This window comes from Anabrus simplex, chromosome 9, assembly GCF_040414725.1.
Source record: "Anabrus simplex isolate iqAnaSimp1 chromosome 9, ASM4041472v1, whole genome shotgun sequence".
In the NCBI taxonomy this organism is placed as follows: Eukaryota; Metazoa; Arthropoda; class Insecta; order Orthoptera; family Tettigoniidae; genus Anabrus; species Anabrus simplex.
Window position 1 is genome coordinate 17,626,633 of NC_090273.1, and position 218,719 is coordinate 17,845,351.

The 218,719-nt window shown below is 41.5% G+C and overlaps 1 protein-coding gene across 1 annotated transcript; it reads right to left on the reverse strand.

The window, feature by feature from the left end:
- Positions 1-69,558: 69,558 nt before the first annotated feature.
- LOC136881165 (uncharacterized) lies at positions 69,559-197,698 on the reverse strand. Its single transcript, XM_068229243.1, has 15 exons — positions 197,503-197,698; positions 180,502-180,653; positions 175,380-175,424; positions 171,995-172,104; positions 170,557-170,773; positions 161,504-161,772; positions 149,886-150,038; positions 143,711-143,880; positions 100,624-100,896; positions 96,897-97,102; positions 92,678-92,939; positions 84,984-85,205; positions 81,290-81,452; positions 78,285-78,465; positions 69,559-69,737 (listed from the first exon to the last, which is right to left on the reverse strand). The coding sequence occupies exons 1-15, from the start codon at positions 197,696-197,698 to the stop codon at positions 69,564-69,566; spliced, it is 2,793 nt and encodes a 930-aa protein (XP_068085344.1). The 3' UTR covers positions 69,559-69,563.
- Positions 197,699-218,719: the final 21,021 nt, after the last annotated feature.

The window sequence follows — 218,719 nt, forward strand, 5'->3', positions numbered from 1 at the left end:
CAAGAAGAGTAAATCAAAACCCCGAGATTTGCCGATGATATTGTTATTTTATCTGAGCTTGCAGAAGATCTCGAGAAAGATAAAAATAAATAACTCCAAAACAAAAGTAATGGAGTGCAGTCGAACGAAGGCAGGTGATGCAGGAAATATTAGATTAGGAAATGAAGTCTTAAAGGAAGTAGATGAATATTCTTACTTGGGTAGTAAAGTAACTATCGATGGCAGAATTAAGAAGGACATAAAATTCAGATTACCACAAGCAAGGAAGAGCTTTCTTAAGAAAATAAATGTTCCCCCTTCTAACATTGATAGAGGTATTATAAAGACGTTTTTTAAGACTATCGTCTGGAGCGTGGCATTGTATGGAAGTGAAACATGGACGATAACTAGCTCAGAAAGAAAGAGAATAGAAGCTTTTGAAATGTGGTGTTACAGAAGAATTCTGAAGGCGAGATGATAGATCGAATCACGGATGAAGAGATGCTGAATCGAATTGGTGAGAGGAGATCAATTTGAATAAATTTGACCAGAAGAAGAGATACGGCACATCCTAAGACACCCAGGACTTGTTCAGTTAGTTTTTGAGGGACGTGTAAGGAGTGTGAAGGGCAGGGGTAAACCAAGGTATGAATACTACAAGCAGATTAGAGCAGATGTAGGATGCAGTAGTTATGTAGAAATGAAAAGGTTAGTACAGGATAGTGTGGTATGGAGAGCTGCATCAAACCAGTCTGTGGACTGATAACTCAAACAACAACAACAGGGTAAACTGAAAGGAGAAGTGTATCGAACAAATCCTCACAAATTGGAAGAACTGAAAGAAAACATTACCAACGAAATCAGAAACTTTACAGTCTTTGTAATAACTTTGTCGACGTGGCCCGAATAAATAGTCTTGGTATAAGATATATTTTATAAATGAAAATTAATCCATTTAGCTAATTTGAAGTATTAATTTTTAACTTTATATCATAATCAAAAGATAACTTACATGTAATTTTATATAAATTGTGATATTTCACCTTTAGAAACAAACCGAGTGTTTCCAATGTCCCCTGCATGTCCAGTCACAGTATTCCGCTTCAAATAAATTTGTAGATGTAGAGGTTAAGGGGATAATATTTTTTTTAGGATCACAGAACAACTTTCAAGAGTTTGGTGTGAGAAGTGCATACAGTTCACCAACCAAAGACGTTGCACTTTCCTCCTTAAAATCGTCAGCACGTATTTTAAGAAAACGTCTTTGGTGATTTTCTTGAAAATCCAACAAATTGTTTTATTTATTTTCGCATTACGCACTTTTAAATTGTACACAGTACACTTTATCTTTTTCTTTGCAATGTTTCCTTACGTCGCACCGACACACATGGCGACGATGGGATAGGAAAGGCCTAAGAGGCGGAAGGAAGTGACCGTGGCCTTAATCAAGGAATTTCCTGGTGTGAAAGTGGGAGACCACGGAAATCCATTTTCAGGGCTGCCGACAGCCGGGTTCGAACCCACTATCTCCCAGAGGCAAGCTCACAGCAGCTCAACTTGCCCGGTCCTTCATTATTCAGGTGTTCCGTTCCTGCATCAATCTGGCTTTGGTTTACTTACCGTCCTCTCCACTTCCCGAGTGTCATCCTTGTTACCCTCTCAATGAAATCGGTTGTTCGGGGTTTCAACGGAAAGATTTAACGTTACGAAGACTTCTTTTTGTTCATTTTTGTATGTCACGAAGTCAACAGAGAAAATATCAGAACTTTGAAAATACCGAGCAACTACGAAGTCCTAGATTGGTATCTTTCCTAAGTTACTAATAATTTGCCGCGCATTTCTCAAACAATTAATTATCGCGTAGCAGCTGCTAACTGATATTATCACTAAATGTTTTCATTCCTAGAACGTCTCCTAGATGGTGACGGTTTCTCAGGCCAGGAGATTTGTATCGGGGAAGGTGAGAAGGTTGGCTGCAGTGGCCTGTACTAGGAAATGTCCCGGCATTCGCCTTAGTGCAGGAGATTGGAAAACCACGGAACGAGTAACTGTCTCAGGACAGGCAATCGTGGGGACCAGTGCCTCTCCCTCTCCGTCTGCCGAGTATAGAGGCGTAGAGCTACCGTAGGACCGTGGCTACCCCTCGCAGTGCAGAGCTGTCGGACCATGGACCAGCCGTGGGCACTTGTGGGTTGAAGCCTACTCTGCAACCTTCGACGCAGTTGCTAATTTGCGAGTGTATTGAATAAGAGTAACGATTGTCGACAAGTCTTGAACGTTTGAACATTCGCTGCTGTTTCAAACGGAGGAAAACGTTTGCGGAGATTTACCCGAAGGCCATGATGGAAAATGCAGTCATCACAGTGCTTTGGAAAAATTGACCAAAGAAAGCTTGGCAGGTTATGTCGAATGTGAAAATGTTTTGACAGCCTCTCTATTCAGAGAGAGGCAGTGAAGAGTTACCGCACTGTGCAGGGGACAGACCGCCCTCAATACACTGCTAGACTCGGCGTAAAATATTTAAAACGCCCGCAGTTGTGATCAGCGGTATTCTCTAATAAAGAAGTGAGCTCTCGGACGAAATGTTATCTATACCGACTCTGCTGCACGGGGTTGAAAGCTCGGTGGAGTCAGGATATTGAAGAGTATCTCATTTCGCAATATATTTCTTTGTGTACAATTTGCTCTAAGTCACACCGACACAGATAGGTCTTATGGCGATAATACGATAGGAGAGGCCTATGAGGGGGAACGAAGCGGTCGTGGCCTTAATTAAGGCACAGCCCCAGCATTTTCCTGGTGTGAAAATGAGGAAAGCACGGAATACCATCCTCAGTTCTGCCGACAGTGGGGTTCGCACCCACTCTCTCCCGGATGCAAACTCACAGCTGCGCGCCCCTAACTGCACGTCCAGTTCGCAATAAAACATCAACATGTATTATTATTATTATTATGATTATTATTATTATTATTATTATTATTATTATTATTATTATTATTATTATTATTATTTGATTCGTTGTGCCCAGCTGTGGAGCGCGTTTGAACTTATTTTGCACAATGTTTCTTCTTCTTTTCTTCCCAATATCTCTTCATTTTTTCACTGTGTTCCTTTCTGCGTGTTTCTGTCCAGCCTGTATTTTTTCTTGTTGGTTTCTCTGCAAATTTATGTTTGTTTACTAAGCTTCTAAATTTCATTCTATCTTGAATGGTTTCGTCCTCAATACCCATTTCTTGTAGATCTTCATGAATTTCTGCTAACCAATTGTTGCGGATTTTCAGGGTTAGAGCTAGATTTAGAATTTTCTTTGTCAGCCTGTTGTTATCCATTCTGTGTAGGTGTCCGTAGAATTTTAGTCGTCTCTTTCTGATGGTATCTGTGATTTTTTCTGTGAATTGAAAAATTTCGTGTGGTTTCTTTTTCACCCAAATTCCATTTTCGAACTTTGGTCCTAGGATTTTTCTGAGAATTTTCCTCTCTTGTTTCTCAATGCTTTTCATTTGTGACCTGCCACCAATGATCAGTGTTTCAGATGCATAAAGTGCCTCTGGTTTGATGACTGTATTTTAGTGTCGTAATTTTGCATTTTTTGATATACATCTTTTGTTGTATCTGTTCCATGTGATTTTGTAAGCCCTTTGCAGTTTAGCAGTTCTTTCTTTGTTAGCTTCCTGATTTAACCCTGCTGGCTGAATAATTTCACCTAGATATTTGAATTTGTCTACTTGGGAAATTATCCCACAATTGGTGATTAATGGTTGATTGTCGAATCTTGATTTAGTTCCTTCCATAAACTGCGTCTTTTCAAATGAAATTTGAAGTCCGGTTTTTGCGGCTATTTCATTCAATTTTTCTATGGATTGGATTGCTTCTTGTCTGTTGTTCGAAAGGATCGCAAGGTCATCTGCGAAAGCTAAGCAGTCAAGGTGAATTTTGTCTTTAAGAAGTCTGCCAATGTTTATACGTTTAGTTTCTTTTCTCCATTCACGAATCACTTTTTCCAAAACTAAATTGAATAGTAGTGGGGATAGTCCATCTCCCTGTCGGACGCCAGTTCTGATTTCGAACGGTTCAGAAATTTCACCCAAGAACTTAACTTTTGATGTTGTGTTGGTCAGAGTTTGTTTAATCAATTCCCTCGTTTTCCTGTCGACTTGAAATTCCTCTAGTATGTTGAACAGGGTCTGCCGATCTATGGAATCATACGCTTTTTTGAAGTCAACAAAGGTGATTACTGTTTGTTTGGTTTTGCGAATCTGTAGTATGGTTTTTAGGTTTAGGATTTGTTCTGCGCAGGATCTCCCTTTTCGGAATCCAGCCTGATAATCTCCGATCAGGTGGTCTGTTTGTTTCTCTAATCTATTAAGTAGAGCTTTAGAGAAGATTTTATATACGAGTGAGAGGAGAGAAATTCCTCTGTAGTTGTTAATATCTGATTTGTCTCCTTTCTTGTGAAGTGGGTGAATCAATGCACATTTCCAATCGTCCGGAATTTCTTCAGAAAACCAAATGTCCTGTAAGATTTTTTGAATACTCTGGGCCAGTTTGTCACCACCAATTTTCAACATTTCAGCGATTATTCCATCTTCTCCTGGTGCTTTGTTGTCTTTTAAATCTCTGATTATTTGTTTGACTTCTTGTAATGTGGGGGTTCTGAATCTGGATTAGGTGTTGGTTTTTCATAGGTGAATTGTTCCTTTGGAGATTCACAGTTTAAAAGGTCCATGAAATGGTTTGCTAGGAGTTCACAATTTCCCTTATTACTTGTTTCCAAAGTCCCATCTGTACGTTTGAAACAGAGACTAGGTGCCTGGTAATTGGATAATTCTTCTCTGAATGTTCTGTAGAAGTTCCGTGTATTGTTTTTCTTGAAATCTTCTTCTATTTCTACCAGTCTGTTTTGATCATATTTTCGTTTTTCAGATCTGATGATTTTTGAGGTTTGTTTCTGTGTTTTGAAGAATTCGTCACGATTTTGATCAGTTTTATGGGAACTCCAGTTTAGCCAGGACCTAATTCTGACTTCTATGGCCTTGTCACAGGTGTCATTCCACCACCTGTGTTTGCGTTTCCTTAGGGGATTGCTGATGTTTTGTGAAGCTTTCAAGAGTGTGTCCTTGAGTTCTAGCCAGTTTGAAGGAGCATCGTTGGAGATATTCGCAAGGAAATTGTCTGAGTTCTGTCTCAGAAATTCAGGGTCGATTCTTGGGTTTCTGATTGTTTTGGTTTTCTTCCTGTTGGGTTGAAACTTTACTTTAACAAGAGATAGGTGGTGGTCGGAGTCAATAATTCCCTTTTTGACTTTAACGTTCATAATTTCTTTTTGGTTTTTCTTGGAAATAGCCACATGGTCTAGTTGAAATTCTCCTAAATGCATGTTCGGGGATCTCCATGTCATTTTCTTTTGTGGAAGTGCCAGGAAATGGGTTGACATCAATTTTAGATCGAAATTCTCGCAGAAGCCAATTAAACGTTCTCCATTTTTATTGGTTCTTTTGTGAGCAGGGTAAAGTCCTACAGTGGTCCTAAATTTCTTCTCTTTGCCAATTTGTGCATTGAAGTCCCCCAGCAGAATTTTGATATGATGTTTTGGAACTTTGGCTGTAGTTTCTTCTAGTAATTCCCAGAAGTCATCTACCTTCTGTGGGTCTTTTTGATTGTAATTGTCATGTGCATTGATTAGTGTATAAGCTTTGTTTCCTGATTTGATTGTAATTAGCGAAATTCTTTCAGAAGGAGATGTAAAGTATAATACCGAATTTGTGATATTTTTTCTCACTGCAAAACCAGTGCCAAATTGTAATATTTTGTTAGGGAGAAGGGTAGCTGGTTTACCTTTATAAATTCTATAGTTTCCTGATTCAAAATGATTTTCGTCACTGTACCTAGTTTCTTGGAGTGCCAGAATTTGGATGTTGAGTTGGTCTAATGTGTCTGTTAAGTGCTTCAACTTTCCAATTTTGCGAAGCGTGTTGATGTTTAAAGTGCCAATAAAATGTTTTTCCTTTGGGCGAAGAGATTTGGGAAGCTCCGATACATTCCCGCATGATGTTCTCGGTCCCCCAGAATCCGATGACCGAGAAAACCTAGTATGAATACTAGGGCCTGGGGTAGTAGTATCATTAACTGACGTTGCCATCATGCTAGTAAGTTGAAGATAATGGGGAGATTGATCTTTGTCAATCTCATAGTTACAACTAAGGTATTGAGCCTCAGAGGTTGCCTCAAGATGTTTTCTGGCTGTGCCTGTTTTTGGTCCGCGAGAGGTATTTTATTTCCCTCAAGCCCTCCGGACAAGTCCGGCGAGCCCCCCGATCCGCCACCTGGGACGCGCCCGATAGGGGAACAGGCAAAACCCCCACGGGATTATTATTATTATTATTATTATTATTATTATTATTATTATTATTATTATTATTATTATTATTATTATTATTATGCCTTTGCTGGCAGAACCTAGTGTTTACAGTGCACTATGTCTTCTGGTATAGGCTAGAGCAATTTTGTTACTTTCATTGATCTTATACTTGGCTTTGACAATATGAAAGTGACTGAGGTATGAGCGATGCTAGTAATGCCATTCCTTATGCTGACAGTCCCTGCTATGAATCGTGTGAAAATGCTGCTCATATGATCAGTCGATGCATGAATTTCAGTGGGCTTGGCAGTCTGTTATGTAATAGCAACTTCAGGCTCGGTGAGGAAAGCAACGGCAAACTAGCTCACTCCTCATTTCCCTAGTACGCCTCTTCAGTGATACCTAGGCCATCTATGACAGCTGATGGCAGAGCTGTTGATGATCCCATCAGCGTTAGGGATGAGGAATGAACATACAATATTATTATTATTATTATTATGATTATTATTATTATTATTATTATTATTATTATTATTATTATTATTATTGTATGTGTATGTGGCTGTGCGGTTAGGGACGCGGGGATGTGAGCTTGCATTCGGGAGATAGTGGGCTCGAACCCCACTCTCGGCAGCCCTGGAGATGGTTTTCCGTAGTTTGCCATTTTCACACCAGGTAATGTTGGGACTGTGCCTTAATTAAGACCACGGCCACTTCCTTCCCGTTCCTAGCTCTTTCCTGTCCCATCGTCGCCATAACATCTATCTGTGTCGGTGCGACGTAAAGCAAATTTAAAGGAGAGCTAGTGGACCCGTGTTGCTCGACAGCATTCCTTACAGGTCAGATGACTCGTGTTGCTCGACAGCATTCCTTATAGATCAGATGACTCGTGTTGCTCGACAGCATTCCTTACAGGTCAGATGACTCGTGTTGCTCGACAGCATTCCTTATAGATCAGATGACTCGTGTTGCTCGACAGCATTCCTTACAGGTCAGATGACTCGTGTTGCTCGACAGCATTCCTTATACATAGGTCAGATGACTCGTGTTGCTCGACAGCATTCCTTATACATAGATCAGATGACTCGTGTTGCTCGACAGCATTCCTTACAGGTCAGATGACCCGTGTTGCTCGACAGCATTCCTGATAGATCAGATGACTCGTGTTGCTCGACAGCATTCCTGATAGATCAGATGACTCGTGTTGCTCGACAGCATTCCTTACAGGTCATATGACTCGTGTTGCTCGACAGCATTCCTCATAGATCAGATGACTCGTGTTGCTCGACAGCATTCCTTACAGGTCAGATGACTCGTGTTGCTCGGCAGCATTCCTTATAGATCAGATGACTCGTGTTGCTCGACAGCATTCCTTACAGATCAGATGACTCGTGTTGCTCGACAACATTCCTTATAGATCAAATGACTCGTGTTGCTCGACAGCATTCCTTACAGATCAGATGACTCGTGTTGCTCGACAGCATTCCTTATAGATCGGATGACCCGTGTTGCTCGACAGCATTCCTTATAGATCAGATGACTCGTGTTGCTCGACAGCATTCCTTACAGGTCAGATGACTCGTGTTGCTCGACAGCATTCCTTATAGATCAGATGACTCGTGTTGCTCGACAGCATTCCTTATAGATCAGATGACTCGTGTTGCTCGACAGCATTCCTTACAGGTCAGATGACTCGTGTTGCTCGGCAGCATTCCTTACAGATCAGATGACTCGTGTTGCTCGACAGCATTCCTGATAGATCAGATGACTCGTGTTGCTCGACAGCATTCCTTATAGATCAGATGACTCGTGTTGCTCGGCAGCTTTCCTTATAGATCAGATGACTCGTGTTGCTCGACAGCATTCCTTATAGATCAGATGACTCGTGTTGCTCGGCAGCATTCCTGATAGATCAGATGACTCGTGTTGCTCGGCAGCATTCCTTATAGATCAGATGACTCGTGTTGCTCGACAGCATTCCTTATAGATCAGATGACTCGTGTTGCTCGACAGCATTCCTTATCGATCGGATGACCCGTGTTGCTCGACAGCATTCCTTATAGATCAGATGACTCGTGTTGCTCGACAGCATTCCTTACAGGTCAGATGACTCGTGTTGCTCGACAGCATTCCTTATAGATCAGATGACTCGTGTTGCTCGACAGCATTCCTTATAGATCAGATGACTCGTGTTGCTCGACAGCATTCCTTATAGATCAGATGACTCGTGTTGCTCGACAGCATTCCTTATAGATCAGATGACTCGTGTTGCTCGACAGCATTCCTTATAGGTCAGATGACTCGTGTTGCTCGACAACATTCCTTATAGATCAGATGACTCGTGTTGCTCGACAGCATTCCTTACAGATCAGATGACGCGTGTTGCTCGACAGCATTCCTTATAGATCAGATGACTCGTGTTGCTCGACAGCATTCCTTATAGATCAGATGACTCGTGTTGCTCGACAGCATTCCTTATAGATCAGATGACTCGTGTTGCTCGACAGCATTCCTTACAGATCAGATGATTCGTGTTGCTCGACAGCATTCCTTATAGATCAGATGACTCGTGTTGCTCGACAGCATTCCTTATAGATCAGATGACTCGTGTTGCTCGACAGCATTCCTTACAGATCAGATGACTCGTGTTGCTCGACAGCATTCCTTATAGATCAGATGACTCGTGTTGCTCGACAGCATTCCTTACAGATCAGATGACTCGTGTTGCTCGACAGCATTCCTTATACATAGGTCAGATAACTCGTGTTCATATGCCTGTGGTGGTCATATTGTTTTGCCTGCCCTTTTCAGTGCTTTTTATGAACATTTAATGCCGGTACAGAATAACTGATTCATTCGTTATGCAGTTAAAACACGTCTTTACACGTAGTATTCAATGTGCTTCGATCACTCGTCCACGCCTTCAAGCGGTTGTCCCCGCGCTTTATTACTGGTCATACAGTCTAGTCGACTTGATACCTTCCCGTCTGTGCGTACGCCAGTCTTTTCTATTAGCAGCATGAAAGTTATCAGGAACGTTCTGCCATCTGATGAGTATATGAAGAAGCTGGGGAAGGTCAGAGAATCAAAGAGTAAATAGCACGGAATAATATTATTTCATGATCAGAGGAAGTGTACTCTCTGGCTTGATAGGTAGTAATCAAACATGCAAAGACATTATATCAGAATATTAATTGAAGTGTTGGTCGCTTAGCAACCCGCTAAGTACAGAATGTATTGCGGGTTAGCCTTCACCTGCAATTATTGGAGTGATCATTTAATGACTTGATTTTATGATTACTCAAAGCTGGATGAACTTGGAGGCCTGCCAATGTTTCATGATTCACCGGAACGTAATTCCGGAAAGAATAAAACAAAAATGACGCAAATCGATCCAGTAGAACAGACTGGCGTATTTGCCAAAGCTGTTTTTAGTAAACTCTATAATTATAGATAGTATGTGTATGCTGGGTTTTCAGTCCGAAGGGTGGTTCGATCGTCCATAGCTCCGCCAACAGCTGTCATAGATAGCCTAGGCATTACTGAAGAGGCATACTAAAGAACTGAGGAGTGAGGTAGTTTCCCGTTGCTTTCCTCAATGTGCTAGACGTTGTTGCTGTTGTTGTTATTACATATCAGTCTGTCAAGCCCACTGAAATGCGTGCACCAGCCGACCCTATGAGCGATATTTTCACACCATTCATAACAGGGACTGGCTGCATAAGGAATGGTATTACTAGCATCGTTCATACCTCAGTCACTTTCATACTGTCAAAGCCAAGGATGAGAATGAGACTGGTCAGCTGAAATAACAAAATTATTTTAGCCCAAAACAGACGACATGGTGCACTGTAAACACTAGGTCTCGCCATGAAAGGCATATTATTATTATTATTATTATTATTATTATTATTATTATTATTATTATTAGCCTACGTGGCTCAGGCGACAGCGCACCGGCCTCTCACCGCTGGTTCCGTCGTTCGAATCCCGGTGACTCCATGTGAGATTTGTGCTGGACAAAGTGGAGACGGGACAGGTTTTCTCCGGGTACTCCGGCTTTCCCAGTCATAATTCATTCCAGCAATACTCTCTGATATCATTTCATTCCCTCTGTCATTCAGTAATCATTGCCCCAGAGGAGTGCGACAGGCTTCGGCAGCGGGCACAATTCGTATCCTCGCCGCTAGGTTGGGGCTTCATTCATTCCATTCCTGATCCAGTCGAATGACTGGAATCAGGCTGTGGATTTTCATTCATTACTATTATTATTATTATTATTATTATTATTATTATTATTATTATTATTATTATTATTATTATTATTATTATTATTATTATTATTATCTTCGAGCCCAGCTTTTGGGATATATATTTAAATATAATTTTCGGATAATTTTGGATGGAATGTGAAAGATGCGCTAAACTGAGCTGTCGAATGGTCGAAGCAAACAATACTGTATACTGTATGTGAGGTCAATTGTTGTTGTGAAGGAAGTGAAGCAGCATTGCTAAAAGCTGCCCATCCCTCGGCGGTAGCAGATCACGTGACTTTCCAAGGCCTCCTGATGTTAATAGTCACGACTGTATTAACTGGAACCAGAACACACACATACAAAAAAAGGAAAACCCTTGTACATAGCGCTATTTAACTTTCCACAACATTCTACCAGTTCTGAATTTTCCTGGCATGTCTGCTGAGTGATTGTTCTCTTCCTCTTTGAAAGATTAATATCCTTTAATTGTTAAACATCGCCGACTGCGGGAACTGATACCGACTGTTTCGAAAGTAGAGTACCGCTAGGCGGCCGAACAAAGATTTGAAAGGAATGTGTTTTATTGAGTTGAGGTGTTTCGGTGGCAACACGGAGATGTGTGTATTGCAGATGTTATCCTGACGTTTTCAAGGCCCCTGGCTAGAATACCAACCATATGATCATCTCCCTAATATGATGGCAGCCTTAGATAACTGGTATCCGAGGAGTCACTGATTCTATTGAAGACCTCGGTGCAAAAAACAGTCAAATCCAACTTTTTGAGAAATTAAATTTTATGTGTACTGGGGAGGGAAATTCACCTTTTAAGGAACGTCTATTTCGTAGAGAATTATTTGACTCCATCAAGAATTTGCTTTTTTAAACCAGCCAAGTCCGGAGTTGACTGAATCTTGCTCTGAAACCCTGTTGCTAGATGGCAGTAACATTACTTACGTGACAGGTGCGATGAAGGAGACATGTTGTGTACTGACATGTGAAATGCTATCTTACTCCAATCCCAATGATTAACTGCCACTGCCGGAGGTCAGGGTTCGATTGACGGCTCTGCCACAAAATTTGAAGAGTAGTACGAGGGCTGGAACGGCTCAACCTCGGGAGGTCAACTGAGCAGAGGGGAGTTTCGATTCCCACCTCAGCCTTCCCCGAAGTCGTTTTCGGTGGTTTGCCTCTTCTCGTCCATGCAAATGCCGGAGTGGTGTCTAACTTAAGACCACGGCCGCTTCTTGCCCTCTTCCTTGTCTAAAACTTCCGATCTTCCCATCCCATCACAAGGGCCCTGTTTAGCATAGCAGGTGAGGCTGCCTGGGCGAGATACTGGTCCTTCTCCTCAGCTGTATCCCCCGGCCCAAAGTCTCACGCTCCAGGACACTGCCCTTGAGGCCTCTAACCGCGTGCAGCACTTGTGAGGCAGATCCTCCGATGAGGGTGGGCGGCATCTGCCATGTGTAGGTAACTGCGTGTTATTGTGGTGGAAGATAGTGTTATGTGTGGTGTGTGAGTTGCAGGGATGTTTGGGACAGCGCAAAATCCAGTCCCCGAGCCCAGGGAATTAACCATTTAAGGTTAAAATCTCCGACCCGACCGGGCATTGAAGCCGGGACCCCTATGTCCAAAGGCCAGCACGCTAAGCATTTAGCCATGGAGCTGGACGCCCGTTAGATATAATAATAATAATAATAATAATAATAATAATAATAATAATAATAATAATAATAATAATAATAATAATAATTGTACCGGAGGTACACACGCTCCGTTCATTTAAACTGGGCGCCTTTTAGAAGGCCATCTGGGTCGTTTACATCAAACTGTGTATTGGAAGAAATGTGAACGTTTATCATCAGTAGTCTCTACTGTCTACTTACCTGCCCCCTCTGGTAGGAAGATGAACAATTAATTTTCAAAGAAATTTGTAATTTCGAGGTTTTCACAACTGAAATGTTGTATTCCTTTTTCTGTTCTTAGGTTACTAGCACTGATATCCCTTCCTTTTTCTTCTTCTTCTTCTTCTTCTTCTTCTTCTAAATTTTCGTCCAATCAGGAATTTTGTACATTTATTAAATCAACCAATTGAGTTTGTGGGTGTGTACAGTGCTTCGGCCCAGAGAATTCTGGAACCTTCCTCTCCACTAAGAAAGGTGGGACATTTTGGGGGCATGTTGTCTTGCAATCGCTGGAGTGTATTCGTAGAGGAGGCAGGGGGCCAGCCTTGCCGATCTCCGGATGGCTCACCAGCTCAAGGTAATGGCAGACTTGAGTGGAAGGTTTCAAGATTCTTTCGTAATGTAACCTTCAATCTTTCAATGTAAATTTTCAAAGAAGTCTAAGGTCTTTATTCTAACTTAGGGAATAAAAAGTGTGAACCCTCTTTTAATTTCCTATTCGACTTACTATTGGGGTGACTATGATTTCGTAAACTTTTAAACATTTATCTCTTCCTTTTGTAATTTAGAATTTTCTCTCCATCTAGTCACCTCCGTAGTATGGGATTAGCCTCTGTTACTGCGGGCCATAAGCCCACATAGGGTGCCAAGGATTTTCAAGCGAATTTCAAAGAAGTGCAAGTGTTCGTCCCCTAACATTTTGATTTATGGCCAACAACTTTAGCCTTTTCTTTCTCCACTAAGGCCAGGTAGAATGAGCACTTCTTGCCTCTGTTAAAGTTAACTGTTCTTATGTAATTTCCTACTTAAATGTAACTTACGAGGCAATATCGGCAATGATTAAGTCTCCGATCGCTATGAAACTTGGAAAACACATTGAGGTACACGTAAAAAAGATGTCAGCATCAATTTTAGGTGCCGACATTCATTAGGGCGTTAACTAAGGGGCCTATAACTTGCGACATTTCAACTTCTGAGTGAACAGTGATGAATACCTGCTGGCCAATGCTAAGCCGGTACACTGCCTGACTCCTGCCACACCTCTGCACCTCCTCCCCTCCCACCACGTATTGGTTCACACCACACTTTTCCCTTCTCCCCGCGCCTGCCCGTCTGCTTAGCTGTTGGAACGGGACCGGCGCTATACTTTGCTTCTTTTCGTACTATAATTATTGAAATCCTTTAAATAACGTTCCTTTTCACACATAATGATTAAACATAACCTAAACTAATATATCCATATTTTATTCAAATTTTATACTTTCATCAATAAACAAGTGAAAGTCGACTCAAAGTGTTATCTCTTTTGATCATTCACAGAGACATAACTGTAAAACCAACAGATATTTTGTATCTGTTTTCTAAGAAGCCTCGAAAGTTGGATTTTAAATTGTAAACTGAACATACAAACTGTTGACCTTGATCGTATTGTTCTTGTTCTGAATATCAACATAATTCACTCGTATCAGTGTCCTTATGACAAGTCTTATGCACAAGCACCTTCACTGTGTCCTATCATCATTTCGTAACGATAACCCCGCCCCCATCCAGGCGCGCCTACTTCGGGTAGTAATTGTGGGGGGGGGGGCGTGATTAACGTAAACGCAGTCATGTGAAATGAGGAACAACTGTAAATGCAAACATTTCTTATAATAACAATATTCAGAAACAAAGAGGAAAAATATATAGAACAGTAATAGAGCTTGTTTCTGAAATAAATTTTTGAACAAGTCTTATGTACGAACTTTTCAATAATATTCACAAGTAAACAGAAAAACAGAGCTTGATTCATAAATATATATTTTGAGGGAATGTTTTATATAGGAAGCTATCACAAATAATCACAAGTAAAAAAAGTCGATCTTGTTCCATAAAAGACATTTTCCGAATGAATGTACTACCCTGTATATTGTTCATTTCATGATTCGAAAGGTTTAACGCCTCAGCAGCCTCCGAACACGACCAAACTCCGCGTTTTAAGGGGAATTAACATCTAAGAGCAGAATTATTGGAGGGCCCCCTCAGACCATTTGGAAGGGGGGCAGAAAACATCTTGCCCCTACAAAGTCGGCGCCACTGGCCGATACTACGCTGTTTATATAGTGTTCATTCCTCGCGATGGTCTCGAACTTTGCAAGTGGGGAAGAGCTGTCGTTGGTGAGGTCGGAGTTTGATTTACGCTGATCTTAACAGGGGCCTGCTGCGTGTTGACAGTCCACTCGACTGGGGATTTATCGCCGTGCCTGCAGTCAAGATGGCGGCCCAGCTGAACAAGTACAGACGGCGTGGCGCTGAGCCGCACGATACGCCGTGGGCTCTCTCCGAGCAGAGCTCGCCAGTCGCTACACCAAGTACTAATGCAGACAGAGAGGTGTTCCCAGAGGTAAAAGGCAGCTGTTCACGTCGGCCGATTTTAAACTGTTACTGTTTATTTCAGTTTAAAAATCTTACTGATAACCCTTGTGAAGAGAACTCGTATTCACCTCACAGTGGATTCGATATGAATATCGTTGGCAACGATCAGTTCAAATTTAATGAAAGGTTTGTTAACAGAAGGAGAACAGATTTTGTTTTAGTAATAAAGTCTCGGCCTCCGTGGTGTAGTGGTTAGTGTAACTGATTAGCTGCCATCGCCGGAGACCCGAGTTCCATTCCCGGCTCTGCCACGAAATCTCAAAAGTGGTACGAGGGCTGAAATGGGGTCCACTGGAGAGGTCAACTGAGTAAACAATTGACTTTCTGGTTAGTTCCTTTCTTCTCCCAGAACTTCTTCATTTCTTTCTCTCCAATGACCGCATGCTCTTCGAATTTTCATTTTGTTTTTCCTGGAGTACTTTGAATTTATCTATTTTAGCTCGAAACATATCTCTATTAAAGATTTCTTTTGGATTGATGCCAAATTCCTCCATGCCTTTTCTTGTTTCTTCTATCCACTTCGTAGTTGCTTTCAATTTGATGATGTAGTTAAAGATTTGCTTTGTTAGTCGACTCTAGTTCACTCTTGTGAGGTGCCCATAAAACTTCGGTCTCGTCTTACGTATGGTGTCTGTCTGTCTGTCTGTCTGTCTGTCTGTCTGTCTGTCTGTCTGTCTGTCTGTCTGTCTGTCTGTCTGTCTGTCTGTCTGTCTGTCTGTCTGTCTGTCTGTCTGTCTGTCTGTCTGTCTGCCTGTCTGTCTGTCTGTCTGTCTGTCTGTCTGTCTGTCTGTCTACACCTTCATTTCTCCTCTTCCTCCATGTACCATACTTTTTCTCGGGTCCTAAGATCTTTGTCAAGATTTTTCTTTGTTTCTTCTCTAACTCATGATTTCCCCTTTTCCTATTCAGTATCAGACGTTCTGAACTGTATAATCCCTCTGGCTTTATAATCGCGGTATAGTGTCCGATCTTTGCTCTGTAAGACTTCGTTTTTTATTGTAATTATTGTGTAGTGATCTATTACTATTATTTTTTGCTATTTACTTTACGACACACCGACACCGATAGGTCTTATTGTAACAATGGGATATGAAACACCTAGGAATAGGAAGGAAGTCGCCGTAGCCTTATATAACGTACAGCCGCAGCATTTACCTGGTGCATAGCGAATAGGAAGAGGAAGTGAGAGCACTTCCCCTTACATCAATGGAGAAACTAGTGGCTAGAGTGCGGAGATTTGCCACTGTAGCGCAACGATCGCTTTGGGTGAATAGATCGCGTTGTTTATACTGGGTGCGCGCGTTTTTACTTGTAGCGGGAGTGACCTTTTTAAGTGTAATAACTATATTTTGGAATATAGTGAGTGTGAAAATGCTGTCGTGCTTTGTGCGAGGTGTCGATCTGCTTACAGGTCAGGCGAAGGGAAACATTTCTTCTCTCCACCTGAAAATGAGGAGCAGGCGAGAGCGATCCCAAGAAAAGACATGCAGCTTACGCGTAAGTCTAGGATAAGTGACTGTCATTTTTAGGAAGGTCTTATTATAAAGGTAGACTCTTTTATTATTAATGGGGGAAAAGTTTAAATTCTGAGAATAAGGTGGAGCTTAAAGTCAGGAGCTGTCCCTCACATTTTTTCTAACACCTTCCTATTTAAGCAAGTCCCTGAAAATTCGAAAACCCCCATTAAAACGAAAGTTACTCAAAGAAGATGTTGGCAATGACAATATTAACAGTAGTAGCTCAGAATGTAATGAACTAAATTTTCCCTCGACAACTATAATACTTAATAGTGACGATAAAGTAAAAATAAAAGAACCTGGTCTCAGTTTGCTCTGTAAAGTAGCTGATAGTGACGTGGGTGCTTCTAGAATTATTCTAAATTTGAGGAGACAAGTTAAAAACCTTGGTAGGAATTTAATTAGAACCAAACAGAAATTAGTTGCATATAGAGCTAAATTAAAGCAGACCGAGCTCGATAGCTGCAGTCGCTTAAGTGCGGCCAGTATCCAGTATTCGGGAGATAGTAGGTTCGAACCCCACTGTCGGCAGCCCTGAAAATGGTTTTCCGTGGTTTCCCATTTTCACACCAGGCAAATGCTGGGGCTGTACCTTAATTAAGGCCACGGCCGCTTCCTTCGCACTCCTAGCCCTTTCCTGTCCCATCGTCGCCATAAGACCTATCTGTGTCGGTGCGACGTAAAGCAACTAGCAAAAAAAAAAAAAAATTAAAGCAGATTGTAAATAAAGTCAATGTGTAAAGTGAAGCTGAAGACAGTCTTAAGTTCCTTAGCAAGAAACAAAAATAATTGTGGTCACAATGCTCAAAAAATGTAGCACTAGCATGCGCTATTCTAATGAAATTGCTTTTGAAAATCAAATCCCCTAAGTGTCAGACATTCTATGAAGCATGAGTTACTTCCTCTCTCTACCGAAGCTCGTTTGAGACGACAAGCCAAAGGCTTCAAATGTAATTAAGGTATTAATGGAAATGCCGTGAATGCAATTAAAGATTTTTATTTAAACAAGAAAGACGAAAACAAGCGACTAGGTATAGCGATTTTTGATGAAGTTAAATTGAGAAAAGACATTAGATTTAATACAACTACACTGACAGTTGATGGATTTGTTGATTAAGGAAATGACTTTCCCTACGAAAAAAAGAACGTCCTTGCCATTTACGCGCTTGTATTTATGTGTTGCACAGCTGTATCCAGTCTTTAGTAGGGTATGCCAGCAAGAATGCAACTCCTGGACAACTATTGTCAAAAATAATAATTCATGTCATAATTCAATTGGAACAAGCTGGGGTGAAAGTAATTGATTTTACGTCTTATGGAAGTTAGTATAATAAAAGAGTGTGGATGAATTTGGGAATTTCAGGGAAGAATGATAAAATACAATGCTCCATTGAAAACCCGGCAGATCATCAAAGGCGAGTGTGGGCATTCCGTGCATATTTTGAAGTACGTAATTATTTCCACGATAACGTTCTTTTTCTATACAAAGGCAAAGAGGTGAATTACAACTTTTATAGACTGTTATATCAAATTGATACTTCTCCTGAGTTTGCTGTTCTTCGAAGTTATCCTAAGATAACATCCTCTCACACAGACCCAACCTCATTTGAGAGGATGAACGCCAGGTTAGCTTTTCAGTTACAGTATTCAGTGATAGTGTGCACACAAAAATTTTCACACGAGAAATCAATAATCTTTCAGGTGCCCTTAACTCTGCATTGTCCGTAAAAGGGCTTGAAATTTTAGAAAAAGTCACATCTCAGAAAAACACATTTGCATCTTCAAGAACTTTGGAATCATTAAGAGTAACCTTCAAAAGTACTCTGAAAATGGCGGACTACTTGTGGAGCAGATGATTTCGGTGTGTCCTGACGGCAAAATTTAATCCTTTGAAGCGCCATTTCGGTATTTTACGTTCCCTTAGTTGTGGCGATCACCTTTCCACTGTGTACTTTTTACATTCACACGTGCTGCAATCTGTGTTCATACCTACCAAACTCGCCTTAAATTCGACCGCAAATTGCGAGTCAGTGATAGACTGCCCCCTCGCTTCAGGTGTTAGTCATATCCGTGCAATGGATAAAGAAAGTGAACATAAGAATAAAGAAATTAAAGATTCAGCAGAGGGAAAAATTAAAGAAAAAATAGTAGTCACGGACTGGGAAAGTGAAATAACTCTTCCTTACGAGGGAAACCTCACAAAACAGAATTTAGTGTTTCACTTGGCACGCTACACAGTAAGAAAGCTTGACAAATATATTGACTGCTTAGATTGTGCTCCCACTCTTTGTACCGAACAGCCACCTGAGCTTCCACTGGCAACATCTACCCTCATTAAGGATTATGGCACGAAGAAAGGCTTGCGGTACTTGACATATCCTTCACCGTGTGAGTATACGCTGCTATTGCAAGTAGAAGAGGTCGTCTCAGAAAAATTGCGATTAGAACAATATTTATGGGGTGATATATTTTTTGCATGTTTGGACAGCATAGACTCTGTAGTTGTCTGACCCACAGACTTTGAATGCAGCAGTGATTACTGGTATGACCTTATGGGAAAATTAGTGTTTCATTACATTAACTGCCGATTCTTCTTCGGTACAAAGGAAAGGAAAGAGCTGCTATCGTTCAAATCAGCGAAATCGTCCCGGAAGTTCTCCCAGGTTTGGGACAACTAGCGCTTTCGAGGGTGAGTTAAAACTTTTTGTATATGTCTTAGATAATGTGAAATGCATAATAGTTTCAACTATATCTCAATACTTTGTAAGTAATTTCAGAATTACTGATGTTCAAATCTTTTCAGATAATAACATTAAGCCTTTAAATTAGTGTGTTTACCAGCTTCCTCTATTCATATATTCCTAAACTGTACACACATTGCACATAAAAGTGAATAATTCAGAGGTCATTCTGGCAAATGGAAGTCTTAGAGAATTTATTTCGTGTACGATTTGTATATTGCCGCGCCCGCTTATTATATTATCGCGAGCAGCGCTGTTCACCCATATCTACACTAGCGCAGTCTGCCGCCACCACCAATTAACTACGAGAGAGCACTCACTTTCTCTTTCAATATTCTATGCTTGGTGTGAAAATGGGAAACCACGGAAACCCATCGTCAGTGCTGCCGACAGTGGGATTCGAACCCACTATCTCCCGGATGAAAACTCACACTTGTGCGCCCCTAACCCCACGGCCAACTCGCCCGGTGGTATTATGATTATTATTATTCATCTACGTACAGATGTGCACTACTTGGTGGTATATTCATGAGAAAATACGAGAGGTTTTTCTGCCTAAAGGGGCCCAGGAGCTGAATTCGCCCTTGAATGTGTCTAAGTAACGATGGGCTGTTGAAATTCATTTATTTATTTGGCCGCGATAATGCTAGAAAGGCTTGCTCAGTGGCTACAATGCATTATTAGGAACGATATGGGAAATTATACAGCAATTAACTTATAAACGAACAGACTTAAAAACAAAAGAAGACACTTCCCCGTACACATTCAAGCGCCACACATCCCTAAAAGAATAACACTTCGTCGATACAAAATTAAGACATATGTTTATATTTGCGATTAAATTATTGATTGGTTTTGTAAAATATATCTTGCGATAGTGAGGTGATTTCTGAAGTATCAGATGAATGTTCAAAGTGTTCTATGGTCGGCAATCGCTGATTATAAGTTTGAAAATTTAGTCATACGGTGCCTGCATATGCCCATATGATAACTGGAGAATCTACTGTCGACAGGGCTGATGATCTAGATGTTCGGCTCCTATCATAAACAATTATTGTGGACAGATGAAACAACAATGAAATGGAATGTCAGAATTTGACCTGTTGCAAACTTCAGGACTAATTTCACCGTAAACGAGAGGGCATATAAGTCTTTGGTAAGACCCCAGCTAGAGTATGATTCCAGCACAAGATCCTCACCAGTATTATTTGACGTAAGAACTGGAAAAAATCCAAATAAAAGCAGATCGATTTGTTCTGGGTGATTTCCAACAAAACAGTTACGAAAATGTTGTAAAGTTTTGACTTGGAAGACTTGAGAGAAAGGAGACGAGCTGCTCGACTAAGTAGTATGTTCCAAGCTGTCAGTGGAGAGATGTGGTGGAGTGACATTAGTAGATCAATAATTTTGTGTGATGTTTTTAAACGTAGTAAAGATGTAATATGTAGATAAAGTTTGAATTCCAGAGGACAAACTGGAGCAAATATTCATTTATAGGGAGGACACTTAGGGTTTGGAATAATTTACCAAGGGTGATGTTCAATAAATGTCCAAACTCTTTGCAATCGTGTAAGAAAAGACTGGGTAAAAACTGATTGGAAATCTGCCGCCGGGGCGACTGTAGATCAGTGGTGATTGACTTGACTGGACCTGGCGTTGTTTTAGATACAGAATTATGCGACTGTAACGTCTGCATTTCAGTACAAAACGTGCGCATGCTCAGCGTGCTGCACACTAAACCAGGAAAATGTCTTCTAAATCTAGGAATATGAAGGATTGAAACCGTTTTTGTTTTTTAGAAAATTCTAACGCAAGAAACTATAGTTTAATCGCAGCTGTTGTATCATAGAAGAGACTTCATTAGTTGTCCGCAGAACATGAAGGAGGCCATGAAAGGGCAGTGCCAAGAATTAGTTAGTCCTAGGTCGTCTCCAACTACGATAGACGAAACGTTGTCATTATTCAATTGATGTATGAGCGTCTCGCGACCAGTGAATGTCTGGTAACTCAGTAGCAGTACGAGTTAGTCCAGGGATGACCTGTGACATTGACAAAACAAGATCGGAACCCTCGATCACTGTGCGTACACGGTATTCGTTTAGCCCTAGCCAAGAGCTTTAAAGATTCCCGCTGAAGTTCACGCCATCTCCGCTACTGCGCTACTGGCAGCACTCGCCCAATAGACTTCATCACATTCGACGAAGAAATAAACAGGCGAGTGTATAATCTACCCAGCCGTCAGAGTCGAGAGTGGTACGAGTGGACCCGTGTACCATATTACGTCAAGAACCGTAAGTTGTGGATCCAGGAGCCCCATTACGTCTACTTTGTTAACTTCCCTAACAGACAGAGAATCAACAAACATATCATCCATTCCACTGCAGGTTCCAGTCAGGATTATGAAAACGATATTAGGTTGGAACAAAACGTATTTAAACAAGTCGCAAGTATCTTCTACCTACCCGCACAACAGTTCTGTCGTGAGATTTGCATGAACTATCAGAACCCCTAAAATGTATGCAACTCGCCGACATAACTGTAGAATGGATAGACGGTATTTGCGCCTTGTTCAAATACGTTTCCGTTCTAACCTGCTAGAGTTTAAACATCCCGTCCATAGTCAGGTTACTGATACCTAACCCTCATCCCCATGTCCGGGGCTCTGAGTGAATGGTGGCCAGAAGGCTCCGTCTTCCATTCCCATCGGGACAGGGGATCTTAATCGCGTCTGGTTAATTCAGCTAGCTCGGGGACTAGGCATTTGTATTCGTATTAACACACACCTCCATTTGCATACAACACTTTATAAGACAAAACACCACGAAACGTTGTCATTATTCAGTTGATGTATGAGCGTCTCGCGAATAAGTATAAAAAATAAAAAGAAGAATATTTACAAATTATCTTCATGTCAATGGACTGAGAACACCGCGAAACCAGTTTTTAATATATATCCATTATATTCAACTTCCTTCATGCATAACCGACGTAGGCTTGTTGAAGAACTCTGGATACTTGTGGTCTTACTACAATGGTTTATTCCTAGGTTATCTCCACCTGCTTTAGTAATACATTCGGCGTGTAAAAGAGAAGGAAAATGACAAAGAATCTGTAGATCATGCCGACATTAAACTGCTCTATAACACTTGCCACAAAAAAAAAAGAAAACAAAGCAATCTCCGTACAGACCATGAAGGCCCCTGGAGAGGTGGAAGGTAAAGACTTCCACTATACGTAACCTCGGCACTTGATGGGGTAGAGTGGTTAGCTCTACGCCTGTCCCCCTTTCCCACAGGAATTAACCTGGTGCTCATTTTTGGTATAGGCTGAGTAACCTCAGGCCCATGTGTGCCTCCGGAAGTGGAAATCTCGTTTCTTAAATTTTTACTACTTCCTGACGAGTAATCGAATCCACGTCATTACGGCTGAACTGAGCAGGCCTTTACCGCTTCGACCTGACAATCCTTATAACACTTGCCACACCTGCTAATAACAATAATTATTTCTCAAATAGTTGGCTCTGATATACTTTGTTTTCCCATTTTTGAAACCAAAATGAATACCGCGCTCAGCTCTGTGGGACACTGAAAATAATGGGCGCTCTTACAGAAAACGGCTGCGATTTGCAGTAATTTATGTCCTTTGAGATCTTTTACTCAAGAAGCAACAAACTAACGGATGGTTACAAGTTGCTTTTTTTTCGGTTGACATAGCTGCTAAAAGCTATCTGCACGGTAACAGTGTCTGATCACCCATCTACACTTTATATCACTGCCTGCACGATAACAGTGTCTGATCACCCATCTACACTTTATATCACTGCCTGCACGATAACAGTGTCTGATCACCCATCTACACTTTATATCACTGCCTGCACGATAACAGTGTCTGATCACCCATCTACACTTTATATCACTGCCTGCATTGTTGCTAGGTAACATACGTTACATCACTGCCTGCACGGTTGCTAGGTAACAGTGTCTGGCCATCCATCCACACCTTATATCACTGCCTGCACGGTTGCTAAGTAACAGTGTCTGATCATCCATCCACACCTTATACCACTGCCTGCACTGTTGCTAGGTAACATTGTCTGGCCATCCATCCACACCTTATACCACTGCCTGCACTGTTGCTAGGTAACATTGTCTGGCCATCCATCCACACCTTATACCACTGCCTGCACTGTTGCTAGGTAACATTGTCTGGCCATCCATCCACACCTTATACCACTGCCTGCACTGTTGCTAGGTAACAGTGTCTGATCATCCATCCACACCTTATATCACTGCCTGCACGGTTGCTAGGTAACAGTGTCTGGCCATCCATCCACACCTTATATCACTCCCTGCACTGTTGCTAGGTAACAGTGTCTGATCATCCATCCACACCTTATATCACTGCCTGCACGGTTGCTAGGTAACATTGTCTGACCATCCATCCACACCTTATACCACTGCCTGCACTGTTGCTAGGTAACATTGTCTGGCCATCCATCCACACCTTATACCACTGCCTGCACTGTTGCTAGGTAACAGTGTCTGATCATCCATCCACACCTTATATCACTGCCTGCACGGTTGCTAGGTAACAGTGTCTGGCCATCCATCCACACCTTATATCACTGCCTGCACTGTTGCTAGGTAACAGTGTCTGATCATCCATCCACACCTTATATCACTGCCTGCACGGTTGCTAGGTAACATTGTCTGACCATCCATCCACACCTTATACCACTGCCTGCACTGTTGCTAGGTAACATTGTCTGGCCATCCATCCACACCTTATACCACTGCCTGCACTGTTGCTAGGTAACATACGTTACATCACTGCCTGCACGGTTGCTAGGTAACATTGTCTGGCCATCCATCCACACCTTATACCACTGCCTGCACGGTTGCTAGGTAACAGTGTCTGGCCATCCATCCACACCTTATATCACTGCCTGCACTGTTGCTAGGTAACAGTGTCTGATCATCCATCCACACCTTATACCACTGCCTGCACTGTTGCTAGGTAACATTGTCTGGCCATCCATCCACACCTTATACCACTGCCTGCACTGTTGCTAGGTAACAGTGTCTGATCATCCATCCACACCTTATATCACTGCCTGCACGGTTGCTAGGTAACAGTGTCTGGCCATCCATCCACACCTTATATCACTGCCTGCACTGTTGCTAGGTAACAGTGTCTGATCATCCATCCACACCTTATATCACTGCCTGCACGGTTGCTAGGTAATATACGTTACATCACAGCCTGCACTGTTGCTAGGTAACAGTGTCTGATCATCCATCCACACCTTATATCACTGCCTGCACGGTTGCTAGGTAACAGTGTCTGATCATCCATCCACACCTTATACCACTGCCTGCACTGTTGCTAGGTAACATTGTCTGACCAACTAACCACACCTTATACCACTGCCTGCACTGTTGCTAGGTAACAGTGTCTGATCATCCATCCACACCTTATACCACTGCCTGCACTGTTGCTAGGTAACAGTGTCTGATCATCCATCCACACCTTATATCACTGCCTGCACTGTTGCTAGGTAACAGTGTCTGATCATCCATCCACACCTTATATCACTGCCTGCACGGTTGCTAGGTAATATACGTTACATCACAGCCTGCACTGTTGCTAGGTAACAGTGTCTGATCATCCATCCACACCTTATATCACTGCCTGCACGGTTGCTAGGTAACAGTGTCTGATCATCCATCCACACATTATACCACTGCCTGCACTGTTGCTAGGTAATATACGTTACATCACAGCCTGCACGATTGCTAGGTAACATTGTTTGTCCATCCGTTCATACCTTACATCGAAGCCTGCATGATTGCTCAGTAACGTTGTGCGGCCATCCATTCTTTCCTGCAGTTCGCTAGAACTTATCCTTGTCTTTTCCATGGACTTCATTCATGATGTTGGTCATCAAATCTTCAATGTTTCGTAACTGATTTTGAAACACTTTATCCTTGAGATAACCCATAGGAAGCAATCTGCTTTCGTGAAGTCCGGTGAAATTGGCGGCCACAAATGCGTAGAAATTACTCTGTCCTCAAAAAGGCTGCAGAGCGATAGTTTCAGTTGCCGTGTGGAAAGTCGGGGCATCTATCTGAAAATAACCCTGAGTTAGCTCAATGTCGTCTAGTTGCTGGACAAATTGAAAGAAAATGTCCTCGTACTGGTTTTTGTTCATCATATCCAAGAAGAAGAATATACCCACTATTCGGTTAGCCGAGACTGCACACGAGACCTTATGTGGCTGCAGATGTCATCCATGAATACCGTGTGTGTTACGTGTGGCCCAGATGCGGTATGTTGAGAATTCACGTAACCAGTCAGAAGGTACCAGGCCTCAGTCTGTGGACCACGTGATACACAGAATTCCGGCAGTTGTACGGTAAAATCCTACAAACATGTGCAAAACCGAACTCGTTTTTCCCTCTCCGGTTCTTGCAACTCGTGAATGGTAGTCATAGTGTATGGCGACAGATTCTTTACCTTGGTCGCTCTTTGACATATGGAATATGAATGCCCCGCCTCCGACATTACGATTCTTTAGGAGACCGAAGCAGACGAGTCCGGCCATTCTCTGCCACGTCTCCCAAACCGGATGTGGGATACTTGCTAGACTCGCTCCGCAAAGACGCAGTTGTTTCCGACTTTCTCACTATAGCCAGCATCATATGTTTAGGAGGATTGCGCACACCATACTCTCTCCTGAACGCCTACGGTGGCCTTTGTAACCCAATGATTTTCACATAATCATGCGTTGATGTAATGTGTACTGCATCTTGAACGAATGTACGTTAAAGTAACAAGCAAGCTAGGAACGAGCAAAATTGAGGAAACAATTGACGCCTAACAAAGAGTAACTTGAGTATTGTTGACACGTGTTGGTAAGTGAATCTCCCGGAGTTTCTTCACATTTAGGAAGCAATCACATCTTCTTATCTGTTACTAGATAGAAATGAGGTCGTTTGGAAAACAATCGTATATAGATCACCCTGTGAATTGCTGCCGGGTTGTTCTGGTCGTAAAGAAGCTGTGAACGATAGAAGTTCGTGAGATTTGTCATCTTCAAGGACTGATGAGTACAGTACCTTCCTTCAACTTCCTCGGATTCATACTTCGTTTTCGAGTTCGTTTGGTGAAAGAGGAAAGAATTCCGAGACTGTCAAGAATTTTGTTTTTGAGGTATTGATTTTCATACCGTACTTAAGCACCCGTTGATGCAACTCTCGATTGCATTGCCCGCAAAGTAGATGGACTTCCAGCTAGAATTGCCTGATCATCTCCAAACTTGGGTGAATATTCCAATTATTTTTGAGATAAAGATGTCTTAAAGAGTGGAGTCGTTCGAAAGTTTTGAAACGAAATTGTGTATGTAACAACATGTGTGACGTGATGTTACCTACCAACAGTGCCCTGAAAGCTGCAGAGGCCGTGGATAAGTATGCCATTGCCATCAATACTTCATATCACAGAGGGCACGGTTGTTAGGTAACATCGCGATACACATTTCATTGAAATACACTTTTATAATCATTTGATTTTTCCAGCGGTAAATTTCTTCCATTGCTTTGTAGCCCAGTTAGCTGCTCAAAGAGAGTTGGGTCAGTACTCCTCTGTTATGTATAATTGATTGCACCTTGTCGATATGCCACTGGTTGGGATTTTCCATGGCTAACTTCGCAAGAACTCGTAGGATGATGGAGTTAATTTTTAAGACTTGGCCATTATAGCAAGGTAGACCTGTAGTTGTCCGGAAGTGCTTAATCTTTTTATCCTTAAACTTATGTCTTCTAGAGTTTCCACTAACATCAACACACCAAATGTATCAAACATAACTGGAGAGAGAGAGAGAGGGAGAGGAAATCCAAGTCTTATTTCTTTTCTCATAGGAAATAATGACCGAGGAAGAAGAAGAAATAATTTCAACTTTCGAATTTCAACCACTTTTTCAAAAATAACTTCATGATGCTCAGTTCGATATTTCTTTACACAAGCCATTTAAAAGGGGCTGTTCGACTATTTACCCCGCTCTCAGGGAATGGCATAAATAGATGTGTTAGTTCAGTGTGTCGCAACATCTGTGGTTGTGTTCGGAGGACAGTGGGAAGTGTGGTATGTGACAGTCTAATGCTACGTTAGAAGCATAACAAGAAAGCAAATAGTAGCCTGTAATGTATGTAAATACACTCGCAAGTCATTGCGACCTCTCGGGGCCACCTCTGGGCTGCCAGACCGATTGACGACTGCAGGATGTGTACACGTGGTGCTTCGCAGAGAAGTCGCAGTTTCCTACAGAGGGTCCCGGGTTCGATTGCCGGCTGTAAAGGGTGATTTTCATTTCCTCTGAGTCGGAGACAAGGTAATAATAATAATAATAATAATAATAATAATAATAATAATAATCGTATGGCCTCAGATACCGTGTGCAGACATTTCAATTTGACGCCATCTGGCTGTCTGCTCGTCAATTTCGACGTTCTGTTTTACTCTAGGCCCCCACTAGATGGCAGGCCGAGTAAACCGAAACTCTCTTCAGCGTCTATGGCTGAGATTTAATTAATTTTGTCGGGTAAACACCAAATGTGTCACCAGAGATCTTTTACATGCCGACATCGTACGACATGGAGTGTCGAATGGACTTTTTTCCGCCCTTCAAAAATCCGACTACCTCTGCCGGGTTTGAACCCGCTATCTTGGGATCCGGAGGCCGACACTCTACCGCTGATCCACAGAGGCAGCTGGAGACAAGGTGTTAATACACAACGCCTCACACTAAAAAGCAGCACAGACTTCCCTCTTCATAGATTTGGCGACATTTCTTTTTATACATTGAAATGGACTGCGTGTTAAGAACTTTTCTTGCTAGTTGCTTTACGTCGCACCGACACAGGTAGGTCTTATGGCGACGATGGTACACGAAAGGGCTAGGCGTGGGAAGGAAGCGGCCGTGGCCTTAATTAAGGTTCAGCCCCAGCACTTGCCTGGTGTGAAAATGGTGAAACCACGGAAAACCATCTTCAGGGCTGCCGACAGTGGGGTTTGAACCTACTATCTCCCAAATACTGGATACTGGCCGCACTTAAGCGACTGCAGCCATCGAGCTTGGCCGTGTTAATAACTAATCTCATTTTCAGTGTCTAGTAGATCTTGTTCGTTCTGCCAGTACAGCGCTTTCTTTCGCTCTTCTTCTCTCCGTCTTCTGACTTCCGACTCCACCATAAAGCCATGATGACTTTTCACAATCCTTTTGAAAGTATCCCGCTCATTGATTTTATCCTGCGCAATGCCTTAACTTAGATGCCTTCACGTTCAGAAAATTGTATGTTTTCTTCGAAAGCCTCTCGTTATTCACAAGGACGATGTGTCCGTATATATGCAGTCTTCTCTTTTTAATTGCTGCCGTTATTGGTTCTATCATGCTGTATACTTCTTTGTTGCACCTTAATCGAACCTGCTCGTCAGCCCATCTGTCGCCTGTAGCAGCCTGCGTTCTCTCCTAACTAACTAGTTCACTTGTGCTTTTAGATTTATTTTAGATTTACGCATAGTCTCCGAACCATAAACACCTTCTAGCCGAACAACCGTAGTGTAATGTCTGATGATGATGATGATGATGATGATGATGATGATGATGATGTTTCTTGTTGAAAGGGGCCTGACATGTAGGTCCTGGCTCCTACACTCATCATCTTCTTATTAGAGATTTCAATAGCGTGTTGGTACGCCCACATTAATTTCCAGATCCGGATACTGGTTGTTCGTTTTCTTTTCTTTTCTTTTCTTTTCTTTTCTTTTCTTTTCTTTTCTTTTCTTTTCTCCATTTTCTTGGATTACTTCACCCAGGTAAACTTCTTTACACTTATAGACATGATACTGTATAGGCTGCTGGGCTTGTGCCGTGTCAAGAAAATAAGGTGAAATTCTTAACGTTTCCCAGAGATCTGTGCTCTGCGTCCTCAGAAAAATTCCCGACTGATCACGAGAAAGGCTTCTTAAACAATGACACTTTGAATTTGGACGTTATAATAGAAGTGGAAATGGTACGTTCACTCGCCACCAGATGGCCCCCGGGATGTGGCACAACGCTAGCGTTCGAAGCGGAAACTGATCAAACCATCACAACCGAACCATCACAATCAGACTAAGCGGTTCACATAACGTGTTTGCGTAACATATGACATAGACAGGTGTGTGATATAGACACAAGCCTGTAATGAAACATCTGGCGACGAGGAATGTACAATTTGGAAAAAAAAACCACCAAGAAGAAATAACAATAGTGAGGGGACAGCGAAGGGAACTACCTACGTAAATTCTTAATGGCTGGCAACTAGGTATTACTTAATTGATACCCGGTGTCCCTGTTGAAATTGTTAGGATTTCTACGTATTTCCACAGCTTCTTTACACTTGCAGTGTTTTCGTGGTCAGTTTTCATCCACTCCGGCTCATCACTGATTTCCTCCTCTAAGAGGAGATTTGCAATCTTACTCTCTCTCGTGTTATTTTAGGATGGCTCATCTTCCTGATCGCCGAACTGATGTTGTTTGCAAAAACGGCTAAGTAATCCACTAAAGCCAGAGAGTCAAAATATACTCCTTTAGAGTTCGGAGACTAACTGTAATCGATTTTCATTGTCTTCTTCTATGTTCAGCTGTTTTCTTCTATCTCTTATGACATTTTATAAGATCCAATTGAAAAAGAAGTGGAGAAAGTCCACCCCTTGTCTGATCCCAGTCTTTACCTCGAAGGGTTCTGAAATCTCATCGATGAATTTTAGTTTCGATGTTGTGTTGGTGAGGGTCTGCGTGATCAAGTTCCACCATATCTCCAAACTTTTGAGAATGTATTCATTTATCGTACCGGGAGTGTCCGAGAGCATGTTCGGTAGAACAGATCTTTGTGAGCGCGTGGGTGTGAGATGATGATGAGGTACACATAGACTGTTCCAGTTGAATATCACCAAAGAGTGTGGTCAAGGCTAAACGCGACCATCCGACGGACGAATCGCAATCAACAGCATATGCCCTCACTCCACATCAACACTGCGGAGCGTTTTGTAATTGAATCCATGATTCTGGGACGTGATCTACTGATTAGAAATTGTATACCACCATCTTTCCCACCCTGCCCGCCAACATTCTGATATGGACTTCTTTTACCACCAAAGGGGCTTGAAACGGATAACCACGGTGTCAGTTTCGTTTTGACTCATTTTCCAGTGCACTTTCCCACCCTTACTGTCGTAAAGTGGTTGAGGATGCTCTTTATAGTAGGCTGTGTGATCGTAATGTCAACACAGGCAAAGTTCTCCCGTGTGTTCCCACTGAGAGTAGGGGAGGTAAAGTAACACCGAAGGTATCCCTTCCTGTCGTAAGAAGCGACTAAAAGGGGTCCCAGGGACTCTTAGCTTGGGATCGTGGGTTGACCACCACGGAGTCCCTAGCTGACTACTGGCACTCCTTTCAATTGTACCGGGAGAGTTGGCCACGCGTTTAGGGACGCGGAGGTGTAAGATTTATTCCGGGAGATAGTGGGTTCGAACCCCGCTGTCGCCAGCCCTCACCATGGTTTTCCGTGGTTTCCCATTTTCACACCAGGTAAATCCTGGGGCTGTACCTTAATTAATGCCACGGCCGCTTCCTTCCCATTCCTAGCCCTTACATATCCCATCGTCGCCATAAGAACTGGCAGTGTATGTGCGACGTAAAGCAAAAATAGCAAAAGTTAGGTTCCACTTGCTTGTGCCAAGCTGCTCACTTTCATCTATCGTATCGGACCTCCCTTGGTCAACTTCTGTTCTTTTCTGACCTTGACGGTAATAGGTATCGAAGCCTAGGAAGTCTTTCATTTTCACGCCCTTCGTGGCCCTTGTCTTTTCTTAGACGATATCTTCATTTTTTGAAGTATTGGATCCCTTGCATTATTTTCTGCCGAATTAGGGTTATATAGAGGATGATTCCCCAGTAGTACTTCCTCTTAAAACATTAATGATCACCACTACCCTCTCGTGTGTAGCCTCCATTATACGACTACAGGAACTTTGTGGCAGACCCTCGTAGTGTCAATACGGAGGAAGTTCCCTGGTATGCAGCCTCCATGGTGTAATTTATCACATTTTTGAGCAGTAGCGTGACGGTGAGTGTTTCTCGGGAATGTAGAACGACCGGGAGGCGGCTTCTGAAGGCCGCCAAGCCGAACCATTGACAACAATTTACATCCACTTTACAGCGAGGTGCCCACAGATCTGAGTACAGCACCGAGGACCAGCAAGGCGAGGAATTCTGCCTTCTGTATTTTATAATAATAATAATAATAATAATAATAATAATAATAATAATAATAATAATAATAATAATAATAATAATAATAATTAAAAATTTCTTTCTTTCTTTCTTTCTTTCTTTCTTTCTTTCTTTCTTTCTTTCTTTCTTTCTTTCTTAATTCGTTTACCTTGCAGGGTTGGTTTTTCCCTCGGACTCAGCGAAGGATCCCACCTCTACCGCCTCAAGGGCAGTGTCATTGAGCTTCAGACTCTGGGTCGGGGATACAACTCCGAAGGAGGACCAATACCTCACGGAGGCGGCCTCAGTTGCTATGCTGAATAGGGCCCTGTGGGGGATGAGAAGATTGGAAGGGATAAACAAGGAAGAGGGAAGGAAGCGGCCGTGGCCATAAGTTAGGTACCACATCGGCATTCACCTGGAGGAGAAGTGGGAAACCACGGAAAACCACTTCGACGATGCCTGAGGAGGGAATCGAACCCACCTCTACTCAGTTGACCCCCCTCCCCCCCCCCCCCCCCCCGCGAGGCCGAGTGGAGTCCGTTCCAGCCCTCATACCACTTTTCAAATTTCGTGGCAGAGTCGGGAATCGAATCGGGGTCTCCGGGTTTGACAGCTAATCACACTTACGACTACACGACAGAGTCGGAATAATAATAATTATATATATATATATATATATATATATATATATATATATATATATATATATATATTTGGTATTTCGCTTTATGTCACACCGATACAGATAGGTCTTATGGCGACGATAGGAGAGGAAAAGCCTAGGAATGGGAAGGAAGCGGCCGTGGCCTTAATTAAGGTATAGCCCCAGCATTTGCCTGGTGTGAAAATGAGAAACCACGGAAAACCATCATCAGGGCTGCCGACAATGGGATTCGAACCCACTATCTCCCGGATGCGAGCTCACAGCTGCGCGCTCCTAAAACCACGGCCAGCTCGCCCGGCTAAAATAATAATAATAATAATAATAATAATAATAATAATAATAATAATAATAATAATAATAATAATAATAATACGGGAAGAATTTCGCTGTGTGTCTTCTACGCGGTCGAATAGAATTGCCATTCATCCCAGAAAGCACAATGCTTTAGTGTTGGGTAGCTCCATCAAACATAATTATTTCTGTAAAATGTCCCAAGGTTCAATACCCTCGGGCGTTTCCTGATTTTTTGAAAATCTCCACGCCGGAAGTACTTACAAGGGATTAAGTGGAACTCTGCATTGGCTCACGTTAGCGCTCCTAGTGGTAAATAATGGGGGACTGCTAATGTAACCGACCGGATAAAGAAGATGGAATCTAGACAAGTTAAAAGAAAGGAGTGTGAGGGATTGTTTCAAAGAACATGTTGCACAATGACTAAATGAATAGGCTGAAGGAATAGAGGAAGAGTAGATAATTATGAAAAATCAAGTCAACAGGGCTGCTGAAGAAATGATAGGAAGGAAGAAAAGATAAACTAATAATCAGTGAATAACTCAGGATATACTAGACCCGATTGATGAACGACAAAAATACAAGAATGCTAGAAATGAAGCGGGCAGAAAAGAATACAGACGATTAAAGAATAAAATGGAGAGAAAGTGCAAGGTAGCTAAGGAAGAATGGCTGGAGGAGAAGTGCAAGGATGTCGAAGGTTGTATTGTCCTAGGAAAGGTGAAATGAAATGAAATGGCGTATGGCTTTTAGTGCCGGGAGTGTCCGAGGACATGTTCGGCTCGCCAGGTGCAGGTCCTTTGATTTGACGCCCGTAGGCGATCTGCGCGTCGTGATGAGGATGAAATGATAATGAAGGCGACACATACACCCAGCCCCCGTGACAGCGAAATCAACCAATGATGGTAAAATTCCCGACCCTGCCGGGAATCGAACCCGGGACCCCTGTGACCAAAGGCCAGCACGCTAACCATTTAGCTATGGAGCCGGACGTAGGAAAGGTAGATGCTGCATACAGGAAAATCAAGAAAACCTTTGGGAAAATAAATCTAGGTGTACGAATATTAAGATCTCAGATGGAAAGCCACTTATAGGGAAAGAAGACAAAGCAGAAAGATGGCAGGAAAATATCCAACAGTCGTATCAAGGTAAAGATGTAGATAATTTGGTTCTGGAACAAGAAGAGGCTGTTGATGCTGATGAAATGGGAGACCCAATTTTGAGGACAGAGTTTGACAGAGCTGTGAGAGACCTAAATAGGAACAAGACACCTAGAATTGATGATATTCCCTCTGAATTACTGGGTGCCTTAGGAGAAACCAGCAGGGAACGGTTATTCCATTTTATGTGTAAGATTTATGAGACAGGAGAAGTGCCATCCGATTTTCGGCAAAATGCCATTATACCTGTTCCCAAGAAAGCTAGTGCTGACAAGTGTGAAAACTACCGCACCATTAGTTTTGTATCTCATGCCTGCAAAATGTTAACACGTATTATTTACAGAAGAATGGAAAGACAAACTGAAACTGAGTTGGGAGAAGATCAATTTGGCTTCAGAAGAAATGTAGGAACACGTGAAGCAATCCTGACTTTACGTCTGATCTGAGAGGATCGAATTAAGGAAGACAAGACCACGTATATGGCGTTCGTAGATCTAGAAAAGGCATTTGATAATGTTTATGGAGCCAAGCTATTTAAGATTCTGAAGGTGATAGGGAACACAAACCGAGAACGAAGAATTATCTACAGTCTGTATAAAAGTAAGTTTGCAGTGATAAGAATCGAGGGCTTCGAAAAAGAAGCAGAAATCCAGAAAGGAGTGAGTCAAGGCTGCACTTTGCCCCCCCTCATTTTCAGTGTTTATGTAGAACATGCAGTAAAGGAAAACAAAGAAAACTTTGGAAAGGGAATCACAGTCCAGTGGGAGGAAATCAAAACCTTGAGCTTTGCCGATGTTATTGTTATTTTATCTGAGACTGCAGAAGATCTGGAAAAGTTGCTTAATGATATGGGCAGTCTTGGGTGAGGTGTACAAGATGAAAATAAATAAGTCCAAAACAAAAGTAATGGAGTGCAGTCGAACGAAGGCAGGTGACGCAAGAAATATTAGATTAGGAAATGAAGTCTTAAAGGAAGTAGTAAAATAATTATCGACGGCAGAAGTAAGGGGGACATAAGATGCAGACTAGCTCAAGCAAGGAAGAGCTTTCTTAAGAAAAGAAATTTGCTCACTACAAACATTGATATCGGAATTAGAAAGATTTTTCTGAAGAATTTCGTCTAGAGCGTGGCATTGTATGGAAGTGAAACATGGACGATAACTAGCTCAGAAAGAAAGAGAATAGAAGCTTTTGTAATGTGGTGTTACAGAAGAATGCTGAAGGTGAGATGGATAGATCGAATCACGAATGAAGAGATACTGAATCAAATTGGTGAGAGGAGATCGATTTGGCTAAATTTGAGAAGAGATAGAATGATAGGACACATCTTAAGACACCCAGGACTTGTTCAGTTGGTTTTTGAAGGAAGTGTAGGTGGTAAGAACGGTAGGGGTAGACCAAGGTATGAATATGACAAGCAGATTAGAGCAGATGTAGGATGCAATAGCTACGTAGAAATGAAAAGGTTAGCACAGGATAGGGTGGCATGGAGAGCTGCATCAAACCAGTCTATGGATTGCTGACTCAAACAACAACAACGATGATTAATCAAAGAACTGTGATTTTTATGAATAATTAATATATATATTTTCACATACTTTATTTAACTAAAATTCGTAGCGCATATCCCTAAGATGTTTTGAACATTGAGGTGCTCGCCTGAACGGCTAGAACTGTGGATTGTGTTGTATTTCTGGCCCCACTGTGCATCGGCTGTGAGTATTGCATGACGTGGGGGAAGTACACGGAACTATTGATTGCAATTTACTAAATGAAACTTTGATGATATTTAACATAATCGTAAATAGTGGACAAGTGGTCGGTAGAAACACACGTATCTATAATAAATTATCCATGAATGTGGAAATACCATTTGGAATGCTCTAGTTGCGTGTCGAGCAATATAATAAAATCCAATTGAAAGCGATGTAATAACATTCCTGTCTCAAGTGGCCTCCCTGTACCGAACATTCCACAGCCTGCGATTGCTCAAAGCCATTTTAATGTTAATTTCTGCCAACACCTGTTTATCTTACTCTTAGAGTGAAGTGGCTTGAACTGCAGCCAACAACTTGTTTGTAACCGTACAACAATTACTGAAACAGTTTACTTGTATCTGACGGCGAAAGAAGCGATGGCAGAAGTTGTGTAAGAAAGTGATCCAAGAAGTGAAAGACATAGAAACTTAAATAATATATAGAGTTAGTAAATATATATAACTAAAGGGAAGTATCAAGGATGGTTTGGTCGTTAGTGGAAGTGGTGGTGGTGATTATTGTTTTAAGAGGAAGTACGACTAGGTAACCATCCTCTATCAAACACTAACCAGAGGGAAAACATGGAAGGGATCCTACACTTCGAATAATGAAGGTATCGGCGAAAGGAAGACAAGGCCCATGAAGAACGAGACTCCTTAGGCCTCGAGTGCTCATGTATCATCGCTGTCGGAAAAGAACAAGCAGGTAGGTGAGGCTGCATGAAAGTGAGGAGCCTGGCACAAGTAAGTGGAAGCAATGCCAGGACTCAGCTCAGGGCCCCTTCGTAGCCAACCAACGCTGCCAAGTTGAGAGCCCCTGTGCCCCTTTTAGTAGCTTCTTACGACAGGAAAGGGATACCGTGGGTGTTACTCTACCGCCCCCACCCACTCGGGGATCGTTGGTGGAAGTTTATAAAAATAAATCCATAAGAGAATGGAATAAGGAAAATAAATTGTATACAGTAAAGATACGAAAGTGGCACACGTAGTGAAAGACTCGAAACGTACGAGGACAAATGCGAGAAAATACATGGATGGGAAAGAGAGCTGTAAGAATGAAAATTGACTTTACAACCTATTTCAGTTGTTAAAAAGGTAAGAATAAATCAGGGAGGACAGAAGAACAATATAATATCATCAGAGGTGAATGGAAAAGAAATAGAGGAAGGTGAGAACAGAGGAAATGGAGTAGCTAGTTAAAGCCTAGGAAGCAACTCAAAAGTCTAAGTAGTATAAATTATTCGAGATATTATAACTAAAGCTTCCACGGTATGAAATTACACTCATATTCTTTTGGGGCTAAACTGTGTGGATAAATTATACAAAATGTGAGAAACATGCGTTGACGTTTTGGTTGACATATGTCAATCTTCAACAGGACAGCAAAAAAGCACTCGTCGTAAGATGTGCTATGGTCTCTAAGTGAAGCAATTACCGGCAAACAAACTGTGCTAAGGATGTCGACCATAGCTTTTCATATTTTGTATAATTTATTCCACACGTTTTATACCAAGAAGAACATGATTGTTTTCCAGACATGTCCAATAAGGGTGTATGGCATATATTATATACACGTTCATTAAAGACCCTTATGCCTTTCAGCGTTCAATCTCCAAGCTTCTCTGAATTTACTAAACGCTGCCACAATCCTCTATTTGGAACTAGTTCTACGCCTCTTGTATTTAATTCATTAGAAACTGACTCTAGCCACCGTTGTCTTGCTCCCCCACTACTTCTCTTACCCTCCATGACAGAGTCCATTTTCTCCTAGGTAACGTATCCTCCTCCATTCGCCTCACGTGACTCCGCCACCAAGCCGATTCATGCGTACAGCTTCAATATCTTTGAACATGGGATGATCACCGACGCGCGGCGCATTGCGGAGATTACACGCAAATTCATGTTTCCGAGGTCAACATTGTCGAGGGTGGATCTTTAATATCACAGAGAGAATGTTATCACTCGCATAAACCGCCGTACGGGAAGACCACAGGTGTTTAACGAACGGATATCACGTCGCCACCGCAGAACCATACTGGGCACTCAATGGACTACTGTGAGTCAGATGTTGAATGTTGGGAGTCAGAAAACCATTCCTACCAGGACTGTAAGGAGACAACTGCACCGCATGGGCTTCACCATCCAACGACCAACTCGTGTCCCTTTGCTGACACTTCGACACAGAGGTCAACGACGTGCGTGGGCAATGGACCATGAGATAGTGGCGGCGTGTGGTGTGGTCCGATTAATCCCAGTTCCAGTTGCATCGAGCTGCTGGGCGCGTGACAGTGTGGCGTATGCCTCATGAAGCTATGGATCCTGCGTGTCAACAACGTTGTGTCCAGGCGGGAGGTGGCTCAGTTCTGGTCTGGACGGCGTTCTCATGACAGGTGCACGTTATGTGGATATTCGGCATCCCTTTCTGACCCTAGAGTACCCTGATGGAGATGCCATGTTTCAACAAGACAATGCGCCATGTCACCGCTCAGTGGTGGCACGCAGGTGGTTGGAGGAACACTCCAGTCAAGTTACGATCAAGGACTGGCCCTCCAGACCCCCCGATCTTAATCCAATTTGTGGAGTGCTGTCGATGCTCGTATTCGCCACATTGCTGCTGTTTTGAGGGCTCGCGAAGGAGCAACTCATTATTAACATCACATACAGTGTCTTCCCATGATTTTTGGCCGCTCAGTGTATTTCCCCATTCTGAGTTTTGAACCATCATTTCGCAAACTTCACGCTTGTTACAACTTATGCGAAAACGATCCCGAGTTTTCCAGGCTTTCACTCTTGTACAGTAAAGTATCTCCCTTCCTACAGACGCCATTGATACTCGTAGCAACATTCGGTTTCACTTGCTATACTCCCATCGTGGAAAATATTTGAATTCACCTGTTCCACTTTTGTATTCCCTACCTGACATTCAATTCTCCTAGGCTGACATCACTTTAGTCTTGGAAATGCTAATGCACCTCTTTTTAAGCTCCAGGATATTAGAGTGCTGGCTTTCAGCACAATCTGCCATTAACACCAAGTAAAGTTTTAAAGTGTTCTAAAATATTAAAGAATCCTGCCTTTTCTTGAGTGACATGAAATCAAAAATTTATTTTTAATTTCCTTCCTACGCCTCACTTGTGAATTTTCTATCGGGATTTGTCTTGTAAAAATAAAATTTTAGACGTCTTTTACGAACACTCGGTCTTTATACAACAGAAGTAAATATTTGTTGTGATTGTCCACGCACAGAAGAGGTCTTGGCGTGCGAACCATTCAGGGACTGAAATATCAGCGATCTGCAGCAATACGTAAAGCGCTACATACATTCTCTTTGCACTCGTTTGTCGAAGGTAGACTAGGAAAGGAAAGGAGCTGTATTCACAACTTTGTTCTCAATAACTCAAGACTTGATCTATCTTTATTGGTGCGCAACGTGCGAGGTAATTCATTCCTCACGTGCTTACCGTCGATTGTGCGAAGTTGTGCCTCGCAAGCCTGTAAGATTTATCATTCACGAGCTTGTTGCTCGCAGCTTAGTATTGCGGCTATTTATAGAACTGATGAACCATGGAAATGTGTTCAGTATATTTGTAGTAGAGTCCGAAATTTTTGGAGTAGTAGGTTAGAATGCAAACTTAGGAAGCGAGTAACAAGAATAGTCTAGCTTGCGCAACTGTTATGTTATGAGTTTTGCATAAACATCCGGTGCCTAATTTTTAGTAACGTTTCAATATGTCAATCCTGTCGATTTGTTTAGCGTATGTTTTGTATTGCCATGGCCGTGTCTGAGTGTGAGGAGGAGATGATGATGATGATAATGAGGTAGGGAGATGATGAAACCCGGTGTCAACACAGCCTACTCCTGTGGAATGAACGTCCTCAACCGACGGACGAATCACCATAACAGCGTCATATGTCCTCACTCATTATGAGCACTGCAGAGGGGTTTGACATTGAATCCAGGCTTTTAGCACTCGATCTAGTGATTGAAAATTGTATACCACCACCTCTTCTACCCCGCCGGTCAACATTCTGATAGTTGGTTCGAATCTGACCATTGGCAGCTCTCTCGTTTCCTATTTTCACACCAGGCAAATGCTGCGACTGTATCTTAATTAACGCATGGCTGCTGCCTTCCCAATCCTAGCTTTTCCCACCATTCCGTCACAGAAAATCTTCAATATGGTACTGCGATGTTAAACCGCTAACAAAGAACAGACTGATATTGAAATTTTCCCCCCAACGGGACTCGAACCGGCTAACCATGGGGTCGGATCATATAGAATTGACGAACATGGCCATCAGGCGGGATTGGTTGATAAAAGTTGATAAACGTACAATGCTTGTAGGAAGACGAGACTCATTCGCGAAAAATATCAAATAAGAAATAAGTAGAGGAAGAAAGGGCATCAAGTACAACGAAGATTGCCGCACAGTATCTTCATAGGCTGACTCGTGTCTCATATAAGTTTTAAACTTGATTGTTCGCGTTGAAATGCCACTAAAAGGCGTATAGGTACAAGGCAAGTGACAGTGTGAGCCACAAAGTTGAGGTGAGTGAACTCGCAGCTTACTCAGACGATGCATCACACAAGCCTTTGACGAGTTTGGTGAGTTTGAGAGGGTCGATCATCGGACTAAGAGAGACAGCGTATTGCTCGTCACTTGAACTGTTCCTGTTGGACGCAGTGGAATCGTCAGGGTGGCTGAAGATATGCATGTGTCCACCAGTACCATTCAACAGGTCCTATCATCGCAGCGTCAATTCCACCTGAGCAGCGCCAAGCACGTTTGAAACTCTGCCAGAAACAGGCGGATTCGCATCCTGTGGATTGGAGACGAGTGCTGCTCAGCGACGAATCACGGTTCTGTCTGGATACAGACAACCACGGGTGACGTCGTGGCCACCTTTGTAGAGCGGCAAACCGTGCCATTTCATACTGGTGATGACTGAACGAACCCTGACTCTCGACGGTACATCCAGAAAATTCTGCGGCCGTGTGTTCTTCCCTTCCTGTTGCAGCTCGACAACGCTATTTTCCAGCAGGATAGCAAGCGGATTCATATAGCATGGATATCTCTGGCCTACCTTCGTGATGTTAGCACGCTTCCCTGGCCAGCAAGTTCCCCGGAAGTTTCACCCGTCGATAACGTTCGAGATCATATTTGACGTCAACCTCAACCAGCGGTAACTTCTGAAAAACTGTGTGCCTACCCGCCTGTCTCCGTACTAGGGGTGGTCCAACACTGTACCAAATATTTGTTACAATAAATCCTCGGTGTGCTTCAATACTTTGATACTAAAACGTCCTGTGCCTGTACCCATTTACTGTATATAACACTGCAATGACTCCTCCGTGGCACATAATTTTTTTAAGTTGGTCTGGTCCACCTGTGGACCATGTTACTTGTACTTTACCTGTGTTGTTGTTGTTGTCGTTGTTTGCCGCTAGTGGTGTTCTTGATGATTGGTTTGGTGGCTGATTTCTTGCTAATACTTGAACATTTCTGTTGGTTCAGAAGTCCTATCTCGCGTTCCTCGGAACATTTCCTGCTCTCATTGTGGTTATCTTCTGTTACGAAGAGTCTGATATTTGAGCGGTAGTTACTTGTGTTAGTTATTGTGGTTTGATTCAAATTACGTTCTGCGAGATACTTCTCTACCTGATTTACTGTCTTTACCGGGCGAGCTGGCCGTGTGGTTAGGGACGCGCAGCTGTGAGCTTGCATCCCGGAGATAGTGGATTAGAACCCACTGTTGGCAGTCCTGAAGATGGTTTCCGTGGTATCTCACTTTCACACCATGCAAATCCTGGGGTTGCACCTTAATTAAGGCCACGGCCGCTTCCTTCCAGCTCCTAGGCCTTTCCTATATCATCGTCGCCATAAGACCTATTTGTCTAATTTGCAAGGGAAATTTATTTTTTTGTTTATTCATAATATTGGCCATCGCTTTCTATACACTTCGCCCATCTTTCATGAAAGTTTTGAATCCCATGCCAGAAAATCTGCTTGTCTTTTGCGTTCGAACATTCAGCGAGCCATTTTCCAACTTCCTCGAAATTACTGCTTTGAAGATCTTACAGGACAGCCTGTGGGAGTGCATTTTATTCAGTTGTCTGCAGAATGCCAAGCGTCTTTTCTTATGGTATCTGTGAGGTTTCCCTGGTACTGGTAGAGTTCAAGCTACCATCGCCATCCATCTGGCAGGTGCTTGCTTCTTACTATCCTTTCGTGTACTTCGATGGCTCTTAGTCGGCGGGTCTTCTTAGACAGAGATAGACACTCTACTGCATAGAGGACTGACGGTCTGACTACTGCATTGTACTGCCTTAGTGTATTTATTTCCACCTATGCACTGACGGATATGTCATCTTTGAAATCAAAGGTTAAAAAAATTAAACAATTAAAGAGAACGAAGGATTCTAAGGAGAAAATGACACAGCGAATCAATATTTCACAAGATTACAGTTCGTCTAATCGGTTTCTTCCATTTTTCTACCTACACTTTGGAAACCTTGGCAGTTTCCTAAGCGATCTTCAAGTGAAGTGACAAGATATCGTTATCACACCAGCCAACTACTACTTGTACTATGTGGTTGCCATTTCAAGTCGTGGAAAAAGGCTACGAGGAAAGAATTTGTGGAGTCGAAATTTCATCGGTAGTAAGTCTATTTCATATTACGATGTCATCGCCATCTTCCCGTACTCAAAAGAGCACGGAAAATGGCACTTTACCCTACTGTAATTACATTCTACATTGTTTCATTACAGATCGTCTGTGATCGGTTGAACTCCGCATCACGGATAGTCAGAGAGATTATGAATGAAGGAACACCAAACTTAACCTTGTCGTGTTGCTTCTTCACCTGATTGCAGCATCTTGGTTCCGTTCCGTACTCCCTGCACGAGTAATTTGCCGCTATTATAACACTAACTAATGTACCAGGTGTGTGCATAAGTTTTGCCGGGTTTTGTAATAAAGTAAACATGTTATTTTCAAGGGAAATTCATTTTGTTTTTGTTTATTCAGAATATCGGCCATCGCTTTCTACACACTTCGCCCAACTTTCATTAAAGTAGTGAATACAATGCCAGAAAACCTGCTTGTATCTTGCGGCCAAACATTCAGCGAGCCATTTTCCAACTTCCTTGAAATTGCTGGAGTGCTGTTCTACGAGCGCGCGCCAACTGATGCGGCAGTACGGCGAGTGTGGAAGGGTGTCTCATGCAAACGATTTCAAGGTGTCTTACTGTGTGAGACGACGCATTGTAGTGTCACAAAATCACTTTGCCATGTCTTTTGGCCCATTCCGGTCGTCTTTCCATTAATGCGTTATTTAAATTAATCATTTATTGGCGATAGCGTTGTGCACTAACGGTTTCGCCGGGATTCATGAGTTCATAATATGCAATACCGCTCTGATCCCACGGGACAAAAAGCATTGAAATCACCACGTTTAAATTGTTGAAACCATATCTCACATGTTCTAATCGATGCAGCGTGTTCACCGTGTGTTTCTACCAGCAAACCATGCCTTTCTACAGCCTTTTTTCTTTTGATTAAAAAATAGCAATGCGTTCCGCAAATGTTCTTTTTCAGGCACAAACTTCGGCATGATCACTGAACGATACAACACAGACGCTAGTGTTTGGCGGACTCAACTTGTGTGTGTTGGTAGCTTAATGTCCGAAAAACAAACTGACGTATGTGTGAATTTCATGCGCTGCGTATTCGCTGCCGTCATATTTATTGAAAACGGAAAAGAGTTATGCATACAGCTTGTAGAGGTTAATCCATTTCCAACAGATAAATATCGCTTATATCATAATGTTCGTATTACCTTCATTAATCCAGAACCAGAGGACCATGTTTACGACTCTGGTAGCTTAGTAAACTGTCCGCAACTTCAAATAGCATTAATTGTTGTTTTATTATAACAGCTAAAGTTTACAATTAAATTGATTTAATTTAAAATAATTAAATTCTCCAGAGTATGAAATAAAATATTGTACGCAACAGTCACTACAGTGATAAATTTACGTTATTCGTTTCGTAATTACGTAAACATCTCGCTTATAACGTAAACACCTCGCTTATAACGTAAACATCTCGCTTATAACGTAAACACCTCGCTTATAACGTAAACATCTCGCTTATACCGTAAAAGGTAGCAGTTTGGTCAATCATTCTACCTATTCACCTGCTAGGCTGAGGCTGACTTTAGCGCATTCTCCATGGCAGGGCAGACTTTACCGACCCCATTTGAGACATCTTTGTCAGTACAAGGACACAAGAAGGGATTATATTTTATCCACCTGTAGATCCAAGTAAGTAAATATAAAAACTACCTGTCGTAAAGCCCCGCCGCACGTGCTGACACGTGGCCGCCGGTTTCCATCAATGACTGCTACTCAATGGGTAGCAGCTCTTTTGTGCCAACGTCATGAATTATGGAGGCGCACTCTTTCGTTGCATCACTCCATTAAGGCGAGCCTTCTCGGAACATGCAAACACGTTTCTCTCTTTCAAGGGCGGCTGCATTCCCACATGCTGGGTTCGAGTCCCGGGGCGTGTTACTGTCAACAAGTCTATAATTATAGAAAGTTACAAATAATTCCCCACATTGTGATCACTGTTGGGATATTTTCTCAAGTTTTATTTGTCTTCACACTCCTACCTCGACATCCGTGCGTTAGGCATTAGTCAGTCATTTCGTTATTACCTCCTTCTGTGGATCAGTGGTAGAGTGTAAGCCTCCTAATTACAAGGTTGCCGGTTCAAACCTGGCAGAGGTCATCGGATTTTGGTAGGGTGCTAAACAGTCCATTCCACGCGCCATGCCATTCAGTGTTCGTATGTAAAATGTCTCTGGTGATTCACTTGGCGTTCACCCGGCAAAATTAAAAATTTGGCCACAGATCGCCTAACACAGCCAGTTTCGTCTGTCCTCTGGTAGCGTAAAACCGAACGTCGAAATGGACGCGCAGACAACCTTATGGTGCCGAATACCTCTATACGACACTCAGGCCATAGATATTGGTAACAGATATGGTGGTCCTGGCTGCTATCACTAACACGAAATAAATAATACAAGCCCTACAAACAATAAAGACATTCTATCAAATATACATTAGAATTTCTGTCCAAATTAAACACCTCTCTCTCGATAAAAACTACTAAATCGTGTATAAAAATAAACCGTATTATAATTAAAACTATTGCTATAATAAATATAAATTAAAAAGATAATGATCATAAAATAGTCGAAAGTAGTCTCGTACAACTTTGGCATCACAAACCAACATGTTCATTAAACTATCCAAACACAATCACAAAATGCATAAATCTCTATTCAATGCCAAATTGTTTAATGGTAATCAGTGCAAAAATAATAAAATAAATTCACAGCTATACTCTCTAGAAATGAATACATTCCAGAATACAGTATTCCATGTTGAGTATAAGAATACAAACACAGTGTATAAAGTGCTCTAAAAGTGATAATATCAACGTAAATATAGTTACTCACGATCAGGCCATTAAGGTACTATTATTACCAGCTGAAACCCGTCAACACTTGACGGGCAATGTAAATATTTATTGAAGGATTTCGTTTCATCTTCAGTATTGTTCTGTTCGCGCTAGTGTGTCGTTTTGAACTACCAAGTATAATCCCAGTGGCTTTAAGGACGGTAACTTTCAAGAAAATAATGACATCTTTCACACAAGTGAACGTTCTTCTATAAATTTCAGTTACACTATCATGATGTGCTAAAGCTCTGGCATTTGATCCGTCACCGTTACCGATGTCTTTGGAAAAATCAGCAAATTCCACTTTTTCGTAGTTTTGCCCGCATGTAGGAAGCGTATTTTTAAAAAGGTTCAAAGAGTGGAGTGTAAATAACTGTTTGGCGATAAGCATGTGACAACCAGCAAAACCTTTATGGAATCTTCCCCAAGAATAATAATTTTCCCACCAGAAGGAATGGAATGTCGTTACCTGTGATATATTTTAGAAGACGATTCACACATATTAATGAACAACTATTTGTCTTTCGGGCTTTATTTCATATTGAACCGTGCTTATCGAATACCATCAGTTGCTTTGGAATTTCATTTTAATCCAGACATCGAACTCTCATTTAAATTTAGAACAATTTCGAATGTAATGTGCACTGTGTAACCACTGGGCAGCAGAACAGCGACAATTCCTGTTCAAGTTTTTGATATAACATGACCGAGCTCGATAGCTGCAGTCGCTTAAGACCGGTCAGTATCCAGTATTCTGGGGTTTGAACCCCACTGTCCGCAGCCCTAAAGATGGTTTCCGTGGTTTCTCATTTTCACACCTTAATTGAGGTCACAGTAGCTTCCTTCCCATTCCCAGCTCCTTCCTTTCACATCATCGCCGTAAGACTTGTCTGTGTCGGTGCGACTTAAGCAAGTTGCAAAAAGAAAGATATAACACGAAATCCCTAAATTAAAGCATAAATATTTTGTAGTATCTTCGGAACCATCGATGAAAAATGCATTCATAGCATTTTTATTGGTTTGCTGGAGCACGTCAATCATTTTATTAACAAAAAAGGTTGTTCCTGTTTTTTTTAGTACCATGCCGGCGAAAGCAAAATTGAAAATTAGCACTTTATTATGACACGGACGATTGACTCACTTCGCTAAACACCGGAATGGAAGAAGTTCACAGCCTTAGTGTTAAAATTTCTCTGAAATCACTCAAGCTAGCAAATAGAGGAAGAACTACAGAAGAGACACAAAAAATGAGCTAAATAGCTTCATCTCGGCCAAGTGCCTCGCTATAACACAGGCTGGCAGGTCTCTCACATAAACTAAGCCCATCGAAGCTACGTCCTTAATCTCGGATACGTAAGCTCCAGTATGAGAGCCGCGCGCGTGCAAGCAGCATGCACGTGTTCGACCTGGCAAGCATGAGTCGCCAGTCTGAATCTCAGCTGTTAACATGGTGAGAGGGTTACCATAGCAACACCGAATTTTCGTACGTAAAAGTTCTGGTTTCATCTTCATGGTCGTGTGAACAGTCATAACTCTCGCTATTGGTGTGCAGAAAATCCTGATGGTGTTTATGAAATCCCTCATGATGATGGGAAGACTGGTGTTTGGTGTGCTCTTAGTGCAAGACGAATAATTGGGCCTATTTTCTCGAAGACGACAGTAAATGAAGAGAGGTACCAAGTTAATGTTTTGACGCCGTTCTTCTATCAGTTAACGGAAGAAGAAAAATCGCCTGGGTGGTTTTAACATACAGCAGAGGATTCCCTTCTTGAAGGCTCGGGAGAGTTTGCAGACAGAGCGATCAGTGCTGGTCTGTTTCCCCTCGTTCTCCAGATCTAACAGTATGTGATTTTTACTTGTGGGGTAAACTGCCTCCCCTGCGAACCATGTGACCTTGCCGCGGTGGGGAGGCTTGCGTGTCCCAATGATGCAGATAGCCGAGCCGCAGGTGCAACCATATCGGATGGGTATCTGTTGAGAGACCAGACTAACGAATGGTTCATCGAAAGGGCGGTAGCAGCCTTTCGGTAGTTGCAAGGACGGCAGTATAGATGATACGGCCTTGTAATAATACTCAACATGGCTTAGCTGAGTTGATACTGCTACACGGCTGAAAGCAACGGGAAACTACAGCCGTAACTACCTCCCGAGGACATGCAGCTCTCTCTGTATGAATGATGTACTGATGATGGCTTCCTCCCGGGTAAAATATTCTGGAGGTAAACTAGTCCCCCATTCGGATCTCCGGGTGGGGACTACACGAGATGGGGCGATCATCAGGAAGATGGATACTGACATTCTGCGAGTCGGAGCGTGGAATGTTAGAAGTTTGAATCGTTTTGGTAGGTTAGAGAATCTGAAAGGGAGATGGATAGGCTAAAGTTAGATGTAGTTGGCATAAGTGAAGTACGTTGGCAGGAAGAACAGGATTTTTGGTCAGGCGACAACAAAATTATCAACACAAAATCAAACAGGGGAAATGCAGGTGTTGGTTTAATAATGAATAAGAAAATAGGGCAGCGGGTAAGCTACTATGACCAGCATAGTGAAAGAATTGTCGTCAAGATAGACACCAAACCAATGCCCACCAAAATAGTGCAGGTCTATATGCCTACTAGCCAAGCGGATGATGAGGAAATCGAAAGAATATATGAGGAGATAGAAGATTTAGTACAATATGTAAAAGGTGACGAGAATCTAATTGTAATGGGAGACTGGAATGCAGTGGTAGGCCAAGAAAGAGAAGGTAATACAGTAGGAGAATTCGGATTGGGACAAAGGAACGAAAGAGGAAGTCGGCTGGTTGAATTCTGCACTAATCATAATTTAGTCCTTGCCAATACTTGGTTCAAACACCACAAACGACGGCTTTATACGTGGACGAGACCTGGAGACACTGGAAGGTATCAAATAGACTTCATTATGATTAGGCAGAGATCAGAAACCAGGTGTTGGATTGCAAAACTTTCCCAAGAGCAGACGCGGACTCTAACCACAACTTGTTGGTATGAAATGCCATCTGAAGCTGAAGAAATTGAAGAAAGGAAAGAATGAAAAAAAATGAGATCTAGACAAGTTGAAAGAGAAGATCGTGAGGGATTGTTTCAAGGAACATGTTGCAAAAGGACTGAATGAAAAGGCTGAAGGAAACCCAATAGATGAAGAGTGGATAGTCACGAAAAATGAAGTCAGTAGGGCTGCTGAAGAAATGTTAGGAAGCAAGAAAAGATCAACTAAGAATCAGTGGGTAACTGAGGAGATACTAGACCTGATTGATGAACGACGAAACTACAAGAATGCTAGAAATGAAGAGGGCAGAAAAGAATACAGGCGATTAAAGAATCAAGTGGATAGAAAGTGCAAGGTAGCTAAGGTAGACTGGCTGAAGGAGAAGTGCAAGGATGTCGAAGGTTGTATGGTCTTAGGAAAGGTAGATGCTGAACACAGGAAAATCAAGGAAAACTATGAAAAAAGGAAATCTAGGTGTATGAATATTAAGAGCTCAGACGGAAAGCCACTTCTAGGGAAAGAAGACAAAGCAGAAAGATGGCAGGAACCTATCTATCACTTGTATCAAGGTGAAGATGTAGATAATTTGGTTCTGGAACAAGAAGAGGCTGTTGATGCTGATGAAATGGGAGACCCAATTTTGAGGACAGAGTTTGACAGAGCTGTGAGCGACCTAAATAGGAACAAGGCACCTGGAATTGATGACATTCCCTCTGAATTACTGACTGCCTTAGGAGAAATCAGCATGGCAAGGTTATTCCATTTAGTGTGTAAGATGTATGAGACAGGAGAAGTCCCATCCGATTTTCGTCAGAATGTTGTTATACCTATTCCCAAGAAAGCCGGTGCTGACAGGTGTGAAAACTATCGCACCATTAATTTAGTATATCATGCCTGCAAAATATTAACACATATTATTTACAGAAGAATGGAAAAACGAGTTGAAGCTGAATTGGGAGAAGATCAATTTGGCTTTAGAAGAAATGTAGGAATACGCGAAGCAATCCTGACTTTACGTCTGATGTTAGAGGATCGAATCAATAAAGACAACCCCACGTATTTGGCATTCGTAGGCCGGCCGCGCGACATAAGTTCAGAGTACAAACACCGTGCGTTCGGTCGTAGTTTATGAGAGTGACCCGACTGCGCATGCGCTTACCGATTCCACCTCCATCGTGCCTCAGCACTCTCACGGTTCAGGCGGCGTCAAAGTATTGCGAGCGCTTTGGTCAATTATAGGCTATTGCTACTTTTTCCTCAATAATTTAAAGATATACGGCAAGAAATGGTTATGCATTTAAAGGCACTCTGCAAACCTGCAGGCCAAGAGGTTACGTCAGAATGTTTTACGATGTCAGTCGGTTCAGGCGTTCTGTCAGACTTGCGGTAACAAACGAGATTTTCTCCTGAAGACGCGAAGCAAAGTTCTCTGTGAAATGAAAAAATTTCACCTTGTTTTCTGCCACGGTAAGAGCCCAAAAGCTTTTTATCATATCTAAAATTACGGGCCGTGAAAGTATCAATTTAATAATAACAATTTAAGTTTGAAGTCCTTTTTTTACAATTGGCTTCACGTCGCACCGACACAGATAGGTCGTATGGCGACGATAGGATAGGAAAGGGCTAGGAGTGTGAAGGTAGTGGCTGTGGCCTTAATTAAAGTACAGCCCCAGCATTCGCTTGGTGTTGAAATGGGAAACCACGGAAAAATATTTGCAGGGCTGCCGACAGTGGGGCTCGAATCCACTTTCTCTCGGCTGCAAGCTCACAGCTGCGCTATCCTAACGGTATGGCCAACTCGCCCGGTAGTTTGAAATATTGGGGGACGAACTCAGGGCCCTCTGATCCAAAGCACACTAAGCTGACCATTCAGCCAAGGAGTTGGACGATATGTATTAGGCAGGAAACGATGTTATAATTTATAAAAGAGACAGTATCGATCGTAGCACATTACAAATATTTGGAAATCACATTACAGACTCACGGAATTGTATACAGTATCCATGTTCGGGAGAGAGTTATCGCTGCTTTATCAACTATGAACAGTATACCAAATGTACGGAAGTTATCATTAAATACTGCGTTAGAAGATGTTAAATTAAAAATCACCTCAATAGTGACATATGGTTTGACATTAATCTGGGACCAACTAAGCGAGAAGAACCTCAAGGAAATCGAAAAATCAAAAGCAAGATTCCTAAAAAAGGCCTTGTGTATTTCAAACTATACACCCTCACACCTGGCATATGTTCTCGCCAGAGAATCCTTCTACATTGAGGATTTGAGATACGACCTATTCCTGCCATCAACAGACGCGTACCAGAGTCTACTCCAAGAAATGCAAGGAAAAAGAGGGGAAATATTTCCTGAATTTTACGCTACAGATGCTATGATCAACAGAGAATGGATAAAATCCAAATATGTAGTGAGACACTGCATGACGCGTTTTCTGTTCTTGGTTTTCGTCACCTTTTCTGCAAGAGAGACATCTACCATCAACCGAATGAACTATGCGTATGCAAACTTTGTGATAACCCATGTGACAGATATCACGTAATGACATGTAAGCGCACAGAAATATTTCTGACAAAATTCTGTGAAAATACTCAAGGGTATGTCCTCTACTTGTGCACATTGTGTGAAATTAAATTAGATTAGATACAAATCGATGAAAGGAATCGATATTTATCCTATTTCAATATTTTTCTAGTTTGCTATTTAGAAATGATCAGCTTGACACGAAATGATGTGTTTTATGATGGTCGATGTGCAGAATTTGCTTCTCCAAATGCTGAAGAAGTTTCAATCGAAGCTGCGCAGTGCAGAGTAAGTGAGTTTAAGTGAACAATGAGGATGACATTCCAATTAGAGAGGCAGCAATTGCAGAGCAAACAAGACTAGCCAACACCTGTGCATAGGAACGTTGTTTAATGAGTACATGCAAGGCCGCATCTGTCACACATCTCCAGCTAATGAGGACCCTGGAATGTAGGCTCCCTGCTCCTCAAGGAGGGGCTTGATTTAACATCGCTACGTATCTTGTAAGGTGGCAGATTACCTAGTCATCCCTTCGATGATTTCAAAGACGTTGGAAATGTATCAGACTCTTCCTATATACGAATATTTGACTCAATATGTCCTCATCTTCATAGTATGGTCCTTTCCTCCTTTTAAAAACTCCATTCAGTCTTATTCGCCTACTAAAATTATTCCACGCCATTACTCCACTAGTGCTCGGAACATATATTTTAATCGAGCAGCTTGTCTCCTTTTTCTAATACCATGGTTTTCCGTGGTTTCCCATTTTCACACCAGGCAAATGCTGGGGCTGTACCTTAATTAAGGCCACGGCCGCTTCCTTCCCACTCCTAGCCCTTCACTGTCCCACCGTCGCCATAAGACCTATCTGAGTCGGTGCGACGTAAAGCACCTAGCAAAAAAAAAATCTAATACCAACGCTCGCAACATTTTTGCAGCACTACCCCGATATCTCGAATCATCTTCATAGATAAATTTTATTTCCAGTTACGGAAATTTTGAGATATAGAGAATACCGTTTTTAAGCAGGTATAGCACATAATTGAATCATATGTATCTACGGGCTTATAATGAATACATTATTTTTAACAGTATTCAAAATATACAGACAAACTCTATTTTACGGCATCACTTTAATTATAACCCTCATTATAGGAAACAAGAAACATACCTCCGTTAACACCTTTGAAAATCTCCGTTAGTCTCTTCTGTTTGTTACTGATAACCTTTCCTTCCTTCACGTTGAAACTTGTCGTCAATACTACGCAGCCGAGATTCGTAGTGTAGCTTAGATCCATTCCACCACAACAAACATCACATTGCTCAATAGTAAGACCATCCGAAGTGGCATGGACAGTTTATATCACATGGGAGTGCACTTAGGCATTTTTATTCTGTACTTAAACATCTACAGGTTGCTACTAAGTATACTTACCACCACTCAGGGTGTTCCTCCTCCTCCTCCTCCTGCCGTGTGGGAGCATTTATGGCACTCCTCTTTACTGAATCCATCTAGGTCTCTCTCTCCCTCGAACTTCATTTCGATGAGTTTCGGTGTTTTTTAATATGTTGCTGGTAGATATAAGTACCACTTCGGTACTGGGTACAAATGTTCAGAAGGTAATAGACTGCCTACTTCCTCATCTAGTAACACTCTTCGGTGACAATATGTACAACATTTTCAAATCCTGAAAACATTTCCTAGCAGATAGTAAATGTAAAAATGACGAAAAACGTAAAGGTTTCAAAATATGAGTTTTGGATATCTCTGTCAAACTGAAAAGTAATTTCGAAAATCACTTCCGGCCTAAAATCGCTTGTTTCTTTACTCGTTCCCTTTTTAATTGAAATCGTAGCCAAATTAACTAATTTACGTAATTCTTACTGTAATATGTTCCTTGGTTCAATTCCCTCAGGTCTTTCCTGATTTGATTTTTGAAAATGTCCACACCGAATTTAGTTATAAGGGCATAAGTGAAACAATGCATTGGCTCACATTAGCGCTCGTAGCAGGGGTAGAGAAAGGCAAACTGCTAATATAATCGACCGGATAACAATAATTAAGGAAAGGATGTAATTATAGCAATAAATAAATAATATATTCTCGTACTTGATTATATTTTATTTATTTCGTATCTCATATCCCCAGGGTGTTTTCAACACTGACTTGCTTGCCTGAAGGGTAGAACTGTGGAATTGTTTGAAATCTCGTTCCACGACCACTTGAATCGTTGCACTTCCGAATGTGGTGCAGCCCCACCTGAACTTCGCTCGTGTTGCACACTGTGGAAAGTTATCATGAGTAAAGTGGTAAACATATTCACCAGTGCTTTACCCTATAAAGGGTTGACACCTCTTCGATATGACCTGAACACGACCTAATAAATACGATGAAAGTTTATTCGAAAACTTAGGTGAATGGTCAACGACGCTATTTTGCAGTGAAAACACCGGCATTGCTATAATTTATTGCTGGGTGAAACAAGAAATCCTAAACGCTCTCTGGTGCAAATACTTACAATTCCACATCTCGCAAATACACGTCCGATGTTTAGGGAGTGATACGTTAGAATACTAATTTGATTATTAGGAAGTGTTGACTAGCCCGTTCTTCCGTAATGAAGCGAGAGTAACATAAATTCAAGCGGTCCTAATAGGCCGTACTCCTAATGTTTATACAAAACTCATAGCACAACTCTTGCGCAGGCTAGTGAGTAACATAAATTCTAAGGGGCTCTGTGGGCTGTACTCCTAATATTTATGCAAAACTCATAGCATAACTCTTCTGCAGGCTAATGAGTAACATAAATTCTAGCGCTTATAATGGGACGTACCCCTAATGTTTATGCAAAACTCATAGCATAACTCTTGTGCAGGCTAGACAGTAACATAATTCCAGGTGTTATCATGGGCCGTACCCCTAATGTTTATGCAAATTTCATAGCATAACTGTTTTGCAGGCTAGACAATAACATAAATTCTAGGCGTTCTAATGGGATGTATCTATAAGTTTTATGCAAAACTCATAGCATAACTGTTGTGCAGGCTATATAATAAAATAAATTCTACGGATTCTAATGGGATATATCCCTCATGTGTATGCAAAACTCATAGCATAACTGTTGTGCACGGTAGACAATAACATAAATTCTAATGGGATGTACCCACAATGTTTATGCAAAACTCATAGCATATCTCTTGTGCAGGCTAGTGTATACTTGTTACTCGCTTCAGTATGTTCGCATTCTAACCTATTACTGCGTAAAATTCCGGGCTCCACTCACAAACAAACAACGCATTGACTCAGATTTTGGTGAACACTAAAACAGTAGCTCCCAGTGAATGATATTTAACCACACAAGTAATAATTTTGTTCCCCAGTGTTTTGTCTTATAAATGGTTAACATCTCTTTTATATGACCTGAACACGACCTAATACGATGAAAGATTATTTCGAAAACTTAGGTGAATGGTCAACTACGTTATTTCGCAGTGAAAACAACGGTAGTGCTATAATTTATTGCTGGATAGCGCAGAGCATTCAGCTGCAGACGATGTAGGATGAGTTTGTATATGCAGTGCAGCAATATACATACAGTTCTGTTCTGAAGTTACATTAAACACTTTACACCGAAAATGAGATTTTCCCAACACGAACACAATATCACACTGTGAAAACTTATTTCACTGAGACGTAACAGAATGCATGACAGTGGGATGATTGTACGGAAAGCAACGCAATTACCTGAAGGGACAGATTTGATACAGACAGAAATCACAGAAGTATATGTTTTTCAACTTCACTAAACCAGAAGTTCAAGGTCTCCCTAATACAGTCCACCTAGCGGGAGAACCACTGGTAATGACGGACAAATCCAAGTAGCTGGGCTCTGTTATTGCCACCTATCACGGTCACTGATGATGTGAAACACCAGATCAGTGTTGGATGGATGAAATGGCGTTTGCTGACAGTTGTCCGTGTGACAGGCAGATGCCTGTAAAGCCGAAAAGGTTTAAGATACGATACTGTTTCACAGAAGCGTTTGGTGGTTTGCCGATATAGCCAGGTGTCACATTAATTTTAATTTAACGTAGGGCCTTCACATTCATTCACGTAGGACTACAGTAGCGACATGTAGAGTTATTAACACTGTGTCATGGTAAAGTCATAGCATCCCTGGACAAGTGTTTCTCCCATCTCTAGACAACCTTATCTCCCAATCAGTTAGGTCCGTACCTGGAAGATCTCGCTTCGTATAAGGTTATCTTCTACATAACACATCGTAGTTCACTGCACTAAAACTCGTTTCCAAGAACTGCCTCACTCAGCAGCGCTGAGTCCAAGTTGTCGGGTTCAATCACATGTGTGCTGTGGTGGGGGACTGTTTAACTTTGTATAACTACATACATTGCCTCCAGTTTGACTTGGATGTAATATTTTCAAATAATTATTTTTGAATACTTACAATTCGATACACTACCCTTTGTAAAAGCTGTTTGCCACCTGCTTAAAGAACTTACAATTTAATGTTTTAACACACTTTAATTAATAGGACGAACTTATTCTAACTCAACCTGACCAATATTTTAAACATATTTGACCGCATTTCTAATTTGTGCGAATCATGACCGTAAGCCCATATCACTGACATTCCTTAGTCTGTAAATGGATACAGTGGCGAATTCATAACCGAGAGGCACATTCACAGGGGTGCAATTTACGTACCGTAGCTCATGTAAACAAGGGTCAAATTACGTCAGTTTTCGACCTAGGGAGGAAGTTCCGTCCGATCGTAGTTCAGCCCGGTGGTATTTGAAGGTGCTCAAATACGTCAGCTGCTCAACCGTCTGAGCCACTCAGCCAGGCACTGAGAAACCTAAAAGAATGCAAAAAAGGATTCAGTGAACGAATGAAGACACATTGAAATAAAGAACAAATAGTGTGCTGAATAAGATTAAATGTAATCCTTAATTGGAGATAACGAATCAAATAAAGGCAAAGAAACTGAGGAAATATTGTGGTTATGACAAAGACGACATAAATGTGTAAGTTGTAAATGTGCAAAAGTTAAAAGGCATAAAACGTTTAAAATAAATGCTTGCAATGATTGGGAAGGTAGGTCTACGTACAGCCTCTTTGCGACTATGCTCAGATGTTCTTTGTAACGGCCATTCGTTGGAGAATATAGTACGAGGAATGAGAAGAAGGCAAAAATTATAAAAAATTAATTTAGTTGTGAAGCACCTTCTTCTTCTTATTCTTCTTCTTGCGCTGACGATATTCTTTTGATCATTAGGTATTCGATTTTGGTCCTTCAGAGCTGCTTTTATCTCATATTGCTCATAATTTATTCATCTCATCAGTGGGGGAGTAAGAGCACGTTTTCGCTTGCTTTGTTCTGGTATAAAGTTTGACATTATAAACATTTGTCGAACATTTCGCACGACATTTTTCAAAGAGATTTTCGTCGCTAATGTATACAGCAACTCGAATTATCTTTAAACCATTTTGTAGAGTACTATCTTGGCTTGCGAACGACACGTTGGTTTTTGAAATCGAAATCATGGTTGCGAACTTATAACGATTACCCTCAAGCGCCAAAATGGTACCTTATATGGCGGGTATCTTGTTTTGAAAAGTACCGTCATATTATTTTTAGTGTCAAATTTTCAGCGTTGAAGAATCACGAGCAGTGGATCAAAAGAAAGGCAATTTAATGACAAACATTGTGTTAATTTTTTATATATTCTTCCTGTAATTTGTCATTCTTTTTGAGCATAAAAACAGTATAGAAGAAATATTTGCGCCGTTGGTCGCTCAGTGCTACGAGGCAGTCGTGAGGTTATCGCCCGAGTGCGATGTTTTCCCACACGTGTTGACAGAGTACACGAGTGATGTGTGTCATGCAGCTAACACAATTTATTGGAGTCCTACACTTACATAGCTTCTCTTAAAATCGGCTGTACTTATGGCAGGGACGTGGTTTGCATCCCGACTCTTGTACACTTAGTGTGGAAAACATCTCACTGTGCCTCCACTACCGGTGCTGTACTGTCTCCCTTAAGATGAACATTTCACAAACACTTCTCCATAAAAACGTACAAGTTGTTGAACTCTCAACCAGTAGGGCCACTAACACAAACAAGAGAGCGGCCGCAATAACATTGCTGGTGTTCCACAGACTGACCACAGTGTTCCCTCGTTTGTGTAGATCATGCACGAGCACGATTACATATTAGAAGCAAAGCAAAGTACAGATCGTGAAGGCCCTTGAAGGGATGGAAGGTAAAGGCTTCCATTCTCCGTAACTTCGGCACTTGATAGGGTAGAGTGGTTAGCTCAACGCCCGGCCGCCTTTGTCCCCAGGAATGAGCCCAGTACTCATTTTTTGTGTAGGCTGAGTGTATCTCAGAGCCATGTGCACCTCCGGCAGTGGAAAGCTCGTTTCTTACTTTTGTCGACTTCCTGACAGGCATTCGAACCCACGCCTTCCGGGTGAACCGCGCACGCCTTTACCGCTTCTGCCATGCAACCCGTGTAGCTCCTACTAACAAGACCAAATGCATGTCTTCATAAAGTATCAATCAAAATATCATTATCGCCTAAAGTTGACTTGGTGGCTACTAACAATGACCAGTTCAATTGAACTAAAGGTAATTTCGACCTTCAGGTACCTAATTGGAGATAAGGACGAAATATAAGATAAAATTTGAAGTGCATAGACAAAAATTATAATAGCATTTATAGAACAGGGTGAAATCAATCGAGTGGAGGAAATGAACTGAATCCTACATGTCGGAGAGAGCAGCGCTGGCCTCTGGACTGATTCAAAACATCCAGTGTACAACAAGCTGAAACACTACACAACAGTCATCCGCCCGGAAACCCTCTATGCCATAGATTGACTGTCACTAAACAGAAACGGCTTGATCGGACAAGAATTATTAAATTTTCCTTAGAGAAAATCAAATGATCTTAAATAATATCTGCCTTAAAAGGTGTGATGCGATGTTACGTAGCAACCATACAATATGTATGGATGGCCATGACATACAGACCGTACAGCTCTCAAGGTACTGTTGCTAGGTAACATCACGTTACATGATACTTATTTTGTTACATAAATTTTCGGATGACCACCAGCTCTGCGACATATTTATGTCAAAACTGGAAATCAGGTACTAAAAGGTGGGGAATCGGACACGTCACAATTCATATTTCTACTCCCATATAGAGAGACTGTCTGATTGCCAGGAAAGGGAGGGGAATGGTCATGTGGCACGATTTTCTCCGAACTGAACCACCTGCTCACCTTGTGGCGCAACAAATGTTCCGTACCACATGGATGTCGGAGACGGAGAACATAGAATAAACTACTGAAGATGGAGAAGAGAGGTAACACTCTGTTCGGAGGAAAGACTCTACACCGCGAGAAGATGCGACAGCACTGGGCGAAGATCAGAACCCAACGTTTGAATAAATGTGGTCCCAAGTGGAACCATTCGAAAGAAGAAGATAGGTCAGAAGAAGGCGGCCCTGTTCGGTGGTGCTGATTGAGGATCCAACCTACCTCTTCACATGGATGCCTCAAGCTCCACATACGAAACAAGATCTTATTGTGAAGTGAACGTTCATTTATTGCACTCATAGCAGCTTCTAAAGGAATATTTCCGTTACAATGAAGTATCCGTTGACAAGCCCGTGTGTCCCTTCCCAGCGACCATGTTATTGTCCGCGGTAAACTTGTACATTTAGATAATCTGGCAGTGGCGAATGGTTAGTTGTATTGTTCAACAAGTGAGCCTGGAATACAATGGCCGTGAAGAAACAAACAAAAACTTCGCCTTGTTTATGCAGAGTGTGATCAAGTGGTGATTAATTGTGAGCTGATGTTTTTGTGCAGGTTAGTACGCCAACAGGTGTGCTGGTCCCAATCGATTCCCATTAATATTCCGAGAACGTCCCGTGTTTCCCAGGCTCTGTCCTATCGGGGAAGGAAAAACAAAAAGGAAGACAGGGGAAGAAATAAGAAGAATGCGCACAATAATAATAAAAAGAGCACAAGGAGATGGAAATTACTAGAGGAAGAAGAAGTGTAGGAGCGAATACTGCACTGCAGCATGTCACAGGGCGGGAGTAAACAGAGGAATTACGGTACAGCCTTTAACTGGCGAGACAACAATCGTATAAAGGAAAGGTATAATAATAATAATAATAATAATAATAATAATAATAATAATAATAATAATAATAAACATCTCCTGGAAACAATCGCCAGTCAAACAGGACTGAGGATCTCATCAGAAAAGACGAAATTCATGACGAACATCAAAGATGGGCCAAAATTCCTAGAGACATAGATAGGACGGATAGAGAGGGTCAAGAAGTACAAGTACCTTGGTGAGACCATACAGAGGAATGGACGAGAAAAGGCTACAGTAGAAGATTTGATCTCAAAAATGGAGAGAGCATACGGCTTGACAAAAAACATCTGAAATAAGAAGTTTTTATCCTGAAATAACAAAATACAACATCACGGCACCATGGTCAAAGCAGAAAGCCTGGATGCCAGTGAATGTCTGACCATGAACTATAATCTGAAGAAGCTAGGGGTCTCGGAAAGAAGAATCCTTAGAAAAATTATGGAAGCCGTCGAAACTGAAAGCGGATGGAAACTTCGGAGCAACAAAGAAGTTTACTAGTAGATTGAAAGAATCTTGAAGACCATGAAGACTGGTGTTTCTCGGCCATCTGTACAGAATGAAAGCAAAGAGATATGTCACTACTTCTGGAGAAAAAAGACCACTACACCATGGATTAAGGGAAACGAAGAAGGATATGGAAAGGTTAAACATATCGGACGTCCAACTGTTAGAAAGGAATACATTTAGGAACACAGTGAAAAATTTCGAAGGAGTTCAAGCTGTAGGAAGACCGGGAGAGCCTGGACAGATGAACAACGGAAACAGCATGAAGGAGTATTGGACACAGAGAAAACTCGGCACGAAGAGAAAGAAATGAAGTTGTAGCGTGATTTAGTATGGCTATAGCTACTGTTAGTACACATTTCAATTTGTTGCCATTCAGGCTGCCTACGTGTCAATTTCGACGTTCGAATTTTTCTCTACCAGATGGCAGAGAAACCAGAACTGTGCTGAGTGATCTATTTGTTGTCAGGTAAACATTGATTCTGTGACGAGATATATTTGACGTGCACAGCCGAATGGACTTTATCACTCCTTCAAAACTCAGCTACCGCACATCAGCCGAGTTTGAACTTGCAGTCTCCAGATTGCGAGAACAGCATTCTGCTTCTATTCACAGGATTGTTTATTTTTTAATAATCTACAGCAATTAATAATAATTTCAAGTGTCTGTACTAATGTGGTGCAGGGTGAGTGCGTACTGGCCTCAACTCAAATAAAAGCGGACAGAGGACGAGGTGAGCACATTCTGTGCTAGCGAGACACATGGTTTATTAGAGTGGGGCAGCGCGTAAAATAGTTATATGTAGTTGTTAAGAAATTGCTTGTCAAGGTGAGGAAAATTGACAGACACAAACTCAGTATTTTTAAAAATCTGTCAAATATGGCCAGAATCAGGGGGCGTGTGAAATAAATAAGACCCTGACTCAAAGTGTTTTTTCTTCTTCCTCGTCTTGACGGGTCGCTTAGGACCACGCGGAATCAACTTCTGTTGGCTTTTTCTTTTGGCCCAGCATTCCTTCATATGTTTTCGTTACAGGGACCGTACATATCGGTTAGTCTTTCTCTCATCATCCTCAAAACCCCGTGTGAGTGTGATTTTTTCTGATTGCATCTCGGTCCAGTAGATTCTTTGCCTGCCTGTTTGTACCGATTGGATCTAGCGGTTGTCTTATTTAATAATGTATAAATTCTGTGAGTCACTCTATTTGAGTCCATTCTTTCTAAGGGCCCCCTGAATTGCATTATTCGCATTGAGTCTGTAAGTTTGGAACTTACATATTTCCGTATTTGGTTTTGGAAAATACACTCCACCGTTGATTCTCGGTCCGAGGATTCTTTTCATTATTTTACGTTTTATTTATGTACAAGACTGTTAAAACCTATTCAATCAGAAGTTTCAAAAATCGGAGCTGAAATGCCTCCAGGTCCGCCTATATAGTGTAGTGGTATGTTATTAGCTGCCACCCCGGAGGCCCGAGTTCGATTCCAGGGTCTGCCACTAAATTTGAAAAGTGGCACGAGCAATGGAACGGAGTCCACTCAGCCGGGGGAGAAAACTGCGTAGAGGCGGTTCCATGCCCACCTCAGCCATCCTCGAAGTGGTTTTCCGTGGTTTCTCACTTCTCCTCCAGGCAAATGTCGGGATGGTACCTAATTTAAGGCACAAACCACTTCCTTCCCTCTCCCTTGTCTACCCCTTCCGATCTTCCCATCCCTCACAAGGCCTCGTTCAGAATAGGAGGTGAGGCCGCCTGGGTGAGGTGCTGGCCCTCCGGTCTGGTTGTATCCCCGACCAAAAATCTCACGCTCCAGGAGTCTGCCCTTGAATCAGTAGCGGTGGGATCCCTCGATGAACCCGGAGGAGAAATAAACCCGATAAAAGGATTAAATAAGAAATAAGTAAATGTATCCAGAATTCGGCAAAGTTACTGCTAGCATATACCTGTCGACAGAAAACTGCTGCACAGCCGGGGGGGAGAAAAGTGCTGCCGCGTACAAACTGGCCACTGGACGCAAATGACGCGTCCCGATCAGGTGGACTGTAAAACACAACTGACGAACTCTCATTTTGTTCATTTCAAGTGTTAAAGCAACCAACCGCAAACTGTAGCTTTACCTACTTGGAGAATTTATTGGAAACATTACGTTCAGGTATTCAGCGCTAACAACGAGATGCATTAGTTGTTGGCAGTAGTGTGCAGGCGTTGGGTGGTCGCAGGTTGCTGGTTCGTTACCTACGCCCCTGTAACATTAGCATACTGTAGAGACCCGATGACAGCTCCAACAAGCGGCTTATTTAAATTAGGAACACCTGGTGATCAGCTACCAACAACACGCCCTAACTGGTTCACTGGGCTGAGTGGCTCAAACGGTAGAGCACAAGCTATCGGGTTCGAGTCTCGCTCAGTCCGTTGGTTGCTTAAAGTCATCACATCCAAGCCGCAAAACTGGGTCAGATCAGATATATACGTGCTACACAGATCCCAACTGCGACCCCAATCGGGACGCACAAAAGGCTACAGAAAATGAAATAATAATAATAATAAGCGAGTGAATGTCTAGTACAAAATTACAAGTTGAATATATTAGTAAAACTGGAAAGATTAAATTATACGCAAAATATTCGGCCCGCTAAGAACTACAGAACTCTGGAAATCAAGAAGTAATGTACCGGAACATAGAAAACATAACAGAAACAATGCGAGAGAGGCGATTGATATTATTTGCACATTTATACAGAATGGATGACAACAGGTAAACCAAACAGATCTTCAAATATCTTTAGAACAGGAAGTCAGCAACAAGCTGGATTCATCCCATCAAGAAGATTTGGAACGAAACAACATAAAAAAAGAAGCAGCAACAAGGAAAGAGCTGTTTAGGAAGAAAGTGTTATAAACGGAAGAATTACAGACAGAAAAAGGAAGCATAGTGAGCAGACGAAGGAGTATTGGAGGAAGGAGAAGGAAAACAAAGGATGAAGCATTGAAATTGTCACGTGGTCCCTAGAAGACCCTAACGGAGAAAGAATATTAATAATAATAATAATAATAATAATAATAATAATAATAATAATAATAATAATAATGGCACGGATTTTGATGATATGTTTGAAATGGTGCAAGGTAGACATTGATAACTTAAATTCTGATCATGCCCTTCACATTTCAGCTGTGTGTTTATTAAAGCATTTAATGCCATTTCGTTAGGTCATTTTCTTTAATTTTACGTCATAATTTTCGTATTTGTGAGCAGTTCATTTTATTAATCTCCTGTTTTAAGTCCGTTTTATTTCCCCTTTTTTAATTTTATAATTATTTTCATGTATTTAAGAAAGGCCCTGAACTTCACCACAAATAAGACGATATATACGTATCTAGTTATACTGAGTCGTCGTCATATATGAATATCATTGGAGCTCGCAGTACTCAAATATCAGTCCGACTTCATGGCTAAATGATTAGCGTGCTGGCCTTTGGTCACAGGGGTCTCGGGTTCGATTCCCGGCAGGGTCGGGAATTTTAACCATCATTGGTTAATTTCGCTTACACGGAGGATGGACGTAAGTGTTGTCCTCATAACGACGCGCAGGTCGCCTATGGACACCTGACGAGCCCGAACATGTCTTCGGACACTCCCGGCGCTAAAAGCCGTACGCCATTTAATTTCATTACTCAAAAATCAGATGTCCAACACTTGCCGAAGACTGGAAACAATTCTTATTCACGGTTATAACTTAGCATCTCCTTACAAGAATAACTGAAATCTCCAGGTATTTTTCTATCTTGTTTTTATTATTATTATTATTATTATTATTATTATTATTATTATTATTATTATTATTATTATTATTATTATTTGGTGTTACCTATAAATTATATGCCAACGGCCGTAGCCGTGTTGAAACACCGGATCCCGTGAGATCTCCGAAGTTAAGCAACATTGGGCCTGGTCAGGAGTTGGATGGGTTGCCACGCGCTGTTGGTGGGCGGTAAGATAATGGAGGAGCGGAAAGGAACTGGCCACCCTACCGCACGTAAACTTCGGCTCGGGAACACCTCTGCGGAGGTTCGGACCTGCCTTCGGGCAGAATAACCCTTACCCTTAATAAATTATATCCAGGCTATGAAAAATTAAACCTGCAAGTTTGCTGTTTTTACCAAATATTATGTGGTAATTTGTTTCGTTGTATTTTGACAAACAGTTCTGAGAGTTAGACATCTGAAAAAAGAATCTGAGGGATGATGAATTTGAAGAGTGGTGTAAATATCAAGAGGAAAAAGGACTGACACTATTTGCAGAAGTTCCATCACCAATTCGTGGATAATAAACAACGGAAATTTAACGTCATCTGAATGGTGAGATATGACACCTGGTCGGTCTTCCAGCAAACAGTAAAAATATTCCGATAGTTCTACTTTAAAGTTGCATGAAATACTGTGTTTCCTGCTGAAAATGAGACTGACAATACGAATAGAATTTCACGTTCTAGGAACCTACCTTACTCACACGCACAGTATATAAAATATCGAAATATTATTGTTGTAAAACTTGAATATCTTTTATAATGTTGGCTAAAATATTATGTAGTATGGACTCTTGGTCATCTCTAGAGGCTCTCTAGGAGATAAGTTTAGACACGGATAAGTTAAAATGTAAACGTACTTAATTCAGGCGCAAGTGGCCTCTGCCCGTACAACGTTTCTGCTGTGAGATTTGCGTAATTATTAGCGCTCTGAACCCCTAAGAGTTATGCACCTCGCCGACATAACTGTACAGCGGCTAGGTAACACTTGCGCCTTGCTTACAACTATTATTGCCTTAAAAATCCCTAAAAGTACAAATACTTTTCCTGATGGTTATCGGTAGGGCCTCAATACTTCAAAATAATGCCCTATTTCAAAAATTAACAAATGAAGCTGAAAATTTGGTGTTTTTAGTTCAGGTAGTATTTAATGATGAAAACACTTAGAGCTTTGTTGACAAACATAATAATATATTCCTGTGTGAAAATATTCAGCAACTTCTCGAGAACACCTGCAGTCTCAATAAGTCTTAGGTAAGGAGTACAAGATGAAAATAAATAAGTCCAAAACAAAAGTAATGGAGTGCAGTCGAACGAAGGCAGGTGAAGAGGGAAATATTAGACTAGGAAATGAAATCTTAAAGGAAGTAGATGCATATTGTTACTTGAGTAGTAAAATAACTTAACGATGGCAGAAGTAAGGAGAACATCAAATGCAGACTGGCACAAGCAAAGAAGGCCTTTCTTAAGAACAGAAATTTGCTCACTTCGAACATTGATATAGAAATTAACAAGATGTTTTTGAAGACTTAGTGTGGAGCGTGGCATTGTATGGAAATGAAACATGGACGATAACTAGCTCAGAAAGGAAGAGAATAGAAACTTTTGAAATATGGTGTTACAGAAGAATGCTGAAGGTGAGATAGAAAGAACGAACGAAGAGATACCGAATCGAATTGGTGAGAGGAGATAGATTTGCCTAAATTTGACCAGAGAAAGAGATAGAATGATAGGACATCTTAAGACACCCCAGACTTGTGCAAATGGTTTTTGAAGAAAGTATAGGCGTTAAGAATGGTAGGTTTAGACCAAGGTGTGAATATGACAAGCAGATTAGAGCAGATGTAGGATGCAATAGTTACGTATAAATGAAAAGGTTAGCACAGAATAGGGTGGCATGGATAGCTGCATCAAACCAATCTATAGACTGATGACTCAAACAACAACAACAACAACGGCTGTACGTAGAACGTGTTCATACAACTTCCGCATGCATACTACATGAAGCTGCAATAAATTGTTGCACTTAGAACTGCCTCTTACACATCACACATGCATGTTGCCTGAAAGATGGTACGGCGGGTGGTGAAGCCCGAGGGACAGACAAAGCTACCACCTAACTCACAAACATCGCGATCTGCATCAAGCTCCTCCCTCGCACAAACCATTACATTACCGAGCTCGATAGCTGTAGTCGCTTAAGTGCGGCCAGTATCAAGTATTCGGGAGATAGTAGGTTCGAACCCCACTGTCGGCAGCCCTGCAAATGGTTTTCCGTGGTTTCCCATTTCACACCAGGCAAATGTACCTTAATTAAGGCCACGGCCGCTTCCTTCCCACTCCTAGCCCTTCCCTGTCCCATCGTCGCCATAAGACCTATCTGTGTCGGTGCGACGTAAAGCAACTAGCAAAAAAAAAAACATTACATTTGTCTAAAATCATCTTGGGAGAAATGCAGAACTTCATCCCTACCTCTCCTGTATATAATAATAATAATAATAATAATAATAATAATAATAATAATAATAATAATAATAATAATAATAATAATAATAATAATAATTACTTTACGTCCCACTAACTACTCTTTTACGGTTTTCGGAGACGCCGAGTTGCCGGAATTTAGTCCCGCAGGAGTTCTTTTACGTGCCAGTAAATCTACCGACTCGAGGCTGACGTATTTGAGCACCTTCAAATATCACCGGACTGAGCTAGGATCGAACCTGCCACGTTGGGGACGGAAGGCCAGCGCCTCAACCTTCTGAGCCACACAGCCCGGCTCTCCTGTATATAAAGGTGCTCCCTATTAATATAAACGTTAATTAGCAGAAACGAAGAAACTTCCAGATTCCTGTTCAGAAACACTCATTTGTCGCGTTGTGGTCGGCATACGTAAAAACGGCAGGCGTGAGGATGTTTGATGTCTGTATTGATCGTTCTACCATATTTCGTTGCAACAGATGCCTTCGATTCACCACATTCCATTTAATATTACAGACACAAATTACTAATAATTAGACATGTACATTACGGCAGAATGGTTACATTTGATGTCTTATTTAGGCAGTAATTGGTTAGAATGTGCAGTAAATTTATTGGAGCGAGTAACAGGTGTGCTCTATTCTGCCCAACGGTTATGGTGTGAGTTTCACATGAACATTAGCGGTATGATCCATCAGAACCCCCAGAACTTACGTTACTCTCTATCCTGCTCAACGGTTATGCTATGAGTATCACATGAACATTAGGGGTATGGTCCATCAGAACCCCCGGAACTTATGTTACTCTCTATCCCGCCCAACGGTTATGCTATGAGCTTCGCATGAACATTAGGGGTATGGTCCATCAGAACACCCAGAACTTACCATACTCTCTACCCTGCCCAACGGTTATGCTATGAGCTTCACACGAACATTAGGGGTATGATCCATCAGAACACCCACAACTTATGTTACTATCTATCCTGCCCAACGATTATGATATGAGTTTCACATGAACATTAGGGGTATGGTCCATCAGAACCCCCAGAACTTACATTACTCTCTATCCTGCCCAACGGTTATGCTATGAGTATCACATGAATATTAGCGGTATGATCCATCAGAACCCCAGAAGTTATGTTACTCTCTATCCTGCCCAACGGTCATGCTATGAGTATCACATGAACAGTAGGGGTATGGTCCATCAGAACCCCCAGAAGTTATGTTACACTCTATCCTGCCCAACGGTCATGCTATGAGTTTCACGTGAATATTAGGAGTATGATCCATCAGAACACCCAGAACTTATGTTATTTTTGCTATAAAGGTAACGAAATAGTTGGCTGGACGACACTTCCCAATTAGTTTGCATTACCACCTAAAATCCTTGGTGTACGTATGAAGTTTTGTTGCAGTCGGTCTGGTCGCGGCTGTCACTGAGAGGAGTGACGAGTGTGCTATCTCCTTTGTGTTATTCTCTTGATTTATAATGGTATGCTAATTGAACACTTGTTTGGCGCGGCTTTGATCGTTCATTTGAAAACAATTCGAGACAATGTACCTCGTTCACTTGGTTATCTCTCTTGTAATTGCTTATGCACGTTTGATGGGTGTAAAACTAATACACTCTTTACAGCAGGGCCCCTCAGGGTCTTGGTTTCACACCATTGTTCTAGCAGACGTACAGCAACGCTTGATCTGTTTACCGGAGTCGTCAGACGATGTGCTGGTGATGGTGGTGGTTGTTTCTTTCTTTTAACAGTGCCTGCCATCAGACTTTGGAGCAGCAATTATGAGACAATGTGACTTAAATATGTCTGGTTTACTCTTTGATTTTGATTTAATTGCAATTGTTATTTTAATGATTTCTAATTAGAATAGCCTCTCACCTTAAATGTAATTCAGTATCATTTGATTTAGTGATGCCATTTAAAATATACAGAGTTATCTTTCACATAACTGATCATAAGTTCTTGATAATAAATAACGCTGCACCGAAGCAGCATTTACCCAATGAGATAATACCTGCTTAAATATATAGAAAGTATTTAATAGTATCGAAAGAATTTACCCTTTTCTTCTAAAATTAATAAATGCGATTGAACACGAATTTCTTCTTCTAAATAAAACTTTTATTAACCTTAGAGAACTGCAAATATGTAACAGAAACTGATAAATTAGAAACGTTCTGTCTGTTATTACGTTGTTGTTGCAACCTAATCGTCAATGTGGAGTTATTTTGTGCGCAGTTGTTCAACTCAGGCAAAGATAGCAAACACACTCCTAATCCTTAATCTATGGAAATAATCTTTTTCCGCTTCTCCTTTTAATATTTATCAGTGACGAAAATGCCTGTTCGGAGAGCTACGCTGCCAAAAATTGAAGTAGTATCGATAGGTACAGCGAAACCTGTACGCAATGGAATCTCATGATGTCACGTTTATTTTCCGCTATGCAGAGGTTTCCATCGAGAACAGGTACGCATTATGTATAAGTTACATTGGAGTCATTATTGTGTACTGGTGTTCTACAATATTCTGAGAAGCCTTCTAGTAACTTTATTACATTGTGTGCCTCTTACGATAAACAACATAAGTTACTATTGTCTACTTTATTAACTGTTACACAAGAGAGACACTAGAATAAATTCCCTTTTCACTTCTTTTCATGTCCTCAAGAACACAACTTGTTAAATATACAGGAATTGTTTTCTGGACATAACTTGTAGCATTTCCTAAAACATACAAAGACATTTAAAAACTTGCAAAACATGTAATCAGTTCAGTTCTCATCATAAATGAAAAATTACACAAATAAAATTGTATATTTTCCGCTGCGTACTGAAAGACTGTTTCCGTTTCCGCGTTGAGCAGGTTCCACTAAGTATAGGTACTTTAATATATATATTTGTGTGTTAATCGCATGGGGCTATGAGATATTTCCGCTATGTACAGATTCCGTTGTAAACAGGTTTCACTGAATTTTATTCACGACACAGTGACATAGACAGTGAAGATCCGGTACCAAAGTGCTAGTAGTGGGAAGGAAGCGATCATGTAAGTACTGCCTTGTGGTCACTATTCTAATGATAACAGTTTTAGAACGCACTTGGGATATAGAGAACTTTAATACGCTCAGAAGTTTTCACGAGTAGTTAACAAAACCGAGTGTATTGGCCGTGCGGTTAGGATCGCCCTGCTGGCGGCAGCCCTGAAGATGGTTTTCCGTGGTTTCCCATTTTCTCACCAGGCAAATGCTGTAGGCTGTACCTCAATGAATGCTACGGCCACTTCGTTCCCACTCTTAGTCCTTTCCTCTCGCATCGTCGCCATAAGACCTGTCTGTGTCGATGCGACGTAAAGCAGATTTTAATAAACAAAGCAGTGACCATATGATAATATAATGGTGAGAAGAAGTGGGAAAATTTTATTTCTTCCAAAAAATCCGCGACATATATTCAAGGAATTGTTTCAAAATTATCGAAAGCGCATTCCAGAGGAGTGTGTGTGGCTTGTCAGAATCTACCAACACGGAGCGTCGTGAGGGAAGTTAGATGGAGCACATCATCTTCCCCAGTGATGGAAGATGATTTTAAAAGCATGTTTGTGGATTCTGGTCACTCTTTGTGTCGGTTACTAAGCTCCGGTGCTCCCATCGAAGCTCCCATGGATGTGCTTGGTAGAAATATAAGTTCCATTTCATTACTGAGAAATCATTGCTAGGTGTTATAACTGGTACGGTTTAAGAACATTATGAGAATAATGCAATTAAACAAAATTAGTGTAAATCAAAATTATAATTTCATTTGTTCGTTATGGTTTGATCATTATGGCAACCTTCGACTGAGGAAAGTTTTGTAAATAAAAATGTTCCTATTGAGGCCAAATTTTTTTCACGTAGACCCATCATACATCAACTTTGTCTTGAATACGTGTGAACTCGTTCAGAATTAAGATGTAAAATATCAGGAATAACATTTCAACCTCTTACTCAGTAGATCGCGTGGTGCGTATTCTACTTGCTATTGTGACGACGGTTTTTAAATAACGTGGCTAGTGCACTGTCTGTTAGATGCGGCCACCCCCGAGATAGATACATCAGTGCAAGCCAAGGCTCAGTGCTACATCAAGTGCTACAGATCAACAGGCTGTAGGCGCTCCTCGATGTCGATGTCCACCAGGTCTTCCTGGTCATCCTCGCTCGTATGTGGCCCCATCTCCTTCATCTCCCTGGCCTCCACTATGTCCTTGGGCTGGTCCTCTCTTCTCTTGAGCTCGCTGTATACCGGGTTCTCGTGAGTCACCGTCTGAAACAACAAGACTCGTTCTATTATTATCGTTATTATTATTATTATTAGTATTATTATTATTATTATTATTATTATTATTATTATTATTAATATGGTATATCCATGTTTTTCATTTTACGAAGTGCCTGTGGAGTAAGGTTCAGAAAATAGGAATGACTACTCTTTACAAGGAAAACGAAGAAATCAGACAAAATCTAAGAAAATGGTTGCACTTCCTTTCATCAAGTCTGAAGATGTAGAGTGGATGGATTCGTATTCACAATCAAGCTCCGCCAGAAATGAGGTTAACAGTATTCTTCGACTACTTTGTTGAGCAATGGCTGCATAATGATTCCATCCCGCTGGAGATGTGAAACTGTTTTAATACGCTGAAGGGTGGAACCACAAAACCAATAGTAAAATTAGAAATGTTCACCTAAGATGTGATCACCTGTGTAAAGCTGGAAACAGAGAATTCAGATCATACAATTATGCGGATTGACTTAAATTTGGAAGGAACTAAGGAAAAAGGAAGTACTGTAAATTGGATGAAAAAATTACTCGAAGCACGGGGAAGTATAATGAGAACGGGGACTTGGAAAGATTTTTGGACGTCATGTAATTTGTCCTCCGAATGGAATAAGCTTAAGAGTCGTTCGTTCAAAAAACGTATGTTGTAAATAAGAATGTATTATTAGCAGTTATGCCTGCTGCCATTTCTTGATGGATACAGTACATTTGTATCCATCTCTTAGCACAGGCCAGAGTAAAGTGTAGCTTCCACCGAAGTCCCAGTCTCATCCATGGCTGTGACAATATGGAAGCTGCTGGGGTATGGGTGGTGCTGAGTAATGACATTCAGAGCACGACTAGTGAATCTGAGTGTTATGAAAGGTGTTGCTCATAGGGTCAGTCGTGCTGCAATAGTACTTTCTGACCCAGTGAGGAAAGCAATGGCTAACTACCTCACTCCTCGTCTTGCCTAGTACGCCTCATTTTGGTGCTGCCATTGGTTTTTGCGGTTTCCTTATAACCGCATAACTTTTGGTGGTACTATTTGAGGATCCAACCAGCCTCTGGGGTGATGACCTAACAGACATATTTAAGAATACGGCGAATCTTATAGACAAGAAATATATATAAACCTAAATTAATACGTAAATAATAGTGAAAACGACAAACTTCTTAAAAAGTGCATACAATTATTCTGACAAGGTGAAAAAAAGGTAAATATGAGACGAGATCTTTATTATTTAAAGCCGAGTACGGTTAACCGTGCGGAATCACGGTGTTCATGTGTCTTCCAGCTGGCCCCGGGGTGTAGGGGTAGCGTGCCTGCCTCTTACGCGGAGGCCCCGGGTTCGATTCCTGGCCAGGTTAGGGATTTTTACTCGGACCTGAGGATTGGTTCGAGTTCCACTCAGCCTACATGATTATAATTGAGGAGCTATCTGACGGTGAGATAGCGGCCCCGGTCTAGAAAGCCAAGAATAACGGCCGAGAGGATTCGACGTGCTGTCCACACGACACCTCTTAATCTGCAGGCCTTCGGGCTGAGCAGCGGTCGCTTGGTAGGCCAAGGCCCTTCAAGGGCTGTATTGCCATGGGAGGGGGGGTCTTCCGACCCCCTCCCGAGCGGAACCACACGGCAGGCTTGAGCGTTGTGCTCTAAGGAAGAAAAAGGTACGCAGTCCTGGTTGCCGCTAACAATGAACCTGCACGCACTTGCACAATAGAGATGTTTTTTTTTTTTCACAGAGGCTTATCTGTAGGAAAGTGTCTGCAATCGAGGCAGATCGTGATTATTAATGAGGTGTCCACAATCGAAACTGTCCGCAATCGGGACGATACCAAGAGGAAGTACAAGTAGACAACAATCGTATTAACGGAGGTCCGACTGTTCAAAGAATGAAGGTATCGGCTATGAAAAACGAAGGGGCACGAAGGGCGAGAAAATGAAAAACTCCCTACGACTCGCGAACCTAATACCGTCTGAGTCTGAAGGGAACTAGAGTTGACCAAGGAAGGTCGGAGCCTGGCAAAAGTACGTGGAAGCAATGCTAGAATCACCTAGAGGAACTGTGGTGGCCAACCCACCCTCCCAATTTGAGATCGTCTGGCCCCCTTTTCTTAATCTTGGCACTGTAACCTCGTTTCTTTCTACACTTCAGACTATCTTCGCCTCAGCCTCCCTCTGCTTCTCTTACCCTCCATAACCCTAACTTAACCCCATGGGCCTTGGCCTACGAATCGACCGCTGCTCAGCCCGAAGGCCTGCAGATTACGAGGTGTCGTGTGGTCATCACGACGAATCCTCTCGGCCGTTATTCTTGGCTTTCTAGACCGGGGCCGCCATCTCGCCGTCAGATAGCTTCTCAATTCTAATCACGAAGGCTGAGTGGACGTCGAGCCAGCCCTCAGATCCAGGTAAAATCCCTGACCTGGCCGGCAATCGAAGCCGGGGCCTGCAGGTAAGAGGCAGACACGCTACCCCTACACCACAGGGCCGGCCTTACACTCCATGGCCGGGTAAATTTTTCTCCCATCTGTCTCACATGACCTCACCACCTCAGCTTCATCCATCCAGTTCTTTCTTAACTGCCTTTATGTCTTCCTTCCGTGTACCCTACTGCCACTGTTCTCCCTGCCGTCATGTCTATTACTTCCTAGTAAGATATCCACTCAGCTTTCACTCCCGTACAATAAAGTCGGTCCGTGTTATAAAGCTATTTTCATATACGAAATCACTTCTGTCTATCGGAATATCGTTAGTCGCAATTGCAAGCTGATACATTACCTTTGTTCCATAACGATTCAATCTCACCATCCTGAGAGAATAATCCTAAATACTTGAAATTATCCATCTGTTCCAATTTCGAATTTTCTACTTGACATTCAACCCTCCGAGGTCTGTTCCCAACTGATATAATTTTAGTTTGGAATTGTTTATTTGCATGCCGTACTCGCTACACCTTCTTTTAACCTCCAGCGTGTTAGAATGCACGCCAAACTGCATTTCCAACAAACCGAATCCCTCACCGCCATTTTATACCGTTCAGAAACTGATCCATGTTTATTATGACTATAAAGTTAGAATATTTTAGACTCGTCTGACCCCAAGAGTTCACTCCACTGCCAATACAAACATCTTCGACTGCCTGACCACATAATCTCAGAATAGCCAATGTCTTTTCCCTTGCTACTCCATAACCACCCATTCATCCCTTAGAATTTTTCAGTTCTTGAAAGTCTGGTCTTGACAGCCCCTTAATGGTCTGAAACCACACTGGCTTCCTCTCCAGTATTGGTCGCACCCTGCGTTCTAAATCCCAGTGAACGCTTTGTTTGCTTTACTCATCAATGAAAAAGCCGGCCGCGCGATGTAGCAGTAGCATGCCTGCCTCATTCCCGGAAGCCTCGGGTTCAATTCCCGGCCAGGTCACTGATTTTTACGTAGATCTGAGGGCTGTTTCGAGGTCCACTCAGCCTACGTGATTACAGTTGAGGAGGTATCTGAAGGTGAGATGGCGGCCGCGGTCTAGAAAGCCAAGAATAACGGCCGAGAGGATTCGTCGTCCTGACCACACGACACATCATAACATGCAGGCCTTCGGGCTGAGCAGCGGTCGCTTGGTGGGCCATCGCCCTTCAGGGCTTTTGCACGATGGTATTTAATTTGTTTGATCAATGAAATGCTTTCTGCTCAGTTGCTCATAACTAGCTGCAATTATTGCTTTTGTCCAATGATAAAGTACCATACACATATTCCGTATTAATCTTATTACTCTATGAAGCCACTTTATCCCCACCTTTCCACGATATTCCACCATTCCAGGACTATTATCTTCTATTCCTGCTGCCCTGTGACATTCTAGTCTATTTTACCATCCTCTCCACTTACTCGAGCGCATTTTCACTGTCGCAATTGCTTTCCTCATCATGAACACGGTTGGTCAGAATTTCAACAGAAATATTTCGTTTTACATTCGTAAGATTTTCAGTAATCTTTCTAAGAATTTTCTGCGATTTACTGTGAGTTCACATTACTCATCCAGTACATTATTCAGTTCCTTCTTCTACCCTTTCTGAGATCCTTTAGTACTTGAGCCTCGATGTTTAGGCAATAGGATAGAATGCACACTTACTCAAGGAAAAGAGCCTGCACAACGGTTATGCTATGAGCTTTGTATAAACATTAGGGGTACGGTCCCTCAGAACCCCTAGAGTTTATATTACTCTTGTTACATTACAGAAGAGCAGCCTAGACGACAATTCATAGTAACTAAAATTTGGGTTCTATAATATACTACAGTCCAAAAAGATTTCCTTGCCACTTGGCCAAGCCTTTCAAGGTATTACTACGATTTCTTCTTGGACTGTACAAAGACATGTTTCGCTCTATTTCTTTCATCTACGTACAATTCGTAGTCAGTAGTAGTCCTTGCGAGGAATCTTTTTTGATATGCTTACCTTGTACGTTTGCAAGCTTCATTATTCCATTAACACCTCTACTTTTCCCTGTCTGTATACGAAGTTGTCCCTAGGCATTTCTAGTACATACAGCATTCATGAACACCACCCATTCTCCTGAACCTACTGACTCTCAATTCTTTGGAACTTCCTAATTTCAGTCTAATATCCTCGTCCTGGAGGGATTATTTTATTTTGCACTTATCCGTGTGCAGAAACACTTAAATTTCTGTATCTCAAGCCAAAAGTTACATTGTTCACGATAAATCAGATATTGGTCTATATCATCCAAAAATCAAGGGAAATCTGGTACGAATAATAATAATAATAATAATAATAATAATAATAATAATAGATGGATTTGAAGGAAGAATGAAAAAGGACAGCAGGTCCAAAGTGGTCTGAAAAGAAGGGAACAAGGCACAATGCAATGATGAAAGAATCCTGGAAAGAACGGAAGAGAAAACCAAGAAGGAAGGATGAATTGAACTTGACGCGTGGACCCTAGCAAGACGCATCGTAAAAAAGAAGAGTAAGCTCTCTCTTTAAATGCTATGGGCCGTGGTATAGATTACCGAATTTTTTTTAAAAGCTAGTGACAATGCCCTGTGTCGATCCCGACACCCTGAGCACAGGAGCCACTTTCCCTAGTCCCGTGTTATTGAGACTCAATGTGAACCTCTCCATAAGGATGGAGGTTACATAATACGCTCTCATGGAGTCGAAAATTGTGAGCCTAGTTCATTGCGGGAGTAGAAAGATATTCGCCCCGAGGCCGCAACAGGTGGCTCTGAAGAGAAGGCAGTCCATTACATCAAAGAGGCGGTGACTCGACCGAAAAGCTAACACACTGCTTAATGTACAGGTGGAAGGAAGGCTGGGAGACGTGTTACATGAGTTACCTCCTTGTATCGCCGTAGCAACCTGCCTAGCCGTGCGAGTGACGTACTTATCCAACACTCGCATTTCTTCTGAGTCCTGGTGTAATCGGCTTTTTGACATAAATATGTCTTATGGTTTGGGGTCTACCGACACTAGGTCAGTAGCGCCATCTCCACACTGAGCACTTTCTTCCTGGAACTAAGAGCTTGAAGCCCATTCTACTCCTCAGTCCAGAATAATAAGAGACAGCCACGGTAGCTCTACATCACAGGCCTTGTTAACAATAATAATAATACTAGCCCGGCTGAGTGGCTCAGACGGTTGAGACGTTGGTCTTCTGACCGCAACTCGGTAGGTTCCACCCTGGCTCAAACACGTCACTTTTGTGTCCGTAGATTTACTGGCACGTCTGTTCCGGCACTTCGGCGTCTCCGAAAACCGTCAGAGAGTAGTTAGTGGGACGTAATAATAATAATAATAATAATAATAATAATAATAATAATAATAATAATAATATATTTACGATGTCTAAAATGTTTTCCTTTTTCACAGTTCATGATCCGTACCATTCTCCTGTGAGTGCATGTTGTAAGAGGCTACTAAGAGGGGAGTACCCGCTCTCTCGTCTTCTAAGTCCAAAAACATATCCACGGTTCTATGCTTGTCTGTGAAACGAAAATGAAATGGCGTATGGGTTTTAGTGCCGGGAGTGCCCAACGAAATGTTCGGTTCGCTAGGTGCAGCTCTTATGATTTGACTCCCGTAGACGACCTGCGCGTCGTGATGAGGATGAATTGATGATGAAGACGACACATATACCCAGCCCCCGTGCCAGCGAAATTAACCAATGATGGTTCAAATTCCCGACCCTGCCGGGACCCCTGTGACCAAAGGCCACAATGCTAACCATTTAGCCGGACTCCGTGTAGCGGAGACAATGTGCCAACTCTGTATGTTCAACCCTGTAGTGACTCAATCAATCAATCAATCAATCAATCAATCAATACTGATCAGCATTTAGGGCATTCGCCCAGACGGCAGATTCCCTACCCGTTGTTTTCCAAGTCTTTTCTTAAATGATTGCAAAAAAAAAATGGAAATTTATTGAACATCTCCCTTGGTAAGTTATTCCAATCCCTAACTTCCCTTCCTATAAATGAATATTTTCCCCAATTTGTCCTCTTGAATTCCAACTTTATCTTCATATCGTGATCTTTCCTACTTTTAAAGACACCATCCAAACTTATTCGTCTACTGATGTCCTCCCACGCCATCTCTCCACTGACAGCTCGGAACATACCGCTTAGACGAGCAGCTCGTCTCCTTTCTCCCAAGTCTTCCCAGCCCAAACTATGCAAAATTTTTGTAACGCTACTCTTCTGTCGGAAATCGCCCAGAAAAAATCGAGCTGGTTTTCTTTGGATTTTTTCAGTTCTTGAATCAGATAATCCTGGTGAGGGTTCCATATAATGGAACCATACTCTAGTTGGGGTCTTACCAGAGACTTAAATGCCCTTTCCTTTACATCCTTACTACAACCCCTAAATACCCTCATAACCATGTGCAGAGATCTGTACCCTTTATTTACTGTACAATCATATTTATGTGATTACCACAATGAAGATCTTTCCTTATATTAACATCTAGATACTTACAATGATCCCAAAAAGGAACTTTCACCCCATCAACGCAGTAATTAAAACTGACAGGACTTTTCCTATTTGAGAAACTCACAACCTGACTTTTACCACCGTTTGTCATCATACCATTGCCTGCTGTCCATCTCACAACACTATCAAGGTAATTTTGCAGTTGCTCACATTCTTGTAATTTATTTATTATTCTATGCAGAATAACACCATCCACAAAAAGCCTTACCTCTGATTCCACTTCTTTACTCATATCATTTATATACTGTATATAACAACACATAAAGGTCCAATAATACTGCCGTGAAGAAATCCCCTCTTAATTATTACAGGTTCAGATAAAGCTTCGCCTAATCTAATTCTGAGATATATTTCCCAGAAACAGAGCCACCCATTCAGTCACTCTTTTGTCTAGTCCAATTGGGCTCATTTTTCCCAGTATTTCCGATGATCCACCCTATCAAATGCTTCAGACAGGTCAATCGCGATACAGTCCATTTGACCTCCTGAATCCAAGATATCTGCTATATCTTGCTGGAATCCTACAAGTTGAGCTTAAGTGGAATAACCTTTCCTAAATCCGAACTGCCTTCTATCGAACGAGTTATTAACTTCGCAAACATGTCTAATATAATCAGAAAGAATGCCTTCCCAAAGCTTAAATGCAACGCATGTCAAACGTACTGGCCTGTAATTTTCAGCTTAATGCCTATCAACCTTTCCTTTATACACAGAGGCTACTATAGCAACCCTCCATTCATTTGATATAGCTCCGTCAACCAAACAATAATCAGATAAGTACTTCAGATATGGTACTATATCCCAACCCATTGTCTTTAGTATATCCCCAGAAATTTTATCATTTCCAGCCGCTTTTCTAGTTTTCAAATTTTGTATCTTATTGTAAATGTCATTGTTATCATATGTAAAGTTTAATACGTCTTTAGCATTAGTCTCCTCCTCTATCTGGACATTATCCTTGTAACCAACAATCTTTACATACTGCTGACTGAATACTTCTGCCTTTTGAAGATCCTCACATAAACACTTCCCTTGTTCATTAATTATTCCTGGAATGTCCTTCTTGAACCTTTTCTGCCTTAAAGTACCTATACATACCCTTCCATTTTTCACTAAAATTTGTATGACTAACAATTAAGCTTGCCATCGTGTTATCCTTAGCTGCCTTCTTTGCTAGATTAAATTTCCTAGTAAGTTCCTTCAATTTCTCCTTACTTCCACAGCCATTTCTAATTCTATTTCTTTCCAATCTGCACCTTCTTCTTAGTCTCTTTATTTCTGTTATAATAAGGTGGATCTTTACCATTCCTTACCTCCTTTAAAGATACAAACCTGTTTTCAGATTCCTCAACAATTGTTTTAAACCCATCTCAGAGTCGGTTTACATTTTTATTTACCGTCTTCCACCGAACATAGTTACTTTTTAAAAACTGCCTCATGCCTGCTTTATTAGCCAACGTGCTGTTGGTTGTGAAATGTACCTCATGGATGGGAATTTCATGCACGGTGTCGCTCTGAACAAGTGTAAACAAGTGCTACTTACGGCCGCCTTGCTCTTGCCGTACATAGGGTTGTCGAACGACTTGCTCATGCTTTCTTCTTCATATTCCTCGTCGTACCTCGGCGCTGCAGGTCTGGCAACCACCTCCACTGCTTCACTCTCTGTGTCCACGTTCTCGAAACGCGCGAACACGAAGGCCTGCTTGTCCAGCGCACCGATAGGCCTGCACAGAGTGACAATGGTCTTCCATCAGGGGCACCTCCAATCAATACACAATGTTATTACATTTCCCTTTGGGAAAAACAAATGATCGTAAATATATATTTCAGTAAAATGTGTGCGCAATGTCACCTAGCAACCATGCAGGCTGTGATGTGAAGTATTGATCGATGGCTATGACATATAGCTTCACGACCTGTACAGCTGATAAGGTACGGTTGCTAGATAACAACACGGCACACATTTTGTGACATGATACTAGTTCCTTACACAAATTTTAAGATCACCTCCAGCTCTAAGATATATTTATATTAACACTCAGGGTGTTTCACCAAAGGCAAGTAAAAATTAAATAGTGGAGTGGCGATGCTGTACTGAACGTTTTGAGGTAGGAAACCTCTGTCTCAGAAGACAGTTTAAGGAGATTCGAATGACGCCAGGTATATTTGAAAGGGTGCGCCAGATTCTTGCTCGCCGATACCATGCTGAGTAGTTCAGACGGTCTCAACTCAAGTTGGTGAGTTCCATCCCGAATCAATCCGGACGTATTTGAAGGTGCTCAAATATTCCAGACTCATATCGGTGGATTTACTTGCACCTAAGATAACTCCTGCGGAACAAAATCCCGGCATTTCGGTGTCTGCGAAAACCGCACAAGTAGTTAGTGTGACGCACAACCGATATTATTATTATTATTATTATTATTATTATTATTATTATTATTATTATTATTATTATTATTATTATTATTATTATTATTATTATTATTATTATGACGGTCACCGCCATTTCTTTTTAAGGGTTTGGGAGGTGCAAGTCAGCCTTGCTCCAGCCCGGAGTGATATCACCGACTTAGCGACCCATCCGCTCGCCACTGCAGCAACCAGTTAGGATCAAGCCAACTGCGCAAGGCCTGTCCTTTTTGCCTCTACTCCTTCATATCATTGCAGTCTTTCCCGAGAAAAGATTAGAAAGTGAACCCAGAACATTCTGATTCCGCAGGACTATGGAGGCTTCTCCCTTCGTGATTTATTTGAAAAGGCTGTCCATCCTATTTAAAGCAGGATGGACGAGTTTCAGTGGTTCAGTTGGTGGACAGTGAAGACTGAGTGCTGTTGGTAGTGTCTGTGTGAACTGTTGGCCAGTGCGGGACAGTGCAACTGAGTGACAAGGGACAGTGAAAGAAGACCGCTGTGAGTGTACGAACTGTGTACCACATACAGAGTAGTAATACTGTCTTGCGCTTGATAGTGTACAGCGACTCCTAGGGTCTAGTGGCAATTGTGGAAGATTGTGTAGTGTCAGTGTATAATTTTAAGTAACAGAGTGAATAAATGGCGTGACTCAACGGTGAGAGTAAGGAGAGAGCGCGAACTGATATAACTGAGTTCCTGTGTAGTTGTAGGCTACAAGCAAATATTAGTTTGTCAACAGTACCAGTTATGTCTTTATTTACATCCCTATCGACCATCACGTATTATTATTATTATTATTATTATTATTATTATTATTATTATTATTATTATTATTACATTTTCGTTTCAGCCCTCTATGAACCACGTTTCTCAATCTTTGCAATATTTTTAGCCTTCTTTACCTTCACTCTCTGCCAGTGTCTTTTCATCCTTTCTCCAACTTCCTTCTTCTGCTCTTCTGTATAGGAGCTCCGTTTTTTCTCTAGTGTTTCCCCAGTGTTCTGTAAACCACGTCCATGATGTAATCTTTCGTAACCCCCATCTTAGTCAAGTTCAACCTCACTTCTCGAACACATTTCAGCTCTTTCTTCCTCTTCCTGAAGAATTCAGTGTGTTACTGTCCGTCCTCAACAAGTGCCATTGAACTGTAACCTTCTCTTCCTCATCCGTTCAACCACTCCTGTTCTTTGATAAAATTCTTTGTTAGATTTGAGTTCCTCTCCCCATTTTTTCATTCATTCATATTGTTTCAGCCACGTTATTTCAAGTGTCTCCTTTAACATTTGCCCAGTAGTCCCGCATTCGTTGCCGGAGTTGTTCTTTTCTCTCTTCGGTCCACGCCTTCCCTATTTTCAGCTTCGGCTTTTCTTGTAAACTCTTGTGGTCTTGAAGTTTCTTCTTAAGTGGGCTGTGCTTCATGACACCATGACATCTGATGCGTACGTCTTCCTCACTGAACCAGTCCCCTTTTGTTCTCTTACCTTGGAAGTAGGAAACAGAGCTCGTGGTTGTGCCGTCTTCTATATTCACCTTTGTTTTTGATGGGGCCTAAGATTTTCCTCAAAATCTTTCTTTATTTGATCTCAAGTTTCTCAATACCGCCCTTTTTTGTTCAGTGCAAGCACTTCGCTCAGAGAGCTCCTCCGGGCGAATGACTGTGTGGTTGTGTCTGAACTTGGCGTTCAAGGATTTTGATATTTCCTTGTATACACCCTTGATTATATGGTATGCCATTTCCATTTTATTCAAGGCTTCTTTCTCAGACATGGTGGGGTCTATCCACTCACCTAAATATTTAAACTTTCCTACCCGCTTGATTTTTCCCTGTTCCACATTTAAGTCTTTTGGTGCCTCTTTTTTGTTTGTTATAAACTGAGTTTTCTCAAAGGAGATCCGAAGGCCTGCTTTCGCTGCCTGTGTCTTGTTGCCTCTTCCCATTATTATAATTATTATTATTTCCAGGTGAAAAAAGTCAGTGAATAAACAAAAGGTTTCACGCTGGACTTACGCGACTACTTTCTTTCTAATACGGGAATGTTCCAATCAGTAATTTCCGAAGATTAACAAGTTTAACAAGCAAACAGTCTCCACTGGTAACTGCTACTTCCAGGAATTCAGTAAACTAGTACTTACAGGCGATCTCTGAAGACGACGAACACAAGGAAGATGCCTCCCAGAACCAAGATGGTCGCCATGAGCGTTCCGAACACCAACCCTATCTGTCGACTGAGCGCGTCAGCTTGCATCGCGGAGCCCGCCATGAACAGCTCCAGCTTAACCACTCCCAGGTTTATGTCTGCAACAACACGACACTTCTTCAGCGTCTTACAGTGTCATTTTAGTAGGAACAAGCATTTGAAATATTTATTTAATTTCGGTGTGATTTCGCTGAGAAAGAAAATAGTATTATAAATGTCATAGTGCATTAAGTTGTAGATATCTGAAACACAATAGTTCTACTTCACATCAGGACTCTCAAAAATAGGAAAATATATGTAAATCTCTCCACTACATGGAAATTCACAGAATCATGTATAAGTTTTTGTGAGTACAGATTGTTTGGTTGTTCCGCTCTTACAACATACAGGAAGCGCAGATAAAGCACCCGTTGACTCCACCCGTATGGGAGATAAAGAGTTCCAATAAAACGAAAGAAATATGTAGCATCACGATCTACGTCCAACAATCCGTTCTTTCCAACACAGTCAAAATTGCGTTCATGCATTCGTCCGTACACTACAGTCAGGCTTTCCAACGGGCGGAAGTAGTCCGCGATCTAGAGCATGTACCGATCCGTACGTTTCCTTGACATGAGCAGAAACACTCGATCATTGCCTCCTGATACAAGCTTCTTTCTTCTTTGCGATACCTTAATCAGACGTTAGGCTATTGAGGATATGATGGAAAGTGGCAACGATTTTTTACAATCATCATCCTATATAAAGGTCCAAAGGTGGTGGTGATTATTGTTTTAAGAAGAAGTATAACTGGGCAGCCATCATCTATATAACACTAAACAGAAAGAATAAATGGAAGGGGTCCGACACTTCGAAAAATGAAAGTATCGGCCAAAGGCAGACAAGGGCCACGAAGGGCGTGAAAATGAAAGACTCCCTAGGCCTCCTCCATACGTAATACTGTCGGAGTCGGAAAAGAACAAGAGTTGACCAAGAGGGGTCGGATAGGATAGATGAAAGTGAGGAGCCCGGCACAAGTAAGTGAAAGCAATGCCAGGACTCAGCTAAGGGCCCCGTGGTCGCCAACCCACGATCCAAAGTTCGGGGCCCTTTTAGTCGCCTCTTACGACAGGCAGGGGATACCGTGGGTGTTATTCTACCGCCCCCACCCACAGGGGTTATAAAGGTCCAAAATCTACTAAGTTAATAAACACAATTTAATTGAAATACGATCCATTTTTAGAAGAAACTGTTCCACTTTATGATGAGAAGGACTTAAAGACTTGGAGAAAACATGAAATATGGGGAATTCGGACAATTCTGAAACATAGTTCTCCCATTCTCTTATTTTATTTCATATTTTATGTTTAAATATAGGTTAAATTGCTGGAAGTGAACATTTGATCATATGTTTCATCATCTAAATTTCGCGCTAACATGGTCTAAATTACAAAACTATAACTGTATAATTATAGAAATATTGCATTAGTTAATATTTAAATAAAATATTGTGTTACAACTGGGGGCTAACATCCAAGAAACTTTGTATATTTCCTTCTCTTCCCATTCATATTTCAGCTTGCATTGGTCTGTGTTACTCCAATTCCATGAAGAAAGAATATATTTCTCCACGGTATTTCATAACATGAACGAGAATCCATTTCAATAGAACCTAATTATGTATCAATACCGTAACCGATACGAAGTCAGCGCATGCGTACAGAGCGATACGTGATGGTAACGAACTGCGTGTTGCAAAGAACCTAATATGACAATTGATCCAGCACACAGCATTCCCATGCCATGTCACAAGACCTATAAAGATCTGCGTCCAACAAAATGGTCGCTGATTGTGGCCATAAATATTCTCAAAATACGTATTATGAGGAAAATTCTGCTGCCATTGATGACGTCACCGTGTGTAAGGGGCTTTGCTGTGACGTAGACGAAACGCCAGTCAAAGCAGTTCAAAACACGGCGCCATTTGTACCTGCTCTATATAGAAGGCAGTGGAATAACGTGAGGAAGAACACGACGAACACTGGTTGCCTGGTTTCTGTCCACGCAAAGTTGATAACGCTAATTTTCCAGAACGACCCCTAGCCGAAAAACATATGGTCACTGCGCGAGCAATACCGCGTATCTGACAATATTCATTATTTTACTTAAGACTGGTCACGCCTCCTAGCCCCATATGAAAATGCAGTCTATTAGAACAATTTTCGTTGTGTTCATTTTCCTATGTTAACGATGTTAGAACTATGACTTCAACATTACCAATATTAGTGACGAATTTCGCGAGTAAATCATTCTCAGTGGCGGCCGATCTAAATTGAGTAAGGAGGGCTCATTGCAGGGCGTTTCCTATTCTACACAGTACAGGCTGCGAAGTACTTTCAGCATATTCTCCGTTACCCAGACTTGAGCACACAGTGAGTAGCCATTACTGATTCATTCCTGAAACCTAGATACCTCCAGTGGTGGTGATTCGTGGTCTTTCAGATATGTGGGATAAAGCTTTGTAGAGAGTGAATGAGTTATCAAGCCTATTATATATACTGAAAAATTATCTATATCTGACTTTTCAGGCTTTCTTAATGTAACTGAAGAAAAATTCGTTTGTTTGATGATGACGCTTACGCACTAAATTATTCAAATCCCCCACAGCTTCATTGTTTTAAATAGCTTTTTAGTTACAAAACAATAAGCACGGCCAACAGGACGGTATGTTTAAATGTCTGCACCCTCTTGTCCCCGGTATTTCCGTAAATGTATTTAAACATTTACGGTTTTGCCGCCTATTTTACGAAACTGAATGAGATTGGTAGCTTGACAAACTAAAAAGTTAATTTTGACATTAATATACAAGTATGTCATGGCTAGGCGTCTTCTAAAAATTAGCATCACAAAATATGTGACCGGATGTTACCTAGCAACCGTGTAAGCTGTGATGTGAAGTACTGGGGGATGGCCATGCCTAAGAGATATATTCATGATCATTTCATTTTGCCCTAAGGGAAATTTGATACGTGTTTTCATTAATTCTACACTTTGGCACTCACTAGGTTTATTTACTGAATTTTCACTGCATTTTGATGTTCAAGTCACTTCATCACAATACCCTGCACGAAATACTTGAATCTTCATTTACACACACATATATAAAAACTGGGGAAAATAAGCTGTCGGATGTGCGCTCACATACCCTTCCCTACCCGCCCTGCCTGTGTTTTATACGTCAACGCTGAGGACGAGGCAAGCTTTCATTTATCAACCCGCACAAAATACCATCGCTAACTCCCTTCCTCTAGCACTTCTCAATAACGCTGGTTCGTTATTTATTTTTCCAGTTGTAACAAAGAATGCTAATACTCATTATGAAGTGTAGGGCGTTCCTCATTAGGTGGTAGAGATTATTGTTTATTGGGAATCAGAAGAGAAAACTTTTCGCCCCGTCGAAGATTGAAAGTGTCGGCAGAAGAAAAGCAGGGCATGAAGGGAGTGGAAATAAAAGCAAAGCTAATGACGTCAGAGTCCGAAGAGAACAAGAATTGACCAAGGGAGGTTGGATAGGAGCCTGGTATAAGTACTGAAAGGCCGTCAATAAACGAGATATACTTTTAAATATAGCACGCTAAATCGTTACTCACTGTTGTTGAGCGTATCGTACAGTCTGTTTCCGAAGTCCACGCTGTCTCCAGTGTAAGGTCCCCGGTCCACCAGAACCACCTGTACCTGGTTCTCGTGGGTCCTGCTGATGTGGAACACCACTTTGTCGTCAGCTCCTTCCTTGCGCCGTAACTGCAGCACATGTTCCTCCAATGCGTCCTTCGTGTAGATCGCCCGGTCCACGGACAACCGCAAGTAGGAACCTAAAAAGGACCACATCTTGTTGTTCATAACAATAACAAAATGAACCCAGCTTCCACGTTCCGCTTTAGTCTACCATATGACAGAGAAATGAATCAAATGAATCTCTGCTGCGAGATGTATAGTCGATATTTCTGTGGCTTGGTTCTAAAAGGGCCAATGTCATTTTTTATCGAAATTGAGATATTAGCTGATACAAACACGTTTTATCCTGGCTCGCAACATGTTAAAAGGGCCAATGTCTCTGTTAAGTACTAAACGAACAGTTAACGTTTAATTAAATAAGCCCTTGCCAATAATGTTAGATTACCAATAAAGATTAGATACCTGGCAATTTTTAAAGAATACGATAGAAAACATTAGCGTTTAATAAGGTGACTTCCACAAAGAAAGTATAAAGTTATTTAAAGTTAGTTGTTGAAAAAATAATTGGAAAACTATAAGCAAAACTTCAAATGCTCATAGCCCAAAAACAGGTTTTTTAACATTGGCCCTTTTAGAACCAAGCCACAGATTTAATTATTAATGAGTAGTCGGGAGCATGCATAAAGAGCAAATATGCCAAGAGGGATCTACTACACACCGACGTCGTATAACACGAAGTGTCGGATAGACTACTGTTCGGGATTGAATCCAGAGCCCCAAATTCTACCACTGGTATTATGACAATTATTATTATTATTTTATTATTATTATTATTATTATTATTATTATTATTATTATTATTATTATTATTATTATTATTATTATTGTACCGGGCGGTACACCTCCACGCCGCTAATTTAAAATGTGCGCCAATTGAAACTCCTCTGCTGGAGGAAGTCTGAACTTTATCGACGGTATTAATTTTCAAGTTTCTCGGAAGATGTCACTACTTGGAAAGTTTGGAGTTTTTGAACTGTGCCACTTTTGATGTATTTTTGTTTTACCGGTAGTAAGAAGTGTGAATTTTCTCTTCTAGAGGACACTACTGAAGAACTACAATAGTGCACCCTAGTGCGAAGAAAAAGAACTGTTCTTTTGGAGAAAATATAATTTCAAAAGTTTGTTCTTTGTTAAATTTCCTTCTGTCATTGTTTAAGTTGGCAATATTAACCCTTTCTTTCCCCTTGTTTTAAATTTAGCCAATCCCGAATTTCTTTCATTAATTTCTGACCAATCGGATGTATCTTCCCCCAACTTGAATATGTTGCTGTATCCTACCCAATAAAGAGTTTGTGGGAGGGTGTTCTCATTCCCCTAACGCCTCGAACTTTCCGCGAGAGTATATAAACTGCTGATTTTAGGGTCTCCGGGCCATTTCTGTTCCATCTTTTCGTGTGTAAAGTACATAGCAGGGGGCGGGAAGCGCCTCTTTCTTCGGCGGCAGTCAACAACCAGGTAATGGCCGATTAATTACTTCTTTTCTTGCTTGCTCAGCAGTTTAACTCTCGGGGCGGGTCCGAAGTTTTTCCATTATGTAACCTTCCTTAAAATGTAAAGAAACTTGTATCTATTCCATCTTTTAAACTGCATATCGGGATAGAGAGTGCTTAACCCTCTCGAGCTCCCAATCATATTGTTTTGAGGTGAACTTATTTTTCTCAACCTATTCTTCGTTAACGTGAAGCAAATTGTTCTTTTCTAAAGTCACCTCTGTAGTATGGGATTAGCCCTTGCATTAGTGGCCTACAGCCAGATTAGGTATTAAAAACAAGTGTATTAGGAGTGCAGATCGCCTCCTCTCAAATTGTTATTTTAGAGGTCATGTAATTAACCTTCTTGTCATTTAACAGACCTCAGTAGGTTGGGTATTTTACCCCTGTGTATATGTCCTGAAAGGACAGCTTGAAAGTGGAATTAGGTGGGGCCTTTGACAGGCCTGAATTTTGAGAGCAAGTTGCTCTTTTTCTGAAAATTTTGTTTTCTGCGCGCCTCAAGGAGGCCTTACTGTGTATTTTGGAGCAAGTGCTCCTAGGCATGAATGGGGTTCTCTGCCCCTCTGTTGACACTTGGGTTTGGGGTAAAACTGAGCTAATTGCTCAAGGATTGTGATCGCGGGGCTCGAAGCCCAAATCCTGTAAATACTGTAATTGTACTTTTGTTGCCTTGCTACTCTGTACCTGCCATGTTTGTTATTTCTTGATTTTGAAAAGAAAATATAACCTTGTTAAATTTTAAATTCACTTTAATTTCGTAGCCTGAGACCTATTCACCACCCCGCACCTTCTTTCACGCATAACTACCACAAAAACACGGTAACAATTATTATTATTATTATTATTATTATTATTATTATTATTATTATTATTATTATTATTATTATTATTATTATTGTATCGGCGGTACACCGCATTCATATTAACCGCCTTGGATAACGCCATCTGCAGCTGCAGCATAAACTTTGAAACTACTAGTACAAGAAGTTTGAACATTTTTCGATAGATGTCTCTACCATCAATTTATGTTGTGCTCTCTGGGGTGAAGATGAACTCTTAAAATTCAAGATAAATTTTATGTTAAGGTTTCCTAAACTAGAATGTTTAGTGTTTGTTTTTGATGTTCAAAAATTATCAACACTTCCATCTCTTCCCGCCAACTTAAGGCGCTGACCAATCACACATTTTGTACATTTATTTATTCACCAGTGATAAAATTTTTATATTATTTGATTATCCAATGAGAATCGGGGGTGTGTCAGGGCCTTAACCCAGAGTTTTCTGGAACCTTCCCGTCTGCTATAAAAGCTGGCACTCTTCGGACCAGGTTTTCTTAGTGATCGCTCCAGTCCAGAGTGTGTACGTAACGGAGGTAGGGGGAAAGACTTCCTCGTCCATCTTCAGGAGATCCACCAGCTCAAGATAATGGCAGTTTCGGCTTAACTATATGATAATCTTTGAAAGCTAGCTCGAGGGGAAGGTTTCGAATCTTTAGTAATGTAACGTTTATTTTCTCAAATGTCGAAAGAACTTAACCGAAATCAGGGAATAGAGAGTGAGGTACCCTCTTCAATTCCCTCTCAACTTGATCTTGAGGTGACTATGATTTTGTAACCTTTAAAATTTATCTTGTGATTTATGTAACTCAGATATTTTTCTCCATCTAGTCACCTCAGTTGTACAGGCTTAGGCTCTGTAACGTAGGGCCATGAGCCCAAATCGGATTTTAAGTGGTTCATGTAATTTTTTTTTGTTATTGGCTTTACGTCGTACCGACACAGACAGGTCTTATGGCGACGATGGGACAGGAAAGGGCTAGGACTGGGAAGGAAGCGTCCGTGGCCTTAATTAAGGTACAGCCCCAGCATTTGCCTGGTGTGAAAATGGGAAACCACGGAAAATCATCTTCAAGGCTGCCGACAGTGGGGTTCGAACCCACTATCTCCCGAATACTGGATACTGGCCTCACTTAAGCGACTGCAAGTGTTCGCCTCGTTACCATTTTGATTTGTGGCCAGTAACTTTACCGAAGGCCATGTAGAATGGGTACTTGTTACCCCTGTTAAACTCTGTTTCATTCATTTCATGTTAAAGATATCAGACTGTTGAGCAGTTGAGACGGCGAATACTGTTTAATTTCGTTAAATATAGGTTGTGCCACTGATAGGCCTGCAAAGTGTGAATTTGTAGAGCAATGATGTTCTTCCTCCTGATGTAAGAATTGGGAGATCCGTCTCCTTGACTGCTGGACCCACAGCGCTCTAGCTCAAGGTTGCTAATTGGTTATTAGTTTATTGTTCTGATTAAAGAAGAAATACAGCTCCAACTTTAAAATTTTAAATTAATCTTTTGGCTTCTCCATATTGCACCCATCGAATTGAGCCCGGTAAAGGGTGCAGTATCCACCCATTCATGCCCACACCTTGCTTCGCCTCTGCGTTCCACAGAATCCCAGGAACAACAACAACAATAATAATAATAATAATAATAATAATAATAATAATAATAATAATAATAATAATAATAATAATAATAATAATAATTAGAGTCAGGATGTTTATGCATTAATAGATTAGACCACAAACTTACTGAAGCGAGTAACAAATGTACCCTAGCCTGCACAATAGTTCTGCTATGAGATCCGCATGAACTCTAGAGGTACGGCCTATTAGAACCCCTAGAATTTATGTTGCTCTCGTTGCATCGCGGAAGAACGGGCTAGTCGACACTTCCTAATAGCCAATTTAGTTCGCATTCGAAACTATTACTGCCTGAATATCCGGGATCTAATAATGGCATTATTAGTTTTACGTCCTACTAACTACTTTCTCGCTTTGGGTGAGAAGTTCTTTTCCGTGCTGGCAAATGTTATTATTGATACCAATAAAACTTCATCTGTTTTATTGCTCTAATTTATTTCAGAATGTCCCAATAAATGCACACACATACATATATACCCACACAATTCTAATTAACAATGAATGGCCACACTCACTAATAGGGATGTAGGCAGAGAAAGTTCGCGCCAGATAGCGCTCGTGTACTACTGGGTAAGCGCAAGGCGGTCGTCTTATGTTTCCCCCAGTCAACTGCGATTAATGTATAGAATGTGACCGAGTTTTCTGAGCTAAAGCCGATTGTATCTTCTCTAATTTTACTCCAAGACTATATTAATTAATTGTATAGGTATATTTCCTAGAATATTACGGACGATTTTCAGCGTTTAAGCCTTAAACAGATGCAAAATGAGCTAAGGAGCAGAGACGCTAAAACTAGCGAGAGGAAGAAAGAAATAGTACAGCGGTAGTTAGAAAATTCTAACACGCTTTATTATTCAAATAATAAATAGGATTCAGCACGCCTTTTTCTGAAGATTACAATTACTTGAGTATTGTACATTGATGAATATGTAAATGTACCTCCACAAGACTTAAATCATAAATAGATATGTAAACACGCACTTGCTCCCGAGGCTTATAGACTTCGAATCATGCATTTTTTTAAAGGTTGATGGCTTACATGAAACTGAAGATGCAGCCTTTGTCCACCACCAAAGGCATGTGAATATTCTTGAGTTTCCCAGTGCCGGTTCCTTTGAATATTTAACCATCAAGCATAAGGTGAAGATCACTATCACAAATTTGCATCTGATGGATTATTTCGTATTCATAAAATCGGAAATAGATGGAGCACCTGTTTCCAACTACAAATCATTGTGTTATGCTAGATACAGACTTTTCAGTGAAAAGTTTGTTTTGTTTATAAAAGGTTAATTTCAATCGGGTGAAATTATAAAATGCAGTGTTGTGAAATCCGAGTACACAAAACATAAGACCTATAATGTGAAGCTTATTTTAGGAGTATCTGGTGACATTACAGGAGGAGAATGTGAACGTTTTTCTGGAGCAGGCCCCAAGGCATGTTGTAAGAATATTGCTGCTGTAAGCTACGCATTAGAGCACTTCCCCAAGACTGGTAATATTCAGTGTTCAGAAACATGCAGCCAAAATGTATAAAATTTTCAGCATCCCCCTGCCAAACTGTTTGGGGCCAGTTAGCCCTATGAAAGTGGAATGTTTGCCCTTGGAACAAGTTTTGCTATGTATAATCTCAGTTGCACCAGTTATAACTCTAGTCGAGAGGTATTTCTGTCTAAAAGCAAAGCAGACCAAATGTTCAACTCTTTAAATTGGCAATGCATGAAATTAATCCAAACATTAAATATTATCCCAACAGTAGTTTTATTGATTACGAAGTTAAGGCCTAGTTCTTCGTCAGATTTGTTGGTCCTTAGCTTCATAACTGTCAAGAAGAAACACAGTCTGTTTTCTCCCAGAACAGCAAACACCATATTACGATGTTGGACGTCTACAAACCCTGTATAAAGCAATATAACATTACGATTACGCATTGATTATTCAACAACCAAATTACCTGTAGTATGTTTTGAATGCTGATGTCTTTGAAAATGGGAGTCACAAATGTAACAGTCACTTCTTCGGGTATATTTACTATTTCTTCCCGTATTTCAAAGGAGGTCATTTATGCCTATTCCGATAGTTTAGGCTTATCGTGGTAATCCGGCAATTTTCTGGTGTACGGCCTCTTCTTTGTTTTTGTTGTGTTCGTGGTCCATGGACAAAGTGATGGAACAGCGCCCATTTTTAATCTTCCCTTATTTCCCTTCGTAAATCGCACTTACCCAACAAAGGTTTCGTGAAGTCACCGGGTTTAAAATAATGGGAACACATTTTAATATTTTCGGTCAAATTCTTCTCTCCGAAATTTTTCCTTTTAATAGTATGTAACCATTTCTTCCTCATTTCTTTATTTTGTGGAAACTGGTGAAACGAAAAAATGGGCTTCCCTGATTGTTTCAAAGAGGAACACTGCAACAGCTCGGCATAGTCACGAAAATAACAACTTAAGAAACTTAAATTCGTGGATATTTAGCGGCATGAGTACACAGGAGACAAATGAAGAGCTCATTGCGCTTACCCAGTACAACAGCAGTGCGCTCTATCGGTGCTAGTTCTATACATCCCTATTGCTCTCTATTTACAAGTCTCTCTCTTCCTTATGGCACAGTAGCTGGTCCGGACCATTGCTATACCTGGAACGCCAATCCTTACTTCACTTCCGCCAAATCCAGTCAGCTCATGCAGCAGCTGTGTGTAGACCACTGGATCTCAACACAGGGCTACGGGCCACTCAACACGCGACGACTGTTCGTTGGTTCGACTCCACAGACAGCTCAGGAATTTACATACTCACATGCAGTGAACAACTAAACAACTCAGCAGTATCCAACAGCAGTACGATACTCACAACAGCGAACATTAACACAGGTCCATTTACCTTCACATTCACGATAGCGGCTTTCTTCGCCGACTCACGATGATCCTCAGTCCACAGAAATACACGAACACACGGTACAGTCTTCCGTTCCGTCATCTCCAGCCCATCCATCTACTGGTCTCTCCGACACCACAACAACAGCTTACAACATTCAGGGTTCGGCTGGAGATGGAACTTTCCTGTCGTATCTTCCAGAAATCGCGTGGAGAAACTAGATGAAGGGAACAATAAAGGAAGGGCCGTGGCATGTCCTCAGGCGGGCTGAGAGCAAAGCCTCCGTAGCTCAGGCGGCAGCATGTCGGCCCCTCACTGCTGGGTTCCGTTGTTCAAATCCCGCTCACTCCATGTGAGATTTGTGCTGGACAAAGCGGAGGCGGGACAGGTTTTTCTCCGGGTACTCCGGTTTTCTCTGTCATCTTTCGTTCCAGCAACACTCTCCACTATCATTTCATTTCATCTGTCAGTCATTAATCATTGCCCCAGAGGAGTGCGACAGGCCTCGGCAGCCGGCACAATTCCTATCCTCGCCGCAAGATGGGGCTTCATTCATTCCATCCCTGACCCGGTCACAGGTTGTAGGTTATTATTATTATTATTATTATTATTATTATTATTATTATTATTATTATTATTATTATTATTATTCTAACGCCATGTAGTTTGATAGTACAGCTAGTAGACGTGGTGACTGTTCTTACCGCAGATGGCGCAGCAGTGGCCGTGAGGAATGACGGGTTGGTAGCACGGAGGTCGACCATCGTCCTCACACTTGGCCCTGGCGTAGCTACAGATCATCATGTGCAGCAGGTTCTGGTCCGGCAGACAGACACACCCTGCAGGATCAGTACAGCCGGCCATCGTCAGCTCCACCACCTTCTCACGGAGGACCTCAGGACCCGCCAGGAACCGCCAACCACCGGGTGAGCGGAGCATTTCCCACCACTCGTCCGTCGTCAGCGACTAAAACAGACAAAGAGGGCTTCACCCAGAACTGAATTCGGCTCCTGGTGCAAGTCCACAAGCACAACTTAGACAACAATATCATGAATATTACCTTACTCGTACTTCCACGCCTTGTCCCTGCTAAATGGTCGCTCTCCTTCCTGCCTTGGACTGTGGCAGAATTGAGGAGAGTTTGTGGGAACCGGTATAAATGCCAGGATATGTAATTTTCGGATTTGTCATTGAAACCGCTGTATTCTCCATGACAGTTTCCATGGAGAACGATACAAGTGCATGTTATCTTTGTGACGCCATGACATCGATTAGTCGATTCTGTACTCTGCCAGAGAATACTAAACACTGCATTTCAGAAAGCACACTCAATTCTCTTCTCTTTGATTTATCTAATTCTTGTTGAAATAGAAATTCACTTGTTTTAGTTCATTGTTTATTAGCCTTATAACTAGACCCCTGAGCGGATATACAAAATATGATCCGCATTCGCACTACAGTACATTACACCCGAGGTATTGTGTTAACGTGCCACCTGGCACCAGAACCCCTGCAGTCACAGTTTTATGAGCGACAACTACCGACGTTTGACCGTTGTTCCTTCCTGCGGACAGGAGCCAGTTAGGTTACGGTCAGATTTACGGTTTTATGGTCTCAAGGCTCTTTATATATCACCGTTCTCCCGTACCAGCCAACGGTCGTAGCCGTGTTGAAACACCGGATCCCGTGAGATCTCCGAAGTTAAGCAATATTGGGCGTGGTCAAGATTTGGATGAGTTGCTACGCGCTGTTGGTGGGGGTGAGGGAATGGAGGAGCTGAAAGGAACTGGCCACCCTACCGTACATAAACTCCGGCTCAGGCACACCTCTGCGGAGTTTCGGACTTGCCTTCGGGCAGAATACACCCTTACCTTACCTTACCTTACCTTACCTTACCATACCTTACCCCCCATACCACTGTCAAGGGTCACCAAACCACAAGCAAAAATAAGAGTATACCTGAGTGAAAATTAATAAACATTATTTAGAAATTATCAGCAAAATTATCCGCATACAGAGTTGAGGTAGAATGTAGGCTCACGCTAGGTAAGAGTGTAGGCTTAACCTAACCGGCTGCCCTTCCTCACACAAGGTTACCCTTCTCTACATTGATTGAAAGTTTTGAGGTAAAAATGACGTTTAGAATCAAAAGAGAAAGGTCGAGGGTGAAAACAACTCCTGAACGTAAAAATTCAATAACTCTTAAACCGATGGTCGTAGTAAAATAATTTTTAGCTCAAAATTTATCAAAATTATCCTGTAAACGGTGATACAGATCAACTTTCCCATGACTGTTTCTTTTCAAAGTTTTGAGGTAGAAATGAACTCTACTGAAGATCACCTGGTCCTCGCCTGATTTTGACCCGATCTACTAAAGATCACCTTCTTGTGGATGACTTCTCTGAAGATCACTTGCACAGACGATCATCTGCTTTTGAACCGATCTACTAGTTTTGACCTGATCCACTGAGGATCACCTAGTTTTGACCTGATCTACTGAGGATCACCTAGTTTTGACCCGATCCACTGAGGATCACCTGGTTTTGACCTGATCCACTGAGGATCACCTAGTTTTGACCTGATCCACTGAGGATCACCTAGTTTTGACCTGATCCACTGAGGATCACCTAGTTTTGACCTGATCCACTGAGGATCACCTAGTTTTGACCTGATCTACTGAGGATCACCTGGTTTTGACCTGATCCACTGAGGATCACCTAGTTTTGACCCGATCCACTGAGGATCACCTAGTTTTGACCCGATCCACTGAGGATCACCTGGTTTTGACCCGATCCACTGAGGATCACCTGGTTTTGACCCGATCCACTGAGGATCACCTGGTTTTGACCCGATGCACTGAGGATCACCTAGTTTTGACCCGATCCACTGAGGATCACCTGGTTTTGACCCGATGCACTGAGGATCACCTGGTTTTGGCCCGATGCACTGAGGATCACCTGGTTTTGACCCGATGCACTGAGGATCACCTAGTTTTGGCCCGATGCACTGAGGATCACCTGGTTTTGACCCGATGCACTGAGGATCATCTGGTTTTGGCCCGATGCACTGAGGATCAGCTGGTTTTGACCTGATGCACTGAGGATCAGCTGGTTTTGACCCGATCCACTGAGGATCACCTGGTTTTGACCCGATCCACTGAGGATCACCTGGTTTTGACCTGATCCACTGAGGATCACCTGGTTTTGACCCGATGCACTGAGTGTCAACTGGTTTTGACCCGATGCACTGAGGATCACCTGGTTTTGACCCGATGCACTGAGTGTCAACTGGTTTTGACCCGATCCACTGAGGATCACCTGGTTTTGACCCGATGCACTGAGGATCACCTGGTTTTGACCCGATGCACTGAGGATCACCTGGTTTTGACCCGATGCACAGAGGATCACCTCGTTTTGACCCGATGCACTGAGTGTCAACTGGTTTTGACCCGATCCACTGAGGATCACCTGGTTTTGACCCGATGCACTGAGGATCACCTGGTTTTGACCCGATGCACTGAGGATCACCTGGTTTTGACCCGATGCACTGAGGATCACCTGGTTTTGACCCGATGCACTGAGTGTCAACTGGTTTTGACCCGATCCACTGAGGATCACCTGGTTTTGACCCGATGCACTGAGGATCACCTGGTTTTGACCCGATGCACTGAGGATCACCTGGTTTTGACCCGATGCACTGAGGATCACCTGGTTTTGACCCGATGCACTGAGTGTCAACTGGTTTTGACCTGATGCACTGAGTGTCACGTGTTTACTCTGGCTAAGAGTGGAGGGTCTTAACCTCACATCCAGCCTTAACCACTTGTTAACTTAACCTAACGCTGGGGGTGGTGGTTTACTGACACTTATGAAGGCTGTCAGGCCTAACCTAACTAGGTAATAGGGTTGAATATACATTGGTTATATAAGACCAAGGCCTTTCAGGGTACTGCGCCATGGGTTTCGTTTTAATTTTCATAATAGTAATAATATGCCTGTGCTGGAGAGACCTAGTGTTTACAGCGCACTATGTTTTCTGGTAAGGACTAGAGTAATTTGTTACTTTCATTGACCTGTCTCAGTCTCATCCTTGGCTTTGACAATATGAAAGTGACCGAGGTATGAGCGATGCTATTAATACCATTCCTTATGCAGCCAGTCCCTGCTATGAATGGTGTGAAAATATCGCTCATAGGGTCGGTTAGTGTACGCATTTCAGTGGGCTTGGCAGACTGGTATGTAATAGGAACTTCTGGCTCGGTGAGCAAAGCAACGTGAAACTAACTCACTCCTCGTTTCCCTAGTATGCCTCTTCAGTGACATCTAGGCTATATATGATAGCTTTTGCTAGAGCTCTGGGGAATCGAACCAGCCTTTGGGCTGAATACCCAACATACAAGAACAACAACAACAATAATAATAATAATAATAATAATAATAATAATAATAATAATAATAATAATAATAATAAAATGTCTCAGGTGCCGTGTGCAGGCGTTTTAATTTTATGCCATTTAGACTGCCAGCGTGTACATTTCGACAAAGAATATAGAACTCTGTTGGCCGATCTATGACTGAGTACCATTTAATTGAATGTTAGTGTATCAGCAGAGATCTTGTACATCCCGATATCTAATGACATACTCTAGAGTGCCGAATACCGCTACGGGGTTTGAATCCGTTATCCTCGAAGCTGACAGCCCACCACTGATCCTCAGAGAGAGCTGAGGAGATACGTATCACGAAGTGTTTACGATAACACAAAGTAACCGCTCTGCAGCTGTGATATTGACGTACTAATGTGCTCTACTCTGTAGTGTTGTAAGAAGAAAACCGTACATAGTTAAGCTAAAATCGTTTTGAATGAGTAGAAATGTTATCTTATTAACTCGGATTCTTCGAACACAAGGAATTGCTGTCTTACATTTGATCCAAATCGGAGTTCGCTGACGGATACAGGTAGCTGTGGAAGACGCACACCAATGCTGGCATCTCCGGGGAATACAGCGACGTCGTGACGGCAGGGAACTCTCTCCAAATGAGGCGTTGCCGCTAAAGAATCGTCCGCTTCCGGTATCCAACTTTCTGGATCCAACCAAGCTTTCAGGTTCGTGCGTGTGAAAACATTCTCTGTAACAAGACACATCAACTCATTGCTGACCTTCATAATATTATTTAAATGTAGAAAATTGCTGAGATATTACTGAAAACATTTCTTAACTGACAATGTAAGGGACATGAAAAAACGTAAAATTAAGCAATTTCCCCAATTGTGCTGAAAGTTGAAGGGCTAAAGGGCCCGGGAACGTTTCAAATTTTGAGTCTTGAGTCAAACTAAAAAAAAAAAAATTTCGAGAATCACTCCCAGCTAAATGCAGTTCCTGAAAAACAGCCCAAAATCGCGTTTCTTTACTCGTTTTTTAATTCAATTCGTAGCTAAATTAACTTATTTAGAGTACATAATTCTCTCTGTAATGTGTTCATTGATTCAATACCCTGAGGTATATTTGAGTTTTTGAAAAATATCCACACCGAATGAATTTATAAGGGCTTAAGTGAAAACAATGCATCGACTCACATTAGTGCTCGTAGTGGTGCTTAAGTGAAACAATACATGGACTCACATTAGCGCTCGTAGTGGTGCTTAAGTGAAACAATGCATGGACTCACATTAGCGCTCATAGTGGTAGAGAAAGGCAAACTGCTCATCTAATATCTGCCGGGCTGAGTGGCTCAGACGGTTAAGGCGCTGGCCTTCCAACCCCAACTTGGCAGGTTCGATCCTGGCTCAGTCCGGTGGTATTTGAAGGTGCTCAAATACGACAGCCTCGTGTCGGTAGATTTACTGCCACGTAAAAGAACTCCTGCGGGACTAAATTCCGGCACCTCGGCGTCTCCGAAGACCGTAAAAGTAGTTAGTGGGACGTAAAGCAAATAACATTATTATTATTCATCTAATATCTAATTGACCGGATAACGATGATTAAGAAAAGGGTTGCAAATTTTAGGAATAAATAAAGAATATATGCTCATAGTTTATTATATTTTATTCACCTAAAATTCGTAGCTCATATGCCCAGGATGTTTTCAACATTGAGTTGCTTGCCTGAACTGTGGAGTTTTTAAACGAACAGCATATGTTATGAAACTTGGATCTTCTTCCCGTTCACATAACTCATACCTTAGTGTCATGATCTCACGCTTACCTCACTATTTGACGGTGTCCACCGGCAGTCGCCATTGTCTACGGCCATCTGCTTTAGGAATTATCACTCGAAGAGGTGCGTGAGTTGCGTCTTTGGTCTGGTCTAGCCATCTTCAGGGACCTCTTCCACGCGACGATATAGCTAGTTTACTTTCCCTTGAACAACCAGTTTTTCAAGACTATTTTCTCTCCTTAATACATGTCCAAAGAACTTCAGGATTCTCCGTCTAACAAGAGTGGAAAGTCGACTCAAGATACCAAGCTCTTCGATTATGGACGAGTTAGATCTTTTTTCCGTCCAAGGTGTTCAAAGCATCCTCCGCCAACACTACATTTCAAATTAGTCGATGCACCTTTTAGTCCTTGGCCTTCACTGTCCATGATTCACAGCTGTAGAAGAAGACTGAAAATACGAAGAAACAAACCAGACTTTTACTGATTGCTCGGGCACGCCAGATCGTTCGTAGTTTATCCATAGCAACTTTCCTTCTTATGATCTCTTTCTCGCAGCTGCCAGTGTTGCTCAGCAAGGAGCCAAGGTAAACAAATGTTTAAACAATATCTCCGCCTACTAGACGACCACTAAATTGGAGCTTCTTTCCTCTATCGACAACCATCACCTTGGTGTGCTACGATTGGCTTCCAGCTCAAGACTTTTATTTTCTACCCGCTACAAGTCCATCTTCACTGCTTGCCAATAGAATAGTATCATCAGCAAAACGCAGATTCTGTAACATCCTTCCTCGAACTGACACTCCACCATGCCAGCTGTCCAGAGCCCTTCGCATGATGTATTCCCCGTATATGTTGAACAACAGGGGGGGGGTCATAATGCAACCTTGTCTCACTCTTTTTGACACTCTGAAGGCCTCTGATAGGCCACAGTCCAGGATATATTTCCCTAATTACTCTCCTCTACTCACGTGTTCTCCCCTTCTGATTATTTTTCTCCCATTTCAGAAGTTGTCAGAATTTACAGTAATTAACACATATGAAATGGCACCTTGTTGAATCAAAGGATTTTCAAATCTGACGGCAAGATCGCGACGCCGGTCTAGAATGCCAAGAATAATAGCCGAGAGGATTCTTCGCATCACCCCGTAATCTGCAGGCCTTGTGGTCGCTAGGAAGCCCTGTCAAGACCTGCACGATTTGGTGGGGTATTCTATTACTGAAGATTTGGCCTTTGGTTCAAGGGGTGCTGGGTTCTATTCCCGCACGAGTTTGGGATTTTATCTTCCATTGGTTAACTCCTCTGGCTTGGGAACTGAGTGTTAGTGCCGTCTTCAGCATTCGTATTCATCTTAGGTAGGGCCCCGTCCTCACAGACACGCATCAGGGCCTCTCTGGAGGGCACACACCTTCATTTTTATTCTTGAAAGTTCCATTTAATTCGGGTGACTTTCCTCTGGCGGGACTAGAAATACTGTTACGTATCACACCGTAAAATGTGCTATGTACCTCCATGTGAGTTAACTCGGCTCATCTTAAGCCACTTTTATCGAGGGCTCCGTTTAACTACTTACTATTGTACATTCGTGCCTTTGTTACAACATACCAATTTAATACTGGCAACGGAGTGTCGAGAATTGATGATTCGGAAATAACTTACACAAACTGGTTCGGCACTGTCGCTTAGACTCCAACTTGTCTAAAATTTCCAGTTTCTACTTCTGATCTAAGATAACTTCCTTCCTTTTTCGAGACATGATATTATACTGTAACTGAGGACACAATTTCTATTATTATTATTATTATTATTATTATTATTATTATTATTATTATTATTATTATTATTATTATTATTATTATTATTATTATTATTATTAATCTGTTTACCCTCCAGGGTTGACTTTTTCCTCGGACTCAGCGAGGTATTCCACCTCTACCGCCTCAAGGGCAGTGTCCTAAAGCGTGAGACTTTGAGTCGGACAACTGGGGAGGAGGACCAGTACGTCGCCCAGGCGGCCTCACCTGCTATGCTGAACAGTGGCCTTGGGGGGGGGGGATGGGAAGATTGGAAGGGATAGACAAGGAAGGGGGTAGAAAGCGGTTGTGGCCTTAAGTAAGGTACCATCCCGGCATTTGCCTGGAGGAGAAGTGGGAAATCTCGGAAAACCACTTGGAGGATGGCTGAGGTGGGAATCGAACCCACCACTACTCAGTTGACCTCCCGAGGCTGATTATTTCATTAGTGGCAGTTTCATAGGTCCTGAGTCAGTTTCCCCCTGGACCCCGTTCCAGCCCTCATACCACTTTTCAAATTTTGTGGCAGAGCCTGGAATCGAACCGGGGCCTCCGGGGTTGGCAGCTAATCACGCTGACCACGACACCACATTATTATTATTATTATTATTATTATTATTATTATTATTATTATTATTATTATTATTATTATTATTATTATTATTATTATTATTATTATTATTATTATTTATCCACTTACCTCCCCTTGTACAGTTAGTTTTTCTCCCAAGACTGTGCTCCCCGAAGATGATCTGTCCTTTACTTGGAAGAATCAGCTCGCCGTCAGATGGCAGCACGAGTTGACGCAGTTCCGTAGTTCCCTCTGGTAGGAGAACGCCCAAACGTCTGAAGGCTGGGGGGAACACAGCACGATCTAGCGGGCATGGTGCGCGCTTCAAGCTCCAGTTGTCAGCGTTGTTGAAGTTGGTGTTGTAGCGCCATCTCTTGACCGTCGCTGGGACTACGGTCACAGCTGGAAGGAAATACACGCGTTTGCATTCTTTATCGCGAAACGAACCAGTCTTTTACGACCAGGAGTCCTTTTTTCAAAACTCATGGACTATTAATACTACACTCCTCACTAGTAATTATAGCTGGTGTTTTACAACTGGGAGTTTCTCAAAATCAGAAGACCGAGCGTGTTAGCCGTGCGGCTGTGAACATGCATTCGGAAGGTGATGGGTTCGAATCTCGCCGTAAACTGAACGAAATATGATTATCCATGGTTTCCCATTTTAATATTAGGCTATAATTAAGGCCTCGGTCGCTGTCCCCTCAATCCTAGCCTTTTCCGTTGCTTGAGTGCCCGAAAACCTAAGATGTTGTGGTGCGTCTTAAAACTGTTGGCAAAAATATCACAAGAGTAAATAACTACCACCCGGTGGCCATGCTAGTGGTTACTCGGTTCGAGTCCCGTTTGTCGAAAAAATTATCAGCATTAGAAAATTGACGAACAGGCTAGGAGAGGTGATGGTAAACAATTTATAATCCCTAGAATGTCCGTAACGGTTAGTGTTATTAGCTGCCATCCTCGGGGACCCGGGTTCGATTCCCGGTACTGCCAGGAATGTAAAACTGGCAGGAGGGCTGGTATGTGGTTGAAATGGAACATGCAGCTCACCTCTAATGGGGGTGTACCTGTAAAGAGCTGCACCACCTCAGGACGATACGAGTTTACTATCCCTAGAATGCGTAACGAAAGCCTGGATTCTATTCCAAACCTTGCCGCAGTGCTCATATGGAGTGAGGGCACATGTTGGTCGGTTGGGGACGTAAAGCCTCGAGCAGACCCCTTGGTGCTATTCAACAGGAGTAGGCTATGTGCCGGTACCGGGTTTCACCCTCTCCCTACCTGCTGGCATATACAGTATTACGTCATTCATGAGTTTGACATCAGGAAGGTCAACTCGCTACGTCTTTCTCTCACTTCATACCCGCCCCCGCAGAGGGTGTATAGTACTTGTAATATCAGTCAACTTCACAAGCTCAACAGTGGCTCTTTCTGTCTAGTTCTTTACAAGCAGTTTAGAAGATCGTTGGTGATGATCAAACGTGTCTCTGATTCGACTAAAGTAAATTCTTTGCTGCAGCTCTTTTCAGGCATATTCCCAACGGAGGTGAGCTAACACCAGTCGTCCTGCTTGTCTTAAATTTCTGCCAGTATCGGGAATCGACCCCTGGGCAGCTAATAGCGCTCTTCAGTCCGGTAATGATGCTGGGTACAAAGAAGGCCCAAACTCTATCGAGAAGGATTGTAATACGCATTTATGAATATAATGAATGAATGAATGAATGTTTTGTGTTGAATTGAGGAAGTGCACGTTCTTCTTTTCCCCTGTGGGTGTGGCTGGTAGAATACATCTGTCCTAAGACGAGACTAAAGGAGACACCAGAGGTTCTCAACTTGTGAGCATAGGGTGGTGACCACGGGGCCCCTTGCTGAGGCTGTCATTGTTTCCAGTTACTTGTGTCAGGCTCCTCGTTTAAATCTTTCCTGGCTGACCTCTCTTGGTCAACTCTTGTTCTCCCGATCGTACTAGGTTTTCAAGGCCTAGGGTGGCGTTCGCGGCCCTTCCCTTTCTTTCGTCACCACGTCACAGTATTGAACGTGTCTGCGACATATACATAATCTTTGTATTTAGAAATTATCTCCATTGTTACGTGGGGTGTGTGTGTTTGTGTGTCCATTCTGTTGCTTCATCTTTCTTACTTTCTTAATCCATTTATCATCCAGGGCCGTTTTTTCCCTCGGGCTCAGCGAGGGATCCCACCTCTACCACCTCAAGGGCGGTGTAATGGAGCGTGAGACTTTGGGTCGGAAGATATATGTGGGAAGGAGGACCAGTACCTCGCCCAGGTAGCCTCACCTGGTATGCTGAACAGGGGCCTTGTGAGGAGATGGGAAGATTGGAAGGGATAGAGAAGGAAGAAAGCGGCTTAGCCATAAGTTAGGTAGTGGGAAACCACGGAAAACCACTTCGAGGACGGCTGAGGCGGGAATCGAACCACTCTCTACAGAGTTGACCTCTCGAGGCAGAGTGGACCCCGTTCCAGCCATCATACATCTTTTCAAAATTCTTGGCAGAACCGAGAATCGGGGGTGGCAGCTAGTTACACTAACATGGAAGAAGGACCAAAAATACCTCCCTTAATTGTCTCACTAAGCACGTGTTCCATCGCTGTTATTTTTGGTAAAAATTACTTATAAGTACAACTTATTCATGTTTGATCTTAAAATACACTGCACCAGGTCACATTGTTCCTGTTTCTTCTGATGGAAATTTCCCAAGAACTACTTCTGATGACTTCCGAGAATTCCCATTTTTGTTCGTGGGGTAAACAGATATTGAGAAATGAGAAGATAATTCTGTCAAGCACACCAGCTACAATACAATGCATTGATAAAAACCGGCTTCTTTAAAATACAGTCAAAAGGCATCAAATAGGACTTTGTATGCCAAAAAAGGCAGAAAGCCCTGAAATAAGCATATATGGGCACAATAAAACCAACGAAATCTAGCTAAAAAAAACCACCCTAAAACGGATTTATATCTCAAAAGCCTACGTTTCTGAACACAGGAATAAAATAGGCAAATAGGCAGATTCCCATCTCTACTTATTACTCACCCAAGTGGTATGTCGAAGACTCACCCAAATGATGCATTTTGTTTTTACCGGAAGTTACAGGATTATCCCAAATGATTTATTCCCGAAAAGAGCAGGATCAGCGGGCGTGCCGGACTACTAAAGAGGATTGTACACTGTGTTATCCAGAAGTGGTGTTTATTTTGACATAAATATGTCTTATGGCTGATCTATGAAAAATTGCGTCATGATATTAGTGACACGAAATGTGTGACGCGATGTTACCTAGCAACCGTGCAGGCTGTGATGTGAAGTACTGATGGATGGCCAAGACTCAGAGACATATGGAAGGCTCATCTCAGCACACTCTAAAGAACTAATTATTTCATTAGTGGTAGTTTCATAGGTCCTGAGTCAGTTTACCCCTGTCGGTGCACTGAATCCTGCAAATTCCATACAGCTGTCTCCCGGAAACGATTCCTTAGATGTAGAACAATTAATTAATCGTTACCAGTAGTCTATGAGTTTCATTTATTGAAAGGTATATTTATGATCATTTGTTTTCCCAAAGAGGATTTGATACTATTGTTAAACTGCAGTTCTCACAAGTGACCAGCACATGTAAAGCCATGGAACATCACTCACCCGCACATGCCCGCTATACTTAATACTAACAATTTTCCCACTCTATCAATTTATACTCCCCTGTGGGCGGATAACACCCACTTATCCCCTGCCTGTCCTAAGGAGCGACTAAAAGGGGCCCCAGGGTCTCTTAACTTGGCAGCGTGCGTTGGTGACCACGGGGATATTAAACGAGTCCTGGCATTGTTTCCAATTACTTGCGCCATGCTCCTGACTTTCATCTATCCTATCCGATCTCCCTTGGTCAACTCCTGTTCTTTTCCCCACCCTGACGGTATCAGATGTCGAAACCTAGGGAGTCTTTCATTTTCACGCCCTTTCCTTGGCCGATACCATCATTTACCCCTTCCAAATTTTTCCTCTGATTGTTTGCCCAGTTGTACTTGTTAAAGCAATCACCACCACCACCACCACCACTGTCACTGTTTATGCTGTGATGTTCCTCAGTTCAAGAAATTTTTAATCAGTAGCTTAACTCTCTTGGTAGGAGACGAGATCAAAATCATAATAAATGACTTTGATATGTTATCTTAGTCTCAAATAAACTAGATAATTGTATGAACGACGTCGAAACAGTTCTAGAGAAAGCGTATAAAATGAAAATAATTAAAACTAAAAGACTACAAATTGAATGTAGTTGAATGCAGTCATTGACGTATGAAATAATCTTCAAGGGAGTAAGTTAATATTTTGTATTTGGGTAATAGAATAACCAAAGAGAGAATAAGTAGGAGAATCATAAAATTCATTGTCTAAAAAGGAAGTTCCACATGTGTTGTTCTGGAGAGTGTAATTTCGTGATAAGTTTTTGAAAATCCCTCTCAAAGTAATCCTTCAACTTATAAGTACAAATTTTTGCCCACGGGTGTGAGACAGGGTTATTGTATGACACCGACATTTTTCAATATATATGCTGAAAAGCTAATCAATAAGGCTTTGGAAAATTCAAAAACCATCAAATACGCTGAAGGCATTTTGTGCTAGCATAAACGAAAGATGAGCTCCAGGTAATGATGGAGAATATTGTAAATATGGGTAAAGAATTTGGAATGAAACTGAACACTGGCAAGAGCAAAGTGATGAAAATAGGAAAAGGAGACGACACAATTACTATATCAATAGATGGAATACTATTAGAACAGGTTCAATCTTTCCATTAATTGGGAAGCTTGATAACTTCCAGCGGGAGTTGTACAGAGGAAGTGAGAAGCAGATTATCCATGGGAAAGAGGGCTTTCGGGAAAGAGAAAGGTTTGCTGACAGCTACAAGCATACCTATCAAACTTAGGAAGAGGTGAATTTGTTTTATAGTCGTTAACCCCCCGCCCCGTAAATTGTATTTTCTGTTCACGACTTTGTAATGGTTGTTTGATAAAATAAGGGATTTTTAATTTTATGGAATAAATGACTGTGTTAAAAGTATTTTAATATACTTATTTAAACATCACGAACTTACCAAGGATGTCACGAAATAAGTAATTACAGTCAGTTGTGAGAAAATGCATAGAACAGGTAAGTTAAACTATTATTTCAACCACAAGTATTAATGACCAAAATGTCAGTCTAATGAAACACAAGTTGCAAATTTGTGAGTATTCGCACGATTTTACAGGATTTAAATACATTCCAGATTATCACGAAATTACCCATATTTCCCTACTTACCTGACAGTAAGAGCAGCAAGGTCCAGCAGAGCATGGCTACTGACGGTAAGTGCTGGGGGCGGATTGGAGCAGCCAGTTCGTCGCTTATCTCAGCGGAGTGGATCTGTTCAGTGTTACCATCATCACTTGATAACTAGCTCTTTGCTTTGTCCTTCCAGCGACATCGGTAACTGACTAGCGAAGAGAAGGTGGTGGTGGTGATTATTATTTTAAGAGGAAGTGCAACAAAGCAACCATCCTCTATTAACACTAATCAGAGGAAAAAAAATGAAGGGGTCCGACACTTCGAAAAATGAAGACAAGGGCCTCGAAGGGAGTAAAAATGAAAGACTCCCTAGACCTCGACACCTAACACCGTTAGGGTCGGAAGACAACAAGAGTTGACCAAAGAAGGTCAGATAAGAAAGATAAAAAGAGCTAGTCAGCTAAGGGGTCCCGTGGTCACTACTCCTTTTTGATGGGGGCGGTAAACCCCTATCTGTCTCAGAGGCGACTAAAAGCAGTCCCGGGGATCTTAACTTGAGAGTGAACTGTACGATCAGACGTAGACCTACATATTGAATGTTTTCAAGAGATCTGACAGTCAGTTTTCACCCCGATGGGTTTCTTTTTATTGCGCAGAGGGCGTTTCTCGAAAGTTTGCAAAACATTGTCACCGCGATGAATCTTGGAGTGCCTGCCAAATAACCCTTGAATGGGTAAGATTAAGAAGGAAAATATTCTACTTTTTGGTCAAGTGAAACTGAGTTGTCCATTATGTAGCTTATACGCACTCGCGTCAAAAAGTGGAAAGAAGGAAAATAATGAACACATTTCTATGGCCCTATTGGAGGTTGAAGTTCAGAATGAGTTTTAAAAGGGAAACATTCCAGTAATATTTTACTTCTTAAACTCGCCGTATAGTAACACTAGGAGAATATTATAAAATTATAACAGAGCTAGAAAACGATAGCCCCTTTATTTTGTGTTCACACAGTACTAAATGAAGAAATTAAGGACTACAAAAGGGAGGTGGTCTACTCAAGGCTCGAAATAATTATTCAAAATAAGTAAGTACAAGTATAGGTAAGTCTTTCAAAATAGAACAACCAGGGTTGCAGCTAAAGCGTTCATAGATATCCTGCGTACTGAAAGCTTTAGACTGTTTAAGAGGAGGAAATCTGAACCTTCCTTCGCAAAATACTTACGGCAGAAATGTTGCCACTAAGGAAAAAACTAGATGATGTCGCGATATAGCTGATTAGCACAAACAGTTTTATGAGAACATATTTACTTGTTCGCCAACAAGTGCTCCGGGCGATGATCTAGTGTTACTAGACATTCTTTGGATGAAATAAACTGTATAGCCTACTAAAAAAAGTAATTGTTTCACGTTCTGAATAATTTACAAAATTATGCTGGGTGTAAAAAAGTAATGATAACATTGATTAAAGAAGTGCATTTCTGAATTAGAGTAAGTCTTTTAGATTCTTCGCATTTCCAAAACCAAGTGAGATAACCAGGTGTATGCATAAGTCTTTTCCGGTGTCACTAAGAGATGGCGCCAGCGAACAGTACGCAGCGTACGTCAGGTTGTTCGTCTGACATTAAGCTACCAACACACACAAGTTGAGTCCGCTAAACACTAAGTCTGTGTTGTATCGTTCAGTGATCATGTCGACGTTCGTGCCTGAAAAATAACATTTGCGGCTGAATTCTTTTTATGAGGATACTTATATTTCAAAAACTGAAGATGTTGCATACATGAAAATTTGTATTTGGAATCTTCTTAAAGAATAAAGAAACACGCATTCTTTTGTTTTCGGAAAATCCAATTAAGGGCGGGTAAGTGAATTGAAAAATTAGTTTAATTCTTTGTATGAAGATACTTATATCACAAAAACGAAGGATGTTACGGACGTGAGATTAGGTATTTAGAATCTCCTTTAAAAATAAAGAAACACACATTTTTTGTTGGAGGGAGGGGGGGGGGATCAACTTAAGAGGTGTAAAAGGAGTTGAATTCTTTTTATGACGACACAAATAAAACAATACATCCCTAAGAGGTTTTGACTGGGGTGGGGGGGGGGGATGATGACAAAAATATACGTTTATATGAAACCGTTTGAATTACGAAGTTAAAATGTCAACCTGGGTGTTAAATAACTGAAGGTTTGAAACAAATTGAACCCCTCAGAGAGTTGTATGGGGCTTAAGATCCGAAAAATATGTATTAATTCCTTCCTCCGAAACGGTTTAACGTACGAAGACAACATTCGAAATGTTAAATCCTGGGTGTGAAATACGAAATCTTTTCAAACGTTCCACCGCTAAAGTGTCAAATGAGGTTAGCTCCCTCCAAGACCGTTTGGCGTACAAAGCTGTAATGTCTTATTTGATGCCCTAAGAGGTTTAGATGGTAGTTGACACAATATCCATTCTTGCTAAACGGTTTGAGGCACGACCATAACTTTTTTATGAAGGCTGGTCTTCTATATCCTAGATGTTAATAAATATTTCAAAACATTCACCCCTGAAAAAAAATATTCATTCCTCCATTACTGTTCGACGTACAAAATCAAAATTTCACAGGTTGGTCGCTTTTACGTCCCAGATGTTAAATAAGATATGGTTTAAAACATTCAAATTCTTCCGTACGAGGTTCAAGTGAGTGGTAGATTATAAAATAACATATCATTCCTCGAAAAACGTTCGACGTACGAACTGAGGACGTATTTTACAGGCTCAGCTGACAGTGGACTCTCCAAAATGTAAAACTTTGAATAATAACTTTCATTGTAAAGCCGTGGCGAAGCACGGGTATCGTGCTAGTATATACAGTATATTACAGTATGGTGACCAATATACATACAAACAAATAAGTCATTGTACATTTTTCAATCTGAGTAACAGTTTCAACTGCGAGTGGAATATTTTCCTTTTTAATCTCACCCTTTCAATTGATTTTTTTGAAATAAGTCTCCACAAGAAACGCTCGATGGATCTGCCATTCAGCGTTGCCTGCCAGCTACGGTAGATAGGTGAGGCCTGTTTTGGCCAGGTTTTAACTTTAAAACGTCGTTCGAAAGCAACTACAGTAATTAAGTCCGCTGAATTACCTCTTCTCAAAGACGGTGATGGTGGTGATTATTGTTTTAAGAGGAAGTACAACTAGGCAACCATCCTCTATATAACACTAATCAGAGGGAAAAAATAGAAGGGATCCGACACTTCGATAAATGAAAATATCGGCCAAAGGAAGACAAGGGCCACGAAGGGCGTGAAAACGAAAGACTCCCTAGCCCTCGCAAACCTAATAGCGTCGGAGTCGGAAAAGAACAAGAGTTGACCAAGGGAGGTCGGATAGGATAGATGAAGGTGAGGAGCCTGGCACAAGTAAGTGGAAGCAATGCCAGTACTCAGCTAAGTGCCCCGTGGTCGCCAACACACGCCCAAAAGTTCAGAGCCGCTGGGGCCCCTTTTAGTCGCCTCTTACGACAGGCAAGGGATACCGTGGATGTTATTCTAACGCCCCCCACCTACAGGAGGAATTCTCAAAGAAGGTGATCCTTAAGATACAGCCCCAACATTTGCCTGGTGTAAAAATGGGAAACCACGGGGAAAAACCATCTTCAAGGCTGCCGACACTGGGGTTCGAACTCACAATCTCCCAAAAGCAAACTGACAGCTACATGACCCAAACCACCTAGCCACTCGCTCGCTTTACAAGATCTTGTATTTTAATAGAGAATTTGCTTTAAACTTAGGGAAGCAACATTTTTAGACAAGGGTACATTGCTTTATTTATAAAATGCAATTTATAGGTTTTGAATTAATTACGTACTTTTGTGAGTTTCATAAAATTTAAATGATACTTTATAAAATACGGTATGTATAAATATTTGAGTTTTAACGTGGTACTGATGATTTTAATATCATGTTTAGTTTTATTTGTATTTCAGAAAATGATGTTTACACAAGACTGTAATAGGAAATTATTGTACTTGACAATTTTAAGTGAACGTCAAATGTGGACAAATCTCTGCTCTATACAGGGTGTCTCAAAACTTTTGGATCAAACTGAAACAGATGATAGTGGGTCCACAACCGATTATATTGAGATAGGGATTGAACGATCGGGAATGCATATTTATTGTGTTATGGACATGCACATGTCCCCCTCTGTGGTGTAGTAGTTAGTATGCTTAGCTGCCACCCCCGGAGGCCCGGGTTCGATTCCCGGCTCTGCCTCGAAATTTGAAAAGTGGTACGAGGGCTGGAACGGGGTCCACTCAGCCTCGGGAGGTCAACTGAGTAGAGGTGGATTCGATTCCCACCTCAGCCATCCTGGAAGTGGTTTTCCGTGGTTTCCCACTTTTCCTCCAGGCAAATGCCGGGATGGTACCTAACATAAGGCCACGGCCGCTTCCTTCCCTCTTCCTTGTCTATCCCTTCCAATCTTCCCATCCCCCACAAGGGCCCTGTTCAGCATAGCAAGTGAGGCCACCTGGGCGAGGTACTGGTCATCCTCCCCAGTTGTATCCCCGACCCAGAGTCTGAAGCTCCAGGACACTGCCCTTGAGGCGGTAGAGGTAGGATCCCTCCCTGGAGGGTGAACAGATTAAGAAGAAGAAGATGGACATGCAGAGCGTACACTGCACGAGGACAGCGTAGCTCATAGTAATGGTTCAAAGTGATGACCGCCAGTCTCCATGGCAACGGCACATGAAGTTCTGCCGCACAAAGATCCCTGGCGTCTGTTGTACCAGGAGACAGGCAGCTTGGAACCTAGAAAGCAGGTCTTCATCCGTTTCTACAGGGGTTTCATACACCAACGACTTAACTTAACTCCAGAGGAAAAAGTCCAGAGGCTCCGAAAACCGTAAAAGAGTAGTTAGTGGGACGTAAAGCCAATAACAGTAAAAGTCCAGAGGTGTGAGATCCGGAGCTTGCGCTGGCCATAGAACAGGACCTCCTCTTCCAATACAACGATGAATATACATCTGTTTCAGTTTCTCGCGAACATTAACATGGAAGCGGGCTGGTGCACCATCGTGTTGAAACCACATCCTTTCGCGAACAACAAGGGATACTGTCTTCGGGAAATGCGGCAGCACATCTCGAAGGAACACCAGGTAACATGGATCAGTCAAACGGGGAGGCAGTAAATAAGGTCCTATTAGGTGACTTTGGACAATTCCCTCCCATACGTTGAGAGAGAATCGTTGTTCCTCGCCACCGATGTGTATGGCGTGGGAATTGTCTTCACTCCATACATGGCTGTTGCGGCTGTTGGAAACACCATCACGGGTGAATGAGGGCTCATCCGTGAACAATACAAACTGTACACAACTGACAGAAGTCAACACGGGGCTCCCAGTGCTTGCACATGTTCTTTATGATAGATGTGTAATACCTGTTTCCGCTAGTCCTCTCCGAACTGTATCCTTCGAAGTGTGCGTTTCACGGGCAAGTTGAAGGTGCTTATTGCTGGGTGGTCGGCCACACGATCCAGCACCATCTTCTCAAAGTCTGGTGTTCGGACATGTCTTTGGCGGGAACCTTGGCCGGCTCTCTCTGGCGTGATCGACCCCGTCTCTCGTAAGTTGGTATCCTCGAAGATAAACTTCATCCATTTAGGATGACACCTGTTGGGAAAGCGTTCTCTGTACATTCGTGCTGCTTTACGGGCACTACATCCTGCCGCGCCAACTCCCGTGACGAGGACCACGCGTACACAGTACGGACACTTCGCAAGCTGTCTGATGCAATGGACCACTGGCACCAGGGATAGCAGCACAGTCACATGGCACACATGCTTTGAGCTAAGTTGTGTACAGGGTCGGGGGTGTGCGCTGCTTATCACCCACTGCCTGTTCCAGTGTACAACAGACACCTGGGATCTTTGCGAGCGGGCGGCAGAACTGCTTGCGCCGTTGCAATACACGCATTGAAACGTGCGGTCATTACTATGAGCTAAGTTGTTGTTGTTGTTATTGTTGTTGTTGTTGTTGTTGTTGTTGTTGTTGTTGTTGTTGTTGTTGTTGTTGTTGTTGTTGTTGTTGTGCTGTGCACGCTGTGTATGTCCATATGCATCTCCGACCATTGGTTCCGTATCTCAATGTAATCGGTTGTGGACCTACCATCACATGTTTCAGTTTGACACGAAAAGTTTGAGACACTTGTATAAGCGTTTTTCTCACTGGGAAGATCAGCCAAGTGAAGAAGATCTGACTAACGACTACTATAAGCCGATTTGGTAAATCTATTAACATGGACATGACTGAACAAGACAGAGAGCAGTATGAACGTGAAGGAGCGGTGGTGGTGGTGATTATTGTTTTAAGAGGAAGTACAACAAGGCAACCATCCTCCAATAACACTAATCAGAGGGAAAAAATGGAAGGGGTCAAACACTTCGAAAAATGAAGGTATCGGCCAAAGGAAGACAAGGGCCATGAAGGGCATGAAAATGAAAGACTCCCTAGGCCTCCATACGTAATACCGTCGGGGTTTGAAAAGAACAAGAGTTGACCAAGTAAGGTCGGATAGGATAACTGAAAGTGAGGAGCCTGGTACAAGTAAGTGGAAGCATTGCCAGGACTCAGCTGAGGTCCCCGTGGTCGCCAACCCACGCTCCAAAGTTCAGAGCCCCTGAGGCCCCTTTTAGTCGCCTCTTACGACAGGCAGGGGATGCCGTGGGTGTTATTCTACAGGCCCCACCCACACGGGTGGAACGTGAAGGAGGAGAAATTCCAATAAATGAAAGAAGTAATTACAAATTACTTGAAGAGTTGAAAATTGTTAATTCAGATTATTCAGATTTTGTCAATATCCTATAATTAAGATGTTTTCTTTACACAGATATTAATAGTGTGGTGTATTATAATTTTGTCGGAGAGAGGATACGCGCAGATGATCGACATTTACCAACATGGAATGAAAGGGGCTTCGACTCGATATCTTTAACGGTTGAGGATAGAGGTTGTTCCAATTCCCTCGTGGTTTTTTCCTTAAAACAGCCCCCATTATGATTCTTTAAGAATCCATTCAGCAAGAACTTCCGCTTGACATAGAATATTGTTAAAATCGTTTCTAGAAATAGCGGTAACGTTTGAAGCCTTAGCCTTTTTACGTGCTATACATTGACGATGCTCGTATCAAAATAACTAACACTCCCTCCTAATTAGAGGAAGAAACTATCGCACCAGCCTAATATCGCTACTCCTTAAAAGAAGTTTGTCATGTGACTGATCATGTCTGTCATTTGGTAAATATTGTTTCGAAGCGAAGGAATGCCCAAATACAATCTATTGTTCAGAGCCTAGTTACAAGCTTACCTCTATCATATTAAAAATTAAATAAAACAAATGTATACTTGAACTTATTTGTTTAATTTTGGTGTCCTAAATACAGTATGCAATACACCACCTCTAACTCCATTTACCGAAGCACTTATAACCCTAAGTTTCGGGAAATCTCCATTTGATACCTACGTCTCTCTTTTTCTGTGCTAACAGACTTCCGAACATTGATTTCAGCAAATTCTTCTTCAACATCAGCATCCCAGACTTCATCGCCCAAAGGGCACGCATGTAAAATAGGCTCCTTTAATTTCATGAATCCCATTTTCAGAACATCTCCAATAGCACAAGTTGGAGCATAATCAGTTTGCCTGTACTCACCACAAAGTTCCGGGAAATCATATTTGAATCTTCTAGAGAATATTATGTCCCATACTAACCTGTCAAAAATCTCTTTAATAACGAACATCGTTTTGGAGGTCAGTTCTGGTGGCTGGTGAAAATTCGGAATATCAATACTAGTTTGCGGTGTCAAAGCTATAAGCTCATTCTCATGAATCTGACTCTCCAAATCAAGTACATTTATTACTGAGCAACTAACGGAAAGTACTCGATAGAACGTAACTGGTTTCTTTGGAATCACCACTTTCGTTGGCACCTCTGAAACACCGGCTTCTGTTATTAGTATCACCGACTCCGCTGGCTCTAGCAATGCCCGTCCCTGTTCTACGGCATTCTCGTGGCGTGATCTTTGAGTAACATTAAGGAGCTCACAGATGACGGGAATTGTTAGCAAGGACGCCTTACTCTGACTCATCACAGTCAGTCTGCAGCAGTGCGATTCCCCAGGCTGTATAGTACCTCTTCCTGGCATCACAAAAACCATGACAACATCCACTATCCTAGTCGTCCACCAGTCATATTCGATAGCACAATCAGAAATATTCTCCAGTCGAATTAGCTGCTCCCTCTTGCTGTCCGTCTGGAATGCTTTCAATACGATGTGATCCGCAGAAAGTGCTACCGGTATTTCATTCACTCGAAAACGAGCCAAATCCGGCATCTTGTTTCGCATGCGTGGGAGATTATTGATATGGCATACTGAACCATCACCAACAATCTTCAGTCGGTGCCACGTCTTTCCTAGACAAAGGGGTAAAACTACTTCATACTGCTGTAGTTGTATGGGCATAAATACAAAAAGTATAGCATGGCAGGATTCTGGGGGTATAGTGCCGGAAGGATTTAAGCAAGTAATAATTTTAAAGTTCAAATAAGAATCTCTTAGTGTTTTCAGCGGGGTAACATCAACAACATATGACGTGGAGTGTTTACTATTATTATACAGCCAATAAGCCTGGGCTGGTGGATATCGGCTGCCAATGAATATACTTTTGAGTGTAAAGATAGCCGTGAAAACTGAAGGTGTGTTGTGCTCTTGATCGAATGCAAATATCTTGGCGCTGATTTCAATTTCACGATTATTACACAAATATAAAACGTAGGCAAGTTCGTTTATTCCTAGCATACTATAGTTAACAGTAATGCGAAGTAGATCTTCTTCGTGAGGTTGCAAAACCCCACTTGTCGGCCATATTGTGAAAATTGAACGATGAGGGCAGTCATAATAACGGCATCTCAGAGATAACGACTTGCTACCGTCAATAATTTTACAATCACACTTCTTTAATCTCTTCAAAGACCATTCTGTTTCAAATTCAGAATTATTTTTTATTAAGAGATATACTGTTAGTGACATACAATTAACTTCGCCGTGAGGAAAATACATCTGAACTTTTCCTTTGCCATCTGCGCGTATATTCCTCAGCTCGTCATTTAGATTGTTAATGTTCATCATGGTCCATAAATCTAATTTGGTGAAAATACTACTACTACTTATGTACTCAAGATCATGGATCTCCAGTGTTGGCAATATACCAACGTAGTGTATTGTTAGAATAGTGGTCATCGTGTCAGAAGCAGCCTCTATGCTTTCTGAATTCTTACGATATTGGTAAGCTATGTCAAAGGAGTTATCCCCAAGCTGACTGATGCAGAAAGAGACGGATATAAGAACTTTATCATTTTCTTCCAGGGACCCGGAGTCCGGTATTATCTCAATGTCTTTGGTGTCACTAGAATTGATATGTAACAGCTTGAAGTTTTTCAGACAACGACCAATATTGAACAGATGGAAGGATAAACTCTGCCTCGACCCGCATATAACTGAGCCACACATGAAATAATTTGGCAAAGCACATAAATCTATGCTTTCTCCTTCACTGTAAACTGAGACAGAGAACTCCGTCAATGATCCAGGCATGCACTCTGCCTGTGTCCGACACTTAATATGGTGGATTTGCTTCCCGAATAGTTGAGGTACGAACCGCCATTGACACCATCTCTCTTCGTTAGACGCAACCCTCCCACTCTTGTCGAGGATACTCAAACCTTTCATCTCCTCTGGAATTTCAATGTCGTAAGATATGCAGTGCCTAGTCTTGTTTTTCACTTTCACATTAATAGATTGTTCAGTGTAAGCATATGTTGGCGGAAATATGACTTCATTATCCTGGCCAATCTTCAATAATGGATTTTGGACCAATGCTTCAATTTCTAGTTTTACTTCATGTAAAGAACTGCAATTGAACTGTAGTGTCCAAGTTTCGATGTACAAGTTCTCCTCTTTTCCTAAAGAGCAGAACTGCACGACAATAATCTGGTATTCCCGCGTTATCAGTCCTTCCACTGGTTTGATGGTACAATGATTAGCTGGAGGCGGGATGAATTTAAACATCAACGGTAAATGTCCAGCTCGCTTGATCATGAAGGAGGTGTACACTGGAACACAAGGAATATATGTTGGCATAACAAGTTTTGTTGGGCAAGAATACTGAGGAGTCCAAGTGTAAGAATCTGCTGGAAAAGAATGCCCAACTAGTCCAATTGTCAAACAATGAGGCAAATAAACTTTCTTTTTTACAACTGTTTCTTTGCTTCCTTCATGATCTTCTTCTCCTTTTTCTTTTTCTTCTTCCTCCTCCTTCTCATCAGTTTCTTCTTTTACATCATTTTCTCTTTCTTCTCCTTTTGTCTCATCTTCCAAGAAAACCAGGGCAGTCAAATTACAAGCATAAAAATTATCAGGTTCTGACGGACAGAAAAACGCTTCAAACAAAACAGAAGTATCACCAGGAATGGAACGGAACTCGGGCTGTATTTTAAATATTTTATCATCATGATTGCTCCACTTCAAGGTCACATTCCTGCGTTGGTGGTTTGTGACACTGAAAGTTTGCGGAATCAGCGGCTGACCGGCTGTATCTCTTCGTCCAAAATCAATGTGTGTAACACTGAGTGAAATTGGCGGAGGATGTAATGTTCTATGAACATAATCGTGAACATAACCCGAATACCCGCCAGCTAGGACAGTCTGTGTACGTGGAAACTGAACAAATTCAATATTCTTTAGTTTGAGCTCTCTTCTTTCCGCGCATATTCCAATCAAATCTAGAAGAACCGGTTCATGATAATTAACTAAGCAATATAAATATTTTCTAAACACACCAACACCTGGTGGAATAAATGTTATTTCGATGTAAATGTGTCTCTCGGCTTTTATTGAACCTTCCAACTGATTCACTTTAAAGATACTCTGTTTCTGGTCAACATCGAACTGAAAATGGGCTACAACTGGAGCGTAATTTTTCAATTCAACAACTTTGTGAATCTCTTTCCCCGGTGATGACGTCAGAAATGTTAATTTACGAGCTGATACACGAACGTTTGGACCTACACCTTCCCCTTTTACCGCAAAACGTGTTACTGGGTCCCCTTTTATTAGTACATCAAAGTAATCAAACAATGTTGTCTGAGGTAACAGTGGTACAAAATGGACTCCTATTTTCTTCTCTTCTCCTGGCTTAATGATTCCTTGAGCAGGTTTAACGTGAAATTCGTAATTAGGTGCGTTTGTGTCTGAATCACGCTTTACCAAGACCTCTTGTGAAGTGCTACTTACATTCTTCAAGTAAATGTGTTGAACAGCTTCATCTCCTACACCTACAAGTCCGAAATCGAGTGAATCGTTGCTAGTACCGTCTTGTGTTGAGGGGTAACCTAATTTTACACTGAGCATGGCAGCCGTGTATTTCTTGGACATAAGAACTCTGTCCGTTCTTCGAAATTACAGATATTCCAAGCAGTCATCTAACCGCAATCGTTCTTCACGGTCCTGCTTGTTTCGTCAGTATTAGTTCATAGCACTGTGTGATTTACGTAACTGGACAGACTATTATCTCTTGTTGCCCTTGAAAATTTTCAATAAGCATAAAACGGACATGAATGAGCTAGGAAATGATGAAGTATGAGCACATCAGAGCACATTACACAGCTGTCTAAAACTGTCAAGTGATGCCACAATGCAAAGAGAAGATATGACACAGATCACAACACAGATTTCTATGATTAACTAAACCGCCGACTCGAGCGCTGGAATTGAGGCCATCAGTCGCCATCTTATTGTTATTAACGAAAGTTCGCACAATGTGCAAAATACAAAAGCTAGTCCGCTACTCCGCTATCGGAGTCTTTGACTTTTTTCTCACAGATAGGGCAAGTGTTCACATCTATAATGAGGTCATCTGTTTGAATCATACGCTGTGTGCTCGCGTCTGGCATGTTGAGAATCTAATAAGCCGTGACGATATGGCAGCTCTTCTCTTTGTTCACTTTTTTTTTCTCTACTATTTAACCTATTGCAATTGAAGTGATTTCTGTTGGATGTTTATGGCTTATTTTGATGTGCTGACCTAGTGTTGGTGTTATTTAGTAGTTTTACGATCTCTATTTGCTGTTATTAGGGTTATATTTGTGAAAGTTTTACGCCCTAAGTGACAGCCATATTGGATTTCCCACAATCATTCCATAGATAACACTAGATAGAACGGCAATTTATTAAATCTATCTATAGTCTCTTGCCCTAAGTGTCAGCCATCTTGTCCGATTCAGCATAATTGCCATAGAAACCACGATTGATATAGGAACTTCACACTACATATCCGGTGTTACCTAGACCACAAAATCTGTTATGATATATGGAGTAGACCGTACAGCTAGTGTCTCAACGCCGAATGTTGGGCGGCGGGAAATAACCCGACCTTTAGGGAGGGATATGGCCCTCAGTGGAGGAAATGCCACTGGAATCCATAATGACGGAGGGCAGCAGCTTCGCCATTAGTGCACGTTGGCGTCAGCCAAGGTACCGGCTGATACGGTGATGTGACACACATTTGGGAGCGTAACCATAGTGGTGTAAGCGGTCTCAAAACTGCGCGAGGAAGGCAACGGGAAACCACCTCGTATTTAATCCCCAGGAAAATCTTTAGCATGACTGGAAAACATGAAACCAAGGCCCCCAGTCCCCGGCAGCCCTTCAGTGGGCAGGGGGTGCTAAGAATCTCCGGGCCAGTCATGAGAAGGATAGCAACGTGGAATGTTCGCAGCTTGTTTCAAAGTGGAAAGACTCATAACGCCATCAGAGAGATGGAGAGACTCAAGATCGACGTTCTTGGCATTAGCGAAATGCGTTGGCCTCATTCAGGAAAGAGTGTGGTCAGTGGTTATCAAGTATACTATTCTGGTAATGACGATCCTCGCCATCTTAATGGCGTGGGTTTCATTGTACATCGAGATATCAGTAAGTCTGTGAAAAATTTTATTCCAGTATCAGATAGGGTATGTTTACTACAGCTTAATGCACGACCAATTTTAGTGAATATCATCCAAGTATATGCTCCAACATGTGATGCGTCAGACGTTGATGTCGAAGATTTTTACACGAAAATCGAAGCAGCCCTGTCATATACCAAACCATCTGAGATAAAAATTGTGATGGGCGATTTCAATGCTAAAGTCGGCCATGGTCGACGGGCTGATGTAGTCGGTGACTACGGATTAGGAACAAGCAATACTCGAGGTGATCGACTGGTCCAGATGTGCCAAGAGCAGAGCCTTATTATAGCAAACACGTATTTTCAGCTACCTCCACGTCGCCTCTATACGTGGACCTCTAATGCTGACAACAGTATTAGGAACCAGATTGATTACATCACAATTAACAAGCGGTTCAGAAATTCCATCAAATGTGTGAAAACATATCCAGGTGCTGATATCAACTCAGACCATAGCCTACTGTTTGCTTCCATGAATCTCAGGCTGAAGAAATGTCATTTAAAGGGGAGTTTTAGTCGGATTGAGATTCAGAAGCTTCAAGATCAAGCACTGAAGGATGAAGTTCAGTCAGCTCTACGTGTAAAACTTGCGGAAGTTCAAAACAGCGTTAATATAAATGATGTTGAAGGCACTTGGAATCACATCAAATGTGCAATTAACGACGTAAGTCAAGTAAAATTAATGAATGCTGGAAGAAGGAAAAACAAGCCATGGATGACAGAAGAAATCCTGAAACTGATGGACCAGAGAAGGTCTTTTAAAAACAAAGATCTTGTAAAGTACAAAAGTTTGCAGAATTTAATACGACAAAGAATAAGGAACGCAAAAGAACAACAACTCTCTGAGGAATGCAACGAAATAGAATTAATGAATTCCAAACATGATTTTTTTAACATGTACAAGAAAGTGAAACAAGTAACTGGTGCATATAACAGGAAGGGTAGTGGAGTCCTCCTTAATAAGAATGGTGACATCTTAGCGAGCACAGAAGAGAAACTTAAGGAATGGATGGAATATGTACAAAATCTCTTCTTGGATCGCAGAAATGTGGATCATGGTGTTTGGGCAGACGATGGTGTGGAAATCACACGTGCAGAAGTAGAATATGCCATAAGAACAGCGAAGAATGGAAAGGCTCCAGGCCCTGATTAGATGTATGCCGAGATACTGAAACTCCTTGAGAAAGAAAAATCCCTTTCATTATTAGTTGACCTATTCAACAGTATCCACCGCAGTGGAACCATTCCTCGAGACTGGCTCAAATCTACTTTCGTAATATTGCCTAAGAGAGCCAATGCAAAATTCTGCAATGAATATAGAACAATTAGTTTGATGAGCCATGTTCTGAAAGTATTCCTAAAAGTCTTGCATGCGAGAATTTACCATAAATGTGAGGCGAATATCGGAACCTCGCAGTTTGGCTTCAGGCATGGTTTTGGTACTAGAGAGGCATTATTCAGTCTGCAGGTATTAGTCCAACGGTGCCGAGATGTCAATGTCGATGTTTTTGCTTGTTTCATCGATTACGAAAAGGCTTTCGATACAGTCCGCCATGATGAACTTATGAACATTCTTCGGGAATTAGGACTTGATGGACGGGACATTCGTATTATTGGTAATCTCTACTGGAACCAGTGTGCTGGCATAAGAGTTGATGGTCGTGTCTCGGAAGAAGTCTCAATTATGAAAGGAGTTCGCCAAGGCTGTATTATTTCCCCCATGCTTTTCAACATCTATTCAGAAAAGATTTTTCGAGATGCTCTTTACGGAAAGACTCAAGGAATTGTGGTTAATGGTTTCATCATAAATAACATCAGGTACGCCGATGACACTGTGCTACTTGCAACCAATCTCCAGGATCTACAGGAACTACTTAATGCTGTCACTGAAGCCAGCAGCGCAATGGGCTTGAAGCTTAATGTAAAGAAGACCAAGTGGATGGTTATAAGTAGGAATGAAGATGGCATTCGAGGTAATCTCACAACAGCGAAGGAACAGATCGCGAGAGTGGCAACATTTAAATACCTGGGATGTCACATCAATGATGACTGGGACCTTACTCACGAGATCCGATGCAGAATTGAGCAGGCCAGAACTTCTTTTCAGAGACTTAGGAAACTTTTGACAAGCCGTGACCTTTCCATTTCACTACGGACACGACTACTCCGGTGCTACGTTTTCAGCATTCTGTTGTACGGCGTTGAGGCATGGACACTAACTGAGACCATGTGCAAGAGATTGCAAGCATTTGAAATGTGGACGTACCGAAGGATGCTTAAGATACCTTGGACAGCTAAAATGACCAATATAGACGTTTTGCACCGTATGAACAAAGAACCAGAAATTCTCACTACCATCAAGAGAAGGAAACTAGAATACTTTGGTCATATGATGCGGAACTCTAAATACCACCTTCTGCAAGTAATACTCCAAGGGAAAATTAATGGAAAACGTGGTCCGGGGAGAAGTAGGACATCATGGCTCGGCAACTTGAGCCAGTGGTTTGGGGTGACAAAGCTTACACTGTTCAGAACAGCTATGAACAAACAACAGATCATGCTACTGATCGCCAACGTTCTGCGAGGACATGGCACATGAAGAAGAAGAATTGAAGTGTGAAGGTAATATTCTGTGGTTTACCGTTATGACCAGGTATATTCTCTTGTGGTTTCAGGTCTTCTTATTCGTCTTTTTCTACTACTTTCAGCCTGTTTTCACCAACGACGTGAAAGATATAGACTGCTAAACATATTCGTTACAGCGCCCCTGGATGAAGCACAGCAAACTAACTTTTGCCTGTAATTGTAATGGTGGCTCCGTGGCTGTCACTTCTTGTCCATGACAGTTAGCGCTATTATCGGTTCAATGAGTTGATGAGATTTTTTTATTGCAAATTAAAGTTCTATTTAAAAACAAACACGACATTTTCAAATACATTTAATGTTGCATTAATGTTATAATGAAATAAGCGCAATGAATATGGTAGGCATTTGCTCGGTTGTCAGAAGAATTACGTATTTACGATAGATAATTTGGCATCATAGACCTACACTAACAATAAAGTCATTCGGTACAGAGAGACATGTTAAACGTTCAGCAGTTCGTTGACGAATCCACACGCATAGAGAAAGATACCACTACCTTTTAATGCCATACGTTACTTTCAGTGTCATTCTGGTACAATTTTTAAATTTTGCTTCTTGGTCTAGTTTGTGAGATTTTACAGTTTTTGCTGTGCAACAAACAGAACATGCGTCCCTTGGTTGCGGCGTAGAATATCTCCACGGCGTCGTTGGTTTTCACTGACGCTAAATTCACTTACTTCTATCCAAGAAAAGCCTCCAGTTCCCATTTTCATATAAGGAGCTTTAACTTTCTCTAGCGTTATCAGGTTGTTAATTTTAAGTTTATGTCAGATTATATGGATCCCATAGTAACTGTAGTCGGCTATGATCCCATAAGTTGCTATTCATTCTGTAGCTGTTTTAAATAGTATCATTGCTGTTTTTGTAGAAAGTTTTTGTGGTTGTTGAATGTTGTAAACTGCCTGTATTGCTGATGTTACTCTTTCTTTGATATCATTGTCGAAAGATTCCGACGTTCTTTGAAGAGTAACTCCTAGATTTTTGAATGTTGGTACTATTTCTAGAGGTTTAGTTTGAAGGGTCAATATATAATACATCAAATGGCGCTTTGTGACATTTCCTTGGAAAAATAAACACACCTTTGCATTATTCGACAGTAATATTCATATTAACACTATTTATTCCAATGTATCCACCATAAAGTAGAATTACACAGTTTCTAGACACCACAGCTACAATTCTGAGAACCGTGGTCTGTAATATTAACATAATATTAATCTACGGCAACTCAAATTTATCTTTAAAAAAGTGTGCTCAAGAGAAGTAAGTCAAATGCATTCTTACTTTTTAAAGAATACTGTAAAGAAATGTCCATGATTTATGCCTCTTATGATTGTCTTCAGAATCCCTCGTAATGGAGTTTGGGGGAATTCGTCACAATTTTTTCGTCATCGATACAGTTGGTAACACTTAATTCGTAACAATTATGTATATTTGCTACAGGTGATTTGTTGGTCAAAATTTAAATTGGTCATGTTGATTTACTACAAGAACTAATTAACAATAATTTAGATAGTCACATAGTCGATTTCTCCAATTAGCAGTGAGGTTGGAATATTCTGAACGTGCTTTTATGATCATGTTCCCATCATGTGTTACTGTCATTAATGAGTTACATTTATCACGTAAATCGAAATGCCACACTATCTCATTTTTGACAGTTCTATGCTTGGTAAACATAAAACCATTATATACAGTATGCAAACTTATCAGGTACTGACACACTGCTCACTCAAAATCAATTAAGTTTGATGAGATATGTGATTCGGATGTAAGACCACCAGCTGCCTGAAACCTCAAATAGGACTATAGTTTCTCTTTTCTGGAGTACAATAAACGCCCTCATCCTTCCTATACAAAGTTGTAAATTACGCGCGACAGCGAATGGGGCGGTGTGATTGGACAAACCGACAATACGCGAACTCATTTAGAAATGTTTTTGGTTGGAATAACATTTGAATAGTCGTACTTTACTGTTACAGTTATTGGCAGTTTGATGATGGAGCTACGTTGTAACAGTGTATTCAGTCAGTAAACGTGGTGGAAGTCAAGGATTGTTTTAACATTGAACGGGAGTAGAAAAGTGAAGCTCGAAAGTTATAAAGAAATGTCTATAAGGAAACTTCCTGATGTCTGGACACAAGTGAGTAATGCAACGTACATCGACTGTGTGTGTCTTAAATGACCAGTACAGCGAGGATTCGGTCTCGCATCTGAATAAACCGTTACAATATTTTGAAACGTGTCCTGCTAAGAATAGTTGTGGAGATTACAAACTAAACTGCACTGAAAGATTTTGTTGTAAATCAAGATCGTGTATTGTGAATCACAGACATGAGAAAGGTGGAGGCCAGACACTTCGGTACAGGAGACCAGGACTCACGTTGTACAGCATGTGGCAACACAAAGCACACTGGAATGTTCTGAATATCAGGCAGTACTGAATGAGGCCAGAAACCTGCCACTACAACAACAATGGATGCAGCACAAAAAACTTCTGGAACAACACTTAGAAGATCGTTTAATTTCAGATGACTCGCCTAACAATGTTCCTGAATTACGACATAAGATATAGTCGTTTTTGTGTCCCTGAGACAATCTGTGTTCATCATTAACCGTTATGAACAATGTGTGAGACGTGAAAACATTCTGTAGTGTTGCATGTTATAATGACGTGAGCACGTTTGCAATGGCATTACCGGTACTGTTTGTTTCACCGCATACTGTATAAGTTCACGATACCCTCTTTTGGTGTGTATTATGTAATTGTTTCCCCTGTGGGTGGGGGCGGTAGAATAACACCCACGGTACGCCGGCCTGTCGTAAGAGGCGGCTAATAGGGGCCCCAGGGGCTCTTAAATTGGGAGCGTGGGTTGGAAACCAATGGGCCCTCAGCTGAGTTCTGTCATTGCTTTCACCTCTGGCAGGCTCTTCATTTTCATCTATCCTACAATATTCGACCTTCCTTGGTCAACTCTTGTTCTTTTCCGACCCCGATGCTGTTAGGCTTCCGAGGCCTAAGAAGCCTTTCATTTTCTCGCCCTTCGTGGCCCTTGTCTTTCTTTGGCCGATACCTTCATTTTTCAAAGTTTCGGGTCCCTCATTTTTTCTCTCTGATTAATGTTATATAGAGGGAAGTTTCCTAGTTCTACTTCCTCTTAAAACAGTAATCACCACCACTATCTAATTTATGTTTATTTAGGCCAGATGATATCCTGTCGCAGTAGGGCGGGTAAAGAGATCAGGAGAAAAATAGTGATAGCCCGGAAGAAATATTGGTCACTCGAGTTCATTCTCAAGAAAGATTTTCCGCTTTCCATGCGGACGGAAGTAATGGACATTTGTGCTCTTTCCGTTTCCACAGAAGGGGCCCAGAAGTTGTCCCCAAGCAAAACACAGATCAACCAACCTGCTAGAGGTGGAAAGAAGCTTAATGGGTATTTATCTGAGGGATTGTCTCCGTAACACTGCCATAAGCAGTGTGGCTCGTGTCTCCGCAAGCAAACATTTTACATCAAGTCATTACAAAATTATTTCTACCCTAGATATTCAAACCGAGCTTATTTCCCGTCATTAACGTTTTTACAACTGATTTTACGTCGCACCGTACGTCTTCTGGCGACGATGGGATAGGGAAGGGCTAGGAGTGGGAAGGAAGAGGTCGTGGTCTTCATTAAGGTACAGCCTCAGCATTTGCCTGGTGTGATAACAGGAAACCACGGAAAATCATCTTCAGGGCTGCCGACAGTGCGGTTCGAACCCACTATCTCCCGAATGCAAGCTCACAGCTGCGCGCAACTAACAGCACGGCCAACTAGCGCGGGTCATTAACTAGCCTATTGTTTGATTATATTGGTATTTTTAACTCACTGGATGAATTTGGAGGCGTATTCCGGTTGTGGAAATACAGGTGATGTCACAAGTTTTACAAGTCTTAATGCCGGGCTTCAGGGAGGAACTAACTAATTACAGTGAATTTAGAGATTCTGGTTTCATTTTAATTCGCCTCCTTTTTACTGTTGGTGTCATCAGCACAAAAATAAAAACTCGCTTTCTTTTCCAGTTTGAATCAGGTGAATCACGACTGAACTAAGATGGCAGCTGTTACAAATTTGAAACATTGGACGCCATTTATTAAATCACGAGACAGTATTGTTGTGTAGATCAAGACAAGAACAGAGAACTCGAGTGGTGTGTGGTTTGGTGTGTGCGTGTGGGAATGGGGGGGGGGGGGGAGGGAGCGCCCACTCTGAAAACAAAGAGAGTTCAGTGCACGAGCATATTTATTTATTTATTTATTTACGTTATGAAAATTTGGCAAAAAGAAAACCCACCTAAAATAAAAATTGGAGCAAAACCCTCAATAAGGACAAACTGCGTAGGGTTTGCAGATGATTTAGCTCTCATAGCCCTTGACATGGAAGAAGTGCGCACTCAGATCACCAGTCTCCAGAAAATTGCATTAAAAATAGGATTATAAATATCCTTTGAGAAAAATGAGATAATACCAATGAGACCTCTTGACTTAAACGAAGTCATCATAAATGATCATAAAATTAACATAATCCTACAATTTAAATACCTTGGAGAAATCATTATGCACAACTTAAGCGAGAAAGCAACATGGATAAATACAAGCAACAAAATGAAAAAAAGCACAATTTCTAACCTGGTGACCGGGCGAGTTGGCCGTGCGCGTAGAGGCGCGCGGCTGTGAGCTTGCATCCGGGAGATAGTAGGTTCGAATCCCACTATCGGCAGCCCTGAAAATGGTTTTCCGTGGTTTCCCATTTTCACACCAGGCAAATGCTGGGGCTGTACCTTAATTAAGGCCACGGCCGCTTCCTTCCAACTCCTATGCCTTTCCTATCCCATCGTCGCCATAAGACCTATCTGTGTCGGCGCGACGTCAAGCCCCTAGCAAAAAAAAAAAAAAAAAAAAAACCTAACCTGGTGAACTTATAACAAACAGGGCAATAGACACTAAGATCCAACACTACAAAGTAACTTTGTTCGAAGCCACTTACGCTTGTAAAACCTTGTTCCAAATTAAAAATGAAAGAACTGATCGGCTCCTCAAAACTGAAAGAAGAATTATTAAAACTTGCATAAATAAAAAGTACCGGGTTGAAAGAGTCTGGAGAATCGTCCCCAGAGATTGGCCCAGTTACCAGCACGATGAAGAAAATAATCTCTTATTTTTTTCACATCTTACGATTACCAGAAAGCAGGATTTTACGACAAGTAGTGATGAGAAGACAGGAGGGCACCGGATCAAAGACATTCAAGAGGATCTCAAAACAGTTGGACTCGAAATTACAGATGCAGAGAAGAAGAATAAAATTACCACCTTCTTAAGAATCACAAATTTTCAACTGAAATGATAGAGATTTCAGACGAATTAAGAACACTGCGAAATTCGTCCATACAATCTTGAAAAAAGGAAGTAAAACTGGTCATAAGGCATAAAACTGGACTGAAGAACGTAAGGAAGGAGGTGGAGCTGGGCTGGGCCACAGATTGAGTAAAGGAGTAGTATACGAGAAGACAGGTCCATTGTTGACGTGCTACGATATATGAATGTAAACTATGTGGACATGATCGCTACCACTTAGAACTCTACAGAAAAAGAACAATTGAAGTCTATGCAAAACAAGACGCAAGCGCCTCTCTTTTTATGGCTATTTGCCTGGGGTACTCTATTAATATGTGGAGGAAAACTGTGAGTCCATCGTTCTCGGCTATCGACATAACGTAGTTATTGTCCATCGTACATGGCATAAAGGAACACATTCTTAAACGTTTGTTGTATACAGTCTTTTGAAAATATTTTAGAATAATCTTCCTATAAATACCAACTCCATGTGATTACCATGCCATCATATGCACCTGATGAAATAAGTCCACCAGTTTTCCACTTTTACGCAGGCCCCGATTTCAAGTAGTTAGCGCCCTGGGCAAACAATATTTTGTCCCCCCCCCCCCCCCTTCTGCTCGTTTTCCTCTTCCCCTAAAAAGTAACTGTTTACAAATTAAATATTACAATTTTCAAGATAATGAGTTTTAAAACAGCACATTATGCAAATACAGTTAATTCTCATAATTAAACTTATCAAGCCAAATAAAGGTAACAGGCAAATAAGAATCGGGCAGTTTTTATTTTTATTTAAAAAGCCGTTGGTTCAGTTTGATAGTTTGTATGTAAGTAAATAATTTTAGGAATAAGACACATTTTCTTCATAAAATTTAAATATATAGATGAAATTCAGGTTTTAAAGTGAGGATAGTTTGAAGTGTTTGATATAGGCTAATAAAATAATTGGAATAATTTGTGGAATGTAAAATTAAAGTGTTTTATATAGGCTAATAAAATAATTGGAATAATTTGTGGAATGTAAAATTAATTTGAGTGTAATGAATTTAAGACGTAATTCACGCAGGCCATAATTACTCGATCCGCCGGCCGCCGCCCCTCAAAAACTGGCGCCCTGGGCAAATGCCCAGTCTGCCCATTTGTAAATCGGGGCCTGCTTTTAGGAATATACAAACAAACGAACAGACAGACAGACACCAAAAGGAAAAGTTCTACCTCATGCTTCCTTGGTGTTCAGTTACAGCTTTACAAAAATGCATTTCAGAGACTTTACCATCAATGTATAGATTATTTCGACCTCTACAATTTCCGAAATAGTTACTAAAAAAATCTAACATATTCATGCCAGGAAGCAGTTCTTACGGTTTCAATGTTCTGACATTAGTCGCTTTGCTTAATTCGAAGGGCCTTGGCCTACCAAGCGACGGCTGCTCAGCCCGAAGGCCTGCAGATTACGAGGTGTCATGTGGTCAGCTCTACAATCCTCTCAACCGTTATTCTTGGTTTTCAGGACCGGGGCCGCAATCTTACCGTCAAATAGTTCTTCAGTTGTAATTGTAATCACATAGGCTGAGTGGATCTAGAACCAGCCCTCAGATCCAGGTAAAAATCCTTGACCTGGCCTGGAATCGAACCCGTGGTCTCCGGAAAGAGGCACGCACGCTACCCAAACACTGTGGGGCCGGCGTTACCCTTTTCCACATTATAATAAATTAAACTCTTCTCCTGAAAACACATAGATTTTAAATTGTAACTCTTTCGTTCTTCGGCCATCGATATATGACGAAATTTTGACGAATTCCGGTAAACGGGCCATAAGTGAGACGAGTTGTAATTGCGTGATCAATCGAAGCTGTGACGAATTGCAAGTGTCAAACTGTATTGATGACGTGAAATAACTCCTCATTCAGCTTGGGGATTTTCTCCGTTGCAAAATCTATATGGTCCGCCTCTATGGCGTTGTTAGAGTTATTGGCCGCCACCCGTGGGGGCCCGATGTCGATTACCGGCTCTGCCACGAAGTTTAACAAGTAGTACGATGGCTGGAACGGGCTTCACGCAGCCTCGGAAGGTCAGCTGAGTAGAGGTGGATTCGATTCCCACCTCAGCCATCCTCGAAGTAGTCTTCCGTGGTTTTAACTTCTCCCTCTGGCAAATGCCGAGATGGCACCTAACTTAAGGCCACGGCCCTTTCCTGTCCTCTTCCTTGCCTGTCCTTTCAAATCTTCCCGTCCCCCACGAGGCCGCCTTGACGAAGTACTCGTCCTCCTCCCCAGTTGTATCCCCAACTCAAAGTCTCACGCTCCAGGACACGGCCCTTGAGGCGGTACATGTGGGATCCCTCACTGAACCCGAGGGAAAAACCAACCCTGGAGGGGTGATTAAGAAGGAAAGAAACAAACAAAGAGGGAACAATCGATATGACGATGTTCATGAAACGGAAATAGTGATTATAGTGTCAGGCTCCATGGCTAAATGGTTAGCGTGCTGGCCTTTGGTCACAGGGGTCCCGGATTCGATTCCCGGCAGGGTCGGGGATTTTAACCATAATTCGTTAATTTCGCTGGCACGGGGGCTGGGTGTATGTGTCGTCTTCATCATCATTTCATCCTCATCACGACGCGCAGGTCGCCTACGGGTGCCATTTCAAAAGACCTGCACCTGGCGAGCCGAACTTGTCCTCGGACACTCCCGGCACTAAAAGCCATACGTCATTTCATTTCAGTGATTATAGCGCAAAGAGTATTACGTATACAACTATATTACTTTAAAGTAGAAGGATTAATGGAGTGTGCTCGGTACAGCTCTTACCAGCTGCGGGTCTGCGAATATGAAGCCGTACCTAAGAGCACGGCCGACTTGATACCTTGCTCTAGTCGGCGGTGCCGCCGCGGAAACTGATGTAACGCACGCCCACAAGGTGGCCGCCAGGCGGTATAAAATGTGGGTTATTGCGCGGTGTACCCTGGCGAGAAAATGTAGCTCAGAGAGGAGGGAGGTGTAATTTGATTCGTACCTGTCAGAAAACACCAGAAGAATTAAAATGCGACTGTACATTTTTGAAATATGGTATGTTTTGTGATGAGCATTTACGAATTTTGGTATTCTTTTCGGAAATGTCCAAATATACGCCCAATAAGCGGATACAAGCCTATAGAAAACGTATGCAGGAGTAAAGTGGACGACTGCGAGAACGTCGCACTCTCGAGCAGGCTGGTCTCTTGTAAAACTAGCCACATTGTAAATCGTACATCTCGTACTCACATAATTCATCAGTGTTCAGTAAAATGTTGACAATGGCTAAATATTAAATGAATGAATGAATGAATGAATGAATGAATGAATGAATGAATGAATGAATGAATGAAATAGTGTGGCATATTCAAGTTGTTTATTACCGGTACATCTAATTACTACCCTTCTCGTGAATTATTACACGGATTGTGATGAAACGTGGCTCTTACGAAGAAACTGTAACTGTGCCAAATAAATTGTGGCGACTTCTTGGGATCCCCTCGTGATGAACTTCAGACGGAGTAGACGATTGCAAATATAACAAACAACAAAGAGTACAAGAGGAAAGTAATTCTGTCTATAGCTGCGGCCAGTAGGACCCAGTCGTGTTGTGTTGAGGCCCGAGGTTGGCTGCTGGCAATCATCTGACTGTCGTCATTGGTGTTCCCCAGCTGATCGTCGAACACCACTGCCTGGTGTTCTCGGAGCTCCTCAGCGTGCGCCGCCATCATACCGTGCTGCAAGGCTGAGGCCTGTAAAGAAATATAACACTACAAGTAGAAAAGCCCATTGCCAACATAACACATACCTACCCTAAAAAGCAAATATCGCCTGGCTATTCCCTTTCCTTAATGGCTCATCACTGCTGCCAACTTGATTAGTTACATATTGAAATCACGAGATATAAACATCAACAAACTAACCTCAATATACGGTAAATATCAATAATGGAGGTTCCTTTACCGAAATAAATGGCCAATCAAGATATTCATAATTAAGAATTAAGAAAATACCGGTAAACACTCTCTCTTACCCTAATTCAGTTTAGTGTTATATGTTTCTGCCTATAACCGTATTTTTCGGCGTTTGTTTTGCGTAAATAATTCAGCTCTCTTCTTGACATTTGCTGTTATTTGTCGGACTGAGGAGAAACCACGCTGTAATAATACACACACAGGCAAATATGTTACATGTACATATGCCGTAAATCAGTGAGAATACGCAAAGGCTAAATCTACTAACCGTGACAAGACAAGGTTAGGTTATGTTGATAACGAAATTTTCTTCCATTTCAATTGAACTGATGTTTATAGAGGACGTAATGTTGCTTTCCTCTTCGGAGGAGTTCTGGCAGATTTTTCTTGCTTCTTATACATCCTAGTTGAATTTTATACATACGAAATGGAGTAAGTAAGACCGTATTAATAAAATGCTGCGTTCGTCATTTCACAGCAACTACGTTATTGAGTGCATTATTCAAACATGCCACACCTGGCATTACCCAAACAGTTTTACAAACCTACTCGCGCAAATGTAACACTAGTGATTTTCACAGTACGGCAGTGGCAGTGCGTAATTCTCGCAAGTCACTAAATTGTGCCAACCTTGCAAGACTAACAGTAACTGTAAGACGTCGTATCGGCAAGCAGGGTCCCTAAACTGTATGGTTAGCAACACTGAATTGAACCCAACAGTTAGAAAAGCAATACTTTCAGTATTTAAAAAGAAAACAATGTTTCAGTGTGTTTCTGCTTTATTACACACAACTGTCCGTAACTTAACACAGGCTGCAAATGACATTAACGTCCAAGTATCTCATTGTAAACCACACATTTAGTCAATATTTTGCCACAATTCTCAGTCATCTTTCCCTGGTCAGGCCCTTGTACAATTTTAATATCGTCAAAGCGGCGCACCCTTGATAACGCCACATACAACTGTCCGCGATTGAACACAGATTCGTTCCTTCTTTTTATATTCACATAGGCTACAAGTCACTATATAGACATAATGGCAGAGTATACACATGACGACACTGATTGTATGTATGTATGCATGCATGCATGTATGTAATGCCCAGGTTTTTTTTCGTATAAAACCTGACCGCTCCACGCGGCTGAGTCAAGACCGGGTTCATGGCCTACTTAGCCACCACAGTTGACCTGTATTCTATCTTTGCTTCTTAAATCTGTAAACCTCCAAACACAGTACAAGAAACTAAACCTCATAGCAAATGCTGGAAATGTCGTCCTTCCGCAGCTAAACAGGCATTGTACCGGGTAAACACATGTTGCTTGACTGATGACAGAAACGTGCCTGCAGGACAATCTGTTTAAACCATGAACACGTGTGCATTCGTCAGGTTCGAGTTTTAATAATTGTGTTGCTGAATGTGCAGAAGTCACTGAAATCCCTACTTGCTGTGTTAATTTCGGTAGCGATTTTCATTGCGAACGTTGAAGTTTTGGGCTCAATTCGTCTAATTTTTCCTCTATTAACACTGTACGGAAAACCCTTTATGTATGAACACATTTTTTTTTTTCAGTGTTTGGTCTGCTAGAATCAGAGAATTAAATACGCGCCTCAACTAGCTATGCTGCATCGTTTAATTTCACACTTCTAACCTTAAACTAATTAAAAGCCAAGTCTGAATATTGGCCGCCCTTTACTTCTATGAACTTCCATATCCGAGTCCATTCTTCTTCTAGTCCTCCTCCATTCGCATTACATCTTTCTTTATTTTACAAGTTGCTTTACGTCGCACCGACACAGACAGGTCTTATGGCGAAGGTGGGATGGGAAAGGGCTAGGAGTGGGAAGGACGCGACCGTGGCCTTAATTAAGGTACAGCACCAGCATTTGTCTGGTGTGAAAATGGGAAACCACGGAAACCATCTTCAGAGTTGTTAACAGTGGGGTTCGAATCCACTATCTCCGGAATACTGGATACTGGCCGCATTTAAGCGAGTGAAGCAATCGAGGTCGGTTAAATGCAGATCAGTTGTCGTTGATTGATTGATTGATAATGCTGTAAAAAATACCGGTATTACGTTATGTACAATAGAGGGAACAACAATGATAAGAGGAAAAAATGGAATATGAAGGAAAGGAGCTAGGATAAGTTAAGGAAGATTCGATTAAAGGAGGCACGCGAAGAAGAAAACATCCAAGTTCCTGTCAGAAGATGAAGAGAAGGAGGCTTGGAATGCGGATGAACAGAGTTCTTTGAACAACAGAGAGGCGGGAATAGGGAATATCGTGGTTTTACGAGTTGGAACATGCAAGGTAAAGAATAATACAGGTTCAGGAGAACGAAATACACCAATACCAGCGTTATATAGGAATTACCCCAGATGTGTAGTGTCGGCGCATTACTTGGAGCTCTATCCCCGACCGGTGCCTGGAAGTAGCCTAAGTGAGTAGCTACATGTTTTATTCCTCCTAGACGGTGACGCCGTCTCTCGGGCCAGGAGATTTGTTACAGTGAAGGAGATAGTGAGGGGGTTGGCGGCCCGGCATTCGCCTTAGTGCAGGAGAAGAGAAAACCACGGAAAACCATTCCCAGGACAGCTCACGGTCTCCGTCTCCCGATGCAGAGGCGTAGAGCCGTGACCACCCCTCCTCTGCTCGAAATGCAGAGCTGTCGGACCAGCCGAAGTCCACTGTGCAACCGCCGACCAGATAAGTAGACCTATCGTAAGACGTGCTGAGGCGACAAGTCAAAGTATGAAAATGAAATCCTTGGCGCTCTTTTGTGTATCATTGAGCAATCTGTTCCGCGTTCCTTCATGTGTGGCTGTCAGCGATAGAGGGCAGTGTCCAGGATGCGTTGTTTCCTGACTGATACGCTATCTGGTGGAGCTGGAGCCAGTGTCACTGTGTCTGCGATAGCACGGGACTTCTCCACCCCCATGTGTATCAGTGCAGTAAACCTGAGCGCCAGAGTGGCGCCCAACCTGCCAAGTGTTTCACAGTTCAAGTTGAAATATATTTCCAAATGAATTTGATGAAATGAAATGGCGTAAGGCTTTTAGTGCCGGGAGTGTCCGAGGACAAGTTCGGCTCTCAGACGCAGGTCTTTTGATTTGACTCCCGTAGGCGACCTGCGAGTTGTGATGAGGATGAAATGATGATGAAGACGACACATACACCCAGCCCCCATGCCAGCGGAATTAGCCGATTATGGTTAATCGAGTGTGGGTCTCTTGTGACCAACCATTTAGCCGGAGATTAATTACATGATTAATTAAAACACTGTAAAAACGTATCAGATAAAAACAAGTCATATAATTATTATTATGTCATTGGACTTTCGTCTCACTAACTATTGTAACGATTTTAGGAGACGCTGAGGTGCCGGAATTTTGCCCGACAGGAGATCTTCTACGTGCCAGTAAATCTAGCGACACGAGGCTCACGTGTTCGAGCACAGTCAACTATCATCGAACTGAGCTGGCATCGAATCTGCCAACTTGAACTTAGAAGGTGAGCCCGTCACCGTCTCAGCATTCGGGGGGGGGGGGGGGCGGTAGTGTACCCTGCCTATGGTAAGAGGCGAGAGCGTGGGTTCGTGACCACAGGGGCCCTGGCTGAGAGTGGCATTGCTTCCAGTTGCTTGTGCCAGCCTGTCTGGCCTCGTTCGGTCAACTTTTGTTGACTTCTGGCTGCGATGGCGTTAGGTTTGCGACGGGTGAGGACTTTTCATTTGTACACCCTTGGTGCTCCTTAACTCATGAGGATCACTGCAAGTAGCCAGGTGTTGTTAGAAATCTCTTCACATGAAACAGGGGTTGTAGTAAGGATGTAAAGGAGAGGGCGTATCAGTCTTTGGTTAGGCCCCAACTAGAACATGGTTCCCTCACCACGATTACTTGATTCGAGAAATGGAAAAGATCCTAAGGAAAGCAGCACGATTTGTTCTCGGTGATTCCCGACAAAAGAATGTTGTTACGAAAATAATGCAAACTCTGGGCTGGGAAGACTTGGGAGTAAGGAGACAAGCTGCTCGAGTACGCAGGATCTTCCCAACTGCCAGCAGAGGAATGGCGTGGAAGGTTGAGTGGAGCATTTAAAGGTAGGAAACATCGTAATACGAAGAGGAAGTCAGAAATCAAGTGAACTTTCGAGAAAATATTCATTTACAGAAAGAGGAATTACGGATTGGAATAATTTATCAAGCGAAATTTTCGATAAAGGTCCAACTTGTTCGAAGTCATTTAAGAAAAGACTAGGTAAACAACAGATAGAGAATCTGGTTATTGTGAGGGCGACCAGATACACTATTACGGGGCAAGTGGCTGCACGTAGCTATCAGCAGCCCTAACGATGGTTTTCCGTGGTTTCCCTTATTCACACCTTAATTAAGGCCACGGCCTTTTCGCCATTAAGACCCAAAGTGTGCGACGTAAAACAGATCGTAAAGAAGAAAAGAATGAACTGTATTGTACTCTTTTAGAGGTTCACGTACTCTCGTACTTTTCAGTCTCCACTTAAGTCCACATTTATACTTATTTTTGTTCAATTTTGAACAGAAATATTACTATGAATTGTAGGAGAGAAAAAAACGCTATATTTGTTCTGCACCGAAAGAGAGGAACACAGAAAACAATATTTAATTATAAGAAAGAACTATTATAATCTTTTTTTGAAGTTACTGATGAGAGAGATTTTGGAATTACGAGGGATGTTTCAAGGCCATTATAGGGATTTGCCTTTCCAATGACTTGACTTGGTGAGGCAGTTATCAATGGAGGTAAAATAAATTTCGTGTGGCTATTTCTAGCCGGGTGCAGCCCTTGTAAGGCAGACCCTCCGTTGAGGGTGGGCGGCATCTGCCATTTGTAAGCAACTGCGTGTTATTGTGGTGGAGGATAGTGTTATGTGTGGTGTGTGAGTTGCACGGATGCTGGGGACAGCACAAATACCCAGCCCACAAGCCATTGGAATTAACCAATTAAAGTTAAAATTCCCGACCCGGCCGGGAATTGAACCCGGGACCCTCTGAACCGAAGGCCAGTACGCTGACCATTCAGCCAACGATTAATGGAGGTAGCCCAGTGTGAAAATGAAGTGGTTGTGAAATTATTTTTCACTGTGCATCTAACTTTATTTTTAAGACAATTTCGCGAGGAAAGTGCTAAGACACTTATCCCTGTATTAAAACGTCATAAAATAATGCTTACTGAAATGTTTTCTGCTTGGCGTGTTACAATGAACTGTCTATTAAAACACATGAAGTGGAAATCACAAATTCTATTTTCTGTAGTATCTGACGTAAGTAGATTCGAGTTTTTTCGAACCGAAAAGGAATCTTCAGAATAACTAGAAGTATTTCATATAGAACTTGTATGGTCACACCACCATGTTTAATGCTGGTGTCTGCGCTAGAACAAGTGATGAAAGTGACATTCCACGTGATCATGACCTGTGAAGAATTTAGGCAAGCAGAAGACGGTGGTCTCAACCTAAGGAAAAACTATATCAGAAGTATGATTAATGTGTTTCAGTTTAATATTTGTATATACGTAGGGTATAGGTAGTTTGAAACCATATTTCTGCTTTGTAGGTTATGAAGGTACTATTTTCTATTTCGTCTCCATAAGATACAATGTTTTATATCATCATCATCATCTGTTTACCCTCCAGGTTCGGTTTTTCCCTCGGACTTAGCGAGGGATCCCACCTCTACCGCCTCAAGGGCAGTGTCCTGGAGCTTCAGACTCTTGATCGGGGATACAACTGGGGAGTATGACCAGTACCTCGCCCAGGCGGCCTCACCTGCTATGCTGAACAGGGGCCTTGTGGAGGGATGGGAAGATTGGAAGGGATAGGCAAGGAAGAGGGAAGGAAGCGGCCGTGGCCTTAAGTTAGGTACCATCCCGGCATTCGCCTGGAGGAGAAGTGGGAAACCACGGAAAACCACTTCCAGGATGGCTGAGGTGGGAATCGAACCCACCTCTACTCAGTTGACCTCCCGAGGCTGAGTGGACCCCGTTCCAGCCCTCGTACCACTTTTCAAATTTCGTGGCAGAGCCGGGAATCGAACCCGGACCTCCGGGGGTGGCAGCTAATCACGCTAACCACTACACCACAGAGGCGGACCAATGTTTTATATATGAAGCAAATATTACGCTCCTTTGCGTGAAATTCTCGCCACCCTACATTTGCCCATTATCTTGGTCGAACTTCCATTCCATCTACCAATCACCACTGATCTACGTTCAGGGCAGTCGCCCAGATGGCAGATTCCCTATGTGTTGTTTACCTAGTCTTTTCTTAAATAATTGCAACGAATATGGACATTTATTGAACATCTCCCTTGGTAAATTATTTCAATCCCTAACTCCTCTTCCTAAAAACGAATATTTACCCAATTTGCCCCCTTCAATTGCAACTTAATATTGTGATCTTTCCTACCTTTACAAACAGCACTCAAACTTGGTCTACAAGCGTCATTTCACGCCTTCTCTCCACTGACAGCTCGGAACATCAGTTAGTCGAGCAGCTCTCGCTTCAGATTGGTATTAATAGAGGGTCGTTACCGAGTTGAACTTCCTCTTAAAACAATAATCACCACCAGTCTCCTAATGCGTGATGAATGTAGTAATATGCCTGGTTAAAATGTCATGTTGAGAATTAAGATTGTCGATAAAAGTAATCTAAACATTGAAAGTGTCCAGGGCGACCATTTTAGACGCTTCTAGTGCCCATATTCGCAGATGTCAGTAGTGAACTGTAGTGTCATGCGCTCTTGATTTATCAAACCGCAACTCTACTTGCTCTTTTTTTTTTAAGTTTGTAACTGTGACAGTCCATTTCCTTTTACGTGAGCACCTTCTTGTCAATTGCTAGTCACCTCATTTAAAATTAACTTGCAGTTTGATTTATTTTCAGTGCACGTATAGCGCCTCATTAGCTTCCAATAGCCGTACGGTTAGGGGCGAGCAGCTCTGAGCTTTCATTCGGGAGATGGTGAGTTCGAACCCCACTGTCAGCAACCCTGAAGACGGTTTCCCGTTTTTTACCCTTTTTTTTTTTTTTTTTTTTTTTTTGCTAGGGGCTTTACGTCGCACCGACACAGATAGGTCTTATAGCGACGATGGGATAGGAAAGACCTAGGAGTTGGAAGGAAGCGGCCGTGGCCTTAATTAAGGTACAGCCCCAGCATTTGCCTGGTGTGAAAATGGGAAACCACGGAAAACCATCTTCAGGGCTGCCGATAGTGGGATTCGAACTTACTATCTCCCGGATGCAAGCTCACAGCCGCGCGCCTCTACGCGCACGGCCAACTCGCCCGTTTTTTACCATTTTCACACCACGCAAATGCTGGGGATGTACCTTAATTAAGACTACGGCTGGTTCCTTCCTACTCTAGGCCTTTCCTATCCCATTTTCGCAATAAGGCCTATTTGCGTCGGTGTGACGTAAAGCAAATTGTACAGTTGTTTTAAAGTTTCCTATAGGAGTTGAAGTCACTACTGTAATGTTCTCCAGTATGCTGTCATCAGTATCTTGTAATACAATGGGCTTCGACATTTTGGGTGGAGATAGTTCATAGCCACTGTGACTTGACGGTTCCTGTTGCTGTGGAGATGAAAGTCTAGTACTGCTTGAAGAACCAATTTCAGGCGATGGCTCTTCTTCTTATTCAAAATCAGTACGGTACGTCTATCCAGCGTAACGCCATGCATTTGAGTATTTCTGCCTTATTGTGCTGTATAGTTAATGTACCGGTGCTTCGTTACGGAATTCTACATTGTGTACAGAATTCTAGGTGAAGTAGGCTACACGTTGTGAGTAAGATCAAAGAAGAAACTTACTTTCCGCCAATATTCAGGCAGACTGTTTTACTCGGAATGCAGTAGCCTAATCCCATCTATCGGAGAACAAAGCACATTACAACAAACAATGGTCCATGTAATATTACTGTTGATATCGGCTTCTTTATGGTAGGCCTTCACATCTAGTTTACTTCCGACTCTGTGATATTAAGGCCTCTAATATAAAGGGAGTCCTCCTTTCTTTCATAACTCCCTCTTGCCTTATTCTTCAAGCGTATGTTCCTTTACGATATGTTTCTCATTGTTATAGGCTAATCATCTTGTTGATATGGACCGATGACTACACGATAAGGACAAAAACCATCGCCAGTTAACACTAATGAACAAGGCCTCCATGTCAGCAATGCTCTACGTTGATATAGACTAAGCAACAAAAGTGCAAATAATTCATGAATTTTCTTGTCATAGTCGGTAAGAATCAGTGGATAACTCAGGAGATACTAGACCTGATTGATGAACGACGAAAATACAAGAATGCTAGAAATGAAGAGGGCAGAAAGGAATACAGGCGATTAAAGAATCAAGTGGAAAGAAAGTGCAAGGTAGCTAAGGAAGAATGGCTGAAGGAGAAGTGCAAGGATGTCGAAGGCTGTATGGTCCTGGGAAAGGTAGATGCTGCATACAGGAAAATCAAGGAAACCTTTGGAGAAAGAAAATCTAGGTGTATGAATATTAAGAGCTCAGATGGAAAGCCACTTCTAGGGAAAGAAGACAAAGCAGAAAGATGGCAGGAACATATCCAACAGTTGTATCAAGGTAAAGATGTAGATAATTTGGTTCTGGAACATGAAGAGGCTGTTGATGCTGATGAAATGGGAGACCCAATTTTGAGGTCAGAGTTTGACAGAGCTGTGAGTGACCTAAATAGGAACAAGGCACCTGGAATTGATGACATTCCCTCTGTATTACTGACTGCCTTAGGAGAAACCAGCATGGCAAGGTTATTCCATTTAGTGTGTAAGATGTATGAGACAGGAGAAGTCCCATCCGATTTTCCTTTACTTTTTAGTGCGTGTACACCGTACACATTTTTATAATAAACATACAAACAGTAGCACACAATAATTAAGAGAATCTTACTAGCGATAAGAAACGTGAACATTTGATAAAATGTTGCTTCCAATGTTGACACAGAACAACACGACATAGCTGCATGCAGCTGTAAAAATAACGCTTTCGTCTGGCCATGAACTGATAAAATGTCCAGGGTGTCAATAAATGCAACGAATGCGAACGACATCACGGTTTGTATACGGAAAGAATACAAGTTGCGAAATGTCACTTGATTCGTACCGCTGAAGAACCCAACAGCAAAACGGCACAGAGAGCAACTGAATCTACAACGGTTGTATTCCCGAAAGTTATTTTATTGTATCTGTCTCAAGACCAATCATAAATACATCAGACCGTAACCCAGAAAAAACATGACGGCAATCGGTGGGTGACAAGAGAGGTTAAAGGTGTTTATTCTGAGTAATCTAAGAAAAACTCACAAGTCAAATGTCACGAAATGCAACTCATTAACTCAAAATATGAATAATTATACACTAAAAGCAACGTTATCGCGCAATTTAATTGTAATGTCAGAGGGAAAATAACGAGGGAGAATTATTTTATCAACGTCAGGTTGAAACACGAACATACACGAAGAATATTTCGCATATGAAACTCCGCACAGCAGATAAGATAAACAGATGTCAACGAATAACATTACTAAACTCAAATGAAATACCGTATCATGCAATATCACCATTAACCACAGCCCGTTTTGTAAAACATGGAAACAATACAACTCTCCACAACCCTCCTGAACTGTTGAGTAGCTACAATGATATTCCTGAACACCTACAATACTAGACCCCTTAAAACTCACCGGAATTAATGGCACACGATCCTCTTGTAATTTAATATAAAAATAAGGTAATCCTCAATTCAACTGACGAGGAATGGAATTAGGTTTCATTTACGTCCCCCTTTGTAAAATACTAAAGATATTCAATTACATCATTCTTGTATGTATGTATGTTCAGTCCGTCAGCGATTCCGCTGGTGGGATCCTCAACAGCTCTGCCATCAGCTGTCATAGATGTCCTAGGCATCACTGAAGAGGCGTACTAGGGAAATGAGGAGTGAGGTAGTTTCCCGTTGCTTTCCTCGCCGAGCCAGAAGTTGCTATTACATATCAGTCTGCCAAGCCCACTGAAATGCATGCATGCACCAACCGACCCTATGAGCAATATTTTCACACCATTCATAGCAGGGACTGGCTGCAGAAGGAATGGCATTACTAGCATCGCTCATACCTCAGTCACTTTCATTTTGTCAAAGCCAAGGATAAAGCTAAGACAGATCAATGAAAGTAACAAAATTGCTCTAGCCCATACCAGAAGACATAGTGAACTGTAAACACTAGGTCCCGCCAGCAAAGGACCCGTTTAAAATTATCTTCATATCTCAGACGTACATCTGAGTGACGATTTTTCAGATCTTTCCGGGAGTGATTTAATTTTGTAGTTAGTTATGTTGTCTGATTGGTGAAAATGCTAGGAAAGGCATCATTAGGTATAACATTTGTATAATATTTGATATCAAAATTATTGTTGTACACTTATCACTTAGTTCGAAGTTATCGCTATGAATGCACCTCACTACTAGGTCTTTTGGAAATGTGAACACCGAAGCTTTTGCTCTGCCGCTATATGCAGGCACACAGCACATACGACTCGTCTGATTAAAATATAAACATACTGCACAGGTAAGTGAAAATAAAAATAAAGCCGATTCTGAGAAGAACATGAGGACAATCACCTTATCACCACCGTAATTGCCCGGCTCCATGGCTAAATGGTTAGCGTGCTGGCCTTTGGTCACAGGGGTACCGGGTTCGATTCCCGGCAGGGTTGGGAATTTTAACCATCATTGGTTAATTTCACTGGGAGTATGTGTCGTCTTCATCATCATTTCATCTTCATTATGAAGGGGCGTAAAATCAAAAGACCTGCACCTGGCGAGCCGAACTTGTCCTCGGACACTCCCGGCACTAAAAAAAGCCATACGCCATTTCATTAACCTCCGGAATTGTTCGAATACCTACTATTTTTAAGAACAAACAGCTTCTTACGGAACTTAAAAAGGCTCTATAGCATTTTTAATGTTATACATAAGAATAATTTTCGATTAATAATATTCCAATTTCCGTAGATATTTTGTAACAACACGAATTACACTAATCAAAACAAGCACAAGCTAGCACTCCAATTGCTTCAGTTTCGATACGTCGGAAGGTCTGAGGTATTGTGGTTGGTCTTGATTTTCCTCAGCTCTAGTGCAGCTACAATATGCCACCGTCTAAGGGCGCTAGCACGCAACTGTTGCGTTTTGCATGGAATAGCCACAGACCAAGATGATGATCTATATTCTTAAACATGTTTTCGTTCGAACCCCACTGTCGGCCGCCCTGAAGATGGTTTTCCGTGGTTTCCCATTTTCACACCTGGCAAATGCTGGGGCTGTACCCTAATTAAGGCCACAGCGACTTCTTTCCCACTCCTAGCCCCTTCCTGTCCCATCTTCGCCATAAGACCTATCTGTGTCGGTGCGACGTAAAGCAACTTGTAAATAAATAATAATAATAATAATAATAAGAATAATAATAATAATAATAATAATAATAATAATAATAATAATAATAATAATAATAAACATGTTTTCATGTGGTTCAGAGCGTTTGAGGTCAAGGGTGACCCTCGTGAGTGATTTCCGACAAACGAGTACTGTTACAAAAAATGCTACAATCTTCGAGCTGCGAAGATTTGCGACTAAGGAGAAGAGCTGCTCGACCAAACGGAATGTTCCGAGATTGATTGATTGATTGATTGATTGATTGATTGAATGATTGATTGATTGATTGATTGATTGATTGGAAAGTATTCATAATATTATGATAAAGAACTTAGGATAACGCTGAAAGGCTTAATTTAATGCTGTCGATTATCATTTTCTAACCCCGGTTAAACAAAAGCTGCAGTTAAACTTCGTTTTATTTCTGTCGTAAGTTACGGGTTACTTTTATAGAATTAACATTTACGTGAATTGGTGCTTCCTATGTCGATAGTCACACGTTTCTTAGCAATACTGTTGATGATGTTTGTCTGCGAAAGTGCTGGTTGTCAATGTTGACGTAACGCAAACGAACTCTGGAAATACAGTACATTTGTCCTCCAATGATAGGCTGCCTAAATCTGACAAAGTATACCATAACACTTAAATACTGAATGCATGCTTAAGCATGAAGAGTTTTCTGGAGTTAATCCTTCTCGGATGCAGTAGCCGCATGGGCGCCCGCACGATCGTTACCGGGGGGGGGGGGGGGGGACATTAAAATTTTTCTTGAATATATAAACCATTATAACGTCAGCAACATTAAATTGTTTACAGAAATTTCCGGTTATAACAGATGGTAGATGGCAGTTAGTAAGTTCAGTTTATGAAATAATAATCTGGTATGATATTAAACAATTGAACATCAACCTTTTTAGAATTCCAGGAAGGGGGGCGCCCGCCCCCCCCCCTCTCCTTGCGGGCGCCCATAGCAGTAGGCCTATTACGGAGGTGATTTCTAACTATTTGGGCGGAGTCTTTAATGACCAAGAAATCGCAATACAGATTCTTGGGAGTGTTCACACTTTTGAAAAACTCAACTAAGAATTTTGGTATGGTTCCTCTTGCTCCGATGAAAAGTCCTACACCCCTTATACAGGAGATGTACGATTTTTTGAAGTAGCTGATAGTTGGTTCATAGATGGCTCGCTTCTCCATGTCTACCTCTGTTGTTGGCTGACTGGAGTCGACTTCACATCTCAGATATTTGTAAATTTCTATTCTTAACACTGCAAAATATTGTACGGTACCTAAATGAACAGAAACTAAAAAAATCTTTCACAGATGAAATGACACGTCAATGTCCTCTTACGGTTGATTGTTGAATACGTCACTGCACTCACCTGCGCTATGATGTGTCCCAGTCCTAGCGCATGGCCCAGCCAGCCGGTGAGAACGTTCTTCACAATCCACGGCAGAGGAGCTCCATGTCTGTTCCTGGAGAGATTGAGCACGATGACAGACACCAGCATGGAGATACACACCAGGTACAGGCTGGTACTGTAGAACAACACTGCAAAAGTCAAAGAAACATAACTTACTTTACTTCGATATACGGAACAAAGAACCTAACCGATTTGGCGAGAATGAATTAACTGTCTGCTCGCTTCCTTCGTATTGATTGCTATTATCGTTCAGAGCGAGTACCTGAGAGTCCCAGGGCGAAAACTATGTCCCTTTACTCATCTGTTTCCGAGAAATGCCGTTGAGTCGAAAAAGTCTCTGGTTCTGCCCTGGCGGGGGAAAACGATCTGTTTGAAAGGCGGTATTTGCCTCTCGTCAGTGAAGAAACCCCCTTTTCGCTGAAGAAAGAATGCAAATTTGGAGTCGCATAGCTATTTTAGGATGGGGGATGAACTTCCCTCCTTAATAAATGGTCTCTTTCAGGGGTTTCACTTTGAAGTTGTTTAGTGAGGGAAATGTTCAAAAATTTGGAAAACGCCGAAACATATTCCTATTTCAAGTCAAAACAGGTCGTGAGCCAAGGGCAGCGATGTTTGAAACGTGTGTTCGGCTTCTTGGTTCTTACGACCTGTTGTAGGAGTACAGTTAAATAGCTGAGGAGGATCCACTCAGAATGTTAGCATGCGGCAAGCTTTTGATATTCCACCATTGTTGACGGCGAGGCCAATCACGCGTATGATCACGGTTGTCGTGGCCAATGAGATAACAACTTGCCTCTTATGACAGCTACATGCTTCCACCATGTTGCCACATATGGGACACAAGGAAGTAACACCACCTTCGTAATGTACAGGCTGTACTGTAGAAAGCGCGCCAAGCCCGTCAGCTGATCGATTAGGGCGGCTGAAGGAATGTTATGAATCGTATCAAATACGGTAGAGACAATACGCGACACTCAGCGAGATATCGACGGACAGCTATTACCGAGCTCTCTCTAGCGGATAGACCTGAGAACTACTGATTGTCATAAGAGCACGTGTATTTGTGTGTGAATTTTTTGGTGTTATTTATGCGTTTTAAGTGAGTTGACATAATTAAATAGTAGCGAGTGTCATTCCTTGATATCTCCTCTCAGCATGAGGGGAAAGGTATGTGCTGTGTTTGGCTGCAGTAACTATGAAGTAGAGAAGAATGCGCGATCTTTCTTCCGTTTCCCTCGTGACAAAAAAATGTAAGTAATATTGTGTTTGCATATATATTCTTCCAGTGACAAAGAGATTTTTATAGTACTTCATAATCTTCTGACCTGCTCGACCCATATTTTAACGAGCTTAAAATATAATACGCATATTTTATTGTATAGTGCAGCAGTTAACCTTCAATACCTATGTGTTGTTGTAGGTGTGATCTGTGGGTTTGATTTAATTCAGGAAAATACATATGCATATGGGTGTGGCTAATTGTGTTACAAGTTACCCCATTTGGAATGCCGTAATGCGTTGTCAAGCACTGAAGAAAATATGGGTGATTTAAGAAATGTACATACTTTGTTGAAACAATATGATCCAAATTTGCTTTACCCTCATGTAATGGCATTATGGCAAGTATTGCTTATAGGGAAAGTTTGAATGTTTTTGAGGCTAAATTTACAGATTTTGTTTCTGTTAGTAGGCTTCAAGTTAAAAGAAAAATTGTCCAGCTCTTAAATGTAAATCCATTGAATCATGTGTGTAAGGAATGTGCCGATATTGTTGTTGACAATTGTTTAAATATGATGATACAATACTTTTAAATGAGAAAAGAGAAAAATCTAACCGTAAAAGTTCAGGCAGGAATGCTAAAGTAAAAAAAGTAATGCATAAATGAAAGATCAAGGCATTTCACAGCAGTCCATTTCACATCTTGTTTATATGTCTAATTTCAGTCTTTGAATAATAACCTTTTAAATAATTCTTCAGTCATTTATCCAGAATTGCTTTAGCAACTTCCAAGTTAATATCTCAATAACACTTTCTTTCTAGACGCAATTTATTTATCCATTTTCGTATATGCATTTCCATTGATATTTGAATTTAGCGCTACTTTTCAGGTCAAGTCACTGGGAGCGCTACCGTCGAATTGTCTCCCATTTTAACAAGGCTAAATCCGTAAGTGTCGCGTATTGTCTCTACTGTATTTGATTGTAGTTGTGAATGTAATACATAGCGATCGAGAGCATTCTTTGATAATTGTGGCTGTTGAAAGACAGACCTTAATTTTTAAGTATTGTTCTCTATATTTATCAGATCAGGATTTACATAAACAGTTCTTATTGAGATAATCAGAACTCATAGTTTAGGTTAGGTATGTCATTTCCATGTGGTGAGTATTGCAAATTAAAGGGGCGTAATGCGTCTCCCGGGATTTATTAATTGAATTATTACCGTATAATACATTTTTGTAGAAATAAAATTTGTTGCGAATTTAAATAAATTGCCAGAATGCCAAAAAGTTGTGCGCATCACAACGAATATCAAACTACACAAGTAACTATACACCAATATTCTCATTTCCTTCGAATGAATGCAAGAAAAATTTGTGGAAGACGATTTTTTTTTCTATTTGCTTTACGTCGTACCGACACAGATAGGTCTTATGGCGACGGTGGGATAGGAAAGGCCTAGGAGTGGGAAGGAAGCGGTCGTGGCCTTAATTAAGGTACAGCCCCAGCATTTGCCTGGTGTGAAAATAGGAAACCACGGAAAACCCTCTCCAGGGCTGCCGACGGTGGGATTCGAACCCACTATCTCCCGGATGCAAGCTCACAGCTGCCGCACGGTACGAAAATTCCAATGGAAAATATAACTATATTACGAAGAATGCAGGGGTATGTTTCACACATTTTCCCGAGCTGATGGTGAGTTCTGCTTTTGATTTTTTTCTTGTTATATATATTTTTATTAATGCACAATAATTATGATTTATTGGGTACATGGAAGAGTAATACAATCGTTATGATTTGACCATTTTGATCACATTTTAAATCTACTCCTAAAATTACAGAGATCTAACTTATGCGATATCAAATAATTACAAGTGTTAATTATCTTACTTGTTCTATTAATACAACATTTGAGAATATTTATTAACTATAAGGCACAGTCGTATCGTGTGCTTGCATTGCGCGGGTCGGACGGAGGAAACTGTTCACCTCTTTGCGTGACGTCATCCGAGCTTAAGTGCGGCCTGTACATCGCGAAGGCAGTGGAAGTAATATCTGCAAAACTAAACGCCAGAATGAGGTCAGGATCAACAGATCTTCTGACTAATCTCTGCATGATCACTTCCTTAGCTCGTCAGCAGAGAAGTTGTTTAGAAAATTCTGTAGTTTAAGTGGTTTCTTCTTCACTGCAAATTATTAAAATGTGAAGACCACGGGGAAAACCTGAACATAACAGCGTGAATATGACAATGCTCTTCTTCTTATTTTTTTGCTTTACGTCGCACCGGCGCAAGTAAGTCTTATGGCAACAGTGTTTGTGATAATGATGATAATGCTGAAAAGTATGTAGGAGAAGGGCGATCGAGAAATGGTAGTGTGAAAGTCGAAGTATGTGAAGGAAGTTCTGGAAGTAGCAAATATATAGGGAGATTTTGCCTATGTAAGTATTGTCTGCGCACCTTTTCTGGATAGATTTACGCCCTAGTGCTGAATTGGTCGACCTCGGCAATCTTCGAGGTTCGTACTGGCAACCTTTGAAACACAAACTATGAATCGCTTATGCATCGCTGTACGACATCTGGCGTACACTTTACGTACTAGTACTGTTGTTATTTACACAGCAAAGCCAAACAATAGAATTCACTCTAGGAATAAGATTCGCATCGAGAAATGTTTTATAATGTGTGGGTGACATAGTTGTTGGCTTAAGATAACAAAGGTTTAGCAAAATTCATATCGATCGATCATCTTATCGATTCAATTCAGATTTCATTTCCATTCAGTTGGCAGTACTACTGGAACCGGAATTGCTCCCTCCTTACTCCTCAAACCCGTACACAAATCTATCGATAAAAGGTGCGCAGATAATACCGTATGCCAAGTTTACACGTGCATACGCCAGTAGGTTATGGCGTGCAAGTAAAACAGGTTTGTGCGCGCAACTTCAATCCTGAAAAGTTGGTAGCGTTCCAACTTCCCTTGCGCCAGTGATGACTTATCGCCATAAGAGATTCCTTGCCAACGTATAAACAAGAAGAGATTAATATACGCTGAAGTTGCTTTTGTGTGAAGTGTTGTGTCATGGGACCAGAATTCAATTAATAATAAATGCAAAGTGGAATTCATAAAGAAATATAAAATTCCTTTAAGCATATGAACAATATCCTTGTCTGTGGGACGTGAACTGCAGAGTATATAAGAACAGGGATGCTCGAATTGTGCATTTTGGAACTTGATACAAATACTGTAAAGATGCAAAAGGATCTCCTGATGCTATCTCAGCGTAAATTCTAGCTTCAGTTTTAGCGGTAAAGCGTCTCTCATTGAGGTATTCTGACACACGTTCCAATAACAAAAAGAACTTTGTCATTCGTAAATGATCTTCTGGTGAAAGTTCAGTTAAAAGTCGTTCAGATGCACCTGCATCATCCCTTGGTGCAATCCACTTTCTCCCCCACACGCGACTTTTACGACGTTTTTGTTTATCGAGATCGTTTATCATGTTCTTAACTAACAGTGTTGTAACTATTCGGCAAGCGTCATGAATAAATTAAATGTTCTAATAACCTTTACTGGCTAAACCCACTTCAAAATGGCACTGGCGAGACATGCGTATAAACTTGTTGTGGCGTGCCAGTACTGGAGCCAGTGAATCTATGCACGTGTAAACCCACCATAGTCACAAAGAATCACATGGAATATTTTAAAAGCAGCTTACAAATAACAAAAGTCAGCTGGGAGAAAAGCGACATCGAGAACGAAGAGCAAGAATGTTAGTACCACAACCGTGATCCGAACGTCGTGGCCTCTCCTTGTAAGAGTACTGTGCCTGTATTCAATCTGTGCTTAACAAATTTCCGTCTACATTTTTCTCTCCGCTTATTGTGTTTTGTAGATAATGCTAAGTATACTACATAATAACTGTGGTATTAGTTTGATATTTAATCCCATTTTTGATGGTATTCATGTTTTTAGAAGATGAAAAGGAATTTAAATAAATGTTTACAGAAATTTGTACCGCAAACTCCACGAAAACCGTCTGATGTACGGCAGTTATTTGAAATTACTGATGATAAAAATCAGAAGAATGCAAATTTTGCGGCCACGTTTACGGGACGGGTGGTGGCGTATCAAATTTGTGGGATTATATGAAGAGGCATCACAAAGATGAAATGAGCAGGTCGGCTTCTCCAGCAGGAAACAACAGTGTTGTATTCAGAAAAACAGTTATGTTGTGAGAAAAGGGCATTGGATAGACGGGTGAAATGCCTTTACATTGACATACAATAACGCGTTTAAACGTGCCGCTACAGTACATTCACTCGGTACAACCGGGTGATGACGACACAACTAATCCGCTCCGTCCCCACCAATAATTTGGATCCTTCTCTTGCTCCTAGCAGTCTTCACCAACTTCCCTTCAGCCCTTTGTGTAACAACTCTTAGTCTTTACATATCAGTCTCCTGAAATGCTCTCACAGCGTTCCCCCCAGGTTAAATACTCAGTTTCATCAAAGGTTTACATTTCACTATATGTCAAATATTTAAGAAGATAGACCATTCCCCAAAGTGAAGAGTTTTAATGTAGACAAATATGTTTCTGGAATACGGCTCCATATTATATTATTCACGCTCTTAAGGGGATTTTGAATTTTTTTTATGCTTGCATTTCACCAAAAGAGCACCAGGATCAGTCAAATCTTACCTCTTTCATAACAGCAGCTGGTAAAATGTATACATTATGACGAACTTGATCTGTTCCCTAGTATTTATTATGTTCGGAGAAGTTGAGAAGAGTCCGTGGTTTGATGCGTCACTTGTTGAGATAGAATGATAATAAATAGCTCACACAGCTTCCACAAGGACTCGTTACTCGGCTGTGTTAGTATCGTGTAGTTGTAAATGTTACTCACCAACAAGCGGGGTGTGTCCCGCCATGGCTGGCAACTTCTGAGAGAAGAAAAGCAGGAAGATACAGATGATGATGGCAGTGCAGGCGCTCACCATGAGTTTCTCTCCGGCTTGAGGAGGCAGCCAAAAGACTGACAGAGTCATCAGCACGATCACTGCAATGACAAAAGTAACATTTTAGCTTCGGTCCATCGGAATACTCATCAATAGTGGCAGGCACAATTTGAAGAAAATTTGATAAAATATGAGATTTATTTTAACAAAATATTAAAAAATCACAATTTAAATTACACATTTTAATACATAATTTAAATTATTGTGTTGATGGGGGTGATAGTATCTCATGGGAAACAATGTAAGTACCTCGGTGTTAAGATAAGAAATGATCTTCATTGGGGTAATCATATTACAGATGTTGTTAAGAAAGGCTGCATGGTTATGAAGGTATTTAGGGGTTGTAGTAAGGATGTAAAGGAGACGGCGTAAAAGTCTCAGGTAAGACCGCAGTTAGAGTATGGCTCTAGTGTATGGAATCCTCACCAGGACTATTTCATGCGAGAACAAGAAAAATTTCAAAAGAAAGCAGCACCATTTGTTCTGGGTGATATCCGACAAAGGAGTAGTGTTACTGAAATGTTGCGAAATTTGGGCTGGGAAGACTTGTGAGTAAGGAGACGAGATGCTCGACTATGTGGTATGTTTCGAGCTGTCAGTGGGAGTTGGCGTGGAATGACATAAGTATCGGGTAAATGCATAAGTTCGTGAGGTTCTTATATTTTATTTTATTTTATTTTACTGTCACTGTCACGCACTGTACCTCACAATTACAATCACTCAGTGATGTATTCACCTTCAGTCTCTATGACCTTCTGCCAACGTTCAGGTAGCAGTTGAATGCCTCGCCTATAGAACTGTTTTGCTTTCGGCTGCAAGAAATATGTTAGCCATTGGTCGAAAAAAGCTTCGTCAGGAAACACTTGTCCCTGAACGTGGTTAGAGAGAGAGAGCGGAAAGGATGGAAATTTGAGGGGGCAAGGTCAGGGCAATACTGAGGATGATGAAGAGGTTCCCAGCCAAGTTTATCAATCACACCTTCGGTCAATTGCCCCCTATGCGGACGAGCGTTATCATGGAGCAATAAGACTGCGTGTTGTCCTTGTATTTTGTTGCCAATAGCAACGGCAAGCCATCTTACCTGGTCACTATACACAGCAGAGGTAATCGTTACGTTTTTCGGAAGATTTTCATGGTGAAGAATGCCATCTTTGTTCCACCAAACACACAACATGATTTTCTGTGGATGGGCTGAGCCACTCTTTCCTCTTCTTCATGTTGACATACAGGCACGATTTCTCGTCACCGGTGACACTGTTCGAAAGGAATGCTTCGTGCCTATCACAAACCAACCGGTGTCGGGCAAGCAATGATGAACATATGTTTACTCGTTGATTTTTGTTACTGGCACTTAGCACATGACTGGGTACCCATATACCCAATTTCTGTACCTTACACATCGAACGCAAATGGCATACAATAGTCGACTGATCACATTCAAAAACTTGCGCCATTTCCCGCGTCGCTTGACGATGATTCTCAAGAAGCAGCTCATTCAAGCGATTTTCGTCAAAATCTGAAGGTCTTCCAGAACGTGGACCATCAGACAGGTCAAACCGTCCTGCTCAAAAGCGGGAAAACCATTGTTGTGCTGTTCTTTCAGCAATTGCTTCATTCCCGTCCACTTCACAAATTGTCCTCGCAGCTCCTGCTGCACTGGATCGTCGGTTAAACTCAAAGAGTAAAATGTGAAGGAAATGCTCACTTTTCTCACCTTGACATTCCATATCAGCTTGTCTGAAATATACACAAATAATACGTTCATAATCAAGAAAACCTGTGTTTCACAACACACAAGCTCCAAACTCAGTTAAAACAACGGAATAACGATAAGCAATCCCTCCACGCCGCATTGTTGCCAACCCGCGAAGTTATGCATCGACCGTAGAGGGGCACAAAGGGTCTTCATAGACCTACGTGTGGAGCTCTGCGAAGACAGGGCTCACCCATTTCTTATCTATCTATCTATCTATCTATCTATCTATCTATCTATCTATCTATCTATCTATCTATCGACCCTAGAGAAAAATAAACTTGAGTGGAACTGTTAAAAGCAGGAAATTCGTAATATGAAGATAACGTTGGAATTCAAGAGGACAGATTGGGGAAAATATTCATTTATAGAACGAGGGGTAAGGGACTGGAATAAACTATGAAGGGAAATGTTCGATAAATTTCCGAGTTCGTTGAAAATATTTAAGTAGGGAAGCAATTATAAATAAATGTAAATAAAAGGTAAACAATTGATAGGGAATCTGCCGCCTGGGAGACCGCCCTAAATGCAGAACACTGATGATCGATTTGATTTGATTGACTAAAATAGATTTGTCCTTAAACCATTTAGAACAAATTTACACAATTATTTTCAAAATAAGCCTTTCTGAAGTAAGTTTTGTCTACATTTAATACTACGATACACTACCAAATGAAATACAGTATATCACAATAATTTTATAGTATTTCAGTACCATGGAACACCTACACTGAGAGAAATAAATACATCACTGGACTTAACACTACAAGGAGCTGGCAAAAAGCTGCGTCTTCTTTCAGTAGGCATTATTTTTTATAATGAAGTACACGTCAGAGGTGCTCTGAGCAGTGCCGGATTAAGGTGTTTGGGGGCACAGGGCTATTCAAAAAAGCGGGGCCCCTTCTTCGTAACATCAAGCAAGACTAGCATACTGAAGTCGTTATAGACCTACTTCCACTTAAATTGATGAATACGGAAGTGTTGAAGTAGAGTTCAATTTTTCTCTATTTTTCGTGTTAATATTTCATAATGCCAAACCATATTTTACATTTGTCTCATCATCACTATCAAACCGACATACAAAACAGAACTTACGTTTTCTGGCACCACTAGGATATTTTCTATCCATTTTACAAGAACATTACAGGTGTAACTTACGAATGGTTCAATAATCAGAGGTGAACTGGAAGTTCTCTTCCTGGTGCAAAGATATAGTATAGCATGCGCATTCTCCTGTGCTTCTCCTGTCTCCTCCCGCTCACTTCCTAGATCTCCCCCCCCCCTCTGCCCGTACTCGCAAGCTGCCAGATTTAAATTTTCGTCAACAATAACCTTTACAATAATTACAGTGCGTAAGTAGCGAGGATTCGTGTCTCCGGACGGTAATTGATTCTAGCAGTGATGAAATACTAACGCGGACAGCTGATAAAAAGGAAGGAAGAGTGCGTATTCGATATTTTGCGAGCGTCAATATTCATATACATGCACGGAGGTGGAGCAGCAGGCCTTTTTATACACTTTTAGGTTCGGCCAAGGGTCGGACCCCCTTGGCACGCGCAGCCCCTTTAGCCCCCCCCCCTCCCCTTTAATCCGGCCCTGGCTCTGAGGAAGTGAGTCCGTGTTGCTAAAGTGCTACTGAGAAGAAGGGTGTTATGTTATTTTCACCAGGTTATATATTATTAATAATAATAATAATAATAATAATTTAAATTTGATTTAATTATTGTAATGTAATGCACATATTTCTGTGCATGGTTAGATGGAAGAGAAGGCCTGAAAACCTTAGTATTTCCAGGTAAAAGAAAACTTTATTTAAATACTTATATCCCGTAAAATTCGGGATCGTCCTGTTTTTTCAAAATGGTGTCCCGAAAAAATTTGTCGAGACGCCGATATGTCCCATATTCCGTTACGCATGTGAAGGTTCATTGAGTTTTGTTCAACTCTGAGAACCAAGAATCGTTATTATGTGTATTAGTGAGACCGTTTTAACCATCGTCCATTTATAAAATACGTATAGTTTGTCTGTTAATGAACAGAGGTTGGTAGAATGTGTCTATTCAGAAGCTACCAACACTCGATCGAGTATCGAGATACTTTATTTCTCTGTTCGAGATTTACTGCCGACAGGCCGACACAAGTAATGTAGTTTTAGGCGTACAGACTGTATAATCTGTCCAGATCTGATTTTACTTGGCGTTTGACGCCATGTTAAAAAATAGATGCAATCTTATTGACTCAGACGACACCAATCAATCACTACTGATCTGCATTTAGGGCCGTCGCCCAGGCGGCAGATTCCCTATTTGTTGTATTTCTAGCCTTTTCCTAAATGATTGCAAAGAAATTGTAAAATGTATTGAACATCTCCCTTGGTAAGATATTCCAATCCCTAACTCCCCTTCCTATAAACGAATATTTGCCCCAATTTGTCCTCTTGAATTCCAACTTTACCTTCATACTGTGATCTTTCCTACTTTTAAAGACACCATTCAAATTTATTCGTCTACTCATGTCCTCCCACGCCTTCTCTCCACTGACAGCTCGGAACATACCACTTAGTCCAGCAGCTCGTCTCCTTACTCCCAAGTCTTCCCAGCCCAAACTTTGCAACATTTTTGTAACGCTACTCTTTAGTCGGAAACCGCCCAGAACAAATCGAGCTGCTTTTCTTTGGATTTTTTTCCACTTCCTGAATCAAGTAATCCTGGTGAGGGTCCCATACACTGGAACCATAGTCTAGTTGGGGTTTTACCAGAGACTTATATGCCCTCTCCTTTACATCCTTACTACAACTAGTAAATAGACTCATAACCATGTGCAGAGATCTGTACCCTTTATTTACAATCATATTTATGTGATTACCCCAATGAAGATCTTTCCTTATATTGACACCTAGGTATTTACAATGATCCCCAAAAGGAACTTTCATCCCATCAACGCAGTAATTAAAACTGAGAGGAATTTTCCTACTTGTGAAACTCACAACCTGACTTTTAACCCCGGTTTCTGATTATGTTTCCTGCTTAGAATAAGTGGCTTTGTTTGTGTGTGTAACGCTTCTGGCACCTCAACTTTCATTGAGGTTAACGCTTCGGTATGATTTTGTTCAAATATTTCGTTACCAAAATATACTTAAATTCCTTCGTGATATGTAGTAAATAGTGCAGTGTTTACCGTTATACATTTCAGTAAGGTTGTTGAGTAATTGCAGTAAGGTTTTGTTTTAGCAGTTCTCATCTTGTTTACATTTTATTCACTCTTAGAGGATCTTCATTATTGATTCTTTTTCTGTAAGTTAGCGTCGTAGTTTTCGTATTTACGGTATTTTGAGTTAATGTATTGCTGTGGGTGTTTAAATGTATATTTTTCGCCACAACTTGAGCATGAGTTTGAACTACGTTTGACGGCAGGCCTCGAACCCCTCCTGTTTCGTGTCCAGTAACAATAGAACTTACAATTTAAGGGAAGTAGAGATAACGCGGTGAGCTCTAAGTGAATTTGTGACAGTTGAGAGGTGGGCACGTGAAGGGAGTTATTCAGGAAGCCTAGGAAAGTAAAGGAATTCCGGAGATATTCATCGTTTCTGAGGGCAGTGGAGGCTCATCAGACTACTCTAAGTGACATATGGGATATGTTACTACATACTTCATTTCCCCACTTTGCTCTCTCTGCATGCCATTTCTTGAAATTGTGTGTTTGATTGACAACCTCGATATCGTCATAGCAAGCCCATTATCGTGTGTTGTTTATTGTCAACTGTCTCATTTCCGAGTACAGTACTGTATCTTGCATAATATTTGTATATGCGTGTTATGCAAGTGCGGGATAATTGAATCGGTTATTTGAGAAAGCACACATGCCCACTACTACTAGTTTTGAGAAAAGTGGGCTAAAACTGCATACAGCTTCTAATGTTTGGAATTTGTGTCTAAATTTATATCAATTTTTTTTTCTATTTGCTTTACGTCGCAGCGACACAGATAAGTCTTATGGCGACGATGGGAAATGAAAGGCCTAGGAATGGGGAGGAAGCGGCCGTGGCCTTAATTAAGGTACAGCCCCAGAATTTGCCTTGCGTGAAAATGGGAAACCACGGAAAACCATATTCATGGCTGCCGACAGTGGGGTTCGAACCCACTTTCTCCCGGATGCGAGCTCACAGCTGCGCGCCCCTAACTGCACGGCCAACTCGCCCGGTTATCAACTATTTATCAGATCTTTTGTAATAATTCTGATCTTTTAAAATAATTTTTCTAAAAGAAGGGGTGATGTGGATTGAAAGTTACTGGACATGTGTGATCTCTCAAATACACAAACTCTTGATAGCGAAAAGCATAATAAAATGAGCTTATTTAATGCTTACCAACATTTAAGCACATTAGATAACACTTTAATTATGTAATTTATTTATGTAATGCCTTCATTTCTGGCGAAGTTAAAGCTCATGGCCCTCTCTTACACTTAATCACATAACATCAAAAATAAATTTCAGAAAACAGAATAATGAAATAAAATAAAAAATCGTAACCACATTCATTCTTCCATTCATATTGTCATTCACACAAGCTGGTTACCCATTTAATAGGTCATCTCGGCAAGACCGTTTAATAGAGGCTAAAGATCTGCAATTCCTAACACTGGCTGGAAGGAAATTTCGTAGTCTTGCACCAGTCACTTGAAAGGAGTGGTAATATGATGAGCGTGTGTTATGTTCATGAGAGGAGGAGAGTAAATTAAACTTTGAGGATAAATACTGAGGTTTAAATTCATTCAACAGACGAAATACGAGAGGCACAATGTGAAGATATTGTAGTTTCCCTTCATACAACAACCAAAAAACCAAACCGCATGGCGTAACAGCCCCGAAAGGCCATGACCTACCAAGTGACGGCTGCTCAGCCCGAAGGCCTGCAGATTACGAGGTGTCCTGTGGTCAGCAGGATGAATCCTCTTAGCTTTCTAGACCGGGGCCGCTATCTCACCGTCAAATAGCTCCTGAATTGTTATCACTTAGACTGAGTGGACCTCGAATCCGCATTCAGAACCAGGTAAATTCCCTGACCTGACCTGACCTGGACTGGAAACCCAGGCACGCTGCTTCTACACCGCGGGGCCTGGATGAGAGCCCTAAATGATGACCAGTGATGAGAATCCATAAGTCTTCCCACAGAGATCAGTGTTGAAAACATCCTGGGGATAAGAGCTACGTCTTTTAGATTATCCGATCGATTAGATTAGCAGTTTGCCTTTTTCTACCACTATGAGCGCTGATGTGAGTTTCACTTAAACTCTTATAATTACACTGTGTGGACATTTTTCACAAAAAAAAAAAAAAAGCCTGAGGGTTTTGAACCAAGGAACACATTACAGTAAGAATATGTAAACAAATTCATTTGGCTACGATTTCAATTAAAAAAAGAAACAAGCGAATTTAGGCTGTTTTTCAGGAACTGCATTTAGACTGGAAGTCATTTTCGAAATTCGTTCTTTTAGTTTGATAAAGGTATCCCATTTGAAACCTTCAACATTCGGCACAATTCAGGAAATTTCTTAATTTAAAAATGTTCGTAGTATGCAGACCTCTGATAAATGTTTTCAACACAGAAAAAGTCGTAGGAGTTGGTGTTTCACTACTGCACAGAGCTACGTCACTGCCGATAGCAAGCGCGGGAAAGCAATCAGCTGATCGTTTAACACGTGAGTTAGTTGAGTTACATGCGAATTCTTCGCTGCTTTATTGAAATTTTTAACGTTAGCCGCATGTTTACTCAGATATATATCAGACTGAGTCGTTGTCGACTGCATTATTAAGTGGAAAGTCCTCAATTAGTGAAGATAACTTAGTGTGAGAGTATATTCATGTGAGGCTATAGGTTAAGAATATCGCTCTGCAGTCTTTTAATTTTGTAGTTTATTTTTGTAATTTTATCTTCATAGTGCAACATGAATTGAGTTAGTGCATTCAACGTTTTATTATCAATCACGATGTGTATGAACACAATGAATTGAATTAAGGTTATCAGTGAGAGAAATCGCCATGATAAGAGTTGCTGTGTGCCTGGCTGCAAAGCCAAATTATAAACGAGGAGAGTACACTCCAGTAGTTGTGTTTCCTTTTCATGAAGGACAAGTTAGGCTATCGAAGAAGGCTATTCCTAGTGAGAAATTAATAGTTAATCACCACACAGTTGTGTATATCAACCACTTTCCTAAAGACGAAATCCTGAGGGAAATAAAATGTCTCGTCCAGTTGGTCAGTTAAAATTTCTTATTATATCAAAACATGGGTAACATTAGATATATTTTTATGTAATCAGACTTACGGCTTATTTTAATTCGGGGTATCTGAAAATTCAAGTCCAATTTGTGCATTTTACCATTTTACGTAGAAATATATTGTGAAATAACACTGATGAGATTTTTCCCATCAAATTTCGTATCATAGGCAATGGAACAGGGTTATTCTATGCAAATTGAATGTGAAAATAATTGCATAGGCATTATTTGCTGTTTAAAATCTACAATTTTTTAAACAATAATTGAATTTCATGACAGTGACAGTAAATGTTTTGTTATTGTTGGAGCTTAGCTTAATCGTATTCTCTCCTGTAGGTACTGAATTGGTGGTACAGAAATAATTTACATTTGTAGTATATTGTGTTACCTCTACTACAGTGGTAACACCAAACAAGGCACAAACACAGTTAAAAGGGGAAGGTAAGACCACAGTACACAATATAAGAGAACACTACACACTCGGAAAAACGCTAGTTGGCATTACGCGAAACTCCAACTAAACATGTACGTAAATATCAGTAGGGCCAACTAGTGAACAATAAACCGGGAAGGTGAAAAGGCTGGGAACCTACCAAAGGCATGGACATGGCTTAGATAGCGGATTCCGAGAATAATTCGCCGTGATCCTTGGATTTGAAAAATATTATTTACAAAATAATTTGACAAATACACTTCCAAGTTACGAGCTATAAGTTCAGTGATATACATCGCTTATTTCGTAGCAGTGTAAATTCAAGTTTCAAATCAACTATACATTTAGTTACCAATGCAGTTGTACAACGCAATTTACAGTGATGTGAAACAGGTTATCCAAAATCTAGCGTACCTCAAGTGATACAAAACTACAATCTACATATTTTAGTGAAACAAGAAATGGGAATGGTCCGCCTCTGTGGTGTAGTGGTTAGCGTGATTAGCTGCCACCCCCGGAGGTCCGGGTTCGATTCCCGGCTCTGCCACGAAATTTGAAAAGTGGTACGAGGGCTGGAACGGGGTCCACTCAGCCTCGGGAGGTCAACTGAGTAGAGGTGGGTTCGATTCCCACCTCAGCCATCCTGGAAGTGGTTTTCCGTGGTTTCCCACTTCTCCTCCAGGCGAATGCCGGGATGGTACCTAACTTAAGGCCACGGCCGCTTCCTTCCCTCTTCCTTGCCTATCCCTTCCAATCTTCCCATCCCTCCACTAGGCCCCTGTTCAGCATAGCAGGTGAGGTCGCCTGGGCGAAGTACTGGTCATACTCCCCAGTTGTATCCCCCGACCAAGAGTCTGAAGCTCCAGGACACTGCCCTTGAGGCGGTAGAGGTGGGATCCCTCGCTAAGTCCGAGGGAAAAACCGAACCTGGAGGGTAAACAGATGATGATGATGATGATGAAGAAATGGGAATGCCTCGGAAACGAACAGGTAAGCTCAGCTGAAAAACTAAGGCGTCATAAGTAACTAATTTGGTGAATCTAGGCGAGGTTAGGGCAGACTCCTGTATGAAAAGCAAATCGTAACATTACAGAAATTTTAGCAGGAACGCAATTCAAGAGTGCTTACCCGAGGAGACGGGGGATGTCAACCAGATAGGCTGCTCGCAGACAGATAGACCAAGACCGACAGAATTCAGGATACAGAATCAAGTTTATTACGCTAAGGTCCAGCGTAATTTATTGTATTGGTAATTGGTTGCTTGTTTTCTATCTGTGTGTATGATGTGAATGTTCCAATTGACTAGAAAATGGATAGAAATCGCAAGAATATGTCTCAAAGTGTTAGTCTGTACTCACGGAAACGAACGGATATATGCGAGAAATAGCACGCTACGTATGTCAGAACTAACAAATATTTATGGTTTATAAGCTTTTTGTTTTTGTTTTATAAGGTGTTAACTAATTTAAACGAGTGTGTTATTCAAGCGGAGCGGATGGGTATCGCCTTCAAGTCCCACACAAAGCGTGACGTTATCAGCGCTACAGTACGGCCTGTATATCACGAAGGCAGTGACACTGTCATCTCACTGTACCACACTCCCCAGCTCTGGAGTATCAGTTTATTAGGTACTATGTTGTCCGCCTCTGTGGTGTAGTGGTTAGTGTATTTATTGCCTCCCTCGGAAGCCCGCGTTCGATTTCCGGCTCTGCCACGAAATTTGAAAAGTGGTACGAGGGCTGGAACGGGGTCCACTTAGCCTCGGGAGGTCAAATGAGTAGAAGGGGGTTCGATTCCCACCTCAGTCATCCTTGAAGTGATTTTCTACTTCTCCTCCAAGCAAATGCCGGGATATAATATATATAATTTCGTGTGGCTATTACTAGCCGATTGCAGCCCTTGTAAGGCAGACCCTCCGATGAGGGTGGGCGGCATCTGCCATGTGTAGGTAACTGCGTGTTATTGTGGTGGAGGATAGTGTTATGTGTGGTGTGTGAGTTGCAGGGATGTTGGGGATAGCACAAACACCCAGCCCCCGGGCCATTGGAATTAACCAATTAAGGTTTAAATCCCCGACCCGGCCGGGAATCGAACCCGGGACCCTCTGAACAGAAGGCCAGTACGCTGACCATTCAGCCAACGAGTCGGACAATGCCGGGATGGTACCTAGCTTAAGGTCACGGTCACTTCCTTCCGCCTTCCTTGCCTATCCCTTCAAATTTTCCCATTCCCCCACAAGACCCCTGTTCAGCATAGCAGGTGAGGCCGCCTGGGCAAGATACTGGTCCTCCCCTCCAGTTGTATCGTCGACCCAAAGTCTCAAGCTCCAGGACGCTGCCCCTGAAATGGAAAAGGTGGGATCCTTCGCTGAGTCCGAGGGAAAAAACCAACCCTAGAGAGTAAAGGAATTAAGAAAGAAAGAAAGAAAGAAAGAAAGAAAGAAAGAAAGAAAGAAAGAAAGAGAACGGTACTAAGTTTTGATTTCCCATGCTACGTTGAAGGGCCTAATTAATTCATGTTTATTTTCATTGTTATACCTGTTTGTATTCATTACAACGCTCCATCTCCATTTATAAGCTGCCTCTGTGGATCTGTGGTAGAGTGTCGGCCTCCGGATCCCAAGATAGCGGGTTCAAACCCGGCAGAGGTAGTCGGATTTTTGAAGGGCGGAAAAGAGTCCACTCGACACTCCATGTCGTACGATGTCGGCATGTAAAAGATCTCTGGTGATACATTTTGTATTTACCCGACGAAATTAATTAAATCTCAGCCAGAGACGCCCAAGAGAGATCCGGTGTACTCTGTCTGCCATCTAGTGGGCCTAGAGTAAAACGGAACGTCGAAATTGACGAGCAGACAAGATGGCGTCAAATCGAAATGTCTGCACACGGTAGCTGAGGCCATAAGATTATTATTATTATTATTATTATTATTATTATTATTATTATTATTATTATTATTATTATTATTATTATTACGTCAGCCCACCAGATGGCCATACGGTCTCACACCGTGCTTAATGGGCCGACATCGGGTTTCACCCTCTCCCCACCTCCAGTTTGCCAGCCACGCGGTCTAGGGGTAGGATGCCTACGTGAGAACAGTGAGATAGTGGTCCCGGAGCCTGGTAGGCTGTCATACCTGTGGCAGGAGTGATGACGATGGCGCTGTAGGCTGGGGATCGTCGCCGAAGTGTCACGTTGTACGTGACGTCAATGTAAGGCTCAGGACAGCAAGAGTAGTACTTGACATTCCTGCCGTCAGTGACTTTCTCCACGTCCCACTCGGAGTTGGACACCATCAGCCTGATCTACCAACAACAAGTTAATCATAGGGTCAGCAATTTCGAGCACTTATTATAATCACAAGCAGTGTATAAATAATTTACACTAAACAACAAATACAAGTACAGTCGAAACAGGTCATAATGAAGGGATCGTCAATTAACTGTCGTTACAGGCGATAGTCGCACAAACCAGTATCTCATTTTTCTTGCTAAAAATGTCATATCTGTGTTAGGTTCCATACTTACATGGTTCATTAATAGTTAAAACTTCAAAAATTGAGTGAAATAAATACTGTACTTGCCATACAGTTTTTGGAGTGGGAGTGAGACGAATTTTTCTTCTAATTTTTACACAGTACTTATAGCAATAATATGCCAGCAAAATATATAAAACTCTGATTTACCCGTGATTCGCTCCGGAATTCTACACTGTATACAGAATTCTAGGTTAGGTAGTCTACACGTTGTGAGCAAGATTGTATTAAATTGCATAGCTCTTAACGTTACCCTAAAAACGCAACTGGGAAGTCACCAAGCATCTTTTCTCTTATGAAGACTGGGTTAGGGAATATTCATTGTAAAGGTGGGCCCACTTCCCTACTATCAGTCACAATCAGGTTGGGGAGTTTTCATTATAATGGCAGGCACTCTCTCTCTCCACCTCCCTACCTGGCTTTTTACATACTCAGAAAAACTGTCTTAGTGGTTTTACCAACTGAAATGAACATAGGTAATTACAATGACGTCAGTAGGAATGGCGCGATTAAAAGCAATGCTTTCATATGAAATACTCGATTAAATGAAAAACCACACATTTTCTCACTTTTAACGAACAGTTCTACGCTGCTGATCTAATAGTCCAAAGTTCCAGAGCTGGAATGACCAAGCGGCAGACAGCTATGATCCGTGAGCACTCTTCGTCTTTATTCGGCAGGGGGTGTCAAATAGTGGAGAGCAAAAACTATGCACTTTTACTAATCTGTTTTCTAGGAGTACCCGATGAGTCGGAAAATCTCAATTCACTACACTGGCGGCGGAAAAATCTATCTGACTTGGAGGAAAATTTTTCCTCCAAGGCAGAGGAGAAACCCCCTCTTCACTGCTAATTTGGAATGAAATGAATGTAAAATTTAATAAAAATGAAGATGAAGGAGCTTTTCTTAAGAAACGGCTCTTTTCAGAGTTGAATTTTCAGTTATTTAGTGAATTGTGGTGCTATAATTTGGAATAGGCCTAAATTCTAATTCTAGCTACTACTAAGTGAGCCTCTGCCTTACATGTGCACACTGCTCATTCAAAACAGCGCGTCAGAGTAGGGATCGAACAGCTGGAATACTATGATGAACTAGTGTGTTACGTACCGGCAGTATCAGGAAATGTATGAACCAGAGGAATGGCATGCTAAATAAGAAAGTTTTCTAACTCCCCAGATATTTCGCGCCAATATTCAGTCAGGCTGTTATAGTCGGTACGCAGCGGTAACCCCATCTATCGGAGTTGAGTGGCAGCATAAGAAATAAAGACTTACATTAAGGACTTACATGGCATTTGTGCATTAGTGAATTTGCGTAGTTTTAAAGTAGTGATCAAAATGTTATAAGTGAACTCTCAGATTAAGATCGAAATAATCCAACGTATTTCATTAATTTCAAGGATAAGTAACAGCTTATATTTTAAAGAATCGGCTCGATCAAGTGAGGTTAAGAACAAAAGCAGTGGTAACATATCCATAGACCGTACATACTCGCAGTGATGGGAAGAGTGTAGGCCAAACCAATCCATAGATACTACATCTAGTGAAGAAACAGAGAACTAAAGTAGAGAAGACATGCCTGCTACTCATAATAATAACCATTCCTTAACTTCATCTACAAACAACGAAGAAAAGTGTGGCTACTGCAACAAAGTATTTGTTACAGATTGCGCTGCAGTACAGTGTGAAGGGGTTTGCGCCACATGGTATCACAAGGAATGTGCAAAACTCACTAGTGGCGAGTTTGAAATCATGAAACGCGCCAAACGTAGACTTATATGGATCTGTGATACATGCAAACCAGAAATTTCAGAACCAAATAGGGAAAATAGCATCTTAAACCAGCTAACAAAGAAACTTGAAGCCATAATGACATTTCTGGCCAAAGACATTACCAAAGCCATTGAATAAACAGTAGAGAATGTACTGGAACGTAAAACAAGGCCGACAGCTAACACATGGGAACACACAAAAGTAGCTTCAAGTCCACCACCAGCTGAAACAGCACGAATGATGACAAATACAGGCTTAACAGAATTAGAAAGGAGAACGGGAAGGCAAGGACAATCGTCAGAGGACGCTACTCGAAAGACAGTAGAGAAAGTCGCAACACATGGGCCGTCGGGTGATGCAGTTCGTAAGATTGCAGAGCCAGACATATCAAGGAAGGAAGAACCAAGAGACGTCTTTATGGAAGACTCTATTGAAGAAACGGAAACAACCGACGTAACAGGGACCCAGGTGTCATCGAGAAGATACAGAAGAGAACAACACTTCCATCAAGTAAGAGAGAAAACGAATACCTATGGAAGATATGATATCATTGGGACAAAGCAAAATACAGGCGGACTGCAAGCAGCAGAAAAAATGGCATGGGTGTATATAGGAAGATTAAGAGACAACACCAGCAAGGAACTCATCAAATAATAGATCAAAAAGAACGGAATATAGGGAAACATAGAGTGCGAGGAGTTCCAAAGCAGATATCGAACGATCTGACTTCTGGCCTGAACGAGTCATCGTTAGATGATTTCGTTTTCGGGCCAAACACAACTGAATGTTCAGTGCTATCTAATGCAGAATCACTACAAGAATTGAATGTACTCTTATGGAATGTGGAAGGACTATCGAGCTTGGCGACAACAATTTCAGATTAAATGTTCTTGCAATACCATGTTATAATTATGACAGATACGTTTCTATAGACGGAATACAACCTGAGAGACCGATATTCACTAAATGTTTTTGCAGAACAGGGACAATTAGGAAGACCAAGAGGAGGCATAGCGTGCTACTTGGATAAGAGTTTAGCTCCATTTAGGACAGCTCACAAAACAAGAAATTTATTACTAGTCCAGACTCAAATGTGTTGGATAATCGCTGTCTATTTCCAACCTGAATACACTGCCAGGGAGATAATAGATGAACTTGGATCTGCACTCTGCAAAATCAACGAAAATAGTACCGTTATCGTTGCAGGTGATATGAACTGTCGAATAGACACACAATCTTCAAAAACTGCAGGCGTCTTGGAATATATGGAGGAAGAGGGCTTCTCTTTAATAAATCAGAAAGAAAAGAAAATATACATATGTCATAATGGATCAAGCACAATCAATTTAGTTTTTACAAATATCAAAAACATCAAGTCAGTGACTCAAAAGATACGAAACACGGTAGACAGAAAGCATTTACCGGTCGTAACAAGAATCAAACTGTGCAAGAAAGCGCAACAAGAAGCACCGATCACCGGGAGGTTAAGGTGACAACTATTAAAGGGGAAAATGATCCCTGAGTTGAAAGAACAAATATCTGAGCACATTCCGCGAGGACACCTTAACAGTGGAGCAGCTGGTATACAGCAGGTAATAAAAGTGTGGCAACGCCGGTCCTTCCTATAGCCTTGGTTCAATGAAGCTCAGCGTACGGCTCTGAACGCTTTACATATAGCAAGGAGTGAACTACATGAAGTATGCAGAACTAAGAAGAATCTATAAACACCTAGTGAGGGAAGCAAAGAAAGAGAACCATGTGAACTGATACGCGAAGCAGAACAGAACCCATATAAGCCGCTAAATGTACGGCAACCAACATTTCCTAGAAGCATTTCAACAGATGCATGGGAGGAACATCTACGCAAAGTAGTTCAAGCAAGAGAAACTCGCCCTGATCTGGAAATGGCAAGTGATGTCACGAACGTCGAACCTTTTACGGAGGAAGAAGTGGCGGAGGTTATAACAAGTCTCAGGAATAACAAACCAAGTGGACCCGACTCTATATACGGTGAACATATTAAAGAAATGTGGCCGGACATGAAACAAGAAATAATCGATCTTCTTAACGGATGCCTACAGAAAAACAATATTCCGGACAGTTGGAAGAAATCTATGGTCAGAATGTTATATAAAAGGAAAGGAGACGCCAGGGATCCTAATTCATACAGAGGAATCGCCCTAGAATGCAAGATGTTCAAGTTACTAAGTTACTATGCAAGAGGCTTACAAACATAATAGACTTGAAATTACTTGAGGAACAATTCGGTTTCAGGAAAAATGGAAGCACAATCCAATCTGTCTACTCAATGACATACAGACTACCTTTTCAAATACAGGACGAAAACTACATGCAATATTTATAGATTACACGAAGGCTTTCAATTCAATCTGTCGGAAATTAATAATGGAGAAACTACAGCAATCGGTTGGTGGAGAGAACTATCTATTGCGAAGTATTCAAAACATACTGCACGACAACAGCATAATCATCAGTGACAGTATCAATATATCACGTCCAATTCAGCAAACAAACGGGGTACTCCAAGGAGATCCACTGAGCCCTCTGCTCTTCATTGCAGCAACAGCTGACGTAGTTCACGCAATAACATCAGAAAAGGTACGTCTATATATCTATGCAGATGATATGGTAATAACGCCAACAGACCAGGTAGAACTGAAGATTGCCTTCGATCAACTAGTGCAATGGACAAAGGAAAATGAGTTACAAATTAACGAAAAAAGACAGTGTCCATGAGCTTCAGAAAAGGGGGACCACAGGCTTCTTTCTTTTACCAAGAAAAGAGACTAATAGCAGTGTCACACTTCAAATACCTTGGCTTGACCTTACAAACACGTGGCATCATATTCAGAAAACACATAGAAGACAAAACAAACACGGCTATCAAGGCGATGAACGACATAAAACTCATCAATAGACTATTAATGCGAACAACAATGAAATTATACACACAAAAAAACACTTCTATCATAACATGTGAACTAGAATTAATATGGATACACTACACACAGAGAAATCTGGAACAAGTTGAGAAAGTGAAAGCTACTTTTCTGAAGAAATGATTATGCCTTTCCAAATTCGCACCCTCTCAGCTCGCAAACGAGCTCACCAGGGAGTCTTTCTTCATTGAGGAACTACGACTGCAGCTACTTTTGCCAGCAAATCTTGCATATAAAGGCCTCATTGAAGTGCTTCGGAAAAAGAAAAATGAAATATGGTCAGAGTTCTACGCCACAGACGCTATGATCTACAAGAGAACTATGAACTGAGACATTTAGTGACACGCTATGCCGTTCATGGCTTCCACTTGAAAGTGTGCAAGACCAGCGAATATCACGATCTCGAAGTCACCTGTGTTTGTGCTTTGTGCAACAGAAGTTGTGATCGATATCACGCGATGGTATGCAGTGAAAGGAAGTGTTCATTAAAAATGCTTTGCAATGAGGGACAGTGACTATCCTAATAACTATTGTTAACTATTGTAATCCTGCACATTGTGCGCTTTTCCTCTTTTTACAAGAAATAAAGGACATCACAACAAACAATCCTCAATGTAATGTTATTGTTGATCAATGTTATGCGCTTTCGATACTGTAAGCTTTCACATTTAGTTTTCTTCCGACTCTGAAATACCACTCTTATCATAGTCGCTACGGTAAAACTGAATAAAACAAAAATGATCGGAAATTGTATTCTCTATAACTTTTGTTATGCAGTACTTTTCGATAGGACCAATAACATAGGTATTTAAAAATTAAATTTTAGGTGCCTTCCCCTAAACTACAATTTCATCCAGGGTGAATAAAACTGTGTAGAGCTTAGACTGTAGTTTCTTATTCCCCGACTCTATATACTGATTTTTCATTAAATTCTGTTAACCCATTTCCTCGTGACTCCGCGCTGATATGGACTTAGCAACAAAAGTACTAAATTCATGAATGTCTGTGTTATCCTAGCCGGTACGGTAAAAATATATAAGACATAAGTTATCGGTAATTTAATTCTATATAACTTTAGTTATGTAGCATTTATCAATAGGACCACTAATAATACAAATATTTGAGAATTAAATTTTAGGCCTTCCCCTAAACCCCCATTTCATTCAGCGTGAATAAAATGATTTATAGCCTAGATTATAGTGGCTCATCCCCCGACTTTACATACCGATTTTTATTCTCTTCGGCCGTTTTCTCGTGATGCGTGTACATACAGACAGACAGAAATTACGGAAAAGTAAAAAGTGCATTTCCTTGTCTCTGTGGACATGACCGATACAGAAATACCATTCTTTTCAAATTATGAGCAATGTACAGACAAAACTCTTATTTTATGTATATAGAAGACATGCAGTGAGGAAAGAAGAAAATTGATCAATAATGTCGCACACGGTCCTGGCTAATAAATGAGAGGTTCCACATCCTAGAACTCGTTGAGTGTGATACAGCCTATTCCTTTGCGATACCCACGTTTGTTTCCCCATTTTATAATCGCTCATATTATGTATGACTTTTCTTCTGTATTAAATAATTTCCCTTGCTTTTGAGACATAACATTTAGTGACTATTTAACAAACAAACTCATTTGAAATCTAAAATCTGCTGAAAACAAGAGTTTGAAAATAACTTTTACATTGTTGTCAGCAATCCCTAAACGCGTATCAAAGATTGGACGTTATATCCGATACATTTATCCGAAAATGTGATAAAAATATGCCGTTTTATACGATGTGTCGTAATGAGTAATTTTTAAATACAGTGTTTATATAGGATTTAGACGAATCCGTTAGATTTTGCCGTTAAAAGCAATGTCGCAATAAACGGTTTCGACTCTTGGTGGCTAATAGTGTACATCAAACACGACTGCCCAGTGGCGAACACCAACAACTACCACAGTTATTAGCTATCAAACCTGTGTACTGGACTGGAGAAAGTGTAGGCCAGTACAGGTGATGTAGTCTGTGCGAAGCCACAGTAATAGGTCCTAATAACGAGTAGCAAGTCCACATGCCAGTTTTGATATGAGGTTTGTATAGATATTTGGGCGTACAACTTCTTATAACCCCTGTTACGTATGCAATTCTCCCTACACAATCGTAGAGCGGGAAACAGGATACTTGATTCTCGTTTACATTCTCCATGAAGTTGCTGGGCCTACTTGTCATACAATACACATCAGCACACCGCCATAGCATTCTACATCGACCATGAAATCATGTTCGCAGAAACGAAAATGTCCATTGTCGTCTAACTTCGGAGCCTGACTATATAAAGCTGAACATGCCCGCCTCGTGGCCATGATCGTTAAGGCGTCTGACACGGAGGTTAGCGGGTTCGAGTGCCGTCGGTCGAAAAAATCACTGTCAGAATGTTGGCCGGCAGGGTAGAAGAGGTGGTGGTATACAATTTATAAGCACTAGACTGCGTGCTTATAGCGTGGTATCAATTCCAAACCTCTCCGCGGTGTTCATATGGAATTAGGGTGTATAACATTACTGATAGTGATTGTTCTGTCGGATGGAGACGTTAAACCTTGTTATTTGACAAGAGAAGGCCATGTGCCGAGAACGGGCTTCACTCTCTCCCTAACTTATCATCCATCATCATTCCCTTCCACGTCCAGAGGCGCAGGCTGCCCATAGGTGTCAAACAGAAAGACTTGCATCAGGGGAGCTGAATATGCCCTCGGACACTGTTGGCACTAAAAGTCATACGATAAATAATCAACCAAGGTAAATACAAGCTCGACACAATGTCCCTATCTTTTGATATCACTGAATGTTTGTCCTCCTCCGTAGCGTAACGGTTAGCGTTATCAGCTGCCGTCCTCGGAGGCTCGGCTTCGATTTCCAGTACTGCCAGAAATTTAAGAATGGCAGGAGGGCTATTATGTGGTTGAAATGGTACACGCACCTCACCTCCATTGGGGGTGCACCACCTCGGGATGAGGACACGAGTTTCTTTACTGAATTATTGAAGTCCGCTTCTGAATCTTAAGATCATGTGTTCAATACTAGGTGCCGGAGTTTTGCGTTGTATACTTTATCTGTATTTACAGTTCAAACTTCGTCCGACTCCTTAGCTGTTTGGTCAGTATTGAGGTCTGCGGTCTGTCTTTGTCCCAACACACCACACTACACCCCTTTCACACGAGGTTGGCATCAGAAAGGACATCCGGCAGTAATAATAATAATAATAATCGTATGGCCTCAGCTACCGTTTGCAGACATTTCGATTTGACGCCATCTGGCTGTCTGCTCGTCAATTTCGACGTTCCGGTTTACTCTGTCTGCCATCTAGCGGACCTAGGGTAAACCGGATCTCTCTTGGGCGCCTATGGCTGAGATTTAATTAATTTTGTCGGGTAAATACCAAATGTATCACCAGAGATCTTTTACATGCCGACATCATACGACATGGAGTGTCGAATGGACTTTTTTCCGCCCTTCAAAAATCCGACTACCTCTGCCGGGTTCGAACCCGCTATCTTGGGATCCGGAGGCCGACACTCTACCACGGCTCCACAGAGGCAGCTATCCGGCAGTAAAGGGCGCCAAATTCAGATGGCGACACATATCGCATCCCCCACCAGGGTGTCTAACAATAGTGCCAGTAATTTGGTTAGTCATCTCAATAAACTTTCTAAGCACGTCATTGGGAAAATTATAGCATATCCCGCGATTGAATAATCGAGAGTTGTACGGTATGAGATACACAGAACATCACTGACAATGAGATGTAAGGTATACAAGAAGTGACTGTTACCTCCGCCCCGTACTCGTCTGTTTGCAGGTCCACTTGTTCGCCGTCGTAGGTCCAAGATCCCAGCCTAAGGTAGCAGGTCTGAGTGTCAAATGGCCACAGCCGCAGGTCCAGGTCACAGAAGACGATGAACTGGGTAGGAGGCACCCACAACACCTCGCCATTGCGGTACACGAGACAATGAGTGCTCGCGTAATGGTCGATGGTGTTGCCCGTAGCACTGGAAACAAGACACAGAACGTTTAGCACAATCACTGATTTTTTTAACTTCATTATGAGAGAATTTGATAGTCCGCGCAACCGAAAACTAAGTGTTCCGGCTACAGCTATTGCTCACAAAGCCGGCAATACACCGAGTGGCCAAAAGTCACAGGAAGGGGTGCCCATTAGAGAATGTGCGGTGTATGGCCCCTGGGGGCTGCGGCTAGCTGCGGCGTAGCTGAGCAGTCTGTCACAGACACCAGTGCCGTGAGGATGGCAACACGTCACGAGTTAACCGACTTTGATGATTATAGGCGCACTGCGCATGGATCATAGCATTACGGAGATTACACGCGAATTTGGGTTCCAGAGGTCAACCGTGTCGAGGGAGAAGCTTCAATCCTGCATAGAGGATGTTACCACCGGCGTGAACCGCCGCACGCGAAGACCACAGGTATTTAATCAACGGACACCACTCACGTCTCTTGAAAACAAATTCTCTTCTTCAGCTTGTTAGTGAAATCACATGTATCAAAGACCTTATTTACGTGCCGACAGATTGCGGACAAAATGACGATACAAAAATGTTATTAACATTATTTTATTTCATACTATGATGCCATTGCCTTCTTCTTTCACTCTAAAGAGCACGGAAAATGCCACTTTACCGTACTGTAATTACATTCCGCATTGTTTTATTCCAGTCTCTGATTGGTTGAACTCCGCTTCACAGTAACGTAAACAAGGATAGTCAGAGAGATCATGATTCTAGGAACACCAAACTTAACCTTGTTGAATTGTTTCTCCACCAGATTGCAGCACTGAGGTTCCGAACACTCTACACAAATATGGCGTCTCTGCATTCCTAGTTAAAGTAATCTGCCGCCATCACAATAGCAACTAATGTATGGTTTAATCCATCTCCAAGAGATAAATATCGCGTATATGACAGTTTACGACTCTGGTACCTTAGTGGACTGTTCGCTGCTTCAAATAATATTATTTTTGAACAATTAAAATTATTTATAATTAAATTCATTCAATATAAAATAATTAAGATCAACACAATATGAAATAAAATATTGTAAATAAAAATGATAAGTTTAATTTACTCGTTTTAAAATTATATGAACATCACATTCGTAATGAAAAAGCTGCCTGCTGCATAAATAGCTATTCCGGCACTGCTTTTTAAAGTGCGAAAGGAAGCCAATTCACAAGACCAGTAGGACGTTCTCACCTGTTATAGAGCACGATGTCGGGCTGCCAGATCTCGTGATCCGCGATGTGCAACACCCGCAGTCCTCCCCACTCTGAATCATTCCACTTCAGCTTCTCGTCGATCCAAGACTGGAAACAAGTACCTTAATTAGAAGCTCATATGTGACTTCAACTCTCTATAAATAAGTTATGTAAACCACAAGAACGCAAAACCAAATAACGGTTTGCCATAACACAGCTTCAGTAAACCACACCTTGTCTGTCTGTCTGTCTGTCTGTCTGTCTGTCTGTCTGTCTGTCTGTCTGTCTGTCTGTCTGTCTGTCTGTCTGTCTGTCTGTCTGTCTGTCTGTCTGTCTGTCTGTTAGGTCATCAGCCCAGAGGCTGGTTGGATCCTCAGATAGCATCGCCAAAGTCAATGCAGTTATAGGGAAACCACAAAAACCAATGGCAGAGCCCAAATGAGGCGTACTAGGCAAGATGAGGAGTGAGGTAGTTTGCCATTGCTTTCCTCACCGGGCCAGACAGTGCTATTGTAGCACAGCTAACCCTATGAGCAACACCTTTCAGGACACTCAGACACACTGGTTGTGCTCTGAATGTCATTACTCAGCACCACCCATACCCCAGCAGCTTCCATATTGTCACAGCCATGGATGAGACTGGGACTTCAGTGGAAGCTAAACTTTGCTCTGGCCTCTGCCAAGAGATGGATGCAAAAGTACTGTATCCATCAAGAAATTACAGCAGGCATAAACTACACCTTATATCTTAATTTGAAACGTTTTGCAATGTTGTGAGATTGACAGTAAACGGGGTGAAAATGTCAGGTTGTGATTTTCACCAAGAGGAAAGGTCCTTTCAGTAGAAACTGTCAATCATCAATGTTCTGCATTTAGGGGTGTTGCCCAGATGGCACATTCCCTATCAGCCTTTTCTTAAATGCTTTAAAAACTTAGAAATGTATCGAGCATTTCCCTTGATGAATTATTCCAATACTTTATTCCTCGTCCTATAAATTAATTCCCCCCCCCCCCAATTTGTCTTGTTAATGAAGTGAAAGTAACTCATAGGGATCACTGTAAGTATGTAGGTGTTATATAAGGTAAGATCTTCATTAGAGTATTCACATAAGCATGATTGTAAATAGAGTTTACAGATCTCTTCATATGATTGTGAGGATGTTCAGGGGTTGTAGTAAGGATGTAAAACAGAGGGCATACAAGTTACTGGTAAGACCACGATTAGAGTGAGGTTCCAGTGTATGGGACACTCACCAGGATTACTAGATACGAGAACTGGAAAAATCCAAAGAAAAGTAGCTGGGCAGTGTTGGGTCTAAGAGACAAAATCGTCAACGAAAGCCAAACATTTACTTTAAAGGCCTTGTTCTTTCCTTTAGAGATGAATTTTCAGAGCTCTTTTCTAGGTTCTGGTAACTTTCTCCATATCGAAAAGGATCTGCGATAATTTTCCTCCTTATTTGACACCGCTGCCTGTCAATCGACTCGGATGCTTCCATAAAATTGACAAAGACGATGACAGTCCTCATTGCTCATATCCTCAGAATCTGCTCCGCGCACAACCTCACTTTCATAAAGCCAACTTGGTATTCTCCAATTAGATAGTATGTTCGATACTGTGCAGCAGGTCTTTGGAGACTGTCTTATATGTGATTCGAAGTGAAGAGATCTCTCTGTAGTTGATTATGTCCGTTCCGTTACCTTTCTTGTGGAGTGCGTGGATGAGCGCACATTTCCAGCCATTCGAAATACTTTCCGTTGTCCAGATCTCTTCTATGAGGCGGTGGATTCTTTCTTCTGTGATATTTCCTCCGATCTTCCATATTTATTTCTTCCACCCTATTTACGTTCCTGATTGTTCTTTTCCTTTCTTCCCTGAAGTCTTACCACTTCTACTTGGTTTTGTTGGAGTGGCATCTTTCTCAGGCCTTATTTCATGTTCCTCGACAAAAGTTGTGCTTCCATTTTCTAGGCGGGGGTCTGGGGGCTGGGTAGTGCCCCCAAAATCTCTAACATATTTGTTCAATGACTCACTGATCTCATCCCAGATATTCATCTTCAACTTAGACAGATTTGCATGGTATTTTTTTCTGCTTCAGTGTCTTTGTATCTATTCAGAGTTTCTGATTGCTTATGAGTCTGTGTCTATTTGGACGGACACGTATTTTAAAATCAGAGACAATGTGGTCCGAGTCGATATTAAGTTCCTTATTACATTGACATTCAGGATTTATTTTCAATTTTGAGCCGTTGTTGCGACGTGATCGATCTGGAACTCTCCCAGGTCGACTTCTCCCTCCAAAGCACTTCGAGACATAAGTTTTAGGTTCCATTGTCTACAGAAGTCTTTCACTATTTTTGTTCGTTCTTTTATGTGTTGGATACTTCCCCGCAATCGTACTGCACCTCTTTTTATTACCTATTTTGGTGCTGAAAACACCGACCAAGACGTTAGCATGATGCGGAATTCTGTAAGTGACGTCTTCGAGAGTTCCCCAAAAGTCATCCACCTTCTCTGGGTTTCCCCCACTGTCTTCACATATCGGGGCATGCACGTTGATAAATAGTATAATTGCGTGCCCTAAACAAGAGAAACGAAATCGTCTCTGTTGGTTAGCTGCACTTGATGATGGATTCAGTAATAATTCTTTTGACTATGAAGTCCGTCCCTAGAATGACTATGCTGGAGTTGTTCCTTTGTACATTCTGAACCCATCTGATTCTGTCGGGTTGTCGTGCAGGAATCTTGTCCCGTTTAGTGCCAACATGCAGACGTTTCGTTTTTTCAACGCGCTGGTCAAATCCTTTAATTTTCCGGTCTGAAGGAGCGTGTTGATGTTCAATGTTCCATGCAGGTGTTTCCTCCTGATCCGTATAATCTGAGTAACTCAAATTTAAACCAAACAGTGTGTTTAGATCCGCCGCTAAGCTGGAGAACAGATGCTCGAGACACTGTAGAGAAGGGTTCTTCCGTATTCACCGCCGTTGAGACACTTGTTCTTCATTCACCGCTGAATCTGTCGTCTCTTCTTTGTGATGGATATCAGTAGCATGTCGTCGAATGAGGTTCCATCATCCTGCAAGGGGAGATCATCCACCCGAAACCGTTGACTCCCTTAAGGGTGCAGGTATTTTTCGCCGTTCATTATTCGGTAGAGAGTCACTAGAAGCACGGTCTACTCTGTTACCATAGCAGGATAACCTGGCCAGACAGTAACTGACGTCATTACATTTGAACTATCAACTCGGCCGCGATAGCTCGTTATACAATAGTGGCAATCGGTTACAACAGAAGTAATCTTTGTACTTACATTTAGCAGACTTTTAATTAATTAGTTTACAATTTTAGTCTCGAATATAAAGATATTTCTTGAAGTACTCACCATTTTAACCCAGGCATGGACTGTCATTATCGCCTTTAGCTCGTCCTGGAACACAAGATCAATTTAACTTATTACTGAATGTTGCAGCAACTAGAAAATGCATGTGAAGGCGTTTGTCCCTCAGGAACCACCATGTGTCACAAGAAGTCGTGCATAAATTGTACTAAAATATAAATTCAACTCTGTTTTGATTCTCTGCGAAATTTACACAAATGGTAAAAAATACATGCAAAAAAGTGTGTTTGGAATACAAACTAGATTAAGTTTGTACATATCATATGTGGCACCACATGAATAAACATGTGGTATACAATATTAGTACATAAGTAGCTCCTAAGAACAGAAAACTTGTTGATACTGCGATCATACCCACATGGCCCCCAATTTTACGTAGGATACGAGCCACAAGGACGTGATCCTTCATTTCAAAAATCCCATAAATGTTGCTCTGGATTCGAACCACGGGCACTTTCGTGAGAGGCTAGCATGATTTCACTCGGTTATTACGCCCGTAATAGACATCATTTCCAACAAACATCACAAACTCGTGGAGAAAGAGCCCGTTAGAGTATTGGACTGCCAACTGCCGCCCATCATATACTGGGGTGTCACGACTGCCAGCCCTTCAGCTGGTCTCAGGAGGCTGAGTGAACACGGGCATGTCTCTGCAGCCCCATTGAGTCCGACTTATTCCACTTTCGTCTTTCCTATTGAACCTCCAGTACAGAATCAAAATACCTGGAAAGGTAATGAGTCGAACCTGGGACCTCCGGGTAAGAGACAGCGACGTTACATCTGCACTACGGAGCTGGCTAATCACTGGTTGATCCTCCTCAGTTCAGGCCACTAAACCTCTGGGAGCTCAATATCAAGGGTCACTGAGAATAGCAGTATAAGCATTAACTTCGCGATCTAGAGGTCGTGAGTCTAACTCCTACTCGGAGGACTCGGGATCGATTCCCATCCAAGTCAGGAATTTTTGCCTGCATCGAACGGCTGGTTCGAGGTGAACACAACCTACGTGAGAATAATTAAGGAGTTATCTGATGCCGAGATAGTCGACCCGTACTAGAAGCCAAGATCACGGCCGAGAACTTTCGTCACGTTGACCACGCGTCACCTCATAATCTGCAGCCCTTCGGACTGAGCAGCAGTCACCTGGTAGGTCAAGGCCCATAAGGCTGTAGCGCCATGAGGTTGGTTTGTTGCTTGTTCCTTTGTTTGTTTTCCTGTCTGTTTATCTGACTTACCGTTTGTTTGTGTTTGTCTTTTTATTAACATCAAGAAGAATGGAACTATCGCCTTACTGTTATCATTAGGGCCCGGCATGAACCTTCACTTTAGGTTTTTTGTATTCTTAAAATAGGTTATTTCAGGTTTTGCCTCCAGGCAGCAATATTTTTTGGTTTTCGTAGTTCTGTAAAATTTATTTATGTACTTATTTCACAAAAGTTTACATTGTCATATTCATTCCTTTGTAAGTTATTTTTTGGCATTGCAGTAAATAACAACGTGCATACACAAATTGTCGGGCGTAAATGATTTCCTGTTATCACGTAACACATTCTTATATGATGAAAAAGTTCTTTCAACGGAACATGACGTCATTGGAGCATAGTACATAGATGCTTATGCATTAGGTTGTAGGGGTAATTTTCCCGAATAATTCTCTCCCTGTAACACTGAACTGATGACTTCCATATCTTCAAAACCAGGATTGCGTTGAAGAATCTTTTGCAGCTTTGAACAAAATGCCACTCCCTATGGCCCAGGTAGTTCTCTTCTGGAAACATTGCCAATGATATCCAGGGAAGCTTTGAGTGGCAAGGTTGCACCTTCCAACTGGAGAGTAGCTTCTGGTATAAAACAAAAATGTGTTTTAATATATGCTAGGGAAGCGAGGAGGGTCGGGCACTCGAGCGATTTCTTGGCCTTTGCGATCCAGGAAGCTTCTGTTTCATCCAAGTCATTGACGACATTTTTAATTCCTTCTAGGTGCTCAGCATAGTAAATAGCAGCAGACAGCCAAGTTCCCCAGCGGGTAAGTATCGGCTCAAGTGGAAGAGGTGTTGTTGGTAGTTTCTCTTTGAACAACTGTATACGTGTATCTCCGTCCTACTGCTTGTAATTGCGGTGGAAATAATTGTACAACGCAGGGAAAATAACATTCTTTATTTGAAGAAGGTAAAACAGCTATTTAGGTTATTTTAGGTGTCAGCCCCTCATTTAAGTATTTTAGGTGCAATGAAATTCACATATTCTGTTCCAGGAAGTGGGAAACGAACAAATATATCGAAATTTGTGAATTAAATAGCGAGGAAAAAAATAGGTTAAAACCTAAATATCCGGGCCCTAGTTATCATCGTTCCAGAAGTAATCACCCAACGTGGTACCACATATTTGTGCTCTTCAACTCACACAGCTAATGGGCATGGGCTTATAAGAGGCGACCATGGGGCTGAAGTTGTGTAACACAAGTGATCTAATTGTGTGCACTACTTAGCACCCAAGTGCTTTTGTTTGAATCCTCATAGAGGAAATCTGTACCGCTCGATATCATCGTGCTTGCTCTAGAAAGAGGTAGTATGTGCAGCTTACTCCTGGACGTACGCAACACTTCTCACGTGCAAGCCTCGCCATCATTCCCCTGAACGTCACAAGGTCACAGTGCTGCTTCACGTGATCTGTATTCAGCACTAGAAATGATGCGATCGCCGTTAGTTACTATAGACCAGGGCGACTGCTTGTTCCAAATGGAGGCCCGCTTGTAATTTTGTCATATCACCAGTTCGAAAAGTATCTTCTCCCGATCATTTCATCTATATGTTTGTTTGTTTGTTTGTTTGTTTGTCCAACGCTTGTTCCGTTTCTCTACGCGGTCGGGTATGAGATGAGATAAATCTGTCGTGGCGGGCTTTTATGACCGGATGCACTTCCTGACGTCAAACTCATCAGAGGAGTTAATGAGATGAAATGAATGACGTTATATATGATAGAAGGAAGGGAGAGTGTGAAATCCGGTGCCGGCACATAGCCTTCTCCTGTCGAATAGCACCAAGGGGTCTGCTCAAGCCTTAATGTCTCCATCCGACCGACGAATCACTGTCAACAGCGTCATATGGGTTCGAACCCACTATCTCCGGAATACTGGATACTGCCCGCACTTAGCGACTGCAGCCATCGAGCCCGGTGGGTATGGTATGAAAATGAGCCTTTCTAAAACTAAATCGATGCCAGTAGGTAAGAAATCCAAGAGAATTGAATGCTAGATTTGGAATACAAAGCTGGAACATGTCGATAATTTCAAGTATGTAGGATGTGTGTTCTCCCAAGATGGTTGTACAGTATAGTAAGTGAGATTGATTCAAGGTGCAGTAAATCTAATGCAGTGAGCTCGCTGTTGCGATCAACAGTATTCCGTAGGAAGGAAGTCAGCTCCCGGACAAAACTATCTTTACTTCGGTCTGAAAAGAGACCAACTTTGCTTTATAAGAGTGGAAGCTGGGTGGGCTCAGGATATCATATTCATAAGCTAGAAGTAACAGACATGAATGAACGCGAATGATTGCTGGTACAAACAGGTGGGAACAATGACAGGAATGGGGAAATAAGTTAGGAATAAACTCAGTGGATGAAACTGTACGCGTAAACCGGCTTCGGTGGTAGGGTCATGTGAGGCGAGTGGAGGAGGATAGGTTACCTAGGAAAATAATGAACTCTGTGATGGAGGGTAAGAGGGGTAGAAGGAGACCAAGACGACGATGGTTAGACTCAGTTTCCGATGATTTAAAGATAAGAGGTATAGACCTAAATTGGTGAAGAATTTTGAGATGCTCATCCGGATTGAAGGAATGATTCCTTGTCATGATATGAGGTGTTTGGGGAACTGAAACTCTGTGACCTTATGGCATTTACATTGTCTAATATCGTTGGTTTAGAGGTAAAAGTTACTTAAGTGCACTTTTGGCTGCAGTTCAGTAATACGAGGGCTGTAAGTAAAGTAGCAGCAACGTAGTCAAGACACTCGCAGGAGATCGGGCAGGGGAGCGGACAGGTGGCGCTGTTGTCGATGTGTAGTGTGCTTTTGACGGGCATCCAGTCGACAGTGCTGTTGCTGTGTGGGGTTGAAGTGAAGAGTGTCGATTTTACCGTTCTAAAGCATATATGCAAAAGGTGATCAGCGTTCGTGGATTAAAATCGAGGTTGCCCTTGGCAAAACTGCATCACAATGTCATCGAGGATTACGTGAAGCCTGTGGAGAGAATGCATTACCGTATAGGAGGACGGTTCCACGATGGGTCAAGGCTTTTCGTGCGGGTCGGAAGGAGACTGCGGATTTGCACTGCATAGGTCGGCCGTCCATTCCTCAAGGTCAGATTGACATCGTGAGTGGTCTCGTTCGTCAAACGGTATGGTACAAAGGCGCAGTAGGGCGCTCCGTCGCTCTCATCAACAAAGAGCTTCCCGACATTTGGCAAAAGGTAATAGACTGAAGGACTGTAATGCAATGTACTTGTTAGTCCATTGTCAGGACTGTATTTACAGCTCCTCGTATGTGGTTTCAGAGCAAAATATTCATTTTCTGTCTCATGAAGAAGTCATCAAATCCGACCCATTGTTCATTTTAGAAGAAATCACCAAGTATATATTTTGTTTTATTATGGCCAGGAAAAAAACAATTTATCTTAAGACCGTGAACATGTCACTTAGTGAGTTAAGCAACGATATGTTATTTCGTCCTGATTGTCAAGTTTCGCCCTGTCTGACCTACGTAAATACCACAACATCGCGAACTGTGTAGCACATGTGGATTTCCGGTGTCCTTCCTCAATGCAATCCTATCTGGAAGGATACATTCACTATTTTGTGCTTCTGTGGTCGTAATGTGAGTTGTTGTCTCTACGTTAGAGGAATTATCCAAACGCGATTAAAATCCCCGGCCCGACCGGGAATCGAATCCGTGATCCTCTGAACAGAAGGCCTCAGTGGTCAGTTAGATGGAAGAGAACAACAACTGAGTAAGGGAACGGAGATAGAAAAGTGGAAGCAATACCACAATCAGTTCCAGACATTTTAGTAAAGAAAGTTACAACACTTGAACACAGTGTGCAAGAAGGCTCACCAGGTCCACATGTCTCAACGTCATGTGTATGTTGACGACAGTGGTGTTGCCGTTGTGCTGAGCCGGACGAGCGAACTTATCGTAGTGAGTGAGCAGGTGCCTCTTCAACTTGTCCGTCCACGTTTCGTTCCAGGGAGGTTTGCTTGGAGAATCTGAAACCATAGACAGTGTAGAGTACATTATTATCCTCTTCTCTATACATCTCATTTTCAACAGGCATACTTACGTACGTTAAATCAAATGTTCTATATCTGCGGCAAGACCACGTAAAAAGATGATTGAAGATGTGCTAGAGATACCAGATATCAAATGAAGAGCACAGCAGAAAAAGATAAAAACTGTTGCAGCAACAATGCGTGGCCTTAAGATGAATATGATAAACTACAGAGTATATCATTTATTATTATTATTTTCACATCGTTACGCCCAAGTGAGGAGCACGCTTGAACTTATTTAGCTCATGATTTTGCTTTCTTCGATTCTCAAAATCTCTTCATCCTCTCACAGAAATTCTTCTTACATTCTTCTGTCCAGATTTTTATCAGTTCTAGCTTTTGGCTCCATGAAACTATGATTATTAATCAGTGTTCTGAAAGCAGATCGGTTGTTGATTTCCTGAAGATCTGATTCTATTTCATTTAGCCAGTTGTTCTTGACTTTCAGTGTGAGGAAATTCTTTTCGTCAGTCTATCATTGTTCATTCTGAGAACGTGACCATAGCATTTCAACCTCCTTTTCCTGATAGTGTCTGAGATGTTTCCAGTATGGCAATAAATTTCATGATATTTCCTTTTCATCCATACTCCCTCTGTGCAGACTGGGCCGAAAATTTTCCGTTAAATTTTCTTTCTTGCTTATGAGTGATCTACCGCCAATGATTAAGGTTTCCGATGCGTAATGCTTCAGGTTTTATTACTGTATTATAATATATTAGTTTTGAGATAATAATTTTTTGTTATATGTATTCCAAGTGATTCGATATACTTTCTGTAATTTAGTAATTCTCTCCTTATTTGCTTCACGATTTAGTCCAGGAGGTTGAATGATTTCTTCAAGGTATTTGAATTTATTTACTTGGGAAATTTGTCCAAATGTAGTCATCATAGCTTGCCCATCAAGAAACCGAGAGGCTCCTTCCGTGTACTGGTTTTTTCATATGATATTTGAAGTCGTGTTTTGGCTGCAATTTCATGTAGATTTTCGAGGGAGTGGATAGCTTCTTGCCTATTATCAGAAAGAATTGCCAGGTCGTCTGCAAAAGCTAGCCACCACACGTCAATTCTGTTTCTGTTATTATTATTATTATTATTATTATGATTATTATTATTATTATTATTATTATTATTATTATTATTATTATTATTATTATTATTATTATTATTATTATTATTCAGGTTTCTTCTATGTTACATTAGGTGGGATTACTATCCAAGTCTAGTGAAACATACTGATCTTCTGATTTTGTTTTCAGTTATGGAATCTCCAAATCCCTATTCATAATGTTGCAGGTTTCCAAAACCATCTCTGCTGCCGCCCAATTTAGCTGTTCTTCCTGAGATTTAGCAGGTGAGGTGCATCGAACTATTAGTCGGGTATTTGTGCCAGCGCTATCGGGACACCAGAACTATCTCATTTAATTTGCTAGAGGCAGGTACTTGTGAGCGCCGGCCCCGCGGCGTAGGGGTAGCGAGCCTGCCTCATACGCGGAGGCCCCGGGTTTGATTCCCGGCAGGTCAGTGATTTTAACTGGATCTGAGGGCTGGTTCGATGTCCACTCAGACTATGTGATTACAATTGAGGAGCTGTCTGACGGTGAGATGGCGGCCCCAGTCTTGAAAGCCAAGAAGAACGGCCGAGAGGATTCGTCGTACTGACCACACGACACCTCAGAATCTGCAGGCCTTCGGGCTGAGCCGCGGTCGCTCTGTAGGCCATGTATGGCCACTGTGAAACCGCCTCTTTCACCGAAAATGTTTCCTACTTGCAGCCATTTAAAGTCAGCATGTCCATTATTATCATTATTCTTGATTCGTGATGCCCAGCTAAAGAGCGCGTTTGAACGTATTTAATACAATGTTTCTTCTCAAGCAATAAACATGGTTGAAAACTCAATAACAATAGCAGGCAAACAAAAATGAGTGTAAGAAAGAGTAAGGAAAACAAACAAAATTCATGGTACAATGATGAGTGTAAGAAAAAGAAAATCGAAGTGGTAACGGCACTAAAAGTATACAGAAATGAGGGATCGGAAGACTTAAGGATAACTTTTTGTAAAATGAAAGAGTACAAATATTTATTAAGTGAAAAGAAGAAGAAGTGGCAGGCCAGGGAGGTAGAATTATTAAATAGGTGCTGTAAAAACAACGAAACTAAGAAAATATGGAACAAAATAAGCAAAATTTGTAATCTTCTATTCATAATTCAGCCGGTAAGTAAGACATGTTGTTAATGGTAGGATACTCCGAAAAGACTTGTGACTCAAAAGTAAGCATTCAGTAAGCTAAGGAAAGATTCATGTTGTCCTAGACAATATAACATTGTTAACGTCTAGGGCAAAATATAAATTATATTTAGTGTAATAACAGTCAAATAATTATAAGACGAAAATATAATGAATGTATCACACTTTTATGAATTGCAATAAAAGAGCGCTCTCTCCGACGGGAGTACTCTATTTTATTCTAAATTCTACAATGTTTCTTCCCAATCTCTCTTCATGCATTTGCTCACTTCTTTAATCAGTTCGTCTGTCCTCTCTGTATAGCTTCTTTTACGTTTTTGTGCAAGATTATGTTTACTTACTAAGCGTCTAAACTTTTTTCCTATCTTGAATAATTTCCTCGGTAATATAGGCCAGTAAGTCTGACATGCATTGTATGTAAGCTTTGGGAAAGCATTCTTTCTGATTATATAAGACATGTTTGCAAAATTAATAACTGGTTTGATAGAAGGCAGTTTGGGTTTAGGAAAGGTTATTCCACTGAAGCCCAACTTGTAGGATTCCAGCAAGATATAGCAGATATCCTGGATTCAGGAGGTCAATTGGACTGTATAGCGATTGACCTGTCTAAGGCATTTGATAGGGTAGATCCTGGGAGACTACTGGCAAAAATGAGTGCAATTGGACTTGACAAAAGAGTGACTGAATGGGTGGCTCTGTTTCTAAAAAATAGAACTCAGAGAATTAGAGTAGGAGAAGCTTTATCTGTCCCTGTAAAAATTAAGAGGGGAATTCCTCAGGGCAGTATTATTGGACCTTTATGTTTTCTTATATATATATCAATGATATGTGTAAAGAAGTGGAATCAGAGATACGGCTTTTCGTAGATGATGTTATTCTGTACAGAGTAATAAATAAGTTACAAGATTGTGAGCAACTGCAAAATGACCTCGATAATGTTGTGAGATAGACAGTAGGCAATGGTATGATGATAAGCGGGGATAAAAGTCTGGTTGTGAGTTTCACAAATAGGAAAAGTCCTCTCAGTTTTAATTACTGCGTTGATGGGGTGAAAGTTCCCTTTGGGGATGATTGTAAATACCTAGGTATTAATATAAGGAAAGATCTTCATTGGGGTAATCACATAAATGGAATTGTAAATAAAGGGTACAGATCTCTATACATGGTTATGAGAGTATTTACGGGTTGTAGTAAGGATGTAAAGGAGATAGCTTATTTTTCTCTGGTGAGACCCCAACTAGAGTATGGTTCCAGTGTATGGGACCCTTACCAGGATTACTTGATTCAGGAACTGGAAAAAATCCAAAGAAAAGCAGCTTGATTTGTTCTGGGCGATTTCCGACAAAAGAGTAGCGTTACAAAAATGTTGCAAAGTTTGGGCTGGGAAGACTTGGGAGTAAGGAGACGAGCTGCTCGACTAAGTGGTATGTTCCGAGCTGTCGGTGGAGAGATGGCGTGGGAGGACCTCAGTAGACGAATAAATTTGGATGGTGTATTTAAAAGTAGGAAAGATCACAATATGAAGATAAAGTTGGAATTCAAGAGGACAAATTGGGGCAAATATTCGTTTATAGGGAGGGGAGTTAGGGATTGGAATAACATGCCAATGGAGATGTTCAATAAATTTCCATTTTCTTTGCAATCATTTAAGAAAAGGTTAGGAAAACAACAGTAGGGAATCTGCCACCTGGGCGACTGCCCTAAATGCAGATCAGTAGTGATTGTAGTGTAGTGAATATCAATTACGTCTAGATCCTTTATTTACACTAACTGTTACAGTAGCTCAGGGATGGTGCTAGGTTTAGAAGTACCTTTGTCAGTCTCTTGTTATCCATTCTTTGTAGAATTTTAATCGCCTTTTTTCCAATTGTGTCTGCGATTTATTTTCTTAAACTTCATACATTTCCTGTGGTTTCCTTCCCATCCAAATTCCATTTTCGTATTTTGGTCTAAAGATTTTCCTGAGAATTTTCCTCTCTTGTTCTTCGATGTTCTTTTATTGCGACCTGCCACCAGTTAACACGGTTTCGGACGCATAAAATGCCCTAGTGTCGTAATTTTGTATTTTTTATATAGATATTTTGTTGTATCTGTTCCAGGTGATTTGGTAAACTCTTTGCAGTTCTTTCTTCGTTTGCTTCCTGATTCATTCCTGCTACTTGAATGATTTCACTATCTATATGGAAGGTTTTTCCCAATTTGGTAATTAATAGTTGATCGACGAATCTGGATGTGGTTCTTCCCATATATTGCGTCTTTTCAAATGTAATTTGGAGTCCGCTTTTGGCCGCTATTTCGTAAAGTTTTTCTATGGACAGTAGTGCTTCTTGTTGTTCTTGAAAAGGATTTGCAAGATCATATGTTAAAGATAAGCGATCAGGGTGAATTTTGTTTTTAACTAGCCTTCCAACATTAATCGCTTTAGTTGTTTTATGTCCACGAAACACTTTTTCCAAAATCAGATTGAGTAGTAGTGGGGATAAACCATCTCCTTGTTGGTCACTGGTTTTACTTTCAAATAATTTTTCACACCAGGCAAATGCTGGGGCTGTACCTTAATTAAGGCCACGGCCGCTTCCATCCAACTCCTAGGCCTTTCCTATCCCATCGTCGCCATAAGACCTATCTGTGTCGGTGTGACGTAAAGCCCCTAGCAAAAAAAAAAGTTCAAGATTTTTTTCTCAGAAACATAACTTTTGATATTGAGCTGGTGAGAATCTGTTTGATCAATTTCCTTGTTTTCCTGTCGACTTGGAATTCCTCTAACGTGTTAAACAGTGCCTGTCTATCTGTGGAGACATACGCCTCCTTCAAGTCAGCAAAGGTGATTACTGTTTGTTTGGCTTTGAGAATTTGTGGGATGGTTTTTAGGTTTAGGATTTGTTCTGTGCAGGATAATCCCTTTCGTAATCCTGCCTGATAATCTTCAATTAGGTTGGTCAGATTGTTTTTCTAATCCATTGAGAAGGGCTTTAGAGAAGATTTTATAGATGAATTAGAGGAAAGGTATTATTTATTTTATTTTTTTACAATTGGCTTTACGTCGCACCGACACAGATAGGTCTTATAGCGACAATGGGATAGGAAAGGGTTAGGAGTTGGAAGGAAGTGGCCGTGGACTTAATTAGGGTACAGCCCAGCATTTGCATGGTGTGAAAATGGGAAACCACGGAGAAACATCTTCGGGGTTCCCGTCAGTGGGGTTCGAACCCATTATCTCCCAAATGCAAGCTAACAGCTACCAGACCCAAACGCGCAGTTGTTCTCTCGGCAAGAAATGTCTTTGTAGTTATTAATGTCTGATTTGTTCCATTTCTTGTGAAGTGGGTGAATTAATGGCTGGTTCATTATTATCTCTCCCAGGTAGTTCCTTGATGGCATTAAGGGTTGTATTTCTCGAGTAGGACGGTCATTGATCCCCCTTATCTCTGTGCAAGGGAGAGGTGGATGTTTTCTGAATGGCTGTACATCGAGCGGATAGGCTATCAACAGCGTAGAGTATTCTCACTCGCTCACTCAATTGGCCCTCATTTGGCGCTCAGATTCTGTCTGGACCGCGGCCTTGCTCCAATCGGTAGAAATAGCTTTCGTCCACCACCACACTGACTCACACACAGCTTTCTCACAAGGATGACAATTGTTCGTGAGGCAAACAACTCAGTCTGAAGTGATTGCAATAGTTCTACCCAATTTAGCTAGCGCCGGGCTGAGTAGCACGTTCGATCCTGACTCAGTGCGGTGGTATTTAAAGATGCTCAAATACATCAGCCTCGTGTCGGTAGATACTGGCAGGTAAAAGAACTCCTGAGGGACTAAATTCCGGCACCTCGGCGTCTCAGAAAACCTCAAAAGTAGATAGTAGGACGTTAAGCCAATAACATCATTATTAATTTAGCACCACGTATCTCCCACTGCAAAAGGAGAGATGGTCCTCCTGTGGATCACTGCTAGAATGTCGGCCTCCGGATTCCGAGATCGTGGATTCAAACCTGTCACAGATATCTTTGAACGGAGGAAGAAAGCCCACTCGATACTCCAAGTAATCGATCTCTGGTGAAACATTTGGTGTTTACCGGACAAAATTAATTAAAACTCAGCTATAGGTCATCCAACAGAGTTCTGATTTATTCTCCCAACCGGCAGTGGAAAACGGAACGTCGTAATTTACATGCAGGCAACCTACAAGGCGTCAACTGTAGCTAAGGCCATAGCGATTTTGAAAAACCCGTAGTGGTGATTATTGTTTTAAGGGAAGTAAAACTGGCCCTGTCTTAACACTAAGTTGGTGGTGGTGATTATTGTTTTAAGGGAAGTAAAACTGGGCAACCATCCTGTCTTAACACTAAGTTGGTGGTGGTGATTATTGTGTTAAGAGGAAATACTAGAATCTCTCTTAACACTAAATTGTTCGTGATGATTACTTTTTTAAGAGAAAGTAAACCTAGACAACCGTCCTTTAAAGTAATGGATTTAGGTCCTTTCAGCAATCAATAGACTTTCACATATTCAATTATTCATTTAATTAATCATGCACGTAAAATTACATCAAACGTAACAAAAATATATCCAAGTACAGTATATTCTTTAACATTGTCACTTATATGTTCAATGAAGTGAATTAAAATACCTTCTGTAGCAATAATAATTGTCTCCAAACCTGAAACTGATGAAAACTTGACCTCAAAACGGGTACAAGAAAGCAATGTTCAGTATTAGTTTCAACAACAAAATGAGTGAAACATTAATAATTTCTTTTACCTCCTGTCTCTTGAGATTTTCAAGCAAAAGAACGTTAATGGCTAATTACCACTTGTTCATTCCACTGAGAGTCACTGAAGGATACAACGCAAGAAATTTTGATATTCTTCGTTTTCAGGAACAAAACTGTACATGGGCATCAAGTAAGTTATTCCATTCCCGGAATGCAGACCTTTTGCATTTAATAGAAGACAATACAGTAGCATTTCGTTCATTAAAAGTGTCAGACTGGAGTCCCTTTCTGTGCTTAGAGACGTGTTTATCCCCCAGAATTACGAAACTGATCTTAACTTAGCTTCATAGAAAGAGGACTTAAGTCTTTCCTGCAATCAACGTTTCAGTTGTGATACCCTCACTGTCGGATTATTGAATAACTAGCAAGAGAAGATAATTAGATAACACTCCTCTTAGCATGAAAGTCTTTGCCATATGCCCGAATGGTATATGACCGGTCTATTCCTGATCAATAGGAGCTTATGACCACGTGACAACCACAGTAACAACCACCACAATCAGCTGGTAACTCCCTACCCCGACGACTGGACGATATTTTCAGTTAGAAACGCTCGCCGTTATTGGAAGTGGCAAAGAAAAATGGAAATAGATAAACAACTCCGCTATCATAGCTCGTATGGTAAAAACGCATCGGTGGTGTTGAACAACCATCCTCTATTAACACTAATCAGAGGAAAAACTGGAAGAGGTACGGTACTTCAATAAATGAAGCTATCGGGAAAATGAAAGACTCCCTATAACTCGTAAACGTAATAGCGTGGGAGTCGGGAAAGGACAAGAGTTGACCAAGGGAGGTCAGGCGAGATAGACGAAAAAGATGAACCTCGCAAAAGTGAGCGGACGCAATAGCAAGACTCAGTCACGGGCCCCGAGGTAGCCAACCCAAGTGTTAGGGGCCTTTTAGGACAGGCGAAGGATACCGTGAATATGATAAATGCGATGAACATTAAACATTAAAATGATAGATAAAGTGAGGAATGTATAGATAATAAAATTCTAAATTCAATACACTTCTCTGCCAAAGTAGTATTTAATATTTATCACTAATGTTAAAAATTATTTTGAATATTTGGTCCTTTCGTACTAAAATATTCATTTATTATAAAGATAGAAACCGACCGAAAATTTTAATACCTGTAGGAACTGCAATAATTATAGTGGCGGATGTGAAATAGGCCCGCGTGTCTACGTCTATTCCTACAGTAAATATATGGTGTGCTCATACGACGAACCCGAGAAGACCAATTGCTATTATTGCGTAAATTATTCCTAAAGTACCAAATGCTTCCTTTTTCCCTCTTTCTTGACTAATAATATGAGAGACCATGCCAAATCCTGGAAGAATTAAAATATAAACTTCAGGGTGACCAAAAACTCAAAATAGGTGTTGGTAGAGAATAGGATCCCCCCCACCTGCAGGATCAGGGATATATATCTACATATATATTCTATATGTATTTATATATTAATAAATGTATATATGATATATATGGATATTGGTATAAATATATAATAACCTATATTCATTATCTATTTAATTTTTAGTAATAAATTAAAGTATTTATTTTAAATATGCATTTATGTTAATATATATATATATATCTATTTAAGTATATATCTACTACATTTTAAACCCTTTCATCTTCTATATTTGAGATAACCTAGTAAATTAATGTACCTTTTCTATATGTAATTAATATTATATAAATGTATATATATATATATATATATATATATATATATATATATATATATATATATATATAACTATTGTAACTGACCAAATTTTCTTACTAAAAACTATTAACTATTTCAAAAATAATCTTAAATAAAGGCTTTATTCAAAAAAAATTAAATTTCAGAAATTTTCAAAATTGTTTTATCCATAGGAGCAGTATTTGCAATTATGGCTGGATTTATCCAATGATACCCATTATTTACAGGCTTAACTTTAAACCCTAAATGATTAAAAATTCAATTTACAACTATATTTGTAGGGCATGAAGCTATGATTAGCCCCGCAGATTTCTGAACATTGACCATAAAATAATCCAGGTCGATTTATAAAAAAGCTTGTTTGGTTTAATCGACCTGGGGTAGCATCGGGCAAATATATGAGTAGTGTGATTATTTACCGGATGTAAGAGATTATACATTGCATTTTTCGTCACTTGTGTTATTTACACTTTCGTAATATGCTCTGTCATCAGGGCAGCGTCCGACTCGTTGGCTGAACGGTCAGCGTACTGGCCTTCGGTTCAGAGGGTCCCGGGTTCAATTCCCGGCCGGGTCGGGGATTTTAACCTTAATTGGTTAATTCCAATGGCACGGGGGCTAGGTGTATGTGTTGCCTTCATCATCATTTCATCCTCATCACGACGCGCAGGTCGCCTACGGGAGTCAAATAGAAAGACCTGCACCTGGCGAGCCGAACCCGTTCTGGGATATCCCGGCACTAAAAGCCATACGACATTTCATTTCATTTCATCAGGGCAGCCTCAGTATTTGGAGGAGTATTGTAAATAAACAAATAACATAAATAAAACGAATGTTTCTACAGATAGTTGGAAGTTTGTAAAACATTTAATAATCGCGAATATCTCCAGTATTATTCCTCACGAGGCATACACGATTGGAAATTCTTATGTTTTACAACTTTTATTACATACAGTTTTTCAATACAGATAATATTAATTGAGAAATTTGCCGGTTCCCATTTAGACCCCCTTGGGTGGTGATAACTGTTTTAAGAGGAAGTACAACTAGGCAACCATCCTCTTTATAAAACACTAATTAGAGAAAAGAATGGAAGGGATCCAACACTTCGAAAAATGAAGGTATCGGCCAAAGAAAGATAAAGACGAAGGTGGGCGGGAAAATGAAAGACTCCCTAGAACTTGTAAATTTAATAAAGTAGGGTCCCGAAAAGAACAAGAGTTGACCAAGGGAGGTCGGATATGATAGACGAAAGTGACGAGTCTAACACAAGTAAGTGGAAGCAATGTCACGACTCGGTTAAGGGCCGTGTGGTCGCCAACCCATGCTCCCAAGTTAAGAGCCACTGGGGTCCATTTTAGTCGCTTCTTACGACAGGCAGGGGATACCGTGGGTGTTATTCTACCGCCCCCATCAACAGGGGGTAGTCTAGAGCACAAGCTGGTTCTACTGCAACACAAATACCGAGTTTGAAGAAATTCCGTGAAGCCATTTTCCCATGACGTAACAAACAAGCAAAGAAATATCGAGCTACTAAACCTTATTTCGACTTCCGTATACCGGCACCTAATCTGCGATAAAAACAAATCAAGGAGCAAACATGTGTAGTGTTCAGACAAAATTATAATTTTATTTATAAACTAGCAAATGTACCCGCGCTTCGCTACGGTATTCTACATTGTATACGGATATCGACGTAAATACTGTGCGTGCAGTAAATGAGATTGTTTTAAAATTGCATGTCTCTTAGCCTTATCCGAGAAATAGCATGGGGAGGTCCCCATACGTTGTTTCCAATGTAAAGTGAGGGTTGCGGAGTTGTGATGATAACGGCAGGCTCACTTGCCCAGTGCCATTCACAATCGAGTTGGCAAGTTTACATTATAATTGCAGGCCCCATTGCCTACTGCGCGGTCACAATCGGTTTGGGAAGTTACAATGGCAGACCCATTTCCTATTTTCAGACAGATTACAGTTGAGGAGTTTTTATTATAATAGCAGGCAACTTCCCTACCACCAGTCAAAATTGAGTTGTGCAGTTATCATTATAATGACAGGCCCTTTTTACTGCTGCCAGCCAGCTTACTGCCAGTCACACAGAATTAGTGAGTTTCCATGAAAATAGCAGGCCACTATGCCTAAAGCTAGTCAAATTTTAGATTGGAACATTTGTTTATAATGGCGGGCACCCTGGCCTAGAGCCAAACACAATAGGGTAGGGGAATTTTGAACAAAACTGCATGATCCCTTGCCTTCTGCAAGACAAATCGAGAAGTGAATTATTCATTACAATGGTAGGCCCTCCTTACTAATGCCAGTTACACAGGAGTTGGAGAAGGACCCCATTCCTACTGCCAGCAGTCAAAGTCGGTGTAGGGAGTACTGATTACAATAGCAGACACACCCTTTCACGATCGCTACAAATCGACATCAATGAATATATATAGATGGACATACGAAAAAATATGCATGTTTACAATATTGCAGACCTTCATTTACAGATTAACTGCTGCTAAACGGTACGTCATATCGTCAAAGGATTGTATCATAAGATGCAGTATTTAGCGGCCTAAATGGCTGGTCGTATGATATTTTCTCGCATCTCATCTGTTCATGGGTGAGATTGAGCTAGAAACGTTGCATAGGGTGAAATTTGTGTAAGATTATCTTACATTGCATTACTTTTCGGATAATTATGTGACATAGCATTTGGCTCACATATGGGTACTGGGCGGGCAAAAATTCGTGTGGAGTTTGATCATACTATCTTTACTGTAAGTGACTGAAAGTATGAATTATATAGGTAAAGAGTCCAAATTTACTTAAAATCGAGAAATAGAGACGAATCTAACGTATAAGCGATACAGATACGACAAAAGGTCATAAGACCAAGGTTGAAGATTACTCCTAATTCAACGAAGATTGTGCCATCTGTTATGTGATAGGACTTCCCGTTTATCCCACGAAATACCTCGAAACGAAAGTCATTAAAATTGCTTCCATATTTCGATATTCTTCGGGGATAAAAAATGAAAAAATTAAAGATCTGTGAAGTTTTTCGTTCGTTACAGGCTGACACGTACAATTTTGCCAAATTTCAATTTTCTTGCTTGTCTGGCAGATTATGCTGCAATCTGGATTTTGGGTGAGGGGGTAAAAATTATGACTTTCAGGAAATTAAACCAAAAATATGCAGACGATCATTATTACCCCTCAAACGGGTATCTGTACGAAAATTTCACCAAAATAGTCAATGTACAGGCACACACAGTCGTTACGATTTTATTTATAGAGATAGATAAGGAATCTGCTCCACGTACAACACATTTTGGCTACGTCCCCTGGACTTAACCTGCAAAACCAACCGTTCATGATATCTCACTTATTAATCCTCCTGTCGAAAAATTCACATGAGAACAAAAGTTTTAGAAATGGGTTTCCATTAAGGATTGTAGATTTCGATTAATTTCGGATGTGCATATTTTGAGGAAGTACAAAATCATGGTTCTGGTTTCGGATAAATTTAGGTATTCAGAAATAATATTGGCCCTAAAACCTACACAAGGACAGGTGGATTCTAAATATCAAGTTTGGTAGAAATATATTCAGTAGTTTTCAAGTTATAAAAACTCATACAATCAAACCGACAAACAGACACCAAAGTTAAGAAATATGCAGATGGTCATTATTACAATTGAAACGGATAACTGTACGGAAATTCCGCCAAAATAGCCAATGTATAGACAGACGGTCGTTGCGATTATATTTATATAGATGACAGATAAGCATGGGCACGTTTGAAAGTGCAAACCTTCATTTCGAGATTTACTGCTCCTAAACGGTACATCATACCAACAAACGGTTTGCACCCTCAGACGTCCCTTTTATCGCTCTACATGTTTCGTGTTAAAACATATTCTCGTATCTCACATATTTATGAGTTTGATTGAGTTACGATATTTGAATGGGGTGTAATTTGGGTACATTTTCATCATTTTACATTATTTTTCACATACTTATGTGAAAGCTAGAATCATGAAATTGGGTTCGCATGTAGCCATTGGTCTTGTCAATGTGCGTGCCAAATTCGATGACTCTACCTTTCCTACAAGTGTGTCAAACTAAGTAATACACGTGTAAAAAGCACAAAATTTACGAACCATCGAAATATATAGCCAAATCTACCCTATAAGGGAGAGAGAGAGAGAGAGAGAGAGAGAGAGAGAGAGAGAGAGAGAGAGAGATGACAAAATATCACAGGACCAAAGTTGTAGATCACTCGAAATTCAACGGAGATCGTGCCATTCGTTTTGTGATAGGACTTACCGTTTAGCCGCGAAATACCTCGAAACGAAGGTCTGCACCGTCATTAAATTGCCTATATTTCGATATTCTTCGGCATAAAAAGTGAAATATTTAAAGATCTTGGAAGTTTTCCGTAGGTTACCGGCTAAAACGTATAAAGTTTTCAGCTCGTGTGGCAGATTGTGAGGCAATCTTGATTTTGGGCGAGGGGGGGGGGGGCGTAAAATTTAGGACTTCCAAGAAACTATAGCTAAAAAATATGCAGGTGTTCATTATTACCCCTTAAACGGAAAGCTGTACGAAAAGTTCGCCAAAATAGTCAATGCACAGACACACGGTCGTTACGATATGATTTATCTAGATAGATAAGGAATCTGCTCCATGTATAACTCCTTTTGGGCTATGTCCGCTAGACTTAGCCTGAAAACCTAACTTTCATGTTATCTCCCTTATTAATCCTCCAGTTGAAAAATGCATATGAGAAAAAGAAATTAGAATTGGATTTCCAAACAGTTTGATCGATTTCTAGTCAGGTTGGTCTTGTACTTTATATATTGTGGGAGAGTAAAAATCACCATTTCGGTCCCCTATAAAACCCCAGTCCATTCCAGGAATTTGAAATGGTATAAACCTTAAAACCTACCCTTGGAGTGGTGGATGCTAAATATAAAGTTTGGTTCAAATATCTCAGTAGTTTTCAAGTTGTAAGAAATACGCTTTACGCGCACCCGCTCTTGCGTTAAGTCCGGTGGGACTTGTACCGAAAAACGGTCCGTTAATGATATCTCCGTTATTAATCCTTGTATCGAAATGAAGCACATGAGAAAAAACGGTTTAGAAATGAATTTCCATTAAGGCACGTAGATTTCCATTAAGTTTGGTTGTGTATATTTTGAGGGAGTGCAAAATCACGGTTTCGGTTTCGTAAAAATCCCCATTCAGTTCAGGGATTTGGAAACGATATTTGCGCTAAAACCTACCCAAGGACAGGTGGATTCTAAATATGAAGTTTTGTGGAAATATATCCAGTAGTTTTCAAGTTATAGGAGGACAGACAAACAAACAAACAGACAAACAGACAGACAAACAGACACCAAAGCTAAAAATGATGCAGATGGTCATTATTACACCTGAAACGGAAAACTGTACGGAAATTTCGCCAAAATAATCAATGTACAGACACACGGTCGTTACGATTTTATTTATATAGATAGATAGAAGATAGATATTTATATTTATAATAGAAGATGAGGTGCTGGACTCAGCTCAGAATCCGTTGTTCTGACGAACGCTAGTAGCTATTAATATCTGGCTGTGGAGCACTAGGACAAGTTTCGCGACTCCACATGGTCGTTACGCAATCATCCGCCGGCTCAACTACGTAAGATTGTAGTTTCCTGCCGACAAGCGATCGCCCGGTTGTCTTCCGATTATCTCATTGCACGGCGTCTAGCAGCAGGGGTGTCCCGAACAGCAATGCAGTCGCCAGTATCGGCGGGCGCTGAACAAAACCAGAACTGCAATTCTAAAGAAATATTACCCGATTTCTTTTTCAACATTTCCGTGGACAGATATAATCATAAGAAAAACGACTTTGCAGTCCACTGAATTAGTTCGTCACTCGGTTACGGTGACAAACAATTTTTAAAAAATATTCAAAATATTCTCATTTACTTACTTCGTGTTACCACTTTCTACTACTCAGACCACTAACATAGTTTTTTTCTTTCCCAAAGGTTCTACGTCAGACATTTACCCAACGCTCGCGACACTGAATTTTGTTTGGCATAAAGAACAAAAGGCAGTTGATTCATTCACACCTTGACGCAGAAAAGGAAACTCATTCAACGTCGAATCACTTACTGAAAATACTTTTAGACATTTTCAAGCTTTATGATCTGTTCTAATATTTATTATAATCATCGACACTCTGATGTACCATGTGCTTACGGACGCCACACACAGCAACAAACTAAGCGTAAGCTACACGCTGCGGACGTATATTCACTTGTTTCTATAGAGAACAATGTCCGACTCGTTGGGTGAATGGTCAGAGGATCCCTGGTTCGATTTCCGGCCGGGTCGGGGATTTTAACCTTCATTGGTTAATTCCAGTGGCCCGAGGGCTGGGTGTTTGTGCTGTCCCCAACATCCCTGCAACTCGCACACCACACATAACTATCCTCCACCACAATAACACGCAGTTACCTACACATGGCAGATGCCCCCCACCCTCATCGGAGGGTCTGCCTTACAAGGGCTGCTCTCGGCTAGAAATAGCCACAAAAGATTAAATTAAATAGAGAACAATGGATCCAACGAGTAGACCAAAGAGATCGCAACTGAAGGAAAACTACAAATGCACCGAGCTCGATAGCTGCAGTCGCTTAAGTGCGGCCAGTATCCAGTATTCGGGAGATAGTAGGTTCGAACCCCACTGTCGGCAGCCCTGAAAATTGTTTTCCGTGGTTTCCCATTTTTACACCAGGCAAATGCTGGGGCTGTACCTTAATTAAGGCCACGACCTCTTCCTTCCCACTCCTAGCCCTTTCCCGTCCCATCGTCGCCATAAGACCTATCTGTGTCGGTGCGACGTAAAGCCAATAGCAAAAAAAAAAAAAAAAAGAAGAAAAACTACAAATGCAGTAGCGGCGTTAAAGAAGCCCCGCCCCCCCCCCCACCGCATTAATTGAAAACGAGCCCCTCGTTTCCTCACAAGGAAACTTACAAGTTTATTTCGTAGTACAGGGTTGTATATCATTACAACGAACAACAACGAAGCAACGATAATAATAATAATAATAATAATAATAATAATAATAATAATAATAATAATAATAATAATAATAATAATAATTACATTATTCAGTTTCCAAATGCGAAAAAATAAAAATAATACACTTCTAGGTACAAACACACACACAAGAAATGCATATTCCAATTATAGTAACCAAAACACCCTGACCGTCACACTATCAAGAAATAATCTCGTTCGTAGGACCAAATAATTTATAACTCAACCAACCATCGTAGGCCTTCTTAGCTACTCTGACTGCCGGGAGTTATAAACAGGCTGGAAACATCAGTATTTAGAATATACATAAGGAGGATGTCCTTGTTATCGCATCTTCGCTCAGAACTGGTTAATTATTTCAAAAGCCTTGTTCATTATTGTGAGTGGCAGCAAGGGATGGTTATTATTGGAACAGGTTGGGAAACCCACATTATTTCAGAAATAACTACCGTACCGTATTCCTATTGACGAAAGAGACTCTACACTACGACGGCCTAAGTTTGAAATAACCCTCTGTAATACAAAAAGTACTGTGTTGTGTGTTGTAGCTTTATCAATATGTAAATTCACTCTTCAGCTACTGAAGTAAGAAACAGTTATGGGCCCCCCAGCGGGGCCCTTATCGCCGCCACTGTATAAATGCTCCAGGTTACTCGTGTATTTTATAAAAATTACGAGTTAAAAAGCCATGCTGACGTAAAACCAAACTAATAATGAACACTGAAAATCCGGGGATGGTGGTACAACTAGGCACCCATCCTCTTTAAACAAATTATGTGGAAACAAAAATGAAAATAAAACTATCCGATGAGGGAATTTGAAAATGAATCAAAAAAGCAAAAAAAAGCAGTCTATTAAGCGGAAATGGACACAAACACATCAAAAGGGAACGTAGGTTTCTTGATTAACAGAACTCTTGAAATTGATATGCCCTTGATTAATCCACTGTCACACATAAAGCGACTGACGAGATCAGTAGTATTCCCGTCATCGGGTAGGGTGAGTTCGAATGTCTCCTGCAGGCCGAGGTTCCGTCTTTGGTCAGGGAGATCGGCGCACTCTGCGAGGATGTGAGTTCGGCGCCACAGGAACACACTGGAGGTGGGAGGTCTTCTCTCTTTGGGAGGTAAGATCACGTAGATTAACATGACCTAGCCTCGTCCTACACAAAACTAACACCTCTCTCCATGAAGGCCGGAAACAGGACCGCCATGCGGCAGTGGTCTTCTTCATTGCTCTCATCTTGTTGGGAATTCGCATAACTAGCCACTCCGATTCCCAGGACGCCAATATGGTTCGACGTAGCTGAAAACAAGCATCCGTAGAACGTACATTCATACAACTACAACGTACCGTTTCCTTAGCAGCTTGATCCGCGAAGAAGACCTAGCCAGACTCCGTCCTAAGACCCCAAGATTACCTTTGGGATCTAACCCTTGATGTTTGGGAGGAGGTTGTTGAGACCAAGACATGTATTGCTCGTCTCATGGCTTCCGTTCATCACAGACTTCAAGCGGTAATGGAAACAGAAATCCTATATACCAGTTACTAGACGAACTTGCGGGGTGGTTCGGATTCCACGTGGAAATATATGTTCCATATTATTTTATACAAGGTGCTTTACGTCGTATCCACGCAGATAGGTCCTACGGCAACGAGCGGTCAGGAAATGGGTTAGGAGTGGGAAGGAAGCGGCCATGGCCTTAATTATTTGTGAAAATGGGAAACCACGGAAAACCATCTTCAGGGCTGCCGACAGTGGGGTTCGAACCCATTAGCTCCCGATTACTGGCAGCACTTAAGCGACTGCAGCTATCGAGCTCGGTAATATATGTTTCGGCTGTTGTAAAAATATCATCAACAGTCATTAACTCGCTACGGTGAGATATTTTTTTATCAATCAGGGATCAGTTAGCCAACTCCTCCATGGCATCGTGCGACGGCTTGTAATGCCAAACAAGGTAATAACGTTGAACACACAATACCAGGTAGAGACTGGGATTCGAACCTCAATTTACAACTACAGTATCTGGCACTCTACCCGTCTTACAGGCTATTATTCCACTCGTCAACCCGCCGATAAATAGACATACTTCTACTAATATTCAGCAATCCCCGTTATGTATCTATCGCCTTCAATTATAGGAATCAAAGACGAGGTCATTTATGTTTTAATGTAACAAGGAACTACCATGTTTTGTGCATTACGCTGCTAAACAATGTGTCGAATTAAGCGCAAGTAGGAAATAACATTTTTCTTTTTGCTATTGGCTTTACGTTACACCGACACAGATAGGTCTTATGGCGACGATGGGACAGGAAAGGGCTAGGACTGGGAAGGAAGCGGCCGTGGCCATAATTAAGGTACAGCCCCAGCATTTGCCTGGTGTGAAAATGGGAAACTACGGAAAACCATCTTCAGGGCTGCCGACAGTGGGATTCGAACCCACTATCTCCCGAATACTGGATACCGGCCGCACTTAAGCGACTGCAGTTATCAAGCTCGGTAATAACAAAAATTAAAATAAATAATGCGCCTTCTTACCTTGTTATTAATGGACCAAATATTATCATACGTACCGCTATACAATGAAATGGAACGAAATAAGCGAATTACGATAACTGTCCCCCCATCAATATCCTTAGTGTATCATAAAAAACCGACTGTGCTTACAAGTTGTTCTAGTTAGCGATTAAAAGAAAAGGGTAGCGAACACTGGGTGGGTTCGAACCACTACAATGTATACCCCACCGCCCATATACAGCGCCTCTACCAACCAAAATACTACACCTTATTGACGAGGCAGATCACTTAGTTATGAGGTATGCTATTAACGGGTTTATCGGAAAGATAGATGCTCCTTTACGTTCTAGAATTAATTTCATGCGCTATTTCTTGTCTATGTCTCATGCGTCGATCTAGAAATCGGATCTCAATAATAGTTCTGTATAATTGACGTCTACAGGCCAGATACTATGTATGCTTCCGTTTCGTGGCCAGTACAGTACTTATTTACCTAAACTGCGTACTGCGGCGGATTTTTCAATTTTAGTTACAGGCCAAATTGTGTACGGTTGAGGGTACAGTCACTGAAAAAAGGAATGAGCACATGGTGTTGTGTAAGTTCCTCGTAGGTAAACTTTTCTCAGAAACAAATAAACCTAGAGATATATTAGTTGTCGTATATTCATAGGGTAAAATTCAGTCTGGTCCGCCTCTGTGGTGTAGTGGTTAGTGTGATTATCTGCTACCTCCGGAGGCCCGGGTTCGATTCCCTGATCTGCCAAGAAATTTGAAAAGTGGTACGAGGGCTGCCATCCTCGAAGTAGATTTCCGTGGTTTCCCATTTCTCCTCCAGGCAAATGCCGGGATGGGACGTAACTTACGGCAACGGCCACTTCCTTTCCTCTTCCTTGTCTATCCTTTCCGATCTCCCCATCCCCCAACAAGGCCCCTGTTCAGCATAGCGGGTGAGGCAGTCTGAGCGAGATACTGGTGCTCCTCCCCAGTAGTACCCTCCCGACTCAAAGTCTCACGCTCCAGGACACTGCCCTTGAGGAGGTAGTGGTGGGATCCCTCGCTGAGTCTGTCGGAAAAACCAACCCTGGAGGATAAACGAATTAAGAAAGAAAATAAAGTCTCATCTCATAAGATATTAAATGCGAGGAACTTACAATATTATGTCATTATTTGTCTTCCCCTTTAGTCCCATTTCTTGATAGGGGTTCGGGGATGAGGTGAAATTAACGTATATGGTATGTTTTACGACCGGATGCCCATCCTGACGCCAACGTCGGTTGACGAGCTAATGAAGATGAAATGGGTGATGGTGAATACAACTGGGTAAGGAGGTGGACGGAATCAGCTGTCGGCTATGAATTGGAACTGACCCGGCATTTACATGGAAGTGAAAATGGGAAACCACAGAAACGACGGTGGAGTTCGAACCCACGCGTCTCCCGACTTCAGAGCTCGCCTCCATAGCCGTAGCGTGTTAACACGCGCGGGGCCTCCGCTTAGTTTTTTATTCTGACATGAATATGTCTTATGGCTGGGGTCATCCGAAAATTTGTGTATGTAACGCGACAAAGTGTGTGACGGAAGTGACGTCACATTAGTCGTTACCGTAGGCCTTGGTCGCCAAAGATGCTACGGCCGTGGATTTGTGAGGTCGATACAGTTTGCTACCTATTGCTACATGCAGACGGATCTCCACTCTTGAAAGGAAGGCAAAGGCATGTCACTGTTTTAGTATTATTTGAGTAAAAACACTTCTTGTCCATACCATACGTAAAATATTTGCAGTTTGATAATCCCAGTGCCTGGCTGCAAACATAAGCACTGTACAGTATATTATCAATCCGGAAACGACTCTCCAACTTACGCATGGAGGGAACGGAAATGCAACATGTCTTGTTTAAATGAACTAATTAATTACGCATGTTAAATTGATTATGTCTATACGATCAGCTTAGGGAATGAGGGAGAAGAATACAGTAGCTGTGGTGCCTGGTGTTGGCGGGTTAGTTTCTGTATAACTGCAGCAGTGATGCCACCTAGTGGAGATGAGTAGCAGCACACCTCAACAAACATGATTTCCACGTCAGCAATGCTCGTCGTTAATGGACTTGGCAAGAGAAACCTAAATTCATGGATATCTCAATTATTATAGCTCGTATGACAAACTTACATAAGAAATAAAAGTTTAAAAATGGATAGTTGCAAGTTTGTAAAAAAAAAAAAAAATCGCGAATATATCCGTAATTATCCCTCCTTCGGTAAAACGGTACGGGACATAAAAGAGTGGAAATATATTTTTCACAGCGGTTTTTCAATACAAAAATTCATAGCTTTTAGTGCCGGGAGTGTCCGAGGAGATGTTCGGCTCACCTCGTGCAGGTCTTTCTATTTGACACCCATGGGCTACCTGCGCATCTAGATGTGGAATTATGATAAGGATAATGAGATAGGGGGAGGGTAAAACCCGGTGTCGGCACATGCCCTACTCCTATTGAATTACACCAAGAGGTCTGCTCAATGCTTACGTCATCAACAGCGTCATATGTCCTCACTCTTTATGAGCACTGCGGAGAATTTTAATCCAGGCTTTTGGCACGCAATCTAGTGGTTAGAAATTGTATACCACTACTTCTCCTACCCTGGCGGCCAACATTCTGAGGATGTCACCTTTTCAGCAACAACACTGGAACAGGCCAACCACGATGTCAGATCATATAGCAGGGCCTCTCGGGGTGCATGCGCCGGTGCACTTACGGCGCAAGGTACAGGAGACGACTTCACTAGGTTGACCAGAGTGCAAACCCCCACTCCTGTTTCCCTTCATCTGTCTCACCCGTTCAGCCTGTCTCCGCCTTTTCACTTTCCTCGTCGATGCTTCCCTCACTGCGGAATGTTTATGTGCTGTGTGAGCGGACACACTCTATTGTATGGGACAATGTTACCGGTGTTAAAAACACCCCTTCTTTCAATTTGGTTTCAACAGACAATTTCTCTACTCTAGCTCTTCTTTTCCTTTTTCTTTGCAATTATATCAGTAATGTCTGGAACAAGGGATCGGCTGACAGCAATTTTGAGAGCGTTCTTTAAATTACAATCAGAAATGCATGTGGAACCAAACATAGAAATAACTTTAGCTGCTTCTCCTTCGACAAATTATTGTAGAATTCGAGCAAAGCCTTTGTACTGAAAAATAGATCTTTTTGATCATGACAGATTAAGCATTTGGCTTTATCGTCACGACTGAGAAAAAATATAAGTTTCCTATTCGATTGAAATGGAATTTCGGAAGTCATTGCTTTCTTCGAAACAGTTTGCACCATTATGATGTTGTTATATTGTGCTTATCTACTTCACTGATAAACAAGCCGTCTATCACAGAGCGCTTCGTCGCTCTCATCGCACTACACTATCCGAGTCAAGCCGAGTTGAGCCGAATCGGACCGATGCACAGTGCACGGAGCCTCTGCGCCTCGGTTTGCACGCATGAGATTTTAGGCGTTTGAGAGGCCTTGCCATATAGACTTGACGCCTTAACGATCATGGCCACCAGGCGGGGTTCTTCTTCTTATTCTTTAACTGTTTACCCTCCAGGGTCGGTTTTTCCCACGGACTCAACGAGGGATCCCACCTCTACCGCCTCAATGGCAGTGTCCTTGAGCTTCAGACTCTGGGTCGAGGATACAACTGGGGAGGATGACCGGTACCTCACCCAGGCGGCCTCACCTGCTACGCTGAACAGGGGCCTTGCGGGGGGATGGGAGATAGACAAGAAAAGGGAAGGACGCGACCGTGGCCTTAAGTTAGGTACCATCCTGGCATTTGCCTGGAAGAGAAGTGGGAAACCATGGAAAATCACTTCCAGGATGGCTGAGGTGGGAATCGAACCCACCTCTACTCAGTTGACCTCCCGAGCCTGAGTGGACCCCGTTCCAGCCCTCGTACCACTTTTCAAATTTCGTGGCAGAGCCGGGAATCGACCCCGGGCCTCACCACTACACCACAGAGGCGGACCAGGGGGCATTCAATACAGATAATATCAATGGAGAAATTTGCCATTTACTATTTAGACTACGTTAATATTGCTCCCGCCACTGTATACTAATCAAATAGTATATAGCCTAATTCACTCGCCGGATACCGTTGAACGCAAATACCGTACTGAGTTTCAAGAAATTCTGATTTGCCGTACGAAGTTCCAGACAGACAGATACAAATTTTCAACTGGACCTATTTTTAGTTTTTTTTTTTTTTTTCGGTTTAAAATCACACCAAAACGTCGAAAGTTTACGGCGACGCGAGGATCGGAGAAAGGGTTAGAACTGGGAAAGTAGGGACCTTGGCCTTAACTATGATTCAGTGCCAGAATTTGTCTGGTGTCAAAATAGGAAACCACTGAAAACCATCTTCCGGGCTGCCGACGGTGAGATTCGGACCCACCATCTTCCGAATACAATCGACTTTTGTATACGAAGTCAGAGGTAAAAACGAAGTATGAAGCCAAAATTTGAAGTGCAGGCCTACGGACAAAATTATAATTAGTCGTTATAACCGAGATTTATGCTATCACTCGAGTGGTGTTGCAGATGGTTAGGCTTACTTCAGACTACGCATATTCACTTGAAATCAAAGAGCAAGACTGAAGTACATCCACCATAAAATTGTGCTAGGTCGTACAGTACAGTACCGGTACTTGCCAAGCTTCTTCATGGAGGAATAATGAGGGTTTCATTTTTTCTGTCTTTTCCTGCTTGCCCACAGTCTCTAAATACGTCAGAATTTGACTACATCTTCCCCAGTTTTATAGAAAATGTTCACAACTCTGATGGCATCTAAAACATCCCTCTGTCGAGCTAGTTGTACGAAAGAGGATCAAATATAAACGGGATTTTATTTTTTATTTAAATTAATTTATTGAAAAACACAAGGCAATTACCATTTATTTTTCCGCATACTTTCCTGCTTTGGAAATACATTTGTCCCGGCGTATGAGCAGCTTTTTGATGCCCTCATCGTAAAAAGAACAAGGTCGTGTCGCCAGCCAGATGCGCACGAAGTCTTCCACACTGTCGTCATCTTCAAATCAATGCCCTCGTAGAGCTTCTTTAAGCGGTCCAAACAAATGGAACTCGCAGAGCGATAAGTCCGGGCTGTAAGGAGGATGATCAAGTGTACTCCAGTGCATTGGATACAGACAAAGCTGCCGTATGGGGCCGCGCATTATCGAATCGGTTGGCCTTGTCTTTTGCGGCGATATGCAACCCTCGCCTTGTTCAAGAACTCGCAGTAGTAAGCAGCACTGACTGTGCGTCGCTCATGAAAAAAGTCAATCAGCAAAGTGCATCGCCGATCGAAAAAAAAAAAAAAAAGTTGCAAGAACCTTGGCAGCTGACAGTCGAGTTTTAGCTTTCACTGGCGCTGCCTCCTCTTTCCTCCGCCACTCCTTATACATACACGCGTCCTTCACATTAAATGTTTGATCACCGAACTGTGCAGTCAATCTCTGGCAGATTTCCGCCGCTGTAACTCCTTCACGAGCAAGAAATTTTATAATTATGCTTTGCATAGTGGAGGGGTGCACCAGTTGCTCCGACATCGTGAGCGTTATTGACGAAACGGCGGGAAATATCTAGCAGCACGCTCTCCCCACTCCTAACGGGTCCGCCTAAGGTATAGCAGAAGTGCGGGGTCAGTCCTACCAACTATTGATGTTCAGGAACAAATATCCCGTTTATATAAGATCGACCTTCGTATTTTCTTCATCTTCTTGATAACTGAGGATCTCACACTTCGCTTCACCTACGGTACCATATTGTTACTTGTTTGCGCCTCCCATCGTCTATTGTTGCGTATGTTTGATAGTCTATTTTTCGCAAGCAATTCAGGTGGCCTCATTTTCAGCTACGACGGCATTTATTTCTTTAGTTGTTAAAATTCCAGCATGGCGGAGATCTTAATCTAAACATGTTTAAAATGGCGTTATATAGAATTTAACAATAAGGTAGGCCAATCTTGTAGGACACATTCCACACACGTAGAAGAAGAAAACATGGGTCAGAAAATGCTTTATTTTCAAGTTAGAACGTATTTTCTACAGATGGTACATTAATCCTGGGAAAATGGTGGTGGTGATTATTGTTTTAAGAGGAAGTACAACTAGGCAACCATCCTCTATATAACACTAATTAGAGAGAAAAAATGGAAGGGGTCCGACACTTCGAAGAATGAAGGTATCGGCCAAAGGAAGACAAGGGCCACGAAGGGCGTGAAAATGAAAGACTCCCTAGGCCTCCATACGTAATACCGTCGGGGTCGTAAAAGAACAAGAGTTGACCAAGAGAGGTCGGATAGGATAGATGAAAGTGTATTGTATTGTATTGTATTTATTAGTGAACAAAACAGGCGTTCAGCCCCGAATACATGTTCACAATAATAATAATAATAAATAACAAATAAGATTAATAAGAATAGTCCAACCTGAGCCACCCCTCTCCACTATATACTAAATAACATAAAATGAAATAAACAATACCGTCCCGGTTTTATACCAGAACCAACTCCATCTACATCAATTCACAACAGCCTGGTCAATGTTTACATTCTACTGCTGGTGTTACAACTCCATGCTTGCTTATCACTCTCACGTACGCAACCTTCTTACTTCAGCATTTTCATCACCTCTATTGTTCCCTGACCTACTCCAGCATAATCTGCAACAGCAGCATTACCAGGTTGCATTCCAAACCAGCCATTACATGATTGCATACCAAACCGGCCATCTTATTCCGTCATTACGTTCCAATCAACCATACCGCAACTTTTACCAATCTGCGTTAACATTGCTTCATTTCATTTCATTCCGTCATAACACTCCATAATAAAATTACCTCTCATCTCCAGAAATTTCGGCAATGAATAACAAATACCAATCACGCCTCCAAAAATTTTGGCCAGCAATACTCCAACACCACATTTCAGCAATACCACACCAACCCTACCTCATATACCACCTCTACTTCTTCTACAAATACACTCACCTTCTGCCATCCACCATCTTATACCACCACTTCTCCAACACCACATTTCAACCCTATAACATATCATAATTTAATACTTCCAACACCACACTTCAGCATACCAGCTCTACTCCTTCCACAAATACACTCACCTTCTGCCATCCACCATCTTATACCACCACTTCTCCCACACCACATTTCCACCCTATAACATATCATAACTTGCATTTACCATACACTCATACTCATCCTACCCGTCATAATTACCTACTGAAGACTCCATCTTCTACCAAACCAAAATTTACAAATAGCCGAGTTACATTACTACATCTCCATACCTTTCCAACACCACATTTCAACATATACCACCTCTACTTCCAACACCACATTTCAGCCCTAACACGCACTCGTCTGCCATCACTCAGCATTTATACCAGTCACCAGTACAATACAAAATGATAATAAACTCACCTGTTTCCAGCTCCAAAAATTAAATAGCCATCAACACCACATTTCAACCCTATAACATATCATAACTTGAATACTAAGCCTTCAATACTTCCAACACCACACTTCAGCATACCAGCTCTACTCCTTCCACAAATACACTTACCTTCTGCCATCCACCGTCTTATACCACCACTTCTCCAACACCACATTTCAACCCTATAACATATCATAACTACATCTCCATACCTTTCCAACCCCACATGTCAACATATACCACCTCTACTTCCAACACCACAATTCAGCCCTAACACACACTCATCTGCCATCACTCAGCATTTATACCAGACACCAATACAATCTCAGTACCACCACCTCTACTTCTTCTACAAATACACTCACCTTCTGCCATCCACCATCTTATACCACCACTTCTCCAACACCACATTTCAACCCTATAACATATCATAATTTGCTCAATTTGCCATACACTCATACTCATCCTAATACCCATCATAATTACCTACCGAAAACTCCAACTTCCCCCAAACCAAAATTTACAAATAGCCAAATTACAACACTTATCCAACACCACATTTACCATCACTCCTCCAGCTCCAAATATCAACAAACTGCCATCCACCATCTTATACCACCACTTCTCCAACACCACATTTCAACCCTATAACATATCATAACTTATATACCACTTCTCCTTCACAACATTTCAGCCTCCACGCCTTTAATTACTTACTTACTCGCTATATTATTGTTTTTTACTTCTTGTAACAAAACCCTCTCATCATGTCCGTATATCTTCTATCTCTCCCTGCGCTCAAACTCATATTCTGTGCGAGGTACTCACGGGTTAACACTGGCCTTACTTTTATACCCTGATCTTGTCTAACTACACCACTACACTCAGCTCTCTCAGCTTCTTGTTGCTCACTCTCCTTTCCCCCATCACCCCTTTGATCTTCAGCCTCTCTCCTGCATTGCCCGTCCACTGCTCTTTCCTTACCGTTGTTCATACTTCCCCTTAGCACCTCGCTCTGACTCTCTTGACACTTTTCAGTACTACTTCCTATAATTACACTTCTACCCTCGTTATCTTTCACTTGCCTATTATCTTCCACTCGTTTGTCATCCCCGTTATTCACTACACTTCTCTTAGCCTCCTCATCTTGTTTCATCCTCCGTTCTAGGTCCATCAGTCTATTCACCGACCATACTCTCCTCCATCTGTTGCCTGTCACCACTAATTCCTGTCCTCTGATGACTGCATTCAACCCTTGCTGCCTAGCTCGTATCATGTGTTTTTTAAGTTTTTTTTTCATTCCTCCACTCTTCAGCTCCTATGTCCCTCCTTATCCATATTTTTTCTCCTTGCACGTTACCTGCATTACGCACCACTATATCAGCCATCAGTGTAGAAAATAATTGCACTTTGATAGGCCTATTACCTCTAAATCTTCCCACTCTTGTCACATCATCAATGTCCACTTCACTGAAATTTATTTTCATTTTACCCTGAATTATGTCCACTACTTTATAAACTATACTCGTCTTATCTTCCTTCTTACCCTCTTGCACTCCATATATAAATAAGCATTTATTTCTGCGACTTCGGGTGTTAACAACTACGTCGGCTTTCAGTTTCGATATCTCCTCTTCCAATCTCCCTATCTCCTCTCTTAATGTTGAAACTTCTTCACCATTTCTTCTCACCTGTGAAGCTGTGTCTTCTATCTTTTCCTGAAACCACCCCTTCATTTTTTCAAACTCCCTCGTTTGTTCCTTGATCATGTTCTTGATTTGTTCGAAGGGACATGTCTCTGCTACCACCTCTTTTACGATTTTTCTGATTGTTTCCATGTCCTCCCAGCTCATATTTCCTCTGGAAGTCGGACCTGGGTTCAGTTCTACTCCCCCAATCCAAAGCAATATCAAAATCACCGCTGCAGAAAGTATAAAGTATCCTATTTTATCCAGTTCTATTCTGCATCTTCTTGTCTTCACTTCTTCTTTCTTCTTCCTTCCCTCCCAACCACCTATGCTCGCCCTGTACTGCTCTGTACCAATCATTGCCTGTAAGCACCTTACTGACTTCCAACACTCCGCACTTACACTACCTTCTCCCACTCCAGGTACCCTCCACTCCGTACGTCTGCACTCGCCGGTGGCTCTAGGTGAACTGGATAGATGAAAGTGAATACTGGGAAACACACAGGAACAGAACGAATCAGCATATCACATGAAACTCTTTGTTACATGGAATGTGCACAATGTCCTGCGTTACCATTGATACATGCATGTTATGCTATACTCCAGGGATACCTCAGCGAATTATTGTGATAATGTTCCAGTAATATTTAATTTAATTTTCGGGCTTGCTTCCACTCCTCTTATTTCATGTTCATGCAGCTTCCCGTTAGGAATGCGGGGAAACAGACGAGTGTGAAATGGTTGCTCATTTGCTGTCCACGGTTCCATAGTAACAGAATGTTTTATTGCACTGTATATAATCGTTTGCAGTAGGAATTGCGAACTGAGTCTTGTGTTGATTTCTGCAGTTATGGTCATACTCCGGTCATACAGACCAGGGGTCGGAATGAGCAGAGTTTGCTTCACGTGAAACAGGACAATACGAGAAGCAATTTAATGAGCCGGCAACAAATAACAGAACAATGTTAACATGTTACATCATACGAGATCAGTCATATGTCAACGAAAGTACCGTCACCACAAACGAGGATCTCCAACAGGTGTTACGTGTCCGGCCCTGGACTATTAGGCCCTTATTTCATGGAGGATGCTGCACAGAATCCAAAAACTCTGGCCCAGGTAGTATAGAGAGACCTCGCTATTACTCCCCATTCGTGCAGCATTTGCGCCGTTTTTGTCGCGCCAGAAACTTACCACTCCAACGACAATGGACGCAGCAAAGTGGCCCACACCGCCACACTTACACTTTGGAAATCGCCCAATTTCTGACGGATCTCGTATCCCCGGATCTCACGGCACCAAATCCCTACATACAGAGCGTGTTGAAAGAATCCGTTTTCAAGACAGACGAGTCAAATACATTAATATTCCCGAATTACGTGGATGTCATGTTTATGCCCCAGGCGCTCTTAATTTGGCAGCATACGTTGGCGACCACGGGGCCTTCAGCTGAGCCTTGGCATTGCTTCCACTTAATTGTGCCGGACTCCTCACATTCATCTACCCTATCCGACCTCCCTTGGTCAACTCTTGTTCTTTTCCGACCCCGACGGTATTAGATCGTGAGGCCTAGCGATCTTTCATTTTCACGCCCTTCAAGGTCCTGATATTTCTTTTGCCGATACCTTCATTTTTCGAAGTGGGTGCCTGATTAGTGTTAATAGAGGATGGTTGCCCAGTTGTACTTCCTCTTAAACCAATAACCACAATAACGTACGATTTTGAACCTATTTGGTCGTTGGACGTCAACCTTTAGTCTGCTCAGATATAAATATGTATATTACCTGAACCCCCTCCCCCCCCCACATGGCACTACAGGCCTTGAAGGGCCTTGGCCTACCAAGCGACCGCTACTCAGCCTGAAGGCCTGCAGATTGCGAAGTGCCTTGTGGTCAGCACGACGAATCTTCTCGGCGTAATTCTTGGCTTTCTAGACCAGGGCCGCTATCTTACCGTCAGATAGCTCCTCAATGATAATCACATAGGTTGAGTGGACCTTGAACCAACCCTGAGATCCAGGAAAAATCTCTGACCTGGCCGGGAATCAAACCCGGGGCCTCCGGGTAAGAGGCAGGCACGCTACCCCTACACCACGGGGCCGGCGTATTACCTGTACTTTTTTGTAAATATTAATCTGTTCACTTCATTGTAAATTACTGCCATGTTCCATATAAATAATAATAATGATAATAATAATAATAATAATAATAATAATAATAATAATAATAATAATAATAATAATAATAATTATCCCTCACTAGCTTGGGAACTTTTATTCTTGGCAATAAAAATCATAGTTCCAGCACAAGCACATTATGGACATATAACCTAGTCATCTTGAATATCCTTGATCTTTTGTAATGTTTTATTGCGTATATCATTTCTACCTTTTTCTTGTGTAAAATAAAAATTATTAAGTGCTATATTGATTCCGATACCGATTAATTTGATTTCATTCTTGACAAGGACTTGGGAGAACTATAAACTGAGGATGACTGTTGCCCAGGCCCTCACAAGAACCGGGTTTACCAAACAAGAAAAAACCCATGCTCCGGTAAAGATGGAAGCACTTGGAAAAATGATTGCCTACAAAGACAACAATATACTATATATATAATTGATCAAGCTGTCTGCTTCGAATCCTCTGCAAGTCAACCTGACTATGTTGATTATGAGAAGAAGGAATCATACTGGCCCACAATTCCTTTCTTCAAGCAACCATACAACCTAAAAAAGATCCAAGTCATAGTCTTGCTGACCAGGAGTAGGGGCACAATACCGAGAACATTTGTCGAGTTCTCCAAGACATTACCTCTATGAAAATTATGAGCGACACTGCACTTTCTGCCTTAAAATCGTCAATAAGTATTTAAGAAACCACCTTCTCTTTAAAATCCAATAGCTTTTTTTTCCTTTATTTTTCCATTACTTACTTAAAGCTGACTTTTGGGCAATCGTTGAATTGAGAAAGTGTTACTACATATATAAGAAATTGCAAAAGAGTGGATTGGAGTGGTCTAACAGTAAAGTTGTAGAAGTTTGATTGTAAAGTGTTAATACATGGATTAAGAAATTGTCAATAATATATTGAAAATAAGGAATTCCACAAAAGGGTGAAATGGAGCACAGACATACCTTTAGTAGAGTGACAGCATACCAAGAGCAGAAACTGTGTCAGAAGCACCAAGAGGTAACATAGTGACAGAGCCATGGTCCACTGCTAACTGAAGTGTACACGTTAAACAAATTGGATGGATGGAAGGAGAGGACAGTGTGGGAGAGATAAAGACTCCCTCTCTTTCTCCCTGCAATCAAATCACTGGGAGCCACACAACTCTACAGTACGGTACTACTGTCAAACTAAACTTAGTCTCCCCTTGTTAAACTGCCACAAAGACAAAGATTAGCCATGATGGAAATTTGAAAGTTAGAAACTATTTACCTGAGTGAAAAGAAATTTTTATCATTAATTGCTATCAATTTATCATATCCTCAAAATATCAACTATATTATTCTTATATTTCTCAGCTGTTCAATATTTTATTATTAGTAAAGAAGTTCCCCGAGCAACACTTTTTATTATATTCACTTGGACCTTACCCATAGCTTCACTATCCATGTCATGGCTTACAGGTGAAGTGGTTGTTATTATTATCACTTTAGAAAAATATTTAAGGTATTCACCCCCCACCCCAACCCCCACTCCCCCTTGGCTTGTTGGCTGAATGGTCAGTGGAATGGCTTTTATTTCAGAAGGCCCCGGGTTTAATTCCTGGTCACGCTGGGGATTTTAACTGTGTAAGGTTAATTTCTTTGGATTTGGGAATGTGTACTTGCCCTCATACAGTACTCTTTATCTACATACAACACACATGAACCACCAAAGAAACAGGCACACACGGTTGGCACCAAGAAGGATAAAACTGCACCCCTTATGCGTGGTGGCAGTAGAATTACAACCATGGTATCCCCTGCCTGTTGTAAGAGGCAAAAAAAAAAAAAAAAAAAAAAAAAAAACACTCCAGATGCTCTTTAACTTGGGAAAATGGGTCGGCGACTGCAGGGCCCTCAGCTGAGCCCTGGCATTGCTTCCATTTACTTATGTCAGGCTCCTCACTTTCATGTATCCTATCTGACCTTGCTTGGTCAACTCTTGTTCTTTTCTGATCCCAACAGTATTAGGTTGCGAGGCCTAGGGAGTCTGTCATATTCATGCTGTTCATGGCCTTGTCTTCCTTTGGCAGATGCCTTCATTTTTTGAAGTGTCGAACCCCTTCAATTTTTTCCTCTCTGATTAGTGTTAATAAAGGATGTTTGCCCAGTTGCACTTCCTCTTAAAACAATAATCACCACCACCACCAATATAACTGTGTCAACAAGTGCCGACCACAAGAAGTTGGGAAAAAAGACTAGGAAGAAGAAGAATAATTTCTCCTCCCCCTTCAAAGAAGATAATTTTTTACTGAAATCAAAAACATGCCTTTATGCAATGGACACCTGCATCCAAGTCAACTTCTACTCTCAATTCTCAAATTTCAACCTCATAACACTAAAACTATGACTCACGGAACTTTTTGAAGGAAAAATGTTTGTCACCATTTTTAACGCTATACACCGGTGTTGGTGGTAATATTATTGTCGCACTTTGCACCACCAACTGCACATAGGATAAATTTAGTTTTAAGAAAGATACAGATAAATATTTTCCTGCAATGAGCCCCATTTAAAACCACCCAGACCAATAGTGGGATCCTTTTGTTGTTCTTTTCACTCAGTTAGTTGTGATAAATGTCCATGCCAACCTAACACTATATGGGTTAGTAAGGGGTTGAAATAAATCTTTTTAAAATCTACAAATCCAGCACATTACAGAAGTCGGTGTAACCTTGGACAGTCATCAGTAATCTGCATGCAGCCCTTTAAAGAAAACTTACCCACAGACATTAACACAATCCATTCAGACTATTCAAAATGACATCATTCCCCTCAGCTCATGAAAGAATTATCTCATAGAAACCCACCCTTTCAATACACTTTGTGATTTATTAAAAATCAAAATCGATGTTACATGTTAAAATAACGAACATGTTTTGCCTATGATATAATAGGCAACTTCAGTCATATTGTCCTTAACATTAAAATTAAAGTGGTAGACTAGACATTAGGCTGAACTTAAAATGCTACATAAAATGCTTCATAAAATGGCTTATAACATAAGGACAATACGGCTGAAGACTCTCAGGAAAATCATCACACTTCTTTCGGTTTTTGTTACACAAATATAAATGTTATATACATATTCTAGAAAAACTAGTCCATCATAAGAAGTCAATGGAAAATTGGTTACCTTCAGAAGTGAAAGATATTCACTGTTACAATTTTAGTATAATTTGATTTCCTTTTTCACACATTTACATGTTGATATCCTCATCCACACCTTAGATTTCCAACACATTCATGAAGCTTGATGTTTTCCACTCGTAGACCAACAGAATTACGCAAAATAAATCCCAATACCTAGCCTTAATATGGTAACTGTCCAAACAGTGGCCAATGTTAAGAAAAATAAACCGAGAACACTCTAAGGCAATAACTGAATCAGTAACATCATTAGATTTCATACAACTGAATTTGAAAATTCGTGGAGCATTACTAACGACCACACATAGGCGCACAATAATATTACTACCACCTCCAGGTGCACAGCGTCAAAAATGGTACAAAGTGACAAAAATGAACATGTTTCTTGTAAAGCAAGGTGTGGGTAATCTTTCAAGACACAAAACAAACACTAAAACAAACAAAAAACCAGAAAAAAAAGAATTAATTGAATATAATTTCAATTTCACACGTGGTTATCCTCAAATATTACGCTACTACTACTAAAATATTTTCATTCCTCCCCTGAAGTGACGCTGTCTCTCAGGCCAGGAGATGTGTTATGGTGAAGGAGATGCTCAGAGAAGGTGAGGGGGTTGGCGGCCATGGCCTGTACTAGGAACTGTCCTGGCATTCGCATTAGTGCAGAATGGAAAACCACGGAAAACCATTCTCAGGACAGCCGACGGTTGGGGCCAGTCGTGAGGTCCAGCCGTGTCCTGTCCTCCGAATGCAGAGGCGTAGAGGCACAGTAGAGAGCCGTGCCCACCCCTCCTCTGTATGGTTGGCCGGTCAGAGTGCAGAGCCGTTGGACCACGGACCAGCCGTGTCCACTTATGCGCCGAGACCCACTCTGCATCTACCAACCAAAGATTATATCAACCAATATTTCAACATACAGAATGTTCCAACAGTACCAACTCATTTCCTTTACTTGTGAAACGAAGACTACAGTGGATGGAGCCAATTTTTATTCATAGGATTTTACTATCATCACCATATTTTACTGCATTAGATTTTAACTACATATGCAGGGTAGTCGGAAACAACGTGAACGGCGTACAGAGGGCTGCTCATACTGATAAGTAATTTGAAAACTTGCACTCTTGTCATTTTAGCAGCTGCTGAAGTTAGCCAATCACATTGTTTCATGGGCGAATTCAAGTGGGCTTTGCAAGGCCATCGGAAGCCATATTTTTTGGTCATGAGTGAAAACAAATTCGTGAAAACTTCAAAGATGCGCTATGCACTTACTAACAACATCTGACACTAAAACAAGAATACATTATTAACAATAAAATAAATAACAAATTAATCTCAGCTAATGGCCACACAGCAAGGTGGTTATGGCCTACAAAGGGAACACTCTGCTGATCTCAGAGGCACATTTCTGGTGCTTGTCTTTCCTGAACTACATAGACGAACTATACACTAACCAACACACAATGTAAATAAAACTATAGCTACAAAGAACTATTAAACCTATAAAAAACTGTAGCCTATTTTGCTACACTAAACTGTAGACTACACTACACTCCACTATACTGGACAGATATTAAAAAATAGATATAATAGTATGAAAAACACAAATTAGTGAAGAAAATGCATAAGACTGCAAACCATACTGAATACTATACACAATGAGCGAAGTAGCTTAACCAAGTGGTGAATGTACACAATACAATTGGCAACTAGATTCTGTGATCGAGATTGCAATCCACCGATATAAATCGATGTGAATGGCAGCTTGGGATTGGCTGGATGTCTATATTTCAACATTGATTTAGAAGCTACAGTGTTCATAGTATAGGTGACATTATAAATGCTGTGTGGCAAGATCTAGGTTCCTTTTCTTGGCCAGGATTCCTGTGTCATCAGTGTAGATGGTGTTGGGTGCATGTGGAATGTCACTGAGAAAGAGAACTGGTCCAACAATGTTGCCTCCATGTTGCCTTTCAGCTTTATGTACAATTTTAGATTAGTTCAGTACTGGTTTATTATTTTAATATAAAGTGGGCAGAAATTTAGTTGGATTAATTCATAGAGGAGGTATGGATGGTAAACTGAAGCAAAAGTCTGGATATAATCTATAAATATTGCGCTGAAATCCTTGTGTAATGTATTTTGTGACGTAGAGAAGTAGTTGTGTGATGGAGTAGTGGGTTATTAGAAATAGCAATTTTTATGCGGGATATAGACATACAAGGAAAACAACCAAGAGGAAGACCAAGAGACAGGTGGGTGAAAAGGATACAGGGGAAAGCTAACTAGAGAGGAGAGGTCTGGACCAGAGTGATGACAGAGAAGTGGCTGGAATGGCCTGTGGCTGCAAATCATGCATGACGATGTGGCAGTATTTAGCTGGGTTTCTAGAACTCCATCTTGTTTAGAGAAGCAGACTATTTTAGCTACTTTTAAAGTATTCTAGGTTCAGCATAGCATCAAATATTTCAGAAGGCTTATTCTGATTTAGATGTTTGAGGAGAGGATTCACAGGATATATATATCTTTCTCTCTCTCTCTCTCTCTGCTCAATCAAGTCAACGTCAACTCCAGACAATAGCATGGATGGAGAGCCACCAGACATTTCTGTTTTTAACTAGTCATTTCAGATCTTTCATTGCTTCATTGATGGAGTCTATCCACCTCAATTCCAGCCTTGGTTGTCTTCGTAATCCCTCCACTTTCCCAGGCATATCATTACCTTGATAGAATCAGACTGCCACATTACATGCCTAAAGTAACTCAGCTTTGGCTTAACAGTCCAGGCCTCAAGGGACAGATCTTGTCTGATCTTCTGAATAACCCATTTATTTGTTTTAATGGCAGTCCAATGTATACAAGTCTCCTCCAGCACCACGTATGTTGTATGTTCAGTCTTCAGCCCTAAGGCTGGTTGGATCCTCATCAGCACTGCCATCAGCTGTCGTAGATGGCCTAGGCATCACTGAAGAGGCGTACTAGTTGGTTGTGACTGTTGAGCCATCAGATTTAGTCAGTGGAGGAATTGGGACATCTGATTTGGTGAAGATTTTAGTGGTTTTCCAGAGGTTGTTTTCACTGTCGTCGTTGTTATCAGTGGCTATGTTAGAGAATTTTTTAGTCCAGTTATTACTAATATGATTTGTTAATTCTCTTTTGGTTTTAGAGTGTGGTCAATTATATTTTAGTTTATTTTGGAGTGTGCGTGTTTGTTGGAATGTGGTTCAGGCTTTGTTTTTCTCTTGTATTAATTGGATAAGGTGTGGTGGGAGTGTGTATGGTGTGGTGCATCATGGATTGAGACTGTTTTTAGCTGCAGTGAGTAGAACGTTAGTGAATAAATTAACAGCCGAGTCTATTTCTTTTGTGGATGTGTGTGGTGCAAGTGTCCCAGTCTATGTGTTTGGCATTTATTATTTTGTGTGTGTTGCGGTTGTGCTTTTTGATGCCTAATTCAAGTAATACTGGTTGGTCATCTGAGCATAATTGTTGTATTGTGTCAATTTTTGTGTTGTAGGGTATGTTTTTGAGAAGGGCTATGTCGTTGGTGTCTGAGTATAGTATATTGTGTCTACTCCAATAGGAAGTAGGCTCCAGTGGGACGATCACAAAGTACTTGTGTTGTATACTGTGATTTTGTAATTTGATGCCATGTGAGTTGATTATTTTACTGTCCCGGTCACTGTGTTTGCAGTTTAAGTCGCCAGCCAGAATTATGTATGGTAGTCTAGTAATAAGTCGAAGTCTGATGTGTGTATACATGATCTTGGGGGCAGGTAAGCTGAGATGACTGTAATAAGTTCGGGTCCGTTGTCTATTTGTATGGCTGGGGCTTCTAGTGTACGTGTGTCTGGGAGATAGATTTGGCTGTGGGAAATGCGCCTTTTAATCACGATCATAGCCCCACCCCCATCTCCATCTCTGCCTGTTCTGTATATTGCATAACGTAATATGGAGAATCATTTATTGGCTTTGAGTTTAGTTTCTTGTACTAGTAATATGTCTATGTCATGTTCCGTGAGGTAGTGTTTTAACTCGGCCTTTTTTGCTGAGTCATTAAGGCTCTTAGCGTTCCATGTAGTTATCCTTATGGGACGTCTAGCCATGGAATTTATTTGTGAGTATGAGAGTCAGCTGTAATAGTGTGTTAAGAATTGAATTGATTTCTGTTACTGTGGTAGATATGAGTAGGTTCATGTGTGCCTGTGTTTCTTCAATTAAGTATTTTATATCCGGTGGGGTTTGTGGGGGCATTTTAACCTCGGTAAATTTGTGTGTGATAGTGGGCGCAGCTGTGGTTGCTGTGGGTGTGTGTGGTGTTGGTTGGGCTGGGACTGGGGCGGTTGACTGGGGTGTATTAGTGACTGAGTTTGTTATTATTGTAGTGCTGGGAGGGTCTGGTTGGCGATTCCTATGGCGTTGTTCTCGTTTAGCAACATTGCTGTAGTTTTGAGATGTTGTGTTGGATTGAGATGTGGTGGTGGTGGTGGTGGTTTGAGTGAGGTGGTTGCTTTGTTTGATGTATTGCGCATTGGTGGGTAGTTTTTATTGTAATTACTTGTAAAGCTTGTGTTTGTGAGTTTCTTCTGTGTCTTCTGGTTCCTCAGTTTCTAGCACTGCAAATCTGTTAGTGATTGGTATAGTGTTCTTGGGTGTGTTTATACTTGTTGCTGTTGTTACGGTGGTATTGTTGTGAGCGTGATTGTCAGTATCTGTGGGGTTCGTGTTCTGGGTTGTGGTAGTGAATCTCTTCCTGATATAGTTAAGGTATGCTATGCATTGTCTGTGCGACGCAGGGTGACCATGTTTCCCACAGTTAGCAAACAGTAATTCTTCTGTTTTTATTATGGTGCATTCACTTGGTTTGTGATGGCCAGAATACTTGACACACTGTGGTGTCATGTGACACCCTGTGTGTGTGACCGAACCCTTGACAGTTGAAACATTGTAAAGCTGCGTTTACACTAGCGAAACTCCCTCGCGAAAGTCACTCAGGTGAAATTTACTCGCTTCGAGGGAAATTTCGCACTACCCAAAACAGAGCGCAATTCACAACGAAAAATAGCGCGAGTGGGGCGAGCCGCCTTCGACAAGCCTGAACG

Coding starts and splice junctions, on each gene's coding strand:
- LOC136881165 (XM_068229243.1), bottom strand. CDS start 197,698: ATGTTAATCTACGTGATCTTACCTCCCAAAGAGAGAAGACCTCCCACC. Junction 97,103..100,623: donor AACTAACTGTACAAGGGGAG/GTAAGTGGATAA, acceptor GTCTTGTTACAG/AGAATGTTTTCACACGCACG. Junction 69,738..78,284: donor ACGGCAAGAGCAAGGCGGCC/GTAAGTAGCACT, acceptor TTGTTGTTTCAG/ACGGTGACTCACGAGAACCC.